At 44.3% G+C, this 288,358-nt stretch overlaps 6 protein-coding genes across 11 annotated transcripts; 2 read left to right on the forward strand and 4 right to left on the reverse strand.

The window, feature by feature from the left end:
- Positions 1–24,808: 24,808 nt before the first annotated feature.
- ARHGEF28 (Rho guanine nucleotide exchange factor 28) lies at positions 24,809–185,585 on the reverse strand. Of its 5 annotated transcripts, none has more exons than XM_077347418.1 (37): positions 185,369–185,585; positions 171,586–171,629; positions 151,766–151,907; positions 149,533–149,826; positions 134,641–134,818; positions 132,115–132,295; positions 124,867–124,939; positions 119,681–119,733; positions 117,882–117,942; positions 91,791–91,921; positions 90,905–91,134; positions 89,392–89,563; positions 86,958–87,069; positions 82,935–82,977; positions 82,507–82,630; positions 80,412–80,544; positions 80,214–80,269; positions 75,902–75,953; positions 74,949–75,093; positions 74,745–74,860; positions 73,793–73,933; positions 71,525–71,775; positions 70,518–70,640; positions 69,691–69,808; positions 67,869–68,123; positions 64,625–64,701; positions 63,870–64,048; positions 61,133–61,221; positions 60,510–60,692; positions 56,910–57,038; positions 54,658–54,740; positions 53,937–53,975; positions 53,783–53,830; positions 51,525–52,007; positions 49,717–50,017; positions 28,630–28,731; positions 24,809–26,261 (listed from the first exon to the last, which is right to left on the reverse strand). In XM_077347418.1, the coding sequence occupies exons 2-37, from the start codon at positions 171,616–171,618 to the stop codon at positions 26,107–26,109; spliced, it is 5,085 nt and encodes a 1,694-aa protein (XP_077203533.1). In that variant the 5' UTR covers positions 171,619–171,629; positions 185,369–185,585; the 3' UTR covers positions 24,809–26,106. The 5 variants fall into 5 exon arrangements, with proteins under 5 accessions (XP_077203533.1, XP_077203532.1, XP_077203534.1 ...); XM_077347417.1 differs by having other exon boundaries at positions 51,504–52,007; positions 185,369–185,584; XM_077347419.1 differs by lacking the exons at positions 134,641–134,818; positions 149,533–149,826; positions 151,766–151,907; positions 171,586–171,629; positions 185,369–185,585 and adding an exon at positions 132,409–132,623 and having other exon boundaries at positions 51,504–52,007.
- A 3,678-nt stretch (positions 185,586–189,263) lies between these two features.
- UTP15 (UTP15 small subunit processome component) lies at positions 189,264–201,642 on the reverse strand. 2 transcript variants are annotated; one of them, XM_077347422.1, is made up of 13 exons: positions 201,457–201,642; positions 199,569–199,719; positions 199,039–199,131; positions 198,189–198,373; positions 197,529–197,707; positions 196,973–197,098; positions 196,345–196,480; positions 195,135–195,219; positions 194,138–194,284; positions 193,274–193,375; positions 191,969–192,102; positions 191,064–191,122; positions 189,264–189,742 (listed from the first exon to the last, which is right to left on the reverse strand). In XM_077347422.1, the coding sequence occupies exons 2-13, from the start codon at positions 199,656–199,658 to the stop codon at positions 189,549–189,551; spliced, it is 1,530 nt and encodes a 509-aa protein (XP_077203537.1). In that variant the 5' UTR covers positions 199,659–199,719; positions 201,457–201,642; the 3' UTR covers positions 189,264–189,548. The 2 variants fall into 2 exon arrangements, with proteins under 2 accessions (XP_077203537.1, XP_077203538.1); XM_077347423.1 differs by having other exon boundaries at positions 199,569–199,746.
- Positions 201,643–201,880: 238 nt separating this feature from the next.
- On the forward strand, positions 201,881–210,723 carry ANKRA2 (ankyrin repeat family A member 2). Its single transcript, XM_077347425.1, has 9 exons — positions 201,881–202,052; positions 202,952–203,336; positions 204,748–204,906; positions 205,031–205,096; positions 205,983–206,080; positions 206,909–207,034; positions 207,817–207,883; positions 207,972–208,052; positions 209,219–210,723. The coding sequence occupies exons 2-9, from the start codon at positions 203,048–203,050 to the stop codon at positions 209,272–209,274; spliced, it is 942 nt and encodes a 313-aa protein (XP_077203540.1). The 5' UTR covers positions 201,881–202,052; positions 202,952–203,047; the 3' UTR covers positions 209,275–210,723.
- A 1,815-nt stretch (positions 210,724–212,538) lies between these two features.
- Positions 212,539–218,579, reverse strand: BTF3 (basic transcription factor 3). The gene is made up of 6 exons (XM_077347426.1): positions 218,421–218,579; positions 218,014–218,082; positions 215,777–215,890; positions 215,414–215,615; positions 214,733–214,789; positions 212,539–212,827 (listed from the first exon to the last, which is right to left on the reverse strand). The coding sequence occupies exons 2-6, from the start codon at positions 218,080–218,082 to the stop codon at positions 212,781–212,783; spliced, it is 489 nt and encodes a 162-aa protein (XP_077203541.1). The 5' UTR covers positions 218,421–218,579; the 3' UTR covers positions 212,539–212,780.
- On the reverse strand, positions 218,114–227,842 carry LOC143841710 (uncharacterized). Its single transcript, XM_077346385.1, has 3 exons — positions 227,671–227,842; positions 227,040–227,500; positions 218,114–218,659 (listed from the first exon to the last, which is right to left on the reverse strand). Exons 1-3 carry the CDS (start codon positions 227,840–227,842, stop codon positions 218,114–218,116), a joined length of 1,179 nt encoding a protein of 392 aa, XP_077202500.1.
- On the forward strand, positions 227,524–238,193 carry FOXD1 (forkhead box D1). Its single transcript, XM_077347427.1, has 3 exons — positions 227,524–229,024; positions 232,604–233,224; positions 237,163–238,193. The coding sequence occupies exon 1, from the start codon at positions 227,841–227,843 to the stop codon at positions 229,008–229,010; it is 1,170 nt and encodes a 389-aa protein (XP_077203542.1). The 5' UTR covers positions 227,524–227,840; the 3' UTR covers positions 229,011–229,024; positions 232,604–233,224; positions 237,163–238,193.
- The last annotated feature ends 50,165 nt before the right edge of the window (positions 238,194–288,358 follow it).

Here is a 288,358-nt window from a genome sequence, read left to right on the forward strand (position 1 = left end):
TTTTGATACTTGAAAAGGTGGGCAAAATTACCTGGTCCCACCACACTGCAGGCCCTGATTGGGCCATCATGTGATTTTAAATGGCTGACTTCAACTCTGAGATGACATTGGCTTCTGCATCTTGGACTTATAGGTGTTGTACTGCCTAGTTTGGCCGTGACCAGATTGTCCCACTTTTGGGGGGACATCCGGGGGTACCTGGCAAATTGTACTTATGTTGAAATTAAAATATATATATTATAATACTATTTTTGCGTTCTATGCGTTCTATGAAACTTTTTGTTGCTCCATATAGACCAAATTTTTAATCAAGAACCCCCCCAGTCAATGGCGTCCCACTTTACCAATGTTAAAATCTGGTCACCTTACATTAGTCATTCATTATAGTCTCCCCTCAGTCTTGGGGAAGAGATGACCTTTTAGACCAAGTGTCTCCCGCACAGCACCTGTGGGTGTCATGGTGTCTGCCAACATGTTTTCTGGAACCCACCAAGAGGTTTTCTGGAATCCACCAAGATGGTCAGGGCCAGAACCTGTGTTTGTGTGCAGCACGACTTCCAATTGGCCATTAAAGAACTGGCCATGCAGATTTTTTTAAAACTGCCACACAACAGTGGCTGTATGTAAGCAAGAAAATAGGTTTAAAAATATTCATATTTTAAAGCATCCTTCTAAGCAGAGTTTCTTTCCTGACATATTGAGAAGTTATTGTTAAAGTTATGTATTACCTTACTTCTTTATAATTTTTGGTTGGCTCAGCCTTGGGTAGCCAGATAACCTGGTCTGGAGGGGTCCCCCAGTTTTAGCATGCCCCTCTGCTGCCCATAACCCCCCCAAGCCCCTTCAAAACCTTGAAGAACGCCATACATTAAAATGATGTGCTGACAACACCTGGAATTGACACTGGCACATCAGTGACATGGGGGGAGCGTTCTGGTTTGAGAATAAAACTCTATGCTTAGAAACTAACTCTACCATAGGATCCTTTGCTCCAGAGCATCCCCCCCCCCCATCACTGACATGATGACATCGCTTCCAGTGACATCAGCATATCACGGAATTTTATGGTGTTCTTCCCCATCCAAAAATGCACATACTCCATCCCCCATCAGCAGCTACCAGGGACCTGGTAACCTTAGCCCAGTATCTTGCAACAGCTAATTTGTTGCACCCGCCACCCAATGTCAGAATTCCAAAGTGCCTACAAGGCTCAAAAAAGGTTGGGAATCCCTATTTTAGACTTGCCCTTAAGCACTGACTTTTACTGAGGACCAGCAGTTTCATATAAATGCAGTTTATTATAGGGAGGGAGTTCAATTATCAAAGTGTCACCACTGAGAAGTCCCTGTTCCTGGTAGACATCCACCACATGTCTGAAGATGGTGTCACACAAAGTAGGTCCTTGGGGAAAGATCTGAGTAGATGAGAAGGTTCATATGGAAGCAACCAATACTTGAATGATTCTTTGAAGGCTATGGCCAGCCTGTTAGACTGTGTGCAGAAGCAAATAGGCAGCAACTACAGGTCTTTTCAGAGCCTCTTGTGGCGCAGAGTGGTAAGGCAGTCGCCTGAAAGCTTTGCCCATGAGGTTGGGAGTTCAATCCCAGCAGCCGGCTCAAGGTTGACTCAGCCTTCCATCCTTCCGAGGTCGGTAAAATGAGTACCCAGCTTGCTGGGGGGTAAACGGTAATGACTGGGGAAGGCACTGGCAAACCACCCCGTATTGAGTCTGCCATGAAAACGCTAGAGGGCGTCACCCCAAGGGTCAGACATGACTCGGTGCTTGCACAGGGGATACCTTTACCTTTTACCTTACAGGTCTTTTCAGACTGGCAAACTATGTTCCTTAATCATCCACATCTGTCAGCAATCTTGCTGTAGCACTTAATTGACCCACCTGAACAGTCTTCAAAGGCAGCCAACTGGGGTGCACTAAAATAGTCCAATCAAAGTCTGGACAATCACAGCCAGATCCAGAAAGGTGCACCAATTGAATCACAGAGGAGGCACAGAGGAGATACGGTGTGTCATCTCCAATAACTTTTTCTTAACTGAAGATGTTGTACTGCCAGGCTCCCAGAAGTTAGGGAAGGGATGAGGACAGGCATCTTCCTATGTGCCCTTGAAAAGCACTCAAGTAGCTCACCGGTCCTGAGCCTATGTGACTGAAGTGAAGGGCTGTTGCCAGGACATAATTGCCAATTAACAGCATGTCCTGCCATTGCCTTGGAGGAGCTAACCCAAGTGGCAATTCTAATGCTCATGTTGCTAGGTTTTTATTTTGACCTACCCTTCATTGATCTGTGGACTTATTTGGAAAAATAACTAGCAAAAAGAAATCCCACACAGACATTTCCACGGAACAGCACTTGAACAAGTTGAGATAATTGGGTTCTTATTGCATTGCACCTTCACAGGCCCTCCGGCGAGATTTATGTGTGCAATTTAGGTGGTTGTTTCTGGGGGCAAAGGGGAGAGTTGTCTTAATGTATAGCAGATAGTTATGAGAGCAGCACATTAATATTTTGTGTAGCAGCAGGACCAATAAATATATTTCCTGCTTCACAAGAGTGACCAAATAACTCAACTGCAATTAACCACTGCCGATAATCTCCTGGAATTAATGTGTGTTGGCATTGTGCTAGATCATCAGAAATAGTGGTTTACAAGTTTTCTAACTGCTGGGAATCACATCTCCAGCCCTGGAAAACCAACAGCGATTGACATGGGCACGTGGCAACAGTCATCTGCAGGATCTGATTGAGTAAATAAATAAATACAATAAGTACATAAATAAACATTTATTTTTCTAACCCGTCCTTCCAATACAGCTCAGGGCGAGTGACAACATCATTAAAACAATACATTTCCCCCAACTAATCACATAACAGATGTGGGGGCGGTTCTAGAGTTTATGCAGAAGATCTTTTCTCATCCCCAGCAATGAGGCCAGCACTTCTTGACGGTAAGCAACTCCACATGCCTGGAATGGCGGAGGGGGAAATTACCATACTAAGCCTGTATGAGCCTCTTGTGGCACAAAGTGGTAAGGCAGCTGACATGCAGTCTGAAGCTCTGCCCATGAGGCTGGGAGTTCAATCCCAGCAGCCGGCTCAAGGTCGACTCAGCCTTCCATCCTTCCGAAGTCGGTAAAATGAGTACCCAGCTTGCTGGGGGGTTAACGGTAATGACTGGGGAAGGCACTGGCAAACCACCCCATATTGAGTCTGCCATGAAAACGCTAGAGGGCGTCACCCCAAGGGTCAGACATGACCCGGTGCTTGCACAGGGAATACCTTTACCTTTAAGCCTGTATGAGTGCTATCTCTTTGAATGGGGCACCACTCTTTGCCTAAACCTTGTGTTCTTTGTTCTGCTCATTCTTCACATAGCTTTTCATGGAATCACACATGTCTCTACCACGTCTCTCCTCATACTTCCATACAAATGATGCCAGATTAGCTGGTGATTTGTGATAGAGAAAGTACTCTTTAGGTTAGGCCTTTCTCTTTCCTTTTGACTGTAACCTGAATCCACTTGAAGAAATGTAAGTTTTCAACTTTTCTGATATACTTCCTGGAAGATGTATTCACTGTGCCCAATGTCTTGCTTCTAGGACTGGACAAACTTGGCTGTAGTGACCAAATGTCCCTTTGTCCTACACCACAAATGTGATGTGAAGTAGGGAAGAAACCGCCATCCTTGAAAATGAATGCATTTGTACTTTAACATGCTTTTTAGGTCAATGTTCCTTTTGCTTTTCGTATCTTGCCAGGTGGGGTTTCTATATTTGCACCATTTAAAATGGGATTGTTTAGGCCTGCTTTGTGTTATTTCATTAGTTACTTTCCCATTCAGTTACTCCCTCCTAGATTAGTGTGAAAATGAACCTTTTAAAAAACATAGACACCCTGAATGCCATTTGACAGCTTATTCATCTCTTTTCAAATTTTGCTCTGACTGTAGAATAGCAATAATAATCTCATCTTGCTTGCAAACACGTTTCCCTCACAGGAAGAAATCCTGAATGCATCTGTTTACTAAACAAGAGGAACAGCTGCCAAGAGCTAAAGAAGAGCTATGAGACAGGTGTGAGTGCACAAAGGTCCTGCAAGGTACGGAAATTGTCTAAAACCCTGGAAAACAGCTGGTTTTTATTTATAGCTCCACATTAGCTCTGGGAACAGAGCTTTTGAAACTCTTTTTCCTGGTTTAGTAGAGTTAATCCATGGAGAGTCATAAATACCTGTCAACCGTGTATTAGGAAGAATCCATAATGTCTGAGAACTTCCTTGCTTATAATGTAGAAGTTGAATTTCAGATTGACCTAATGAAAGGAGCAGAGGACGGACACGTGCTCCGGGGAATGGAGGATGAATGGCACTCTTCCTGCTAACACTCCAGAGTTGCTAATGGTAGCCTGGTCCTGCAGGGCTTTCTCCCTGTGTTATCGGAAGGCTCCTTGCACCGGAGGGAACACATGGGTATAGAGCTGGTAGAAAGAGTGCACAGAAAATATCTAGTCTGAAAGCTGAATGAATTAGTTGAAAAACGCAAGTATAAATCTTGAACATTTTGATCAGATGAAGTTGTCAGATCTTGAAATAAAAGAAATTTGGTTCATGGACTGAAATTGAGGCTAGAAATCCTTACTGGTATCAGAGTAGGGCCCCTGTTGTTAAAATGGGCAGAAAATACTCTGTTCCTCTAAAGCACGGATTCCCAACCAGGGGTCTGTAGGAGTTCCAGAGGGGGGTCCACAGCCATTCCCCTCCTGTCATAATGGATTTGCCCACAAGCTAGGGAACCAGCTGCTTCTATTGCTGCCCCTCCCTCTCTCCCTCTCCAACAAGAGTGAAGTATCTTGTGGTTTCTGTGCCTGGGAGGGGTGGAGTCTCAACGCCTACTCCCACCTTAAACCACCTCCTTTCCCTTTCCCCCTGTTGTTGGCCTCAAGCCTGTGAACAAGGGTAGTGATGTAACTTCTGGTGACATGTCACTTTCAGGGATGCAGCAGGGAGGCATGGCCGGCTGACATCACTTCCATGGTTCCTAGGGTGGAAAGGCCAGGCTGGTGGTAACAGGGCAGCGGGTCCAATCCCTGATTATGCATGATGTTGCCACCATCCCGGCCACCTCCCAGCCCTGGCCCAAATCAGGCCCTTGGATGGCCTGCAGCAGCCCCATACATAAGGGAAGCTACAGCGTCTCTGTAGGGACACCAAACACCCCGGTCAGCTTCACAGCACCGTGGAGCTGAATGGGCATTTTCCTACTCCCATGATGGTGGGATAGAAGCATGCTGCTCTCCTGCCATTGTATGGTAGGGCTCCCATGCCCCCCACTCTCCCCCCGCTGCTGCTGCTGCGTGGCACATTGGGCTCTTCCAGCCCTGGAGTTGTACGTGCACACATACTATGTCGTGGCGGTCTGCATGAGCTGTGGTATTCCTTGTCCCATTGTTCTCGGGAAGTGGCGGGGCATGCCAACCCACTGCAAGGAACCTAAAGCAGCCCAGCATAGCAGCTGCCATGCTCTCTCTCTCTCCCTCTCTCTCTCTCTGTCTTTCCTCATATAGGGCAAGACCCAGATCCATATATCCTTGTTGTTAAAATCCATGTAGGCAGCCTGATCTGTGGTGAGTCCCAGTAAATGGCTGGTATAAATGACCAGCTTGTGCTCTTTTTCTCAGGTCACGTTATTCTATTAGACCCAGTGATCAAGTTGGTAGCTAAGTGACATGCATTTGTATTAGATCCCACATTTCCATGTCCCTTTCACATGGGCATCCATGGTCATTCAATGAAGCTTCCATGCCTTGAAAATAGCATACTATTCCCCTTTTCACCAAGCATCCTTGTCCCAATCTAGGCACAGTTTACATAGCAAAGCTTTATTCAGAGGCTCAGGCCTAATAGCACTGTGGTCATATGAGAAGAAACGCTGAAGGCAATTGGGTCTTAGGGAGGGTTATGTTCTGCAGCATCAGCAGTCACACTGCCCCCAGCAGAGCCCTTGGTTTTCCCAACAGGCACCCAGTGGCCAGTCAACCAGCCACTTAATCATGGCCCTTAAACTCTGCCGAATGAGGTTTGCTTCTCATTAAGGCACCTGAAAGCAGACCAAACAAGAGTCCTGAGGGGGAAATAAAGAAAAAAGTATTGGTTTTCAGGCACAGTTCAATGACAACAAAGAAAAATCTCAGCCAAAGAGAAACAATTGTCATTCATTCATCCCCCACCCCCAGATCATTCTAAAATAAATCCCTCTGGTTTTGCTGTGCTGAGAAAGATCCTGGAAATGGCTGAATGAGGAAAATGACAAAACTATATGCGAATTTATTGTTCCATTTCTACCACATGCTTTCTGGAACATAATTGGGAAAAGAGGGGTCTGTTTCAATGGTGTAGTCCAGCCTTTTTTAACCTTTTGATCATGAAGGAGCTCCTGGAATAATTTTTCATGTTTCAAGGAGCCCTGGCAGTGATGTCAGCTGGCCTTACTGTGCCCCCATAAATTTCATGTCACTGGAAGTGGCATTACCCCCTGTGTTAGTTTTGAGGAGGACAGAGGGGAGAGTTAGGACATGGTTTAAGGCTGGAACAGGCATGCAAGCTCCACCCCCTCCGTGGCATAGAACTCACCAGAGAACTCGCTTAGGAGCGGGGAGGGGATCAAAGTGGTCAGTTCCGTAGCTTGTGACTGAGCATATTAAGACAGGAGAGGAAATGCCATGGACCCCCTCTGGAGTTCCCACAGGCCCCTGGTTGGGAATCCCTGGTGTAGTCAGTCCTTTTCTTCATGTCAGGCCTTATCACCTGTATCAGTCTAACAAAGAAGGATCTGGCCTTACAATCTCTTCGTGGTTTATTTTAAAGGGAACAATCAGGTTGTTTGTTTCAGTCCCCAAATCATACTGTTATACTGTTAACTAACTAGTGGTGCAATCCAAATAGTTACACCCTCCAGTGGACTTGGGGGTAACTCTGTTTAGGATGGCATTGCAATTTTCTTCCCTCTAGATTTAATCTTGCATAGAATTAATCTTGCATGAACCTGTGAAAAAAGGAACACTGAGGGCCATTCCGCACTCGTTCAAAATTGCACAATGGTTGCAAATTGAAATTAGCTCTCTCCTCTGATCTTCCAGCGAAGCGATCGTCATTTTTTTTTCTCGGAGCGAGCAGAGATCAACGCACCGGTGAGCTTTCGTTTACCCAGCGAGGCTTCCCCGGCTGCTGTCCCTCCCCAGAGCAGTTTTAAGTCACCAAGCACGAAGCAACACGCAGCCCCGTTTGCTGGTTTATTTTCCCTTTATTTTTCACTGTATTTTCGGCCAAAAATCGCGCTCGTGCGGGGGGGGTATTTTTTTTTTCACTTGGGGAGAGCATGGCAACGATGAAACAGCAGCTCAAACACCACCTGCTAGCTAGATGGGTCTCTCTGTTGCAATGAATCAACGCAGATTCGTTGCAACGTGTTTTTTTTTTTAACCTTCCTTAAAGGGAAAGGGGTTTTTGGGAGCATGATAACGGCCGCCCATTGGCTGCTTGACAGCCAGGGGCGGGACAAAGCTTGTCAATATCACTTCCTGGCTAGCGATTTTTGCTGAGACCGGAAACCTGTGGGAAACGATAGAAACGCAGCTGGATTCCACTACAAAGGCAGGTATGCATAATGACGAATTCCACTATTTAAAATGGTGTTTTTTCGTTCCGCAACCAATTTGCTACATAGATCCTGGTGCGGAATGGCCCTGAGTCAAAATCTCTTTCTGCAGTATGCTCACTAATTGAGAAGAAAGTCTTCATCTACCCTCAGTGGCTCTGCTAGTCAGCTGTCAGCAGCTGTCATGGTCTGATTGCTTCTCTTGGAGGACCAGTTTACACCCTCAAATTGGCTGCCTTGTTGAGAACACAAATTCAGCAGATCTGTGTAGACTTCGGTGCGAGCTGTCGTGCTGTGGTTGCTAAGCAACCGTGCAGAATGCTCTCCCCAAATATCTCCAGGTTGCAAGGAAGTGGGAGCAAAAGAAAGACATCACAGGGGCATAGGATGAAGAACTGCAAGGAAACAGCATGGCTCTGTAAGAAGAAAGTGTCAAGGCAGAGAAGGACCATATGGTGTGGATGGTGGGCATTAGAGGAAGACAGTGTTACCAAGCACAGGAAAAGTGAGTGACAGAAGGAAGGAGCTAATTATGGAATCTGGAGAGCTTGCATGAAAAGGAGGCAGCCTAGATCCAAAAGGAAGCGATAGGCATCTGACAAGGAGGTGTAGACCTAAACCAGTGTTTTTGTTGTTGTTACGTGCGAAGTCGCAACCCCATGGACAATGATCCTCCAGGCCTTCCTGTCCTCTACCATTCCCCAGAGTCCATTTAAGCTCGCACCGACTGCTTCAGTGACTCCATCCAGCCACCTCATTCTCTGTCGTCCCCTTTTTCTTTTGCTCTCACCCGCTCCCAGCATTAGGCTCTTCTCCAGGGAGTCCTTCCTTCTCATGAGGTGGCCAAAGTATTTGAGTTTCATCTTCAGGATCTGGCCTTCTAAAGAGCAGTCAGGGTTGATCTCCTCTAGGACTGACCAGTTTGTTCGCCTTGCAGTCCAAGGGACTCACAAGAGTCTTCTCCAGCACCAGAGTTCAAAAGCCTCAATTCTTTGACGCTCGGTTTTAGTGCTCTACAATTTATAAAAAACCCTTGAGGTATTTGCCTGTACTTTTCTAACCTCCTTCAGTGTAAACAAAGCCACATCCTTTTTCTTTCTTTTTTCTTTCTTTTTTTGCCATTGGCAGGGCACACCTCCTCCATCCTGACATCCAGGAATAAGTACAGAACTGGTGGCATTTAAGAAGACAGAAGAAATGAACTGGGAAACCTTCCTTAGAAGTGACAGATGTGAGAAATACCTTCCCACCCTTTGCTCTTTATTTTTAACAATGGGGGGGGGGGACCTGTCAGCCTTAATGAGACAAGAAGATTGGAAAACACAAAGCTAGGCAGGATCTGCAGCCCTCGTGCCAGTGATGCCTACACAATGTGCTTTGACACTGCTATCTGTTGCTCCTGTTCCTTCAGAGAGCTCATTACTTCTCAACACAGTAATGATTACTTAATGCCTTCATTCTCTCACTGTGTATCTAATGATGAAGTGTCTGGGCCCCGTGCCAGTCACGAAAGCTGCAAAACAAGACCTCCCGCAGACAAAGCAGAGGTATCTGTATCCTTGGAAGACTCTTCAGGCATGTAGGGAAATGCAACTGTGTATATGCACCAAAAGGAAAAGTGAACTCTACACCTCCATGGCCTGATGAGGACTGAGCATGTGTAGGAGGCACAGGACGTTGAGAGCTGTTCAGAGTCAGCTCAGGGGAATCAAGAGAGCCAGCTTGGTGTAGTGGTTAAGAATGGCAGCCTCTAATCTGGAGAACTGGGTTTGATTCCACACTGCTCCTCTGCATGCAGCCAGCTGGGTGACCTTGGGTTAGTCACAGTTCTTCTAGAGCTCTCTCCACCCCACCTACTGCACAGGGCGTCTGTTGTAGGGAGAGGAAGGGAAAGCAATTGTAAGCCACTCTGAGACTCCTTTGGGTAGTGAAAAAACAAACCTTCTAACAGAAGGGAAGGGAAATTTGCATGGCTGAAAGAATCCTGCAGGCAGGGAAGATCTTGGAGCATGTGCAAAATGGGGGCTGGAGTTGGGGAAACTTTGGTCCCCAACTCTTATCTTTGTATTGGCACATTTCTTTCACTGCAAAGCTGAGTCAATATCTCAAAACTACAATGGCTATTTTATTTTTATTATGCAAAAATCAATAGTTTCCTTGGGGAAGTTGTTCCACTTTTGCTGTTTTCTGTTCCTTACAATTTCCAATTTCTGAACGTATAAAGCAAATGCTTTGTTAGATGCGAATACTTATTTAAATCAAATGAGAACCGCAAACTTCTCATTAGCAACTGAAAAACAGAAATAAATCTATCCTCACTCAAAAAATAGCCCTTAATCTCTTCTAATTATTCCATAACCTCATGGAAACTGTCCCAGGAGAGCAGTGGAGATAATCCTGGGATATTAAGGAATGGCAGGAAAATGCAAGCAGGCTTAGAGGCATCATGGGGAGTGTTGGGGGGGGGGTAGAAGGGGGCCTGCTTATGCTTTCATTGCATCACCCAATGCTGAACCAAAGCAGATCCTTTTGCGCCACCTGACCCAGACAGCTAATGTCAGATTCATCAATACTTGTTCGATACCTAGAGTTTAAGATGGAATCAATCCACAGAAACAAAACAGGAATAAAGACAAACTGAAATGTTTTATATATCAAGGATCTTTCAATGACAATATGCTTTCTTTACCTCTGCTATTGCACCCCAAGAATAGCTTTATTATCGGCTGTTGTTTTAACTGCAAATCTCCAAATGCCCATAGTGTTAGTGACCAAAGTTAATCGGAGGTCTACCCATGAATTAAGAATACTACAGCACAAAATTGGTCATTTCTTTGGGCCGTTCCACATTCATCCAAAATAGCACAATGGTTACTAATTGAAATCGCTACAGTTTTGCCATTATGCACAACGTCGTTGACAATCTGCAACACTCCTGAAACCGATCTGCAAAAAGCACTTCGTTGTAGCGCTTTCAGGGAAATCCCAAAAAGTGGATTCACCCTCCGGAAAGCGCTACGCTCCTGCAACCAATCTGCAACACTAGCGGGAAAGTTCTGTGCGTTACCATTGTTGCGGTTTCTGCAAAGTCCCTCCCCCTGGCTCTCTCCTCTGATCTTCCGGCGAAGCGATCGCCATTTTTTTTCTCCGAGCGAACGGAGATCAACGCACCAGCGAGCCTTCGTTTACCCAGCGAGGCTTCCCTGGCTGCAGCCTCTCTGTTTAAAGTCACCAAGCACAAGCCCGTTTGCTGGTTTATTTTCACTTTATTTTCACACTGTTTTCGGCTGAAAATCGCGCCCGTGAGGGGGGGATTTTTTTTTTCACTCGGGGGGAGCGTGGCAACGATGAAACGGCAGCTCAAACACCACTTGCTAGCTGGATGGGTCTCTCCGTTGCAACGAATCAATGCATATTCGTTGCAATGTGTGTGTGTGTGTGTTTTTTTTAAAAAAAACCTTCCTTAAAGGGAAAGGGGCTGTTTGGGAGCATTATAACGGCCGCCCATTGGCTGCTTGACGGCCAGGGGCGGGACACAGCTTAGCAATAGTGCTTCCTGGCTAGCGATTTTTGTAGAGACCGGAACCCTGTGGGAAACGATAGAAAAGCAACTGGATTCCACTACAAAGGCAGGTATGCGTTACGCCGAATTCCACTATTTAAAATGGCGATTTTTCGTTCAGCAAACAATTTGCTACATGGATCCCGGTGCGGAATGGCCCTTTGAAATCATTGCAGTTAGGGCTGCGTCCACACCAGTGTGGTTTTCTGTGGTTGCTAACATGATGGTATGTGAAATTGCCTTGCAATAGCGATTCTAGATGGTGGAGGGTTCTTTCTTTCTTTCTTTCTTTTTCTTTCTTTCTTTCTTTCTTGTAGTTACCTCTGGTTTCCTTTTCATATCCAATATGACCCTGAAGGTTCTCCTCCCACCTGTTTTAATGGATTTTTAAAATTTGGGTGGAGCAATTTTCTCCTCTTTCCTCCAGACCAAAAGACAGGCTGAGATGTGGAAGATTCTCTTTTGGTTTTTAAAAGTCTTCATGAGCATGCCGAAATAGGAATAAGGCAGTGCCTTTAAAAGGTTTCAAACAGCAACCTCCATGTACTTACAGAGATGACCCGTCTGTTGTTTAAAAGGCAGGTCTGATTGTTGCCAGGGCCTGGACTTTTGTGGTCAGCAACAAATGAAAAGATTAACTGATGAGTAATTGAACATCTCATCACCCAAGTGCTGCAATTTTGCTGGTTAACTTTCGGACACAAGAAACAGGTGTGCTGATAGCATCCTGCCCAGGAAACAACATTTTAACAGGTTTAAAAGAAAGCAATAGTGTGATGTTAATAGAGATGCCAACTCTGTGTTGGGAAATTGCTGGAGATTGGGAATACAGGGAAGGGATGCCAAAGAGCTGGCTCTCCAAAGCAGCCATTTCCTCCACAGGAACTGATTATCATCTGGAGATTAGTTGTAATTCTGTAAAATTTCTGGGTCCTACTGAGAGATGGGCAACACTAGGGGGCTTTCCACACCGGGATCCATGTAGCAAATTGTTTGCTGAACGAAAAATCGCCATTTAAAATAGTGGAATTCGTCGTTATGCATACCTGCCTTTGTAGTGGAATCCAGTTGCGTTTCTATCGTTTCCCAAAGGCTTCCGGTCTCGGCAAAAATCGCTAGCCAGGAAGTGCTATTGCCAAGCTCGTCCCGCCCCTGGCCGTCAAGCAGCCAATGGGCGGCCGTTAGCATGCTCCCAAACAGCCCCTTTCCCTTTGAAAGGTTTAAAAAAAACACACACTCACACCCGTTGCAACGAATACGCGTTGCTTCGTTGCAACGGAGAAACCCATCCAGCTAGCAGGTGGTGTTTGAGCTGCCGTTTCATCGTTGCCACGCTCCCCCCGAGTGGAAAAAAAATCCCCCACACACACGGGCGTGATTTTCGGCCGAAAACAGTGTGAAAAATAAAGGGAAAATAAATCAGCAAACGGGCTTCTGTGTTGCTTGTGCTTAGTGACTGTAAACAGAGGGACTGCAGACGGGGAAGCCTCACTGGCTAAACGGAGGCTCGCTGGTGCGTTGATCTCCGCTCGCTCGGAGAAAAAAAAATGCCGATCGCTTCGCCGGAAAATCAGAGGAGAGAGCCAGGGGGAGGGACTTTGTAGAAACCACAACAATGGTAACGCACAGAACTTTCCCGCTAGTGTTGCAGATTGGTTGCAGGAGTGTAGCGCTTTCCGGAGGGTGAATCCACTTTTTGGGATTTCCCTGAAAGCGCTACAACGAAGCGCTTTTTTCGGATCGGTTTCAGATGTGTGGCAGATTGTCAACGACGTTGTGCATAACGGCAAAACTGTAGTGATTTCAATTAGTAACCATTGTGCTATTTTGGACTAATGCGGAAAGCCCCTAGCTGTTAATAGTATGTGCATTAATAAAGGGAGAATTCAGGTGGAAACATGGAGGGTGAAAACACCACCGGTTGGGTGACTGAAATACAGGAAATGCTTTGCAAAACTGAAATTGACATTAAAATTTATTCCTGTCTAGTGGAACAACAACAACAATCTGCAACTCCCTTAACTTAAAAATAAACCAATAACAACACTGAAAACTTCAGAACAGGCAATTTGGCTTGACAAGGAGGTATAACACTTCACTAGAAGCTTTCTGATCATTGTCCACTAGACCCACAATAGTTAACCTTCTTGGATATCCCTTTTTTGCGGAGGGAGTCAAGCCTCTATTTTGACCACCTCAAAGATTTGCTCACAATTCAAAATAAGCAGTAAAGCAATCTAATTCCAGTCATTTAAAAATATTCAAATAATTGAACTTGGAGTGCTGATCACAATTTGCAAGCAAAATGCAATCGGAACAGTCCTGATTGAGCCTCTCAATTGCAATAAAGAATGATTTCATTTCTGCAAACAAGACATTCAGAAATGTCCCTTTTTTACCTAGTGCCGAACTCTTCATATGATTGCATTGATTGCTTGTTCCAATCTAAAGCAAGCAGCACTTTGCGTTCTACTTGCAACTAGGCAAGCCCATGTTGGTCATTGGAAGGGGTAAGAGAGTCCTATATTTTTATCTGCAGCTAAAAGGATAAAGAAGTGTTATTAGTCTCCATTTAGGGCCTGGAGTTCTCCAGGATTTACAATGGCTCTTCAGACTTCAATATGTGGATGACACCCAGCTCTATTTATCCTTATCCAAATTCTCTTGTGATATGGTTGAGTTGAATTGCTGATCATCATAGTCTGGAGATTAGTTGTAATTCCGGGGAAACTCCAAGTCCCACAGCTTCAGCAGCTTCCAGACAAGCCAGGAAACTTGAGGCTTAGTCCTAGGAGGGTGTATGCAGGACTGCATTTCATCTTGCTTATTAACTGGCTATACATTGTAGCATACAGGTATCATTAATAAAGTCTGGTTTCTTCCTATTGCTCTTGTACAAACTTATTCTCTCTCGCTCATACATACACACGTGCACTAATTACAAGCAGAAAGCACCAACAACAGGACAAGCTTCACAACATCTGTTTAGGGCTTAATTAATTCAACACCCCCCCAGTTGCCATGGCAACAATGCTTCTTTGCTGACTTGGAACATTCTATAGAAAACCTCACACTATGTATTTATTCAAATTATTGTCATTATATTTTCTGCATTAGCTCCATAATGCTAGGGTTGAAGATAGCAAAACAATTCCTTGTTACATTTTCTTCTTGGCCTTATTGTCATGCAGAATAGTGTTACCTCCTAAGAACATAAGAACAGGCACTCATTCCCTGGGCCCAGCCTTTCCGATTTGCCAGCTTTTGTTTATGTCTCCTTTGAGCTGCAAAAAGAGTTTGCATTTTGAAAGATACACCCTGAATTCTAGCAATTAATGGGTACTATTTCAAAGAGTCATAAGCAAGGCAATGCTTTTCGTGAGTCATTTTGTCCAGCTGAGTTCTTAATCCCAGGTGGTATACCTCTCCTTGTTTTACCCACAAAACTCAGAGGTGAGTCGTTCTACTCAGGCAGACATACAAAAATTAGGAAATTCAAGAAAGGGTGGAAATAAAAAATGCTACCCATTTTGGTAGGCTGGCAAAAGGTAGTTATTGTTAAAGCTTCCACACCCCACCATTATTTGTTTGTTTGTTTTCTTCCTTTATGTCTCACCCTTCTCCCTTAAGGGGAATTTATATTGTTCTCTTCTCTCCTGTGATGCACATGAAACTGAGAGTGTGTGAGTTGCACATGGTCACCCACAAAGTTTCCACGGCAGAGGAGGGGTTGGGATCTCAGCCCAACACTCTACACAACACTGGCTCTCAACTATACAAATTAGTTCAATAAACATTTTACTTTGCCTACTGATCTTGCAGCAGTCATGCAAAGTGAAAACAGTGGTGGGAGATCTTGTACAGGTTGGAAGAGGTACAAAGTTCAGGAAGAATCTATGTTATTGTGGATTGATTGGTGATATTGCTAGTGGTGGGTGGGATGAAGCCCAAATGTCTTGCTAGTTTTTGAACAATCATAGTTTTGAATGTTCCATGGGAAAGCTCTAAATTCCTCATTTTAAAATAGTGCAGACTAGACTTAGTGATGGCACTGTTAATGAATATATATATACATATACATATATATATACATATACACATTAAGAAAAAAAGAGGGAGAATCTGCCTTTTAGAAATTCAAATCCCCCCCATGCTGTAACAAACTATACAAGGGCAAAGGTGAACTCAGCAAAGGCCTTGAGAGTGAAAATTAAAATCCAACATTTGTTTGCATTAAGGGAGATAACCATACTTCTCTCTAGCTGCACATTTAATCATAGTTTTCATTAAACAAGAACAGGGTGTCCCTGAACTTGAAAAGAATGTTGTTCTATTGTAGTAACACAAAAATGGTCTTCAAAATGTATGTATAGATTCAATGTTAATCTCAGTTCTGGGATAATCTAATTAATTTCCCTTTTGAAGTATGTAGAACATTGTTTGCTGAATGGATCATACAACTTTAAAGGTAAAGCTGGCTTTGAAGATTAAACAGCTCATATGCTGTTAGTATGGCCATTCTTAGTCTCTATGTATTGCTTTGAAATTCATCGGGAAGTTCATTGTTTTTCATGGCAAACACAATCTCCTTAACTTACTTCGATTCACTCCATGGCTCACAGAGAGCTGCCATTGCAATTTGCATGAACCAAAAGAGCCATGTGACTACTGCATACTCTGTGATCTACCCCACCGAACATAATATAAGATATGATTATTAAATATATCAATGTGACCTTTTAGTTTAGCCCTGAGAACATAGGCTTGTCTCCCCCTGGCACTGTTACCTTAGCCAGTCTGTGTGGATCTGATGTGAGAAGAATAGAGCAAGATGTATATTTTATTCCTCCCCTAGACCACTTTCTTGCTGTCTCTGAGGCATAAGCAACTCAGAGTGAGATAGTGAGATAGTGGATTGCTGAGGCACCTGGAGAAGAGTAAAGGTAAAGGTAAAGGTATCCCCTGTGCAAGCACCGAGTCATGTCTGACCCTTGGGGTGACGCCCTCTAGCGTTTTCATGGCAGACTAAATACGGGGTGGTTTGCCAACTAACCACAGTGAAGCAGTGGCCGTTTTAACCCCCCCCCCTTTTTTTTTTCATGGAGAAGAGTAAACTGGCCATGAAAAAAAAAGGGGGGGGGGGTTAAAACGGCCACTGCTTCACTGTGGTTAGTTGGCTTTTTCCTGGGTGTCTACAGTTGTGGCAGTGGTGAAGGAGAAAAATGAGGGTTTCTTGTTCAGTGTTTTCTAAGCAAACATTCTGAGCTTCTCTATAAAAATTTCTCTGATTTTCTCCATTAGTTATGAGCCACTTCAAGCAGAGTCTGCATACAAATTTTCTAAATACATAAATAACAAGTCTAGCCTAGAAAACCTAATTAATTGGGATATCCTTTTTTGTGAATTAATTTGAAAAAGTAGCCCACTTTGGACACTGTCCTAGGAAAGGCTTGAACTCTGGAACTACTAACCTAGTTATCTTCTACAGCTATCACAACCACTGCTGCTCCTGCAGTAATGTTAGTAGCTTTCTGTTTTGATTTGACTAACCCCATTCTGCCTTTCTCGTTCTCTTATGCGTAAATGAACCTATTTTTGCACGTTTCCTCATTAGACAACGTTATATTTGACTCAGTTGGTATAACATAAAATGGCATATCTGCAACATAAAATGTCTGTAGAAATGGTGTATCGATAATGTATCAAAGAAATAAACTAGTCATCAATGACAGGAATAAAAATCAGGAAAAGCAAAACTGGTGAAAATACAAAACACAGGAAATCGTTTTAAAGATACAGAACTGGCCACTTTGATTCCTATTGATTTTATCTCAAAAGCACTTCTGGACTATACAATGAAATAAAAAAGGAGACTTTGATATGAAATATTAGAGATGGAAGGAACCATCATCCACTCAGTCTGGTAAATCACCCATGCAGTTTCCTGCCCCGGTTAACCTGCAAATTCCTATGCTGGAAGCAGAGCAAGCAAATGTTGTCTTCAGGTAGCTCAGATAAAAGCATTCTAGAGCAGTGGTCCCCAACCTTTTTCGGGCCGGGGACCGGTGGGGGAGAGGGAGGCCTGGGACAGGGGGGAGAGGGAGGCACGGGTGCCAGCACACTGGTGGGCACAAACGCGCAGGTGCACCGGTGCCTACCCCCGCAGCCATTGGTCAGTTTGTTTAATTTCTGTGAAAAAACACTTGCATAATGTTATGGTTGGGGGTCACCACAACATAAGGAACTGTATAAAAGGGTTGTGGCATTAGGAAGGTTGAGAACCACTGATCTAAAGGGTACAATCCATAGAACTTGGACCTGCTTTGCTGTACTGCTTTTGTAGAGGCCTGCATTATGTTGTCAATTATGACTGCCATTCAGGTGTTCTCATAGAAATTTGGTGCTCATAGTAGAAAAAATGTATATCCTAGATGGTATATTTCAGGTTGAGATCTGCTACTAAAATTTGTTCTTCTTTGTTTTAAATGATGTCCATTAGTTCTAAATAGTCCCATGTCACATATTTGAATTTATATCTGAATTTTTCAGAAACTCTGAATTCCTTAGGAATACCTGCTTTACTTTCCTGAGCTGATTCTGCACTTACTTTGTATATTCCCTTGTGGATCCTGCTGGATTCAGATCAATTTGAACTCAGGTCTTCCTCTATCCCACCGCCTCCCCGTTGAAACAGAAAAGTGTTCTGCACATGATTAGGGAAGCTCAGAAGAGGGGAGGAGCCAAGTGCAGCAGGAGCCTCTTTCTTTCCTTTCTTGAAGGGGGGGGGGGAAGAGGATTGGAGACAACAGAGGAGGGAGAATAAATCCAAGAGGCAAATCTCTGCTGAGAGAAGTTAGGGTTTCTGGAGCCTCTTCTGAGAGAAGTTAGGGCTTCCCCTTTAAGGAAAACCTTGTAGCCTGGGAATGAGGAAGCCTTTGAACTGACGCCCTGGCCAATCAGGTCTTTTCTACAGTGTTGCAGGCTCGAGGCAGCAAGTTAGTTCAGAACAAGCAGAAAGCTGCACCTTTACTCATGCCGATTTTTCAAATATCAAGCATTATATCCACTCCTGGATATTGCAGGGGGAAGGTAGAAGAAGAAGAAGAAGAGTTGGTTCTTATATTCCGCTTTTCCCTACCCGAAGGAGGCTCAAAGCAGCTTACAGTCGCCTTCCCATTCCTCTCCCCACAACAGACACCCTGTGGGGTGGGTGAGCCTGAAAGAGCGCTGATATCACTGCCTGGTCAGAACAGTTTTATCAGTGCCGTGGCGAGCCCAAGGTCACCCAGTTGGTTGCACGTGGGGGAGCGCAGAATCGAACCTGGCATGCCAGATTAGAAGTCCGCACTCCTAACCACTACACCAAACTGGCTCTCCAGGATCAATCCTGCTTGTTGCAGAGAGAAATTGGCCAAAATCACAATGGAAATCGCATTCAGTGTAGATGGCAGGGACTGCATCGACTTGGGATTGTAATAAAAGCTCAGTACAGATTCAGCCCTGCTCTCCTCTGCAACTATTTTGGAATGAGTCAGAGGATTTACAAAACCAAGAAGCTGGAAATAATGTTACATTTATTCATGATGGCAAGTCATTATTCCAAGGAAGTTCAGCTACCTTTAATAATGCAAGTTCCAAATGTCCCTGAATAACAGGACATTTGGGGCTCTACTTTGTTTTACATTTGTTAGGATTTCACACACATTTTTCTTATTAATGAGATTTTTGGGAGGGAGGGCTTGTCATGTTGCTACCTGTCATGTTGAAAGGTGTAGAAGAACTGTGAAAATTTGGCTGGATTTCAGTGAGACTCAGAAGAGGGGCTATAAAAGCAATTGTCCAGCCAAATTTCAAGGTCTTGAACTTCATAAAGAGATAAAACCATATTAGAGGGGAACACTTTAACTAGTTATAATTTGTGACCAAACCAAACTTTCTTCCCAAGATATAAATCAGTGAAACACCCATTGTTTAATTTAGAAGTACTGATCTGTATCTAAAAGGGGCCACACCAAAATGTGGAGAAGACAAAAGGACAGCCCCCAAATACATAACATCGCATAAATATTTGAATATAATTTAAAATATTTTAACATAAAGATTCCTTTGGGGGCGTTACAGAAGCATGGCATTCCAATCCCGGACACGCTTTAACATCTACCTCAGAGGAATCTAGACAAATAGATAACATCAAATAAATACATCCTTAAGATATGTAGCTTTTTAGTAGTTGATAATATGGTTCTTAAAGCTATTTTTGTAATAATTTTTAATTTCAGTGGTAATAGGAGTCTGCTCTCTTAATTTTGGAGGACTTTAGGAATATATGTTTTTTTTTTTTTTGAGTTTTTTAAACGGTATTTATTTACTGTATTTTTTAAAAATAGATTTTTCATGAAGATTATTTAACTGCATCATGGATGTGCATTACAGGATTTTGATTATATGACCTTTATGACCGTAACCACTCTGAGTGTGAATATATTGCATGCAGTATTCCAAATGAGGCTGCACCATACATTTTTATAATGGCAAAGTAATATTGGCTATTCTATTTTCAATCCCTTTCCTAATAAGCTCCAAGTTTGCAATTTCTTTTTACTGCTGCAGCACACTGACTTGATATTTTCATTGAGCTATACGCCATGACCTCAAGGTCTCTTTCCTTCTCAGTTCTAGCAAGTTCAGACACTATCAGCATATATTTAATGTTTGGATTTTTTGTCCTAATATGCATCACTTTGCACTGAATTGTAAAGCAAAGCACCGTAGTTTCTCTCTCGAGGGTTAGTGTGATTATTAGCATGCAAGATGAAAGGACGATACTAAAACTAATATCACAGAGACTAGAAGATCAGGATACCCAGATTATGGGCTCCTCTAACAACAGTGTATGTTCTCCCCGCTTCTGGGATATTCCCTTAACTTACAAATCCATGCCCATGTATCTCCAAATTTTGGAGACACACCAGTTAAGAAGAGCATTTCTAGTAGCTTGCTTAAACATCTTTCCCTCAAATGTCACCCAAGGCAGATTTTTGAAGATCCCTCCTCAGGAGAGATACTGCTTACATGGATGTAATGTCCCTGAAACATTATACCATATACTTCTGGTGTGTCCTAAGATTGAAGTATATTGTCGCCCATTAGCTAATTATCTTAAAAAATTGAAATTCAGCTGTGTTAATGAGAAACACTGGATTAAAATACTTGCTGGGGGGTAAACGGTAATGACTGGGGAAGGCACTGGCAAACCACCCAGTATTGAGTTTGCCATGAAAACGCTAGAGGGCGTCGCCCCAAGGGTCAGACATCACTCGGTGCTTGCACAGGGGATACCTTTACCTTTTCCTTTAGACCTTTATATATATATATGTATTACAAGGGTTGGCTTTATTTGTATTTAATCTTGAGGATCCAGTCGTGGGTGCTACTCAGGTAAAAAGGAGTGGTGGTGACCTAGGTGGACCCAAGGCTTGGGCTTCTGACACTTAATCACACTGAACTTCATTTGCCATATGGTTGCCCAGGCACCCAGTTTGTGGAGATCCTTCACGATAACTTTGGTTTTCACCATCCTGAATAATTTGGTGTCATCTGCAGACTTTGCCATTAAAGTGCTCAGCCCTAGCTCTTTTATGACCAAATTAAATAGCACCAGCCCCAAAGAGGAAGCTGCTTTAGAAGGATCTATTTTTAGTTAATTATGAAGTATTGATGGTTTAAATGTTTCTATTTAATTATTTATTATAAATGTTGTTACCCACCTTGAGCCTTTGGGGGAGGATGGTTTATAATATTACTGTTACTACGACTATATTGGGACTCCGCTGCTTACTTTCCTTCACTGCAAGAGCTGCCCATTTATTCCTATTCTCTGCCTCTTGTCATGAAACCTGTTCTCATATCTCATGACTGCTAAGTTTACTCAGGACTCTTTTAGGTGAACCTTGTCAAAAGTTTTTTGAAAGCCCAAGTACATGCTTACTGGGTCTCATATCTAAATATTTGTTCAGTTTTTCAAGGAACTCCAAAAGGTTGGTGAGGTAGAACTTCCCTTTGCAGGAACAACGCTGATCCCTCAGCATGCTTGGTTTCTATATGTGCCTAATAATTCTTTTGTTGCGGTTTCTTGTCATTTCTAGAACAGATGTAAGACCAACTGGCTTTTAATATCATGGTTCCCCTTTGAAGCCCTTTAAAAATTGTATAAAATCTGCTACTCTACTCTGTTCTGCTGTAGTAGTTGTTTTTGTTAAGGTCATCTTTGAATCACTGCCCCCTCTGAATTGGCCTTTGTGATTTTAGGCAAAAATTCCTCCTTCTGAGTAAACAAAGAGTAACTGTACATTTACAGATTTTTTCATCCAATCATATGGTCACTATGTATTTGAATGCTTTCACATAGCATTTAGCATTACTATGTAAACACCAGAAAGCTAATTTTGTAACATATTTTTTTAAAGTACCCAAAGTCAGGACAGTCAACCACTATTCCTTGGTGCTTTTACAGGTGTGTAATTACATGGGACAAATTAATTGAAACCCATTAATGCAAGACCCTTGGGACTCCAGCTGGACTCAAGATGAGCATTCCAGATGGAGAAGGTCATTAATTTGTCCTTCAGGGACCCCAGCATCAGTCTAGTAATTACTGTAATAATACCCTCCTAGCCTATTGCAGGCTGCTAGTTCCTGGAGCAGGAGGACATGGCATTGTCTGGTACAAGGCACGGGCCTGGGATTTTTTAAAAATCCTAGCAGCAGCTGATTCTCCCTAGAAGCTCAGGAAATTTAATAAAGGTTTACAGGAAGCTGTTTCCTCAAGGCAATTTGAGACTCACAAAAGGGCTCTTCTTTTTTCTTTTCTTTTCTTTCTTTTCTTTTCTTTTCAAGGACATGGAATCCTCAGTAGTGCAAGTTTATCTTTTGATCTGTTCCTTATCAGAGCACAGACATAATTTGCCAATTATATCTCACTGCTATAAAGGAGAGAGAGCATTTCAGTGAATTTCAGCCTGATCATATCTTCCTAATTTTATATGGAAAGGATTGCTACAGATTTCATGTAATGCGACAACCAGCTGCAAGAAATCTTACCCTGTGGTGTGTTAAACATGGCAAAGAATGTGTAACACTCAGGTCTTAAAGCTAGGAAATCATATAAGCATTTACCAATTTAGCAGCAGGTGTCTGAGGCAGGTATGGAAGCCCAAGCACTTTTTTTCAACAACTGATCACTTCTCTCTAGTTCCTTTATGACTGTAGCTTCTTTCTTGTCATTTGCCAATATCATGCGTACTCCCTTTCCTTGTCTGAGTCCTTCTACTGTCTAGTCCCCTAGTAAATGGCAACATCAGGAACTGCCAGGCCTAGAATCAGTTGTTGCGCCCCAAATGGCAACATAGTTGAGGCATCTCATTGGCAAAGTGGGTGGAATAAGCGCTAGAATTACTCTACCTACCCAGACTGGCCATTAGTTCACCATTATCTGGAAGGACTGTAAGAACTTCTTGGTAGGGCTGGGTCTTTGGACAACTCCAATAACTGGCACTTGTTAAGGTCTAGCACTGACATGTGCGACACACATTTGATGAAAGGAGCATATATTGTACATTTGTTTGTCTCTAAGGTGCTCTTGGACACAAATCTAACTTTTCTACTACTACCTTCTGAAACATTATCATGTGTAACAGAGGGAGAAGATGAACAGTGATAAGGATTCCACTGTGACTCCAAACATCCCCACCTCTCCGCATGTCATATTACATTTCCCTGTGACTTACACCCTATGTTAGTGGGTCACCAAACCTCCAGAGAGATCACAAAACCTTATTTTGATCACACTTTGGAAAATGCATTTACTATTTAAGCTAGGAGAGAAAAAAAGGATCAAAGAGGCACAGCTCATCCTGAGCTAGCAAATGTTCAATGCTTTCTAAAAACACATGTCTAAATGATGGACTGAAGATGAAACTCAAATACTTTGGCCACCTCATGAGAAGGAAGGACTCCCTGGAGAAGAGCCTAATGCTGGGAGTGACTGAGGACAAAAGAAGAAGGGGACGACAGAGAATGAGGTGGCTGGATGGAGTCACTGAAGCAGTAGGGGCAAACTTAAATGGACTCCAGGGAATGGTAGAGGACAGGAAGACCTGGAGGATCATTGTCCATGGGGTCGCGATGGGTCGGACACGACTTCGCACCTAACAACAACAAAATGATGGACTGAGTTACAGAATGGATGTTGGGTTAAGGACTATCTAGATTCAGCCTATGGTTTAACCATTTTCCCTATTAATGGACAACCTATAGTACATCCTAGCTGCTATTATTTTTACTGTGAGCACAAGAGAGTAAAACAGGCAGTACTTCATGCTAAACAAAATCCAAAGATCTTTGCAGGCACTACCAAAAGGGCTGTAAGGCTGATACCATCAACAATACAACACAAAAGAGAGGGCTGCAGGCCAGACTGCAACATGAAATAAATGCAGCTGAAAGACAACATACAAATAACGTTCGTGTGGTTTACAGTGCAATCCTAAACACAGTTACAATCTTCTAAAACCATGATTTCAATGGGTTTAGAAAAATATAAGACTACTTAGGACTTCACTGTTATTTATGCCTCAACAGATACCCCAGATTTGCTACATGTGTTAGGATCTGGGGCACACATTTTGGGGTTATCACCAATGACTCATAATGACACCCAATTCACATGTGCCAAGATCCCTGATGCTGCACCTTCGTTGGAACTTCAGAAGCTGTAGACCCAATGTGATTATTGGTAGAGGAGTGCAAAATAATAACAGTAATATTCAGGTAAATTGAATATTCATGAATCCCAATACTGGTATGGTATTCAGCGTCAGTAATATGCAGGAATGCCAAATTTTCCCGGGACCATTATATTCAATAGTCCGCATAGGTTATAATGGAGAATCAATCTGGGGGGATGTTATGGAGGTAGAGACACCAAATTTGCAGCATAGCTGCTGGTGCCTCTCCTCAGAAAACTCCCCAAGTTTCAAAAAGATTGGATCAGGGGTCCAGTTCTATGAGGCTTCAAAGAAGGTGCCCCATTCTGCACTGTTTCCAATGAAGAAAAGGCACTTAAAATTTAAAGGGAACATGGTCCCTTTAAAAATTAAATGCTTTTGAAAGCTGCGGCAGTGGTGTGAGATTGAACTTTGAAAGTATTTAAATGGCTCACAGTCCACTGAAATGCCTTCTCCAAATGGAGAATTCACTCTGAAGGCATTTAAAGGAATGTTCTCTTGTGGTTATCCGGCTGTGTTGAAAAATCCCAAAAATATCCATTCTGGGTAGCCAGAAAAATAGGGGGGGAGAGAAATCTGGCTGAATTAATACTCTAGAATACTGATAGGGTATTGTTTGGGTAATTTTTCAGTTTTGGATCAGCCAAATACACACCCCTAATTATTGGTTTGCATAGATTGTGGTGGGCAGAAATTTATACAGGGGTTAGGTTGTTACAATGAGTGTTTTTGCAAGGTTGGTAGTATCTAATGTAGTAGATTTGCTGAATACTAGGAAACAGGAAGTTATACCTTTGCAGATACATCGGATATTTATTAAATTAAAAAATGCAAAACAGTAATGCCTGAAAAGTGCCATGAACAAAATCTAAATTTATTATTCTACAGTACATCAAAGCTCCCTGTGTCCTGAAAGAAATACACTGATTTGTGTCTTTGCATGTGGAAAAGTACTGGATTTGGGTTAGGCTAAGAAAATTACATTTTTCTCCTCCTATTCTCAGTTTCTCACCACATGTAAAAGTTCATGTGATGAATTTTAATGCTAAGCCAAGCATAAAGTTATAATGTTATACAGCATAAAACTGACCTAGAGCACTTGAAAAAGAAAATTCTATATATGCAAGATGGAACTGGATTTACGACATAAAACCCTGGTATGGAGTACTCAGTAACCTTATGGAATTCTAACTTCAGCAGACTAGCACTTAACTGTAGATCTATTTCATGAAACACCCAAAATCCTTTCTCAAATGACATGAGACTCAGATGTCCGTTGTGGAAACAAGGTGTTTGTGTAACTATAATTTGGGAGAATGCCCTACTCTTCCTACAAGGATAATATGTCACCATCATCCTTTTAAGAGCCAAAGTGACAGCTTCAACTGATACAAGAGAAATATATCAGGTGTGCTTCCCCTACCAAGGATACTATTCCTCCTACTTTGAATCAGGACCTGTAAAAAAACATTAAACTAAACGGCTTTTCTTCATCATCAGTCATATGACAATTATTATGATCAAGGTTCTGATACCAATACTGTGATGACATGTAGGAGTAATGCGGCCTGAGAAATGTATCCATCACAGGTATTTTAGTTATATCATAGTTAAATGGGTGCCTTTAACAAAAAAAAAGGCTTAGTAAACCCACTGGGAAGTGCAAACCACAGTTATGGTATATTTCAGGTCTTCATCTTGTTTGTCTGCTGACTCCAGTAGAGGCTAAATTGCTTTATGAAATCTATGATACTGCTATGATACCTGTAATTACACAAGGAGTGTGCAGCTTGAACCTGAAAAAGGAAAGCTCTCATCCATGGTCCCATTGGGATGATACCATCATAAAGACAAGTCATGGCTTGATTTAGAGCCCAACACTGTCTTATGTTGTTGTTTGAATATCCCAAATGTAGTATGTATGCTATCATTTAAATATTACATACAAATAACTTAATTGGTATAAGTATAGATATGGAAAAAACTTTGTATTTTATATTAAATATATATATACTATTTCCTCAAGCAATCTGGACAAATAGTAACTACAAAAAATTAGAAAAGCTGTCTCAAAGTGCTACCGATGACAGATTAGAGGTACACTATATTTTCTTCAATGCCTCCATTTTCCGACCCTTGTTGCATGTCACAAGACAGATTTTTCATCACAACATCTGAAGGCTGAAGTGGCTGAATACTGCCCTGATATGATGACCTTGGGCACTGGCTCAACACTGCATTCAGACCTATAACATAAACAAGGACAGATTAAAAACTGTAGCTTATCACATATGCACATTACTTGAACATAGCTAGGAAGAATGAAGGAATCAATAGTCATTAAAACCAACCCACTTTGTGAACAAAAAAAAATTACTTTTCATATTCAGGTTCTGGGAAAGGCATAAATATCTGTATTTGGGAGTATCTGGGTCCACTGATATGGTTTTGGGATTCAGGTTTGTGGGGTTTTTTTCTCCCTTGGATTCTGGAATTATTCACATCCAGTTTTTTCTCTATTGTGTACTTAAGAGAGGGGCAGAAATGGCTATTTTTTCTTACCAAATGACACAAAATTTTGGGGGAATCAAATTAGACAGAAGGCTGGAATGATATGGGCCACTGAACAAGGTACCCCCTATCCACCTTACTTGCTTCCATTGTTTCCTAGCTGGGGGTGGAAGAGTAGGATTTTTAAAAAGCCAATAGCCAAATGCAATGGAGAAGCCACTGGCCAAAATCCTCCAAATGTAAATAGAACCAACAAGGCCAATGTCAGGCCAGAGTATCACAGCAGACTAGTGAACCAATGAGGTGCCAGAACCAATATCAAACTGAGTATCAAAACAAGCCAATCTTTACTTTAAAAAATACTTTCACCTTCCCTAAACTGTTATTAAAACCTAACCTGAAATTTTCTTTGGAACCTTCTACAACAATTTGTTTTTGAAGGGTAACACCAAAACTCCACAAAACCACTTTCCTCCAAACAGCATAACATAGCACAAATCCTTAAAAAACTAGAAACAGAAAAAATGCAAAGCAATTTTAAAACTAGCCAATGGAACAGCACAAAACACAACCAAGGAAAGCTTTTTATCTGTTTTGTATTTTCATTTGCCTCATTTTCCTTGTTGGTGTTTGCTTGGTCTGTTCTTTTATGTCATTTATATACTATTTTAAAGCAACTAATGCATGACTGATCATGCATTTTATAAGTAACTAGCAAGAAAGCCCACTGCAACCAGGAATGTAATAGGCGCTAGGATCCAGGGGACACCGGCAGGCGCAGATCTCTCTCTCTCTCTCAGGAGGAGCCATAGGAGGTAACCTGGGCTCCTTTGTAGCAGGGAAGCAAGGGTCCTTTGCAATTGGGGGCTCATTTGCAGTTTGTCTCTGTCTCTCTGTCTCTCTCTCCCTCGCAGCAGGAGCCATAGCAGGTAATGGGGTCGTTTGCAGTTTGGCAGGACTCTCTGTGTCTCTGTGTCTCTCTCAGGCATCTGAGAGCAAAGTGGCTAGAGTACAGGGAAGGAGGATGCGAGGTGGAGAGAGAGGGCCAATCATGGTGCAGCCCTATTCCATCTCGTACAGCCAGGTGCTCTCCACCCCCAGGGCTGTTTCACAAATATTAAGAGGACTAATGAATAAGGATAATTCTATTGGATTTCAGCTCAGGAAAAAGCCAACTGCAGTTTCATCCCCAGTCAACTAAACCCATGTTAGAAACTGGGACTCAAAATATTACTCAATTTCCCAGTGACAAGTAAGTGACATAATTACTGAGAAATAATAAATGTACTCTTTTAAAGACACATAGTACCACATTTTGTGCTAGGTTCTAGAAAGCTTTGATGTGGTCATTGTGAGTTGCCTGCCACAACAGAAGCTGGGGGGGGGGGAGAAGTCCCAAGGCCTAGGGATGGGTGAAGATTCCTAGTCAGATGGGAAAGGCAGGCTTGACCAGTAGAACTTAAAGGTTTGGTTCAGACACAAGCACAAACCAAGGATTATTTTAACTATGGTTAGTTTCTGAAACCAGGACCCAGTTCACCGATAATTACCTACATCTTAGATTGCCTCCAGAAATGCTGGTTTCCTCACTTTTGCTCTGGCCAGATACTTGTGTAGGTGATGCAATGACATCACCAAAGAACAAATCAGGATGTCTTTCTTCCTTTGATTACCATCATAGATCAGCCAGTGATAACATAATCAACAGAGATGGCAATGCATAAAAGAAAATATGTACAACCAAGATGTCTATATTTGTGTGCCATGCTAAACTACAGTTAAGGCTAAAGGTGGTTAATTAACTTTGGATGTTGAATTGACAGACCCGAACATCTTAATTTGTGGAGGGATCCATGTTCAGAATAACTGTACTAGATCCAGTTAGTTTCATTAAACCATGGTTCATGTTCATGCCTGAACTGAACCAAAGAGAAAAATTCGCTAGAATTCAGTTTTAAACATTAAATATTAGGGAGCAGATATTAACAATGCAAGAGAGATTGCTGTCACATTGCAACTTCATGTTTAGGCTTGTCATGATAGCCGGAGTGAATAATTTGTGCATTTCCTAAAACGAAATATTCTTAGAATTTCTGACATCACCTTGATATTTGGCCACTTGGCTTCTGGGTGTCAGAGCCGAGTTGACAATGAAATCTGTATTGGCTGAGTCCTTGTGGCTGTTCAGATCTTCAGTGTAACTGCCTGTTAAAAAATGACAAAGCTGCTTTTAATTGATCGATAAGAGACCTTTTCCTCTAACAAACATGTCATGGAATATTGGGGTTCTTAATTGTGGACAATTACAACCCGCCACGAGCTGGTATCAGGAGTGGCAGAAAATAAAAACTGAATTAATACTAATAACAACCAAGGAAGAGGTCATAATAAAATAAATTAAAAAATTAATAGGGTGGGTCTAGGAGGGCTTCAGTAAGAGCCTCTTGTGGCGCAGAGTGGTAAGGCAGCCGTCTGAAAGCTTTGCCCATGAGGCTGGGAGTTGGATCCCAGCAGCCGGCTCAAGGTTGACTCAGCCTTCCATCCTTCCGAGGTTGGTAAAATGAGTACCCAGCTTGCTGGGGGGTAAACGGTAATGACTGGGGAAGGCACTGGCAAACCACCCCGTATTGAGTCTGCCATGAAAACGCTAGAGGGCGTCACCCCAAGGGTCAGATACGACTCGGTGCTTGCACAGGGGATACCTTTACCTTTAGGAGGGCTTCTAAAATTAAAATGGTGATATTGGTGAAGATTTTTATTTTATTTCAAGTTGTCCCAATAGTTACTCAAATCAATCACTATGAAATGGCAAAAATAGTAAATCATATTATGATTAATACTCTATGGACAAAGAAGTGACCAAGGGTGCACTTACTGTTACAGAAAGCTAAATGTGGAAAACTAATAACCTCAAACCTTGCAGTTTTGTAAATTATGTTAGCACAGCTAAGACCACAATGCCAGGTATGTTTAGATGGAACAATATTTTCTTATGTCTAGGAGATGAGTAGAAAGAGTAAAAAATTATATACAACAATATCTCTAAAGGCAAAATCTCAGTTTATAGAAGGCATTTAGGTGAACACTGAGGGAAAGAATGAGAAGAATATTCCACTTTTTCTCACATGGTTTTTTCTTCCCTTAAGGTCAGACATGTTCTAAAATGAATAATCACTCCCTATCTCCTCAGTAATACAAGGCTACAAAATGCATGACATGACTTCATGACATCACTGCTTCCCTTCTGCCAGCTGTGAAAGCCAACTGGGGGGGGGGGGGGGGATGGAGAAATACATACATGTCAAATTATGTGTCAAATTATGACACTATCAAAAAGATGAAGGTTCACTAATGACCACAAGCCTTCTTCCTTGTGTAGAATTTCTTTCTTTCTTATCTTTCTATACTGCCCTGCCTTACAGCTCAGGGTGGTTAACATAGAACATAGGGGTAAAGGTAAAGGTATCCCCTGTGCAAGCACTGAGTCATGTTTAACCCTTGGGGTGATGCCCTATAGCGTTTTCATGGCAGACTTAATACAGGGTGGTTTGCCAGTGCCTTCCCCAGTCATTACTGTTTACCCCCCAGCAAGCTGGGTACTCATTTTACCAACCTCGGAAGGATGGAAGGCTGAGTCAACCTTGAGCTGGCTGCTGGGATCGAACTCCCAGCCTCATGGGCAGAGCTTTCAGACTGCATGTCTGCTGCCTTACCACTCTGTGCCACAACAGGCTCTTCAACATAGGGATAATACAGTGCAATTCATAACATCATGTAAGCAACAATAACAGTGGCTTCTATAACTCAGGATAGCAAGTACTATAACATTTCCTATGACAACATTAACTTTCTGACTGTAGTTCCATAGGTTTGGGATTCAGTACATGGGTAGGAGTTTTTCAGGGTGGGGCCACAGTTGATGCTTTTGGTTCTGTCCGCCTCAACCAAATGCCTAGTGGAAGAGTTCCATTTTAGAGGCCCTGTAGAACAGTGGAAGTTCAAGCAGGGCTCTGATCTCTTTACCATGTGGGGGCCAGTACAGAGAAAGTTCTGGCCCTCATTGTGGTCCAACGTGCTTCTTTGGGGCCAAGGATCACCAGACAGTTGGAAGTGGTGGAGTGTAGAGCTATTTGGGAGAGGGGGTGAGGCAGTCTCCCAGGTACACTGGGCGCAGACCATATATGGCCTTAAAGGTGATTACCAAAACCTTAAGTCTGATCCAGAATTTAACTGGGAACCAGGGCACTTGTTGGAGAGCAGGCCAGATATGGGACCTCCATGGTGTTCCTGTGAGGACCCTGGTTGCTGCATTCTGGACCAGTTGTAGTTTCCAGAACAAGGTTAAGGTAAGCAAGCATAAAGCGAGTGTAGAGGTGTAGAGGTGACTGGTGTAGAGGTGACTGGAGCATGGTTCACTGTAGCCAGGTGATCTGGGGCCAAGTAGGGCACTAGTAGTTTGGCTTGGTGTAGATGGTAAAAAGCCAGCTATGCTACTCTTGTGACCCGTGCCTCCATAAAGAGGGAGGCATTGAGAAACACACCCAGGTTCCTGGAAGAGTGAGCTATTGATAGCCACACCACATCCAGGTTTGGCAGATGCACTTTCTTGCTTGGACCCTTCCTGCCCAGCCATAGGGCCACAATTTGAGACAATGATATTATACCTCATGGAAAATTAGAAATATCTACATACAATGTTGGGAGAGTGCACTTAACATACATGTCTAAAAATTTGCAACTAAAATTCTTTGGATTACAGAAAATTTAATTAATATCTGTACTGTACAGTCTGCATCAAGCCAAGTATAAGATCTCATTTCACTTTGTTCTTCCTTTGGAATCTGTGAACTTCTGAAGGAGAGATTAAGCAACAGATCCGTGGAGAAGTTCTATTTTACTTATCAGCTGTTAAAATCTTAACCCTATGAAACAGATTCCAGAAAGAGCCCCCTTTAATTAATATGTAGGTTGTGCATTTCAGGGTATTTAAGACATTAGGGTGTTAAAATTAGTGCTATACTATTTGTCTGCAAAACAAAATAAATGTTTACCTAAAACAGTTCAGAGGACAGGGTCATTGAGTATGGTCCTACATTCCCCTTCAATAAATTAATGTCGATATAAATGAATACATCTAAGCAAGAATACATGAATATATGTAAGCAAGCTGTTGTGTTCTGCATCATTTAGGATAAATTTCTTCCCTTCCATTCCTTAGTCTTTCAGCTGAAAATATGAGATGCAATGGCCAACCCCAACATGCCACAGAAAGGGACTAAAGCCAAACGTTCTTCCCAAAGAGAAGAGGAGGTTAATTTTTGTATAGTGCCAAGTGCATCAGGCCAAGCATTAGATCTCATTTCAGCTTTAATTACCTATCAGTCCATAGCAGCCTGGCTACTTAGAAAGCGTGCAGTCAGTGAAGTGTTTAAGTATAATTCTGAACACAAAAGACAAGACAAAAAAAAGCCTTAGCCATAGCTGTTTTCCATTAGCTTTAAACAGCAGCACTTCAGCAATTAAAATAATTAGTTTTGCAAATTACTTGTCATTAACTGTTACATGAGATAAACATTTACATAAACTTCATCACTGCTGCATGGGAGGGAAAAACTTAAGTTGGCACAAGTTCTGTGTGCACCTCCAATCAGGCCCAAACCTGTATCACCCCAGCAAGACTTCAAGCTTCCTTAACTTGCCACTCCGCTTAATGGGCAGTTACAATCTCAAGTTACAACCATGTTCAAGAGAGTGGGGAAAAGTCCAGTTCATAAGATAACACTGCAGTTCAAAGGCATTCCCACAGAAAACAATTTTGTCAAAAAGGGTGCAAATGTAAAGTATAAAATCTAGACTGTGCATTTTAGTTTATCAATCAATCAATTAATTAATTAATATACCGCCCTCCCTGAAGGCTCAGGGTGGTTTACATGAAACAACAAAATAGTACAGGAAACATTCAAATAACTGTAAGGTGGTAACAACAATAATAACATTTACATAATAACAGTAACAGCAATAACATTAAAGGAAGGTGAAACTGCAAGAGCCTTAGCTCAGCTCGTACTGAGATCCAGGGGTTAAGTGGATTTGTTAACAGTCATGGTAGGAGGGGAGGGCTTCAGACGACTTTGCTTAAGCCATTCCATCACTGCTTCGAGGCAGCTGGCTAATGTTTCAGGGGGAGAGTCAGGGTGGCCATCCATCAGGAGGAAGAGCTGGGTGTCATCAGCATATTGGTGGCAACCCAGCCAATCTGAATCAAAGGTAGGGTTGCCAGCATCCAGGTGGGACCTGGGGATCTCTTGGAATGACAGCTCATCTCCAGATGACAGAGATCGGCTCCCCTGGAAACAATGGATGCTGTGGATGGTGGACTCTATGGCAAAGTAATCCTCTGATGTCCCTGCCTTCTCCAAGTTCCATCCCCAAATCTCTGGCCTTTAAAATCCTGTCCCCTGGCAATCCTAATCAAAGATCTACTGGAAATACAGCTAACTTGCTTTCCACTTGTAATGTCTTTTCCTACTGATCATTGCCAGCACTTTATTCATGGTAGTCACAGAACATCTCCTAACTACAGAGTCCTCCTGGGGACGCCTAGAGAGGGTCAGAGATACTAAATGTCTTAGATGTATATTCTCTGAACTGTGGCTTTGCAGAGCCCCGAGGACTGCATACAGATGCTTCGGAGTCTTCATGATATTGCTTAGAAAGCCTAGGGAAAAAGACTCAATTATATTCTGGTGCATCTAAATTCAAAACCATAGCTTTCATGTTGCACGCTTTGAAGCAAATATTTCATAACCTCCCAGACAACAGTGCACTTTTCCCAGCACTGCATGATGAGCTGTTAACCAGTCCAACATGTGCACCTTCTGTGAAATGCAATAGGTTGCACACTCATCAGAAGAAACCGATTCAATAAAACCTGCATTGTATCTTCCCCAAGGATTGCCATGGCAACACTACTCTAAACAACATATGATCTAAAAGAAGTTTTGGCAGCCTTCAGAATTCTGATTTTTCTAGGGCCTTTTTTTAAAGGTGCAGGTTGAAATATGAGGACATCACAAACCACTTTATCTCACACCAGACCAGTGGCTCATGTAGCCAAGTCTCTGAATGGTACCAGCTCTTCATCAATCTCTCAGTCCTTCCACTGAATCCCTTTTTAGCTGGAGATGCAATGCATTGAATGTGGACTTGATACAAACAAGGCATCATGCTTCATCAGTCAGCTGTGCCCTTTCCAGCAAGAAAGTACCATATGGAAGGCACTATACTGGAAAGTACCTGGATTTGGCAAATACCTAAAGGCAGGACCAAAAGCACTAGAAAAAGTTCAGATTCAATATCAAGAAAGCATAAATTCATGACTGCTATTTGAATGAAGAAGAGCAAGCCCACAGGCTGCCTCACAAAAGCACGATGCATCCTATAGAATGACACAGTCACAGCCTGCAAGAGGAACAAGGAGGCCTTCTGTCACCATGCTTTCAACACAAATCATGGAAGGAGGACATGGTGAAGAAAGTGTACTGAAGTGTTTGGGGAAACAAAAGAACAAAGACTTTCAACATAAAAGATTTTATCCACTATGAAAAGCTTAAGACATATAAGAACTAAAGTCTATGCATGTATTGGTTTTACTTCAGAAATTTTAACCCCTGATTTCACCTGACCTTTCCCCTCTATGTTGAATAAAATATTTTGTTAGTTTTGAATTTCAAAACATCTTGTGCCATTTAGAAGAAGAAGAAGAAGAGTTGGTTCTTATATGCCGCTTTTCTCCACCCGAAGAAGGCTCAAAGCGGCTTACAGTCGCCTTCCCATTCCTCTCTCCACAACAGACACTCTGTGAGGTGGGTGAGGCTGAGAGAGCGAGTCCACTCCTAACCACTACACCGAACTGGCTCTCATTTAAGTTGCTTAAGTTAAAGCAGACTCCTGATCCTTCAGGTTCGTGGGCTGAGCCAACAACCAAAACATTGTACTGTAACGGGGGGGGGGGGCAGGTAGAGTTTTTCAGCAAAGAAGAAAAGTACTTACTATGGCTGCTCAGTCAATAAAGGGAAAGAAAAACTGAAGGGAAAACTTTCTTCTGAGGGAGGTAAGTGGATGGGGTCATCATACTGACCAGTACCTAGTTGGATCTACACGGGAGGTTCTCTAAAGACCTATTCCTATAACCTACTGACATGTATGTGGCAAATACGGGATTAAATCCTATGAACTGTGAATGCAGTGTGCTTTTCAGGGATCAAAGACTTTTGAGGCAAGGGAAATGCCAGGGATAGATCTGACACCAAATGCCCGTTGTCATGGAATGTAACCTTGTAATCTTATATTTGTATCTTAAATCTTAACTTTTAGACTGCCCTACCCTGCAAACGGGCTGATGGCCTGATTCAGCAGAATGCCGCTTCATGTATTCTTGTGTTTTTATATGTGATATGTCAGAGTGCATCAGTTGATATGCTGTGAATGCCTTTCCCAAAATATCCTCACTTTCTTCTCCACTTCTCCCTAACTCCAAGAGCACCTCAGAACGTTCTACTATGTCTGGCATTGCTGGAGAGAGGAGGAGGTAAAAGAATCCAGAAATGAAAACAAAAGCTACTTGTCCTATTGAAGGAAACATAGGCAACTTGGATGTCTTCTTCAAGATGGCAAACAACTACAGGGGATTTCTAGTTCAGGAAAATGAAAGCTTTAACCCCTCTTTCTCCCACTAAATGAGACTCCTTGTACAGCTGCCATTTGTCAGATCCATTAATGGATCTTCTAGAATATGTCTTCTAGTTCAGCTCTAAAATAACCTCAAAATACCACTTTGTTGTTTTATATCCCCCATACTTTCTACAGAGGAAGATACATCCATTTCAGGGGAAAAGGGGTGGATGGCAAAGCTATTACTGATAAAGTCTTCACTTTTAAATTTGAAGTGTGTATTTGCAAAGCCATCTTAACTACGCTTCCTGGGGAAATATTTTCATTGCAGCAGCTGATGAAACACTCTTTGGTATCAGATCAAGTATCTTGTTTCAGTAATCTTGTCAACTTTCATTAGGGAATTACAACTGTGTAATCACAGCAATCATATGCCGCCTCTACCAGAAGCAGGGGTAGCCTAAGATATCCAGCACCAGACATAGTCTTAATGGCAACCACCCAGCAAACACAAACACACACACACACAAGCAGATGGACAGACTGCATACTATATAACTAGCAATTTACTGCATTTCAGTAGTGTCTCTAATCTATTGCCTGCTGTAACCACTAAGTGTAATCCAGTGCAACAAACCCCAGATGTGCCCATTCTGAGGTAACTAAAATGGAGGAAAAGCAGCACTTCTTGTCAGAATTTACTATGAGTACAAGGATCCATCCACTGCCTTGATGCAATGAAGAACAGTGAATTGAATAATTCCCACATTTGAGGAAAATTAAGGAGTATCAAACTCAGCCTCCACGTGGGCAACAGCCAGCTCACTGTGTGAGTTCAAAGTTTACTTGAAAGGATCCTATTAAACCTCAAGTAATTGGTGAAATCTCTCCTGAAAGGAATGAGCTAATGTGCTTGCCGGCTTTATTCGACTTACATCCTCTGTTATGAACAAGTTTTTCAGTTTTCAACCTTGTTGCAATAGGGTTAAAGTCATGAAGGATTTTTTTTTTTTAAGTTAACACTGACTTCCATTAACTCACCTAACTGCATTGCAAAATTGGCATTTTTAATATTCTTCACAGTTATTTCTCAATCTGATTTTCATTTTTCCTCCACTGGTGAATAGCTTGTGATTAATTTTGATTCAGCAGAACAAAGAGCTTGCCAACCATCTCAACAGCGCACCCAACAGCTCGAGAGAGTGTAGTGGATGAACCTGAAAGTGTTTTTCCTATTATACATATTTCAAGGGCAAAACGTAAACATTCATGCCCTAAGTGTCATGGGCTCAATCCTGGTATTGTTCATTCATGCCAACATTGAATATTCTCACATCATGGGAAAAGAATTCAAATTCAGCCTTTCCCTCAAATTTTCCTTTTTTTCTAAGATCATTTTGCATGTTTCATAGCTAGTTTCTCAAGCTGAATGTCAAAACTACACATTCAAGCAGAAATTGTGTTTAATTACAAATTCTCTCTTTGGTTCTGCATACAAAATTATAAAGCAGGACCCCTGAAGCAAAAAATGGTGCAATGAATCCATACACACTTTAGGTTTCTTTTCCCTAATGCTATTTGTCAAACTGATACAGAGGGGGATATTTGGTCATAAGGTTCAGAGGAAAGGGGCTCAAAGAAACAACATTCCACTGGGCCAGCACAAGCCCTTTGCACAAATCACAATTTAAATAAATGGTTTAATCAGGACATTTTCTCACGGACGGTTTATTGGTTGATATTCCGGTTTATAACCTGCCCCTCCCAGTGTGCTGGCTCAAGGCAGCTTCCACCATTATTTATAAAACATACATAATTTTACATATAATAGTAAAACTATAAAACCATCATTAAAACAGTCATACCAGCTCTACAGCCAAGCTGTTTGGTTTTTGGAGGGGGGGTAATCTATATAAGAAGACGCTCAAGCAATGTTTAATCAGAGTCATTGTTTTTAAAACGTTAAGCATTTTTGTATATATAGGTAAGGGGACAACTAAAAATATATCAATTTTTTAGAATTAATGTTAAGATGTCTTAGCAAGAGAATACAGTATCCTGCCCTAATGCACAGAAGCGGTACTAGCAAGGCCAGCCCATGAAATTTGTGAAGATTCATATCTCATGTGGCACACTGGCATTGTTAGCTGTCACATGTAATTTTAGAGATATGCACACCTTTTGCAATTCATACTGCTTCACTCACAGTTATTGCAAGAGAGCCAAGAGGGGATATTTTCCTGTGATGGAAAGACAGAATCCAAATGCAGTGAAATCTGGGGTTACCATGGCTGACTTTTCGAAGGCAGTGCCATCAATTCCTCCACTTGCCTCATCAAGCTCCAAAATGTCTATCTTTTCCTTTAGTATTCTCGAGTGAGTTTTTAAAAGCATGATTTTAAAGTTTCCACCCTGATTAGTGCTATTTGTAATAGCTGTGTCACAATAGAGAGACTGCCTGTGTTTCTCTGGCTCATTAAAAGGGATTTTTGTTTTGCTATTTCTTATTTCAGTATTTACTGAGCATTATCTTCTAAGTACCTGGAAGAGAGGCAATCTGGTGTCCCAGACCCCCCTGGAAACCATCTTTGAAACCTTGGGGAGTGTTTATAGAAGTATTCAGTCCTGCACTAAATCATGGCAAACTATCTGCTTCGAGAAGAAAGTAAATGCTCCCCAGGACATGTAGTTCTTCCCACACTGTTTTGGATCAGTACCATCAGCAGCAGATGCTTTACTGGTACACTCTAATTTTAGTGTGTGATGTAGAGATGCACAGAGCCAATTCCTTTGTAGGGTTGAGATACCCTTTTGTTAGTTACAGCTGAAAGAGCATATCTTAACCAGACAGAAATACTCTTTCTACTTTAAGGTTTTTGATCATGGCAAAAGTATTGGACTCCCACATTCTCATGTGCTCTCCTCTGTGATCTATGCTCTTTTGGAAGTATCAAAGTTTTATTTAAAACCTAAAATTTGTTTGAAAAGCCAAGTCTCTGGACCAAATCTATGGCTGGTATAGAAGGGAATGTGGAATTACTGACTATAAACAGTTCCTTTTATCTTCATAGCTAAACAGACGGAATCAATTTGGAAACTATTAAAATATTGCCATCTATAAAAGCAAATTAGCTTTGATGTGGATTCAAAGCTCTGTTAATTTATTATTTTAATAACACAACAGAACACAAAGCAAATAAAGGTTGAACGAGGGGGGAAATTGGTCTTTTTCCAAGTTGTGACTCGTCAGTTGGGGAAGAACTTTTTTTCTGTTCACCAGGAATGAATAATAAAGGCACAACAATATATCAAACTACTGACATTCACACTACAGGCTTTCAAAACCTCCACACATTCCTTTCCCCCACCTCCAGGTTTCAATATATTAACCTGGTTTGTCACATGGTCTGTCTGTCTGTCTGCTTCCTGGCCATAGTACATCAAGCAAATGCACAGCTAAAAGCTCAAATACTTAATGTAGAAGTTCTTGGTGGTGGGGAGCTTCCAAATTGGCTACTTTAAGATACATCCTTATCTGTTTTCCCCATAGCATGCACATTAAGGACTGTATAATGTGTTATGTGAGACAATCATAATATCAACCCCTCATGTGTTTGTTTTAATATTGGGGGAGTAGGATCAGTAGAATTTCCAGCTTCATGTTGAGAAATATTTGGGTTCTAAAGAGGACAGGGTTTGGGAAACAGAGGGCCTTCAATATAATAATGCCATCGAACTCTAGATGTAAAGTAGGAGATCTCCAGTCACCAAGCTGAGGTTGACAGTCCTAAGGATCAGGGATAGAAATGCCCTCCATCAAACTTCCAGCAGAGAAGAATATAGGAGCCTGTCTCTCCATGCACACAGAGAGGGGGGAGTTAATTGCAGGTGCCTGAGGCAAATTCTGTTTGGAAACAGGCAGAGAAAAGTACTCTCCCCATCCCATAGTTGCTTTTTAATACTGTGCTAGTCAAGTAAGAGGCTTTAGGTCCTCACTGGGCAGAAAACTGGGATCTAAATGTATAAATAAACCAATAAACAAATCAATCAATCAATCAATAAGGAAGATGTGATTGTGAGTCTCCCATTGATGTTTAGCAGGTTTTGGGAAATGTAGTGTGATTTCCTCACCACATCAATTAAATGACACATTACCGGGCAGCCATTTTCAACCATCTCTGAGTCTGCCATAACATGCAACTATTCCCAGCACAGCAGACAGATAATGGCTTCTGTGAACATATAGTGGCAACAGATACCCCTCTCTGGATCTTCAATCAGAACTTTAATAACTAAGTAAAAAAAATTGGGAATGGGAGCTTTGCTACAATTTGAAAAATGGGGGTAGGCCAGAGAAAGAGAGATAGGAAATATCTTCTCTCACATTGAGAAAAAGAAAGCAACCTACCCAAAAACATACAAGATGATCCAAAACAGAAAGGCATTGGCAGACAGTTATAAAGTGACCCAATTATTAAGGTGTTTGATACTGGATAGAAAGGGTCCAGGTTTTCCATAGTGGGTATAAAAGATACCTAAAAGACTTGATCTACAAACTTCCGAGGTTATATGGAAGTCCATACTACTTGAAACTCACAGTTTACATATTGGTTAAGATCTGAGCACCACTGACCTTTTTAAACAACATGCAATTAAACTTCACACAACTGCTAAAAAGAAACTGACTTCAGCCATTGAGGTTCCTGTGCCATTCTGAGCCACTTGTACATATTATAAATGACTGGAGGGAATTTGGAAATATATATATTTTAAAATACCATGTATAATCCACTTAATGGACACTAACAATAGCAAAGCAGGTATTAGTTGAAACCTATTCTTAGTGGGGTACCACTTACATTTGACCTCACTTAAATAGAGGATATTGCCTGCCAATTGGCTTCTCATGCTTATTCAGATTAATTAACTATGACCTCTCCATTAAGCTGCCTTTGTACCAAGCTTTGAAGTTTTAGCTATATAATCACATGCAAACATGTGGTCCAATTGGTATTCTTCTAACAATGAACACATGTTTTATTGGTCTGCTCCTTTTCCAGCTCATTAAACACAGCTGGGTTCTAATAAGGGGCCAACAAATAAAGAACCTATAAATGTATAGTTATAAATTTATCTTAAAAATCAATTTCCCTACCATGTGATATTGATATTTACCAATCACATTCGATTTTCTGAGCCAAGAAAAACAGATGGCATAACCCAGCCACCTGATCTTCTCCCTCAGTGTCCCAGCCACCCCTACTGGCTCCCCCTCCATATTACCTCACCTTGCCTCATGGTCAGGTTTCTCCCATCCAGAATTTGGGACAATGTTTAAGTGGAAGACATTATCACAGCAGCAATGAAGGATCAGCTCAGGCTCCTAAATCCCACTAACCAGTAAAACAAGGCCATTTGCAATCCAATATTTTTAAAAATATTTCCATTCCAAGACATTAACATATGCTGTATTCAGAATCTTGTACATTGGCTGCACTGGTATAGGCTTTTGAGTCCATTATACAGATATACACTACCAAGGGTAGTATTAATATTTGCTTTTTATGGTAGATGGTTATTGTTTTTTATCTAGAACTAGGGGCAAAGCCTGTTGCACCCAGGAATATAATGAGTGCTAGCACATGCACCTGCACTGTGACCTTCCTGGGTTCTGGCTCTCCTCCCCACTCAATCTTGACATCCAGTGTGGTCAAGTGGTTAAAGAATAGCAGACTCTAATCTCAAGAGCTGGGTTTGATTCCTGACTTCACCTCCATATGTAGCCATCTGGGTTCCAAATTCCGTGTGGGGGGCTGGAAACCTTCAGGAAGATGAAAGAAAGGCAGGATGAAAGAGAGAGAGAAGGAGGCAAAGAAAGAGGGAGGGAGGAAGTGAGCAGGGAAGAAAGGCATCAGTTCTCCTGAAGAAAACAGCGGCTTTGGAGTGGTAATGGTCCTCCTACCCCCACCCCCATACAACAGTATGTATAAAGATCCCCACCTTCCCATCTAGTCCCACATCTTCCAAAGGCCAGACAGGCAGACCATGGAAGGTGGGCCGCCACCTACCTACTCCCCACATCTTCCAAATGCTGGGCCAGAAAGGCTGAAGGAAGGGCCTGCCACTTTCCTCTCCCCCCCATATCCCCCCCAAAGCTGGGCCAGGCAGGGTAGAAAAGGCCATGGGGGGTTTCCTCTGTCCCACCCCCCACATCTCCCAAAGAACAGGCTGGACATGTAAGGCTGAGGAGGGGTGGCTCCTTCCCATCCTCCCCACATCTCCAAGTGCCAGGCTGGGTGGAAAAGGCTGCTGGATCCCACCAGCCCCACTGAGGAGATGGAGGGTGGCAGAAAGCAAAGAGCACTACGATGGCCAGCTGCAGGGTGTTGTGAACCCAGGTCCGTTAGGGAGGACTCCTTGGAAAAAAAGCCTTGCCAGGAGCTCACAGCTTCACTCAAGCCACAGCTGGATGAGAGCTTAGCCTAGCCATATGTTCAACAGGCTATCAATAGGAGGGAATGGAGCTTCAAACAAATCAAAGTTTAGATTCCAAAGTTGTTGTAGGAGCTCCACATTCCTCTGCCTATCTTCCAGCTGCAGCTCTCTGCCTTGTCAGCTCATCTGAGTCAATTAAGCAATGCCAGCTATGTTCTGGAAGAGCGCTCCAGTCTAAAAGGACTGTTAGCAAGACAGTTGCTGTCTGCAGAAGACTGGGAGTCATCACAAAGTGAGGACTGAGGGGCTGCTGACAGCCTATATTAACTTGAGGCTGGGAGGTCTGGGTTATGGACACAACCTGCGAGTTGTTCCTTCTACTGATGCCCTTGGACTGCCTAAAGGAACACTTGACTGAGTTAAGACATTCATTGCATTTTGTCTGTCCCTTGGCATTCTGTCCCTTGGCATTCTGTTTTTGAAATACTGATTATCTCTGCCTCCCTTGTAGTTCATCTGTACTTCCTTCCAGTAGAGAGCTGAAACCAACACAGGAGGCAAAGGAAGCAGCTGGCCTCCCTCCTTTGCCTGGGGAATATGGAGGGTAGAAAGAAGCTGAGAATGGATCAACTTACCAGCAGCAGGGCCTTTCAGCGATGCCAGCACATTTTCCACCCAGCAAGCAGCAGGAAGAGGAAGAGGACAGATAAGCCCCATGATTGGCCCTCATTGGAAGAGTGTTCTCTCACTAGTGGGAGGGCCAATCTGGTAGAGACTGAGTTGTCTGCATGCAATTTGAACTGGTTGGCCCTTATTTACAAAGTGCAATTTGCACTGCTTGGCCCTAATTGGCAGAATTCAGTTTGAACTGCTTGACCCTCACTGGCAAAGTGGTATCTCCTTACTGGTAGCACTCTTCCAGGAAGGGCCAATCAGGTAGAGACTGAATTGTGGGTATGCAATTTGCACTGCTTGGCCTTTATTGACAGAGTGCAATTTCACTGCTAGGCCCTCATTGGCAGAATGTTTTCTCCCTATTGGCAGCACACTTCCAGGAAGGGCCAATCATATAGGGGTAGAGTTGTCTCCATGCTATTTGAACTGATTAGCCCGATTGACAGAGTGCAATTTGCTCTGCTTGGCCCTCTTAAAAAATTATGTATTTGACACTGGCATGCCATGAAAAAAAATGGAATAACGGTAACAGTGCAGAGAACAAAAAGTTATATTGAATTAAGTGATATCAAGTGAAATGCAGCCATATACTGGGGTAAAGTGCATAGGCAGAAAAGTCCCAGAAATTTATTTAATAGTTGTTGGGAATGTCTGCATATCCACTTCTAGTTGATCATCTACTTGGCCGCTTTAGGAGGTAAGTGGTAAACAAAGGTACTTGCTAGTACAGTAGACATTTCCATTTATGCAGAAATCAAAAGCAAATTCATTTCATGAAAACCTGGTTGAGAAAGCCTGATCTAAAGTGATATAAACTCCAGGTCAAGACTGTGATTCTCAAACTACTCTTAAATGGGTCTATAAAGGTAAATGGGGCTATTCCATAACAATAAATTTCAGGAATCCTGCCAAATAATGAATTACATGAAAATCAATAGGAATTTTGATGTTGACTTTGATTGGTGGGTGGATTGCACCCAATTTTTCTTCATATATTGCAGACAATGGGAGATTTCCTGGTATAGCCTAGAATAGTATCATAAATAATAAACACTGAATTACATTTTTTTTAAATGAGCAAAGTATATTTTATGACTAAGTATTGTGGTTTTTATTATGTGTGCTTACTTTCTGTTTTCTAAAATTTCATAGTTCACAAAGGGTTTCCCCTGCCATTAGAGTGAATTATTAATTCACTGTAATCCATTCCATGTTCTAAAATGCATGATGAAATATGCATAAAACCTTGATAAACTATTTAAATAAATCTTGATAAACTATTAAAACAAAGCACTTTTCAGGCATATACTCATTAAATGTGTAATATCTGAGAAATAAGCTCCCATGCTCTCACCCTAACAATAACTTGTGCTTATTGTACTGCTCACAAAAGACTTTGTACAACATGTTTCTTTCATACCGAAACACTAATGTATTAATGTATTTTAAAAATAAACCAGTAAAGATGGCAATTAGATGGCAACCAGGTATCTGAAACAAATCCAAGAAGCTCTAAATCAAGGAATCCAAGGTTACCCTCTTATGGCACTTCCAGTCGGGGAATTGAAAAAGTTTCAAAGTTATTTTCAAAAGTTGTATGCACTAGAGGCACTAACACTAATCTCCTGGGAGACTGTATGTTATGCTCCACAGAGCCAACTTGGTGTAGTGGTTAAGAGTGAGGGCCTCTAATCTGGAGAAGTAGGTTTGATTCCCCACTCTTCTATATGTAGCCAGATGGATGATCTTGGGGAAGCCACAGTTCTCTCATAGGTCTCTCAGCCTCACCTATTTCACAGGGTTTCTGTTGTGGGGAGACGAAGGGTAGGCAGTAGTAAGCCACTCTGAGATGCCTTTAAGTACTAAAGATGGGTACCAAAAAAAGATCTTCTCTTCTTCATCTATAAGGTATGTCTTTACACATCTTATATGAGAGCTAGCTTGGTGTATTGGTTAGGAGTGCGGACTTCTAATCTGGCGAGCCGGGTTTGATTCTGCGCTCCCCCACATGCAACCAGCTGGGTGCCCTTGGGCTGGCCACAGCACTGATAAAGCTGTTCTAACCCAGCAGTAATATCGGGACTCTCTCAGCATCACCCACCTCACAGGGTGTCTGTTGTTGGGAGAGGAAAGGGAAGATGATTCTAAGCCGCTTTGAGGCTCCTTCAGGGAGAAAAAAGCAGCATATAAGAACCAACTCTTCTTCTTCTTCTTACTCCGGACTGCATATGATAAAGTTTGGTTATAAGACGAAATACACATTTACATCTTTTCAACCAGATCGAGCAACCAGAATATTGAGCAAACTACCATCTACCTACTTAACCAATGGCCATCTTGAATTCACACAGCATGAAAACTACACTGGAATGCCCAGTGCGGATATCACAGCTCTTTGTAATGAACCATTTCATTAGCACTGTCAGTGACAATGAAAGCTAGCAGAACACTTTCCGTGAGGCTCAGCAAATTCCTAATTGGAGTTTTTAAAGTGTGATTTTTATGAGGTTTTAAAATAGTTGCTTCACTAGTTGCAAGAATGTATGGTAACCCACAGGGTTTTCAAGGCAAGAGATGTTCAGATGCCATTACTTGACACCATGTCATGACCTTCGTATTCTTTGGTGGTCTCCCATCCAAATACAAACCAGAGCTGATCCTACTTAGCTTCCAAGATCTGACAAGATGGGGCTAGCCTGGACTATCCAGGCCAGAGGTCATTTTAGATAGCAAAAGTAAGGAGAAGTGTTTTTATGCAATTTGTCCCCATCATGTACAATGAATCTTTCTTTCGTGCCTTAAAACTATCCTGTTTTGTGATGAAAGCTAGCAAATACACTTCTTCCTTATGTGATAATTTGTGTTCCATCAGAAAATAAAGAACACAAGAACAAAGAACTTGCCAAAGAAAAGCCTTTTTAAAAAAGGGCCGAAGTGGAAAGGATGGTAATGTAGTAATGTTTTTAAAAAGGCCACAAACCAGGTCTTAAAAGAAAATAATAACAGAAAAACAGCACAGAAAACACTTGGAAGCAATAGGCTGAGCATAATGTTGTTTGGATTATCTATAAAAAACTATTAAACAAATGATTTTAATTTCAGACAGGATGGCTAGTGTGGACATTAACCTTGGTTATCTCAATCACAAATTATAATTGAAATACCTAATGATAGTGTATGAGAATGGGAACACCCAAATCTACCATGCCAATCCATTTAGTCAGAAATGTAAAATAAAGGGATAGACTTGGCTTTTGATGTTTTTGTTATTCTGGGTTACTTTTTAAATAGACAGACTAACATCACTTTGAAAATGAGGTGTGGTGTATAGGCTAAAGCTGATACCAGGAGAACCCACAGTCAAATCTCTCTTTGTTTATGTAGCTCATTCAGCAGCACCCTCAGATTAAGCTGTCTCACAGGGTTGTTTGTAAGGTAAGGGAGAGGCCATGTACTATGCCTGGATCTTCTTAGGAAAAGGCAGAATGTAAAAATAAAGATGTAACAATAAAATCTGCATTGTGAAGAAAGCTTTAAAATCCATTGTGTGCCCTTGTAGGCTCTTCTGAATATTTTGATATTAATAAATACATACCATTTTAACACAGAAAAAAACAGAATGTTCTTCATCTGTATCTTGCTCTCTAATGGGCAATTCCTTGTTATAACTACCCATCCACAAAGTCCTGATGTCATTGGAATGGTTGCTGCAAACACATTTGAGCCAGTTTTGGCCCATTGTGCTATTTTTACTGAAGTTAATAGTCCACACTGCATCAATAAATCATACATTTGCAAATGTCTAATGGCCTACTAGCAGAGATGCCAAAAGCACTTCAAAAACCATGTGATTACCATCTAGCTCTCCCTTCCTCAAGAGAAACAAGATGCTATTACAAGTTTTCTTTCCTTTAAAAAAAAAAACAATTTAAAGGAACTTTTAGAAACTGGAGGAGGAAGTCCATTCTTTGTGTAAGTCAGCTCTAAGTTACTAACAGTGCAATCCTAAGAATATTTTCCTGGGAGTAAGCTCCACTGAATAGACATGAGTAGGATACAAAGTAGATCTGCTTAGGATTGCTCTCTAGCCAATACTGCATATCATAATGATAGAAGAAATGGTTTTCATCCACTGTGTCTAACCTAAAAGAGAATCCATCCTGTAGTCGATAAAGGATATATTTAGGGTTTGTGATAAAACTGGCTAACATCAAAAGCCGCAAACAAAGAATCCAGGTTTAGCTTACTGCTGTCTGAAACACTCTCCGTGTACACAACATACAACCCAATAGTGCCCTGATGATGATTTAATTTGTTTTGCCATCAGTCTTAAACCAATAGGGATGTTATTTCCCAAGAGATTGTTTCCCCAACATCCACTTCCACTCAGAATCCTGCAACTGATGCTTCATTATAGCTGAACATGAAACTTTCTGTTCTGTGGTTAGTAGAAAGGCTCAGATTTACCATCACCAAATAAATAATTCAGGTACTCGTGCATTTTGCTCAGGAAAGGTTCTGCACTGTGTATTGGTGCAGTAGCAATGTTGCTAACAAGGCAACACGCTTATTTGAAAATATGGATATTGCACAAGCTGAATTCCGCCCCTCTGTGCCCTCCACCTGCTGACACAAACATGAACATAAAGCGGCCTTATGCAGAGGCATCTTTCTTGGTATTGCTGATCAGGTCATTCTCTAGGACAAAAGAGAGGCAAAGATATTTCCCAGTACTTTCTACCTTCCTTTAACTGGAGATGGAGCCCAGGGCACTCTGCAAAGTAGGTGTTCTATCTTGTCATCACACACCTTTCCCTTTGTTCTGCGCCTTTTCATTTAATCCAATTTTCTGTTTGGATTAGTAAAGTATGTTTTCTGCACCCCACTGAGAAAAAGTGGATACAGCAGGGGTTTTGGGGGGTTTTTTTGGCAGGGGGGTGTTACTTCATAGTTAGTCTACTCTTATTAATCGGTTTAGGGCTGGACATGTTTTCCAAAACTGTGGGTGGCGATTCTTCTTCCAGTAGTTACTACTGGGTAGCCATTTCTGAAGAATTACATCCTCATGGCTCTTCTCCCTTCATCTGTTAAAGTCAATTCCTTATTTGTTCATTTACTGCATTACCGGGAAAAGACTAGCATTATTTGTTTAATGCTACCATCAGAAGGCTAAGAATAAAAACCTGACAAGGCAAGCTGCAAAAGACTGCATTGAAAAATTAAACAAGCCATTTATTTCACACACACACACAAACTTGTTGTTGTGGGTAAGGTGCTGTTATCTTACAGCTGGGCCATCACATTGAGTGGCTACCCTGGCTGCCTCCTCCTCCTCTGCCACACTGCAGTTCCCTTCCCAGCTCACATCCCCCTCCTGCCTGTCTGTTGGTCAGTGCAGAGATCCTATAAGTGGAGCCAGTGGCGGAAGGTAGAAGATATCCCCTGCCCAGAGCTATTACCAGCTGGAGAAGCTCAACGATGGTCAAAGAATGCATCATTTTCCTAACAAGTAGCCATGTTTTCTACAGGGAAAGGGGGGGGGGAGCAGATTCTAGAACATATATCCCGAGTAATATGAGGGCTCAAAGAGGCACCTCTTGTTGAACACTGTCTTCTGAAGTGTCACAAATGGACAGATTTCATGTGTTCAAACAGTTCAGATATTGCCTATATGATAGATCAGATTTGATACAATTTCTTAGGCAACAGGAAAGTTACTTTATTCACTCACTGAACACCTTGCATCCGTATGGCCTTAATCAATCTTATAAATTATCATCTTATCTTTGATTTTTGCCTTTTGATACTGTCACTAGAATAGTCTGCCTCTGTTTTCTCCTCTTTATCCGTTCTTCCTTTTTTCCCCGCTTCTTTCTTTAAATAATTTTTGCTGAATCAGTATTAGTATTTATATACTATATATATACATTATATATTTGTTTTGTCACTCATATAGTTATACACAGAAATTTTTTTTGCCCTTTCCTCTGTTCTTTCATTTTTTAATTCTGTACCTGTTGAACCAACTGTGAGCATTTTAACTATTGATGTTACTCCAGTTGAAGTAATGGCTGTAATGTTGAAAGGATATAGGACTAGCCCCCATTTTGGACCAGTTTTTGCAAAAGCTTTGTCACATTTTGATGTTATACCTGTTAAATTACTGGTTGTTATGCTGATGAGATTCTGGATTGTCAGCTTTTGTATCATTAGCATTTTAATTTATATATACTTGTTGAATTTTAAAGGATATAGGACTGGTTCCTTTTGAATATATTTTAAGGTACTTTATAGTGACAGCAGATTGTTTTGATGATACACCTGTTGAATTACTGTTGTGTGGAAAGGATATAGACTTGGCCCCACTTTGAATTAGTTTAATATATGTATGTGTGTGTGTGTGTGTGTAGTATTATAATGATAGTAGATAACTTTTGTTTAAGAAACCATATAGATGGCTTTTTAAATCTTAATTAAGAACACCAGAGTATAGGATATTGGAGGGCATAAGGAGAATGTGAATTAGGTAAGCTACAGTAGAGAGTAAAAGGCATCTTTAAAAAAAAATTGAGCAGCAGTCAGTTGCAAATAGCTCTTTGACTCAGAGAGAAAGTGTTCATACCAATTAGTGAATATAAAGGAGGTGACTAATGCAGTTTCTTATCTCCTGTTGTTCATGTTGTTATTAGGAATTTTTCTAAGAGGATTATGTTGTTTCTACAATACACATTCATGGGTGGTCTTATTGTACATTGGGCTTCTTCTATTGTCTCTTATTGTTTATTATTTTTTATAGTTTTTAGAAGATATGCTCCTCTCTCTCTCTCATTTTGTCATTGAGGAATCTGATCATCACCTAATTTTACAGAAGACCCATTTGAGAAGGCAGTATTTATTTGTTTGTTTGTTTATTTATTTATGCTTCTATTTTTAGACTGCCACTCCCGCAGGTGGCTCGTGGCGGTGTACAAATAATCAATTATCCAATAAAAATCCATTAAAGCCCAACAATCAATTAACCAAGTGGCAAAAAAACCCCTGCTCCCCACCTTCCAAACAATCCCTCCGCCTTTGTGAAGAGGTACAGCCCAATGACCTTAGCTCAACCTTGGGGGGACCCAAGATCTTTCTTGCCCTGGCCTTAATCAAAGGCCTGGTGGAAGAGCTGACTAACTTCCGCTTCTGCCTTTGGATCTGAAGACCATGAATACTTTCTTAGGAGTCGCCAAATGTTGATCCATGATATGATTCTCACTTTGGATGCAAGAAGTCTGTAGACATAAGGGCTAGAAATTTATTTTAGATAAGTAGATAGGAATTCTCAGGATTCTTAAACCCATAGAAGACCTAACTCTGCATATATTACACACTAGTAGCAATTTACTTACTCATTCATATATGACTTACGGTTATTACAATCATCTGTGTTGCTTGTGAAGGAGGAGGCTGTATGATGACAAAGGTCTGTAGACTTTGAGAGATCACCAGTAAATGCTGGCTGATAAGAAGTGTCCATGTTGCAGTTGGTTTGATTTTCACTAGTCCTTGATAAATCCGAATTTGGCTGGTTTATTCCATGTACATAATCCTGATAAACTAAAGGTGAATTTGATCTGTTAAGATGATTTAATGACATCTGCAACAGTGCTTCATTTATGAAGACTGAATTTTCACCACAAAAACTGTCTGATCGATTATGTCCCATGATCTGCACACACAAAAAACACACAAAGAAAATATAAAATAAGTCCATGTTTCAATATGGTAATTTGTCATCATAATTTCCTTTTCTATACTGTGGCATCATTAACTAGCTAAAGACAAGAGTAAAATGCTTTATTGCCAAGAATTAAGAGCAAAGAATATGAAAGAAATGTAAGATTTTTAAAACTTTAATCTGCAATGTAATTGTTAGGACCTTTGAGTGAGGGACTCTTTACTACTACTTACAAGTTATTACAATACTTAAAACAACGGTTTCTTATCTCACTACATATGCTCTCCTCATTCAGCCTTTACATCTGCATTCTTAACAATCCCCCAGAAGGGCCATACATCCTCTTTATTTTATTTTTATTTCATTTGGAATAATGGATTAGAATAATAGATTGTATTGTAGTGCAATGAATAGTAGAATGTAATGTAATTTGGAATGATAGATTAGAATGCATGTCTCTGGTCTGGAGTTTGCATCTACACATGCTAAGTCTCTCAGTTCTCCCTTACACCCAGAATTTAACTTTGTTGGTTCTGGAGGTGCCAGTGAACTCAGACTTCGTTCTCCATCTGTTTGTTAACTCTTGTATTTGAATACTAATTTATTGTCATTCATAAATCTTATCAACCACCTTAATCCTATCTCCGTTACAATGGCCTGTTACTTATGCACCTTGACTCTAACTAGCCCTTTTGGGCAACCAAGACCTCCCCCCCCCCCAATGTTATGGTTGAGGAAATTCTGTTTCACTGTATCTGAGGAAGTGTGCTTGCACGTGAACGTTTACACCCTGAATAAAACTTTGTTGGTCTTAAAAGTGCTTCTATTCTCAAACTTTGTTACACTCCAGTGCACCATGGAAGTGATTTCACTGCATGCAGTAGAGGTGATGCTCTAGCTTTACTCCAAAAGTCTTTGGCTTAATCATAGAGTTTTGGCCAAATGCTAGAGTGTCACTTGGTATGCCATCACTTCTCAGTTATACAACAAGTAATGTCGTCATGCTGGGGACATGGGTCACATCAATCAAATGCCTGGGCATTTCCTCTCATTGTCTGGGTAATTGACAGCAGGAGCTGGGTCTGGGAATCCTCCAGCCTCAGCAAGAAGCTGAGGCTGGAGGCAACAGGCAACCCTGTTGTTTGACCTTCTGTTTCAAGGAGATAGCCCTGATCTGGATGGCTCATGCTAGCCCAATCTCATCACAGCATGGAAGCTGAGCAAGGTAAGCCTGAGTTAGCACTTGGGTGGGAGACCACTAAAGTCTGGGGTTGCTAGGCAGAGGCAGGCAAGAGCAATCCACCTCTGTTCATCTCTTGAACGTTCTTAAAAGTTCTATGGGGCTGCCATAAGTCAGCTGCAGCTTGATAACTCTCTACATACACCAACAGGGAGAAGCCTCCCACAAAGTATTATGGTAAGGATTAAAGAGACAGCAAATGTTGAAGTGATTATAAGGGATATTAAGATATTTTACTCTGGATAAAGTCTTGCATGCCTCATTGTCCCCTGGAGAAATCACCCCAGGCAGACTGGTTTGGCGGCTGTGCTTCCAGTGGCTCAAGATCTTGTGTTGTAGCTTCACCGTTTCTCGCTCCTTCTCCACCATCCTTTGGCTCTCCCGGAGTCTCTCCAGGTTCTGCTGATAATCCTGCAGCTGGGCATCCAGCTCTTCTCGGTTCCTGCACAGGAGTTCTTCCTGACTTAAGCACTCCTTCTCCCTCTCCAGAAGTTGGTTCTCCCTTGTATGTTGCTCCTGTTGCCGTTGCTCACATTCACGGTGCCACCGTTGCTGCTCTTGCTGAAACTGGTGCTGGACCTTCTGAACATTTGCTAGTTCCTCCTTCTGTTTAAAGTTTCGATGCTTTTCATGTTCTAAGACAGAAGTGCTTCGAGAACTGGGATTCCAGCTGAATCTTTCTTGTTCCTGTAGAAGAAGCTTATGGATCCCAACATGACTATTCTGGATGGCTAAAGCTGCCTTTTCATCAAACCAAAAAAAAAAAACAGTTGCCATAAATGAAAGAGACAGAATTGAAACATTAGTGCTTTCATTGGAAGGAGAAACGTATTCATCATACAAGCACACAGCAGTTAGATATTCATCCGTCTGGTAAATATGATGCATTAATTCAGTGGTTCTGAACCTGGGGGTCAGGGGGTTGAATGAACCTTTGGGGGTCAAATGAACCTTTCACAGGGGTAATGGCACGGTGAGCAGCTTGGCCGGGGTATTAATTCAATGTCACAGAACTCAGAACTTCTTCCTCACTGGGCTTCACTCTCATCCTTTGTAGGTCTTGCTTTGTGTAACAGCATGGTAGAAATGTTTGGATGCATTCTCTGTCGTGAAAACATGCTTAGGAATGCAAAAAATGTGCATAGAAACAATTTCCACCAATTTTCAAAATAGGTCTTTCTCCTCACTGTGTTGCACTGCAGGTGTGCAAAAGAAATGGATCCAGAGTTGCTGATGTTTGTGGTTCACAGTCAATCACTCATGAACCAACTCTGAGGAAAAACTGCCATGATAAAATGCTGTGGATTGGATCTTGCCAAGATTTCTGGAAGTACAAGGGGGGCAATTTTCACTGCCTCTCCTTACACAGCAGCCTATAATGCCCCTGAAATACAATCTTCAAGTATTCCTAAAAGTTTCAGACCAAACGACATGTTGCAGTTTTGGTAAGTTGGTTTGGGGTTCGCAAGACACAACTCTCTTCCCCTGCAAATACACAGCAGCTGTGGGGTGAGGCATTTTTAATGTCCCTAGAAACCCAATTATGCTCAGAACTGTGGCCTTCCCCTCCATGCCATTTTCCTGCTCTGTAATGGCACCAGTAGGAAGTGCTTTGCGCAACTTTGGAGTTGTGCATGCTTGGAATACTCCATCTGGAGTTCTAAAAGTTAGGCAAATAACTCCCTCTTTTGGCTTTGGGAAATGACTTGGAGGGGAAAGCAAGAGCCCTTTCTATCCCCATGTCACAGTTCTAAGCAGCTCTGGGAGACTGAGGAGTTTAAAAATGCCTTTCCCCACAGCTGTTGTGAGACTGCAGGGAATGTGAGTTGGAACTAGGGCATCCAAACCCAACTGGCCAAAGAGAAAAGTGCAACTACATTGAGAGGGGGTTTCTCCTGCTGAAAATATATTAGTGCACACTCATGCCATCTCAGTTCCCCAAGACCCTCAGCTCTTCCCCCAAAAAATCCAGTGGGGCTAAAGGGCTTCTTAAACTAGGGAAAAGCCAGTGTAAGGCTCTGCACAAAAGCTATGGTTCAGGCTTGTATGTTTGTATCCTCTCCTTAAGTTGGCTTGAACAGCACTGCCCTCTGGCACAGAGTGAGTTTCTCCAGCATAAAGGGTTTCTGCTGATGCAAGGGCATCACTTTTCAGTGTGCAGGCAAAGGCCAGGGGCACAGAAACATGCTCCACAGCAAAGTATGGCTCTCTGCAATGAATGAAGAACAGCACAAGCAGAAGAAAACAGCCACGGTCTTTAGGAAAAGGCCAGCTAGAATCCAGTCTAATAGCACCTATAGCCTCACAAGACCTTCGATGTATAAATTTGCCAAAGACAAAAGAAGCTGTTCTAACTGCTGAGCAACATGGCTCCCCCTGAAACCAGGAACGAGGCAAGATTTCTAAATAAAGCTTATAAGTTTAAACTAAGTTTAACATGCTTGGCTCTATTTTTCTTTAAACATGAGCTTCTTGGGCATCCGCTTACAAAACAAAGTTACCAAAGCAATCCTCACCTGTATACTGTACAAGAGACGGGTTAAATTCTGGATGGTCTGTACAATCTAGAGCGGGGAGAGGAAAAAAGAAAGTGTTTTATGTTGCTGTTTACAAGACATAGCAAGTTCAGAGCAAACAACAGCATAAGGTTTTGTGGCTGATCTGACTCACCTCAGTCTGCGTGGAAGTAGGGAAACATGTGTCTCCTTCCTACAGACAGAAATGGAATTAGCCTTTTTGGTAGGATTGGACTGCCACCTTCTGGCATCTCAACTTCAGTATCTGAAAATTTCTACAGTTCTCAAACACTGCACCAATATGATTAATTTAAGAGGATACCAATCATTTAGCATGCCGTACATATGCACAATTTCAAAACAAAACATTCATACTAATATTCAGCTATTTCTGCATCACTAGTTTTCCTCATATACAACAAAATACATGGACTTCTTTTGCTACTGAAAAGTACATGTTACACCTGCCGCTTGATTGCTACAGGCACACAGCAGAAACCCAATTTAGAAGTACCATGGGGTCCTCTTCTTATCAGAATGGGGAGAGCAGGGGGGCAGCACTTCTATACTGTCACAGCTGCAAGTCCCCATAACAACAACGCAGCAGAAGTAAATTGTAGTTTGGCCCTTAAAAATTCCAAATTGTAAAATGCAAAATAAATTGTCCAAGATTTAACATATGTTTTCATTTTTTTAATTATTTTAAGAATTTAGTGTTTAGTTTGTTTAATGACCATATGGTGAATCAAACTGACAGTGGTGGGATATGGGGAAAGTAGTGGTGGGAACAGAGAAGTGGACCTTGTGCATAGCACATTTCCTGCACACATGCAGCGCATATATGAATTTTAAAGAAAGCATCTCAAATGCAGTACCTGATCCAGGATGTCAACTTCCACTATGCTGTTTGTATCATGAACATCTCCATCATAAGGTTCATCTCTTTTTATTTCTGTTACTAGTGATTAAAAGCATCAGGAAAAGACAGGAGTCAAACATATGTGAAACACATACATGCACTTATGGATCAAGTGTATTCTTGATTTTAAAATAAATGAATTTCCTGTACAGAGGTAATGTTATCCCTAAGAAACAGAATTCTGTGATCTTTGTCAGTCATTCAAATAAACAGACCCTCGCTTGTGCATAATTTTACTTTGTTTTCACTATAAGGACCAAGAGCTATCTAGCTACTGAAACAGCAGCTCCTGATTGCTGTCCACTAAGCGCTGGCTTATGACAATAGATAGTAATATAATAAAGTTTTCCCAAAATATTTATTTATTATTTATTTATTCATATTTATATACTGCCCTCCCCAAAGGCTCAGGACTGATTTTTAAATTGTACAGAATAAAGATATACAAAATTAGAAACTTGTCTCATTGTTTTTATTATGAAGAGTCCAACCATTAATTTCATGGGTATGGCTTTCAACAAACAAGACACTCTACTTGTGTCGGGAGATCGTATGTGAGCCTTGGAGCCCTATTATATCTATACGTTTGGAACACATATGAACTGGCTCCATCCATGCATTACAATACTGAGGCTATAAAATGTACAGCAACAGAAGGTATTAATGGGAGTTGTAATGAAATTCTTTAAGATATTCCTAAGTAAGAAACTATTTTCAAATTAACTGAATATCAGGCACTGCATATCAGTTTATTTTGTAAAATTTCAAAAGAAAATAATTTAAGAAAGAATTTTGAAAGCAACAACACATTTGGCGTTCATGGTGAAAGCTCCTAATGTCCAGCAACAATTTTGCTGGCTTGAATGGAACCATTGCAGACTAACATAGTATTGCCTAGATTCATGTGGGTAGCCATGTTGGTCTGAAGCAGCAGAACACTTTTAAGACCAACAAAGCTTTATGCAAGGTATGAGCTTTTGTGTACAATGTATCTGAGGAAGTGTGCATGCACACGAAAGCTCATACCTTGCATAAAACTTCGTTGGTCTTAGAGGTGCCATTGGACTCTAAATTTGTTCTACAGTATTGCCTACTGATATATAACTAAACCACTTTGGTATAATCATTTGCTTACTGTTCTGATTCAACAGAAAACAGGCAGTGTTACTGCGGGTCTGCCAACCCACCAAGAGTCACATGTTGGTAAGTCCACAAAGGGGTTTGCAGAAAACAGGAAAGAGACACTCTGTGAAAATAAATCGACTTGCAGTTCTTTGGATCTAACTCATTGACAGTGCCCGTGAATACCAAGTTCACAAATCCCTGAGTGTGTACCCAGGGAACAGAGAAAGAAAAAAAAGTGCCTGGCATGAACTGGACCCAAGTTTGTTTCTGTGTGTGTGTGTGTGTATACACAGACACCTTATTAAAGGAAGATTCTTATAATTCATCATAGCTTAGGATCATGGACAAAAAATTGTTGGATATTGGTTATACCACTGAAGAAACTGGGGCTTGCTGAATCAGCAATTACAATGAAAAACAAGATGAGTTTGTTCTTCACATTTTAAAAAAATACTTCCCTCTGATAATTTCTCCTCCTCTGCTTATAATCAGACTTCACCTGGACTACTCAGGGCTTTTACACTCGCTAGAATGAATGCCCATTCAACTGTGGTTATGAAGAGCCGATTTTTGCATCTTCCCTAATCTGATAGCGTCTGAAGCGCCACAAGCTAAGTTTAGCTATCGTGAGCATGACCTTATACTCTATCAAGAGATTCCTTAATAATTTGAAGTTGGCCCTTAAATATAAAAACCATTGTCCTCTGAAACAGCTGTAAGGCGAAACGCGTCGGGACTTGTGTGAAATAATAAGAATACAAGAATTACTGAAGAGAGAAGACTCTGTATAAATCCAATTTGGATATTTTATTGCCATATTGGTTTCCCAGTGTGTCTATATTTTTCTATATTTTATTCTACCATGGCGTGTGAATTTCAGTGATTTCAATCCAAGCAGGGTGGTCCCCTTGTCTTTTGGGAAATAAACAGAGATTATGAATGAAATTTCAGATTGAGTTTTAGAGCTTTTATTGACAAAGGAAAGGAAAGGATACTGTTTTGCTTTACACTTAGAAGGGGTGAAATTTTCAAAACATTGAATTTAAGTATAGAATGTGAATAAAATTGAAAGGCCTTACTAACAATCAGTCATAGATTCACAGACATCTGCTGCAGAAAGCTCTTCTGTCAGGCTTGATTCTCTGGTACTGCCATCTGTTCCCTGGCTTGTGTCATTTGGTATTGATGCTACAGCCACATGGAGGCTTTCCACTGCAGAAAGAACAAGAGTTCAAGGGGGGGGGGTGTTAATCCAAAAATGGGGGGAGGCAAATAGGGAAAAAGTATTCCAAGGCCCTTGGCCACCCATGAATTTGGCCAGATCATATGCTTTATTTTTAGACAACTTTTGAATTGAAGGACACAGAAGGAATCTTTGGGTGTCTCTACGTGGGACTTTTCCGGGCATGGGGAGCAGGAAAAATCCGGGCACCATTATGCCTAATCTGTGTATGATTGCAGGATAGCTCACAAGGAGCAGACAGCTGTATGTTGCCCTGTAGCTCCTATGGGCTGTGTGAGGTTGGGTTACACTTTGTGTTCCTTCCCTCTCAGCTTGTTTTTTTCATGCATTTACTGCTCACACTGTAGCAGTACAACGTAGCTGGGAAAAAGAATGGGAAAAGCAGTTTGAGGGAGTAGACTGTGAAGACCCTGTGCAATGCAATGGAACAACATGGAAAAGCATAGCAGCAGAGCATGTGGTTCTGGAACTGGGTGTGTGGACGTCCTCCCAAGCTATTCCATTGTCATTTCTTTGGAAAGTTTTTAAACAGAGGCTGGATAGCCATCAGAGAGGCTGATTTTGTGAAGGCTCAAGGGGGTGGCAGGTTACAGTGGATGAGCGACAGGGATGTGAGTGTCCTGCATAGTGCAGGGGGTTGGACTAGATGACCCATGAGGTCCCTTCCAACTCTATGATTCTACGATTCTATTATTCTAGCTGCTGCCAGAAGAAGCCAATATTTTCATGCTCCTTTTCTGGATGTAGACTTTGTTTAAAGTCCCATGTGAGCTCTTGGCTGTCCTGACTCAGTTCACAAGTTTGACTTTATTTCACAGTCTTCATGATGGTGACTCTAATGTGGCAAGAACGAACCATTTCTTCTCCAAGCGGAAGAGTTACTAACTGAATGAAACTTAATTCTGTTCATTTGTTAGATTACATTTCCTAATTTCTGAATGTCTTTGTTGATGCATGAACATTTTAATGAGTATCTTAGCAGCAAGAGGGCTTTTCAGAGGTGAAGTAAAAGGGTAATTGTTAATAGCACTGGATGTGGAAATATGTTGATGAAGCAGATTTTATAGTAAGTAGGCTGGCTTTTATCCAACCACATTGTCATTAAAATGCCCTGAAAATATGTGAAGATAAATTTCCTGGTGCCTTCAACCAGGACTCTCTGCAAGGGCAAAGTTCCTCACTTAATTGGAATAATTTAGAACAACTTCACATATGCATAGACTATGTCTTACAGCCCAATTATTTTGTATGCATAGTGCTCAGCATTGAACACAAAAACATATCCAAACTCCATGCACTCAAGTACTTCCAGTACTATCTTTACCATTGTTCCCTCTAATATTTCGGAAAAGCCCCTGTGGGTGGAGCACTGTCCAAGACACGCCCAGTGTCTTGCCTGTGCTTCCGTCTACATGGGCCAATCCAACCGCACCCAGCTTCAGATTGGGCTGGCCCCTGGAGTGCCCACCTTCAGAAGCCGGCTGCGAGATGCACAGCCAGCTTTGCAGCCAGATGCTGCCTGGCTGCCGAGGGCAGAGCTCCTCCACTGCCCTGCCTTGGCTGCCAGCCCACCGCAACCCCCAGCAGCCATGGCAGCCTGGCAGCCTCCGGGGACGTTGCCCCAGCCTCCACCAGGGCTACAGGCTCGTCTACTGTATGGTGCAATGCCTAGTTGCCTTGCCCTCGCTCCAGCCACAAGCCAGAACTCCAGGTAGGGCAGCAGCAGGCCCCTCCATGGGGGCCCTCCACTAGCACCCGTTGCATTCCTGCATGCAACGGGCTTTCAGGCTAGTAATAAAAATAAACTTACCCCTAAAGAAGGAGCTCATGGAAAATGCAGAAGGAAAATTTGTTTACATTTTATTCTAAAGATATCCTGTTACCAGTTACTTTCCAGGAGAAATTAAAGATCCTTGTTCTGACCTTGAAAGCCCTATGCAATCTGGCTGTGGGGTACCTAAGGTAAGAGCCAACATTCCCCAATATCTGCCTCCAAAATCCTGAGATTGAAAAACAAGGCCCGTTGCAGGTACTGCCAACCATCAGTAATTAGTCTAGCTTTTGTGCTGGTAGACCCTCAACTTGAAAGTCAGTTGGTCCCAAACTCGTTTGAGTCTGTCTGCACCTTTGGAATTCTGAAACAGTGCTGGCCACAGACACAAAACAGCTGCCTCAGGAGCTGGCCACTGCAGCTTATTCTCAGTCACGTACCGAAGATCCTCCTGCTGTGGTAGCAGATGCTGCTGAAGCGATGTTTTGATGTTTTAAAGCTACACAGCCAATCAAATCTCCAATGTCCACTTTGCTAGGCAAAAGACCCAGGTGGGTATGCCCATTTTCTAGAAACAGTTGGCAGGCACCAAAATATGAGTTGGTGGGCACCATGTTGGCCACAGTCCCAGGTTGAAGACCCCTGCTACAAACCATTGGAAGCTAGTTACGCCCCCCCCCCCCGGGCCTTGTTTCATGGTATTTAACGTTTATGGTTGCATTTCTGTTATCCTGTTATGAACTACCTTCTGGAAATGTTCCAAAAGTGAGATACCTATCCTTATCTATTGTTGTTCCTCTATATATTTCTGAAACAGCCTAGGGGGTGGGACGTGTCTGGCCCTGGACTCTAGCCTCTTTGCTCTCAGATGCCTCAGTACCTGGAGCCAGCAGCAGGTGAGAGGGCCCTGGGCAAAGGGTTATGGTAGAGGGCTTGCTAATGAGGGCCTCTTGGCCTGCTAGGCTGGGGCTGCTGATGAGGGCCTCCCAGCCTGCTGACTGCCTGCTAAGGAGCTCTGTCCCAGGCCTCCTAACGAGCTGCCCAGCCCCTACCCATCCCATTTGATTTGGCTGTGAGCTGCGGCCCAGGGGCCAGGGGAGGAGACCCTTTCAGGGCCCGTTCTTAGGAACGGGCTTTGAAGCTAGTTTTGAAATAATGTAATTTTGTTCTGTTTAGCATCATATATCTTCTTCAGCTCTTAGAAAATTTCAGAACAGTTAAAATAGCATATATTTTGCCTCCTAGAAGTATACACACACCCTTCTTCTAAATGGGCTCCCAATTACCTCAAGCAGCTGGCGCAACCCTGTCCAACATCAGCCCAAACATTCTGGAATCTCTTTCAATGATTATTGTCCTACTCTTCCTATGTAACAAACCGCTTAAAAGCATTTTAAAAAATTAATTCCTTACACATATGTCCTTATGCATGTCTGGAGGCCCCTGATGAATAAGAGGTTGGTTTCAAATCATGAAAAACTGAACACGACCCACAAAACAGGCCTAAAACTCTGGAGAATGAGCATAGGCACAAGAGCGAACATAAACAGAAGCACTGGAACAGTGAGGAACAACGAAGGACAAACCATAGTATTACGAAGTTGGTGATGAATTATCCTAGCAATGACCTGTCCTCAGCAAAAACAGGGGCACTGCTTTCCAGCCTTACCTTCCCTGAGAGCTGCAGCTAGAAGTGAAGCTACTTGTGGTGTTTCTCCAGAATCAGGCTTTATCAACAAATGTGGTTCTACATTAACGTCTTCAAAGCCACTCATATCTCCAAGCTTGGCATAGATATCAAGCTTATCTTCCAAACAACTACAGATCTGTTGGTCTTTGTTGCTCAAGTTTGCTGTAAGGATATAAATATATATAACATGAATGACCATATTTACATTAACAACCATGTTTATCACATTTATGGAAAGGATTCATATGCTGGGATTGCTATTACCCCCACTATTAGATTATAAAAATAAATAGTCCATATGGGGGGGGCTTTATTTTGATCTGCAGCCCCATGCAAGCTGTTTACCTAAATTCCATGTAACTAAAGCCTCATCCAAATAACACAGATATATGAAATCACACCCTATTTGAGTGGGGACCCACAAACAGGAACTGAACCACCCATTAAAGGTATGGGGAAGATATAAGTCCAGAACTGATAACAAGCAACAATGCACCAGGCAGGTAATTGGCATGGTAACATAAGAACAGATGGCATCATAAGGTTAGAATGTTTTGCCACAGTAAGTTTTTATTTCAAGAGCACTAGGACCAATGTCATACCTTGACATTTTTGAATTTTAGCTATTCTGACTTCAGCTATTCTTCGGTCCTCGTCAGATTCGTTCATTTTTCCTTCTTCCTCTGGACAGCTTCAGTGATTTAATGCAAATATAAATAAAGCAAAATCCATCTCTTTCTTTCAGAAGGTGCATAAGTGTGCATGCATGCATGTTTTTAATCTCTCTCACACATACATATACCTGTAAGCATTGAAACGTTCACACCCAGAATACCAGTTTGTAAACAGAAGTTTTCTGTCATATCAGTGTTAATTTTCCTGCCCCAAAGCACCTCCATAGAGGCACTCTTTGATCCTCTGGAGATTGTACATGTACTGATGGGTTTCACAGGCAGCACTACAACAGGAAAAACAGTGCCCACTCCCTAGAGCCATTTCAGTTGAGAAAATGAATAGAGGGGAAGGCTGAAGCCCCTTTTCGACAGAGAGCCAGTTTGGTGTAGTGGTTAGGAGTGAGGACTTCTAATCTGGCATGCCAGGTTCGATTCTGCGCTCCCCCTCATGCAACCAGCTGGGTGACCTTGGACTCACCACGGCACTGATAAAGCTGTTCTGACCGAGCAGTAAAATCAGGGCTCTCTCAGCCTCACCCACCCCACAGGGTGTCTGTTGTGGGGAGAGGAATGGGAAGGCAACTGTAAGACGCTTAGAGCCTCCTTCGGGTAGAGAAAAGCAGCATATAAGAACCTACTCTTCTTCTTCTTCTACACATGCTGTGGTCCCAATCTGAATCAGGGCCCTAAGCAGTTGTGAAAAAGGTTTTGTCATAGCTGACTTTCAGATAATGGGAGAAAAAGCTGTCTCCCTCTTTCCTCCACATCCTGCATAACTGCATTAACTTCTTTTATACCCCCCAATTGTCTTTCTTTCTAAATAGTTCATAGTTTTTAACCATTTCTGTTTGATTCACATTTCAGTACTCAGTTCTACAACACCCTTTTGGGTTGAACAAGACTGCACTCTGTATCTCAAATAAAACCACATCACAGATCTATCATATTTAGTGACAGTGATGTGGGCCCATCAAAGCATTTCCACAATTGGAAGGATTTCTGCCAGTGGAATGTGACCTTCTCCCAGGGAGTAAGCCTGTTGAATAGAAAGGGACCTGCATCTGAGCTGCACCTGCTTGGGGTGGTTGGAAGGCCAAAACAGCTCTGGAAAAGCATTCATTCCAATTGTATGGACCATCATTCTAGTCTAACAGGTTGTAATTCCAGGTCTTGGTGTCTCAAAGTGCAGGATCACACAGAGCTGGAAGAGACCACAAAGGGCCAACCAATTTACCCCCCCCCCCTTCTTGGGTACTAGAAACCATACACTCCTGGCAGGTGCTCGCCCAATCTCTTCCTAAACTCCACCGTGATCTGAGCAATATTCCATCTACGGACAGCCCTCACCCTCAGAAAATGCTTTCTAATATTTAAGTGGAATCTCCTTTCTCGTAATTCAAATCCATTGATCCTAGGCCCAAATTGATTTACTCAGACATAAATCCCACTGTATTTAATGAGACTTGGTCCTAGGAAAGAGGATTGGAGTTCATTCTACTTTCGGGGTCTGTGTTAGACCCATTCCCTTGGTTTCATGATAGTTATTATTGTTGTTTTTGCAACTTTACAATGGAGGAAGTAGCTCAGTTGTCTTAAGGGGCAAGTTTACAAAGACAGGGCAGAGTATAAATCCCAATACAGACAGCCAGGTAGATGTTACTTGCTGGTGGCAATTTCACAAGAAGGTCAGCCATTTGCTGGACTAATGAATCAATCCTAAAATTGGCTCACCAGATTTGCTATCTTGGAGTATGATAAGTTCATAGGGAAAAGTAATTTCATGGAGAAGACTGCAGCAGCCGTATTATGGGGGGCTCAGGAACCTTAATGCCCCCTCATGGGGCATTTAAGATGCAGTGGGAAGGGAAGGGAAGGAAAGAAAGTTGCACTCCATGGATGGAAATCCTTCTTTCCACAGAAATACCCTAATAGAACCTGGTATCTGAATACTGGTATTATTAATAGTGCTAAACAAACATTCAAAATGGCTCATTCACTTCATACCCATGACTTAATCTTGCATTTGGCAGGGAGATTTCCAAGGATTTGGGTGGTACATTGGGTGGTACTCCAAGGAACATTAGGGATCATGACACAAAGGCAGGAAATAGCAAATCACCTCTGAATGTCCTTTGTGTGGCTACCAGACAATCCTCGGATCTCCTGGCTACACTACCCATGTCATATGACAAATAACAAATAAATAATAGCACTGCTTTTAATAGTTCTCTAGTGACAATCTAATATTATTCCTAAAATGATCTTATATTATGATTGAGAGCCAGCTTGATATAGTGGTTGGAATAGGATCAGGGAAACCTAGGTACATCCCACCCCCTCCCCTTCACTGCCATGAGCCCCCGCCCAGATGACTTTGGGCTGCCAGTTACTCTGACTCCACTTAACCAACCACATAAAGTTGTTAGGTTAAAATGGAACAAGGGAGATAAATTATGCTGCCCTGAGATCCTTGGAGAAAAGACTGGATAACAATGTGCAAATTTATTTATTTGGTTAACAATAATTTTGTTTCCATAGTCAAAATCCACAAGACCAAACTCAGTAAAATTCTGATGAAGATTGTTACACTAAAAAAACAAAGATCAAAAGCAATGTATAATGCCCAAAGGACAGCCTACATCTCTCACCAAATGACAGCCCATACCTCTCCACAGCCTCTTGAATCTGCCTCATCCAATGACTGCGTTCCTCTTTGGAATTGGTATGAATTTCATACATCTCAGGCCCTGTGGATGACGCACTAATCAAGAACATCCCTCTCTCTTCATTAGCTACTTCTCTGACAATAAGTTTCTGTAGGGCTATAACAGCAGGCTTTTGGTCCTGAGCATTTAAGGAAGATAAATCAAAACAAACAAGAGAATCTCATCAGGAAAACCTTAGGAGTATAATTGCTTTGGGAAATTAGGTTTTGTCTGTAAGGGAGTAATAGATAATGATATATCAAGCACTTGTTTGAAAAATGTTTATTTTATTCATGTTATAGCCTCTACTGTTATTGTATTGCTCCTTGCAGCATGTCGCAAAATCCTTGGCTGCACTTTAAATGTTTTGACCTGATTAAAACAAAATTATAACCCCCTAAAGTATTAATTTCAGTAACGTTAATAGAACAAAATTGCTTAATATTTACCTGACTTAAAGTTGATACCTAAACTTTGTACAAAAGATGAGTTTCAAAGACTAACCTCATTGCAACTCAGTGAAACATATTTCCATTTTATATCTAGTACAATAAATGTGATTTTCATCCTGATAAAAATGTTCAGTCATAGTCATAATTATGACTAATGAAGAAGCAGAGGTGCAATTACTAAGAAAAACCTAGATATAAGAAATTACAACACACTATTAAGCTACTCCAAGCATAAATTAACTTTTCAAAATGTTTATACTTACAACAGCTGCAAATATATATTTCTGGTCCTTTTCTTGTAAAAATAACATCACATCATTTAGAAGCAGAGCTAAAATATCTTTTAAGAAGAAAGAAAATGGATCATATAAGTTATTTGCTTCTTTTAATCTTCAAAGAAATAAATACAGATTTAAAGGAGAAAAATGCTTACAAGCAACCAAGATGAGCTCATAAACTCTAAGGCACCATTCCAAAAACAGTTTTTTTTTTAAATGTTCCCTGACTTTAGTTAACTACTAGAACCTAATGCTGGAATGAAGGTGAAACAGTCAGACTGTATAGAGTTTTCACTCCTCAAGTCAACACGATATATTAACTGACTCCCCAGAAAGTACATATGAGCCACATATCATTTTCATTACAGACTTAAAGCCTAAAAGTGATTTGGGAATTATGATGCTACTAGAGGCAAAGCCCGTTGTATACTAGAGCTTGGCAGTGGGAAGAAGAAGGGGAGGAGTTATTAAATCTGTAAGAGCATGGGGTTGAATGAGTGTGTTGTGTGGGAGGTTGTGGTGGAGTGGAGACAAATGAGGCCATGGGTGTGGAGATATGGAAGAAGAAGAAGAAGAAGAGTTGGTTCTTATATGCCGCTTTTCCCTACCCAAAGGAGGCTCAAAGCGGCTTACAGTCGCCTTCCCATTCCTCTCCCCACAACAGACACCCTGTGGGGTGGGTGAGGCTGAGAGAGCCCTGATATCACTGCTCAGTCAGAACAGTTTTATCAGTGCCGTGGCGAGCCCAAGGTCACCCAGCTGGTTGCATGTGGGGGAGCGCAGAATCGAACCCGGCATGCCAGATTAGAAGTCCGCACTCCTAACCACTACACCAAACTGGCTCTCAAGAACCTGTTGTGTGTCAAGAACCTGTTGTGTGGAATGTTCATTGAGTGTGGGAGAGGACTGACCTTTGGGAGTTGTGGCATAGTGGTTACAGATCAGCTTTCCAGAGCCATGTCTTCAGATATGTGAAGGGGAAATCAGACTAGACACTCTTCTTATGGGGAGATTACATGGCAACCAATTCCTCCCAGTTCTGCATTCAACATCATTTCCCTTCTTATCCCCCTGCCCTAATACACATGGGGTAGTCACAGTACACAGCTGTCCATCCTGCTTCTTCTGTCTCAATTTTTTTTACTATTGTTAAAATACTATGTGTCCAAATGATTCCTTCAGGGTAGCTCCTTAGAAGAAGAAGAGCTGGATTTTTGTACCCTGCTATTTACTACGCAAAGGAGTCTCAAAGTGGTTTACAAACACCTTTTCCCTTAGTCTCCCCACAATACACAACCTGTGGGGCTGTGAGAGGTCTGAGAGAACTGAAAATGGGCCGCAGTGACCCAGCAGGCTTCAGGTGTCTCAAAGCAGTTTCCAATTGACTTCCCTTCCTCTCCCCACAGCAGACTCTCCGTGAGGGTGGTGGGGTAGAAAGCCTCACTTGGAAGATGGCAACCCTAAGAGGAGGTCCCTCTGTGCACAGCAGTCTTGACCTTAGTCAGGTTTATGCACATCTAGGTAGTGTGGAATTCCAGAAGATGAATCTACACCAATCTGGCAACCTTACCTCCTCTCTGCAATGTTTTCTTAACCTAAAATAGGTCAGAGGGTGCTAGGTGGCTGCGGGGGCATTACACACTTTTGAGGCCCCACTTTCAGACTTCAAGGAATATGTTCAGACCAGGGACAGCCAACCTCCAGGTGGGGCCTGGAATTGCTGCTCATCTCCAGACTATGCAGACCAGTTCTGCAAGCAAAAATGGCTACTTTGGAGGGGTGACTGTGTAGCATTGTATCCCCCTGAAGTTTAGGGATGCCAGCCTCCAGGTGGGGTCCGAGAATCCCCTGGAAGTACAGCTCATCTCTAGGCAGTTAGGTTGAAGGGAAAGCTCTCTCCCCTCACATGCTTCCCTTCAAAAGGAATGCACGTGGCCCCAGAATCCACTTGGTTGCTTGGCTGGTGATGTCTGCCCTTCTGAAGTCTGAGACCTACTGCTGAATCAAAAATGAATAAACTGGGAGGGGTGGGTCCCAGTTAAGAGACAAATATAGAATAGTACAGACGCACTGGGAAATCAATATGGCAATAAAAAATATCCAAATTGGACTTATATAGAGTCATCTCTCTTCAGTTCCAGTAATTCTTTTATTCTTATTTCACACAAGTCCAGACATGTTTTGCCTACAGCTTTTTCAAGTCGTCGGGACTTGTGTGAAATAAGAATAAAAGAATTACTGAAACTGAAAAGAGACGACTCTATATAAGTCCAATTTGGATATTTTTTATTGCCGTGTTGGTTTCTCAGTGTGTCTGTACTATTCTATATTTGAGACCTACTGCTGGCAACTGCAGTCCCTGTTGTTGTCTGCAAGGCCAAGTCATTGCCTAATAAAAGTGGATCACCTAGATCACTGCTCATCTCTAGATTATAATGATCAGCTCTGCAGGCAAAAATGGCTACTTTGGAGGCTGGACTCTGAGGCATTGTACGATTTTAAGGCCCTCCTCCAAACCTCCAGAAATATCTCCAACCCAGGGGTAGCCAACTTCCAGGTGGGGCCTGGAGAGCTCCTGGAATTACAGCTCATATGCAGAGTATCAAGATCAGCTGCCCAGGCAGAAAGGGCTCCTATGGAGTTTGGACACGGTTGAGGAGAAGAAACATTTAAAGTCTCCCACACAGGTTGTTGTGGAGTTGAAACCCTTGAGGACTACTGCACAGGGTTGTGGTGCAGATGAAACAGGAGGCAAACACCCTCTGCAACAGCATCCAGTTTCACTTGCACAACAACCCTGTGTGGTAGGTCTCAAATCTGCAGAGAGCTGCTTGGCATACACCATACAGCTGGTCACAGCCTGGTGAATGACACCATTCAACTCCTCTAGATTTTTCCCAGGAAGAAGATGCCAGAGAAGAGGGAAAGCTGAAGACAGGGAACAGATAAGATAAGTTGGCAGTTGAATGGGAAAGAGAATAGGAAACAGGAAAGGGAAGAAGGCTTTCAGATAAGAAGGAAACGGGGGGGGGGGTAGATGTTTCCTGAAAGTCCTTGCAGGTCTCCCACTAGTTCATTTTTATTACTCTGCATTTTTCCAGGTACAAAATACATTTTTTGCAGAGTACTTGTCCTGAGCCTCCAGGGAAATGCACAGGGTAAACAATGTAATCATTCATTTTTCAAAAATCCCATAAAACATTGTGTTTGTAATTAAGAGGGCAAGTACCTTTGAAACGTCCTGTAGCCGTTTTCCAGTAAACTAAGCCTTCATGCAGAAGCGTCCTCTCTGTCTTGATCAAATCTTGCTTTCTGAAAACATGCCCCGTTTTCAACTTGGTATACGTTTTGTTTTCTACCTTACTGAGGATTTCTAGCAATTTTTGTTTTTTCTCATATTCATTAACTTGGAGATCCACTGCTGCTATCATATCCTTGATTAAACCAATGGCTTTACATAAATCTTGGTGTTCTTCAGATCCTTCTGTAGAAAATCAAACAAATATATATCTATTTAGAGTTGCAGGAAGGCCTTTGAGTGGATGTTCACAGCCCAAGACAAAGAACATAATTTTCAGATTATCTCTGTGCAGAGTTCATGACCCATATATTAAACAATATGCATCATTAAAAAATACTGCTTAAATATAGAAAGGATAGTAGCGACAAAATGGTTTAGTGTAAGTAAACGGTGAGGAGTAATTTTAGATAGAATCATAGAGTTGGAAGGGGACAAACAGTCCATCTAATCCAATTCCCTGTTCAATGCAGGATTAGCCTAAAGCATCCTTGGTAACTATCTGTCCAGCCACTGCTTAAAGTTTGCCAGTGAAGGCACCACCTCCTTAGGCAGCCAATTCCACTGCTGAACTACTTTGGCTGTAAATATTTATCTGGATATCTAGGAGATACCATTCTACACATAGTTTAAACTCATTATATCCTCCGCTGCCAATAGGAACCACTCCCTGCCCACTTCCCTGCATGCAAGGGACTTTTGCCCATACAGCCATTTTCTATGGGACCAAGCTGCAAGCCCTCTGCCATATTTTTTGCCATTTCAGGAATTAAATGGACATTTTTTCCTTTCATGAGGTTGTATGGAAGAAAGGTATGAGAACTAAGTATATGTCATTAGATCCTGCGTGCATTTCCTCTTTGTCTCTTTCCATGGGCCTTTTATAAATGTAATTTCCCCCTCATTTCCCTTCATTTTCAGACCCCTGTCTATTAGTTTTTTCTCTTACTTCTACACACATTGGCATTGTTTCTGTGCTGGCTTTGATTTTCTGGCTTCTTCCTATGTTTCCCAATGGCTGTTTTGAGGAGATTTTTTGTCACTGTTTCGCTTCAAGTTGAAGCAAAGCAGAGAGCAGTATGAGAGAGCTGGAATTTTTATTTATTTATTTGTTTGTTTGTTTTACATCTATACTGCCGCTCTCCCAGCTCAGCTGGCTCTTAGTGGTTCACTGCTACCTTCATGACCTGAGCCTCCATGGATCAAAGATTACCCCTCAAATTCCTGGCTGATGGTACAGATGTCAGTTCCACTCCATCAAGGCAGGGGAGTCGTGCTTCCTATTCCTGCCCTCTTCTTCCCAGCCACAGGACCTCCATTTTGGAGGAGTTGAGTTTCAGCCGACTCTTCCTGATCCATTCATCCACTGCTCCTTTGAATTACACTCACCACACACTGCAAACCTCCCCAAGTTTATTCAAGGATTCCCATTTTCTTGCTCTCTAAGTGCACCCTATAGCAAAGCTGAACAACTGAGGTGAGGCAATCCCTAAACACTCTGAGCCCCTCCTCACACACTATTTTTTCCCACAGAAGTGGACAAGAAACAGGAATTTATTGAGAAAAAAGAAATAGGAGTCAGAAAAAATACAGTTGCCAGATCCTCCCTGGATACCAGTGGGGGATGGGAGGGATGGAGAGAGCAGCTCCAGGTCAGTTGGGGGTGGAAAGACTCTTTTAGTGCCTCTATTGTTAATCAATGGAATAAATATTTAGGATTTCTCATGGAATATGAATGAAAATTGCTACAAACCTTTGGAATATTGCAATATTCTTTCTACTAATACTGGGTACTTGGTAATTCTCTGAGTGACCAGCAGAATGCACTCTGGGATTCCACGACGCCGAGCCAACAGATTACTGCTCCGCAGCTGTAAAAATAGATAAATTTTGAATGTAGTTCTTGTGTGATCCATTGGATGCACTTCATGCTTCTTTTTTTTCTTTTATTTGGGAAAAAGCTGATCTATTGCTTTTCTCTGGTTATTAATCTGTTATACACTGTCTTCAAGTAAAATAGTTAGCTGGAAGCAAACAATAAATCGACTATGTATTTTAATCTCCCTGAATTATCAGGCAATGAAACGCCTCTGAATATCTGCAGTTCAAAGTAATGAGCCTATGGCACACAAAGGCCAAAGTTATTTGAACAAGAACTACAGTGACTCCTGTTTCCATTTGTCGTTCCTGCCCTGCTCATCTGAGGTGGGTTTTTAGATTTTATTTAGTTTAACAGGCCAATGGCAGCCAGGTCTTGCTAAGAGTTATTCACATGAGCATTGTAATGTTAGGAGGTTAAAACAAACAAAATAGGAACCAGAAATTGTTATCACTTGGAATTTGCAAGGAATAAATTCCAAATCTTCCCTCGGAAAAGTTTTATTGAATGTCATGAGCCCAATTTGGGAATGGAATGAAATATTTTGTGCCTGAAATAGCTGTGTCCATAACTTTTCCTTAATTAAACATTATTCTTTAACAAACTTAAGTGCGTTAAAAATGACAATAACTTTCCATCAGGATTCATTTATTCCTGCTTTCTTCATTATAGGAACACCACAGGTGATGTTGCAAACTTACTTTGATGAAATTCTGGAACTTTTTGTTTTGCTGCAGCTCTTTAAAAATGCTGACTGCCTCTTTCTGATGACTGCAGAATTCCCCATATATTTTCTTCATCTTGGCTGCATTTTCTTCTGAAAACTGATTATATGCAACAATTAAATTGTATTTATTAGAATATCAAATGAGTCACAAACAATATGGCAGACTTACCTCTAAAGTCAGTTGAAATTTTACTGAAAATAAACACATCCTGCATTGTAAATTGTATCGAAATGGTATTCCTAATCCATATAAAACTGCTCTTATTCAAAATATTCATATATTAAAGTGGAAATTCAACAGTTTTAGAAACTGCCATGGATCCATCAGAGCAATTACACAGACAGAAGGGATTTTTTCAGCATTTTGACTCCTCTCCCCCCCCCCCCCATGTCAAAATAAGCTGCTTTTAGGAGAAAAGGGACCTCAATGGACAGCATGAAGGAGCTCTGCAGTGGGAGGGGGAAATCACTGAAAAATATTTCATTGGGTATATTCACAGAATCATAGAATCATAGAGTTGGAAGGGGCCATACAGGCCATCTAGTCCAACCCCCTGCTCAACGCAGGATTAGCCCTAAGCATCCTAAAGCAGTATTCATGCTAGTATGAAGTGGTTAATAAAGCCTTGAATGGAAGATCTGGTGATGAGCATAGCTGAAGATAAAATCTCAGCATTCTATCAACCTGAAGACATTTGAATACCATTTACAAATGTATTTAGTACATTTTATCCTGCCTTTGTTCTTTATTTTTTCATTCCATCCATACAACAACCCTGAGAAGTGGGTTAGGCAGAGAGAGAATGACCAGTCTGAGCTTGATGGCTGAATGGGTTCGTGAACCTGGATCCCTCCAGGCCTAGGATGTGACACTCCAACCACTACACCAAAGTGGGGGGGGGGGTTTGCTCTATTATGTAAGACTTTTGGCTTTCTTGGTTAAATGCCAATAGGGAAGTATCATTTTTATCTGTGTTTTACCTGCTGTACAAGTATATCTCCAATTCTGCTGATTACAAAGTTCCTGTCATTTCCTCCCTGACTTGACTCCTGCCGTCTCTCCTTCAAACTACAAAAGAACTGCTGGTGAAGTTCTAGGAGCTCATCTAAACAGGGGAATATTTTGTCCACAGTGCTGTGGTCCAGTTGCAGTTCTTCTTTCATTCCCTTCCGGAATATCTTAGACATAATGAACAAGGTGTGGATGTGATGCACTTCTGTTTGCATCAGCTCTGCAGTGGAGAGAAAAAACATATAATGATTATCCCAAACTAGACCCCTGCACGTTATGCTGTGCATTCCAGATACATCCTTGTGGGTTTGGTGTTATTTACAACACTAGGAAAAAAATCACCCTGCAGAATTTCTTTCACACTGCTCAAATCACCCCTGAAGGAACCAAATATGGATCTTCTTTATGAGATGCAGCTCCTGGCAAGAGTGTTCAAGACCTAGTACAATATCATGACTTTGAGTACTTCTCACAATGGAATGTACTTTTAAAAGTACCGACAGTATACAGAATATTGGAAACATGAACACAATTTGTGAAAAGGCCCTAAATAACCCTGGACTGAATAAATAAACCCAAAGATAGCAATGACTAAAATACACTTAATTTTCATCAAATAGCGGACCACACATGTTCTTTGCTATTTATCAGAGAACACAAGCAAATCAGGAAGATGTACAACCTTTGCTGGTCTCATGAAGCATCTAGTAGAATCATAGAATCATAGAATCATAGAGTTGGAAGGGGCCATACAGGCCATCTAGTCCAACCCCCTGCTCTACGCAGGATCAGCCCTAAGCATCCTAAAGCATCCAAGAAAAGTGTGTATCCAACCTTTGCTTGAAGACTGCCAGTGAGGGGGAGCTCACTACCTCCTTAGGCAGCCTATTCCACTGCTGAACTACTCTGTAATGACATACAGTTTTCATTAACTATCAGATATTATTACTATTAATTTTATTTATATACTACCCTCTCTTGCGGCTCAGGGCAGTATAAAACAATCATTCCACATCGAATTAAATATAAATAATTAATAAAACCTTAAAATGATAAACACAGCACAATATTAAAATTTCAACATCTCAATACAGCTATACAGTTTCTTCAGATGTAGCCTACCAGTAGATATTCTGCATGGCGACTATTCAAGGAGGCCTATTTGATGGAACATAAGGTTCTTGTACTCAGTAGCTGATCTGCAAATGGAAACCTACTTCAATGCAGTGCACTGGTTCACAAGAATATAAGAAAGGCCGTGCTGAATTAGAGCAGGGTTGCCAGACCCCCTGGTGGAGGTTGGGGTTTCCTGCTACCAGGCCTGCCCAAGTCACTGAACAGCTGTCCAACAGGGGGACTTACAAGTAGAAAGAAGAAGGCCCTGGCCATGCTACCAGCAACACACAGGAAGTAACGTCACACCAGCGACTTCTTGTGTGATGCTCTGGTATTTGGACAAAAGCTCTATGGTAGATGGTAGAAGTCAGTTTGACCATAGAGTTTTTACTTAAATACCAGAATGTCATCCAGAAGCCTCTAGCACAATGATGTCACATGACCTGAGCCTTCTTCTTTCTCTTGGCAAGTCACACACACACACACACCCATCCCCTACTTTTTGCCAGAAGGGACCTAGCAACCCTAGATAAGGTGAAGATGTCAACCATTCCACTATTCTGGTTCATGTAATGGCCAACAATACATTATGGGAAGCTCACATTGTTGGCAGAACAGGCATTCCATTTGCCCACTTCAGGCAGGTACTCAGCCATTGGCAGGGTCCTCTCACCTGACCTTGCATGCATGATATCACACATGTCAATTACCTGTCCCAATGAAACCCCAGATGTAACATCAGATGACACTACGTCATTCCCAGTTTTATCTGGAATTGGCAACAATGCCCATCAGTATATCATGCAATGTCACATCCACCTCTGGCTGGGCATTCCTAGGGCATTCATAATAGCCATGCCTAGTATGCTGTATCTATGCACATGTGAGTAATTGATCCAGTTACTGAAATTTTAAAAACTTTAAAAGATTTAACTTGAAGTTTATTAACATATCCTTCTTTATTAGTGAATGCCAGGTTATCAAATCAAAAAACAAAGAATAAAAGCATCATGCCAATTTATGAAATAACATACAATTTCATTCATTCCACAAGCAATTCCAGCACATAATCATTTCCATCCAGTTATATGGACCCTTGTAAAGATCTTGGACATACTGACCAAAAATCACATCTTGTCTTTTGATGACCTCCTTTTCTTGCTTGCTACAAAACCAAGGGTCCACCACAAGGCTCCAAGACTCTCCCTCAAAGTCAAGAGTGTCAGTACTGAGGTCACTCCACAAAGAGCCATCAACATCATCTGTGGGAAGGTAAAAAATTATTTCAATCAAGCAATCAAAGAAACATGATCAGAAAAGAGTTATGGTTCAGTGACAAAGCATATGCACGATGCAGCCTCTGGCATCTCCAGTTAATGTGTATCTGGTGGCAATTGCTAGGAAAAATCTTTCTTGGCACAGGATTCTGGAAAGTTTCTTTCAGTCAGAGTAGACAACACTAGTAGATCTAATGAACTAGCACATGCTTGGATCTTATAAACGGAGCTCACAAAAGAATATGCTGGAATAAATTCTGTTTATCTCTAGAGAGGACTCCTGATTTATATATTGTCTAACAGAAAATTCTGTTGAACAAAAAATACAACAGGCGCTAGCCTTCCCCTGTCCCCTCGGCAGCCCTGCCTAGGCCTGGCAAGGGGGGAGCACTGGCAGGGGCTACCTCCCTCCTCCCCCAGGTCCACAGGTCCAGACCCTGGCTCTCTCTACCCCTGTCCCTCCCAGCTCCCGCTTGCTGCCTGGCTTACCATGGGCTGGCACTTCTTCCACAAGGAAGACATTGGATGGGGATGTAGCCAGGGGTAGAACAGCCTACCTGATCAGCCATTCATTGGACAGATGGCCAATCAGATAGGCCATGAGTCCCAACTCCTCCCACCAGCCCAGTCGGGTTTATTTATGTTACAGATATTGAGTTAGATGAGTGAGTTTCAAATTCAAATGATGGCCACATTTCAGCAAGCCAGAGCAGTCAGGGAGAAAAAGGCATAATAAAGTATGCTTGTATTTGGGGTCATTGTTATGCCTCAGTGTTGTCTAATGTTTTCAACACACCTTCAAGCACAAAAGACTCAACTGACGACGCGCTCCCAATTGATTGTAAGAGTTCTTCAGAGTGTGATCTGGATCTCAAAAGATCGGTGTCTGTCTCCAAAGGGGATGAACATTTTCTAGAGGTAAAGCAAAATCACACAAGGATCAAGTAACTCACTCTGACCGTCAAGTATTCACACAACACATGTAGAAAGCGCCATCTACCTTTCAAGACTGGAACTCAGAACACTTTTGGATGAGTGTTGTTGCTGCGATCCATCTTTCTTTACAAAGGACAGTCCAATGGGTGTGGACGTAGAAAAGTGAACTGGGGACAATACTGGCTGTGGAATATCTCTGAATGATGGATCTGGAAATTAACCACTTCAGGTAAGGATTTTCAAAAAAAAATAATTCTGAATAAATGCTTCATGACACACAATCTAAACCTTAGGCTAAAAGGAGAATTTGTACTCACACAGCACAAATCTCTTGATTCCTGGGATGCACCACACAATATTACAACTCCACAGAATTTCAAAGGACTTTTGTCATACTTTAGCTGCGGATAAAGTTTTGGAAGGCAGAAACTAGCGGAATCAATTTTGGGGTCCTGGACTATGTAATTAATAATTATCTCAGGGAAAACATTTTGCAGTTTGAAAACACACCTTGGAAAATGCTGTATGATTCCAGAACTGTGAAAGTTATGCCAGGGCTGTAATTCAATGCCTCCAAGCCCCTACACTATGATGTCACTGATGTTCTTAATCCCCATATACTCTCAGTTACTCACAGAATGATAGTTTCAGGAGTAGCATCTCAAGTAGTCATTTACATTTTCACTTTGGCTAATGTCAGTAGTCAGGCCTTTGGTAGAGCTCATCCTTTTAAAGCATATGCTCAAAAAGCTTCCCACTGTTTTAATACTTTTAACAGAATGGACTATTGACTGATTGATCACGGCCTATTTTAAACTACGCTGAACTTAGAAAAGACATGGGACAGACATGTTTAAGCAAACAAACAAAAGTGTATGTTTATGTGGAGATTGTGTAGAAGTTCAGCCCTGCCCTATTGTGAACTTTTTCTATAATTAGGGGGGAAATGTCTAAATAGAACAAAACATTTTTAAAATATGTCTTTATAACGCTTAGCGTGCTTACTACAGTGCTTACTTGTCTGGATTGCTTGTGTTCTGTTCTTAATGAGGCATCTCTCTTGGGATCTCTGGCAAAGAAGAATGTTTTTGTAGTAAAAAAAACCTGATGACACAATTAACACTCTACTGTTCAAGACACTATTTAACACTCCGACATAACTGAAGCCATCCTCATTCCAAAGAGATATAAAAAGATATACAAGCCCAAAGATATTCATGCACTAAATACTTTGTATATTAAGAGTGTATTTAGTTAATTAACATCTCACTTGTCTCTCCAATGGAAATCATTTTATCCTCACAACCCCTAGCTTACCCCAAAGTAAGCTAGGCTGAAAGACACCGACTGGCCCCAGACCACACAGCAAACCTCCACAGCAGAGTGGGGATTTGAACCTCAGCTGACCACCTTATCCACCACTCTAATCACTATAGCTTGCCTTCATGCTCTAAATAACACAAATACATTTCAAAACATTTAAAATATAGTCTCAATCGCAACTCTTTCCTATGCACCCAGTAACTTTTAGATAATTTTACTATTGGGTCAAATAGAAGGTACTTCTAGCAAATGTGGAATAAATCCAAAATTTGGCTAAATGACTCCTAACATGATAAAACCTAACATGATAAAGCCTTTCCTGGCCAGCTGCCTAACCTGGCATGTTCCATGGGGTGGTGGTGGGTCGAGAGGCGCCACATGGCTCCCGACTGTAGCAAATGGTAGAGGGGCCATTCGGAAGGCGCTGTGTGCCTTCTGATTGGCCCCTCTGTCGTCAGGGCTGTGCCAAGTGGCCAATTGGAAGACGCACTGCACACACCTTCTGATTGGCCCCTTGGCAATGGACTGACAAACGGAGGGGCCAAGTCACGAAGCCCCAAAGTCCGGGGCTAAGGGCCCAATCCGCAAATTTCGATCCCGGACTCAGCCCAGTCCCACCCCCCTTAGCCTTTTATTTATATCGCGGAGTGGTATAAAGTAATATATATTTTGCTTGCAATTTATTACAGTTAGAATATATATATCTAGCGTTAAGGGGGGGGAGAAGAATTGGTGATTTAAATTTGTACTACGAATCCTGGAAAAATTCAAAAAGCCAAGAATTGCTGTGGATGCTTTGCTATAATTGATGTACACCAGGGGGCAATATTTCTCTTTCATTTTGATGCCATGTTATAAATTGAATTTTACTAATTCACTGAAGACATCATGCACTTTCTGAGAACATATCCCTATCAATGATCACTGTTTATAATCACCACATACATAAAACAGGGTGGCTGAAGCCATTGGCCGTGAATCTCACTGCCAAATAAATTTGTTACTGAAAATATTTCAGAAATAGCTTTACCACTTTACCACCTTCACCAATAAGACAGGCTATAGATGAAGTACATATTCATTTGCTGTTTTATCAACATGGATGTAATGTAATGCAAGACCCAAAAGTGGTTGGGTGAACAAGCCCATTTTGGCTCATGAAAAGCTGTTCATTCAAACAGTTGTGAAGCTGCTGGCTGCATTTTCTGAAAATAAAATGTCCCCAAATGCCTCAGGATTCAGATTCTTAAGGTATACAACTGTTTGGCTGGTTATGTCAACCTAGTAAAAATTGTTCTGATCCGCTGGTTTTGTGATGGCCTCTCTCTCCCAGTTGTCCCGTCTTACCCAGACTATTCCATCTAGTTTTCCTCTCTTCCCTTCATTCTTTAGGGGGTGGGCTGCCCCTCAGGCCACTGGTTCCTTCAATCTGTCCTACCACTGTCTGAGATCCGCACAGATCAGCCAGTGATAGTCAGGGATTCTAAGTTATTTATTAAATTATTTATATCCTGCCTTTCCTTTGTAGCTCAAAGTTCTAAATTTTAAAATGTACAAAGTAAACCATCTCCCCAATACCTTCTGCCTATACCCTATTCAAAGTGCTTACCAGCACCCCCTAAAAACTTCTATGGCTAGCACTCCCTTCCAAGAGCGCATTCCATAGGTTAAGAGTTACTACAGAAAAAGTATGTGCAGGCTCCTTTAAGCAGCAAAAATAACCAGCAGGTGGCCACCTGAAGACCATAGTCCTCTACCTGCAACCTTGTGGTCCTTCATCTAATGCCTGCCACTGGCTCCAGTATCAACCAGCATCAAATAATGGGTTTAAACTACAAGTACAACGATATAGGCTTGATATCAGGAAAAAAAATTTCACAGTCAGAGTAGTTCAGCAGTGGAATAGGCTGCCTAAGGAGGTGGTGAGCTCCCCCTCACTGGCAGTCTTCAAGCAAAGGTTGGATACACACTTTTCTTGGATGCTTTAGGATGCTTTGGGCTGATCCTGCGTTGAGCAGGGGGTTGGACTAAATGGCCTGAATGGCCCCTTCCAACTCTATGATTCTATGATTCTAACCATATTCCTTAAGGCAAAAGTATACAAAGCCCAAGGAGAAGAATGCGTGGAACTCATTCTGGGATGTTGACTAAGATTATAGCAGCAGCAATTCAGATGGGTAGCTGTGTTGGTCTGAAGCAAAGTTTTGAGTTCAGTGGCACCTTTAAGACCAACAAAGTTTAATTCTGGGTATAAGCGGCACACTGTGGTGCTCATTCTTCAGTTAGGTCAAAAATTAGTAATGAGGGACTGTGAGGCAAAGCACTTAAATTTCCCTCAAGAGTTAATGTGATTATTACAAGGCGCGCTCTAGCTCACAGGTGTCTGTGATTTGGGCCTTTCTACAAATACTGTCCTTATATCTTTCAAGGCCATAGTTAAACATGAGGTAATCAGTTAATCTTAAGAAGCTGTGCTCAACTGAATAATCAGATGGGAATTAGACATTGAAATCCTCTGGAAAGTTCCATCAAAAGGGATTCCTGACTGGATCCCAAGGATCACTTGACATCAGAGGGCAAAAAGCCATAGAAAGGATATAGGCCAAAAAGAAGCCCTGCCAATTTTATGCTTATGCCATGCTAGTATGTTTTCATATGTTATGCTACATCATGATGGACTGCAACATATAGAATACTTTAGGCTACCTCTTATGCTTCAAGAAGGGAAGGGCTGAAGTTCTCCTCCTCTAGCATTACTGTCTAATTGTCCCATCTCTGTAGCTGTTTTGCTACAGAAATGGGTAGCCTTTTACCCTGTCCAGATTGGCCCTTAATGTGTTTCAATACACAGTCCCTCAAGAAATGATGTGGTTGGAAAGAACATTGCTGTTCAGTAATGTTTCACCTAAATGGCATCAAACTTATTTCCTAAATCTTTATTGTTTAAAATTTTATATTGAGGCTTTTATTCCGGTTCCATATGACTAGTCACCTTGGGGCGGTTTACATCAATAAGGGTCTTGCAGAACCTGCAGAACTCTACGAACTCTAAATCTTCCCTGTCAAATTAAGTTTTGGCAGGTGTTTACTGCATTTAATAATTACAAATGCACATGACATAATCCATAGGCTTCCCTCATCTCACCAATTCGAATGCAAGACTTGCCTCAAGAGTTAACATGAAATAAATAGAAAAGAAAGAAAGGAAATGGGGTTTAAGAAGCTGCTCCTCTCTTTATAGCCTTCTGCTATCACAAGCAACATTTCAGTTCACCTGAAGCATCTCCCATAAATTACTCTTTCAATAACTTTACTGATTTATTTAACTACAGACAGTACTGCTTCCTATCCCTGTGGGTCTGACTCAAAAATTATATGTTTCAATTTCATGGTTCGTTGTGCAAATCCCCAAGTCTCCATTTTGTCAAGAGCCAGCTTGGTGTACTGGTCAGGAGTGCAGACTTCTAATCTGGCGAGCCAGGTTTGTTTCCCCTCTCCTCCACAAATAATCAGCTGGGTGACCTTGGGCTTGCCACAGCACTGATAAGGCTGTTCTGACAAAGCAGTAATATCAGGGCTCTCTCAGCCTCACTTACCTCAAAGGGTATCCGTTGTGGGAGAGGAAAGGGAAGGTGATTGTAAGCCGCTTTGAGACTCCTTTGGGTAGAGAAAAGCAGCATATAAGAACCAACTCTTCTTCTTACTTGGACTGAATTTTCCCATTAAAAGCATCAAATTCTTTAACATTACTTTTACACCAAATGCACTGTACACTAAAGGGCACTGTAATGGTGTAAAAGAATCAAGCAACTCAGGAATGTCAACAATCTTTGATGAAGTATAGTATAAAATATTTTTTAGACATACTGTAGAGTCCCATGCTTTGGATCATAGATTACGTGAAAGGGGGAGTGGAGAGTGGGGAGGGAAATAAACTAATAATAGCAGATTGCAAATAGCAATAAAGTAATAATAGCAGCAATGTTTAGAGATTGCATAGACTTACTTTTGTACACACAGGTGTACAATCCTTGCAACCTTTATGCACACTTGCATTGCAATCTGAAAGAAAAATTCAAAATGTAAGACTCTGTACAATTCTCTGACTGTAAGAACATTTATTTCAAGATACTTTGACCTTTTCGACACCTTCACAGATGCAAGCCATATTTTAAATTCTACATAATAAAAAACAGCTACTCACAAGAACACTGCAAGGACTCTTTCCCCAAAAGTGGCTTCTCACATGCGAAACACGGCATTACCCCAGCAAAAGTTCCAGACACAAACTGGTGCCTAAAAAGTTTATCTCTTTCTTTGGCATCTTTATTTTTTGCCTTTATAACAAGAAAGAAAGAAAAATAAAATTCAGTTTATTAGCTGTCAAAATATATCCAGAAGGCTTTGTTATCTCCCTCTTGTTCAATGTGAAGTGGTGGGAAAGTTCCTTATAAGAAAGATTTCCTACTATCTTTTCCTCTTTTATTAAAAAAAAAAAAAAAGGTACCTGAGGCAAGGAGCCCCTCTTCATTCTATATATTTCCCCATAAAACACACTTCCAAGTCTACGGCAACTCCTGAAAATCAAATTCAGTCACAGAGCCTTATCTGAACATCTACCAGTTCCCTAGTTATCTATTAGCAAATAACCAAGACTAAGTCAACAGAAGGTACTTTCCACAGACATTTTCAGCACTGCTGAAAAGTGAATCCCCTTTCAGCAATCCTGGGTTATGACATTGAAAGGGGGACAAAACGTTTGCACAGTGAGATGAGGGCAATTTTTATTGGCCAGCACACTGTGAAACCTCACTGGATATATACTCTTTATGACTACTGGAAGGTGATCCAGAAAAGACTCAGTAATGGCAGCAATAACAACAGCTTCAAAGTAGCCCTAAGTCTAGGAACCAATAACATTAAACAGACTAAAAAGAACCAAACCCATTTCAGGAAATATTTTGGTTGCCCAAAAGTATTGTGCTACCTGTTCCTCAAAAACATATTTGGTGTACAATTTAGTGCATTTTCCACTATTTTAAAGATCTTTATATTTTGTGTACTTCTAGTGAATCAAAACAGGAAACAGAATGAAAGGGTGGTGTCCTGGGATAGTAAAGTGTTTTAAAATAAAAGAGAACATTTACAAATCATAATTCCCCCCATCTGATATACAGATATCCATTATGCCACTTTAGGTTTTACCAACACATTCCTACTTCATTCCGTAGTATGCATAGGTTGATCCTAACACAATAAGCCTTCTGGGCAAGGAATGGGTCACCTCCATGTTTTGTACAATGCTGGCTACTGAAACTGTTAACGCCAAGTAATGCCAAGAACTAGAAGTCTACACACAGAGCTTCAGCACTTGAGTAAAGGCTTCCCCTTCCTAACATACTTTCCTCCTGACATAACTTAAAAGTAAATTAGAATTGGGGACCACCAACTGACAAAATCCTTGATTAAGTCAGGTGGTATCCATCAGGCCCTGCTGCCATGCCTGCCTTTAAATCAGCAATAAGGTTCAAGGTGTGAACTTACATATCCAGGAACCAAGGAATCTCTGCCTTTATAATCCAATATAGGCTCAATAGTCGATGATAGAGAAGAGGCATCAGCTACCTATAAAGGCATAAAGTATTCCACCCACTTATTGCAGGGGAGAAAATTATCCACATTTTGTTTCCTTTGAGCTGATGACCTGTTAATGAGCTCCAAAAGGCTCTCATAGGCCATTTACACACTTGGAACTTCACTGCCCCAGCTCCCATGCAGGAGCACAAATTGGGGGGAAGATGAAGTGCACCAGGCCAAATGCTCCCCCGTGTGTGGGTGCAGGAAGAGGTGGGGCAACCTGCCACGACTAAAACTCCAGCCTGCAGCTCGGCATGAAACCTCCAGTGCATAAACGGTCATATCCTTACTGGTTGATGCCTCAACCAGATCAGCCCAAGACTGCTGGATACTGCAGCACTTCTTGTGCTTAAGAAGGATCCTAGGTCTATACTTTGAATTAACATATATTGTTCGCATAGCAAACTTATTAGATTTCTTAAACTTATAGCGATTCTTCCTGACTTGCCTCCTGCTATTTTTGCACTCAATATCAAACCAAATCTTTTTGTTTTTTAACCCTTGGGTGACACTCATTGCCTGCCTGTTGGTGACAGTGTATTTCCATAGCTTCATCCATAACAAAATACTTCTAGCATTCCTTCTCTTTTAAACACTGTTCAACATTGGTAGAATTGTCACTAGACTCCTTGAAATACTGTGTACATCATGCCTGAAATTACCTTGGACTTATTTCGTGTACTGGCCATTCTGTTCATCAGAAAGCTGAAAGTACGGCTGACTTTGTATTTTTCAGATTCAGATTTTGTAGGCATAATGTACTTATCCCAGTCTTCTTCCCGAATTCTAAAAACACATCAGCAAATCTTTCATCATGTTACACAAATTTCCTTAACATACTTCTTTCTGATACACAGCTAGTATTTGTGATTGGGCTACTGGAAGAAACATACAACATGATAATGAACATTTAATAGTTTCTAATCTCCATGGACTTTAATTTCATGTTAATGAAGTATGGCACTTCTTCACAACCTACCAGGAAATGGAGCATCAGATTAGTGCAGGATTTATAATGATATAACTCTTAATAGTTGTTAGTGCTTGTGTTCTAATAATAATAATAATAATAATAATCTTTTTAAAATACCTTTTTTCTTTTGACTGTTCAGTCAAGCTGTATACACATTGTTCTACAAAACAAAAGATAACCTACATAAATCAACTGTGCTGCCATATTCACAAAAGTTTCATTCTGAAATTTGTTTGATTATTATAAGCAGGCATGAGTGACCATTTTTAAGTGAGAAACAAAAATGTTTCCTTTCTTTCCTTCTCTTGAAATCTTCTTCATAGGTCCAAGTGAGGGAGCAGCAAAATACCACTTCTGTTTCCAAAACAGCTGCGTATCAAGCAAATCACAACAACCTTTTCTGCTTCCAAGGACTGTTTCCTTTTAGCATGTTGTATGTAACTAATGACGGAAATATACAAATGTAATAACAACCTTATAATATTCAACTATACGTTGAATATTGGGCCACCTCCCAAGTCCTCATTTTCTAATCATAATCTAAACTGAGACTATGAATAGTTTTTCAATTACTTTTAAATTGCACAGGTAAATGCTTCCTGTTGGCGAGAGGGTTAGGATTTCTGAAATATTTGTTTTAAACTGCATTTGTGTGTAGGTATTTTTATACTGGCATTCCTTCAAAGGACTCAGGATGATGTACACTATTCTCCCCTCCTCTGTTTGATCCTCACAACAAACCCTGTATTGAAGGTGAGACTGATCGAATGATTGGATCACTCAGTGAGCTTCCATGGGAAGCGGGGGACTGAATCTGGATATCCATGGTCTGAATCCAGCTCTAATCACTACACAACACTGAATCTGCACTGCATTCAAATGTACTGAAAAGAAAATACTAGGGCCATCTATCTAGAATATGAACCTACTACAGTCTCCCCAAGAAAACTCAAGGCAGCATACTTCTCCCTTCCCCATTTCATCCTCAGAACCCTGTGACCAGATCATCTAGCAAGCTTCATGGCAAGAGTGGGGGTCCAGACCTAAAATACTGCAGATCCTAGTCCAGCACTAGCCATACACAATACTGGCTCCAAGGCTAAGAGTCACTATAAAGTGGGGACACAGTATAACGAACCTTCAATAAAGCTCTGTGTGCGGAAGACAACGCTGTAAAAACACAATATATGAAAGTACAATAGAAGTAACAGCAATCCTGAGAAGATTCAATTCAAGGGCCAACCAAGCTTCATTCTGAGGGATTCAGGGGGATGTTAATGAATAGTGAAGTAATGAAAACACTATTCTCTGATACCAATCTATCCTCAATAAGATCTTTAGGATCCGTTAATAAGGAAGGTATGTTGAGAACACGTAGCCATACATGTATGTAAGACTTTTCTTGGTCCAGATCTGTAAAAATAATTTAAATTTTGTAATTTTTTCTTATTTTGTATAACATTTGTTTGCTGCATATTAATCGCTTTTCATATATTGTGTTTTCACAGTTATTGGATATAATTGTGGCAAGCTTTTGGATCTTGCTCTATGATTTTCACAGGTTAAGAGGACATGCTCTCAAGGTTTCTAAGTAAAAGTCTAAGAAAAAAAATATGTGATTTAGCCTAAATAATAGTAAAGTAGGTGCCAAGTAAGTAGGGCTGTTATCCTCACTGGAGGTATCCTAGAATTGCAATTGATCTCTAGATAACAAAGATTCTTTTCCCTGAATAAAATGGCTGCTTTAGACAGTGAACTCTATGCATTATACCCTGCAGAGCTCCCATTCCTTCTCAAACCCCAATCTCCCCAGGCTCCACTCCCATAATCTCCCAGAATTCCCCAGGCCACAGATGGTAACTCTACAGGCAAGCCTCACAGGGAACAGCATTCTAAAGGCAAGATATATAGTTATAATATATAACTGACACGCATATTTTTAGGACGGATAAACCATGATGGTCATAAAAACACACACATGCCTACTCAGGTTTTGGATAAAAACTGTATGGATAAAAGCCATTCAGTCTGGATTTACAGAGAACAGAATGCCTGTCTCTGAAGTAGATGGGATTTCCATTTTAAGAAGTAAATAAAGTAAAAGCATATGCTGCTTTTTTAATACACCCCATGCTTTTAATACACCTGTTGTTTTTTGTCCTCAGAGAGTTTTCTCAGAGATCTAAAGCAAAATCCCACACTTCACAACACAGGTTCGTCTTGCCTCCAGCCATGATCCTAGATTTTAATTAAGATGTGATAAAGCCTTTGCTCACACTTGTGTGTGAGAAAAATAGTTTCTTAGAGTTATGAGGAAAATTCCATCAGATTTAATCACATGGTCATCTCCAAGCAGATGCACTTTATAACTTTGAAGGTGACACCATGTTTATTACAAGGTTTGAGTCTATGTGAAGGCAACAATTAGGCCATCAGACCATATAATAAAGATGGCACCACCAGATTGTGAGGCAAAACACACTTCCAGTTTCACTGATCACAGAATGAAAACGGAGTGAACAATTTGCTCTCTGAGATTGTCCAGCACAGGAAGCCAGAGGTGTGCACTATATAGTCAATGATAGTACCTATGTCCTGGCAGGACAAAAGCTGCTGAGGCATCCTGCAAGTCTGTGTGGGAACAGCTTATCTAGATATACAGTTGAGAGCACTAAGGATCTGATCACAGTAATGGTTTGCAACTCGGCAACAGTAACCATCCTGACTTTAAAGCACTTTAATTTAGAGAGCCAGTATCAGACCAGAATTCAGGAGACCCACGTTTACATCCTCACTCTGCAATGGAAAGTTGCTGTGTCATTTGCACAGCGTCAGCCTAATCTATGTCACAGGGTTGTTGTAAGGATAAAATGAAGGAGAAGCATCCAATGTAAGCCACTTTGGGCCCCAAATAGGTAGTGTTGGAATACAATCAGCAAGTTATTTGGTCCAGGCCTACCCTGAAGGACTGGTCGTTCTACACTGCAAGGTCCTGGGCATATGCTCAGGAGAAATGCCTGGCTGCAGTTCAGGAATGGCAGACTCTACCAAGAAATCAGTTTACACTGGTTCCTCCTCTGAGTAATCAGAGGCCTTTGTTCCAGGTGGGACCACTTACTTCCTCTTCACTCTGGAAGAGAAGCAGAGCCTTTGTGCTCAGTCACACATCACATTGCCTTGTCTTCTCGTCTCCATTGCAGCATACATTGCATTGCCATGACTCTGTTCTAGCAGCATGTAGGAACTGTATTGTTCTCTAACTTGCTAAGCTTTTATGGCCCTGATCAGGCAAGAGGCCAGATCAGAGAGCATAGTATATTGATGTAAATATGAGCAAGGAAACTTTATTCTTTTAGCCTCTATCCAATGCTCCTGTGTGAAGCTGCCTTCAGGATTCTAAGGTAAAGCTTACACTGTGCTCTCTCAAAGTGTGCCAAAGAGTGGAACCTTTGCAGCTGGGGAAAGGCAATTCTCTCCTTATATATTTTGTCCCTCCACCATAAAAATGTTGTGGCTCTGAGAGGACAACAGGTAGAAAGGCCAGGTATAAGTAAAGTATCTAAATCAATAAACGTGTTGTTAATGGATTCTATTTAATGTCCAGAGATGCTGAGAAGCTGGTAATCATGACTCAAGTAAATCAATAGGTTTATGCTGGAATAAAGAATATGTATGTCTAAAATACACATAAATCCCTTTTTCCACTTGTAACCCGAGGCTTTTGTTCAATAGTTGCAAGAATATGAAATTAGGAACATACGATCAGGCTCCATCCCTCATATCTACACATTTATCATTATTTATTTGTTGGTTTATTTATTTTCTTGAATTTCTATAAAGCTTCTGTTTGTACAATTAGTAACTGGCAGTAAGCCAGTTGGCACAATCCTATCCCCTACACACACACACACACACATGCGTGTATGTGTGTGTGTGGTTTTTTTGTTTTTGTATAGCACTTGGAGGAATCTCGGATTCCCTGTGTTCTAATATACATCCCTCTTCCAAATTTGGAAGGTATTGCTCGATATTATGTGAATCATCTGAATGTACAATTCCAGGTAGGGATGGCAGACGACTAATCTCAGGCTGAATAAAAAGTAAGGGAGTATAACAAATGAAAGCAGAACTAATGCTTACCGTCATTTGAATCACATGTTGTGAAGTCATGGGCACCATGTGACTTTCCTAAGATGACTTTGGGTGAAGTATAAGAATAGGATCGTGATCGAATTCCAGAGAGTAATGGTTCCTAGAATATATTCAATATTTTAGAGAAAATTTTCATAAACAGCAGGAGCATTTTTTAAAATTATTTGAAAATCTTCTACAAAAGTAGGTGTAGGTATATCGGGAGACTCATAATTATTTATTTAAAACATCTTTATACCACCTTTCCATTCAGTTGGGTTCCCCAAGGCAGCAAACATGAAAATATATGAACAATTACAGACAACATTTCAAATAATAAAATAATAAAGTGAAAACACATAAACATACAACACCAGAACCAGAGAGGTGGGGCAATAGCCATTACTGAGGGTTTGCCAAACAAAAAAAGTCTTCACCCACTGTTGGAAGGCACCAATAGCGGAAGACAGACAAATCCCTGGGGAGGGAGTTCCAAAGTTTCGGTTGCCCTGAGTGTGTCCACTTATGTTTCTCTGGACATGTTCCAGTTGCTGAACTTTCATTGTGAAACTGCTGCATAGGACTGTTTTCCTGCCATAGTCTGTTTTAACTTGGCACAGAGTAGCCTTTCAGTAAGGAAATTATACTCCACAGCAACAGTGGATAAATTATTATGACCCGAGGACCACACAGAGCCTATAAACACTCTTCATCTGACTCTCGGGCTCCTTATAAATTTTCTGATAGCATTAGCACAAAAGTCCACGCAGTCAGCAAGTGATCCAATGCAGTAAAAACTGTTCAACAGCCCAGTGGCTCAGAATAATTAAGAGCAGCAGTGCAGACAAGAAGGCCACTTGGGGTTTCCATCTGCTTCTGTAGGATCCAAGTTGGACACCAGTTCTTCCTGTTCTCCTGCTGAGGATGTACGTGTGCAATTTGGGTTCCTCAAATCAGATGGAAATCCAGATGTGGCCCTCAGGCTGAAAATGTTGTACAGTTCATATTCACTTTTGTCTTGAAATAATTTTTCCAATCCTAATAACCTCAGGATAAAAATATATATTAAAATATTATAGCACTGCTTATTGTAGCCTGCTTGTTCTTGCTTCTTGATGTATGTTCGAAAGCCATGAACCCTTTTGATTCCACATTTTATCTCAAAGAATGGCTACGTAGACATTTTTGTTGCAAATTTCCTATTTCTTAACCCCTACTCACTAACTAATCTGACTGTACTTTAACACAGAAAAATACTGCTTTGACACACTTTGCTCAGATTGGGTGAGCATTACTTTTCTACAATTACATTTTAGCCAAAAAGATTTTGTTTGCTCATCTTTTAATTCATGAGCTGATGTTCTACCTATTGAAGAAATAAGGACAGTATTGAAGAAATAAGGACAGTTTTAAAAAACAAGATGTAAGCCTCTTTGCATCAAAAAAGGTGCTTATTTCATAACACACTATGTTCAACAGCGACTACAGACTATGTAGTCACTGTGTGACAGTTTCTTTTGCATAACTGAACTATTTTTCACTACTACAAAGGATAAACAGCAGCCATGGTCTGAATGTCACATCATTAACACACTGATTTTTCAATAGGGATGTCCCTCAGCATTCTCATTGGGGTACCAATGATTCAACTGAGCAAGCATCCCCTGCACACAATCTGATTTTTAAATTTTGAAAGAGTGCATGTCAGCCTTCTTAACCACTAACATCCACAGTAACTATTGTTGCCTTCTGGAAAGCCAAGAAGTTTTAGATGTTTAACACACACATAAGTATAGGCAATCTGTTTTCCTTAATTTAATCAGGTCACCTAGCCTACTATCACTGGCCCATCCATCAGTATCAGGTAGCTGGAATAAGAGCTTTTAAATATGTTTCAATAGAGGTGTGTATAAAATATTCCATCCTCCCTCACACACTTTCATCGGATGTACAAATAACTGGAGCTAAATATAATCTACAAGAGAAGAGTTGAGGCAATAAATATAAGTGTGTGTTGAATTTTGGTAATTTCATGGTTTCATGGTTATGTTCACAAACTGAACAGCTATCACAAACTTCCTTGAATTTTAAAGCAGCCATTTAACTGCTCCCTATCTGCTTGCCACCACTTCTGGCAAGGAACACAAAGAATGGGTCACAAACTGGTTCAGTTCATGAACCAACTTCCCAATTTGTATCAGTTTGCAGTTCGTGGTTTGGCCATGAACCACAAACTAAACTATAAAATGCAGTTCATGCCCAACTCTAGTAGTGAGTATGCAGGTGGAAACCATACAGTAACTAATGGTCTGCACCCACCAAAAATATGAATATGTATTTTTGCATATTTATACCATCTTAAACATACCATCTTAAATAAAGATTTTTTTAAAAAAATCATGGTTATTTACTTGGTACAGAAAAAACAGTACACATTAAATACCTTTGATTGTAGATTGTTGGACAAAGGAATGGATTCTGAACTTTGCTCCAACAAACTGAATTTGTCTTTGTTAGCAGCAGAAGAGCTGAAGGGCATTGAAGGGTAGCAGTGATGGGACCTGTTTGAACTTCTTTCATCAACACTCTCTACATCCAAGTCATCAAGACTAGAACTGAGGACACAAGAATGACCAGTTACAAGTGGGACATATCAGCCACATTAACCCATCACTCAACATTACACCAAAGATGTCAGCCATTCACTCAGCCTGAAAGATATATACAACAGGTGGGGTATTGTAAGGGAAAATAATGCGGAAGATATTGTTACAAGGAGTTAGTGACAGGCTTTTGTCCTTTCTCACATCATATAGATATATTCCTTCCATTTTTGTATGGGTCTAAATATAATAGGCCTTGCTTTTAGCTGTCTTGCTCTCTGGCTGAAACGTAGTTGTAAGGGGTGAGTATTGCTCACATGTAAACATGCTTATCTAAAACTTTTGAACTTGGACACAGGAAGCTGGGTGAAGATTCGTATGATCTCAGCTCATTAAAAGCACGAGGTACATTATAATTGGGGGACTTCACCAGCCTCTGTTTTTATTATGAAAAAAAGAGTTTAAAAAGTTGTAAAAGTAGCTGTTAGCTGGACGCTGGAAGCTCAGTACAGATCTAGCGCTGGATGCTGTACACCTCAGACCAGGGGTCCATATTTCTGCTGCTGACCGGGCTTCCATCAGCTGATTAGAAATTAGAACCTGTCTCGTTAGGCATGTATGATTGCTGTGAAACTGGAACACCTATACTGCAACTGCCTGCTAATTATAACAAATAAATCACAACTCATCTACCTCTACACCAGCGTGCTTATTGCTTTCAAATCCTAATAAAAGAACCATTTGCCACTTTGATCTGGCAAGACAGGTATAAATCCTGTAAAGTAAATGAATAAGACAGAGGCCCTCTTTAGAGTAACAGTTATCACTTTACCAGGAGGCAAACATTTTTGCTCCTGTCTACATAGCTTCATGCAAGATTGCTGGATCAGTCTTGCCAATAGGATTTGTGCAAAGGAGTCAACCAGCCAGGCATGGAAAAGATCCATATGGCTGCAGAAGGAAAGGGGAAGGAGGAGCAATCTTCTCCTACTTACTAATTCTCTCCTGCAAATCCCTGCCCCTCCATTAGTTTCAAAAGGCAATTTTGGGTTTGGAAAAAAAATTGCCCCATCATCATGTGAAATAATTCACTTTGGTTATCTATCCCTTCAAGAAATCAAAACCCATACAAGTATCCTTGGAAGACTGATATCTTTCAGAGGCAGCACTACCTTACTTCTTCCATTTCATACTCGAAAGCTAAAAAACAATGAATACAAATAAACTAAACCAATGCATAATTTTCCAGCAGAGTTCTTTTTGTGTGTTCATTGTGCTGTCTCTTTTTTGAGCCAGCTGGGTTGAAATGGGGATGAATGGTTCAGAGCAATACTGAGAAAACTAATGCCACACCTTCGTTTTTTCACGATGGAATAGCGTTGATTTCTTGGGTGGCTAAATGCATGTGCCTTGAGTGGCATGAAAGAGCCTGTTGTGCACAAGTTAGATGGAATGACGGGTGATGTATTTCCACTGTCCAATTCTGCAGGTGCTTCTGGGTCTTCGTTCAACTCTGCTTGGTCTGTGCAAGTTTCAGAAGCAGGTTGGCCTACATTAGGGTAGTTGACATCAGCTTCTTCAGTCTAAAGTGTGAAATTAATATGTGTTAGCAAGAGATGCCAGAGATATGGAATAGATAGAAATGAAGCCAAACTCAATTTGTAGATCTATCATGAGGAATGAAAGTTGCCACGACAAACCTTGGTAGAGCCCTGTATCATCAACAATACAGCCCAGGATGCAGGGAAGAACAAGCATCAAACTCGGTGGTGTGTGTCATCATGCAAAATATTTTGTTTTATTGATTCAAAATGAATTAAGAAAAGCCTATTCATCCCCCCAAATTTAATAAAAATGCAAATTTAAATAGAATGGTGCAAACACACTGCAATGTAAGAGCACTGGAAGAATGCAACAAACAGCCTAACCCTAGGACACCAAAACGTACAACTGCGATCCAAAGAAGCAGTGCATCAAGCAGAAGGACACTACCATCCAGCGACAAAAAGTCACAATCTTTTCCTACATATACACACAAAATAAAATTTGGAGTTTTGTTCTTTTAGGGAGATTTTGTTATGGGGATTTATCTACTGTTAACTACCACGAGCCAGTTACGAGAGTGGCGGGGTATAAATTAAATTATAAAAATAAAGAAATAAATAAGAACATTGTAGCATACTTCAGTCGCAGACACCAACACACTAGCCTTCAATATGCACACTTTTGAGAATCTCACCTGATCTACTACCATGCGGTTTGCATACACTTCATCACTTCCATTCAGCATTGCAGACAGCCTGGATGCAGCAAAGAAGGTGGCAGGACTGGAACATTTCTTAAAAGCATGAAATGGGGACTGCTGCTGACCTGGAATTTAAAAAATTACAGGAAAAATATTTATTGCATTGTTATTCCTTTATTCATTCTCATAATAAAATTGGCAATGCCTTACATCTAACTGAGGAAAAATTGGAAAATAAGATCCTTTTATGTGCATACTTTCCTGCTGCAAGCAGGACATTCAGAGGAAGAATAAGACCTCTTATAGACCTATATACTTGGGGCGGCAGCAACAGATGTCTAAAGAGCCTGCTTTAGAGCAAAAAGTCCCCTTCTGATTAGATGAGTACACTGTATTCCCTTTTAGACTGGCCACAGGTATACCAAGTGCATGGCATATTTTAGATCCCAAGGATGTTCTGTCTACCCATGTCTTGATGACTGGCTAATTACCACCCTATCTTAGGAGCTTCTGCAGGACCATGTCTCCATAATCCTTAACATACTTAGATACCTGAGGTTACATGTTAATTTGGGTAAATTCAAGCTTACAACCAGCCAAGCAGGCCATGTTTATCGGCACCCTATCATGGGGACAGCTTTCCTGTCCAAGGACAGAGCATTACATACAAGGGCTCTCTTCATCTTACTAGTCAATTCACAAGTCACAATTCTCATGGCTGTCATGACCCCCCTGGTTCATGCCATCCTGTTCCCGACTGCTCTTGCATATTCCCACTTTCTCAGGCTTCCTCCGGCCGAGGCAGCCCAAGGCCATAAAGCAATAAACCTGTCCTCTGAGATGTTTCCTCCCTTCCTTTTCCCAGCGGGCGAGGAGCCCCAACAACTGTATCAATCTCACTGTAAGTGTCCTTGCGGAGACAGCCAAATCTCAACAATGTGCCATCTCCCCGATAAGGCACCTGGCCATCTGGTAGCCTGAGAACAGGACCCCTTTTGTCACTTCTACCCACTCTCCCGCCAAATCCCCTGAGCACCCCTCCTCTATTTGGTGCACCCTATATCTACCCCACCCGTTTCACTTGTACTTTGTTATTATCAAGATCTTTGCTTAGGAAGATCTTGGCATGCTTAGCTAACTGTGGACTTTGCCTAATAAAGCTCTACTTTGGAATTTGCAACCGACTGTTGGATTCTTGATGCGCTTTCACTTGGGACTCCACCGGCTGGGCTCAGCCTGATTCCTGACAAATTGATAATAACCACTTCTCCCTGTTAATCCATCCGTTGGTGCGCCTCGCTTCCCATGGCCGCGGCAGCCCCGGAGGACTCAGGGTTGGACATCGTGGAACAGTCCCCGGACGGGGGCCGACAACACCTGATCATCCACGTTCCCATCGAAGTTGCGAGCGGAGGTTGGCGAGTTGCGGGTCCGGACCCAGGGCCGAGCGGACCCAGGGCCGAGCGGAATGAGGGCGAGGAGCGGGGAGGGTCCTTAAGGGGAGGCGAGTGTCATGACCCCCCTGGTTCATGCCATCCTGTTCCCGACTGCTCTTCCTGACACTTGTTCACTTCCGAACCCATCCTGGCCCACCCCGAGATCGACAAGCCCTTCGTGGTGCAAGTCGATGCCTCCAACGAGGCTGTCGGGGGAGTTCTCCTCCAGAGGGGGGAGGGGGGCAAGCTCCGGCCCTGTGCCTACCTCTCCCGCAAGTTTTCCCCCGCCGAGCGGAACTGGCCCATTTGGGAAAAGGAGGCAGCGGCGGTCAAAACCGCCCTGTCCACCTGGCGGCACTTCCTAGAGGGTTCCCCCATCCCCTTCGAGGTCTGGACCGATCACAAAAACCTCGAGGCCCTACGGAAGCCACGCACGCTCAACGCGAAGCAAATTCGGTGGGCGGACTTCTTTTCCCGATTCGATTTCACCCTCGTCCACATTCCGGGACGCAAGAATTTTATGGCGGACGCCCTCTCCCGCAGGTTCCCGGGGGAACACCGCCCCTCCCGGGTGGACACGGTCTTTACCCCCAAACAATTGGGGCTCTTGGCTCAAACCCGCAGCCAGACCAAGGCCCGGCCCAGGGCCCCCCTCCGGACCCCTCGGGGCCTCCCCCCACGGTGCCACTTTCGGTTCCCCTGTCGGAATTCCGCTCGGCCCTGGGTCCGGACCCGCAACTCGCCAACCTCCGCTCGCAGCTTCGTGCCCACGAGGGGGTCTGGTACAAAGGGGATCGCCTGTATGTCCCCGCCTCGATGCGCAAAATGATCTTAGAATTGTGTCACGACAGCAAGGCTGCGGGGCACTTTGCTTCCTGAAAACTTGGGGGCTGCTTCGCCGCCAATTTTGGTGGCCGGGGGCCCGCCGTGACGTGGGGAAATACGTCGCGGGCTGTCCGGTGTGCCTCGCGCACAAGCGGGGGGTGGGGAAACCCCAGGGCCTCCTAAAACCCCTGGAAATCCCCGACCGCCCCTGGGAGATCATCTCCATGGACTTCATCACCGACTTACCCCCCAGCCAGGGGAAAACGGTGATTTGGGTGGTGGTGGACCAATTCTCGAAGCAGGCCCACTTCGTTCCCTGCCCGGGATTGCCCACTGCGCAGCGCCTGGCAGAGTTGTTCATCACCCACGTGGTGCGTCTACATGGTTTCCCCCGTAAGGTGATTAGCGACCGGGGGGCACAGTTCGTTGCCAAATTCTGGGGGGCCCTGATGGACCTGGCGGGAGTATCTAGGGGGCTGAGCTCCGCGTATCACCCCGCCACAAACGGTCAAACTGAGAGGGTTAACCAGGTGCTCGAACAGTATCTTCGCTGCTTCCTGAACTACCACCAGGACGATTGGGTTTCCCTTCTGCCCCTCGCGGAGTATGCCTACAACAACGCCCCGCACTCGAGCACTGGGAAAGCACCCTTCGAAGTGGTTCATGGCTACGCCTCGCCCCCCTTCCCCACTCTCGTGAAGCCACCGGGAGATCCCACCGCCTCCCCGCCGGGGGTGGACGAGTGGGCGACCCGGGTGCGGGAGGCCTGGGGGGAGGTAACAGAATCCCTGAAAAAAGCCAAGGCTGACTTCAAGCGGTGGGCTGACCGCAAACGCCAGAGCCCCCCCGCGTATGCGGTGGGGGACGAGGTGTACATCTCCACCAAACACCTCAAAAATAGGCGGCCGTGTAAAAAGCTGAGTTATCAGTTCGTGGGCCCCTTTAAGGTGATCCAGGTGCTGAATGAGGTCACCGTGCGAGTGGAACTCCCAAAGAACTACCGTAAGGTTCACCCGGTCTTTCACGTCAGCTTGGTCAAAAAGGCTCCTCCGCCCGATAAGTGGCACCCCCAATCCCGTCCACCACCCCCCGTCATGGTGGGGGAAGAAACACACTATGAATTATCCGATGTAGTCGATTCCCGCTTCTTCCGCAAGCAATTGCAATATTTAGTCTCCTGGAAAGGCTTCCCTGACTCCGACAACGAATGGGTGGACGCGGAGGACGTCGCTGCCCCAATTCTCCTCCGCAAATTCCACTCCCGCTTCCCTGATAAGCCGGGCCCTTCCCCCGTAGCTGCCGGAGCCTGAGGGCGAGGAGCGGGGAGGGTCCTTAAGGGGAGGCGAGTGTCATGACCCCCCTGGTTCATGCCATCCTGTTCCCGACTGCTCTTGCATATTCCCACTTTCTCAGGCTTCCTCCGGCCGAGGCAGCCCAAGGCCATAAAGCAATAAACCTGTCCTCTGAGATGTTTCCTCCCTTCCTTTTCCCAGCGGGCGAGGAGCCCCAACAACTGTATCAATCTCACTGTAAGTGTCCTTGCGGAGACAGCCAAATCTCAACAATGTGCCATCTCCCCGATAAGGCACCTGGCCATCTGGTAGCCTGAGAACAGGACCCCTTTTGTCACTTCTACCCACTCTCCCGCCAAATCCCCTGAGCACCCCTCCTCTATTTGGTGCACCCTATATCTACCCCACCCGTTTCACTTGTACTTTGTTATTATCAAGATCTTTGCTTAGGAAGATCTTGGCATGCTTAGCTAACTGTGGACTTTGCCTAATAAAGCTCTACTTTGGAATTTGCAACCGACTGTTGGATTCTTGATGCGCTTTCACTTGGGACTCCACCGGCTGGGCTCAGCCTGATTCCTGACAATGGCCACAGTCCCGCATGTACACCTTAAAATGTGTGCCCCACATAATTTATTTATCAGAAGGTTTAATCCCACTATAAACTCACAGAGGCAGTTCTCTACTCCCACACTACATGACTGACAACTCTCCTGGTGGCTGCAGGAGTACAACTTATCCATCATGGTCCTGTTTGGTCAACAACTGTAAGGTAAGTGCCAGGATGAACTGTGTTGCTCTCTCTATGCCAGGAAGCTATAACCATTTGGGAATTGGCAATTACCCTTGGGAGCTCATTGCAGGCTATCCATATAGCCGGCTCAGAGGATACTAGGCTGACACCCTCAGCAGGATGAGTTGTTCGGATCATAAGTTGTCCATTGCCAGGGAACATATACTGCCAGTATTTGCACAATGGGGCATCTCTGGCTCAAGGTGGCTCAAGGAAGGACCACAAAAGACAAATACTGACACATCCCTTCCTGCCCACCCACTCACAATCGGCCTGAGTTCATAAAATCAGCATTTCTGTCAGTTGTCTATCTAGCTTCTGCTTAATAACATCCTAAGAAGAACCCACCACCTCCCGAAGAAGCCTGTTCCACTGAGGAACCGCTCTGTCAGAAACTTCTTCCAGATATTTCGCAGAAAATTCTTTTGAATTAATTTCTTTGATTTGTCTTTCTTGTATATTATTACATTGGCTACTTTATATGCCTTTGTGCCAACCATCTTGATTTCTTTGAGAGAAATACATAGGGAATTAACACATGAGTTCCCTAGATTTCTTTTACTTCATGTTAAAATTCGCCAGGTAAGTGAACCATAACGAACAGGATTAAACACTGAAGAATTTAATCCAAATCTTGTCAGCTTCCTGAGAACCAGACTCCTTCCAAGAGAACTACAGACACTGATTACCACCACCATGGCCTGCTTGTAATATTCCTGGCATACTGTTTTTCCTGGTCTGTGCAAGAGAAGCTCTTTGGATAAAGGCTGCTTCCAGGATCTACTCTGACACTCTGGCCAAGTTTTTGTGCCTAGATCCAGGGTTTTGCATCACACACAAAAACTTTGATGACTAAGCCAAGTGGTGACGAAAATACTTGGAAGCCGTTATTGTCTTGGCCGTTTATTTTGATTCTGGTACATTTCAGAATGGAGATTGAGGTGAACATAGTTAATATAACAGATACAAAAAGAGAGGTAAAGTATGTCGCAGCTAACTATAAGAAGTGCACACTTGAAAATTAGTGTTTTAATTTCAAATCAGAAAGCCAGACGGGCATTATCATTGTTGTTAAACTTGTGAGCACTATTATTGTTCCAGAAATCTGAACAATATTCCTAATATTGCCCTTCCTGACTTTCCTAATATGAAACTATAATGTTGCAACTTCCTTCCCCTCTCCAAAAGCAGCAAAAGTTGGGGAGAGAACAAAAAAAAAGAACAGCCCACAATCCCCAGCTGGTCCCCAAAATATCAGCTTTTTAGCCTTTAAAGGGTCATTATTTTCGGTGGAGGTAGATCTGGACCAAGCAGCCAGTTCTTCCCGTTAATATCCACTGAAAGATTAAAGGGGAGTTGCACAATAGACTACCTGTAAACTTTCTGACTCAACTCTTATTATTCCAATATTTATTGGAGAAAAATATCCAAATTTGCAAATAACCGGAAAGCTTTTCCAAATACAGGAAATATCAGACTCTTGTTGGGTCAGCAATGTCTGATCTATACCTGCTGCTGATAGTTTCATTGCCCTTCTTCAGCCTACTAAATATATTTCTCCATGAGCTCACTCAAGAGTCAGCTAAACCAAATAAATATTATGCCAAATTTCTGAATTCAAATTCAGCACTGAAAAATTATTATTTCTTGGATTTCACACCTGACATTGACTAGCCCATAGCCCCATCCACATCTTCAAAAGTATGAAGATTCTGCCTATGGGAGCAGCAGGATTTGCACACCAAAGTGTATACCCACTTTTTATTTGTTAACCAATACTGGGGGCGGGGGGAGAGGGAGGAGGCTGGTTTCTATTATTTTATTTTCTCGCCACTGGAATGGAATATGGAGTATTCTGGGGGGGTTAATCATTTAATCATTTAAACTTCTAGGGGTTTTATCTTTTTATATTTTTGCATTGTAACCCACCACAAGACAATTCTTTTTTAACAGCAGGTAATAAATCTAAATAATTAATAATAATATATAATAGAATATACAAAATCATGTTTTCCATACAAGTGTGTCAAATATATCTTCCTACATCATGAAATGAACAATTGAACAGCTCACTGTAAGAATGAAGGGCTTGATCTGCCTGACTTATTTCAAAATAGAGAAATTTAAATACATGGTCCAATCTTCCCACTGAGATCCATGGGACTTAAAAGTGCTTTTGCCAACCGGGTTACGCGAAGCTGTCCACTAATCAGATGTCAGATTCTAGGTCTGTGAATGGGATTGTGCAGGAATCTATTTCCCCCCTTTAATTCTTTTATTGGTATCTAGTAGTATAGTCAAATAGAATGCATATAGTTACAGAACTTAGTACAAAAATATTGGGATTTGTTGCATGTAGAAAATATTGAAGAGTGGACCATTTGTAATGCTAAAAGTCAAAATCAACCCTTCTAATAGTGAGCTCGATGATCTCAAAACAGCAATACTCGCAGACAAGGTAACAATTTTTTTTAGATTCTGGTAAGCAGAAAAATATCCATTTGCAAATTTTAGACTCTCCCCCTGATAAAAGACAACCAGGGATCAACAATGAGTGGCTTCCATATTTGTCATGGAAAGCACTGCGATGTGTCCCTTCACCTGGGTCACCTCACACATACCTTCAAGTTGTCAAGTGAATACTGCAATTAGCCTGAATAACAAATGGACATTTCTCATGATATCCTGTGGTGAGGCACCAAAAATGCCCTTCAATGCAGGACAGTATTTTAACTTCTCAACCAAGTTTATTTCCTGACAACTGCAAAGTGAGTGGTGCTGGGACGGGTGTTTTTCTCTGCCCACCCTTATTTGGGGGAGTAATCTGAACGATAAGACTATTTACCCCTTAAGTCAGTTCCAGAAGGAAAACTGCACAGACTGAGGTCCCAGCATCTCACTGTTGGCTTCCAGTTTGATTTATTGCCGTTCTTGATATGTGATGGCTTATTAACTCCATTGTGACCAACATAACAAGAAGATTAACGATGTTAATCTACTGCTGTTAGTGGTTTTATAATTTTTTAAGAACACAATATTTTTGAAATCAATATTTTGTTTATTTTATACAGATGTATCAGATTTTGTTTATCATGCTAGAAAATGATATTGTCTGCACAGAAATACAAATATAAATGTCGATTTAGGAAAGACTGTAAGAACCATTTTCCACTCTTAAATGCAGCAAAAGAAAATGCATTTGTAGCTCCTAAGCAGTCAGAATGCTTTTTCAAGTTTATAAAGGTTGTATGAGGCAAGTATTGGTGAAAAGGAGCATGCGCGTTGTGACATACATAAGCCAGTCCTAACCCCAGTGTTGCCAACCTCCAGGTGAGCCCTAGAGAGCTTCCAGTTTTATAATTGATCTCCATACCACAGAGATCAATTTCCCTGGAGAAAATGGCTGCTTTGGAAGTTGGACTCTGTGGCATATGCTGAGGTCATCCCTCCCCTTCCTAAATCCTATCTTCTCCAGGCTTCACCCCCAAAATCTCCAGGTATTTCCCAACCAGAGCTGGCAACCCTAATTCAGAGGTTATATGAAGCCAACACTAAACCTGATGTGCACAAGCCAGCATACATCTCAGTTTCTTCCTCCCCTCTCCTTTGTTACATAAGGTGTGGCTGCACACTGTTCAAGAAGGGAAACATGTACCAGCACTGAGATTAGCTGGGACGGTGTACATTTTTATGTCAGCCTGATCTTCAAGCTGCTGCAACAACAGAAATTCCCCTGAAATGGAAGGGGCTTGACCAGTAGAGTTTTGAGAACAAAGCTGAAAGTCTCTGTTAATAAAATAGTATTGTTAGGTAACCGAACACTTGGAATGTCACCAGAAACCTATGTTTTCTATTGGTTCCTTTCCAAATCTGAAGGCACTGAAAATTCCATCAGCAACTAAACAACCAACAGCAATATCTGAGTCTTTCTAAAACACCTGCAGCTCCTCCCCAAGTAGTAGCTCATTCTCCCCTTAAGTGCATAGAATAACTTATTTCGTCAAAGGAAAAGTATTTCAGGACTTCACCAGACTCGCAAGAGAGAAAAACAATTAATTACACATTGACTGTGTCAGTTATTTATTCCTACCAGAAAGATCCGATGCAACTTTTAAAATGTCATATGGCTAATGGACAGGTTATAAATCACATTCCTACAGTTCCATGAATTCCTTTCAGGTTGACTCTGCCACAAAAAATGACTCACAGACTGTACTTTATCTAGATTCCAGTGAAGTCAATGGTATGAGCCACATTTCACTCAAAACGTATTTAGTCTGTTTACTGGCTCATTAAACACAAATATTTGCAATCACAGAAGTAAAAATAAAAACCCCCAAAAGTACTTTAAATTTATTTTCCCCCACACACACGTCATATATTACCTTGGGGCATCCAGGTACCTACCATTCAAGGTAGGATACTGGTTCAGATGAACTTCAGTAAGATCCAGAATGACAATTCATAGGTTGGGTCTAGAGCAGGGGTAGTCAAACTGCAGCCCTCCAGATGTCCATGGACTACAATTCCCATGTAGTCCATGGACTACAATTCCCAAGCCAGCACTGCCAGGGGCTCATGGGAATTGTAGTCCATGGACATCTAGAGGGCCACAGTTTGACTACCCCTGCTCTAGAGGAAGATTTCAATGTATGTTGGAACCTTTACACAAGCAGAAATGTACTTAAAAGATTGTGCTGACAGCTTCCATTGAGTTACACTTATTGTATTTCAACTTGTGCAAGGCTGGATTTAGTGAAATTATTAAGGAAAGGGATCAACACATTCTGCAATATATCTAGCACTATTGCTTGCACAAGTGGAACTCCACTAAGTCACTTTGCGGTTCCATTCATACATTTCTGAATAAAACTCTACGCCCATAAGATTATGTCATAAGGTCAGAAGGAGTTTTCGGCATCCTACAGTCCCCAATGAACATGTGGGGCTTCCTAACTCAGATCCTCTGAGGGCAACATTATGCTGTGCACGCTAGGGTGTTGTCATGCTGGGAAAAGAGAATTCAGCAACTGCAGCTATATCGATTTTCATGCTCTAATAACAATTCCAATTGTTATCTCTAGTATAATAATACAAATATTCCTAAACAATAAAATCAGAGTCCAGTTGCACCTTTAAGACCAACAAAGGTTTATTCAGGGCGTGAGCTTTCGAGTGCAAGCACTCTTTGTCAGACTAATTCCTAAACAATGTTACTTATAGTTCAAAAACATGCTAACCTGATGTACATCAAAGAAACTTCTTTTTAAAAAAGAAGTTCAGCAGTATACCACTGTGGTGATAGCATTTGTTTGCTCAGACTGACGACTGAATTAACCTGTAGTGTAGCATTCATATGGAAACACAAACTGAAGGGTACAGAATGCTGCTGCCAGAATGTTGAGTGGAGTTGGTCATAGGAACCAAATCAGTTCAGCCAACACTGGCTGTCGATTTGCTTCCAGGCCCAATCCAAGGTGCTGGTATGGACCTTTAAAGCCCTATATGGTATTACCAGCATACCATAAGAACCGCCTGCTCCCATATGAAACTACCCACTATGGTCGTATGGGGGCCCTGCTTCAGGTGTTCCCATCATCTGATGTTGAATGGATAGCAACTGAAATAGGGACCTTCTAGGTTACAGCACCAAAACTATGGCATTTCCTCCTCTTCTTGCATTGCTTTCTACCAGCAAGTAAAGACATTTCTGAGTTTTTTGGTGGCCCTGGACTGACCCTCCTCCCTGTTTACAATTTTGTTTAGTTGTTGTTTTGTTTTATGTGTGCATGAACATATTTAGTTTTAAAGTTGTTTTAAATTTGTTTTAAAAATTGTTTAATTTTTTTCCATCATCTTGAAGGCCCTAAATTGAATGAAAAGAAAGCATAAACATACTTTAAATAAAATAAAATAAATAACCTGTTCTTTCCAAATGAAAGATACTTGAGTTTTCAGTAGTAAACAAAAAAATTAACAAATTAAAGGCCAGAGAGGAAAATGACTAATACTCTCCTGGGCAAAATAGTAAATAGTTTTCGAATAGGTTACCAGAATTCCCTCCAGCAATCTGAACATGGGTTAATATATAACTCAAAGAATTAAAGCTATGAAACTAAAAGGGGGAAACAGTCACAATAGTAAACACATTGGATAAAATTTATGAGCTTGGATAGGTTGCCAAAGTCATCTGTGTCTTTATTTGCTCAACTGGATTAAAGACATATCTTTAAAAAAAATCTTCCGCTTATGCATGTCTCATCACAATCACACAAGGCTACTAGAGAAAGCCCCAAATAACTCAAATACTTTGGCCACCTCATGAGAAGGAAGGACTCCCTGGAGAAGAGCCTAATGCTGGGAGTGATTGAGGGCAAAAGAAGAAGGGGACGACAGAGAAAGAAGTGGCTGGATGTGAACTTAAATGGACTCCAGGGAATGGTAAAGGACAGGAAGGCCTGGAGGATCATTGTCCATAGGGTCACGATGGGTCGGTCATGACTTCGCACCTAACAATAACAACAACTAGAGAACAGGTCTGATACACATCCATCCCACTGTATTTACTCTTGTAAGGTGTAAATTTTCATAAAAATAATATGTTCAGCTATCTATGAGAACCAGGATCAGCAACCAAAACATTACTGAGACATTGAATGCGAACTACTCTGAACGTTCTCAATGCTGTAGAAATGCTAGAATGCAGACACCTGGGCAAACTGGGTGTATTTTCCCCTTGAACCAGGATTATAAGAATGAGGTAGGAAATAAATTCCAAATTGTCCAGGTGCTTATATTCACACATCATCGCAAACTAGATTTTCACTGAAGGAGTAGTAGATTCTGTGCAAGAACAGATTCTAATTTTAAATTATCATTACACAGAAATCAAATTCTACATTTAAAAGCTTTTTAAAGGTGTTTCCTCATCAGCAGTATCCACATTGGATGAGGGTTTAGAGCAGCGGTAGTCAAACTGCGGCCCTCCAGATGCTGGCAGGGGCTCCTGGGAATTGTAGTCCATGGACATCTGGAGGGCCGCAGTTTGACTACCCCTGGTTTAGAGGGAATACTTATTACATTTCCAGATGATACTAAACTGGGAGAGGTGGCAAACACAAGCAAAGACAGAATCAGAATACAGGATGATCTTGATAGGCTCGAGAAGTGGGCTAAACTGAATAAAATGAAGTTCTATAGGGACAAATGTAAAGTTTTACACTTAGGTGGTGGGTTCTCCATCTTTGAAAATTTTTAAACAGAGGCTGGATAGCCGTCTGACGGAGAGGCTGATTCTGTGAAGGCTTAAGGGGGTGGCAGGTTACAGTGGATGAGCGATAGGGTTGTGAGTGTCCTGCACAGTGCAGAGGGTTGGACTAGATGACCCATGAGGTCCCTTCCAACTCTATGATTCTATGATTCATTGTGACTCAAAATGGGGAGACTTCACATAAATGAAAGGTAATGGACAGTTGGTGTTGTCTAAGGGCAGGCCCCAGGCTGGAGGACAGAAGAGCAAGCTTCCAGCATTTGCTGACTGCCTGCCCAATGACTTGCCCTTCTTGTGGATTCCTCTTGGAAGACACAGGATGCAGGAGCCCAGGAGCCAAAGAATCTTGGATCCTCACAATGCTTTACAGGTGTATACAGCTTTATTTCTGAACAGCTGCTGCACAAACATGGAAACAACCATGTCACAAACTGTTTCAGATGTCCACCATCATTCTGAAAGCAGAAGCACCCGTCCAGCTTTCTACCAGCTCCCAAAACATGGCACTACTTTTCCTCCTCTAATTTTTTTACAAATTTTTTCCCTTTGCATCTTATACCCTAGAATAGACAATCTAGCAATGACCAACATGGCTGAGGCAAACTGTTCCCTTGACCATCTATTGGTAAATTCAAACACAATCAATTGAAAGGGAGCCACTGACTAACATGACCTTCATGTAGTGCTTCTTTAAAGAGCTTCTATACACTTGTTCATAAACTTTCATTTATGCATTTATCTCAGATTTGTCAACCCATTTTTAAACCTGTAATTTCTGCAATTAGTCGGCATCCTCTGAAGGACTCACATCTCCACTGATTATAGTATATTACGTTACCATAAATATCTCAGATCTGATGGATGCCACTATTTACATATAGATATGGACAATCCCAGATGAATTTTGTAAATGCCACTAAGCAACTTTCCACTTTTCCCACATATACAAGAGAATGCTGACACACTGCTGACACTCAGATACCACAAACTATGGCTTGTTAATGATGAAATTCTTCACCACAGTTTAATCATGACCAAACACCATTTATCACACTGCCCAATTTTTACAAATCAACACAGTATGTTTGGTTCCAAACCAAGTAGTGGTCAATGTAGGTGAATGTGGAAGACATCTACCAGGGATCCTGGAGACACACTGGTAGTCAGAGTACATAGTGCTGACACTGATTGGTCAATGATCTGACTCTTCATGAGGCAGCTTCGTGTGTTAATATAGAGTCAGAGGAGGGGAGGGCAGTAGCACATGTGCCCAAGGTCATTCTCATTTGTTTATGATGTGTGGATGCAGCTGTGGACAGACTGTTAATATTCAAAACCACATTCAAGATTTGGAGATACTACACATTTTTCTGTGTTCGTTGTAAAACATGCCCCACTGAGATACTCCTGTTATTGGAACCATGAATTACATTCATATCCTTCCATGACATTATCTTCACACAGAACTAGTGGCTGCCATAACAACAAGGATCTGAATTTTGCCGTTATGGAGGGTTTTTTCCCACAATAAGGAAGCAAGCATTCGGTTAAACCATTTCAACTTGGCATCTTGATACACTATAACGCTATTTAGATAAACAACAATACAGAGCAGATATTCTTAACTGGGGCCATTTAGACCCTGGAGAATGAGCTGCAAATGAGGCAGGCTCCTTCTGTCTCCAACACCTCTTATATGCAGATCATAAAGTCATATCCCTTTCAACAAATCATATCTACCTGGATTGGTATTTATTGGGAATGTATTTATTGGGAATTGCCCAATTGTCTGCATAATCGTTGGCATACCAACTTTCCTACATACTTTATATTATGATATGCTTCCCGTCTGTAACTATGCCATAAATAAATATCTACCTGCAATACTCATTCACACATTTTTTTCTGAGGATATCCACCACAATCTTTGCCAATGAAATCTTTATATTCTGGTTCACTTTACATTCTGGTGAAACCATGAGGAGTTACTTCCTACTAAATGCCCTTTGGATAGGAACTATCAGAATTTTGGAAGTTCAAGAACTACCTGTAGTCGCCCTTTTAAAAATCAAAGATCATTCATAAGTTCATAGTGTAAAAGGGTGTTTTTTCCCAAGCTGTTTGCACTTAGGTACAGAAAAGGCTTAGATAGACGGGGGTGCAAACCTGTTTCTGTCCAGCTGAACATGAACAACAACAGAATGAACAAAGAGAAGATTCAGAAATAACATAAAGCAGGGAAGTTTTTGTCTACCTTTTGGTCTGGATGTCCTTTTTCGAATCTTCATTTTAGGCAAGGAAGGCCAAGAGTAATTAAAAGGCAAATCAGAGTCTGAGTCCATTGTCTGTGTTCAACAAACAGGAGCAGACAGTGGCTCTTCAGAATGGTGCTGTTGTTGTTGTTCCCAGCAGCAAGTCAAGTGTTAGAAAACAAAAAGACTGAACAAGGCAGGATCAAATTGCCCACTAAACCCAGGAGAGGGAGAGGGCAGGACAAGCTTGGGCTCTGCAAGCATCAGAGCATGTGGGCAAATCATCAGGCTGCAAATATTAAGCAAGTTAAAATATGATGAACCCCCAAGAGCGCGACTGCTGCATCCTGGCCTGCCATTATTGGAAAGGTCATGGCGAGCCAATGAATCATTAACTCACCTTTTCATTTTCAATGTAAATGAAGAATGATCTGACTTGTTGGAGAAGGAGGGCGTTTTTGTCTCGCCAGACTCCAGGTTTTATAAAGGTTAATTTGTGCATGCCTTGAGATATAAAAAATTAAGGGTTTCAAGCTACAGAAAGTACCAAGAATACTACAGAGAAAAGCTAAAAAAAATGTTCCTCCGTATTTCTAAAGGTTAGAATTTCATCCAGAATTGATAGTAGTGCCCACCCTGAGTGCTTTGTCAACGAAGCAACAGGCAGCTCTTATCTTTCCAAAATTAAAAGGGGAAATGCACAACACACGCGTGCATGCCCCTTCATTATAAGGAAGGATAAGCCACAAAATGCATACCCTGAAATCTATTATTTTTGGCTCAAGCAGCCTCTGAGATTGACACTGAACCATAAGGATTTTTGTAAGGCTGGCACCTTGACAGACTCAGCCTGCCCCCCTCGCAATGCACAAAGGAGCTAGTGACTAATGTACAACAAGTCGCCCATTCTTACACAGTCTCCCTGAACAACTTGTCGGCAATTAGTATTCAGCAGAAACTCATTATCCCTCCCCCACTGTTACACTACACAAACTTCAGGGATGTTTGGGGTTGTTTACAGACTGAACAGGGCTGCACAAAAGCCGAAGCAAAACTAGACACATCTGCTGTTTCTTGAGCAAACTCCACTGGCAGCCCCCCGCCCCACCTGCCCAGGGTGAATTTTTGCACTCTTCATAAAAGGGGGATAGATAAGGGGATCTGTTTTGGATGATGGTGACGACACTGGAGCTTGTTAACATTCCTCTGTTCCACATCTATTATTTTCCAATTAGTGAGCCACTTCTGCATAACAAATCAAATGATTCCTCAACTCACATTGTTTGTGACAGATGAATGACACGTTTGCTGGAACAGAATCACTGAGATACAATTCAAATAATGGCATTGTATAATGACCGGGTAAATTTGCACTAATCATATTTAGCAAGCTCTAAATAAATGCCTTAATTCCACCATTAGTATTCTTTTTACTGTCTCAGTTGGTTCTCTATTTATTGTGCAAGAACCAGAGGTCTGTTTTTAAAAGTCAACCTTGATACACTAAAACGCTATTTAGATAAACAACAATACAGAGCAGAGATTCTTAAGTGGGGGCACTGAGACCCTGGAGAATGAGCTAAACATTGGGAGGGGGGAGATTCAGAACTTTTGGGAGCAAAGGGGGATATTCAGCATTTTAAGGAGCCACTCCCATGCCACTTGCAATATCTTCAGGTAAGCTCCAGTGGGGGAAGAGTGATTTGTTTTATAAAGCTCAAACCGCATTGAGGATAAAATCCCAGATTTTTATCTTAGGCCCTAAAAAAGATAAATCTGTGTAATCACAGCAAGGTTATTAAAAAAAAAACACTGATCTAGATATTTTACTGTTTTATGGGATTTTAGATTTATGTAAGAGCCTCTTGTGGCGCAGAGTGGTAAGGCAGCCGTCTGAAAGCTTTGCCCATGAGGCTGGGAGTTCGATCCCAGCAGCCGGCTCAAGGTTGACTCAGCCTTCCATCCTTCCGAGGTCGGTAAAATGAGTACCCAGCTTGCTGGGGGGTAAACGGTAATGACTGGGGAAGGCACTGGCAAACCACCCCGTATTGAGTCTGCCATGAAAACGCTGGAGGGCGTCACCCCAAGGGTCAGACATGACTCGGTGCTTACACAGGGGATACCTTTACCTTTACCTTTTAAGCCGCAACAAGCCAGTTGTTCCGGGAGCGGCAGTCTAAAAAAACTGAAAATCAAATTAAATTAAAATAAACATTATATAGAGGCCTCAGAGCTCTTCAGGTGTGCTTGCACACAAAAGCTTATATCGTGAATAAAACTTTGTTGGTCTCAAAGGTGCCAGTGGATTAGGGTTGCCAGCTCTGAGTTGGGAAATACCTGGAAACGTTGGGGATGGAGCCAGGAGTGGGCAGGATTTGGGGCAGAGAGGGACCACAGTGGAGTATAATGCTATAGAGTCCACCTTCCAAAGCAGCCATTTTCTCCAGGGGAACTGATCTCTTTAGTCTGGAGATGAACTATAATTCCAAGATATCTCCAGGTTCCATCTGGGGACTGGCATCCCTACACTGAACTCAAACTTCATTCACCCTTTGATAGCTGGTTGCTAAAGGAAACTATTTAACTGTTTGAGTCTGACCACAGAGCAGGCTTTCTCAGCCAGGGTTTTGTGGCTCAATGGGGTTTCTTGGCAGCCCTGGAAGGCTTTCCCGAATGAGTGAGAGATAATTAATTTTATATCTATATCTATATCTATATCTATATCTATAGATATATATTTAAATTTGTTAAACATTTATTGAGTGATATGACCAATGATGGGCCTACAGGGGGTGGGAAGGAGAGAGGGGCCCTGCGTGGGCATGTAAACAACTATGCTTCCCAACCATAATCCGTACGATCGCACCACTTTTGAGGTTTCTTGAAGCCTGAATACCATTTGAGGGGGAGGTCTGAAACTTCTTCAAGGCTAACAACCTGTTCCTTTGTGATCAATGTATATCTCTGTAAATAATGAGGTATAGTGAACATACCATAAGTCTCCCAGCAGTGGAAAATGCCACACTATTTAACACCACCTCTCATTAAACGTTTTCACTAGATCAATTTTGGTTCCAGGATTTAAGAGACTGACAAGACTACACATCGCCTGTATGGTTTCTCTTCCCAACAATGATAATAAAAGGCTAGCTTATTCATTAACATAATTTATGAATTCTATGCAGTTATTCTTCTATTATAGGTAACAACATCCCCCCCCCCCACACACACACACACACACAAAAAACGCTGCTCAAAGCATGGGTACTATTAGCAGCAAATTGCCTAAGAACCTGCAGTGTGCAGGTCTGTCCAACAGCAAGCATCTTGCTTTTTCTTACTCTGCTTGTTGCACAATATAAATCAACATGTCGCTGCTTATGATACCCGTGCAGTGGCCTGAAGACCTGTATAGGGTGAAGGCAGGTTACAAATTAAGCAAATACTAAAGACATCTGTGAGGTTTAGGGCGTTGTATGGGTGTGGTTAAATGTGTGAAGGATCATGCCTTGGGGCAGAAGCTTGGACTAGGTAGTTTTCAGGTCTGGACCAGTCCTTGTCAATCTTTGCTTCTATGAGACAAGATTAGCAATTCCCAGATTAATGAACCATGATGTAAACCAGTCCTGGCATACTCTACTAGGGCTGCGTAATGCTCTCAGCATGCTTTCAGGCTAGGGCCAAGGTTGGCTGCACTGACTAAGAAAAACTGCTGTTGGTTTAAAATATGAATTTTTAAAATGTACATAGAATCATAGAAGTCCACAAATTTTATGGTAGAAAAAATGGCTATTTTTTCCATATGCTTATCATACACAATGATGTATGTTCTTGTAATAGCTATTTCTTCTGTGTCCCAAAACACTAATGTCCAAAATGTTAGAACATTTACACATTTCCATAAAATAAACTTGTGAATCAGACTCAAACACCAAAACTGCTGGGTGAGAATTTATCAGCAAATTCTGTTCTTTACAACAACATACATGCCATTAGAAGACCTCCAGTGGTCACTGCCATAAATGGATCACTCTCATGGTATCCTGTATTCATTTGAGCTATGTATAAAATGGCCACAGGCCTTCTATGACATCCTGTGTTTTACAGTCTTTTGCTCCACTACCTTTGTCCTCAAGTACATGGATCTGGATTGCAACTCTTAGACCGTTTATGCACTGGAAACTTCACTGCCCCAGCTCCTGTGCAGGAGCACAAATCAGGGGTGGATGAGGTGCACCATGGGCCAAATGCTCCCCCATGTGGGTGCAGAAAAAGGTGGGGCAACCTGCCATGACTAGAACTCCAGCCTGCAGCCTGACATGAAACCTCCAGTGCGGAAACGGTCTTATATAGCAATTCATATGTATATTTAAGTAGGCTCTAGCCCATAAAAACATTACCTAGCCTTGCCAAGGTTCTCAGGACTGTCTGCTTTTGCAGCCAGAGACTAACAGGGAATAGTATCTGGAATTCACTCTGGAATAATATCTGGAATGTTCACTGGAATAATTCTAACGCAGCCCATTGCCAACCCCAAGCAACTGAAAAGTCTGCATTGTACCTACAATATCCATGGCAGAACTCAACAGGCCAGAGTGGAATGCCAATGTTACAAATGTTTGAACATTATATGCTAAAGATGTTGTTTCTAGAATATACTAGAAATCTTCCAAAACTTATTTCACATACGTTTCACAGCCTTTTTAAAAGTATGAGCCTTAAATGAAGGCCAGACCAACAGGCAAAAATGTGATGAAATCTCTGGATAAAGGGCTTCTTTATGCCATCCTGCCAAAGAGTTGCTTTTAATTTGAGAAGGGGAAAAGGTCTGGTCCTAGGACAACAGATGATTGCGGTTCTCTCTGCTCCCCTCCTTTTTTTCCTTTTTTTTTTTAAGCACCAAAGTCTGAAGGAAAGAACACCATGTGCCTGCTTAATATTTTTCTTGGAGATCACTTCTCTAAGCTCTGTTAACTCTTGCATAATCATACATTTACAAACAATAAAAGAGCATATTCTCATACCTAATTCCAATTCTTCTTCCAGCCCAGAAACTTGGTTATATGTGTGCAGTATAGTATAACATTAATTTATTGTCTTGCCACTCAAGAATCTGAAACCAGCTTGCATAAGATAAAAAAACAGTAAATCAGAAGATAAGGTCCCAAAAAGTGGGTGGTATGGAAGTGCAGTTGCCTATCAGGATTAAAGTCTAGAAAAGGGTTTCTAGAAACTTTACTACAACCATAGGGTTATAGCTAGATTTTTCCATGGCTTTGCCATGATAAGTCCAGTCCTTTGAAATAGCCTCACAAAGCGGATATAGAAAAAAGCCTCTACCTGTTAACATTAGGAAGGCATCTAAGAAATTCTCATTGTTGGCAGCATTTGGTGGAAGGTAAATAGTTTCAGCAGATTTGGCTGTGTTCATTCAAATTCCCTGTATTTTTAAATTCTGTGTTTTTCAATCTTGGGTGCTTTTTCATCCTGGTGTTACTCTTGCTAGTTCAGCTCTGTCCTTATGACCTGATTGCCACATTGTTAGAAGCCTCAAATCCAAGACGATAAAGCGAATAAATTATAGCCACAGTTTACATTATTCAGAACTTTAAAAATCAGCAAAGCGTTATTCACTCTGGTGCTCCACAGTTCAACTAATATAAAATGCATGGTGCACCAGCATCATAGTTCTATCTGTACCAGAAAACAACCATGGTACTGGGGGCCTTGACACTCAACCAGTGCACACTTGGCAGAGAAACAAGGAAAGGTCAATGGGGAATCCATATCCCAGGTAGATGTGGCAGAGAGCCACGCAGTGATTTTATCTCATATGGCATTCATTATCTATGCTTTGAATACAGCTGGTATTCTTGGGAGTGGCAGAATGTTCAGTCAATCCTGTGATACAGGAAGAAGCTTCAAATTTCCTGGAGCTCAGGTTCAAGTGAAATGGAGTTTTGTGATATAGTTACATATAACTGCCTACAGAAGAAAAGGCCAATTTCATCCTGAAAAAATGAGCACCCCGTTCAGATTCCTTTCTGTTTGTGAATGCTTCCAGCCTCGGAAGGGTAAGATTACCATGCATAAATAAGTACCCGCTCACCTCCAGGAGTGCATTGACGGTACTATCTAGGGCCAATGTGTCCAGTCCATCACAGGCTAGTAGGCCCCTAAGACATGTTAAAGCTCTTGAAGAAAGCATTTGGAGGTGGAGACAAAATATTATTTAAAGGAAATAATAATAAATGAATGAATGAAATCAAACCACCTTGCCAGCAAACCACGTATCACTGCAACTTTGCCTGGGGCAAATATGGATGCATTTGAATGTAAATTATACAGTTTAACATAAATAATAACTGCTATTCAGTCAAACCAGTCACTGTCCTCACTCTTCTCCAGGCAGGTCTCTGATCTGAAGCCCACAGCAGAGAGTCTCTCAGACAAGGGGACTCAGGCACAGACCAGCAGCTGAAGCCACAGCCAGGCCACACTCTCCAGACGTCTCTCAGCAACAGAGCCCAGCTCAGCCAGACCCTTGTTTTTATGCTCTTTGCCCATGCACAGAAGAACTTCAAAAGAAGAAGAAGATGCTTCTGTTAAAAGGAATAGTGTTCCGCCTAACCTAAAATCCATTTGCCAAATTGCCACTGCTCCTCCCCACCTCCCTCCTGTTCCTTGGGAAATGGGAGGGGAAAGCAAGGTCATTACTCAGTGTGACTTCAATCTGAAACCAAAAGCCTTGCAAATTACAAGCCTGCAATGCAATTGATTGGCTTTATTTATTTAGGTTCCAATTTCTATACCGCCACTCTTGACAATAGCCGTCACATGGAGGTTTACAAGTATAAAATCAATAAAATCCACCATAAGATGGTGGCATAAACTTCTCTAGTTCTCTCAATCCTAACTCTGCTGTTCCAGCTTTGGGACCAAAAGTGGCCCCAGATGATATAAGCCCAAGGGTTCTGATCGTCAATCCAAAATAGGTCAGATCCTCTTAAGGTACTTTTGCCATTGGGCTGCAGGGATGCCTCTTCCCCTTTTCCCCTGTTGCCCTGAAAACCACAGCGAAATACAGGAAAAGGCCCTAGAGGAGATAAACTGGAAAGTCTCTCAGCAGCCACCACCAGCTATTCTGTATAGCCAGTAAGATATTTTCCGTATATTTTTTCGGCTTGGATACACCTGACTGCACACCTCCTATGAGTACTGAATGAAACCATGAGTTTCTCATGGAAGATAAATAACCATCCATTGCTATGATTATGATTGACCCTTACTTGGTAGGTATAAGTCAGAAAACCAATTGCCAGCTACAAGAGCCTCAACAGTGGTCTGTGGTCAATTGTAACAAGCACTGTGTAGCCATTTATTACCGGAATGCCCTGCTGTCCTTGACCTTTAAACCTCAGATGATCACTACTTCCTCCACTGACCGGAATGTCCCCACATCCAAATGCTGCTGCTATAGTTCCTCTTATCAATTAATCTCCCTATATCAAAGAGATCTCCAACACAAATTCTGCAAACAGAGATGGTGTGTGGTTGCCATAAACAAGGAATTGAGAAAATGAAATCTCATTTAACCCAACGCAAATGTGTTAAAGTAAGTTTACCCAACAGTTTGCATCCAAGTCACCCAGAAGCAGGTAAACAGAATGGGCATCACATCAACACAGCTGTAGCCAGAGCCGGGAACTGCAAACGGAGCAAGTCAGTACGTTCCCACTGTAATCAAACTACAAACATAAAGCCTTGCATTGTCCTGAAAGGTCAGCCCCAGTCTTTTCCACTCTAGGATGCCTCATAAATGCTCAGTTCCATGCTACATGCTACATAATAGCCTATATATAGCTCTGCCCATGAGGCTGGGAGTTCAATCCCAGCAGCCGGCTCAAGGTTGACTCAGCCTTCCATCCTTCCGAGGTCGGTAAAATGAGTACCCAGCTTGCTGGGGGGTAAGTGGTAATGACTGGGGAAGGCACTGGCAAACCTCCCCGTATTGAGTCTGCCATGAAAACGCTGGAGGGCGTCACCCCAAGGGTCAGACATGACTCGGTGCTTGCACAGGGGATACCTTTACCTTTTACCATTATATGTTATTTTCTGATGGTCTTAGACTGTATAATGAATGCTTGATACTTGACAGCCTAGGCAAACCTTTGATACAAACACAATGACAAACAGCACAACCAGTGGCTCTGAATACTGGCTTACAACAACACCATTATTTCTTAAAGTTTAACATTTATTTCTTTAAAGTCTATTTTTTTAAAGTTTGTTTAAACCCATGTGATGAAAAATACTAATAAATAAGGTCACAAACCCTGTTCCTTTAATGGTGTATAAATTCTAAACGCAATTCAGTACTGGCTGGTTATTCAACAGCTTTCTCATTGAACCGGTAGAAGGTGGGGAGGACCCCTCTCACTTCCTGGGAGTTCTCATCTCCTTTTACTCTTCTTAGGAACTGTAGTTTGATTAGATTCAAGTTGTATCAAACATAAATGAGGCCCTTTTATGATTGATTACTGACAGCTGCCTCTGGGTATCAGGTAGCTGAACATGGACCACACACCTGCAGAATCTGGTTCAATGTGCCAACTTGGCGAAGAACATCTGTGGGGAGCAGCAATCCATTCATAATGCAGCCAAGCGCTACATTTTTGGAGCAAGCCAGACAATTGTCAGCTTCAGTAACATGGCTAATTTATCTCATACACTTGCATGTAGATCTTCCTGTCCCTCAAGGACTACCCCAGTTTTTTTCAGCTGGGGAAAGTCATTCTGCGTACAGGAATTCACTTCTTTTTCTGAAATAAATGTGAGAATCCATCATCACATCCAGAATTCTGGACTAGGACCAAATGTCTAAACTTCTCTTTTAATCAAAACCAGAATTAATAATTGTTTGACTTATCTAATGCATAAAAGCCACAGATTCTTTTTAAGTTTGTTTTTTTCTAAGAAAATAAACAGGTGCAAGTCTTGATTGATTCTGGGGGGAAAGATGTTTAAGGATACTGAAAGAGGATTTAAATAAAAACAAAACAGATAACACTGTAACCCTCAGCAAGCCTCACATGGCAGTGGGTTATTATGTTCAACACCTCAAAGTGACAAGCAGATAAATTGGAATTACTAACGATGCCAAAAAGCCCCATACAGACAGACATCTTTAAATCTTGTGGTGCTACCCTGGTCACACAACGAAGCCTGCCAACAATTTGGCCTCAGATCTTTTCATCTGGTGCAGTGCAAATTGTGAACAGCAGAATCACTTGCAGCCTCAGAAATATAGGAGGCAAGCTCAGCAAACCAAACATTCTGTGCTGCCTGGTCTCTTAAAAACAATGCCACTGTGCAAACCAGAGTGCCTTCATTAAAAATTGTACGATCCGCCTTCATTTTTTGAACAAATATTCTGGGCAGAAATGTGCATTAACACCTTTTAAGTTCTCAAAAATGAAAAACAAAAATGTTTTCCTTTTCTAGTTAAAATAAGCTTTACAAACCTGATAGGTAAGTTTTGTGCATACTAAAACACTGGAAAGCAAGGAAAATTTTTGACACACTTATTGTAAACTTTGAGAGAGACAACCCACTTCATAAGATCCACAAAGTATAGCCTCAAATGGAAAATAATTACATATATGCACATAGATGGAAAGTATGGAAATTGTAAGCTCAAAAAGCCATGAACATTTCTGACATTTGTGCACTAATTTTAGTTGGTAACAGCCAACCATGGTTTTCAAGTGAATACCAGAAGTTCAGGTTTTGTCTGCCACTGGTCTTTTTCTATTCCTATGAGAAAAGCAAGGCAACTTTTGTTGTCCTAAGTGGTAATAACATAAACCTCCTGGTTTGCTCACCTAAAATAATGCCTTCAGTGGATGAGAAAACCTTTTTCTCTCCATTCTAACTGATGCAAAAACAATCAGTTAGTTGGCTGAGGACATCTTTCACCACAGGGACAATATATATTATTATTATTATTAGAACAGCAAACAGCCCTACTGGTAACTACCAGATTTATGCCTTTTTCGGTGTTCTCTCGCCAAGAGTCTTCAACATTTCCCAGGGACATACGTCTAAACACCCCCCACAGTCTCAAGGATAACACTCTCAAACCCCATCTATGGAAAGTGTTTCACACAGCCTTTCTGTTACTCTGCCCCAATTTAGAAGCAAAGAAAGCATTTCTTCTTTTAAGGTATTTACTTTAAAATGTAATTATCCAATATTGCTATCAACAGTTCATTTTTATAACTTAGTCTCTTAAGCAGGTGAAATTGAAAGCTAAACACTCCAGGATACTTCAGTGCTCATACCCATAAGGAAGTAGCTCACACACCATTGAGATCTATGGCTATGGGGGGTACACAATACTGATGCAGACAGCCTGCAATCTAGCTTTTGGCAGTGGCATATCTATGGCATGGCAGGTATGGCATGTGCCCCAGGTGCCACTTGATGGGAAGATGCCACTGAGCAGTCAGACAAACCATCATCAGATAGTGATGATGAGAACTCAAGAGACGTATGAGTGCAGGGCTGTGGCCCACCCTGGTGCAGGCTCAGGAAGTCAGCTGGAAGGTGCTTCATGCCCAAGGTCTTCCTCTTATTTTTAAATTGTAGTTCTGGCTACAGCCATTAGGGTGTGGGGAACCTCGGCATAGCAAAAATTGCCACCCTGCAGATCTTTTTCACCAACAGTCCCACCTTTCTCTTGCACACAGTTCAGACAGATATTGCAAAGCAGTAATTAGGGAGTTGCAGCATGATAAAACAGCCTTTTACCTTTCTTAATGTCTCTCCCTCGTTTTCACACTTTTCTCATTCTTTTCTCTCTCTCTTCACCTAATTTTTCCATTTCCCCTTCCCCTTTAATTTTTTACTTCTTGGTCTCAAGACCTTCTCATCCCTGTTCTGCTTGGTCCAAGGGGCCATGTGACTGTGATTGCAGTAGCTAATCCCCCTCCCCACACTGCCAATGGAGAAGCTAGGATAGCAGTTTGTGGGACCCAGTTCCCCCTCTGAAGTCATAAGGAAAGATGACGAGGTCTTTCCTAGTACTAGATCCTGATATTAGACAGATCTGCAAAGGAGAGGTCCAAAAACAGCCATCACGAAATGCACATAGTTGCACAAAATACTGTGAAGTTCCAAGCCAAGCATCCTGCAAAAGAGACAACTGCTTCTGAACAGGTGCTCCCAGAAGAGGCAAAGGTGACGCCTCTTGGCCTCTTCAAAAGTAGCTCCTGCAACCAGGATGTGAAAGAAAGCAATGACTGCCTCTTGGCTTTGGCAGAACAGATCTCGTTGGTTTGTTTCTAAAGGAAGAGGATCATTACAGAAGACAGCCATGTTGGTCTGCAGTAGGAAAGCTAGATTTGAGTCCAGAAGCACCTCAGAGACTAATATTTTCAGGATGTGCAATTTCAAGAGTCAATGAGTCAATATTTGCTTCATCAGATATTTGTCAGATTTCTGACATTTCATATCTTATGAAGGGCAATCTCGAAAGCTTATACCCTGAAAATCTTATTAGTCTCTAACATGCTTTTGGACTGGAATCTAGGAAATGAAGGGGTGTAAAGAGCCCACAGACCTAAGAAAATGTATAGCCATGTCATAAGCCATCCTTATCCTGCTTGGTGACAGGGTGTATCTAAGACTGGTATGGTAGCAAACCTTTGTTAATAGGTTCCATACATTACACAGGTTCTGCTAGGCTTCCAACACCCCCACCCATTGCTTGGACTGTGATTTTGTACTTGACATCAACTAGCATTGTCATCAATGGCACTGGGTTTGCTGAGCATTGGTACATTGCCCCAGCCTAGCCTGATATCAGACCTCAGAAGCGAAGCAGGGCCAACATGGAGGCAAGGCAATGGCAAGCCAATTGTGGGTGTCTCTTGCCTGGAAAACCCTATGGGATCCCCATCAATCAGCAGTGCCTTGACACATAAAACAATAGTGGAAGGTGTGTATGAAAAAGGTATCCTCCGCAGGGACCAAATAGGCAAGGTACATCACTGGCTATTGGTCTTTTGAGACAGAAGGGAAGGGGGGAAGAAGGTGACAGGCTTCTGCACATAATCCAGTCCTGATCACCAGAGAATAATTTCTAGTCACCACCAAATCATGAGGCTCACATTTTTTAAAAACTGAATCAAGACAAGTAAAATAATTTTCTTACCTAAATCGAACAAGGTGTCATTTTCATTTTCAATTGGCTGAATCATATAATCTTTATAAACCTGCCAAAAAAAGAAAAAAATTAGATTGTGGCCTATTTTATGCTCTAGAAACGAACAAAGGTAAAGGTATCCCCTGTGCAAGCACCGGGTCATGTTTGATCCTTGGGGTGACGCCCTCTAGCGTTTTCATGGCAGACTCAATACGGAAACAAATCGAAATGTGAAATTTCTGAATATATTTTTCAAGAGCAATCATTCCTTTTTATCTCCATATACAATAACTAAAAATAAAACCACAGAAAAGAACATCCACTCTCTCAGAACCATTCTTTTCTAAACACTAACGTAGATAGGTTTTCTAGCATTTCAATAGTTAATGTTTCCCATTGTTTCAGAGTAATCAGTGACTACTGCTAGCTCCTTTTGATTAAAGGCATCAGGTAGAAACAAAAATCCAAACTTGATCGATTCTTGCAAATGAAGTGACAATGCCTTTACAAAAATCAAGGAACAGACAATGCAGATCATTAAAATGTTGACCCAACTGTTTATTATAGGTCAATTCATTTGCTATTTTTAGAGACACACCCATGAACCACTCTATTAGCAGAAATCAGGTGCATAAATGAGGATAACACAAATAGGAGACCACAAGGATTCATGGGGAGAGTGTCTCATTCCCCTTTCCTTCCCTCCCTATTGCTTTTCCTCTTTGCATGTCTCAGGCACTGTCTGCAGCCTTTCTTTCTTACCTACCTAACCTTTCCCCATTCTCCCTCCAGCAGCCTTTGTCTCTTCCCTCATTCACGTACCTTTTTCTATTCCCCCATCTACTGGTTTTGGTTCTCCCCCCCCCCTCCAACTTTAAAAGATGAGCAGAGTTGGTTTTCCATTGCCTGCCTCTGTGTAGCAACTGGAAATCTCTGGGAGTTGCCCATCCGAGGCAAACCCAGCCTAGCTTTCAAGATCTGATAAGACTGGGCTAGCCTGGCCCACCTCACAATACAGGCTTATAAAAATCCTGGTGATGTGCTTTTCTTAAAGAAGCAAGTATTATAATATTTGTGGGGTTTTTTTTTTAAATCACTGTTTATGTTTTTCTGAAAACTAAGTTCCCCCAGGTTTATAGGAAAATGCCCTATATGTCCCTGGCCCCACAGTGTGGAATTTTTGATCCAGACTCCATGGCTGGTACAAAATATGTGAAATTCTTAAATATCTTCATTGAACTAACTACATGTAATAAGACAACACATTTGTTCTCAGTTTCAGGCATGGGACCTTTACATCATTGTATGATAAACAGAAGTCCCAAAAGAATATAACTACAACCAAAATAGTCCTCACTTCTCAAAGACTGATCCCCGAAGGCACATGGCTGGCTTGAAGTCCACAGGGTTTTTTTATCCCAAACAAGCAGCTAACTTCATTATTACAGCTTCCATCCTCAGTAACTTGCTTTTTTGAAATTAGTCAGCTACATAATATATATTGTTATTATAAAAAAAAGATATAAGATGTGACACATGGCAAATCTGGACCAATATTCTATTTAATTCTGAAAAGTATTCAGGAACCAAAGCAAGTGGTGGGAACCTCAGTAGATTTTTAGCTAGAAGAAGAAGAAGAGTTGGTTCTTATATGCCGCTTTTCCCTACCCAAAGGGGGCTCCAAGTGGCTTACAGTCGCCTTCCCATTCCTCTCCCCACAACAGACACCCTGTGGGGTGGGTGAGGCTGAGAGAGCCCTGATATCACTGCTCGGTCAGAACAGTTTTGTCAGCATAGTGGAACTGTACCGTTACATCTTCATTTTTCAGAGATGGTTCCTCAGACCCAAAGTCCACAGGATCTGTTTAAACAAAAGACATTTTTCAATGATCTTCTAACAGAAAATTGCGGAAGTTCTCGCCATTCACACACCAATAGCACAGAATAGAAGGATTCACAAAGACCAAACAATGTTCTTTTATAATATCTACTACTCCCAAAGTACATGCCTGTGGTTGAAATACTAGATGGCTCCACAATAAGCTGTTGTATTATTTTAATGGGCTAATTATAAACAAGTTCCTTTTTTCTTAAAGGGGCATGCTGTGAAAATACATGTTGAGTCGTAAACCAGCCTTGCTGATTAATATGTACTTGTCAAACACTGTAGACTACCACAGGCATATTATATTGTACACGGGACTCTGACTTAATAAAAAGAAAGGAAACCTCATGCATTTTAAGAACTAGCTCTTTCCCTTTGATTGCAGGGAACAATTGTGACTACTTTATTATTTTGTTTCCTGGCTCCTTTTCAAAACTCTAAAGGAAGGACACAGTGCACTAAATCCATATTAATTCATTTTCCCCCCGTCACAGACAGTGCCACTATTATGAAAGAACAGCATGCGTATTCTGCACATTTGTTAAATTCAGTCTATGCGGTTATATAAAATAAATACTATTCTCAAAAAGAAAGGAGTACTTTTTGTTGCTGTTTTTTTCCCTTTTCGTTGTTTTATTACATCATATATAGGTCCTGAAACAAGGGATACAAATGTGAACAACAATTATGGAAGAGTAACACCTAGCTTTGCCTTGTTCATTGATTTAGAAAAGTTATATGCTGCATCTTCACAGATGGATTCATGAAGTCTCACAAGATAAACCATCATTACAAAATAATTAAAATTAAATACCATAAAAAACCCAGAGCATAAAAGAACATAAAAACTATAGCGCAAAACATTTATAAATTTAAATTGTTCAGTTCTTAGGCTATAAGCAAACAATAAAAAAAATTTTTTTTAACTCCATGGACTGGTTATTCTGGTGGGAAAGGACCCTAGCACTAATTCTGCAATGAGAATTAGTATACTGGGGATGAGAGGGAGAAGACAAAAATAAAACTGTATTTTTCAGATGCTCTAAACTGTTTTTCAGGACTTTATAATCAAAAAGTAAGATATAAACATAATGAATGAACAATTTATCGACCTCATCCAGGATAGAGGACAGACACAGAAGTTTCCCCTTTATGACCTATTATGCACAGCAGCAACCATGCTGGGCTGCTGCCAGGCATTGCGACAGCGAAGGGAATCCCCCGGTGTATGCAGACTCTACCAGCGTGCCCAAAACACCAGGGCTGGAAGGCAGCAGCAGCGGGAAGGAGCAGGGGGCATGGGGCCCCCACCGCACAATGGCAGGGAGCAGCATGCCACTCTCCCATCAAGGTGGGGATGGGGGGAGACTCCCCAGCCAGCTCTGCAGCTCTGCAGAGGCGACAGGGGCATGTGGTGTCCCTTCAGAGACACCATAGGTCGGGGGACTTATGCATGGCACCAGCCTGACCTAGCCTCTGCTGGCACCCGCGGCATCCCAGGGAATGCAGAAGATTCTGCATTCCCTTACCATGGCCATGTGCTGGGCCAGGACTGGGATGGTGGCAGCATCATGTGCAATCAGGGCTGCCCTGATGCCATCACTGTGGATTACCTGCCCCGTGCATAATCAGTCTATGTGTCACAAAAGTGACACACCCAGCTCATTTGTGTGCGGTAACATGCAAAACAGCTGTCAAAATTTGTTGCTGTATGTTCAAACATCGCTATGCCTATAAAACCAAGACTCCCTTAATATTTCAAAATATTTCAGTTAATACATATCTGCTGCCCATTATTCAATTTTTGCCTAGTCTATAATGCAGATTAAAATGTGACATGTTTTTCACACGCTTTCCTTTCAAGAAAATGACTATTTTAAGGTTACGGTCACATCAGATTAATCAGCTTCCTGACTGAATAACTGGAAAGAATTCATCACTCTGGTATATACTGCACAGCCCCGATACAGCAAAGTCCAAGTGGGGCGGTATAGAAATCTCCAAATAAATAAATGCTGTTTTTTTTTTCTTTTCAGAGAAATTTTCTCTATAGGAAAAGCACTGCTGAAGCTAGACTACAACTAAATGATGAAGACTGGACTTCTGTATTAACACAGAATTCTAGCCACTACATTGCCTTTTTGGCACAGAAAGATTTAAATCTAACTCTACTTTTGGCATTCTAGAAGCAACTAACAAGCAGAAGCCATTCGTGGCATGTCTGCTAGTTGTTTCTAGGATATTCACCCATTCCAAGATAACAGGACAGGATGCTTTTTATCATCACGCCTTCCCACATAGCGTCTGCTGGAAGATTGTTTCCATAGCACTGGATTACCTGCAGGTGGCGCACTGGCTCAGGATACAAGAATATTCCCACCCCCAAAAAGTAGACTTGATTAAATATTTCTGAGGATTAGAAAAAAAATGTTTGTTTGTTTCATTCTATTTCTACCAATTAGACAAAAGATGAGAGCACACAAAGAAAAACAGAATTTGACATGGTAGCCTGCAAAACAGAAGGAAAAATAAGATACAGAGCCCCTGAGAACATCACAGTAAAATGTACTTGATCCTTGAAAGAATGAACTGAAGGTTTTAATCTAAATATTTCCTTACATTTCCCCTGCATACTGAACGTTCTCCAGAATTGTATTGATATCTAGCTGACACAGCTGCCAGCTGTTTGCAGAGACTGTTTATTAAAGCACAAAGGAGAATGTAAACTATCTTCAAATTATTATTTGCCACAGATTTGCACTGTTCCTGTCTCTTAGACAGGGAGTTCTGCTAATTACAGGGGCACAGCTGAATTTTCAGCCTCGGTCACCCTCAATTTAATTATGCTATGGGAGATTCAGCATTGAGGTAGCAATATCAGCTTAACATTGACCCACTGGAATTACCTGTTGTGAAACCCAACCAAACCAAAGGCATTGCTATGGCTACGTGCAGGGGAAAGGAAGCAGCTGTTGATATTCTAATGCCTAACAGCTCTGGTGATCCTGGATTCAGACCCAGCCACAGTATTATTTGTCATAACAATAGCTGTTTTAATGCTTCAGTTACAGTACAGAAGCCTTTCCAATGACAACATTTACGATTCCCAATAAAAAGATTAAAACAGCAGCAAAATATAGGAGAACATCGCATCAGACAAAATTGAAAACAGCAATCTAAGAAAAGCAGGAGACTCTCGTAAAGCAATTCATGAAGCCCCCATGGGAAACAGGGATTCAAGAAGCCCATGTGAATAAAGATGTCATCCTGTGACATCTAAAACCTTGTAAACTTGGTACCATCCACTGTGGTCATCATCAGAGGTGCTGCTTCTGGTGCCCCCATCATCTGCAGGTAGAGAGGTGGCAACCCAAGAAAGGGCCCTGCTGCTCATAGCACCAAAATGAAGTCTTCACTCATTGCAATACATGCACTAATACGGAAACACACCACTGAAAAATTTAGAAGAGAGCTAATAACTGAAAACTAGACATCTTTCAATAAGTGATACTTTACAGCTCTTACGTTGGAGCTTTTATTGGCTGCTGTACATACTTTACACGCGTTAAGAATTGGTGTATGTTAAAACCAGACCTTTGAAGAAGGCCTATAGAGAAGGGCTAAAACGCGTTGGTCAATTGGTTCACATAGTGAATAGCATACTGGATTGCAATAGCTTATGGGCTGGAAATATGTTTTAAATTCCTATGGTTGTTGTTTTTAAATTGTGCACACTAAAAGTAATATAATTTAAAAACAATACAGACATTCAACTGTTGTAGGTCCTAACTGTTACCAGTTGGAGTTTGGGGGTTACAGTTCTAATCTAGTCCCCCTGCCCCCTTTGGTTTTAGGCATCATCTAGGCCCAGACCAGTTCTTAACGCGTGTAAAATATGTACTGCAGCCAATAAAAGCTCCAAAGTAAGAGCTATAAAGTATCACTTAATGAAAGAAGATGGGCCTTGAGCAAGGTTGCTGCATTGTGCTGCTTTCTCACCATGCTACAATGAAGCAAAACCCTTGAGAGAGCAGCTGCTAGATGTCAAAATTTAAAAAGATAAAAACTTCAAAATCAAAACCCAACCCGCAGCACTTCTGTTAGCCACACCATCATTTAGACTTTATTAAACAAGGAAACACTTAAACAACATTGGTGGAATTCTGCCCTCTTCTGGCATTTGGGGAGAAATAATAACTGGTTACTTACTAGTTACTTACTTACTTACTACTACAGTCAGGAAAGGAAGCCTTATTTCTGCCTAGGATTGTAGACTACATCCTTTGCACCAGCTCAGAGATCTAGGTAAAGCACAGTGGCAAGACCCCGTAAAGGGTGAAAGCCACATAAATGGCAGAAAGCAGCAGGGAGCTTCCTGATCCATGAGAGCCCTGCCTCCAAGTTGTACCTCTGGAAATGTGTCCATTTTTGTCTACCTTTGCTAGATGATCTATACTCAGAAGCCTGCTTATATGTGTGGGTCAAATCTCTTGGGTTTGGGAACATCATTTTTTAAAATCAATTATATGTGGATATGAAAGTCAGTATGGTCTAGTGATTAGTGAGGCACGGAAGATTCATGTTCCAATCCCCGCCCTGCCATGAAATTCACTGGGTGAACTTCAGCTAGTACTTATACCTCAACCTGATCTACCTTGTAGGGTTGTTGTGAAGGTAAAACAGAGAGGATAAACATATATGCCCCCGGAAGCTGCTTTTTATCTTGGAAAGAAGGAGATAAGACTGGTATGAAACTATACCAAGTATGAATTTCTATCTAATCTAAACTCCAGATATCTTATATGAATATTTCCCCACAGGAGCATTTTAAGTGACATCTTGTTGAATTATTTCTTATCAGTGTACAAAGCACTCTACGATGCTGATCTTATTTCTCCTTGTAACAATCTTGCAGACTGGCTAGGTGGAAAGATGGTGCCTTCACCAAAAGAAACTCTGCCTTTAGCCATACTGATAAAAGAAAGGTTTTTCTACCAGATCTGCCCGTACATTGGAAAATTCTCAGAAAGCAAAAGCTGATCCAATGCATGTAATGTACATTACTGACAATAGATTAGTGCATATTTTTAGAAGAGAGACTGCCTTTACCTTCTGCAGAACATGTAGAGTTGCAAGGCATCTGCAGTTCTCCCAGGGTCTCAATTTGATTTGGAGCAAGGCTCTGTGTGTGAGAGGAAAAAATCAAATGATAATCTTGCTGAATTATTGTGACTATATACACTGTACAAACTATAATTAAAACCATATATGTCTCTCCATATGAAATGCTCAAAGCAAACACAGCACACTACAAAGTATTTATCTACACTACATTTATACATAATGTATACCCTAGGCCTGGTATCCAAGTTATTCTGGTGAGATAGAGGTTCCTAGGCTGATTCTGCACTTCCTTTTTCAGGACCACACCATCCCTGTCCACAGACAAGACACAACACATATACAGGATGCTCTTGGGAAACGGATCCCTGAATTATGGGTTATACCCATTATGGTCCAAGCACCACTTTATAAAGATGGTAGGGATAACAAGACAACTGATAGATGTAAAAGAAATTGGTTGTCTTTTATTAGGTAAAGGTAAAGGTATCCCCTGTGCAAGCACCGAGTCATGTCTGACCCTTGGGGTGACGCCCTCCAGCGTTTTCATGGCAGACTCAATACGGGGTGGTTTGCCAGTGCCTTCCCCAGTCATTACCGTTTACCCCCCAGCAAGCTGGGTACTCATTTTACCAACCTCGGAAGGATGGAAGGCTGAGTCAACCTTGAGCCGGCTGCTGGGATTGAACCCCCAGCCTCATGGGCAAAGCTTTCAGACGGCTGCCTTACCACTCTGCGCCACAAGAGGCTCATTGTCTTTTATTAGCTATATGGAAATGAGCACTGTTTCAAGGATCATAACATTCAACCTTAACTTGCGAAAAGATGTTCCGAAAATTTCATATTATATCATGAGGTTATCGGCTGGGGTCCTCCAGAACGCATGCATGCGGATGTGCACAAGCAAGTTCTTTCCCATCTTCTTCCATCCTTTTGGGCTGCCTCACACGAACACAGCTACACACCTGAATCTATCTCCCATCCCCAGGTAGCCCCCTGAGACCTCTAAAATGCTAATGCTAGAAATTTATTTGTTTTATTCCTTAGACCTATATAACACTCTTCCCACTTGGACAGGTTCTGGGCGGTACACAAAAATCATCAAATTGCAGACAGCCTGTTAACAAAAAGTCACAGAATTTGAGAGGGCTACTGCAAGAAGGGGAAACAAGGTTGGCCCCGTTCCTAGTGCACTGGTACTTTTTTGCATCAACAGAAACCACTGAAGGAAGAGGGGGGCAATTTCACTGGGTTCCTCCTCCACATTGCAACCTGCCTTCCCTGGTCACCTGGGTTTGTTCATCTGCAGGAATACTACAAACATCAGCACTTCAGAGGTCTTGGAAACTTCTGGTAGAAGACAGAAAAGGGGACATGCTGCACAGGATCCCACCTGTTGCCTGCCCATTGCAAGAACATTACAAAGAAGAAATGGTATCATCTGAATTCCATAGGTTTATTTAAATAAGGTTTAAGCTAGTGTAAAAGAGGCAGCCTCTCATAAGGCAGCCAAGGATCTGCAGTTTATATGGATGTGACTTGAATGCTGTAACAGTTCTCCAGCCAGATCAAGAGCTTTGACCGCACAAATTAAACAACCTGTTCGGCTATATAAGGTATGGGTGTGAATATCGCATATACTGAAATGTGTGCAGCCAGCACATTGGCATTCATCCATTTGCCCTCAAAAGGCTGTTAGTCTCTTCTCACTTGAGAACTGGAAAGTTAATGACTTTGGAAAGCAGCTTTCCTTTCTGGCAAGGACAACTGGAATCTTTGGGGGGGTTGAGTAAATCTGTTTATTTGCCAGTGAAGGCGGAACAAGAATGAAAGCACCAACTGGCGCTCTATTCAAAACTGAGTAAAGCAACTAGCACACTATAGAAAGCTCTAAAGACAGCTCATCCCTTTGAAGTCTTTCCAGCCATCTTTGTTTGGAGGAGCAAAGGAGAGAGAGTGGCCCTGGATCCTGCTGACTTAAGCAGCCTCATTTGGGCACACATCAAGAAAAGTCTGAACCATTTATCCCAAAGGGCAAAAAGTACCCGGGTTGGGAAGGCTTAACTTGGAAACTGGTAAGACATGCTTTCATTTCACTGCCGAGACACCTGTTTGATTCTTTAGCGCATTTATATGCTGCCTCTCCAGGCCTGTTTGGAATAACCTTGGAAGTCAGGGTAGATTCAAGTAACTGAAAGTCAACCAGAGGACAATTCCAAATTTCTATTTAGTGCCCATTAATTTTATCTTCATTTTCGACATTTCCATGGAAAATGTCTATCCAGCTTCGGTGCTTTCCATCCAATTCAGAGACCTTTTTAAAGGACTTTCCCCCTCACCCAAGAGAGCATGCCTGCCAGAGCTGGTCTCTGTTCCACTTCTGTAGGAAAAAGATCTTGCTTGCACAGTAAACATTTGGCAGAAATAAAGGGAGGAGAGAAAGGCATTTTTGCACCCAAAGCAAGTCAGGCAGGTTGGCAGAGCAACCACATTCTCCATGCTCTTAGAAGTCACTCCCCATCTCTTGCTCATTATTCAGACAGTGTGGAGGAGCAGGGGGTCACTAAATAGAGAAATAGTAGCAACAGGCGCATTCACAGCAATGAGTGATACAGGCAACAGACTACTAAATTGTGAACAGTCAGTATGAGTAACACAGAACATCTCTCACCATATGTCACTTGTGCCTTGATGGCAGAATAACAATTATTCCAAATTGAAAAATTAATTGCAACCGGGAATACTGGGATATCTTCAGTTATGTCCCTTATTCTGGCTTAGGGATATGTCCAATATTTGGCTCAGAGTTCACAACAGTTGGGTAAGGGGGGGGGCAATGAGGAGTAGATGCACAGCTGATCGTGCCATTTTCCATTCAGCAGAATTACTCAAACCTTCCCACTGACAACAAACACTATGTTTATAGGCCTGTCTTTTCAAATTGTTTACACCAATCACATTGCTTGTTTACTGCCTTGGGGAAGACACTGATTATGTATAAACAGGGGGGCCCTTTTGCTTGCTTTTCTTTTCCTTTCTTCTTTGTAGCTGCATACAGACCGAGTTGCAGACTGAAGGGAAGAGAGGCAAGCATTGTGTTGGCAACTCCCACAGGCTATCGTGAAGCTGAAAGAAGACTGAAACATTTTGCTTGCACTGCCAGGATCAAAGACAGCCATGCAGACTGGAGGGTGGGTAAAGAGGCAAATACTACTGGGGACGTGCAGTAAAAAAAAAACTGGTATTTCTTGGATCCAGATATAATGGTGCTGAAAATTATCAATATTTCTAGTTTCCAAATACCAGTGCAATTTTCAGATTTGGGTTTTTCTCAAGTTTTCAATATTTTGGGGCTCCTTTACTGCCTATGGGAATGCTTTCTGGGGGTCTGGGAAGGGTGTTTATAAAGGTGCTACTACTAAAATGCCAGGGGAGCTACTTGTACCTGTACTTTAAATAATGACCAAATTTCAAGTCAATTGGGCCAAGTAGTCCAATTTTATGTGCCCCTGAACAAGATGTCTTCCACTGTTTGCTATGGAGGGGGAAAAAACCCTGTGAAAAATGTAAAACCTAAGAAATCCCCCTCATTGGAAGTCAATTACAAGCTATTGCTCATTGCAACTAACGTAAAATAAGATAATATAAAACTATGCAAAATGTAAGAATCATAACCTGTGTAAAACACAAGAATCTCAACTAGAAAATGCAAGAATCCACCAAAACAACCCCTTGTGAACTTGATACAGATAAACTTCTGCAATCAATTTTTTAAAAACAACAAAAACACTTGAAATAGACAGAGTCATCCCTAAGTCTGGAAAGCCAATACAAAACCCTGGCAACCACAGTTACAGGAAGGGAGGGGAGGCTCCTGATATTCACAGTTAATGCCAAATATTTCCAGGATTTTTTGGGACCTAATGTTCAATATCCCAAATAAAAATCCATATTTATTTGGGAGGCCTGATTATATCCGAAAAATCTTGATAAGGTATTTTTCAACTATATATTCAGCTCCAATATATCCTAATGCATATCCCTAAATGTTATACATTGGGGGGGAGACATAAATGTTATCAGACAGCTTCTCATAACAATGTGTGCACTCCACAGTTTGGAACACACAGAAAGACTTTAGTGCCCTGGTGAACTTCTCTAAGTTTTAAAAAAGGAGTTTGGTCAAAAGATTCCACTCTTACAGAAAAGAAGGGGGGAGATGCACACCTGTTTCATACAGTGATGAGAGGGAAGACATGGTTGATTCTTCAGGCTGAACCCTCATGCAGCTCTGTATGCCTGGGGCACACGTGGTCTCACAGACCTGCAAAAGATGGGAGCTACACTATGGCATTTTATTCCTTGTTGATGTATTATTTGCACCTACTCTACCTCCTTTCCTTTGGTTACTGACCACCTCCCTATTCATCCATTAAAGTGGTCTATAAAATGTGGGCACTTTCTCCTCACTGTCTGACGTTTACCAAAGAGGACCCCTTGGATGGAGGGTACAGTTCCTAAGAATGTCATTCTTCCACGCAAAACAAAAGTCACTACAACAAATCACTATGAAACTGATTTTGTTTAAATCAAAGTTTTTAAAATTAAGGTGAATAAAGGTGAAAAAAAATCTGCATGCCCATCCCCATTGCAGGGCCCCTGAATATTTGGATCTGCCTCGGATCCCTTTTTCTTTAGATATGTTCAAAATATCCTCAAGAATTAGCAATAGGAGAGAGAACATCAAACCACTAACAGTTTACTTGTGGAGTCCCACAGGGAACGGTCCTCACTCCTATTTTATTCAACATTTTCATGCGCCCTCTTGCCCAACTGGTACGGAAGTTCAGGCTGAGTTGTCATCAATAAGCAGAAGACACCCAGCTCTTCCTCCTGATGAATGGCCACCCTGACTCTCCCCCAGAAACATTAGCCAGCTGCCTGGAAACAGCGACAAGATGGTTCAAGCAGAGTTGTCTGAAGCTCAATCCTTCAAAGACGGAGGTCCTGTGTCTGGGAAGGAAGGGTCCATGTGAGGAAGTACATCTGCCCACACTGGATGGTGTACAGCTCTCAATGGCTCACTCTGCCAGGAACCTAGCCATGATCCTGGATGCTTCCCTCACAATGGAAGCCCAGGTCATTAAAGTAGTGCTGCTGGCATTCTGCCACCTTCACCAGGCAAACCTACTAGCACCCTACCAGGCTCCAGAACACCTAGCCATGGTCGCCTCTAGACTGGACTTCTGTAACTCACTCTACACAGGCCTGCCCTTAGCCTTGATCCAGAAACTACAGCTGGTCCAAAACACAGCAGCCAGGGTTCTCACATCGACACCGTGGAGATCCCACATCCTTCATCAATTGCAATGGTTGCCAGTTGAATTCTGGATCAGGCTAAAGGTTCTGGTAATTACTTTTAAGGCCATACGTGGTCAAGGCCCAATGTACCCGAGGGGCCGCCTCCCTGCCTATGCCCCTCAAAGAGCTTTATGCTCCACCACCACCAACTGGCTAATGATCCCTGGCCTAAAGAAGCCCATCTAGCCTCAACCAGGGCCAGAGCCTTATATGTCCTGGCCTCCACCTGGTGGAATGAGTTCCTGGAAGAGATTAGGGACCTGACAGAGCTAAAACAGTTCTGCAAAAGGGAACTCTTCCACCAGGCATTTGGTTGAGACCGAGCAAACCAGCAATATCTACAGGGCCCCTTCTCCTTCTCTCCCAGAAATCCACTCATGCATTCTGCTCTGGACCTGTTTGCATCATTATGGTCTGTCACCTCTGTTATAGTTTTTAATGTTAATATCATTGTTGTTGTTATGAAAAACTAAGCTCCAAGTACCGTTTTCTATGTTTTATATAAACTGCCCTGAGCCTCAATCAATCAATCAATAAAAAGGCCACTTTCTATTTTTCCTTTATACTTATATAGATATTGATGATGTAATATGGGAAGGAGCCTTCCTCCATGGAATGCCACAATTTAGCCCTGTGCAGACATTATCCCACATACACATATGCTTATCCCATGTTTGAATATAACCAGCCCATGTTTGAATACAACCACCTGAATGAGCCTTACCTATTTGCAGCATTCCCTCTCTTTAGTATGATGCTGACTAGGATGCCATTTGACACTTGGCTTTACAGCTGCATGCATCACTAGATGCACTGAATATGTGAAAAAAGAGTCACTCAACACATGTACACATAAACGAACTTGTGTACACACACATTTAATTTAACACGTGAACAGAGCAAATAGAGATCACAGCTGAGGGAAAATTTGTACTAGAATGAATTTTATTCATCTTTAAGATGCTGTGGGACTCTGGTTTAATCTTGCTACAAAGAATTGACTGACAAAAGGTGAGCACCTCACCCGTTAATTTGCCCCAGTCTTTTTGACGTCTAATCTTAAGCAGTTTCATGAACATCTGTTTATAGTTTTTCTTCCATGTTCTGAACAACCTCTGCTGCTTGTCTGCCCAGGAAATCCTGTTTACTCTCTGTACGATGTACTCCTCTAGACATTTCCTACCAATGCCCTTGAACTGCGCCACAGAAGCCATATTGTTGGGTCAGGCATAGCCCACCTCCTTTTGCCTCAACCATATATGCTGCCCCAAGCACCTAATTGCCCTGTAAGTGGAATTGATCTAAATTAAAGCTTTAATACACATCCAAACTCCCCCACGCAACATTTTTAAGTTTAATTTTTTTATCCTCATTCTAAACTTCTGAACAAGACAAAGAAACAGCAGGAGGAAAGTTTCCCAAACATAGGGCTATAGGGGAAGGGGAAAGGGCATCTGCCCCTGTGCTTTTCCTAAACATATCCCAGGGTGTTAACACAGGACAATCTGCTGTACAAGAGCATCGAGACACCTTTGAATAGATCCACCTCCCAAAGGCAGGCAGAAGAGTTCAGCAAACATAGCAAGAATGATAAATTGGCAGAAATCACATCAAAGGCTAGGACTGATCCATCCTTTTAGTTAAACTGTAAACACAAGACAGTGGTTTGTTGGTTTGTCTCCTGCTTCCTTGTGCTACACACCACCCTGTCAGGAATGAAGCTGTTGGTGCAGAAAAAATAAAACATACAAAGAACAAGAGCTCTGACTGTTTTCCGGACAGTTTCATCTAAAGAACAGAACAACTACCAGAATAACAGATGAAGAATCGCACTGAAAAGATACTTCTCAATGTCTCAGCAGTTTGGGCACTTACCTTGTGAAGAAAAGCTCTGTCCCAGAGGTATTTCCTGAAGAGTTGGATGTCGGATTCTAGTGAATGGTCTGTGGTATGATTAAATGTCAGCATCAAAGATCCCGATGAATGCACAAATTGTAGGACAGCATTCTCGCCAAGCTCCGCTTGTGATATCTCAAATGGACGGCTGACCTGGGCTCTAAAACACACAGTCACACATTAGAGGAAGAGTGCAGGGCACAAGCAACCACATCACAAAAGCATGCAACCCCTCACTTTCTCCAAGTTCCACCATTTCAAATTCGAACCTACCTATTGCAAAGTTCTCAGGCGAATGCAGCATGAAACAAAAAGCACAGCTGGAGAAGCTGTTGCCCAAGAAGTCAAAGTGGGGAAGGGACAGAGTGGGGGGGAATAGTGTTTTTAAAAAAGGGGTCTAGCAGCTACACCTAGATTTGCCTGTTAGCTGTAAAGAGAAGCAGCCCATTTTACCAGGGGCATCGCCACATACAGCAGCCTAGCTGAACTGGCAGCTACCAAGCTTATTAGCATACTGCAGTGCAAAACAGACCATCTCAAGGGAATGTTGCATTGTTTGAATGTTCCAAACAAGCGAGACATTCATAACAACATGTGTGATAACAGAGTTATTGAGTCATTTCCTCATTTGCATGCATAATTTCACACAAACTGTATGTTATATAAAGCCATAAACAAAAGGGGAATTGATTCCAAAGCCAAGAAAAAGGAAAAGCAATATTTTAAGTATATTATTTCTCTTGATTCGCTTTTGGTTGTTTTTCTTTCTCTTCCAGAGACTTTCCTGGCAATGTATTACAATGATTTAGCAACGAAGGGCAAAGACAAATAGGTGGTGATTCAAATGAGCTGCCACTATGCAACTCACAAAGCTCAGGTACATCAACGTAAGAGATAGAATATCAAGTGCTTCGAAAGATACACTGTCTTGTGTGGAACAAACAGACCACAAAGTGAGGCTGAAGTGCCCCAGACAAAAGAACTCTTTGAAGAGGAGATCAGAGAGTCCAAATCTGGGATAAAACAAACCAAGCAAGGAGTAAGAAAGAAGTGGTTGAGTTATCAGCATGTGCATGCACTATGTTTCTGTGCATTTAAATTAAAGAAAATACAGTACTTTCCACTAGGGAAAAAAACGCCCATTGAGGTTACAAAAGGAGAAGAAACCAAGAGAATCAAGTTAACCAAAAGCAAGTCACACACAACTAGAGAATCCAGCTTAACTTGCTCAGAGAGAAAGTGAGTCAGCCTGGCATAGTGGGTAGAGTGTCAGGGTAGAATCATAGAGTTGGAAGGGACTTCCAGAGTCATCTACTCCAACCCCCTCCACAATGCAGAAACTTACAGCTACAGTTGTGGTAGGATCTGGGAGAACCAGAACCAAGACTAAATCTCCACACTGCTCTGGAAGCTCACTGGATGACCATGGGCCAGTCAGAGCCTCTCAGACTAGGCTACCTGACAGGGTTGTTGTGAGAATAAAATGGAGGAGAGGAAAAATATGTAAGCCACCTTGAGTTCCCACTGGGGGGTAGGGGAGGTGTAGGTAAAGTAAATAAATAAAATAAAATAATAAAGTTCTAATTTGCATGACTCTGAATTTCTGATAGGGACATGTATGAACACAAACAAGAACCAATGCTTTTCTTAGGAGATTACATTGATGTTTATCTGTCCTTCCTTTCAGTTTTTTTCTTTGGCTGGACTGTTATTTTGTGAAGAAGATAATCAAAGCTTGTGAACAGAACACATAGATTGTGAACAAGATTAGGAGTTGATCTCCCCGTATTATTTTCATCACACTATTATTTGTTCCAAGGCCTTGACATAGGTAGACTTCAAAAGGAAATATCAACTCCAAAAGGTAGTCCAAGTCTGAGTATTATATTGGGATGTAAGCAAATGATCAGCATAAGTCCATTTAAGACAGACTTTTAATTTTAGAGCAGCCTTTCTCAGCTTTTATACTGTTGAGAAACCCTTGAAACATTATTCAGGTTTTGAGAAACCCCAAAAGTGACGTCAGCAGGCCATATCTCCCTGCCATGCTCCCAGAAGTGACATGTCACCAGAAGTGATATCACCCAGGGACTCCTACCAGATATGACATCATGCTCTGTTGCCCCCTACCCCCAACACCAGATGCAGCCCAGCGGCCTACTGCGCCGGGCCAGGAACAGGGCCGGAACAATGAGCCTTGGCCAGCAAGGATTTTTATAACTGGGGCCCCTCCCTCTTCCACCCCCTCCAGGCTCATCATTGGCCATATATGGTCACATCACCCAATAATTTTTCTTAACTTAAAAAAATTCTTTAAAATGAATTAACTTCCACACAATCAGAGAGACCTTTCCAGAGCTGTTGAGAAACCTCAGGTTTTCATGAAGCCCCTGTTGAGAAAGCTTGTCAGAGAATGATTCCACTTCAAGAGCCACAATGGAGAAATCCAATGAAACTAACAAAGCAACAAGAGTAGCCATTGGACTGTGCTCTTAAGCTACTTACTTGGTTATTATTTCGACAAGACTGGAGTGTCCGTTCTGTAGGGCCAAATCCAGCGGTGTAGACTCATCTTCATTAGGCAGGATGACGGCATCTGTCCCGCCTGGGAGAGATAGCACGAACTGCGAAAGTTCAACTAAACCCAGTCTCATCACAAGATGGAGTAGTGTCTCTTTGTGTTCTGAAATATTGATAGATGTTTTTTATTGAATGTATCCCAAGTAAAACAAGCAATATTCATTATCACAAAACCTTTATTAGGCATTTGTTACAAACACTGAGTAGTCTAGAATAATATATAGCCAGTGAGCCCAAATGTACACATCAGAAAGCACACTAATAAATGTTCATGCACACACAAGATTTAATCCCAAATTTATTATTCTACATAGACCTGGAATCACATATACACTACTGTCCTATTGGAACATTGGAGAATATAAATTGAGGGTAAGCACCCATGTTTATTCCTCAGTTCCCCCCACTCGCATGATTAATAAACACTCAGCATGCACTGTTTATGATGGCTGCAGCCACTTTCATGTTTAATAGCCCCAAAATTGAAATTGTAGTCCACTAGGAAGAAGAAGAAGAAGAAGAAGAAGAAGAAGAAGAAGAAGAAGAAGAAGAAGAAGAAGAAGAAGAAGAAGAAGAAGAAGAAGAAGAAGAGTTAGTTCTTATATGCCGCTTTCTTGCTCTCTTCGAAGACCTTCAAGTAATCAATAACTTCAGTGTTCTGCTTCCCCCCACCCACTTCCCATTGGTTTACCCTTGTCTTGGAGGCAGAAATGTTATGTATTTTTAACTTCAGAAGACCATATTTTAAAAGTTCAGTCTTACAAGAAATCATGCATCCAGGGCAAAGCATTCATAAAATCATAGAGTTGGAAGGGGCCACACAGGCCGTCCAATCCAACCTCCTGCTCAATGCAGGATCAGCCTAAAGCATCCATGATAAGTAGCTGTCCAGCCACTGCTTAAAGACAGTCTGTGAGTCCTGATGCTTCTTTCTCCCTCCTCATTACTCCACATGTTGCCACCATGAATAAAGCTCACTACACATATCCCAGCAAGTTCAGAAGACCCTGTTCATAACAAAATGGTAATCAAATAGCTCTCCACAAGCAAAGATAAACAAGTTCTGCTACCCACTGCTCAATGAAGGTCAGTTAGCATTTCCCAGGAATCAAGCAGTTTTGTCCAGGATAGCATGGCCCCTCAAAATCTTGCAAAAATGGAGGTTATTTTAACAGATGATTCAATGTTTTGCACCCAAAAAAGTGCCCCATACAGAGTTCATATTTAAGAAAACAAGGTTGAAAAGTTCCTAGATTGCATCACATGACTGACATGAGAGCCCAGCTTAATCTCTCCATAAATAAAACCTACTCTATAAGAAAATGTAACACTAAACTGATGCATCCATTTATTTGCTATGACATTCGCACTACCTTCCCATTTTTCACAACTCAAATGCATGGTCAATTTATATATACCCCATAATAATGGAACCAGCCACTCATGGATTTATGGCTATAGCTTCTGGGGCCATCTCAGCTTCAAACTGTACCTCAGATTATAGAAAACCACATGCACAGACTACTTGTGTGTGGGGGGGGGGCAGGGAGTACAGAGAGAACAGAGGAAGAAAAAGACCTTAGTCCTGCATTTCCAGGAAGGGAAATGCAGATTGACATTTAAATACATGAAACCAATTCAAATCAAAAAGATCCTCCCCAATTTACGTTTCAGTAGAATACATATAGATTACCTTCTTAACATTCCTGTGTATTTTTGAGAAAATGCTAAAAGGTATTTTAAATATTCTGTTCCCTGCCCAGGGATTAATTGTTGCATAAGAAATGCTGAATGACAACACTGAAGTATTTTTGCCGCCTATACAGAGACCAGGAACCCGTGGCATGCATAAACTTTTCAATCTAGATCCCTGAGGCTAAGAAGGCTTTCTTAACATAATGGCAAATTACCTTTGTAGCATTCAGAAATACTAGAAAGCACATTACATCACTCTATAAATGCCAAACAACACAACCCCTAGATATAGCCAAGACATCAAGAGCGGTTAAGGCAGTCCACCCCTGGCAAACAAGCCATTATGCCTATTCTTCATTCTTGGCACTTCCCCGACTCCCACTTCTTTCAGTGGGTGTTTGAGACCACAATAAATCTGGGAGGAAGGCCCTAACTGGGGTCCATTGTTGCTGTACTGTGTTCTCTTCAGAATTCTCCCTTTTTCTTCTTTATAAGAGATCATTATATTCATTGTTTGGTCTTTACAGAAAACAATGGTGCTAGTTATTTACTATAGCCAGAATTCCATCCCAGTGTTAAGCTGGCCACTCAGGGCTGGTTTCCCTATACTCCTACCAGTTTTCTTGCTTGTCCTCATTCTACACGGACGTTTTGCCTAAAGAACTTTTCCTGGATTTCTGAGCCAGGAAAGACCAAGCCTGCATCTTTCTTGCTGCCTTCCTGCCATTCAGCATTTACCATGTTCCACTGTTGCCAGTGCTAAATCAGGGATACACAATTAATTTGTGTTACTTAACTAGAAAAGGCCCTGTGCTCAGGGCTGCCAAGTGCCACCACAAGCCATTAGACAAATATTCCCCCAGGATACCTTCCAGATTCAATGCATACAAGACTGTTCCAAGGCAACCTCTAGGATTTTGTGTCCCTTCTTCTTTCTCTGAGGAAGACCTGTATGTACTTCTTTCTAGGAAGCTTTGTCAGTCTGTGGCCTTTTCAGCCTTCCACTTACAAGCATGGCCTGGGGCCCAGGAAGCTGAACAGAAAGCATAGAGCCTTGTGCAAGCTGCTTGGGCTAGGTGCCGAGATTCACCCCATGCTCCCACACTAAAGCCAGGAACATGCCACAGGCTAAGGGAATCAATCACACAGATCAACTTCCAAGAAAGCTGCAGAAGTTATACACATCCCTTTGCAACACCATAACTGGGGTGGCCAAATTCCAGATAGGGCTTGGAGATTACCCAGAATGACAGCTGATCTCCAGATTAGTCTAGCCTGGAGAAAATGGCTGCTTTGGATGGTGGAATCTAAGTTATTATACCTTGCTGAGGTCCCTCCCCTATGTGCCAGGAATTTCCCAACTTGAAATTGGCAACTCTAGATATTACATGATTTGTTAAACACTTCTGACTTCACATTTTCATGGAGAAAGATGACTTAAATGTATTTTAATAAATAAAAATATTCTATTTACACACAACAGATCACATGAGAAACAGCCTGTAGGGGCTCACCCCAGTGTTTATGTAGATAAAGTAATGTCCAGCTTAGAGCAGTACAATTCTAAGGACACTTTTTTGGAGTTGCACTACACTTAATAGAGCCCAATAGTATTCTGAGTAGACCTGCTCAGGATTGTTCTCCTAATGATTTTACCACAGGATTTACACATATTTTTGCGGGACTATAGTGATTAGCCAAATACAACATTGAACTCAAAATAATACGTAGGGTAATATGTTGGTTTTATTGTGACTGCAGAAACATTCTGTACTATCCAGGACACAAGTATAAGAGCAATGTTTTTAGGTATCCCTAACTTTATTATAGGAAAACTTCTCCACTAATATAAGCAACTATTTGTATCATCAACTGTTACATATATTATTCATAAATCCCTTTGTTTCCTGCAGTCTGTGTAACTAGCAAATCAAATGCTACCTCATAAACCGAGAAGGGGAACTCTTGCAAACTGACCTTGCCAACTTTGTAACAGCCATGTGCCAAGGTTAATACAAACTCAGAGGTTGCAAACACAATACGTGGAAAAATGAAAGAGCACTTTTTAGTCCGATCCATGCAGACCACGCAGAAACTGTTGTTCTGGCATGAGGCCACGGACTTTCAAAGTGTATTATGCCATTGAAAATCAAGTCAGGCAGAAATGCAAGTTGAATAAGACTGAATCCTAAATTCAGAATTTTTCATGAATATAATATGAATTATCACTGAAGCCTGAAATCCCACCCAACCAGAACACACTCTCAGGCTTATGGGCCATCAGAATAAATAGACTGTCTGCAAATATTTTTTAAAACCTTCAGGTTAACACAACATTATAGTTTTATTGCCGGGAAGGTAGTTGTGTTGTTGTGAAGCAGCAGAACAAAATTTTAGTCCAGTGGCACCTTTAAGACCAATAAAGTTTTATTTAAGGTATACGCCTTCATATGTAAGCACACTTCTTCAGATCTGCAGAACCAGAATTGATGTAGGGTAGGCAGGCTGTATTATGCACAAAAGACTACCAAAAACAATGTCTTATTTTTTAATTCCTAACATGGCATCATTTTCACAGCATGAAACCCATCATGTTATTTTTGTTATTGCATTGCAAATGCTGTTCACAGTTCTGGCAGCATTTTATCAGTGAGGCTTCTTAGACTAGCTTTACGGTGACTTTTCTTGTATTACAGCACTGAGAACTGAGTTTTTTTGATGCATAAATGTCAGCATGTTTTTGGTCTCCTCCCCTTATCTGCTTGCAGTATTTTCCTCAGTGACAAAGGCATCACAAGAATTCTAATAGATGCTGGAGTACATTTCAAACAGTAAACATAAACCGTAAGCTTCCATTTACTCTTTTTGCCATACAGAAAGCAGGTCCCCCTTGGAAACAAAATTTGGCATAAGTGCAAACAATGGTTTGTAGGTATCTTCTATGATACCACCTTTGAAAAATTTGTGTTCAAAATACTTGAAAATGTAACTCCACCTTAATGATGACAATTGTTTTCCTTGAGCAAGTTCAAAAGAACTTAGCACTTCACAGAGTGCTTACAAAAGTAACTTGATACTTAATGAGACAATTGTTTCCCTTGGAAAAAAATAACCGCTAAAATAGGTTGCTGGCTATACTCCTATTTCCAATCCTTTCCTTAGAAGTATATCATTTGCTGCGCCAGAGCTGAATTTGAAAAGACAACACTTTTTAATTTCTCTCAAAAGGTGTTCAATATCCAATTACCAAGTAAAGAAGCTTGTTGCTATTTCTTAGGAAATAAATTGTTTTTGCCTCACATGGAATTGTTTGTTAATTTCCATTTGACTAACTTTATTTAGTGGGAAACACAAAAACTCTAAAGCAACCCACAAGGGTGACATGGAAACATTAGGAAAACCCAACAGAAAGAAAGGAAACTTAAATCTGTATGGTATTATAATTCAACAGATAATGAAAAAAATGGGTTAGGAGAAGAGCTGCTTGAAAGCAAACAACCCTTAAAAAATGTTTTTGTAATACTGGGCAATATCCCCTTTTTTAAAAAAATGTTTTTTAAATCAAACTGCCTTGCAAAAAACACAACAACAACAACAACCATGGCCCTCTATTATTATAGAGGTTAAATATGCAAAGCACTGGGTAGTCAAACGGAGATTTAGTAGTTAGACCTTGTTTTTCACCATTTCTCAAGGCTGGAAACAAAATATACAATTTGAATGATGATATTATATAAGCTAAAAACAGTCTGTTTAACCCATTACATAAATCTTCCTGTTCTTCCTTACACCTGAAGCATTTCCCCAGCCAACAGAATTAAAAACAAATATTTCTCGCACAGAAATGACTAAGATCTCCCTGGATGATGGAGCTCATTCATTTCCAGGAAGGAAGCTTTAAAAATCTAGTTTTGTGTCTTGGAGGCAAGACAAGACATCACAACAGGCCAGGAGCCTCCAAGCTCTTCCAGGCATCCTCATCTTCCTACTATTGTGCTGATAAACTTTTTTTAAAAAATCCAGTCACACACTTTAATTTTAGCCCTAGTGAGTTCTTAATCCCAGAGACACCAACACTGATTTTTTAAATGTATCCAAGTAAACCTGTGCCTAAAGGTCAGTTTGGTTTTGGCTGTCATACCAGACACTAAAGAGGTCATCTCAGTGGTTTGCCAAAAAAACAAACCACAATTTTGCATGCCAGCACTACAGCCTAATGCCAGTGTGCAGTGGGGCCTCTGTGCCCCCACCCACTCCCCCGCTTCTGTCGCCGCTGCGCAGTGCAGTGCAGTGGGCCCTCCCAACCCCGGCAATATGCATAGGCATAACGTCAGGGCGATCTGTGTGTGCCAGGGGATTCCTTTGCCCATGCATTCTCCAGCTGCGGTGGGGCATGCTACCCTGCTGCTAGCAACAGGCAGAGGGCTGCTGTGGCCGCTGCCATGCACAACAGGCCATGGAATTATATAAGTCATAGAATCATAGAGTTGGAAGGGGCCATACAGGCCATCTAGTCCAACCCCCTGCTCAACGCAGGATCAGCCCAAAGCATCCTAAAGCATCCAAGAAAAGTGTGTATCCAACCTTTGCCTGAAGACTGCCAGTGAGGGGGAGTTCCTTAGGCAGCCTATTCCTCTACTGAACTACTCTGACTGTGAAAAATTTTTTTCCTGATATCTAGCCTATATCGTTGTACTTGAAGTTTAAACCCATTACTGTGCGTCCTTTCCTCTGCAGCCAACAGAAACAGCATCCTGCCCTCCTCCAAGTGACAACCTTTCAAATACTTAAAGAGGGCTATCATGTCCCCTCTCAACCTCCTTTTCTCCAGGCTGAACATTCCCAAGTCCCTCAACCTATCTTCATAGGGCTTGGTCCCTTGTCCCCAGATCATCTTCGTCACTCTTCTCCGTACCTTTTCAATTTTATCTACGTCCTTCTTGAAGTGAGGCCTCCAGAACTGCACACAGTACTCTTGAAGTTCTCTTGAAGTTCTCTGTTCATCCAAATAGGCTTCTTAGAGCTCCTGCAGTGTTTTCGTCTTTCTAGGATAGTCATTGATTGAGCATGCAATAGCTCCTGTTTGAGTAGCGCCCACCCTTCACATGCTCCCTTCCCTTCCAGCATTCTCGTCCATGGTATGACATCATGTCTCTGAGTTTATTAAAGTTTCCCCTACGAAAATCCAACATCCGCGTCTGGCTACAAGCTTCCTTGGCTCCCCATCTCAAAAGGAATTCTATGAGGACATGGTCACTTCCCCCTAGGGTCCCCACCTCCTTCACCTCATCCACCAACTCTTGCCTGTTGGTCAGTATTAAGTCCAGTATGGCTGAACCTCTTGTGGGTTCATCTATCATTTGATAAATGAAATTGTCAGCCAGGCAGGTCAGAAAGTTGCATGACTTAGGACGCTTCACAGAGTTTGTTTCCCAGCACACATCTGTGAAATTGAAGTCACCCATGATGACAAGGTCCTGCCTCTTGGATATTTTCTTAAGCTGCTCACAAAGTGCAGCATCCACATGTTTGCCAAGAGTAGGCAAAGAGGAAAAGGAAATGCAATCAGCTACAAGCAGCACAGCCATTATGAAACTGAATCTTTCAGTATACAAATCTTAACTAAGACTAAGTAGCCAAAGCAGTGAACATACAACTTTTGTTCCCTCTTAGAATCATAGAATTATGGAGTTGGAAGAGACCTCCAGGGTCATCTAGCCCAACCCCCTGCACAATGCAGGAACTCACAACTACCTGCCTACCTACAGTAACCCAAATTTCATGCCAAAATGATCTCTCTCTCCACCACCAAAAATCTTCAGAATCCAGTCTTGCCTGGAGGATATTCACCTACCATCCCACAGTGTCAATCAACAATTCTCTGGTATGCAAGGATAGGGCAACACACCAACACTGGCACATCCCTTCCTGCCCACCCACTCACAATCTGCCAAAGTTCATAAAATCAGCATTTCTGTCTGATGACTATCTAGCCTTTGCTTAAAAACTTCCAAAGAAGGAGAACCCACCACTTCCTGAGGAAGCCTGTTCCACTGAGGAACCGCTCTATTAGGAACATCTTCCGGAACTCTTCCTGAAGAATCAATTTCTTTGAGCTGACTTACATAATTGCAGCTAACTGTCTATTTAAAATAATTTGTATTACAGATTTTGGCCATGATAATCCTGAAGGACGGTTTATAAAAATAATCCATTGCTATATATCACACATCACAATACATCAACTCAAAAACATAACCATTTAAGGGCAGAAATAGCCTATTTTGTTCAGTCATAATTGGAAATAAAGAAAACTTGCCAACATCTTTTCTTAGTGAACCAATACATTTTATTATAACCTTTTATGACCAACTAAATGGTATGTTACTTGTACTATTTTGTTGTTTCCTGTAAACTGCCCTGAGCCTTCAGGGAGGGCAGTATAGAAATACAATAAGTAAGTAAGTAAATAAATAAATAAATAAATAAATAAATAAATAAATAATAAAGCTGGACATTTCAGTATCACAGCTAAAAACCATAATTCGCACCAGACTCCTTCTGCAGAGATGCATCTCTGAGGCCCTTACCATGAGACCCTTGGGTAATACATGGTATGGCAGCCCTATATGATGGCCTTCCCGATATTCAAAAATCTGCAGCAGGCCACAACCATGGTAGGTTTCTCATACACTTCCACAACAGTTTGAATGCCACATTTTGTGACCATCTCATCTAAAGATTGCCTCCTCATGAAATGAAAGATTCGAGAACTAAAGACTTCACTATTCATGACTTGGTCAGAACAGTAGCAGAAGCAACCTGGAGCTGGTTTAATATTTTAAGATCATTAAACAAATAGAAAGTGATCTCCAGTTCTTGGGCTCAATGTGCTCACACAGTCCCAGCCTTTCATTTCCACTTTTGGTTGTCAATATTCAGGAAGTGGCCTCCTGCTATTCCAAGGGATTTCCAAGTCAAAAGAGATCAGTTCACCTGGAGAAAATGGTCCCTTTGGGAGGTGAACTCTGTGGTGTTATACCTCAGTGAAGTCCCTCCCCTCCCCAAACCCCACTCTCCCAGGTGAGAGCCAGTTTTGTGTAGTGGTTAGGAGTGCTGACTTCTAATCTGGCATGCCAGGTTCGATTCTGCGCTCCCCAGCTGGGTGACCTTGGGCTCGCCAAGGCACTGATAAAACTGTTCTGACCGAGCAGTGATATCAGGGCTCTCTCAGCCTCACCCACCTCACAGGGTGTCTGTTGTGGGGAGAGGAATGGGAAGGCGACTGTAAGCCACTTTGAGCCTCCTTCGGGTAGGGAAAAGCGGCATATAAGAACCAACTCTTCTTCTTCTTCTTCTACCCCAAAAATCTCCAAATATTTGCCAACTAGGAACTGGGCTGGAAACCCTATTCCCACGTCAAAACTACTTGTCACCACACCATGGTTAGATGGAAACATGTTACCTTTTTAGACTACTGTGTTATCTCAGGTCACTATGGTTCTTTGTTTCACTTCTTATTTTCCCTACACTATTCTACACTTTACTTTACACTGCAATGTGCTTGTAGCATGGAAGCTTTGCCATGAACATGTTAGGGAGCAGAAATACAAGAGTCCTGTTCAAGAGATTTTGGTTTGGAATGAATAGTCCCAGGAACAGAGCAAATTCACATGGGGGTATGTTTGCTATCTTTCCCTTCCCTCTGCAAATCCCTCAGTGAATAGCCCTGTCGGTTGTTGCTGAGGGATGGGGGGCTTTCCAGAGCAACGTGACTGGGGGGCTGCAGCAATAATACAAAACTGGCCAAAAATTCCCCTCATCAGTCCTATGCACATGAAGCAAGCTGTGCAGAAGAAAGTAACCCTATTATGATGGGAAAGGAAAGGGAGCAAAGGGCTAGTATTATGGGGAAATGAATCTGAAGTTAGAAAGAAATAGGAAAGAGTGGAATTGGGGGTTAGACTTATATGAAGGGCAGAGAAAGGCACAGACTGCATGGAGGAAAGTCTTCTCATCGTTCATTGATCAGCAATGTTATGTACACCAGCAAAACCACTGGATTTTATATTTCGTATGATATGATAACATCACCTTTAGGAAGATTTAGTAAGAAAAACACAAATATGAAAATTAAGATTAATTTGTCATTTTTATTATATTACGAACTACTGCTAATAATTAACTATAATGTAAACTAAGCATGAAATGATGCAGAAACTAAAACCGCCCCTCAAAATCTGATGATAATCAAAAAGGTTTCTAATTCCAGCTATAATTAGAAAGAATAACAACAATGCATTAACGAGAACAGGAAGTCAATTCAATTTCTGGTAGAAAATTAAGGCAATATTTTCTACTTACTGCCTTAGTTACAGGTATAATTAATTTTAGTATACATTAAAGTTTGGCTAAATCAAATTTTGTTGCTCTTTCTAAATAGTATAAACTCTTTTAAAGGATTACTCATCTTTTGAGAATGGAGGAAATAGCAAACGCTCCTATTTCATTGACGATCATTGGCAGTCATCCAAAGAACATTAATTCAAAAGAAACTCTGATTCACATATTAAATTCTAATTTCTCCCCATGGGGGATCCAAAGGTATTGAACTGTTATGTTTTGAAAGTTGTTTGAAAGTTGTTCATATGTTCCATGTAAAGTTAGATAATGTTTCAATGTAAACTGCCCAGGGCTGCAAAGAATGGGCAGTATAGAAATCCAAATAAATAAATAAATAAATAAATACTGTTCCATCATTCTCCTCTCCTCTGCTTTATCCTTACAATGTTTCTACTCTCTGTGTGTCAGAGACCTGGATATACTATGCATCACAGAAAACTCGCAACAAAGACTGCCAAAAATGATGTCTTATTTTTTCATTCTTAATGTTGCACTTTTTTCGTTATTGCATTGCAACACTGTTCACAGTTTGTGCAGCGTTTTATCAGTGAAGCTTCTGAAACTAGTTTTACAGTGACTTTTCTTGTGTTACAGCACTGAGAACTTTTTTTAAATGCATAAATGTCAGCATGTTTTTGGTCTCCTCCCCTTTTCTGCTTGCAGTCCCTCGTCTATCAATGGAAGCTCGAGCGCCTGCTGCTGATACTCTGACTTTGTCAGTGAGCACGTGAACATGCCATTTGCCCTGACAACTCAGCCAATGTTATTGCTATGTGAATTAGTGGAAATGACCCTGTGATATGCAATTCCTCCACAGCCTTCCACGAATGCTCCTGTGACTACAAAGCTCTACCTCTGATCAGTGACCATGCAGGTGGCAGGGGGGCTCAAGGGGCCTGCTGCTGATTTCTGCTTCTTCAGTATCAGCGATCAGGTAAACATGCAATTTGATTCAGTCTCCATTGCCCTAATAGGCCGAGAACAGCCTGGGTGTTCCATGTGGCTTTTTCTTAGAAAGGAAGGGGTTTTGCCTTAACTCCAGTTGGCTCTCTGGTATCTAGTTTAGAGTGATTTTCCCCAGAAATCAGTCCTTCGTAGCTTGATTTCATCAGACCAAGACTCTCTATCTTAAAGATACTGGCTACAATTGAAATGCTAATTGAAGACAACATTAGCTGGAATGTGAATGACTTTGCCTTCCTCAAACTCTCATCCCCTTATTGTAGGGACTTTTTAGGTGCATAATCACCAGGGGGGAAACAACGCAGTATCACAACTCATGCATAAATGGGAATGTTTTAAAAACATTTTTAATTACGATTTAAAAGGGTTAGCAAACTGACTACATTGAAAACTGATACATGCCTAATAGGCCCTGATTGGTGATGTCAATGAGGAGTTTAGGGTGCTAGTAAGAAATGACAGTGGCAGAGACCATGTTAGCTGAAGGAACCAGGCTGGAGTCTGAAACCTGCATTCTTGTCCCTCCTATTTGTTTGGAATTGGGAAAGCTCCCATTCAGGAACATGGGCCTAAATTAGGTGGATGCCATTTTAAATCTGGGTGGAAGAAGGCAGTTTTGTGTCATAGCCTTTTGCAACAAGCAATGGGCAAATTATATAAATAAAACCTGTGTTGTTATTTATGCAAAAAGCAACTCATGTTTTCATATAACGTTAGCATTGGGTCTTGATGGTGTGAAGAGGACCCTAGGGAGATTTTTGCCCAGAGGACCACAATGACTGTTAGCTGTCTGATATACTTCGGTCATCACACTAATGGCCCAGTATTCCTCAGATGCTTGAATCGAAAACCTGCTTTCTCATGCCTTGAGTGCCCACACCATATTTTCATTACTCTTTGCAACCATTTTTCTTTTGGGCTAAATTGCAGACTTGAGGGAAAGGATACTCTGCAAGCAATTATCTGTAAGCAACCTGGGAATCATAGTATTGCAAGGCAGGCTAAAAAGCCTTAAAATGCTTATCAGAAAATCCCAGTTGTATATTTACAATGCACAAAGCTTAAATAGACTTAGCTCTTTAGTTCTGAAACTGTTTCTGCAGTTATGATTTGCCAGCGTTTATCTTACCATGTTGGATTCTAAATGTAGATTCTGAATTTGCTCCTGGCATTCTGCATTTGCGATTCTTTCCTGTCACTAGTCAGGACTCCAATCGCAGGATGTGTTCTGCATTTTTATCAAGGATGTGGTGGATCCAACTCCAATCATGCCTTCCCCTTTTTTGGTTTGAACATGCTCAATAACACACTTGTACAGTAATGCAATCCATTTTTTTTTAATCGCTCATCCCTCAATTCCCATGGCTCTTGAATAATTCAAGCCTGGAAAGGGGGGGGTGTTATTGTGTTATTGTGTGCTCAGTCACGATGCATGCATGCTAACAAAGCACATCAGCCACCATTGCACAGCTGTTTATCTGCACAAAAGTTACGAAGTGCCCCACTGCATTTTAAATCATGAAAGTAAAGTGCATTTAGATGCTGGAGGGGGAGATGGGGGAGGCAGGGGCAGGAATGTTGACTCCTGGTTTTTGACTTAAGGTTAGCTTCCAGGAGCGTCCCCAGAAAAAAGGTATTATTATTATTGCACACTTGCGTTGTAATGTGATCATATTCAAACATTTTTTAAAGTACAAAGGGGAGAGGGAAGAGGGTGGGAGGAGAAGCAGATAGATGGAGGAGTTGATACGTATCTATGATGACATCACTTGAGCTGGAAATGGAGGAGGAAGCAGATTTGAATCCCAAGCTTCCTCACTGGATAACTGTGAATTGCCTTCCAATGGGAGGGGGAGAAATCATAATTTTTGAGGATTCTCAAACTGCTTGGCCAACAGGGATTGCATTAAGATCTGCTCCTTAAGAGCTCAATTTTTGTATAAAAGGTTTGTTATTCCGTGGAACTTTAGGAAAGCCACTGCAGCATTTTTCGTGACTGCAGAAACAGTTTTAAGTTCTACAGGTGTTCGAAGGCTTGGGTAGGTGTGCAGTGAGTTTATACACATGACTGGCCTTCATATCACATTCCAATGTCATTTTAAACATTTTTCTACTTCCTCTAAAATGACTTTAAATATTTAAACAATATCTAGGTCTTTAACCATATTACCCCACCTTCATTATAACATGATTAAATGCAAATCATCATGGTTAATAAGGTTAAAACATTCATTGGCATTTTATTGTTAGTAGTATTTTAGTAAATAAGGTATTAGTTAAACTCAAATTCCTGCATAACAACATTCCTTTAACTGTTTCATGACAGCGGATGTCTACTTTTGTTTCTACAACAACAATTTCAGAGCAAATGACATCATCTGCTTGGAATCAGGGTGGAGTCATTTTACTTCCACCATTTGCATTTTGTTTCAAGGGCCAAAGTTTTCACAAGCTGATGACAACCATTACAGTTCCATCCTAAAGAATCGCATGCTTCTAATCCCTAGCTTCAAACAACTTAGTAGGGTGCAGTTCTTCTTCCGATGGTTCTGTTAGTAACACAGAGTTAAACCAACTGGGAAAACAAAAGGTTTTGTTTAAAAAGAGAAAGAACTAGAGATTGGATTACAGTAACTATTATGAAGAGTCTGTGTCACTACTGGAACAAGTAAGGGTATGTATTTTCTTGTCTGTATGACAAATTTCACATCATACCAGTAATGTAAAATACAGCTATGCAGAATCTTTAACCATTCATTTCTGAGGGTGGATTCATGTTTCAGAGATGCTGCTTTGAGAAGGAACCAAGTAATTTACCTAACGCATAGGGAATCCAGCTACAGGAAAAGTGGTTTTCACACCACTCTAGTAATATATCATGTGGGAGAACAACAATATTTTGTAAAATATATATTTTCTATTTATTGCAGACTAGCATTGAAAGTCAATGACTTTATTGCTTAGTGAATATGGCTTTTGGGTAGTTTATGATGGCACAAAGAGTGTCTTTAACAAGCCTTAACAGCTTATGGCCACTAGACACTGCAGGCCCCACATGCCAAGTTGGAAAGCAAAGAGGAAAACATTTGAGAGTTGGAATGTAGCCAACAAGGGAGCAGAACAAAATTTTGCAGCTGCCTGGTAGGAGTAGACTTGGGGCCTCCAAGGACATGCAGTTTTACATTCAGAGAACTGATAATGCTGCACAGACTGGCTCTGTCTGTCTAGTTTCCTCCTTCAAGTTCAGCTTGCATATTTGTAAATAAACAAATATCACCAAAATGGCCCAAGTCTCACAGGGAAATAAACTGACTGGTTATACACATTACAGCATCTATTTAGATAGCCTCTATATATGGTCTTCATAATTTTCTCACTAGATCTGTTTGTCTCTTATCTCCTGGATTAGATTTTATGTGAGTCTCATTTCATCTCTCTGTTAGCAGTTAGGAGTAATTCTCACCTACTCGAGTGAAAGGTGAATCTTTTTACTGGAACTTGTTTGAAATTGTTCTCCCTTTGCAGCCTCTCCCCTATTTGGTTGGTTATAGTTTTACATGCATCTGTCTAATCATGGATGTACAGTTGGATTTGATGACAACAGTGCTGACACAAAGAATCTCATCTTATTCTTGAATAATTTTTGCTAGGTCTTTAAGTGCCGCAGGACTCCTTTTTATTGAATACAGTAACAGTATGAACCTTGCACAAACTATAAATAAGCAAAACCAAGGAGAAAAACAGAGAATCACATACCATCTTGTGAATGATTTCCAATGATGCTCCAAATTGGCTGAATCCCTTTATAAGCCATCGCTAGCATAATGTCATGATCCAGTGACTGAAAATCTTCAGCTGTTAGGCCAAACTGGTCGAGAAGGGTGAGGTGACTGGAGGGAGTGAGGCAGTGAGCTTGGCTCCTCAGGAAACATGCTACTTCCAAAGCTGTGTTCTGCTTATACGTAACTGAGGAGCAGCCCAGAGTCTCTGGCCGGCCTTCTTTTGTGTACATGACCACACATACTGAAACCTCTTCTGGTTCTCCATGAGCTGAATAATTACACAAAAGATGAGGCATAAGCATAGTATACATTCAATGTTAACATACTTACAGGTTTCTAATATCATGTGAAACTGCCTTTGACTAAATCAGATCATCGGTCCATCAGGATAAGCAATGTCTACTCCAGGGGTGGGTGAACTGTGGCCCTCCAGATTTTCTTGGACTACAATTCAGTTTGCCCACCTCTGGTCTACTCAGACTGGCAGCAGCTCTCCAATATCATTTTCCAGTCATTCTTAAAGAATACTTTAAAACAGGGGTAGTCAAACTGCGGCCCTCTAGATGTCCATGGATTACAATTCCCATGAGCACCTGCCAGTGAATTTTTGCTAGGTTTTTAAGTGCCGCAGAATTGTAGTCCATGGAAATTTGGAGGGCCGCAGTTTGACTATCCCTGCTTTTAAACATCATTTGCATCCCTTTTGTTCAGACACACTAAGGAGAGAACTGTGAGCACCCTGTAATTTTCCACTCAAGAAAGCATAAGGGCATGGAGCATACTGTTCCAACCTTTTTTTTTTTACATGTTACAAAGTTACAAAAAACACAAAACAAGTTCCGTAATTTAAATCCTTCTGTAGTAGTCCATCTACAATTTAAAAACAGATGCAACACAATACTGCTTTTACCATTCCAACCTCTTTTTAAAAATGCCAGTCCCTGAAGACCTGAGAGGATGTGGGCACTGTGAATGCACATAGAAGTTGCCACCAATCAAGGTTGGAAAGGACTTTCTCCTCTCTGCTTTGCCTCGTGTGCTTTTGCTGGTTGGCATGGTAGAAGTTCACAGTTCTCAAAACTCAGCACCGCAATTCCCCATTGTTATTGAGATGTTGTCACAAATCCTCCAGCCCCTCTCTTGCCTACATCAGCCATGTACCAGACATCCCCTGTACATCAGGACAAAAGAGGAGGAGGAATAATTGGAGCCCATTCGTTCCTACTCCTCTCTGCCACCACTGATGCTTGCCTGGGTGGGAGAAAGGAAGAGAGCCCTCTTTCATCACCTCCCATCCCTTTTCAAAGAGCAATACAGCAAGCCACCCATGTCTCATGGAGGCCTCTACCCGCTCATGTTGGCTGAATCAGCTGCTCTAACCAGGTATTGCTGCCCACGCTGCCTACTGTGGCCCTAAATGTAAATGGGCTCCACAGCCACATCTATTTTGGTAAGAACATCAGTCTCTTTTCTGGTGGGATGGTCAGACCCTAATTTGAGACATGTTGCAGTAGCTACTAGCTATGGTGACTGAGGGGAACCTCGACATCTAGAGGCACTAAACATCTGAATCCCAGAGCCAGGAGGCAACATCAGGGAAAGGCCTCAGCCTCCATGGGCTGTTGTTGGCCATGCAGAGGAACTTGTTGCCACTGTGTAAGACAGGATCTGACCTGTCAGGGATCTTTTTATGTTCTTACAATAAGTAAGATTGCTTATCCAATCAGAAATGTTACTGTTACTGTTCCTGCAATCATCACACTATGGAAAAAACTGGAATAAAGGAGCCTCCCACGCCACCAATTGCTTGATATGGAAACTTGACAACCAGCAAAGGTTGTCTAAGAAAACCAACCAAAGCAGCTTCTTCTCTGGAAGGCCGCCTTTTGGTGTCCATCAAAATATCATTCATTGAACTCTCTCCCCTTAAAAATAATAATAATAAGACAATAGGACAATGTTGTGTGCCTGAGAATCAGCATGGTTACAATCTTGGATAAGAATCAGGAAGAACCAGGCTAAAATCTCCACTGCTACGGAAGGTGACTGACTGACCTTCAGCCAGTCAGACATTCTCAGGGTCATTGTGAGGATAAAGTGGAAGATAAGAGAATTATGTAAGCCACTTTGGGTTTCCCACTTGGGGAGAAAAGCAGGGTATCAATAAAGTAGATAATAATTAAATAATAATATACAAGAACACTCACCTGGAATGATAGTCTGAAGAGTGTCGTCAGTCACACGCTTGGCAAAAACCACATGTCTCTGTGCCGAGCCATTATAAATAAAGTAAAATTCTGCATCCTCCAGGAGAATTGTGTAAAATTTTCCATATATGGTGAGCTGTCCCTGGAACATGAACACAGCTCTGTAGATATAGTAAGCTATATAGCAAGATATGTACTGTCATGCAGTAAGAGTTCATTCTAGTATTATTCCCAAGCTCCATCATGAAGAACAAATAATAAGCTTTCATTATAAAGGCAATAGTTGTAAGGTTGTGATACATGTAGGGAAGAACCTATCTGGTTCTCCGTCCCTCCTCCTACCCCATCCAAATGTGGCTACATTAAATTTGGTTGTGATCAGAATAAGGTTTTAAACGGTTTTAATGTTTATTTATTGAATAACTGTATTATTTTATTGTTATAGAATTGTATTCATTTATATTAAAAGGTTGTACACCACCCACAATGTCTGGTTTGAGAGGGCCCTCTGAAGTCCTAGTAATATTGGTGGGAGAATTATGGTATGCTTAAATCTCTCCCATGGAAAGCATGTGCTTAAAATTCTCCCATAAAAATTAACAGGACCTCTGTATTTAATTTTGGTGACATTATGTCCATGGTGCTTAAGCAATTTTAACCCAGATTTCACTCATCCTTATAACTGGAGTTCAAAGCACATTTTTAAAATGTCTAGCACACTTATACAATGAACAATAATAAATCCAGCTACTAGTATAATTCATAATGATCCTTCTATATCAGTACCATTGTATAGCAAACATATTAGGACTTATTTATTCCAAACTTTAAATATTTTGTGAATCACAACCAAGCAGCTGCCATTTCTATTCTAAAACCTCTGAATTTATGCCAGTTCTAACAGATACCAACCCACACTTTTTCTAAGCAACTGAAAGTAACAAGCCAAGACAAGCCTTTCATGCAATACCTTCAAAAAAGGATTTAAGTCAGAAAACAATAACAACTGGCATGTTTGAGGGAGGAAATTTAGACAGAGCTCTGCTTCCTTAAAAGAAGAACAGCAGCTGACTCTGCCAGAGGTCCTGGTTACTACAGTTACTTCAGGCAGAGGTGTCCTGACGTGACTGAAAGAGCCTGATATGGAAAACAAATTGCATAAAGAGGTGACAAGCCTGTCACAGTTCAAAATACATCCTCATAACACATCCGGCCTAGTTCCTTGAGGTGAGAGAATCAGCCCATCGTGTCAGGTGAAAGTCTGATGCCACTGGCCACTTGCTGGGACAAAAGACTAACTTGCATGCTGGGCCTCACAAGGTGAGAGAGAGGAAGAACACCCATCTCGTTACACAGGCATATCTCAGTATTGATTGTGTTTAGGAGGCCCAGTCTCATAACATTTAAAACCAAACTAGTCACAATGGCCAGAACCTTTTTGGCCGGCGAAGATCCAGGCTGCAGTCCAGAGGGTGGCAGAGAAGCAGCCGATGGACTGAGAGGATAATCAATATACACCACTGCACCCACTGCCATCAACACAGGGAAGAACAGATTGGGAAAGGATCAGGTGCGCTGAATTCAGGCTCCCAAGCAATAAGCAGACAGGAGGGGCCAAGCCAGGGCTCCTGAGTAAATGGCCCAGGCCCCAGCAAAGTAATCAGGCCTGGGCCACTGCATTTGATCTATCGGCTCCAGCCCCCAGAAGAATGGAATGGCCCGGCCTGGGCCCAGCCTTGGGTGAGTTTGGGGTGGCAGATGGGAGAGAGATGGAGACACAAACATGCGCACCTTCGTATGCACTCATGCAGGCAGGTAGGCAGGCAGGCAGGCAGGCAAGCATACTCCTTCACATACATGGGCACACAGTCCCTCATACTCCCAGCCCCGATGCTGAGGCCAAACATGAAATAATTCTTGGTTACTGTGCAAAAAGTACAATTGTGAAAGCACTTAAGGAAATGCAAGGAGGAGGTGGGTAGCAGACGGATCAGGGATATGGAGGAGCCCACATACAGCCGGGAGAATGACCAGATGCACCACACATCTGGTAAGTAAGTACTCACATCTCTGTTTAATAAAAAGCATTGTTCCTAAGTATCCTGCAGCAATGCCAAACACTCTTGACCCAGAGACACTGCAGATTTCCTGTTCAAGAGACACAGGAAAAATGGAGGCCTTGCAGAGAGGCAGAGGACTCTTGAGGAGGAGACATTTAGGACCCGCCATACTTCTGAAACACGTTGTCAGGGGTTAGGGCTGCCAGATCCAGGCTGGACCTCAGTGGGATACAACGTTCACCCTCCAAAGCATCCATTTGTTCAAAGTGAACTGATCTCTGTAGTATGGAGATCAACTGTTTATCCAACAGGATATCCAACTGTTTATCCAACAGCTGCTTCTTTAGGGAGAGTACAACAGGGGATAATACATGTCCTCATAATCCCCTGGGTTTTATATTGGATTAAAAAAGAAATCTCCATACTTAAAATGGGGGTTGTCAAATATATGATATCACATGATGCCTGATAGTCAAATCTGAAAATACCACCGGGCAAGCATAAGGCCTTGGCTTCCAGATTAATGCTCGTGGAGAGGTTAATCATTAAAGACGGCTCCCTGATACAACCTGGAGACTGATGTTAGCTAGACCAGGGGTAGTCAACCTGTGGTCCTCCAGATGTCCATGGACTACAATTCCCATGAGCCCCTGCCAGTTTGCTGGCAGGGACTCATGGGAATTGTAGTCCATGGACATCTGGAGGACCACAGGTTAACTACCCCTGAGCTAGACCTTTCAAATTCCTCGGTGAAGTAAAAGCCTCAAAGGGAACAGATTTTTGCATCTGTTGAAGCAATGGAAAGGACAAAGGACAATATGGGTAGATGCTATGAGTATAGAATACACTGGATATACTATCCGGCTTATATTTCCAGGCTGTAATGTGACAACCATGCAGTTCCTTGTCCTTAACCACCTACTGGTTCTTGTCATACCTGTTCTAACTCTGTCCACACCTCCTAAGCTACTCCTGCATCACTTCAGGATTTCTCCAAACCAAACAGAAGACTCTTATGAGTAGCTTCAGTTTTGGGTGAAGCTTTGATGAGTTCCACAGTACCTTCCTTAATGTTCTCTTACCACCTATCTTCCCCCAACCCAGTGAGCCATAATTGCCTATGGTGGTAGGATGAAGCTATCATGAAACAATATGAACGTTTTATACATTTGAGCTACCTAACAATAAACATATTCCCAACTTGACTCAGATCTGGAGAAGAAAAAGTAGAATTGAGGCAGAACCCAGCAAGAGTTGTTCCAAGCAAACCAAGTTCTCCTTGGGTTGTACCCAGAGCTCCTAATCACCCATGGTCCATTGTTGCTCTGAGCAGCTGGGGGAGGGGGACTGTAACACCAGCTGTAGTTTGATGTCCCACTTTTTTAAAAAGGAAGTGACAAAGAGTAGCTCAATGAATTGCCATAAACCACAGCCCTCCCACTTCGCTGTACAACACCAGACTATGGACTACACAGCCCTTAATAACATGTCAGTGACCTCCACTTGCCATATAAATGGGCTAAGAACCAACTCTGATTAAGGCCACAATGTATTAGCATATTGGATCCATATCTCTGTATAACCAACCTCCTTCTGAGAGGTTAACTGGATATATCCTCGGGGCAATTTAAGACATTGTTGAAAAATATGCCCAGTGTTTCTACATTATACTTGGTGGTTAAGGTGTCTATTTCTTTTTCCATTTGCAGAAACTACTTCTACCCACAAAGGTAGGAGGGAAATTTTGTAATTTCCTCTGCCCAACTACAGACTCACCCCCCGCCGCCCTTTGCCCCTTGTAATGTTCCTGGGAAACCTGCAGCCTCTGAGACACCATTTGAAAGGCACAGCAGGCTGCAACAGGAGGGGGAGGCCAAAAAGTTCTCCTTCATTTACCATGGATAGGATCCTGATTTAAAAAACCCTAAAGAGCACCTATAAATAACAATTTTCCATTCCAAAAACACAGTCGATACATTTGCTTTAAAAGGACAGAGACAGATTTCAATGACAATTCCTCTTCTCTTAAGTCCCAGTAACCTGATCTACATAAGGATGCAGGATAAAAATTTATCTAGTGCTTTATGCATTGGAATAACTCAAAGGCACTATCTCCACAAAGCCAGAAAAAATGAAGACTATTTCAAGATATGTTCCAGATGTTAAGAGTAAAATGAAATATTTCTGTATAATGAGAACGAATGCTGTGAAGCAAAGGCCTGAACTGGAACAACTAGTTCTAGAGAGAAGGGAAATGAAAAAGAAATAATCTCACAATTTCCCTTCACATTGTTTTTAAAGTGAACCAATAGTATGAACCTCTGAGTTTCCATGGTGCTTAGAAAAATTAATAGATACCCTGTCAATACAATGACCACAATGCAGTTGTGCAATGACATTAAGCATGACATGATGGAACAAAACTATATATTCAGTTACTTCTTGGCTATTTCTTTTTTCACTGGATAAACAGCTTTATATTGTGTCATCACACGCCCATATTTGCATAGGTGAATGGACTGTTTCTTAATGGTCTTATATGCCTTGACTACAAAAACAGAACTGTCTCCCAAGAAAGAAAATCATACATCCCCTTCCCACAGGTATGGAAACCTTCCCAAGATGGCTCATACCACATAATGCCACTTCAGAGTGTCATGACTAGCACTTTTGCCCCAGTACAGGAGCATTGGTGGTTGAGCAGAGACTGTGACATCGGCACCATGCGACACTGTAATGTCACCCTCCAGTCCCATAATGTTTATCATAGATATTTGGGGAGTTTCTAGATAATTGTTCCACAATCTGATGCTGGAAATGATGTTGCGGCATCATGCCCATACTGGGGGAGGGCTTTTGCTCCTGCTGCTCCACCAAGCCCAGGGGCGGGAGAGCTCCCACCAAAGCAGGAAATCTGGCAGTCCTACCCAGTATCCCATCTGGTTACTTCAACTGTTACTTTTGCAGTCAATGGGTCCCCTTCCTCCCTCTCTACCTCCAGTGCTAAGTGAAACGGACTGCTTCCAGTATCTTCAGGAAGTGCTAAACAATTGGGACATAAAGACAAGACAGGAAGCTGCCTGATACTGAGTCGGACCACTGGTCTATGAAGGTCCATACTGCCTTCCTTTATTGGCAGCAGACCTTGGTTCAATCCCTGACACCTCCAGCTAAAAGGATCAGGTAGTAAGTCTTATACGAAAGACCTCTACACAAGACCCTGGCAAGTCACTGCCAGTCAAAGTAGACAATACCAATCTTGGTGGATAAATGGTATGATTTTTGCATAAGGTAATTCAAGGAGACTGTCCTCCATACACTCTTACCACTGCTGGGCTCCATGACTGCTTGAAGAAGCAAAATATGCTGAGTCCTACTCCCCTCACATGTGGTGATCTAACTAAAAACTACAGCTTTCATGATAAAAAGATTAGGATCTTTGGGAGCTCCTGCATGCATGTTTTTAAAAAGCAGGAACAAGAACTGAAAAAGCAAGCCTCTCAGGATGGGCTTGTCCCTTCTGTTTGTTATGACCTCTGCTTCTCCAGCTTCACGCTCTGCCTTGATTTGTCTTCATCTCCAGCCATCTCATCCTGCAAGTAGCCACCTGGTTTTGATTCAGCTTGGCTGAAGACATTGAACTGGCACTGAGTCATGGGCTCTGAATTTCTGATCCACCTCTGAGATCATAACACAGTCCCAAGCCAGACCTGGATAGATCACACCTCGGTTATAATTAAATCTATGCTCTGGGCAAAGCAAACTTTCAAAGCCTTGTTTAATTCAGAACACTCTTTGAAAGTGATCTTTCTTAGCAAGCTTAATGACATCTTTCTGCTTGAGAGACAAAAATCACATTAGACACAAAGTCCTGTTGCAAGGTCCAGGTCTAGAATTAAATGTTTTCAATGCCTAGCCAGATGGAGATGCAAAGTTTGCCTTGGCCAAAAGTATTACCTGGAATTTCAAAACCAACCAAGGACAAAAGTGGACGGCCAAGTTTTAAGCATAACAGCAGGCTGGCAAAGCCTTTCCGTAATCAATGCTGACATGTTTTCCTAACTTCTTAAATTAATCAGTTTTCATCAGGACTACAGTACTCCAACTTTCAAGAGAGCAACATCTTGTGCAAAACACAGTGTTTTTAAGTGGCAGAATATACATAAAGAGGCAGATGTGTTTCCTAAGTGTACACACAGCCAAAGGATGTCAAATGGATTGCTACACACCAGTGACCCCTAAGAAAACTAACAAATTTTGTTTTGAAATTGTGATAGAAGAGACATATAATTTGACCAAAGGGCAGAGAGGGTCAGCTTGGTGTAGTGATTAGGAGTTCGGACTTCTAATGTGGCGAGCCGGGTTTGATTCTGCACTCCCCCACATGCAGCCAGCTGGGTGACCTTGGGCTCGCCACAGCACTGATGAAGCTATTCTGACTGAGCAGTAATATCAGGACTCTCTCAGCCTCACCTCCCTCACAGGGTGTCTATTGTGGGGAGAGGAAAGGGGAGGCGGCTGTAAGCCCCTTTGAGACTCCTTCGGGTAGAGAAAAGCGGCATATAAGAATCAACTCTTCTTCTTCAGTTAAGGAAGAATGTTATGTAGTTATGGGAGGCAGGACAAGGGGGGGGGAGTGGCATTATAACCCAGCCCCTCAGCAGAAACATGTAACTGTCCCCCTACCCAAAGAGTCCTTCAGCCTGTGTAGCCAGTGGTACAGGGGGACTGCATCATGACCCAAACCAGAAAACCACAGTTTGAATTAAGGGCAACAAAATGCTATTTCAGATTTACATAACAAACAGGGGTAGTCAAACTGCGGCCCTCCAGATGCCCATGGACTACACTTCCCATGAGCCACTGCCAAAGTTTGCTGGCAGGGGCTCATGGGAATTGTAGTCCATGGACATCTGGAGGGCTGCAGTTTGACTACCCCTGCACTTGCACATCAAAAACTTGTTTGCAACTCTACAGGATGTATGAGCAGTGATTTGCTGGACCATATCTGTATGATCCTATTAAGAGCATCCTTCATACAGATCTGGCAGGTAACCTAACCAAATCCTCCATCTTCTACAGCAGTGGTCCCCAACCTGCGGGCCGCGGCCCGGCGGCGGGCCGCGAAGGCCATGGCGCCGGGCCGCGGCTCCCTCTCCCCGCCCCCCCCCCGCAGTAAAAAACTTCCCAGGCCGCAAGCTTGCGGCCCGGGAAGCTACTTACTGCGGGAGGGCGGGGAGGGAAATCAGGGCCGGGCCGCGCCCGTGCAGGCCGCGCCTGCTCGGCCCGATCCGTGGGCGCGGCCCGCGGGTGCGGCCCGATCCGTGGGTGCGGCCCGCGGGCGCGGCCGGGCGCGGCTCGTGGGCGCGGCCCGATCCGTGGGTGCGGCCCGCGGGCGCGGCCGGGCGCGGCTCATGGGCGCGGCCCGATCCGCGGGTGCGGCCCGCGGGCGCGGCCGGGCGCGGCTCGCGGGCGCGGCCCGAAGCATGGGCGTGGCCCGCGCGGGCGCGGTCCCTGCGGGCGCGACCCGATGCCCTGCCGGTCCCCAGCCTAATAAAGGTTGGGGACCACTGTTCTACAGGATAAGACCTGTCCTATTAGCATCCCCTTCAAAGTAACCTAACCTGGTTTGTGTCATAGCTAGAAAAGAGCCCTCTGGTTAGCTTCCAAGATCTGATAGGATTGGGCTTGCCTGGGCTATCCAGGTGAGGGCATAGGAGATCATTTTAACACATGACCTCCTCCCCCCACCCACACCCCACAAACACACACTACCATCTAGAGCCAGAAATGGTATAGCCCAGTAACTGCTGCATCGCTCTGCTTCTATGATCATTTGGCTCTGTTCTTATGCACATGCTAACATCTTAACCCTTCTCTAGCCCTCAGCAAATAGTTTATGCAACATGGCACCAGCTGTGCAATTAATCCCCATGCCCTGCAATGGTGTTCATACTTTCCTAATAATATTGTACAGGAGGATGTAAGCACCTCTGATGACTGTAATGAATTAAATTGGACAAAATGTTTTCGTGCATGCGGATGAGTGTACCATCAAATGCTGTAACTGGGACATGGCTGTAGGGAAACAGATATAAACACAACTGCACCCTCCCTCTTTCTCAAGGGAAGGGAGGGAAGGCAGCAAGCCATTATTGGCTATTGCTCTTCAGTTAGTCTGGCTATGTCTTCATACATCTGTAGAAGTAATCCAGTGTGGTAGCTTTCTGACAAATGTAGCACAAGTCAGGGTCAAAGTATGAAGGCCACTCCAACACACACCTATGCGGTCTTCCAGACTTCTATGCTGTTTTTGCATGTGCTGACAAGAAGCAAGCAGCACCACAGCAGCGAAGAGACTGGCAGGAGGGCAGGTCTGACTGTGTCCCTTAGCTCTTCCTGCCCCCCATCCTACACTGGTCCCTGTACTACAGGTGGGCTACCTGTGAAACAAGCTATTCCCTATGGATCCTCATGCTGAAAGATACTGGTCTTTAAAAAATAAAAACAGAATAAATGTATATGTAAGGAACAGAAAACTGCTACATATAAAATTCAGTTGATCAAACAGGAAAAAGAAGAAGAAGCAAGCACTTATATATTTATTACATTCACACATACAAGGCAAGCTTAGGTTATAAGGCCAGGGGTGATATTTCTGGACCAACTAATAAGGAGGGTAGGGTTGATGCCTACATCTGCTAGATTTGACATGAGTTGCTTTCCAAAATTACCACATCCCGCATGATGCTTTAATGAGGATGGAAAGTCTCTAACAATTAACAATAAAAGGATTTGTGACAGAGATGGCTAGGAATGGCCTGGTCTGCTGAGTGCCCAATGAACAGCTGCTGGGGGTGCAGAAGCGCCAGATGGGCTTATTGAGCATTCTGATTGCGACTTACTGGTCTTGGTTTAATGTAGTGTTTGCAGGTAGGTGCTATTTCAATACCTGTTCAGTGCCACCATATCTAGTCTCATTCTATTCATGCAGGCAGCCACAGCAAAGAAGGAGGAAGAGGAGGAGTTGGTTTTTATACCCCACAATTCACTTACCCAAAGGAGTTTCAAAACAGCTTATAATTGCCTTCCCTTCCTCTCTCTGCAACAGACACCCTGCGAGGTAGGTGAAACTGAGAGACTTCTGAGAGGATTGTGACTGGCCCAAGGTCACCCAGCTGACTGCATGTAGAGGAGGAGTGGGGAACCAAACCCCTCTCTCTAGATTAGAGGTCTCCACTCGTGACTCCACCAGACTGGCTCGTTCGGTTTTCCTAATCTTCAGCCTTTCAAACCTTTATTGACTCATTGTGGCATATAAACCACAGATTTATTTTTATCCTTTTATCCCTAAGAGAGTTTATAAATCACACAGCCAGTATGGCTGTTACTCGGGCTACTTAACTGCCATTCATCTCCTGTTTTATTCTATCCATTTAATGATGACTGAGGTTGTTGCAAGAAGATCAACTGTGCTCTTAAAACACACCTACATCTCTGTCTGTGGCACAAAGTCCTAATATTGTATCCCAGGAATTTGGAATGGCAGGTAGATTGGCAATTTATTAGCTAACCAAAAGTCCTGGGGTCATCCTGTCATTGGGTCAAATTGTTGGATAAGTCAAGATAGATTGGTATTAATTTCTTTTTTGGCACCTTAACTTTTTTATCCAACCTGTTGAAGTGATTGGCCACATGGTAGGGTGGCATATAAATGTAATTAATTAATAATTCCGCAGGGCCTGCAAGATGGAGCTCTTCCACCAGGCATACAGTTGAGGCCAGGGTGGGGTCTCGATTTTCTATCTGAGGATCCCCCCCCCCTGTTTTATCAGATATAGCCCCTTACTCCCAATGGAAGAAAACTTGGCCTCTGGCTGGACAAGAAGGAAAGGCATAGGAGTGATTAGTAAAATGATTTATTTTACTTTATTTTATTGTTTTATTGTTGTAAACCACCGCTAGCCCATTGGGAGAGCAGTGGTATATAAATTGAAAAATAAATAATTACATTTAAAAAGCATGCTCAGGGGGGAATTCCATCCTACACAGTTCTGACTGTGTGGTAAGGAAACTCTCCAGGCTGCACGAGAATCTAGCCCAACTTGCAGATTGATCCTGACAGGCTCTGAAAAAGATGCTCAGTCTTGAACCTGTTCCTCAGTGAGGAATGCTGGAACTCTCCCAAAGTTAGTATTGGATTAGCTATAAATGAACCTTTTGATTATTTTCTTAGGACTTCTGACTGCAACTCGACTGCTTACAGATTGTTTCCAATTATCTGTGCTCTCTTGGTGGTGCGTGATCTTGGAGTGGGAACTGATCTCACCCACACTTGCCCACAGCTGTGCTTCATACTGATCCACCACCTCAGTTCTGAATAACAAGAACTGGGATGGAAATACAGACGACAAGGGAGGGAAGGGGGAAGGCCACGCAAATGGTCCCAGTTTATCTTGCACATACACACACACGCACATACTCACATACCTCAAACCCCTGGTGTGCAAGAAAACCAGGGTGAAGCATAATGCACAGGGGAAGAATTCTCTCGAGAGTGGCTGATTCTGCCAACGTACAACCAAATCTGACCCAGCTCTTGGCAAATATTCCACAAGGGCTCTGGGGGAAAAGTAGGCACTTGGGACAGAGGTTTCCTGATCCTGACTTTCAGGCAGCTAGACTTAGTTAAATCTCTTTTCAGTCCTGTTTATTTCAGTGAAAAAATTAAGGACGCACTAATATAAATTCTCCTGTGGTCAATAGACCTTAAAAGTGCATCAGAAGCATCTGCTCAGTTTTTTGCTGATAACATTGAATAATTTATTCAAAACTTCAAAGAAACCTTTGTAGAGTAAGTCCCTCACTATGGCAATGTATTTATGACTGTTATATTTAGCACATTTTTATCCTGCAGTTCCTCCAGTGAACTCAGGATGCCCTAAACCAGGGTCCTCATTGTGGAGCCTGGGATTTGTCCAACCCACGTGGCCATCAGAAGTTAAATTACTGTTCTCACCATTGTTCTACTTTTCCACTGTTCCAGCATACTGTTCTACTGTCATCACTATATAGTTACTGTTTACAACAATTAAGTTATCTGTACTGTTCCCTGCTTGCTGAGTTCTATGTAAACCGCCCTGAGGCTCAGGGGAAGTCAGTATATATAATAAATAAATAATGTGTACCTTCCAGCCTGTCAGGTCTATCAGTGTTACTAACTAGCCCTGGTGATTAAAGGAAAGCTCCACATTCAGAGGCAGGAAGCAACATTAGGGGAAGGCCTCGCCCTCTATGCCCTGATATTGGGCATCTAGAAGGACCTGTTGGCCACTGAGTGAGATAGGATGCTGGACTAGATGGACCATTGATCTCATCCAGCAGGGCTCTTCTTATAATCCTAGTAAAAGATCTAAAGTCTGTCCATTCACAGACACAGTCTTGGAGGTGTTATTTTGGAACAGGTATGAAAAGAAAGAGAGAAATAAGGGAACAATGAATTGCACTAAACTGAATCTTTGTGGAATATAGACAAAAAATCTGAGAAGGGAAGGCAGATTTTAAAATGTACAATAAGCTACATCACAATTGGGGAATTATATACACAAAACTGAAAGTGACCTTGGAAAGCCATTTTGCAAATCTTGGGAAAGCAGATCTTATTCTGATCAACTGATAATACTAACCAGGAAGGCCGATCAAGAAGGGTTTTAGGCCAACTGCAGCAGTAGAAAAGAGTAAGAGTCCTGTAGCATCTTAAAGAGTAACAAAATTTGTGGTCCAGTATGAGATTACACGAGTCACTCATGAAAACTCATACCGTGCCACAAATTTTGTTAGTCTAAGGTGCTTCTGGACTTTTACTTTTTTCTCCAGGGAAGGAAGGTAGGAGTAGGCAAGCCTGCACATACTGCCAAATTTTTAGGAGATTTCAGCCTGTGGTGTTAGAAATCTTCCCCTTAAACCACACCTGTTTTGCTTTCCTTGAATACTGATGCTGTGTTGAAACTTTGATTATATCAGAACTAATTTTGTAAGGCAACTCTACTCTGATTTCTTCCTATCATTTTTAACTCATTTGCAGTTGAGTGTAAAGTTTCTGTATGTTTGCAGCTATATGCAAAAACAATAACAAAAGAACAACAAAATAACTCTGAATGATCAATACGGTGAAATTTGAATGCAAGATCTAAACAAAGCTGGTTAATTCAGGACAGAATAATATGTCCACCCCCTTCCATAAGAAAACAGTTACAAGTTCTAAGTAATCTTGCCTACATTTATAGCCACCCAGAACCAACAAGGAAGAAAACTTTACAAAAGCACAAAGAGATCAAAGGAACTTTTGCAAACCCACAGGCCTACAGAAAAAAGAGATTGTGACTATCAATGAATGCTACAGAACACAAATGTCTGCCTTTGTAATTACTGGCTAAATGCATACAGATATCTGATTTAAAAATCCATACGAACTAATTCACATGTCCTGATACCCAACTGTACCAACACTCCCTTGTGTTTTGTTATGTACCTCCTTTGCTCAGAACTCTCACACAATCACGTAATCCAGGTATAAAACTTTGTACTGAATAGAGACTGCAGAGCTAGTGATAGCTTTGGTCTGCCCAAATACCAGCTCTGTGTTCGAGGGCATACTTCAGAAATATCATGGGACACACTGAATCGGTGTCACTGATAGACTTTCTCATCCCCCATTTCCACCTGACACTGATTTCAAGAAACAAAACAAAACAAATTATCCTTGCTAAATTAAATGCAGGGCCTCCCGCACACAAGAGGCGTTTTGCATAATAGCAGTTTAGGGATCCAGTCCAGGATGCTGCTTCAGCATGCCTCGAGGGTTGTGCTCACCCAACGGGCTTTTTTACTTTGGCAGGAAAGCCAGATACAGCCGATGGCCCAAGCACTGACAACCTGTTCTCTATTTAGGAAAGCTGCTGCTCTTCAGCATCAAGACCCGAAACCCAATCGGCCGTGGCATGAAGCTGCTTTATTCTAAATTGGTCCATCAAGCCAGTCTTGTGTCTTCAGGCAGGCAGTGTCTCTCCGGGGCTGATTCTGCACTTAGTTTTTTCCATTGTGGATCCTGCCAAATTCAGATTGATTTGAACTGTCTGTAGTTTGGGGGTGCTCTTGGATCCAGGCCTATTGCTGGGAAAGCAGATGGCGAACGTGGCCAGGCACACCTTTTCCAGCTTCACCTAGTTGGCTGTAGCCTTTCCTAGGCCACCGTGGTGCATGCTCTGGTTACACCTGGCCTGGATTAGCTCAGTGCACTCTACATGGGGCTGCTATGTGTTTGGAAGCTTCATTTGGTACACAGTGCTGCAGCCAAGATATTGACTAGAATGGGTCATAGTAATCCTATCATTCCAATCTTGGCCCATCTCTACTGGCTCCCAATCTGCTTCTGGGTACAATTCAAAGTATTGGTGTTGACCTTTAAAGCCCCTTCTGGCTTGGGACCAACATAATTGAGGGACTGCTATCATTTTACAAACCTAGCCAAACGCTGTGGTCACATTCTGAGGCCCTGCTTTTGTTGTCCCCACCTTCTGAATTTAAGCAGATTGCAACTCGGGAGAGGATCTTCTTGGCTGTAGAACCAAAACTCTCAGTCTCTCCCTAGAGAGACCCGCATGACCCCTTCTGTCACCATCTTCTGAGAGCAGGTAGAGACTTTGTTTCGTCTGGTGTTCCTCTCATTTATAATTGTTGTTTCTATCTTTTGGTGTATATATTTCTAGCTGCATTTTAATTTAATTATGTGTTTTTGTTTGATTTAAATGATTTTTGAGATGCGTTTTTATCATGGATGTTTTTAATCTGTCAGCCAGGCATCGATTTCTAAATACTAAATAATAGACGGAGATATCAGAGGTCTGCCCAGACAAATTATGCATGTCCAATGCACATTGGTGGGAAGAAGAGAGGAACCAGAATGAGTGGATTGTGCCCATTTTAGATCCACAACTATGATGTATAAAACTTCTGTGCTAGAACCACAACATCATTCAATAATTCTATTCTTACCTTTACCCTTGTTTAAAGCTGAAGATGATTTTATATTTGTGAGCATGATGTTCAGATCAATATTAATATTCAAACACTGTCATTTTAACTCCAACAGTTTTCCTTTAATTTACACTTTCCTAGTTTTCAAAGTGAGATCTTTAGTGACCTGCTTGATATTTAACTAAAAAGTATTCTTTTGCTATGAGGTGGGACGTATCAAACATGAGTATTTTCTTTCCCTCTCTGCTGCTCTGAAGAAAACAAAGTTGAACGCATCTGTCGAAAAGTGTCATCGTTTTGTAGTTATGTGGATTCTACACCCCTACTTTAAAAGGAATCAAAACTTCACTAGATAATTTTCATTATCTCATTATTACACAAATATCTTGGTTTTTGGTAGTTTTCCAAACCCCAAAAGTATAGAATTTCAGACAGACACAGCAAGTCAGCAACCTATTCAGTGAAAATGGACAAAGGAACCACTTGCATTACCTAATTTCAATACAGGCTTAATTGTGTTTCCCATGAAAGGTATACTAATAAGGCAGGGGTTTCAGGAACTCCCGAGAGAGATCTATATGTAGTGCATTCAAAACCAATAATTACTCAGCTATAACAAATCGTCTTTCTGTTTCACCAACAGTGTGATTTGTGTGATGTGACCGATTTTCACATGTGTACTTGATCAGAAAACAAAATTACATCCTTAACACTATTTCGCTCCCTTATATATTTGGGAGGAGGAGGAGGAGGAAACTGGGAGGAGATTGTCAGGGGCCCTGTCCATCCAGGTCCACCCTGATTGGCCCTCCCCTTCCAGCTCGCACCCTCCCTCCTTGCCTGGTAGAAGCCTTTTGGCTGCAGCCTCCATTGTTGCCCACAAGGAGAGAGGCAGGGCTTTGCGGCCCGCAGGTACGCTCCTGCTGGGAGGGAGCGGGGGGGGGGGGGTTGCAACCTCCCTGTGGGCTGCAAAGCCCTGTCACTGCCGGCGGGGAAGGGGGGCTTTCCACTCCCTTTAGCCCGCTTTGCAGGCCAAAGGAAGCCATGGCCACCCTCTCACACCCTCCTGCCTGCTGCCCTTTTCAAAGCCCATTTTTAAAATGGACTTTGATACTAGTTTCTATTATAAAATGTTTGTCTCACTCTTTTTCTTCCAGGAGCTCTGGGCCTCTCCCTCCCCCTCCATTTAAGACCCCCAACAACTTTGGAAGGAACTTTTTGCTGAACAAGAGTAACTGGCACAAGGTCACCCAGTGAGCTTCATGACTGAGTAGAGATTTAGAGAGCATGCTTTTATCAGGTACATTACTGCAAGGTACTTCTATAGTAGGACTTCTTAAAATTTTCATTATATATAATCTAATCTCTAAAGAGATCTCCAAAGTAGAGCCAAGGGGCATCATGGCTCCAGCCAGTGTGCTTCTTGGCACTCACCTGCTTCTCCCCCATAGCCAAGAGCCATTTCTGGCATTCCTCCAGGTTACTGGAGCATGGAGTGCTTCAGAAGAGCCCAAGAAATATCATTTCTGTTATTTCTGCCTGCCTGTTATTTCTGTTATTTCTGCCTGTTGCCTGCATGACAGGAGAATGCTTAGCTCAAAAATCTTCACATTTTGAGGAGGCTCCAAATGTCTTCAGATTGGACCAGGCCCCTATAACAGCTATTTGGTGTTGGTCTCACTCCCTGTAGCAGATTCTGAACACTCAACAGTTCCAAAGTTTCAAAAAGGCCGGGGACTGATTTAATCAGTCATCTCCCTGCTCAAAAACACCTCTGTCAGCATTAAAATTGCCACAACATACAAAAGTATATTAGTGATTAATTGGTTAGATTAATCTAATCAAAGCTTTTCAATTGCTACAGCAACATGCTAAATTAATAGGGCATCAGTGGGGATTTTAATGGATTAATTCAAGACCTTGTAAAAATTGTAGGTGGCAAGCAATATCTGAGAAGAGGCATTTCCCCATTTCTCTCATATAAGAAGGGAACACTGTTTTAAGAACCAGCTTGGTGTAGTGGTTAGGAGTGGCAAACTGGGTTTGATTTCATGCTCCCCCACATGTAACCAGCTGGTTGGCCTTGGGCTCATCACAGCACAGCTGTTCTGGCTGAGCAGTAATATCAGGGCTCTGTCAGCCTCACCCACCTTGCACGGTGTCTGTTGTGGGGAAGGCGACTGTAAGCTGCTTTGAGACTCCTTTGGATAGAGAACAGTGGCATATAAGAACCAACTCTTCTTCTTAACAACCTGCTCCTTCTGACACATGATCTGAAAACATAAAAGATGCCTTTTCCCCCTACTGTTTTATCCAGATGTAATCAGCTAATATGATTACATTAACTGGGTAGCAGCTACCTAAAAAAGCAAGCACAATCATAAAGCACACTTATGGCCCAAACCTAATAATCAAAGCCAAAGTACCAACCCATCATAACTTTGGAAACACTGTTGAGCAGGTTTATTTCAATTATAGGGTTGCCAGCCTTCTAACTGGCATGCATCCGTAGGAGCAATCGGAAGGTAGAGCTTGGGGAAGGGATGATTGCACAGACACCGTCACATCACTTCTGGATGAGCACCTGGGAGTGATGTCATAGCAGCCACAGAACTTTACATATTTCCCACATTTCTACAGTAAAAAGGTCCACTCCATCATTTCCCCATCTTATCCCCATTCTTCTCCATGAAGCGAGTGCAGGAGGCAAGAGGCTACTTGTCATGGACAGGTGTAACTAAGAAGTAAGTCCTGTTTTATGACATGAAGCTAGCTCTCAGGAAAATGCTCTTATGACTGCATCTGTGGGCAATCACTCAAAACCGCAACATCAACAACAATAGATGCATAATAAGTTTATAGCATTTAATTAACCTTATGCTCCCATGTTTGAAAAAAAGATACAGAATTAAACATGTTAAGAGATAAATTGTGATATAAGCCTTCACTAGAAATGCAAAAGGTTGTGGTAATATTTCCATAATTATCTCAAGTAATCACATATAGCCACGATAGATGGAAATTTTCAACTGATTCTCTGAATGAGTAAAAGTAAAGACTACTATTAAGTAATAATTAAAAGTGAGCACTCCTGTAGACAATGATGAACTAATAAGATTAATTTTAAAAATGAAGATTGCATAGGTGGCAATATTTGGATTTAGTTAACTGATCAGAGTAACTCATTCTTGACAATTCCCAATTAACCAGGCTCCTTTTAAAAAAATTGCAAACAATTTTTAGTTCAAGTATTTTAACAACAAATTTCAGGGAAGCAGCATCTCCCCCTTTTCTCCCATACAGGAGAGAATACTGCTATTCCATGCCACAATCCATGCATTCATCTTCTGTAAACAAGAGGAAGTGTTTTTCCTTCACAATACGTGATCAGGAGTCTGTCTAAATTCTATGGACAGAAGCTCAAAGTCACCCCTTCCCCCACCCGAGCAGTCCAAAATGACCCTGAAACACTGCTCTTGGGGGATGAGGAAGCATCAGAAGGGGAGAGCTTGGGCTGTCACAGGAGGAGGGAATCTTTCTGATGAGATCCATTCCGACTGTTTCTGTTCTAAGCAAATTTATGCCAGATAAATGGCTAAGGTTATTTTTAAAGGGTCACATTCCTATTCAAAGCCAGTTCAACAGTAAATGAAAAGCAGAATGAGGGTAGTAAAAAAAGTCATGCACCATATTTAACCTACAGCAAATCCCATTGTGTTCAATGAATTGCATCCAATGGGCTTTCCATTTGCAGAGGCACAGCCGTCCTCTAGCAACCATCTTTTACCTTCAAGGAGTCTGTGCTTGGAATTGAGGGAGCCTCAAGAACAATTTGCTGTGTGGCACAGAGAACACACAGGACAGAACTATTCACCAACGTCTTGCACAAGCTGAAAGCTTAAAGGATCCAGCTCCATTCATCTTACTTCTGAGGGCTTTTCTGCAAGGGGGTTTTAGTTGGCTCTGGCCCTACTGTTTAAACTTTTCCCCTGATTTCTGCATGTATTTTAGTGCCTCTAGTTTTCACGCACACCTATTATTATCCCAGTTCTTTTGAGACCACTGTTGCCCTGATGTTTTTCTGAAAGCCAATTTTGAGTTGGCTTTTTCCTGGTGCATTATATGTTTCTGTTGTCTTTGTCCTGCCCCCTCCCCACCTACCTCCAACTCACTGTTTGGACTGTTGTGGTCAAACCACTCCCCCCTCTTCCCCCCCCCCTGAACACAAGGGGTTTTCTTGCTAAGGCACAGAAATATTGATATATTTTGGGGAAATTGCCACAATAGATTTAGGAACGTGATCTTGGGGTACTTCTGGATTGTAAGCTCAATATGAGCAGACAGGGTGATGCAGCAGAAAAGAAGGCATATAGAGACCATCAGCAGGATGGAGCAGCGTTGTTCTCTCTTGCCCCAGAGGGACAGACCAGAACGAATGGGATGAAATTAATCCATAAGAAATTCCATCTAAACATCTGGAAGAAGTTCCTGACAGTTAGAGCAGTTCCTCAGTGGAACAGGCTTCCTTGGGAGGTGGTGGGTTCTCCATCTATGGAGATTTTGAAACAGAGGCTGGAGAGCCATCTGACGGAGAGGCTGATTCTGTGAAGGCAAAGAGGGTGGCAGGTGACAGAGGATGAGCGAGAGGGTTGTGAGTGTCCTGCATAGTGCAGGGGGTTGGACTAGATGACCAATGAAGTCCCTTCCAACTCTATTATTCTATTATTCTAGGAGGTTCTGTGAATTCCCAGCTTTCACTTTTGAAAAACAAGTTCCAGGCTTTTTCCTCTTAGAGATATAAGACATATCTTCCAGAGGGAAAAAGCTAAAGACTTACAACAACAACAACAACAACAACAACAACAACAACAACAACAACAACAACAACAAAGCATGAAACTTAGAATTTAGCCTATTTTTACAGTTGTCCAATGATATATTAATATTTTAGTGCCTTTTTTAAAAGAAGGGGGGTGTTGTGACACTCCCAATGAAGCTATTGACTACAACAGCTGCACCCTCCCTTGAAAATCCTCATTATCAGAAGCATGTGCAGAAGAAAATAAACTGACTGCATATCTGTGAAAATGAAGAAGAGCCATGCTCAAACTGATTCCAGAGCCTGTGGCTTGACTCCCAAGAAAACCAAAAGAACTAGCCAAGTACGTGGAAAATCCCTGTCTGCTTAGGACTGCAGTTTTTGAGACTCTGGTAGAGGCAAAGCCTCTGAGGTTCTAACTTTCATAGAAATATATACGACTATGAGTAAATCTCATTTTTTAAGGTAAACAAAGCAGCAGGCAATGATTGAATTGCTTTTCAAATGTTCTATGCCACTCCAAATCTGACCTTCCTGCCTGTGCCATCTAGAGCTATTATGACAGGAGGAAAGAGGGAACATGGGCATGTATAATGCAAATGTTTCTTCTCTTCAGTGAGTGTGACTGTTTTCACGGCACAGTATCTCCATCCCAACTGAAAGAAAGTGCAGTAATCTGGTTGGCACAATGTGGAAACCTCTCTGCCTCAGAAATGTGGTCCGCTATCTGTATAAAGGCGCTATTGCTATAACAGCTCAAATTAGACAGAAGCATTGAACAGTTTAAAGTCTCAGCCGAATAGGGAACCAAATTCTTGCTTCATTCGTGCTGCCATTCAGTAAGATCCCATTCAAAACAACAGAAAAGACCTTTGAGGGCAGAAGCCTAATGTTGTGGAACTTACATAAAGAGGTACTTCAGCGCAGCTCAATTCCATCGTTACAGCATCTACAAACAGAGTAAACCAAAGTAATTATCACACATTCAGTCGCAAGGCATTGACACTATTCTGTCGGCTGTTCAGAGGCCTACATGGAACCCATCACCATGGCAGCGGAATGGCTCCCTAAGCAATTTCCTGGGACCTGTAAAAAGCCATTGCTTCTTATAAATTACTCTATAACAAAAAAAAACCAACATGGCAAGTGAAAAGGTGAAAACTGTGAGGGGAAAGTAATGCAGGCGGCCAATTAAAGAACAACTGTTTAAATTTACATATATTTGCATGTCATCAAAACCATCATACTGGGGCCAGTAGCCTTCAAAAATAAAGGGGCAACCTCTTGATTTGCAGCTTCACCAATTAAGATTTGCCCACACTAATTAAACCCCTAAAGCGCTAGTTGATTAACCAGCAAATTCAAGTATGCAGCCGTGCCCAAAAAAACAAGGATTGAATTTGTGCCCATAGGTTTCCAATACAACATAATATGTATGTATATATATAATATAAACAAGCCAATGAGTAGTTCTAGCAAACAAAAAATAAAGGTTAAAACACAGCTGAGTAAGCACAGGCAAAATAACACTGATCTTGGTATTCTTCAGACTTAATTTGTTTACTGAAAATATTTATGCAAACCTTCAGTCACTGGCTGCCTTAGTAACTATACAGAGCTATAGAGCTTGCTCTCTCTTGCTCTCTCACACACTCGCTCTTTCTCCCTGTGAACACATAAGTTCACAGAAATTGGAGCAAACAAAAACATTTAGGTCTTTTTTGCACGCCATAACTTTAGCATCGTACTTACCCTCTGAAGACATTCTATATTCCGGCCGATGGTGCCGCCAACCTCCCGCATTCAGCCTGCAAACTGTTCACTATGTCCGCCATTTCAAAGCGTGAGTTGGTAAATCCCAAAAAGTGGATTCACCAACCTAAAAAGCACTATCTCCCAGCACTATCCCCCAGCAGAGTTTCCATTCTTTACAGCAGCAACCTCCTTGTATCACTTAGGTAATTCTGAACACAAACTAATAATGACAGATTTGCAGTTAAAAACATAAACAGCCAAATGGAAATTAACCTCCGTCTCTAAAGCAATATGTAAAGTAGTCCTCACAAGGAATATAGTGCAGTAGATTACAGCAGCAGCCTCTAATCTGAAGAGCCAGGTTTGATCCCCTGCTCCTCCATAGGCAGCCAGCTGGGTGACCTTGGGCTACTCACAGTCCTGTTAGAGCTGTTCTCACAGAGTAAATTAAAATGAGTAGCCGTGTTGGTCTGAAATAGCACAATAAAATCAGATTCCAATAGCACCTTTAAGACCAACAAAGATTTATTCAGGGTGTGAGCTTTCGAGTGCAAGCACTCTTCCTCAGACTAAGAACTGACCATCATATTCCTACTGTTATGATGGTCAGTTCTTAGTCTGACGAAGGGTGCTTGCACTCAAAAGCTCATGCCTTGAATACATCTTTGTTGGTCTTAAGGGTACCACTGGACTCTGATTTTATTGTCTCACAGAGCAGTTATGCCAGAGCTCTCTTAGCCTCACCTACCTCAGAGGCTGTCTGTTGTGGGGAGAGCAAGGGAAGGCAATTGTAAGTCACTTTGAGATTCCTTTGGGTAGTGAAAAGTGGTTGTCTGGCTATTAAGACACGAGGCATAATCTATTAAATCTGTGGATTCAGTAAGACATATGGACACTCAGCTCCAACAACCAGCTGTTTTCTGGAACAAGAAGAAACTGAACACAAATAACCAGAACTGGGGAACTTCTGTACACATCCTATACTCCTGCCAGGACCATTAACTAAGGCCTGTGATTGGACCTTAAGTCTGTTCACTGATTGGCTGCAAACTGGGAACCAGCAAATCACCCTGGAAGGACAGACCATAACCAATGGGATTAAATTAATTCAAAAGAAATTCCATCTAAACATCCAGAAGAAGTTCCTGACAGTGCGGTTCTTCAGTGGAATAGGCTTTCTTGGGAGGTGGTGGGTTCTCCATCTTTGGAAATTTTTAAACAAAGGCTGGATAGCCATCTGACGGAGAGGCCGAGTCTGTGAAGGTTCAAGGGGGTGGCAGATTCCAGTGGATGAGCGATAGGGATGTGAGTGTCTTGCATACTGCAGGGGGTTGGACTAGATGACCCAGGAGGACCCTTCCAACTCTTATGATTCTATGAAATCCCAGACCTGGGTCTGGGATCTCAATCTCTGTACTCTAGTTTATAGTAATATCTGCAGACACAACATAATCCATTTTGAATTACTTATATCCTGGAAACGCATCTGCATTCCTTCTATTAGGATATCCTCAAAATATTTTACTAAAAAACAATTCAGAAACTAATCAAAACCTTGAGAATGTAATAGTGGCTGAATGCATGAAGTAAAACATTCTCGCCAGAACAGAAGAGAACTTTCGCTCTGGAGCAAATTGCTACTCAGGTTGAATGCTTTCCAAAAGCAATACGCTTCTGTTTTTCACAGGCTGTTATTTCATACCACACTGCATGCAATGAGTCAGAAACTCTTTAAACATTTCTCCTCTTGCAGATTCAGAATTAACCTGTAGCTTTGCGCTACAACAAAACAAGTCTGCTTGAACATACTCATCATGATCACTCTAAGAGCCAAATCACACACTTTGTTCCCATTCATACAGAATAACTTCCACGCAGGAAAGAGAGTCCTCTGTGTCATCTGAAGTTTGGCATAAGCTTCTTTTTACCATGGGCATACCAACTGGCTGGCTCATTTACCACAGCTCCCCATCCAGAGTGCTTTCCACGAGAAAACACACTGTAGAACCTGCCATCTGGATGAACCCCTATGAAGAAAGTTGACAGGACCACATTCAGGTAGTACTGTATTAAAACCCCTGCTCTTTGGTTTAAGCCAGGGGTAGTCAACCTGTGGTCCTCCAGATGTTCATGGACTACAATTCTCATGAGCCTCTGCCAGCAAACGCTGGTAGGGGCTCATGGGAATTGTAGTCCATGAATATCTGGAGGACCACAGGTTGACAACCCCTGGTTTAAGCCACCAAAAGCCATCTATGAGCAATCTGGAGCTGTTTGTTTATATGTTTAAGGCAGGGTTCTGAGGACCTTCCAGTTGGAGGGGGGAAGGAGCAGCACCTGTGGATTGTTCATTTGGATGGCATGAGGAACAGGGCAGTTATAGGTGACCTTAGGAATTGAGAACTGAAGAAGTGGGGGAGAGCATCAGAATGTTTAGCCAGTTTGAGGGAACTGGCCTAGTGGGCATGTTTAAGACCAGGTTCACAAAAGCAAGGGGATGAAGACCTCAAATGCAGAGATAAGGGACTGTCCCACTTCAGACTGCAGGTGGGGGATCATGGAGAAGGACATTTTGGAACGTTCTCTTATGTTAGAAATGCCTTGCAAACAGAAAAGCAGCACAGCAAACCAAGAGAAAGGGGTAGAGCTTTTCTCCCTTGGCTGCAATTTTTCTGTTTGGGTGATGTTTTTTCTGCAAAGGAGCATTCAGAGCCAGAGTCCTCGGCCTGCTGTCTGAATAGGTGGGGCCCATTATAACACCTTATTGCCACACTTCTTTCTCCTGCATGTGTCAACCACACCTTAAGATATGCCAAACAGCCCTCTTCAAAATGATCTGGAGCTTGTCTGTTGGGCAAGCACAAGGGTTTGGGATTTATTTAATTTTTACTCCAAGCACTCCCTGACAGTGAAAGAGACATGCCCAGTGTTCTCTCTTCTAAGCTGTGCACATGAGCAGCCTCTCATTAACACAGGAAGCACCGCTCAGGAGCAATCTGGAGCCACATGGGGTCTTTCACTGCCCATTGCCCAGTTGAGATTACAGCAGGCATATTCTGCTCAGGATGTGAACTGCTCTGCTCAGTAGAGGAAAGAAAAATAAAGGGAACATTGGACATGCCCTGACCATTCCTATATGACACTCAAGATACAATGTAATGCTGGAAACAAGCTTCAGATTGGTCCCAAACACCCTTGGGGAAGCCCCTTACATGTTCCACCTTAAAGGATAGCAACCATTGTTTTCAAACACTGTCATTATTTCCTTAAAGCAAGCCCCGATAGAAGTTGCACATTAATAATGGTATTTCCTGAAAAGGACGTGCAATGGGACACATAATTGATCCTCTTTGGTTTCTGGCTCTTGTATGAAATCTTGTTATTATTCTAAGGAAAATACTCTCCTGCTGGCCTTGATGAAGTTTGAGAATATTTACCAGAGAAAATGTAGGCAGGGGTTGAGGAAAAGCAAAAATCCTCTGCAGAGCCAACTCCAAGCAACCCGCAGGACCTTCCAGAGACACTAAACCCCCTCCCATAAAACAAAACAAAACAAAACAATCACTCCTGAAATCTGGGCAGAAGTCATCAATGCTGCAGGCATTAATGGGGCTTCCTTTTTAAAATCAGAGTGAAGGAGCTAACTAAGGGAGTATCAGGCACTCCTTCCACCCTTCCCACCTGCTTCTGTAAATCAATTAATACTAACAGTTCCTCGCAAGACTTATTTTTGTCCTCACTTTGGGACCTGAATTAAAGTGACTGTGCTCCAAAAGCCCACAATTCTATGAGCAGAGGTTTGTCTCTTGGATTTACTTTCCCTTCCTTGTTCTCTGTGAGACTGTTGCCTCCCCCCTCACCCCACTCCTGCAGGAAAAGAAAGATAAACAAGCAGCCTCATGCTCCACTTGCCACTCCCTTGGCTTGCTCTGGCTGTAGACTCTGGAGTCAAAAGGCAGGAAATAAAGCACTCTCCAGCCTTGTGATCCTTCAATGCCGCCTGGAGCTTCACCCAACACTAAGGTGACCAGATTGTCCCACTTTTGGAGGGACATCTGGGGGTACCTGGCAAATTGTACTTATGTTGAAATTAAATATATATATATATATATATATATATATATATATATATATATATATATATATATAACAGTACTATTTTTGCGTTCTATGCATTCTATGAAATTTTTTGTTACTCCATATAGACCAAACTTTTAATCAAGAACCCCCCCCCCCAGTCAATGGTGTCCCGCTTTAACAATGTTAAAATCTGGTCACCTTACCCAACACCCCCTTCCTACAATCAAGTGGGAAGGAGACTGAAAATTGAGACAATATAAACGCAGAAGAAAACGTGTTTAAAATCAGGGAATAGGAAGACTGTAGATATGGGTTCCAATTCTGGGTTCCAGAATTCAGAAAGATTTACAGTGGGGAAAATATGAATGCAGATTCTACCTAGGAACCAAGTGCCCATGGGAGAAGTCATCTTGAGCAGCCAAAAGGGAAGCCCTGTTGCAAAGCGCTCAGGGGGATTGGTTTCTACAGAGCTAGCATCTTCCTACAGAGTAGGCAGCTGATTCTCAACAGGCATTGCCTTCAAATGGAAAGGTCCTTCCCAGCTTCTTTCAAAGCTTCCCAACTTCTGTGAGGTGAAAGAAAGCTAGGGCTGGCTTTTTGCTTCAGGAATGAGAACCTTTGGTAGAGAAGCAAATGGAACCCGAGAAATCCATTGGTGGGCACCATGACACCCACAGAGGCTGCATTAGGGTCAGTGTTGTAATAGGTTGCTGCTTTTAGCTGGCACATCCACAAACTCCTCACCTGGCCTCTGAGTCCTGGAATACTGTAGCAGTCTTCTAGTCTACTTAGAAATAGCAGGCCTTTCCAGTTCTTCCCCAAGGACCACGATTTGTAGCCCTACCCATGCCTGAAGGAGAGATTCAGCTCTCTGGCTGGAAACAAGCTCAGATTAAGAGGCCTACCTTCTCAACGAGCCTTTTTTTTTTCTTGCTTTCCCTGCTGAAAAGATGAGACCTGAATCACAAGCCCAAAGATCTCTATGCTTTCTAGAGGCACTGGATGCTGGTGTTTACGATACCAACCTCTTTGGTAGGCTTTCATATCAAGAAAGTTTGCTACTGCTGTTCCTGCAAGTCTACCGCAAAGTGCATTGTGCCCTGATACTGAACGGGAATTGCTTTAATGGGGGAAAGGCTTTTGTTCACACACCATTAAATGTAATCAGATTAAGCAAAGCAAACAAAAAGCCATAATGCTTGGCAAGGTGATCTTTGGACATACAGATTAGCTTTATTTATCCTTCCCTCTTGCCCCTAAAAATATTTATGCTGCTATTGTTTGGAATTGTATAATACCTGCCAGCAGCCTTGTAAAACCCAAAGAGAACAAAAAATTACATTTGGCACAACACCACAGAGAAGGCAGAATAATTTCACAATTTATTGATGTCTGGATTGCCACTCAACAAATTATCTACAAAGCAGTACACAAAAAGGGGAGTGTGGGTAGGCTGGATTCCGATGCCACAATAAACCATGGCTTGTTTGAACAGCAATTTGTGCCACAAGTTGTGGTTAGGCTGCCAGAGACAAGTAACAGATTCCAGTTTGTCTGCTCTTCGCCTTTCTGTCCCCCGCCCCCAGCATCCTCCCTACATCGTCATACCTGTGGCCACTCAGGGACCAGTGCTACCCATAAAAATGTGGTTTCATGGTTGTGAATTTGGACATCACGCCAGCCAACAAGTGCTGGTTGGCTGAACTATGTGCATCCAAACATCACAACCAACCGGGAGCAGGCTAAGGAGCAGCTTACTAAAATGTTTGGGTGCTATCACAGCCAAGTTCTGCCTAGGCATTTTTTCTGGTTCATTGGTCCCATAATGTAAAATGATTGCTTAAGGATTAAGCACATTTAAACCTAGACCAAAATTCAAAGAGTTACTTCAGAATAATGAAGAGTTTAGACAGGCCAATGGGATTTGTTTTTTACTTTTTTACTTTGACCAGCAGGCCTCTCCCTGCAGTTCTGCATCATTGTCTGATTTTGATAGCCCTTTGGTTTCAAAAATAGCTTCTTATGCAGCGCTGGAGGAGGAGTGGAGATGCTCAATACTGAGACCCAGAAGAAGAAAAAGAGTTGGTTTTGATTCCCTGATTTTCTCTACTCTAAGGAGTCACAAAGCAACTTACAATTCCCTTCACTTCTTCTCCCCACAACAGGCACCTGGGGTGGTAGGCGGGGATGAGAGAGAGCTGACAGATCTGTGACTGGCCCAAGGTCATCCAGCAGCCCTCATATGGAAGAGAAGTAGGGAATCAAGCCTCTAGTTCTAGAGATTTACTCTGCCACTCTTAAACATTACACCACACGGGCTCAGAGGTGTCAAGAAGCCCAGCACAGGATACAAACCTGTTACCACCTACCATGGTCTATTAATGTCCTTTCAGAAAGTAAATACATAGAATCATAGAGTTGGAAGGGGCCATACTGGCCATCTAGTCCAACCCCCTGCTCAACGCAGGTTCAGCCCTAACATGTTTATTTCACATCTCCTAAGAAGGGAGGGGAGAATGTGTTTCTATGCATAAAAAGGAAGAAACAATTGGGGGGGATATTATCTGAAGCTGGCTTCTGTTGGAGAAACAGAAGGGACCTTCGGGCAGTCAGGACATGGTTAACATTAGATTTTCTGATTGTGGTGGGAGGTAAATATAGATATAGCCAAAATTTAGAAGTATTTTTATTTTGTTGTTACCATGTTTAAACTTTTTTTTTTGTAATTATAACGACGCTGTTTGACCTAAGTCAAACAGGAGCCTTTTTTAAATAAAGGGATTTACACCTTTAACAGGCACATTTTGCATAGGAATTATAGCTGGTCCTTTATTGTTATAGAAGATAAGGAGGAAGACCCGATAGGAGATGGATTGACTCAGTCATGGAAGCAACACAGCCTTCAGTTTGCAAGACCTGTTAACTCCAGGTCATTTGGAGGTCATTAATTCACCGGGTTGCCATAAGTCAGCCATGATTTGACAGCACTTAACACACACCGTTGTGGTTATAGAATGCTCCACAAGGCATTAAGTGGTTGCCAGGATTAAAACACATGGGGAAAACACTTGATAAATCAAATGCAGCAAATGGAAAGAACCATAACAGATACAAGAGCGGTTTCATTCACAAGTTACAACAAATGCTTCTTCATTCAGTCTTGTTTCTGGGTTTTAAAGAGGGCGTAGCGGGGGGTACATGATCACATGCAACTGCCTATTGGTCCATTGAGGTCAGTATTGTCTAGTCAGATTGGCAGCAGCTCTCCAAGGTCTCAGGTAAAGTAGTAATCGGTGTCAATGCCATGCCAGGAACAGAATTCAGTACTCGTGTGTGTTTTGAAAGCAAATTTCTAGGCCTTGTAACTGAACATATGGAGCCAATGACAGGGACCCTATTTGGTTCTCACAGAGAAGTGATTGTGGAAGTAAACTACCGTCTTCGTGGCTTCTGTGTAAGTCCCACGTGGGACTGCGCAAGCAGAGGACAGCCACAGCTATGAAGCTTCCAAAGCTTTCTAGCACTTCCTAAGGTCCTCAGAGCACTCCCCTGCAGCTATGGTGCACGCTGGCATTTCCTGCCCAGACTAGCACATGATAGAGGCTGGGAGAAGGCTCCTCCTTCAGTCCATCCTTCACCGGCATGGGAGTAGGATCAGTCTCACTGCTTTCCTGAACCTTTGCCTCAGAGCTCCTTCTTCAACTGGAAGTGCTCTTTTTCCTCAATAGTATGGTGGGTTTTTTTTTTTTAATGCTCATAGTGGTGACACAAAAATGGCCAAAACCGATGTTCATGAGTTATGTGTTTCAGAGATTCCCAGAATGTTGGAGCTTGAAATATTTGCCACCAGTGCATGCCAAAGTACTGCCGAAATAGGGCTTCACATCTGAAGGCTTGTGGGGGGAGGGGGAGATGGCGTTTCCCTCCCAACTGCACCTCTGAGCATCCATAAATCTCCAGGAGCAGCACAGAGGGCAGGGCAAAGAAATAGGGAATCAATAAATATCTGTTCCACAGGCAGAAAAACCTTCTCCCAGCAGAAAACAATGTTAAGATTCAGGACAATACATGAAGACGTCTCAAAAGTTAGAGAAGGATTTGAACAGGTATATATTGGCTGGGCTTCAAGGTGCAAGGATCCCACATTAGCCTTCTGCATTGCTTGCAGCCTCATGTTGAATTTTTCTTTCCATAAGTTGCCCAGATTTTAACATCTTTATACTGGTTTTTCTCTGCCTCCACATGGCTAACTGTTAATGCCAGGGAAAGGAAAATACATGAAGAAAGAGCATCAAGACACTGGAGGAGTTGCACTATGGAGTAGAAGATGGGAACTCAAAAGAGAGCTAACATTTTCACTTGCAGCCTCATGTCCTTTTAACACGCAGTTCTAACTTTTAAAAAAAACATGCCTTTTGCCATTTTGTTACTCAAAATATTCACAAAACACTCATGAATATTAGAAACAGAGGACTGTTGATTCTGGACATGACAATCAAGTTTGTAGAGTTACTGATATGAAGATCCTGTCCCCCCCTAGTAAATCAGCATAAACATTGCAACCAAGTGTAGGACATCATTAGTTCACATCAATAACAAGGATCCTTCAAACGAAAATTGACAGTTATATTAGCAATATGTAAAGCGGAAGGGATCCTAGAGCATTCTCCCATGGCCACATTAGCAGGGGCAAAACAGAAGACATATTGAGTTCCAAATATAGTAACTTTTCCTCTAAAGCTACTAAATTCTCAAAGAAAAACAAACAACCTCTCAAAATTCATCTTCCTGATGGCTACATCATTAAAAGCAACTGAACCCCCAAACTGTTGAGGTTGGCCGAAGACCTCTTAAAATATATCTAAAAAGTCATTTAGAAATCACTGGAACTGTAATCACATCAAGGCGCATGTATGTTTGAAATAATGAATTCATAAGACCTACTAGACACGCCATTACAATGCCACATTACTAGGTTTATTGCTCTGGAAAAGGCACATCATTAGCAAACATGAGCTTTGGTGTTGTTCTCTATCTAGCCATCCAGTCTATATGTTCTTAGTTCTATACATTTCTTATTACAGCTCGCCCTCCTAGGCTTGCCAGCCCTGGATTGGAAATCCCTGGAAATTTGAGGGGTGGAGCCTGGGGAGGGTGGGTTTAGGAACAGAAGGGACCTCAAGAGGGTACAATGTCATACAGTCCCGCCTCCAAAGCTGCCATTTTCTCCAGGGGGACTAATGTCTGTAGTCTGGAGAGCAGTTGTAATTCTGGGAGATCTCCTGGCTCCTCCTGGAGGTTGACAACCCTACTGTGCTGCCCTTTCCTTTTACATGGTGCCCCCCCCCAGCAATTCCATATTTTCCTCGTAAGGACAGTAGCCCACCCACCTAGTTCTCTAGGGCAGGGGTAGTCAACCTATGGTCTTCCAGCAAACACAGGCAAGGGCTCATGGGAATTGTAGTCCATGAACATCTGAAGGACCACAGGTTGACTACCCCTGCTCTAGGGTAAGCCGTTCTCTGTTTTTCCCAGTACTATGATACACTTTTTGAGAACGAAAAGAATGTAGTCAGCACTGCGCTGCACTGCATATTTGTACAAAGCGTTGCCATCGTACTGCTCTTCCTCCAGCTTAATGAGCCTTCCTCCAACGGAAGTGGCTCTTTGGCTGATGGAAGCGACTGTTCCTCTGGAGGAAGGTTTCAAAGTCGGCTGTTGGCTATCAGCCACCGTCTGTTTTATTCCCACTCCCCCTCCTAGGCGTTCCCAGGCCTAGAGCCTGTCTCAGCACAGCCGCTGCCGAAGGTGACATTTCCAGAGTTCTGCCCACATGACCCCCAGATCCTTTTTATGGTTAGCTGACACCATTTCCTCCAAACCTGTAGTATATGATCCTTTTCCCCTGGAAACTGCTTTTTCCTCCCTTCCCACCCCTCCAATAAGACCAAAGCTTTGTGTCTCTGCTCCCACCTCTGTTTCTCCACAATTCCTTCTTGAAGAGTTCCTCTGCGCCAACCTGCCAAGCCTCTCTATGCACACATTTCTCTTCATTCCTTTTCAAGTCCAACTTCTCCCATTCATCTTGCAGCAACAAAGCATCTTAAGCCATTCCCATTTCTGTCCCCTGGATCACAGGCTCCTTGCGGGTGATTATCTGTACATCTTGAATATCCCTCAGCATTACCAATAAATCAGTATACAGCGTCCAGTTTTCAGGCAACCAGCAGACAAGCCTGAGCACAAGCCAGAAAAAAAGCTCTCCACTTGGACTCTTCCAACACGCCCCCCCCCCCTTTATGAGCTCTAACTTGGCAGCTTATTCATTTAAGTTTTGCCTTGAACGGTGGGAATCAAGATTGTTGCTCTCCCCCCCTGTGTACAGTGGCAATAATTCTCATTTACAGTTTAACACACTGTAACATAATCCTCCCCTCCAACTGGCAAAGCTCAAAGAATTACATGCCAAGAGAATTTGCATAGCGTTCAATTAAGGGACCTGTAAATCTAGAGGCCTTTTGCAATCGTTTTAATGCAGCTGACTCATTAAAAGTCCACATCTTTATCCTGTTATTCGTTTTGTGTTCTTATGAGAAGTCACTGCACTTGCATACTGGGTACGACACGCACACACAAACTTTCTTTATTACAAATAGCACACCACACACCTGTACAGTTCTTCTTGAAAATACACAAAAGTAGTTTAATTCAGGCCTGATTTAAATGTGAAGCCTGAGAGGCAAAAGAGATTCCCATGCAACTTTGCACAGGCTCAGGGTCTTTTTTAAAAAACTATGCTGCAACCCAAGCAAAGTAGCTACAGTATCTGCAGGAGTTACAGATCTCTGGCAGGCAGACTTAGCAGATGTAACTTTGGGCAGGTTGCAGTATAGTTTAACTGGGCCAGTGCAAAAGGAAAGCTCCTTATCTTGCCAGCACTGTGTTTAAATCACGCCTAAGAGGACTCCGCTCAGGTATCCATGGCCAAGCATATGATGGATTCCAAGAAAGGGCCTCCTGTGAACACCTGCCAAGCCAGAGTTTATAGCAGTATCTCCCAGTCTATGGGACCCCAAGCCTCAACTTCTTTCAAATTAAATTTAGAGGAAAATTCTCACACATGAAAAGGATAACTTTCAGAGTTTCACTTTCACAAGACAGTTCCCCCCCAGAAAGCCATCCACTGTTCTAATAAAAGCACGTTTTCCGACGGGAATACAGCAAAGAGTAATTCTGTCTGCAAACCTCTGCACACTTACCAGGGAGTAAGATCCACTGAATACAACAAGCAGATATGCACAGGATTCCAGCTAGCAGTCACACAGAGCCTTAGTGAACAATGTCCTCTGAGAACTTACAGGAGTGCTCAAATATTAATTGGATTGTCTGTCTCACCTCAAAGGATGCAAGCTCAAACCTGAAGCCAGGGCTCTAGCAATTTGACAGATATTGCTCCTTGGCAGGGTAGGGAAGTAACCAGAAACACCAGAGATCATCCTCCTGCTGAATGACAATGCCAAACAACTTGGTCTACCAAGCACTTAGCCTAAACTGCCAGATGGTAACTCCACCCTGAGTAGGAATACCTGTCAGTAAATGTCCCCAGGGGACCAAGGAAGACAGATCTTCATCAACTGCAGAGCCCCCAGGAAACCTTTGGGACTGCAAGTTCTTGCTGACCTATTGCAAAGGCCTGTCTGCCCTTAACTAGTGGCGCTCCATTCAGCCCCTCTGCACTTTTATGCACAGTCATTCAGACACCAACCTTTCCCAGGTGTGTCTGGCGCAGGTGGGAAAGGTATGAATGTCACCATGAAATTAAGATTAACAAATTCCCTACAGGTACCAACACAGACAAGTCCTGGGTCAGTAGAATTAAACTACAGCACCAGAAGAATGCCCTGGCCTGGATGGTCCAGGCTAGCCCAATCTCATCCTTGCTCTGAGACTTAAGCAGGGTCAGTCCCAGAGAGCACTTGGCTACGATGTCTCCAAGGAAGTCCAGAGTTGCTAGGCAGAGGCAGGTGATGGCCAGCCACCCCTGAGTAACTCCAGCCAGGCAACCCTACCAGGGGTTGCCGTAAGAGGGCTGCGACCTGACATTAGATGCACTTGTGCGTACACATACACACACACATACACACAACGGAAGGCCGTTGGGGCTGCTCCAGTCCTGGAAAACAGCTGCAGCCGTCTCTGAGTCACATTAAACGCTTCAGGCAAGGAGGGAAAGGTGTGTGCAGACACAGCGGTGGGTGCAAATGCCCCCACTGCAAACACCCCAGTCTAAGCATCTCTTCTGCCTCTTCTGGACCCTCCAAATCCAAAGGCACTAAATGATTTCTATAGAAGATATATCAGATTAGATTCTACAAGCCTTCACATGCCATGAAATCTTTCCATCAATCAAGGTTTTTTGTTTTAAAAAAGCAGGTTATTCTTTTCTAAGATACACAGACTCCTAGCTGCAATCATGTAGTCCGCCGGACACGCTTTGGTTGAACTCGGGCGCTTTCCCGACCCTGCCGCCCCGTGCAGAGGCCCCTTCCGCGGGTTGCCGCCGCCTTTTCAGGAAGGGTCCCTGTCCTTGATAAGGAAAGGCGGCTCCTTGGCAGATGAGCCTTGCGCCAGGCACAGAGGGGCTCGGCCCAGAAGCTCTCCCGGTGGAACTCCTGCCCCGCTCTTCTAGGCACAGCAGCCCGCGCAGGGCCCCGGAGCCGGCCACCTGCTGGGCACACCTTTTCGGCAGCGGCGAGGACCAAGTGGAGCCGTCCCAGGATCCCTCACCCAGAAGCGCCCCCTACCAAATCGCGCAAGGCAGCAAGAGGGGTGAGGCGAGAAACTGCCCATTACCTGTCGCGGGTTCCGAGGCGAGGCGGGTTCCGACGTGCCCCTAGACCCGGAGGCGAGAGTTCTGCCGCCCGGCCCCGGCACCTTCGCTGCTTGCGCGGCTCCGGCGGGGAGGAGCCGAGCGCTGCCTAGTCAGACTGGTTGCCACTGTGCGCCGCCGGGACCGCCTCACGGGCGAGGGAGTGGCCGGGCAGGCTCCGCCGGAGTCCCGCCGTGTGAATCTCGCGCCGTGCCTCGCCAGGGGAGCCCTCGCTGGCTGGATGGCTGGCTGGCTGGCGGACCGGAGGGCGAGCAGCGACCTCTAGTGGCCCGCTCCTGCCCAAGCCCCGGTCCCCGCGTGGCCTTCGCACCGCCTTCCTCTCGCGCCGGGGTCCGGGCGGATGAGCGGCGCTGGCTATTCCCACCCTTGCCAGGGGCGCTTCGAGAGCCGCGAGGAACCTGCAAGCACCGCGGGCCGCGCGAGGGAGGGAGGGAGGGAGGGCGAGGGGCGTCCCTTCTCACCCCGCCGCTGGACTCGACGGGAGATGCGCCGCGCCCCGCAAGGACGACCGGCCTTCCCTGTAGTGTGGAAATATCCTGGCCGGGTGGGCTCTCTCCATACAGACCCGCAAACAGGCAGGTATAGAGCAACCCTGTCTGAGGATGGCTGCCGCTTCCTCGATCAGGGACGGTGAATGGCTGGACAGAGGCAACACCAAGTGCTCTGCACCATAAATATACAAACTCAAGATGATAGTTATTATCACTGTTTCCCAAACAGGGGGACAATAGGATTAGTTGCTGGAAAATATACACCGGATTCCCTGGGGATTCAGTGGAATTTCCATTCCTTGCCCTCTGTTTTGAGAGGTGAGCAGCTGCCTTTGAGTGGGCGGGATTGGTGGGTTGATGCCCCACCAACAAAGGAGGCCAGGTCTAACCTGCAGAGTGATGGGCTCCAGCCCCACAGCTCTCAAGGCCCAGGGAAGGCAACCTCAGCCATGGCCCCTGAAGGCAGCTTGACTGGGGCCCAGCCTTGGCACCGGCCTGACTCCTTCATCCCCTTTCCCAGGGCACTTGGAGGCCTCTCTATGCAAAGAGGTCTAGATGGGGAGATTACAACCAAGCAAGGCCCAGGGGCTCCTGCCTTGGCTTTCTTCCTGTCAGCTCTTCTCCCTCCCCCCACAGTTTGGTTTAGCATTCATTAACTATTGCTCCTCTTTAACTAGACTTTTGATTGATGCCTGGGTGATTTGGATTTTAAAAGGCTGTAAGAGAAAATCCTTCACACAAATCGCATCCACAACTGAATATTGGATCATCCGTCCATTTGAACACAAAGTTAGTTTGTGTTAGTTATGGGGTCACTTTCAGGATGGCTCAGGGAACTTGGCACAGCTGGCTCTTGCACTGCCAGGGCCAAGACATCTTCAGCAGCCCATTGGAAAAACATTGCCTTTGACAAGCCTACATTTCTTGGACTGAACAAGACAGGCGTTCCCTCCAAGCCCCTAAAAAGCCCAGGTTACAACTAATTTTGAACAAGGTAGGGAACTTGCTCAAGCGCAATCAGGATGCAAAGAAATATTTGAAGGTTGAAACATGGTTATCATGTGGACTGCCTGATCCAATATGTGGACACAGAATCCTATGCTTCCTGTTCTGGGAGAAAGCCTTCTGAACACAGAGGATTACTCAAAAACAAATGTGCATAAGATTGAGCTATCAATGTCAGCTGGTATAAAAGTACATAATTTAAACAAGATGTTCAAGAAACTTTCTATTAAATACTGCCCTGCCATGTACTTTTCAATACCTTCATCTTATACAACTCTGCAAGTCATGACACTTATTTAGACTTGCATATGCATACACATACACAACTTCTTCCTACTCTATATTTCTAGTTGTTCTGGAATAAAGATCTCCAAAATGTTTTCTTCCTACAAGCATCTGGAAAAGTGAGCTCTGGCTGAGGAAAGATTATGCTGGAACTATTTTTTTTAGTCCCTAAGGTGCCCTTGGGCTTCAGTTTTAAAACTGCAAGTTGTCATGCTTTTTTCAAAAAGGAGCATAAAAAGAGAAGCATAAAAAATGAAGTTACCACCATTGGACAGTCATTAAACACAGCCTATTGCCAGACCCTCTTATGAAATCTTGAAGGGCACCTGAGTGCCTCTGCCTTCCAATAAGCGGAGTAGTCCTAGGAAGATCGACCCACGTCTACGCAAGGAGGCTTGCTCCCACGAAAGCTCCTACCTGATGCTCAAAGGCAAGGCGAGCGCTTCTCCTTCACCCTTGCTGGAAACAAACCTGCCCGAGAGTAAGCGTGCCCTCCACTCGCAGGCCCGCCCATTCCAAACTGGCCTCTGGCCATGAAGCAAGGAGAGCTGATTCACCAGCTGATTAGGCCGCTGAACGCTTGCAGTCACACATGACAGGCCAATGCCAAATAAACATGATTCCAACAAATCATGCGAGTAAACTCCCAGCTGCACTTTCAAAGGCCGTGGATCTTGTGAGAGTCCTAAAGTCGTCACACTGGAATGGCTAGTCCTGATGAAAGCACAGCCAGCATGGTGACAGTGCCCTTGAGACAGACTTTCCCAGTGACCCTAGAGGGCTCCCCTGTCCCTTATATAGTCTACAGAAACAACTTGGCTGCGTTTCATGATCATCTCTGTGTCGCTGTGCTACGGGAGAGGGGGGGAGAAAATTAAGCCAGTCTCCTGCATTCTCTCCACCTATTCCCATGATCTCTTTGTAGTTTCCTCTCGATACGGTGACAAGACTAGAACATTCAGACAATGAAATCCACAGGACTTTTCCAGAAGCTACAATATTGTCTGCAGCTTTTTTAGAAGCTACAACACTATTATGCTAAGCGCTGACTGGATCAAGTTCACAGGTATCAGAGGGCTAGGTTTCATACTTAACCTGTGGGTATTCTGTTACTGCAGAAGAGGGACATGGGTAGGGAGAGTAAACTTCCTCTCAGTTGTGTCTTTCTTTGCAGGGAGTTATGTCCCATAGCAACCCTAGAAGTAACACTGCAAAAAAACCCTTAGTTCAAGTTGACAGAGAAATTACGCTCTTCAAAGGGCCATAAATGACAGACGAGGCTGGAATACCTCCGGTCAGGGAGACAATGTAGTTTGACACTTAGGTCCTGACGACATACACAGAGCTACCAACAATTTCCTCTTGCAGCCAGTTATCACAGGTATGGGAAACCCTGCCTTCTACTGTAGAGGGTCACACTTAAGGCAGTCTTTCACTGAGAAACCCCTGAAACATTCTTCAGGCTTTGAGAAATCCTAGAAGTGGAGCAATCATCCAGAATATGATCTACCTACCCAGCAATACAGAACAAAACTTTGATCAGCCACCAGACAATAATGGCAACATTATATAAAACTCAGCACTTTGTTTAGAGACTCCTGAATAATCACAGGGCTTGGCTGGCACAGATCATGATATGGAAAAAGACATTTTTTTCACCCTGATGTGTTTAAAACAAGTGTTGCAAGCTGGCTAGGATAAGAAAGAATGTAGCCCAAGTTGGTGTTGATGTTAGATCTTTATCCTTGGGATTTAAAATTATTTTCAAATGGAAATATATTCCACATTAAGCTGCTCTTATTTACAATTAACTATGGAATTTGACTCGTGAAGGAACGACAATCCACATTGGAAGCATTCTGGCGAAGAACACACACGGTCATATCTTCCAGAACAATATTCACACAAATCTTTGATTGCCCACATCAAATCAACTCTGACTCAACATATATAATTCTGTGCAAGAGAATTAAAATAGAAAGCATTGCCTATTTTTGTAACATGTGTGCCTCGTTGGTTCTTAGTTCAAAAACTGGGAATTTAACAGAAATCTAACAAAATAAAATGAAGCTACAAGTTTGATCTTTAGGGGTTCATAATGGTATTTTTACGTGTTCATATAAATAAACTTTATACAACACTGGCATGAAATATTTTAAATAGTTTTTGAACAAGAAACTTGAAAAATATTTCCACGGGGGTCTTTTCTTTCTCTCTTCACAATCACCAGTGGCGTGCAGCTTTCAACTTCTTTCCTGGCTTACAGCAGGCTTTTGAAGAGTGTCACTGGTGATAATGAGAGTCAAATGCAATACATTCACTTGTGAAACTTCCCAATGTCATCATTGTTCGAGGATTTAGTCTATAGACCATCCAGCTTGTTCTCCTCCAGGGCAACAGGCTTCTTTCTTGCTGTAGTAGCAAAGAGTGCATCCATCATCCCCAAGACTTCGAGAAGTTCCTCCTGGTAATCAATCTCCTTTTCTACAATATTCTGAAGTTTTAGAAACTGCTTATCAACAACAGCAGACTGTCCAACCACAGGCAGATAGATATCTGGCAAAGGAGGAGGAGGAGGGAGAAAGCACAAGTTACCAGACTGTCACAGTTCTTCTAAGCACAAGGAATTCAGCTGCACCACTAAGACTGTGAACAAAATAATTGCAAGTAGAACAGAATTCTCACAGGCAACTGTGTCAAATGACTTGCAGGCAGGCAACCAACTCTTTCCTTTTTTAGAAAATTTGAAGGCGCAAATGAATTCTTCTTAAGCAACAGGAGAGACCCACAAAAGAAGTCCTACTTTCACCCTCAACACATCCCTTCCAATCACCTGCACTTGCTGTGGCCCCTCCAGCTCTGCTTGATGCAGTGCTATGTCCCCTTCCTCATGCCAGCACTCAGCATGGCTTGTGATTGATTCAGTTCCCCTGAATTTCAGGCTTCCTTCTCCATACATCTTCTTAAAATGCAAATCTCAAAAGTTTTATAGCTTGTAGGAAAGACTTCAGAAAGTAGGGAAGTCTTGATATACAGTGAGTCAAAGGAAGAGGACCCCAGCTGCCCACCTGTTTCTGGGCCCTATTCAAAGTGCTGGACCTTAGGTGACTTGGGACCAGGATACCTGAAAGACCACCTCCGGTTGTACTGTCCAGCCTACCAGGTTAAGAGCCTCATCACAAGCCCTGCTTTCTGTTCCCCTGCCTGCAAGAGTGAGGCAGGTGACAATGAGAGGGATGGGATTTTCAGCAATGCCTTGCCTCTGGGAACACCCTTGACCTTCAGTCACTTCTAGTGCATACCCTATTCTCTATTAGGTGCCAGACGAAAACCCATCTTTTTAGCCAGGCTTTTAATTAAAAATGACCCTTAAAAGTTCAGACTCTTCTAGTCTGGCTTTTTATTTTTTAACATAAGAATTGTTTTGAGGCTCTTTTCTGAACTGCTTATTGCTGTATTTGCTACAGTGCAAGACTGGGTTTTCTCCAGATATGCCATTCCAGTAAAAAAGAAGAAGAAGAAGAAAAAGAGGACCTCTTACCATTTACCTACAAGATACAGTTATGTTCAGCACTTTTTTTTTTGGGGGGGGGGTTGTCTTACATTCAAGGTATTGTTCCTCTCAAGTAACTATGGCATTTTATGCCATGTTGCATTTTTAATAGTTATCCATCTTTGCATTAGGTTTTATTTGGTAAGCACATCTCAAGCATGTACTCTAGAAAGCTCATGTAAAAATTATCTAAATATATACTCAATAAATAAAGGTTTGTTTTTAAAATCCATACTCCCTTGTGGCTAACACTAGAAGGTATGCTTTTGGCTACCTGAGCATGAGTTAATCTTATGAACAGTGCTGTTGGAGCTTCCTACTTACCTATGATCATTTCTGCAACATGTATTAGCACAGGAGCAAATCTTGCATCAGTCACATGCCTACAAATTAAGTTTAAAAGCCCTGTTAACTTTCACGTTCTAGGCCAGGAAGTCAAGCTTCAACCATTTGCTGCACCACAAGGAAAAATCAAAACCCAGAAAAAACAAGAGGACAAAGCACAGGCTACTAAAAAACTAAACAAAGAAACAAATCTCACACACTTCAGACCAGGAGGGGAAACTGTGGGAGAAGTGCTAAGAAGGAAGCGAATGGTGATCCAACAGCAGGACCATGACTGTGGAGCCGTGGAGTTGAAGACAAGGGGAAAGGAGGGCTGGTATAAAACAGAGAGGCAGAATTGGAGATGCATACCACTGGGAATGAGCAAGCAAGCAAGGATAATGGGATAAATTCCTGCAGGAAACATTCATCAGTGACTACTGGCCATGACTAAAGGGGACCTCCACATTCAATGGCACTAAACCTCTGGAATCCAGTGCTAGGAGGTAACATCAGGGGAATACATTAGCCTTTTGGCCCTGTTGGCCCTCTAGTTGGTCACTGTGTGATTGACCACCAGTCTGATCCAGCAGAACTCTTCTTATAGAAAGGGAAGAAAAGAGCTGAATTCCCCATGCCAGCCTGAGCTAACCAACCATTTGGCTGCACCTTCTAATTTAGATATATAAACACGCTTCTATCAATATTTGTATTGCTGGAGCTGTCAAATGCCAGCTTTCCATATCCTGGCCTCTCTTTCGAGTCACCCTTGGTCATGAAAGAAGTTGTCAGCAGTTTCCAAGCCTCTTTTCAAAACCACATATTGTGAAAATAAAATTCACTGCAGAACTTCACTCAATGTGCAGCACAACGTTTTGGCCCAGGGAACTTCTCCTTGGCATTACCTTATCAAGAAACTAAGGAGGACGCTGAGCTGCTTCTCATCTCTTCCCGCAAGTGCGTTTTTCAATGTGCCTCTGCGATTCAGTTCCTGCATGACAGCAACTGTCACTTCAGGTGGGTTCGATCGTGCAGGGCCCTGGAAGTACAAAGCATTCAATTGCATACCTTTCCAGCTGATCATACACTTTTACACTGAACCTCCTGCTGGCCCAGATGGGAAAAGTAACCCAGGCAGAATATAAAAGTCTGCATTTCAAAGTGACTCATGGAGTACCTTGCTGCACTCAATCTCTAGCTCCCAAAGTTCTGGAAGCCTCTGCTACAAAGGAGCAGCAAATAAACATCCTGCCTTAGATGGCCCAAAGTCAGCTAATCCCCTCAGTACTTGGATGGGGGACCACCAAGGAAGTCCAATGCCTCTCGCCTTGAAAACCCCAAGGGGTCACTGTAAGCCAGCTGCAACGTGACAGCAAATAAAGTGCATGCAATATGAACACTCAACCAACAAAGAAGTTGACAGCACAATAACCCATACTGCGCTGAGGCACAAGCCCTCCCAATTGGACACTTGGCCCTGTAGTGGCACTCGGAGGACACTTGGCCCTGTAATGGCACTCGCTTTGCGGCTCCTGATTCGCTCCTCCAAGTTTTTATCCCGGACAGAGCCCACCCTAACTCCTCCCCACGAGCCCTTACTGCTTTATTTAGTCTGCGGCACCCGTGGTGCCGCGGGCGGTTTAAAGATAATCCTAATTATAAGGAGAGCCTTCACTTTAATGAGACATCATCACTTCCTACTGATACTTTTGAAGGCAGATATAAAAAGACATGCTTCCGTTTTGATTGGAACTTCAAAACCTTAGAACCAGTAATTTTTGATGGCAAGATCTATGAACAGATCTGTGAAGTTCTCATTACTCCAATAATTAGAGGCTGTCCCAGAGACAGAGAATGCACCACTTCTCTAAAAGGTTGTCAGATAAGAATAAGGAAACTTTTCAAGTGGCTAGGTGGATGGTTGGCTTCTAGACCTAGGAGTTTCTGGACTAATTGAGTGAATAAATTATTTCATTTTACTTTTGATGTATTTTTTCTGCTTTTTAACCTATATTTATGTCACTATTAATATTTTTACCATTACATATTGATTGTCGATGACCTCTGTGTGTTCCCTTTAAGAAACAGACCAGCCCTCAGGATTGCATTACCAGGGGAACACTGCACAGACCTTCACGAACCAGAAATGTGTCAGTTTATCTTAGAATGCTACAGCTTGCTAAAAGTCCACCCAAGTAATGTCACCTTACCTGAAGGACAGCATCCAGGGCTTTGGAAACCTGGAAACTCCTCAAAAGCTTGTCATATTTTTTCAAGTGATTTCTTACAGGCTTTGTGACAAGGAAATCTTCCTAAAAGACAAAAGATGACAGTTCAGGACAGAAGATACAGAAAGAAAACAAATTCACCTTAACTTATAATTTAGCCCTTGTCTTATATTTTTCTATCTTTCTTCCAAGGCACTCAGAGAAACATCAGTAGTTCTTCCCGTTTTATCCTCACAACAGTCTCATTAGGTAGATTTGGCTGAAAGAGATGACTGAGACACAGTCATCAATTGAGCTTCCTGGCTAAACCAAGCTATGAACCCTAGTTTCCCACATTTTTCTGCTTGTATTACTAACAGTTGAAACTGGGAGCCTGCAGAGTACAGTGGGTGAGAGTGGCAAACTCTGATCTGGAGAACCAGATTTAATTCCCCGCTCTTCTTCTACATGGAGCCTGTTGAGTGACCTTGGGCCACTCACATTTCTCTCAGCCCCTCCCACCTCACAAGGTGCCTGTTTTGGGAAGAGGAAGGGGAAGGCAATTGTAAGCTGCTTTGAGACTCCTTCTGGTAAAGAGAAGTATAATCACAGCGTGAGAAAGAAGGAAATAAATGACTTTGCAGAGTCAGCTCTGCAAACAGCTCTGATTTTATAAGCACCTGTATTAAAATGATTTTTAATTAAATTGCTGCTAGAGTAATTGGGGGTGCATTTTTAAGCAATCAAAATGCTTTCTAATGTATTTGTAGGTGTGATGTTCCCCCCCTAAATCTTGCTATCTTGTTGGACTCTATATCCTATGATTGTAAATTGCAAAATCTGGTATTTGCATCCTGTGTCCTGTACCTGCTTTGGCATATAGTTTCTTCCTTTCACAAATGTTCGATATGTGGGCCTCCTCCTCCTACCAGAAGGCTGCTTTTCTTCATGTTTTCGATGTTTGATATTCAGTATTCCATTTGTCATGCCAACAACCAGGGTTTCATCATTTGGCTAAATGGAAAAAGAAGCAGGTTTGTTGAAGCCAGAATTGCAGTTCAGGGATCATTTGGACATGTCTCTTTATGAAACTAACATATGCCAAGCCTGACCACTGGCACCAAATTACCAAAAGCCAGCCATTTAAACATAACAATGGGGTCTGTTTGTCTGTCAACTGTTAGGTTTAAATGGCTGTTAGATATTAAACACATCTATTTCTCCCCACCCACCCACTTTGAGGCAGGGGGAATAGAAGTGGACAGGTTAAATGGCTGCTAGCCTTTTAACCCTTCTCAGATAATCCCACCCTGCCATGAAAGATCCAAACTGGCTGGTTTGGGGAAATTATGACTCTGTTTAAGGTTTGCCAAAAAGCCAAACCAATTTTTTTTTAATTTGTGCCCATCCCTAGTGTGAAAACATATGGAGAAACTTGAGTATGGATAGGAGATCTTCCGGGAACCACCCTACATATGCTGTTATTATGTCACGGTGAAGACACATGGTAGAACATAATCTGATAGAACTCCTTTTTGAAAACTGCACTTGCTCCTCACACGCGTATTTTGCGAACACCAAACTATTTCAAATAACCTGACCCACATGACACATTACTTGGTGGTCTGGCTACACGAGATTTTCAATGCCATATGTCAATGCAGCCCTAACTGGCCTGTACCAAGCCACAGCAAACCAAGCCCTATCCAGCAAGAAGAGCTTCTGTGCACAGTTCCATTCACATGAACAGGATTGGCATTGTACAGGCACCGTTTCCATATTCATACATTTCTTCTTCATATGAAATTTATACATACAACAGTTTTGAGATACTTATCAGTGGCCAGAAGGCCATCATACGTACTGCTAATGCAAGACTGAGAATGGAGGCTTCGTACAAAAAGCTGTGAACCACTTTGTAGGAGGTTGTACTGTACACCTTCACATGCCTGCAGGGATAGAAAAAAATAGCTTAGCAAGTAGTTAAATGGTATGCCTGAAGAATTTAACAGAAATTTCACTGCACCATACGGCTAACATCTTGCTCTGGTCTGAGGAGTGAGGAAAGACATGATGAAGACCAGACAAGAGCTGAAATGCATAATAAGGTATCTGCTAATCAACAAGGGTGTAGATAAAAGGTTCTCACAGGCAAACCAGCATCATGCAACTTCAAACTCTTCTTTGGCATTGCAGCCGCTTTCCCCAAATTATATCAAAACAATAAAGGAGATTCAAGAAGATGTGAGCAACAAGATTCAAGAACATGTACAGAACCTGAAAAGAGTTTCCGGGCATCTCTGTTCCCCTACTGATTCGTGGTGTTCCTAGAAAGCACAAGGAGCACCTTCAACTGAGAGGACAAATGGGCCCTTGATTTATTTGCCAATATATCAAATAAGGTTGACTGGGATGCTGCAGAAAGCTTCACTTTTATTTGATTGTTGTGCCTACTTATTAAAAATAGCCACAGCCAGGCAGGATGGCAGGCAGGCTTTTTTCAAGATACACACACAGTTCACCGAAGTTGACCCAAATTCTATGGAGATCAAGATGGGCAGCCATGTTGGTCTGTCTGTAGCAGCAGAAAAAAGCAAGAGTCCAGGAGTACTTTCAAGACTAAAAAAGTTTGGGGCAGCAGAGGAGCTTTTGTGAGTCACTGCTCACTTCTTCAGCTACAGCATTGTATCTGAAGAAATTAGCAGTGATTCATGAAAGTTCACACCCTGCCACAAACCAAATTCTATGCTAAGAAACCTATCATAAATTATGCATACAAAGCATTCATTTGCACACCTGATTCTCTTTCCTCCAATTGTGTGTAAGGGGAACAAAGTGCCATCCTTTGACCTCTATTTCTACCTTAGATATTTAATCAGGCACCATTCATCAAGCCTTTTTTTCTCTTTCTCTCTTTTTGAAAAATAATGGAGTGGGAGAGAGCAAGTTCTGATATTCATGAGACACTAAATTGGGCACAGAAGGCTGCATTCTGCACTGGCAACCACAGGATAAACAAAGCCCCCCCTGCCCCCCATGTAAATCCAAGAAGATAAATGGTGAGAAGTACAAACCTATCCAGCGAGCCAGACAGCAGCCTCTGACCAGAGCTCATCAGGCACAAACAAGTTACAGTTTTATGGTGATTTCTCAAGGAGACAAGTAACTGCCCTCCTTTAAGGACATCCCATATTTTAACATACCGACCGCCTGCAAGAGAGAACAGAGACTTTTTATATGAACATCCACAAAGAAGCAAACTGGAAATGAGACAAGTTAAATTAAGAATAGTCACAAACTTTTATTGAGGTACGTCCAAAACCCATTTACATAAATAGCATGGGTTACTTAAGCACATGGGCTGATCATCAGGGTTTGAGAACAGACATTTGTATGCCCCATCTATAAACGTGCTTCCTGGTAGAATATACACAGGCAAAAAAAAAAATGTTGTATCAGACTCTTAATGAACTGTCACATACAACTAGTAAAATGCGACTTTTCTTGGTGGGTCATGAACTGTGCAAACAAGTCTCAGAAGCAGACCCTTCTGGCATGAGTAACACATAATTTATAACAGTGTGTTTTTGTCAGTGTTGCCTGTATTACCAATCAGATAAGAATTCTTGGAAGACAGAAACAAAAGCAAGCTGCAGTGCAACAGGAAAAAGCAAAAGGAAACCTGGCTATTTGATAACATACCTGCAGTCACAAGAAGACCTCCAGAAGGAAAGAGGTTAACACTTTCCACTGGGTGCCCATGTTCTATTGTCATGACGCTTTTTTCTGTCCGGGTATCAAATACTTTCACAGTATGGTCATACGAGCCTAAAAGCCATCCCAACAAAAGAAAAATTTTGAAATCTTTCATAGATGTAAAATAATAGAATGCTGCTCTAGGTTCAGCTGAATATATTGTGATGGAACATAAGAACTGCACTTATTAATTTTTTTAATAAGCAAAATCGGTGAAGTAAATGAAAAATACAAACTAGAAGAAGGAATCAGCTATCAGAACAATCGGACATGCAAAAATCACATACTAAAAAATATTCAGGTAAAGAGTCGAATAAAATAAAAAGCAATCAAGACCAATTGTATGTACATCGCCCTGTGCCAGTCTCAGAAGGGTGGTCTAGAAATTTAATTTAATAATAAGAAGAATGAGGACCATTTTCTGAATAAGCAGCAACTGACACAGGAAATGTAGTGAATGAGTTTCATTTGACACAGGTAAGTATAAACCAAACCAACAAACCTGTCACAAAGAGATCTGCATTCAGTTGACTAGTGCAGCCACATCTCACATAGTCTGTGTGCTCTCTGTAGGTGATGATTTCTGAGGCAGAAGAAACATCCCACACCTTAGAGGTATAATCATCTGCTCCAGATACTATCCGGTATTTATCAGATAGAAAGCCAGCAACACGTACAGCTCTAAAAATAAATAATATCCAAGTATTAGCCCCCTGAAAATACTATGCCAAATATAAAAAATGCCTGGGGGGAGGGAAGATGGCGCACAAGGGCTTTCAGGCCAAATCCGGGCCTTGGCATCCTGAAATCTGTCTAGAAAACATCTGTCTACAGCTAGGTATCGTTATCAATGTATGAAAGAGTTAGGTGAAATTTCCTAGGAACCCCTCTATTTTCTCATCTATAGTATTGAGACAGTAATATAGCCTGTTAGCACAACTGAAAACTCATGCTCCTGGGTGGAAAATTAATCTCTGCAGAATGGCTCTAACAGCCGAGTAAACAGTAGTTTACACTTGAAATTTAAAAGGATAATATCACATTTATTCCTTAAATTAATACAGTAGCTACAATTGACAAGCCTTTTGTTTAAGAAAAAAACATATAGAAATACATCAAGACTTGAAGATACATTGCATATAACTAAACTGGGATCTCTTACTTGGTATGGCCCTCAAACTGTCTCAGTGCTGCTCGCCCACCAATGTCAAAGAGTCGAATGTTGCCCTCTTCACTGCCAGCTACCAAGAGCCTCCCGTCATCTCTGTACGTAGCACAGTATGCGACATCTTTAAACCGAGAGAATGTTTTGATTGGCTCCTGTGAGTATCGGCCATAGATGTGAATCTAAAACAAAATACATTTCACCTGTCAGATCAATAAAGCTTGGAGTATCCTGCAAGACGTGGAAAAGTCCATCACTGCCCTGCAAAATATTTCTCAAGAGGGGAAGGGTAGAAGAGAAAGCATGCAGGAGTGCAATCCCAATGGGCATTGGGAAAAGATGCACTGCACCCCCCACCTCAAACTACTCTCAAGAAATGTGAGCCACTTGTGCCCGGTGGGTAAGGGGAGAGGGAAGAAAAGGATGTCCCTAAGAGTAGTATTTTGCTTCTCCTCTCCTCTTCCTGTGTCCTAATTAGGACAGGCAACCATTCACTTCTGTGGGTGCAAAGAAAGGCCTGTGCTGAATCACACTACTGAGGATTTGGGTTAGAACATGGCTTTGTCCTTCCTCGGTACTCTCGATACTTGCACCGCATTTCACTTTGGCCTACAGGACTTAATACAAGCCATAGAAATCCAGTCCAAGTTGAACTGCATGGTTGTCCTGGGTTCTGGCAGAGACAAGCCCACTGACATAGATCATTCTATAAAACCTAATTCCCAAAAAACTCTTTTTTTAAAGATGCAGTAAACATTCTGTCCCATTTGTGTCTTTCCAAAGGACCGCCTTTGTTTTCTGTAACCACATCAGAAATTTGCAGTTTATTCCTTCGTCAAATCTTTACCCTTGAAGACGCTGTAACAGCATAATTGTATGGATGGATTGGTGAAAAGTCAATTTTATTCACTGCACCAAACTCCTTTATCTGAATGGGAGCCTAGAAAAAAGGGAGCACAAATTTAACACAGTTCAAGTTTGAATTTTTTTTCACTAGCAAAATATTTATAACAAAGTGACAGAAGCACAAAGATCTTTTATAATGCTTTAGTTTACAAAAGCTCATTCATTTTTATAAAAAACTGTTTTTTTAAAAACAGACTTGGACATAGAAAGACATAATTCTTCTTAGAATTATACTATTAGTACTGTAAAAAGATGCACATCTGCTACAATACAACTTAAAATAAAATGCATGCCGACTTTAAATTAAAAACAACTCAAATACCGTAATCTCTCAAAAATGTACTAGTCAAATGCTAATCTGTGTTCAGTGTTTAACAATTTGCAAAATCAAAAATTAAGTCAAAACACCTCATGTCTTCAAATCAATGAGGATATAACCCAATTTTTAATCAAACAATTACACATTCTTACCTTGTAATTCTTCCAATATAAAGTATCCTCTGTTATTTTTTCACCAAGTTTTGGATAAGTCTGTACTATGACAGGTTTATAGTTGGCCATTATTCGTTTTAGATGATGTTTCCACGAGTAGAAAAATATTTTTTTTCATGTATATCAGCGTCTTGTAAAAACAAAAACAAGAACTTTGCTGAAATTGTAAGAATACATAAATTAAATCTACTACGATAATAAATATGTACTATTATCTCTCAATAGATTCACACATTATTTGTTACAGCTGGATACCAATGTATCTTCCCTTATTTTGCCCCACTGTGACCTCTTTGCTTATCTGAGCTATGCCTCCTGGAAGTGCCACTATTTGTGCACATCCTGTGAGATGATCAGGAAGGTTCCCTTGCTTCTTTCATTTGACAGAATGGACAAAACAGAAATGCTGAGGAGGGCCTTTTTACAAAGGAATTAGAATAGAGATATATTATTCTGAATTTTAATTATATTAGGCTTTAGATTGCATTTTAAAATTTCATGTAACTTATAATTATAATCAAACAATTCAGGAAATAACTTCTATAAGAAACAGAATAATGCGATCTACTTCATGGTTTATTGTACACATCATATCCCTTTTTGTTTCAATGTTCTCTACCTCCAAAACCTCTTTTCTTCATAATAATATGCCATTCCTTAGACCGATTTTCATTTACGCTGTTTTTAAAGTTCTGTGATCCCAATTGTTTATTGGTGATTTTGCTATCAAGCTGAACTGGTTTCTATACTTTCTAATCTCCCTCAAGTCCAAGTGAGAAAGGCAGCCTATATATATACTTAATAAATAACAACAATAAGGAAAGTAGCTAGTAGTATACATTGTAATCATTCAGCTGCAACATTCAGCTAAAGCAAAATGAAGAACAGCACATAGTTCAACTTAAGATCAATAGTTCACCTAGAATACCAATGTATTTGCATTAGTGCACATTCTGCATTGTCAGGCTATCCTATTAAAGCCAGTACAGAGCTCTTCCACCAGGTCTTCGGTTGAGGCCAGATGGCAAGGAAGATTGTGGGCCCATCTGCACCCTCCCCCTTCTGGATATATTACTGGGAGGATTGCTAGGTCTGGCATTATTAGGTTTTTTTGCCGCAGCATCTTTATCCCCATGTAATGTATTTGCTTTTTATGTCTGTTTTAAGGGCTTTTTATTGGGGTATTATCCATACATTGTAACCCACCTCGACCCTTTGGGGAGAAGCAGGCAATAAATTAATTAAATAAATAACATCAAGTATCTGTAGGAGCTTGCACAACTTTTCCAGGCTAGAAACACTCAGGTAAAAATAAGAAACACAGGTTACCATCCCACCACAGGGTTTGAACTGGCAGAGATAGTTATCAGGTTCGTGGCTGACACATTCAGCATGTCTGCACACCCACTCGCAGCGTGGTGTTTCTGAAACAGCCAATTCCGTTTGGGGTATTTTAGCAAAGGGCTTGACAATAGAACTACAAGTGCTACAATGCCTTTGTAGAAACCTGCTTGGCTTCACTTGGAATATTATGACAGTGCTCCTACACTGGTATCACCCAGCTTTAAAATATGCGTGAGGAGAAAGGGAAAGAGATCCGGCATGAGAAAAAACTGACCTTAAACACACAACACACACGCTCTCTCTTAACCCCCACCCCACCCCCCGGTGGCCACAGCGGAGAGCAGCATGCGGGACTCGGAGGAGTCCTCGGTCTGATCCAGCAGGGCTTTTCATGCAGACTCTACGAGCGGCGACTTTTTTCTGTGGCGGCGCCAACATTACAGGACGGGCCATTTTGGGGCGGAAAGTAGCCGCCGGAGGGAGGGGAAGCCCCCGCAGCCTGCCCACCGGGCTCCTCACTCACCCCCGACGGCCACGCTGCTTCCCTTCTTCAGCCGCCCGCAGTCACGTTGCTCCTCAAGGAGGCCGCCATCACCACGGCCCACCTTCAGGGTGAGGGGACGCGTCATCGCTTGCGTCACAGGCGCTGCGCCACAGCTGCCAGCGCGCGCTAGAATGTCGTCGCCTTCCCCCTAGAGATGGAAAACGCCAGAGTTCCGCGGAGTCCCTTCCGGTGTCGACTCCAACGCCGCCATCTGCGGGGCAAAGAACTTCAAAGCGAAGCAGAGAAACTTCTATGGCAGCCTGGGTGGTTCATTTACATGCATTATTCCCGACACGCTCAATCGTAGTCGCTATGGTTTCACTCTGCCCTCCCTCCTTCCTATCGGTTGTCAACAGAAGGGGAGGAGCTTTTGCGGTGACGTAACATGCATCGCTCTCCCTTCCGAGGCTGGCTTGGTTGCCAAGGCGGGCCTGGCGTCGAGAGCTTGGCTGTTTCATTACGGGTGGTCCGGTGATTTGAGCGGAAGTGACGTCATGACGTAAAGGGATGAGAACAACAATAATGTCGCCGTCAAAACATTAGTGCTGGCTGTCGCGTGGCCGCGGCGGTGAAAGGTATGTGGGTTCTTTTACGCCGCTTCTATCCGAAGGATCCTCAGAGCAGCTTACAGTCTCCTTCCCTTTCCTCTCCCCACAGCAGACACCCTGCGGGGTGGGTGAGGCTGAGAGAGCCCTGATATCACTGCTCGGTCAGAACAGTTTTATCAGTGCTGTGGCGAGCCCAAGGTCACCCAGCTGGTTGCATGTGGGGGAGCGCAGAATCGAACCCGGCATGCCAGATTAGAAGTCCGCACTCCTAACCACTACACCAAGCTGGCTCCTCCAAGGAGGTGGAGAAGGAGGATGCAGTGGTTGCATGGGGGTGGGGGTGCCTCCTCCCATCGTAGCTGGCAGCTGCCCTTGGAATCTTCCTCTGAAGCCCTCCTCTCTACTGCACTTGCCTTCAGGGGTCAGGCAGGGGCTGATGGGGGGGCTGATGAGAGGACATGCAGAAGTCTTAGAATCAGTCTACGACATCTGTGATTAAAGGATCAAGCAGTAAGTGATATGAGAGGCCACTTGCCAGAGACCCTGGAAAAGTACTGTTAGGTCAGATGGACAGTATTGTGCTTATAGACCAGTAATCTGACTTGATCTAACACAGCTTCTTGTACTTTAGACTAGATAACATCACTAAAATACATTACTAAAACATTTCAGTACTTGTTTCTCTCATGAAAATGACTGCAGTCATTAGCTTTGAAGTTACTGCTATTAAAGCAGACTGACAATGAAAGATTTGTAGCCTGTGTAAAATTTGAGTATCTATTTTGTAATTTTTCTGTGCACACATGTTGGTACTTTTATATGGCAATTTGAAGAAAAAATTGCATCAGTTCAGCTTGATAAATGTGTTTCTTTTGTGTTGTGTGTCATTGTGTTCTAACAAGTTAATATTTTCTGTTCAATTGCAGGCTACATCAATCTCAACCACTGGAATTTGTTTTGTTTTTGTTTTTAAATACTCTAAAGGAAAAGGCACAAGAAAACACATAGCTAAGTTTCAGATAATGGAGCCGTCATCAAATCTAGATGTTGGAGCCCAGCTAATTGTGGAAGACTGTGCTAGCAGCTACAGCCTCTCTCACATGCCAAACATTAAAGTGGAACATCACCTTGATTCCAGCGTTGAGGAAGGACCAACACAGAGTGTTGCTATGGGAATGAAATTCATTTTGCCTAATAGGTTTGACATGAATGTCTGTTCCCGGTTTGTGAAATCTTTGAATGAAGAAGATAGCAAAAATATTCAGGATCAAGTGAACTCTGACCTTGAAGTAGCATCTGTATTATTTAAAGGTTGAGATTTTATATTGATTTTCATTTCATTACTTTAAAAAGTGGGGAAATTGCTTTTATGACAAAGGAATGCATAAGAAGATATAAATGCTTTTCACTTTTTCTTTATTTATAGAATTTCTTTAAAAGTCAGTGGTGCTTTTGATCACAAAATACATTAGAGTAGAGACTGGGATTTTTAATTTAGCAATGAAAATAGTTAGCCACAATATTGCAGATGATAAATAAAAACCTGCTCTAGGAAAATTGGCAGGAAAGCTTCACAATGGCTACTTCTAAATCAAACATGTGTTTTGGACAAAGACAGGCTGCAAATAGTGGGAGTTCTGGCTTTGTCCAAGAACAGGTATTATGAGGTTTATTTTTATCTAGGGCTTCTAGGATCAAGGGCTAGCTGAACGTAGCCAATGAACTACAGGGTTTGTTCAGTTGAGTTGGTGAATCTCTATATTGCTCTGAAAACATCTGGGAGGCGGGTTCAGTTGGCAGAGGCTTGAGCTGAGGAGCCAGCCAAGATGCTTGCTTCCCATCTCTCAGTGGGAAAGAGAAAAATGTGAAGGAGACAGTGCTTCAGAGCATTTTTAATTGTACATACCCTCAAAGTTGGTTCAGTGTTCTACCCACCAGGAACTGCAGCATTACAGTGCTTAGTGTTATGTACATTTGTTTAAAATCAAGCTATTGATGCTGGATTCACATCTTGATGTCTAAACACTCAGTATTGAAAGATAAGTTCCACAAAATTCAATTATTTATGTCCAAGTATTTTTATTTAGTTAGCCATGAGCTGGATAGACCAGGATAGCTTAATCTCATCAAGTCTTGGAAGCTAAGCAGGGATAGCCCTTGTTGGCATTTGGATGGGAGACTGCCAAGGAATGCCAGCATTGCTATGAAGAGGCAGGCAGTGGCAAACTGCTGCTGTGGGTTGACATAAGTCAGCTGTGACTTGATAGCAAAACAAACAAATGCATTAGCTACAGGTTATTTCTTTCCACTTTAGCTTGTTTTTTGTTCTATACTTAGAGGCACCTGCCTAGCCTGCTGCCAGAAATGTCTTAAATTGGAACTCCAACCTTTGAAGAATTCCCTCATTTAGTTCTTGGGTTCTAGGTTCCTGTAGCATTGACTATGTCGCAGTAAGGTTGGCTTTATATCCTAGTACTTGAATTTCCTCCAAGAACTCACATAGAATGGGCATCTCTCTGCACAACGTGAAGGAGGACTCTACTAGTTTAGGTTGTTTTCAGCTTCACTAGGATGAGCCAGTTTCATTGCCAACCATGCAAAGTCTCTGGCTTTGGTGGAACAAACTTCCACATAAATATGTTTGGATAGCATGCTTGGAATATGACTTTTCTACTAGTTATTCTAACTGTTACTATAACCATTTTTTTCTTCCTACACTTAGCTGAATGCAATATCCATACTTCTCCTTCTCCTGGGATTCAGGTCAGACATGTCTACACCCCATCAACTACAAAGCATTTTTCGCCAATAAAACAATCCACCACTTTAACTAACAAGCACAGAGGAAATGAAGTCTCAACAACACCTTTGCTTGTAAACTGTAAGTGTTTCTGTGTGAAGTTTAAAACATTGTTCGTGGAGTTTCTGTTATGACAGTCCAAGATGCCAGCATTTGGTTCTCCTTAAACAAGAGCATTACTATATTTCCCTTCTGTTTTTTTTAGCCCTCTCCATTCACCAGCTGGCTGCTCAAGGGGAAATGTTGTACCTAGCCACGCGCATAGAGCAAGGTAAGGACTCGGGTCTTTCCTATGTCAATGAAATAACTTGCCAAGATAGGTTAGGCTGCAGCAAGCCCTGATTATATAGCTAGTTCCTATCTCCATCTCTATTCCTTGACCTGTGAAAATGGGTCCCAGACATTATTGCCCAGTAGATTACAATATTAAGACTTCTCACAAGTAATTTATTGTATGTCAAGAGTTAAATGTGTTGCACTAGGAAAGCAGAAGGTTTAAAAACAAAAGCACTGTTTTTTATGCTCTCTGGTCAAAGCCAAAGTACTATATTTTCACTGGCTTTAGAGGCATGTTTTGAACTTACGCACCTTCCAAACATGCACAGGCCCAATTTGGATCGGGACTGCAGAGAGAAGGTGCTTAAGACTAGCCTCCCTGCACATGGTTATGACTTCAAATGGCCAGAGGAATGGATTTTTTGCCTTATGTTGTAAAGTTGTAGCTTGCCAGTGTATATGCGGGCACCCAATACAGTAGGGCAAATAGTATACCCCTGGTCCATTGCAGGTTGGGACAATGGCACCAGGAAGAGGTCAGAGCCTGCCCGTTGGCACACCAAAGTCCCAGTCCAAATATACTGATAGAGCTGTTCTGCCCGAGCAGTAATATCAGGGCTCTCTCAGTCTCACCCACCTCACAGTGTGTCTGTTGTAGGGAGAGGTGATTGTAAGATGCTTTGAGACACCTTCAGGTAGAGAAAAGCGGCATATAAGAACCAACTCTTCTTATGAGAGCATTCGGTTAGCAGGCCACATTGTGATTTAGTTATTAATACATTTATTTAACCCAACCCCCCATTAGGGTGGGTCCAAGGGACAGGAATGGAAATTCTTTATGTCAGTGAGAAGACTGTTGACCTGGGTGTTTTGTCAAATAGAAAATGTCATCAACCATACAGATGAAGAAGGCTTTACCCCTCTGATGTGGGCTGCAGCCCATGGGCAGATAGCAGTGGTAGAATTTCTTCTTCAAAATGTAAGTGAAAGCACCACCCACATCATATTTAGTTATTCTAATATAGTTAGTGTAATGTTGTAAACTCAGGAAAGGCAATTGCGTTTTTTTCTTTATCTCCAGCAAGCAACTCATTTTTGGCTGCAACTCTAAGCCATTTGCCACTCCATTCCCCAGTTTTCACACACACTCAGCTTCAGACTTTCTGAATCCATGAATGAATCAGTTCTCCAAGCAGTTGGGTGGCAAAGCATACCAGATCTCATTTTTGAGATTGGCGAGGCAGGGAGTGGTGGTGGGAAGTACATTTTGCAAGGTAGTTACTTGTATTAAGTTGCTGCAGACAAGACATCAAGAGATTAGGACCTTGTTAAGAGTTGCACATTTATTTTTGGTTAACCATTAATCTTTTGTTTCCTGAAGCAGAGCTGTCTTTCAGTATCTTTAAAACTTTCACAAAAAAAGAGGGAACAACTGTTTACAAAGACAAGAAGCAATAGTTTTCACCTGCAACAAAGCATATTGAGGCTGCATATAAAAGAAGCCTGTAGAACAAATTATCCTTGAAATGTTTTGAAACCCTTTTTTAAATTTAAAAACTGTCAGAAATATAAGATCTCTACAGCCTTGCCGGCATACAAGTGGGCCTGTGGAGTTCCTTTCGTGTGTGGTTTGTGAGGCTGATACATAACAACACTTTAAAGCAGGGGTAGTCAAACTGCAGCCCTCCAGATGTCCATGGACTACAATTCCCATGAGCTGGCAGGGGCTCATGGGAATTGTAATCCAGGGACATCTGGAGGGCTGCAGTTTGACTACCCCTGTTTTAAAAGCATGTTTGTTTTTCAGGGTGCAGACCCACAGATCCTGGGGAAGGGGCGCGAAAGTGCACTGTCATTAGCCTGTAGTAAAGGTTACACAGACATTGTCAAGATGCTGCTGGACTGTGGAGTCGATGTCAATGAGTATGATTGGGTGAGTCTCTTGCTTACTACACTGCTGTTTGTATTAATCTGATTTATCTGATAGTCCACGTGGTGTTGTGGTTGAGAGTAGTAGACTCTAATCTAGAGAAGGGTCTGATTCCCCTCTCCTCATGAAGCCTGCTGGGTAACCTTGGGCCAGTCACCGTTCTCTCAGAATTCTCTCAGCCCCACCTGCCTCAAATGGTGCTTGTTGTGGTGAGTGGAAGAGAAGGCGATTGTAAGCCACTTGGAGACTCCTTTGGGTAGAGAAAAGTGAGGTATGAAACCCAATTCTGCCACTGTGATCTGTTTGACCTGACACTGGGAAGAAATTGAGAGTGAAATGGCTTTTTTTATAGGCCTGTTTCTAAAATACACACTAGGAATATTTCTCCATGTACAGTATCTAACTGTGGAAGATGAAATCCAACAAAGCAACCAAAGGTGGAGAATTCTAGAGTAGTAGGCATGTTAGTCTGCTGTAGTAGGCCATGAATCATAAAAGCTTAAAATAAAATCTAACTCTGTTTACAAAGGTGAGGAGAAACTGATGGCTTCACTTTTCTGTCCTTGCACATTCACAGTGTATCTGTTTGAAAACCTAGCGTTGCATCCCACCAGTCCATTCTGTTGACATATAAGGCTTTGCTACCAGCAGAATGGACTTTGGATGCCCCCTGGTATCTTGATGTGCTCTGTGGAATAACTGTTCTGACATATGTGCGACCTGTATTTGGATTTTAAGCTGTTTGAATGTTATCCCGTGATCTGAAACTTTCTTGGCTTTTGCAGAATGGTGGTACACCTTTGCTCTACGCTGTGCATGGTAACCATGTGAAATGTGTCAAAATACTCTTAGGTAAGTATTACTAAAATAATATTAGCCAATGAGATGCATGGAAAAAACTCTTAACAGTAATAATGCAATAAATTATTGTTTTGTATAGAACATGGTGCTGATCCAACTATAGAAACAGACTCTGGATATAATTCCATGGATCTGGCTGTTGCTCTAGGCCATCGTAGTGGTGAGTATTCAAGAATATTTTAAGACCTGTTGTTTCAGTGCCTTCCTCTCTTTTTGCAGGTTGCAGCTTTAACATATTTCCATTCATAACTTATACAGAAATGTCATAGAGCTGGAAAATGACAATTTTGCCTCATTGCACTATGTCTCAGCTATTTTCTGCTCCCCATACATTTTTATCACAATTCCAAACATAGGACTGGGTGCTTCCCCCTGCCTTTCATTCCAGTTTGTTTCTGTTTGTTTCATTTCCTAAAATGCTGTAGAGAAAATTAATAACTAGATTTGTTCCTGGCAGCCTCCAATCAGACTACATTCAGTTTTTGTTCACTCTACCCTGCAAGCAAGAAGCACATGCAAATGGTTAGCCAAGTGCTGCCAGTTATGAAGGGGCAGGCACAAAGAATCCTTGGGTGTCTTAGTGTGCTCTGTGCACAATCACATTACATTCACCACTGTGCTTTGTTGAAGGTGGCCTGGGCTGATTAACAGGCTTTGCCTTGGCAAAGAGGCAGTTTTTACTCCGTCCACAAAGGGGTGACAGTAACTTGCTAATAAGGAAGTAAATGACCAGCCCTAAAGAATCTAGGGCAGCCTTCTTCAATTTTTTGACCATGCCGGAGCCCCTGAAATTCTCAAGCTTTGAGGAGCCCCAGGAAGTCGTGTAAGCTGGCCACACCATCGTGTCATGCCCACCAGAAGTGAAATGTCACTGGAAGTGACATCACCACCTGCATTAACAGGCAGGCTCAAGGAGAACTGAGAAGGGAGAGACAGAAGGCTGTTTTAAAGCAGGGACTAGGCATCCATGCCCTCCAAGTTACAGAAACCAGAAGAGAACTTACACTGAGGAAGGGGAGCAATGGGAGCAGCTGGTTCCCTAACTTATAGCTGAGTCTGTTAAGGCAGAAGGGGAAAGGCTTCCACAGACCCCCTCCACAGCTTCCACAGACACCTGGTTGGGAATCCCTGATCTTGGGCTGAGCTCTACATCCCAAATTTTTCCTCTTGTTTGGGGGGGAGGGAAGGAAATTGAGAGAATAGTACAGAGCGCTGTTTGTGAATGAGCCAAATTCCACACATCTCCCAATGTTTATCTTGGTTATCGAAAATGCGCTAGATCACTTATACTAAAGAGATGTACTAACCATGTTTCTTCCACTTCAGTTCAACAGGTGATTGAGTCTCATTTATTAATGCTTCTTCAAAACGTCAAGGAATGATGCCATTACAGGCAGGCAAGCAGATTCTCATTGAAAGTGTTCATTGCAAGGGGGACTCATTTACGAAGCAAGGAAAATGTTCCTATGTAAAGAATTCTAGTCATCGCTTGCTATCCACCTGTGTTTTGACCGGTCCTGCTGGCATGCCCATTTTAGGCACTGGTTACAAAGATGGAGTTGTGGGTAGTGGCACATCATACTGTGTCTGCACAATCCTTGCCTTTCCCATGGTGTTGCTTTATTATTCCAGCAGAGCTTAAGGTCTCATATGGGTAAAAAAAAGGATCACCACAGAATGTTTTGGCCAAGAAGTGAGATACCAACATAGTTGTGCTTCATAACTGCGTTCAGGTAATGGTTCAAAGAGATTGCTTTTGTTTTTTTCATTCATGATGTCTAAAAAGCCAAACCTTTACCCCGTTTGTGAATATGTAGTGAACTGTGATATTCAATTATATAGTATCTTTGACACACAATTGCACTGGCTGTAGCATCATATCTCATTCTGTCAGGCACATTATGTTTTGGGGAGATAATATTCTGTATTACCAGAATATATTTAATGTATTCAGTCTAAACAGTTGGAGCACTGTAATTAGTACAGATGATACTAAAATGAATTAAGAAAAAGCACTGGACTATGTAAACCTTTTTCTTTAAATGGACAATTCACCAGCTCCTATTAATAAGGCAGAAAATCTACCTGCACTAATTTCATTGTCACTGTATTTCTACCAAGAAGTTTGAATCAGAGCAGGTGGAACTGTGGAAGTGCAACTATGGAAGTCCCTAGTTTATTTGAAATGTATTCTGTGAACATGTAAGCTGATCTAAGGACATGATCTATCTTGGCTGTCACTGCAGAAATGAACATGTCCCATCCTTAGAATTGTAAGCATCCTCTCACCCTCTCTAAGAAATATGGCAAAGCTCAGTTTGTCATTTCATGTGATTCACAACCATGGTTTGTTCTGCACTGAAAGCCAATCTAATTTAGAGGATGGAGAATAAACCAGTGCTTAACATTTTGCCTGAATCACAAACCAGGATTTGACACAGAAGCTCTGTGTTTACTGGCCAAATATGAAAGGACAGAGCACAAGAGTCATAGTAGCAAACATGCTCTGCCGTTGTCTAAATCATGCTAGGATGCAATGTAACAGCTCTATGGAGGGAGACGGTAACTGTTCTATTATAAATGAGGGAGCATATCTTAAATATTTTTCCTGTAATTCAACATATGTAAAAGAATAATGGTGCAATGTAATTATAGATTTCCCATTCAGAGGAAACTACTGAACTGCCTGTCCTGGGGGCAGGGTCTTATGGAGATACTCTGCTTAAAATGTGCTGTAAAATTAAAAGTTAAAGCTGCCATTTTTGGATGTTATTTTATGTGGTGGTTCTATATGCATATAGTGTAAATAAAATGTTTTTTTAATTATTAAACTTATGCATTGGCATGTTTCATCAGAATGGTAAAGTTATCATTTGTGTTACTTCAGACTAACATGGCTACCCATTTGAATCTATCCTTTGTTTTAGTTTTCACTAAGGGATATGTGAGTGATATTTTTGTTTTAAACAGCATATTTAACAGTATGAGTTAAACCCAAACAGGTTTATTAAAGTACAATTCCTGATGGTTGTATATCTCATACCCCAAAAGAGCCTTATTTGCTGTGTAGGACGTCCATGCCAAGGCTTAGCTCATGGCCTCAATATTCTGGGCCACAGGGACTAGCTAATGGTCCTCTAGAACAGGGGAAGTCAACCTGTGGCCCTCCGGATGTTCATGGACTACAATTCCCATGAGCCACTGCAAGCAAATGCTGGCAGGGGCTCATGGGAATTGTAGTCCATGATCATCTGGAGGACCACAGGTTGACTACCCCTGCTCTAGAACAGTGGTTCTCAAACATCCTAACGCTGCAACCCCCTTTGGGTCGCCGCCCCAGCGAGACGAATGGAACAGCCTCGGTGACCCCTGGGGAAAGGGTTGATTGACCCCCCTAAAGGGATTGCAACCCCAAGTTGAGAACCACTGCTCTAGAAGAATCAATTCCGGTTTCCCAAGCTTTGCAGAAGAATCCACACTTAAAACATCACCAGTGTGAAGTCCAGTACTTTAACATCCATCAGATGCCACAATGAGTTATATAGAATGAAAGACTCTGCACGGACCTGAAAAACCTTGTTTCAAAAGTTGTTCTACCTTACAAATATGTAATGTAAAATGCAATAAAATATATGTTTAATAAGCTAACACCTAGTGTATAATCCCACTACAGCCATTACTTCAAGAGAAAGCTGAAGTTTTAGTAACTCAGGTGCCAGACCTGTATTTCAAGCAAAGCAAATAAAGGCAACAGCTGTAACAAGTTATATGCCACTTGCAATGCTGTAGAATTAGAATTCTGTGAAAATTCTACATAGCAAGTAATTTAATAACCTAGATGCAGCAACTACCAGGATAAAAATATACAAATATTCACAAGGACATGATCTGCAACGCTAACAGTGCTTTGTATTACATTTGCAAGCTGTAGGCTGGCACGTCCACATACATGTCATCTAAGCCATAAGACTTTGCCATCAAAACCAAAATTGGAAATCATGAACAGAATGCAGTTGAGGGCAAGCACATCTGAGTTCATAATTTCAATGGAACTGGAATTTAATCCAATGCCAAATTATAGTTTACTGTAGCTACTGTTTTCATGCAATGGTAACTTTTTAAAAGATATATTTAAATGCTCTGACCATTAATCTTTATGTTCCTGAAAAAGTGTTTGACAATGATGGTAGCCACAATATGTTGTTTACAGGTCACAGAAGAGAAAGCTAATAGATCGCATACAGCATGCTGTTTGATAAAGCAACCTAAGTTCACATGAACACAACTTCTTGGAAGGACATGCATTAACCCAGTACTTATAAGCTGTTATTAAGGACACCAGTCTCCTTTTCTTAAAATTTTCAACCTTGTGTTTTTGGGAATAACTCTATTAATTATTTGCATGCAACAGCTGTAGATCTGAGACGCCATTTCCTGAGATCTTAGCTAAGCATACTAGCAGAAGTATCTGATATAATGTATTCAACAGGAATGAACAACCTTGAAATCATGACTGGAAAACTGTAACACTCTGGCCCAACAACTTATTTTGATGAGGTTTGAAGCCAAGAATCTAGTTTATCACAAAAATAGGCATAAGTTATTCCCAGTCCATATTTCAATCTACAAAATACTACCTACAAGTATTTGCCTAAACATTTAATTTTTATTAACATTTTGACTTAATACTTTTCCATTTTGTGCACATCAATCCAGCCGTAAATAAATGCTTGGTATGGTAAGCAATAACAGGTGAGAGCTGCAATTTTGAGGGGCATCCAAATATTATAGACCTTTGACTTTTGTTCAGTACAAAAATGTTACAAATAAAATATAAAATAGCAGCTCCATGTAATTTTCAAGTTTTAGTTTCCAACAAAGTGACAGTTCAGTTTGCTTCATTCTTCGAAGCCTCATCAAAGTTCTCCACAAGATCTGGAAAAAACAGCATTGTAAGAAGTCTTTAAATATGAGGGGTAAAATGGCTGCCACGTTCAGCCTAAACCCAACCAATCATCAAAATTATGGACAAAGTGAGCTGCAGACATTTTATCTTCCCACCAGCACTTCAATGCAGACCAGAGAGCAGTCCCTCAAATATATAGGGCCCAAGACACGTATAGCCTTAAAGGTTAGGACCAGAACCTTGAACCTAATCCAGAAACAAAGTGGCAACCAGTGCAGCTGCTTCAGCAGAGGCTGTACATGGGTCCTCCAAGATGACCTGGATGTACATGGGTCCTCCAAGATGACAGAAGTCCAACCTAAAAGTGAGTGTTGCATGGATCACAGTAGCCAGGTGCTCCGGAGGCAGGTAGGGCACTAGTAGCCACACGTGGCGCAGATGGAAAAACACCATCTAGGCTACCCTAGTGACCTGGGCCTCCCTGGAAAGTGAGGCATCTAGGATCACTCCCAAATTACTGGCTTGAGGCACAGATGACAATTGAACCCCACCCAGGCAGGGAAGACGTGCTTCCTGCTCCTGCCCCCTTCAACCCAGCCAGAGGACCTCTGTTTTAGAGGGGTTGAGTTTCAGGCAACTCTTCCTGATCCATCCAGCCACTGTTTCCAAACAACTGGCAAATGTTTCTTGGGGGAGATCCAGCCAGCCATCCATCAACAGATAGAGCTGGGTGTCATCAGCGTAATACCTGGTAGGGAGATCCCAAGAGGCCAGGAGGTAGGCTGGGCTTTTGCCCACCTGTTTTAATATTTTCACTATGCCCAGTTCTAAGACAGGCTAGGTTCCACCTCTCCCTAAGAGCAGTCAGAATGCTGCTAAGGAGATAAGAACTGTCTAAAGCTACCCAAGAAGGCTCAATTTGTAAGGAAGGACCCCAGTTCAAAAGTCCAATTGAAAAGTAACTTTGCTAACATATCTGTTCTAAGATATATATCTGTTCTGAAAGCCAGCTTGCTGTAGTTGTTAAGAGCAGTGGCTTCTAATCTGGCGAGCCGGGACTGATTCCCCACTCTCCTTGGGCACTTTGCAGCCATGATAAAGCTGTCCTGACCAAGCAGTAGTAGCAGGGCTCTCTCAGTCCCTCCTACCTCATAAGGAGAAAAGGGAAGGTGATTTTAAGCCACTTTGAGATTCCTGGTAAAGAAGAGCAGCATATAAAAACATCTTTCTAACCCAATGTTATGTTCAAACCAGAAGTCAGTTAACTTCCCACTTAAACCTATGGACTGATTGTATCAGAGAAGGTCACACAAGCTAAGGTCTTACTCTAAATTTAAATGCATGTTAAGTTTTAAATGAATGGTGCCCGGTGTGTGAATGAAGCAATGTTTTAATTCCCAAACCCCAATATGTCTGTGCAGTGTCTCAGAAAGAGGACCTGGGATATGAAATGGTCATGGCTCTAGAGGCAACAGAGGTAATAACAGGACAGCCAGATCAACCTGTTACCCTGAAACCGTGGAGGATGGTAAGCACTCTGAGTGAAAAGAGGTCACCACGCTAGTGTTAAACAAGATTTGTAATGTTTATGGCCTGGATCTTACAGCTTCCCCAACCTATGTCACCCAGCATTCCTCCTTCATGACTTTTGTCTGTGGCTCCCATGATCCTGGGGTAATGCCTTTTTACTACTCAGAAGGAGCTCTCCACCTTTCCTTAAAGATGTGCCATTCCACAAAATGAAGGCTTTCCCCAAATATATTAGTAAACTAAGTAGAGCGGTGGCAGGAAATCCTTCACCATCAATCATAGCAGTTCAACAAGACAGCCCGCGTTCCACTGTAAACTTGTCTCATTTTAGGATAAGATGTATCTCCACTTAATTTCTGAATTCTACATTATGGAATATGGAAAATTAAGTGGACTGTTCTTACCTGGGACTTCATCATCATCTTCCTCACCAGTAGCAAGAGGGGCTTTTCCATCAACCGCTATAATCAAAGAAATCACCATAAAAACCACCTTCCAGAACACTTTTACAGATGTATGGAATAGGGCTCTTACAACATTCTACAAGCTTATAAAGGCAAATATGACCCCAAACCTACACGACAAAATAGTCCAACTTCAATTGTACAGATTCCTTAGACCAAAAGGAAAAGCAGCACACCTGGCTGCTTCATCAAGCTAGTTTTGAGAACTAATCACCATCTCTTCCCCCCTCACCACCCTTAAGTGTAATACCTGTAAGAAATGTTATTGCCTATTACTGATGCGTAATTGTTCGTTGATTTTAATGAGGTTAAATCTTAAAATATCTTAATATTTAACTTGCCCTGAGAGTCATAACTAAAAAGCTATAAATTCTATAAACGCTTCAAAATCCCTTCTTTCTAGAATAAACTAAGCTCTTTTTACCCTTAGCGACCACAAACTATGCACTATGATTAATCTGGTTATAGATCCTCATTCCCATAGACACTGAAAGTCCACGCTACAAATATCCTCCAGTACAATGGTACTACCATACCCTATGTTTTAAAGTGGCATTTGATAATTATGCCCAAGAAATGCCAAGATTATTTCCATTCCAAATTAGTGCAAGGTCTACTTACGTTGTTTGGGCAGAGCCTCTGCTAGTCTCCTCAAGCTAGTCAGGCTGTCAGCTCCAAGCTGGTTTAAGATGCTAGGAAGCATTTCAGTGAGCTGCTTTGTCTCAGCATGGCCTGTGATTGTGAAAGTATTTGCAGCCAGAGATGCCTGAACCTTCGGATTGTTAAAATGGATGACTGTTCCTTGATTGGTGAACATATTTACCTGCAAAGCAAATCAGAGCAATTTGAAAATCAACCTTTAAAAAGATATGGTGAATTTCATTTCAACAGCAAATTTTCTGTTGAAATTCAATATAGCCAGTAGTTCCAAAAAGCTCATCATACAAGAGCATTTGGGAAGGAAGGTGAGAAACCGTAAGGTACCTCTTCAATGCCAGAGATGTTGTTTACTCCTAGCTTCTTTAAAGAAAACTGAAGTTTCTTATCATCAGCTGTTGCCGTTCTATGGACAACCTTCTTCTTTCTGCGAGCAGTACCCTATGGAAAAAGAACTCTGTTGTAGTAACCAAAGTACACTATCCAAATCCTCTATAAACTATATGGATTGCCTGAGGACTAAAAATCCCTTTTAAGTATTCAAATGGTGAGCAGTACAGACCTGTATATTTAAAAAATTCTTCACAAAGAAAATAATTGCAACCATTACTATATCCAGGTAGATCTTTCACAAATTCACACAGTCCAGCGTTATAAGAAATAATGGTAAGCATTAATACAATAGCTTTTTAAAATCATAGAATCATAGAGTTGGAAGGGGCCATACAGGCCATCTAGTCCAACCCCCTGCTCAACGCAGGATCAGCCCTAAGCATCCTAAAGCATCCAAGAAAAGTGTGTATCCAACCTTTGCTTGAAGACTGCCAGTGAGTGGGAGCTCACCACCTCCTTAGGCAGCCTATTCCACTGCTGAACTAACCAAATAACCAAATACATCCAAGATGACAAATCATGATAACCAACGGATATAAAGTAATATAAAAAAAATATTGAACTAAATCAGCGTTTTGGATTGGTCAAAAGGACCACGGATGATTTTTAGCTACTTTGTTTTGATCAAATGATGGTATGGTAATCAACAGGCCTAAACCAGGAACAAATGAACTGCTGAATGCCATGTGATACTGCTTTCGACAGGAGTATTCCAAAAACTGAAAGCACAATTGTTAGAAAGGGCTGCTTTATGGAAACAACACACTCAATTCCTAACCACTAGTCTCTGCCCTTTTTTCCTTGTAGTTACTAGCTGTTGGCATAATTAGTACATGAATTCTAAGAATTACTTTGCTGGGCGAAGCAAGTTTTGACACTGAACTGTATCTTTGCAAAAAGCAGCTAATTAAACATGACAAACTTTTCATATAAATGTTTGATTTTTAAAGGTGGATTTATATGTATTTTGAGACTCTCAGGAACAACCTGCTTTTATGTAAAAGCTAAACTTGCTTTATTCAAATCAGCCACTTTGTAAACAGTTTGCATAATGGAAAATTATAGGTTTCAAGTCCAAGTACTTTACCAGACTCAGACCTGAAATTCTGCTAACCTCACCTTGATTAAAGATATGTTTTGTGTGCAAGCTATATGTGGTAACAGCTTTAAACACAATCTACATTCAAAAGCAAGAAACTAATAATTTTATCATACACTGTACACAACTTTAACTGTCTTGTTTAGATGCTACTTTTAAAATACGTACAGGTAAAAAGAACCCTGGGCAATAAGTACATCACAGCAAGTTGTCTGGTTCTTATTCTAACAAAATGAGAAATTGTTCCTTTGAACTTCTGAGAATTTTGCTAAAAGCACAGTCAGTAAAGTAGAAGACATTTCACTTTGTAAAACTAAAGTGACTAAGATATAATGCCAAAGCCCATCAAAGCATCTTGATTAGCCAGCCTTTTGTGAAGCCACATTAATATTTAAACACATAAAACTGCCTTTCTCATGCTGATTCAGGCATAACTGGATCCCATCAGCATTTAAAAGGGAGATGTACATAGGAGTCTTGTTTTCAGCAAAGCAATTAACCTGCTTTTTGCAAACCTAATACAAATCTCTATCAGGGAGTAAGATAGTCAAGCAACACAGAAGCTGAGGGGGCTGAGAAACAATAACTGACTGGAGGTCAACCATGGCTGTTCAAGGAACTGAACTCAAGGAACAGACATGCTATCCAATATAACACCTTGCCTCACTGTGTGTTGCATAGACAATTCAGCCTCACCATTCAATTAGCCACAAATTCAGTAATTGTTAAGAGTTTCTGCAAACATGAGTTCCCACAAGAGGACAGGAGAAGTGTAGGGTTGCAGTGACCAAGGAGTGTGGCAACGAAAGAAAGCCAGAAAGGCCATGTGTATCAATCTGTTTTGACTTAAGATCTGAGAAATAATAATTTTAAAAAGCTCACTGTGACTTTGGGCCAATCACATCCCACCTGACTTGCTTCACCGGGCTGTTGTGAATGTTACATTAAGCACAGAAGAGCGCCGTACAACCCTGGAGCTCCTTGGGGATTATTATATTGTTAAATAAAATAATATTCTTTAAAAGCACTAAATAAACTGCACAAAACCGCGTGCGGGACGAGAGCCCTTTACCTTTCCTCCGATGCGCACTTGTGCTTGGAGCTTGGCTAGCTTTTCTTGATTCATGATCGTTTCTTTCATCTGAAGGCGAGAAAGAGCAGGGGAAGGCGAGTTAGGCTGGTATCTGGGCGGTGCCCTCCACGCTTCCCGGAGGCCCGAACCACCCGGAGGGACACCCAAAGCAGGCCCGCCCAGGCCACGGGGACTGCAGCGCGCCACAAAGCCCCCACCCCGCCCAGGCTCCCGCAGCAGAAGCCCAGCCAGGCAGCGCCAGGCCCGGAAACCTCGCCCCGGTGGCGGCACCGAACTCGGGGACTCGCTCGACGGGGAAGCCGCGCCTCACCCGCCCCCCTCGGGGTCTTCTCCCGAGCGAGCCCCCGCCACCACCGGGGGAGAGAGAGGAGGGCGTCTCCTTGTACCTTCTCGGAAGGAAGTAGCCCGCTCTGGGCAAGCCGAGGAGCCGGAGGCCGCGAAGGGAGGCGGGAGCCCAGCGGACACACGCGGAAGAGGGCAAGATGGCGGCCGGGAAGGAAAAACAAGCCGCAGCCGCGCAGTGACGCAAGCCAACGTCCCCGGCACGCGCAGTCCTCTCGCCCCGCCTTCCCTCCTCGCGCGCGTGCGCAGACTGCTCACACGCGTGTTGTCCCGGAAGACGAGGCTGGAAGAGAAGCTGGGAATTCAATACCAAGCCCGAGATAATGGAGCCCTCGTCCCCTGGCTTGAGCGGGACCCGGGGGACTCTTAACGTACTGCGAGTGCTAATCCAGCTTTCTTGCCTCCCCAGGGAGGACCCTGCACAGTGCAGGGGGTTGGACTAGATGACCCTTGAGGTCCCTTCCAACTCTGTGATTCTGTTCTATGACTCAAAGCAGCTGGCGTCATTTGCGTCTCCCGCATTTTATCCCCCCAACAGCTCAGTGACGGTGGAGAGCGCGTGATTGGCCGCCAGCCCCTCTGGCGCTATCCGGGATGGTCCGGCGCTGTAGCCGCCCTTGCAGGTGTGGCTGACTCAGCTCTGCTGCCTCTCTTGTTCTCTGGGCTTGTCTCGCTTCCGTTCCGCTCCCGATTGGACAGTTGCTTATCTAACAACAGCTGGGAGAGTGGCACACCTATGGGGAGTAAACTGATCCCTACAAGGGATCTTGTTGGAAACGGTGCTCTCTTTTTATGGCATCTCCCCGCTCCCCTGACTGTTGTGCATACAAAACCGACCGGTTGATTTGTACTGCGGTGCATCTGAGGAAGTGAGGTCTGACCGACTTAGGAAAGCTTATGCTAGAATAAAGCTTATGGTAGTCTTTCAGCTGCCACTGGGATCCTGTTTTATTTTGCTGTTAGGAAAGCCTGATGTGTGCTTTCAGTTCCTTCCTCTCATGTGGGCACATGATTTATGATGGCCTGAAATCACCATTTTCTTTCCCTTAGTGCTGTCAACATTGTACAACACTTTGAGTGAGAATGGGTAAAGTCACCATAGGCATGTTGGCCATATGCAAGAATTTCAGGGGGGTCACTTGTGAGAACTAACTGGGTGTCAAGATACTGGGAGCAACTTCCATGTGGGGAATCCTCTGGTATTGGTGGAACTTATTTAGGAACTATATATTGAGATGAAATACAGAGCTGCAATCACTTAAAAAGACATGTGACCTAATCCTAAATGTATCTATTCAGAAGAAGTGCTGCAATAGAATTTACTTTGTTGTTGTGATGCACTGTACACCAATGAAGGTGTCACATCACAGTGGCTCTTGGCAATAGCATCACTCAAAGTTGCAGTGTCATGTCTGGTTTCCCACGCAGCAGCCCAGAAAGAGCACCAATCCCCACGCAGCAGCCCAGAAAGAGCACCAATCCCAATGGTATTGACATGATGTACCACCTGACCCCTTCCAAGCTCATCCCCTCCAGGCATTGATCAGTGAGTCATCTTGACAGGAAATGGAAGGAGGCTTAGCCTGTACTTCCTCAGTACTGATGCCATGGCCAGGTAGTTGGGAGTAGAAGAAGAAGAGTTTGTTCTTATATGTTGCTTTTGTCTACCCAAAGGAGTCTCAAACGTGGCTTACAGTCACCTTCCCTTTCCTCTCCCCACAACAGACACCCTGTGAGGTGGGTGAGGCTAAGAGAGCCCTGATATCACTGCTCCGTCAGAACAGTTTTATCAGTGCTGTGGTGAGCCCAAGGTCACCCAGCTGGATGCATGTGGGGGAGCATGGAATAGAACCCAGCTCGCTAGATTAGAAGTCTACACTCCTAACCACTACACCAAACTGGCCTCAAAAGCTGGCCAATTATGTTCCTGGAGTTGGGTTGACATAAAAGGTAAAGGTAAAGGTATCCCCTGTGCAAGCACCGAGTCATGTCTGACCCTTGGGGTGACGCCCTCTAGCGTTTTCATGGCAGACTCAATACGGGGTGGTTTGCCAGTGCCTTCCCCAGTCATTACCGTTTACCCCCCAGCAAGCAAGCTGGGTACTCATTTTACCGACCTCGGAAGGATGGAAGGCTGAGTCAACCTTGAGCCGGCTGCTGGGATTGAACTCCCAGCCTTATGGGCAAAGCTTTCAGACGGCTGCCTTACCACTCTGCGCCACAAGAGGCTTGACATATAAAGCCCTAAATGACTGACCTGAGAAGTGGATACAGCCTGTGTTAGGTAGAGTTGCACCTCTTCTTAAGAATCAGGTCTTGGGGCGGGGCGGGGCGGGGCGGGGCGGGGCGGGGCGGGGCGGGGCGGGGCGGGGGGTCATCCTTCATCTGCTGCTGCATAGGAATGCAACCCAATGTGGTGTTATGCCCTTCTGATTGCATCAAAATCGATGGTCTTAGAAGGGTGTGAACTGCTTGAGACTTGCAGATGTGCCTCCCTCATGCCACTGGCTGCCGCAGCAGGCTCATCCTCGCCAAAAAAAATGGACCTGGCTACTGTGATCGACAGCTGAGCTATTCTAATGCTGCCAGTAAACTGAAAAGCAGGAGAAAAATATTTAAATCAACAGTGTGATGCCTATTCTGCTAGCAGAATGACCATTGTCTCCTTAGTGCACCTGTTTGCTGGCTGAGATCCTCCTTGGAGTCCTTTCTTTTTATCACCACCTTTTGAGGTGAAGCCCTCAGCACCAAGAGACTGGGTGTTTTTATTTATGTGTGTTTTTGTGGACATGTCTGTCTGTGGAACTTCCTTCTGAGCTTTGTTATCCTTTTATTTATTTGCTCAGATATTTACACCCCAGTTGTCTTCCCAATGGGGACCCAACACAGCTTACAGCATTCTCCCTTTTATTTTATCAACACAACAACCTTGTGTGGTAGTTTACATGAGAGCGACTGGTCCAAGCTAGAGGGGGGCATCTGAACTTGACTTTCCCTGATCCTGGTCTAATACACTGCTAACAACAGCACATTGCATTATTTCCTTATCCAAAATTTCTCTGACCTCCTTGAGCTTTTTGGGAAAATATATATACTCACACATATATGAATTGGTTGATTTATCCCTTGGGCTGTATGCCTTTTTTGTTGTTGTTGTTCTTGTTCTCTGGGGTCTTTATTTGCTTGAACTATCTTAATTGTTTTTTAATTAAATACTTCCTTTTAGAGAAAAGAAGCTGGGTTTTTGTACTTTTTACTACCCAGAAGTAACCCTTAGCTGCCTTGAAGACTACCATTGGTGAAACTGTAGGGTGGACACACACACACACACCACCCAAATTCTATTTCTAGGAGAAAGCACGGAGGACAAGGCAGCGTGACCTCTGAGCAAGGACAAAGAGGGTGATCCTTGCCCTGGAGCGTGTACCCTGGTGCTCTAGAGGGTTGTTACAGGAAGCAGCAGGTAGAGTCTGAAACAGAAGGAGCCTATGCAACGCAGAGCCATGAAAGACAATGAGACTTTTGTCTTGGACTTCAATGGGGCCTGCATACTCCTGTTCAATGCACCCCCTAAGATGCTTCCTGTCCCGCACAATGGAAGGGCCTGCCCATTTTGTGCAGCTCTGTGTAGAAAGATCTGCCTGCCTGCTGAGCCCATCAAAAGGCTCCCTTTTTTGTTATTGGGGGGGGACTGCTTTGAGACAAATCCGGTAATCCTCGTCCCACCTCCCTCTGGTTCCCCCCATGACAATCAATGCGGGTGACCCAGTAGCAATGACATGCTAAGCACATACTGCTGGGAAATAGACCTCTTCATGCTGCGGCCTGTCTTGATGCATGTGGCACAGAGTTAGAAAATGCTTCCCTTTAATGCTGCAGCTTGCTTTCCCCAACTAGTACCAAATCATACTCAAAAACTTTTTTAGGCTTCAGATTGCCCTGGAGACATGGGAGTAACAGAGCTCTGTCAACTCAAAATCCTGCAGGAGGGAAACATACATATCAAAAAGGGCTGTTTCTGGCTCCTTCCTCATCTCCTGGCCACTGGAATAGTTTGGAAAAAAATCTGTTGGAACTTGGAGACAGTCTTCAACTCACCTTTGTTTGTTTGTTACATTTTTATACCACCCTCCCTTGCAGCCCAGGGCAATTCATAGCATGGTCCAATATACAAACTCCAATATAATGCACAATAAAACCAGTTCTTAAAATTATTCTCAGTAAAATTACTTCAATATTATTAAACAGTTATTTATTTATTATTTTATTATTAAGCTTATACCCCGCCCCTCTCGACAAGTTGGCTTGGGGCAGCTTACAAATAAGGCAAACAGCCTTTACAATAATAAATACAGTAAAAACACTAAAACACCCTTCCCCCGCCCAATTAAAACATAGTAATCAAACCCCATAAGTAACCAAACAAGGCAGATGGTGGACAAAAAACAAACAACTCCCCCGTTCCCATGCCGCCATCCATATCATGCCATTACTGGCATATGATGGAAAACAGGCAGTCAGACATCATAGGGCAGGACCCATAGATCGATTAATCAGCCCAGGGATTTTTCCCTCCCCTGGCCTCAACCAAAAGCCTGGTGGAAGAGCTCCGTCTTACAGGCTCTGTGAAATGTTGATAGCTCCATCAGGGCCCTCAGGTCTTCCAGGAGCTTGTTCCACCAGGCAGGGGCCACGGCTGGAAAGGCCCTGGTCCTGGTCAAGGCCAGGCAGACATTTAAAATGTTTAACCATAACTTAACAAATTGGCTGAACAGTAAATTGCCTCACAATGTTCCCAGTGGGCATTTTGCGGGGGAATCAAAGGCCCAGTAGATGTTATCAGATCCCTGGCCTGGCCCCAACCAAAAGTTTTGGGGAAGAGCTCCATTATACAGGCCCTGTGGAACTGTGATACATCTGGCAGGGCCCAGATCTTCTCCGGGAGCTCAGTCCACCAAGCGGGGGTCAGGACAGGACATCCTGGTTGAGGCCAGACGTACTTCCTTGGGGCCAGGGATCTTCATCTGGTTGGCACTGGCTGAGTGTAGAGCTCTTGGGGGGGGGGCATAGGCAGAGAGGCGGTCCCTTGGCAAGCTGTGCCTAGACTGTGTATGGCCTTTCCTGTTGCTGTCAGACCAGTTGGCGGGAAAACAGCCATCTCATCCACTCTTTCTTGGGAGTGAGTCTCGTGGCTCAGGTGGAACTTCTGAGTCATGGTAGGTGGGATGGAAGTGCAGGTGATAACTTGGCCATAATTCACAGAAAGCTCTAGGCTCCAGTGGGAACTGGGGAAGGGAGGGGTTTTCTGCTTCTGAGCAAGAAGGTCAGGTTTCAAGAGTCCTAGTAAATTGAAGGAAAATTCGTTACCCGAAGCCCATCTTTATTTTTATTTCCCCACTCTCCATCTGTAAATCCTTGAAAATACCAGTAAAACTCAAGTTGTTTTTTATCTTAATAATGGCATCTGAAAAAAAATGGAACTTCTGCTTCCAGACATTGAACTTCATGGATTTGGGAAGGCTTCCTTGAAATGGGAAGACGTTTTTCAGTGCTTGCAGGTCAATATGTCTGCTGAGTAAGTTTTGGGCCCGCGAAAGATCCCTCGGACTCTTTCAGTTAGTGCAGGCGGTGGTGGAATCTGAGGCCAACCAGAAACAAGAGGCTGAGGCGTCCGAAGGCCTTGTTCTCCATGGCAGGAGTTGCCCACCAGCCTGGCTTGCAAATCTTTCCCCCACTCCCTCCTTCAGAGCCTTCACTGAGAATAAACCAGTGGCTGACTCTGATGGTTAATGTTCTGCAACTTCCTGAATGCCTGGCATATTAGGGTCTGGCCAGACTGGAAAACAGGTCCTATATTTCAGCATTGTCATTTTTTGACTCCTAAAATGGGAGAGGTGCTGGGGGGGGGGTTCTTCGCAGCAGAAGCGTTTCCTTTTTTTCTCGGGGGGGGGGCAGGGTGTCCTGAGGGCCTCCAGTCTCTACCGGCATCCTCTCTCTCTCCAGCCGCTATGGCTTCGGGGGGGGGGGGGGCTTGTCTCTGTTGCCCAGCGGACCCCAAAGGAGCAGGTCAGCTGAAAAGGACGGGGCGCAGGTGGAACTGGAGGCCTGGCCGGGCCCTGGGGCGTCGGGAGCGGGGTTCTTGCCCACCCAGGATGGGCCCCCCGAATGGCCCAGCGTGGGCTCCGGCCTGTCAGCTGTGCGGCTTCAGCGGGCCCGGGCGCGCGAGATCCCTGGCCGGTAGGTGGCGCCCTCTCTCCACGCGGGAGCTCTTCGGCGGCGAGGCGCGGCCAGTCCCCCGGAGCCGGGAAGGCCCTGGAGGCCTCGCTTTTCCCCCGCGGGGGGCTGGCAGGCGGGCAACGGGCGCGACTTCTCCAGCCTGCGGGGTGGGAAAGAGGGGCGGCCTCGCTCAGGGCCCTCCCAGCCCCCCCCCTCCCTGCCAGGGTGTCTGTTGCGGGGTGAGGAAAGGGAGGCGATCGCAAGCCTCTGGAAGACGCCTTCGCACAGTGGAAAGCGGGGTCCCCAAGGACAGCCCGCCGAGCCAGCCCCGAGCCCGGAAGTCGCTTGGCCGGCAGCGCTAGGGGAGCATCACAGTCGCACACCACGGAGAGCCGGGGGGGAGGAGAGACTGCGGAGACCCCTCTGTGCGAAGCCCTCAAGCCCCGCTGCAGAGGCGCGTTGAAAGCGCATCAGGCTAGGCGTGCAGAAGGGGCTGCCTCGCAAGGGCCTCCCCCCCCTCCACGGGTGGCTTCTCGGCAGTCGGCTTCCTCTCGGCCTCTTCTTCCCCCGCTGTCAAGCAGCCCGCCCTCCCCCCCCCTCAGCACTCCCCCGCGAGGCCCAAGCCCCCGAAGCCAGGAGAGCTGACTTCCCTGCAAGATCCGGGCGTGGGGAGCGCCTGTCAACCGGGCGAACCCCGCAAGCGCTCCTTAAGATCGGTCCCCTTCTTGAGCCCCGGTTGCCGGCGACGGCATAAAGCGCCCCCCTCCACGCCCAGGGCCACCCCCTCGCTCGCTCGCACCGAAAGCGCCAGCCCGGCTCTCCTCTTCGCCCACGCCCGCCCGCCCTCCCCCACCAGCCCATCCCGAAGGGCCCTCTTCCCAAACGTCCTAGAGCAGGGGTAGAGCATTCGCTCCTGGGAATTGTAGTCTATGGACATCTGGAGGGCCGCAGTTTGACGACCCTTGGTCTAGAGAGCCATCCGGGGGTCGTCTCCGAGTTTAACTCCGAACTAAATTCGTAAAAAACGTGGCGAAGGGGGGAAAGAAGAAGTCGAACTACGCACCTTTCTACTAGAGAATGTCAGAGCACGTGAAACCAGCAACGTCGTAAAGGAAACCCTTTCCCATTCTCCAGTATTCCAAAAGATTACAAAGAATGTTTTGTGAGAGATGGTATAGAGAGGGGAAGTCAATTAGTCAGTTGACTGTGTTCTGATTAGTCTTATTTTCATGCCAATAAAGGTGGGGGTGGTTGTTGCTGAGAGGGGAAGGGGGGGCGGACTAAGCACACCGACTCGGAATCCCACCCAGGGCTTTTCTGTTCTAAGCAGATCAACTGATCCAGCAATCCCAAACAGACCTGATGCTCCGGTCCCTTAAAAAGAGCGGCCACTGGCCTTTCTTCTTGGTTAAGGTCGCCGAGCTGTTCGCCGCCCTCTTCCCTCGGAGTCTCTCCGAGTGTTTTGAACTCCGAGGCCGGCGCGGTTATGAAGGCCGAGCCATGAGTCTCCTTGCTGCAGAAGATCTTATTTTCCCACCACTGCCTTTTTAGGATCACAGTCCTAAAGCAAAACTCTTCAAAGTCCACTTAATTTTCTTGCTCTAAAGATCGCGTGATCGAGGGATACAGAGTTTTCTACCACTATAAATGCTTGCAGAATTAAATATTACTATATACGCGTGGAATATCCTTGGTTTAAATGCATATACGAGTGAGGATTTTTTAAAGAGAGGCTCTTCGTGTTTTTATCCGGAGTATTCGAGTGATCCCAAGCAAACGGCTAAGAAAACCGACGCCTTTTACGTGAGAATGCCCCTTAAGCGCGGGAGTCACGAGCCCCGGTCAGCGATTCCGGCCGCCAGTCGGCCTTTCCCCGTCGCTTGGATTGGGGGTCCAGGCGGGCCCCGGAGAGCCACACATTCTGCCGCGCCCACGCCTTCCGCAGCGAGGCTCCTTGGCCTGGCCCCTGGGCTCGCCTGGCCCGCGCTCCCGGCTCCCGGCCCCGGCCCCCGCGCTTCTAGCAGCCGCCTCTGGAAGAAGAGGTCTCAGGCCCTGGCTCCCCCCCCCGCCCCCGAGAGGGCGCAGGCACAGTCCCTCCGACGCCAGCGCCACGCGATCCCTCGGCAAGTGGGAGGCCCCGGGAATGGCGTCCCCGGCCGGAAGGCGCAGGTGGGTCGCTGCCGCCCGGGTTCCTGCTCGCTCCGGAGGGCGAGGGGCGAATCTGGGCCCCCGGGGGCTCTTGCGCTTGGAGGGGCACGCCGAGATGACACGCGGGCGGGCGGGCGGGCGGGTGGGTGGATGGGCAGATGCATGGATGGGAATTTCCTTTCTGTGGAGCAGCCCGTTCAGATTCCGCCCACGCCTCCCCCCCCAACCCGATCCCCAAGCCCGGGGGTCTCCGCTCCTCCTGCTGCTTGGAGACCTGTCCACACACACACACACCTCACCTCACCTCTGCCGCTGTAGGAGCGGGCCAGCTGCTGCGGGGACCCTCCGGCGCCGGCCTCCCTGCAAGGCTCCCGGGGCCTTTCGCTGGGCTGGCGCGGGAGACGCTCCTCTGCCCGCCCGGAAAGGGAGGCAAGGGCAGGGCCCCTCCGGGGAGGCTGCCGGGCGAAGAGCGTCCCCGCGCTCGCGCACGCGCCCCGGGCTGGAAGCGCGCTCCCTGCCTGTGCCCGGCGCCAGCCCCCCTTGCGCCCCCAGGCCAGGCTCCAGCGCCCCGAGGCCGAGCGCTCCGGCGGCCGCCTCGGCCTCTGCGTCTGCGGGGCTTCCCTCGGGCGCCCGGGGGCGGGGGGCGGGGGGGTCGTGGTGCGGCCGCTCGGGGGCTGCGGAGGCGCTGCGGGGCGGCCCTCGGGGGCGGGGCGGGGTGGGGCGGCGTGGGTGACGCGGGCGCCATGTGACGGGCCGCCCCCTGCGCGGCGCGGAGTGAAGAAAAGGCCGCCCCTTCGGGAGGGCGGCCCGCCAGGCCAGGCCAGGCCAGCCCTGCCCGGCCCCGCCGCCGCCGCCGCTGCCGCTCCGCCTCCCGCCGCCCTCTCCCGGCCTGGCTCCATTCATGTCTGAGGGCGGCCGCGGGAAGGCAGCCGCTTGGCCGGGCGCGCCGGCGGAGGGCCGAGCAGACGCGCTGGCGGGAGGAGCGCGGCGGCGGCGAGGGCGAGGGCGAGGGCGAGGGCGGCCGGCCTGCCAGCCCGGAGGCCTGTTCGCCCGTCCCGTCCCGTCGGCGGCCGGCGCGCTCTGATGCGCGGCGCCCGGCCATGACTCTCAGCGCCGAGATGTCGGAGGCCGCCTCCGCGCTGGCCGAAGACCCGGACATCGACGTGGTGGGCGAGGGAGACGACGACGCAGACGACGAGGAGGAGGAGGAGGAGGAGGAGGAAGGCGACGAGGACGACGACGACGAGGAGGGGAGCCTGCGCAGCCGGCGCTTCCCGGGGGAGGACGACGACGAGGAGGACCAGGAGGAGGCCCGGTCCCCCGGGGCGGGTGCGCCAGGCTCCGGCTCCCCGGGCTCGGGCTCGCCCTCCTCCTCTTCTTCTTCGTCGTCGTCGACGGCGGGCGGCGCCTTGCGGGGGGGCGTGCGGAGCAGCCTGGTGAAGCCGCCCTACTCGTACATCGCGCTCATCACCATGGCCATCCTGCAGAGCGCCAAGAAGCGGCTGACGCTGAGCGAGATCTGCGAGTTCATCAGCGGCCGCTTCCCCTACTACCGGGAGAAGTTCCCCGCCTGGCAGAACTCCATCCGCCACAACCTGTCGCTCAACGACTGCTTCGTCAAGATCCCGCGCGAGCCGGGCAACCCGGGCAAGGGCAACTACTGGACCCTCGACCCCGAGTCCGCCGACATGTTCGACAACGGCTCCTTCCTCCGCCGCAGGAAGCGCTTCAAGCGGCAGCCGCTGCCCGCGCCGCCCGACCTGCTCCTCCGCCGCCTCGAGCCCCCCGCCGCCGCCGCCGCCGCCGCCGCCTTCCTGCCGGCCGGGCCCCCGCTGCCCCCGGGCCCGCCGCCCCAGCCGGCCCAGCCCTTCGCCTACGCGCCCTTCGCCTGCGCCGCCTACGGCCTCCCGCTGCAGCCCTTCGCGCCCGCCGCGCCGCTCTTCGCCTTCCAGCCGCCGCCGCCGCCGCCGTCCCCCCGCCGGGCCCCGGGCGCGCCCCTCCTGCCGGACCTGGGCCGGACGGGCCGCTTCGCCTACCCGGCGCCGCTGGGCCCCGCGCTCGACGCCCCCGTGCCCAAGAGCGGCGCCTCGGCCCTCGCCCGCTCGCCCTTCTCCATCGAGAGCCTCATCGGCCGCAGCCTCGGCCCCGCCGCCCGCCTGCCCGCCCTCGCCCGCTCGCCCGCCGCCTCGCTGGCCGCTCTGGCCCCGGGAGGGACGGCCCTGGCCGCCCCCGCCGACAACTTCCCGCCGCCCCGGATCCCCAATTGCTAAACGCCTCGCCGAAGGTAGGAGCCGGCGCGCCCCTTCTCCTCCTCCTCCTCCTCCTCCTCCTCCTCCTCCTCCCCCCCCCCGTCGTCGTCCTCGGGGTCAAGGGAGGAGAGCCCCCCCCCTATTTATGCGAGCCCTGGCTCTGTGCTGCACGGACAGGAAGGCGCGCGGCCGAGGGGCGCTCCTCGCTTCTTCCCTTTTGCTCGACACAGAAGCACCGATCGGGGACCCCTTCGGATGTTCTCGGGCTCAGGGCGCCAAGCAGCAGCCGCCACGCCAAAAGCCCCCGCAAGTGCTCGGCGACGGCGGAGGAGGGGGCAGGGCCAGCAGACCTGGGTCTGGAGAAAGAACAGCCACGCGACCTGCTTTCTTTCGATGTAGTTCTTCTGTATTTTTATATACGAAATGATTAACACGTCCACCCAGAGAAGAGTCGAGATGATCAGTTCTTATGTTAACCTGTGGGGTTTTTGTCTGTTTTTTTGGTATCATAATAGGCTTGGAGGTGCTTTTTTAAATTTTGTACTTTATGCATATTCTTTACCAGGAATATTGTTACGATTACTGGCAAGTGTTATTGTTGCCATTCTTATTTGTAACAACACTTTTTTTTTTTACATATTTTCAAAAATAAAGCCATTCATTTACGACAAAACGAACACAGCAATTGGCTTTAGGACCTCAGGTCTCGCCAGCGCAATCTGAAGGCCGGGATGTTTTATAAAAACCTTTTGTATCTGAGTCAAATAAATGTAGATTATTTTGAGAATTTTGAAGTGTACTGTACATTGAAACCACATCATACTTGGGCCATGAATTCCTGTTGGGAAGGGTGTGTTTGTATTTTTTTAGATTTTTAAGGATGGCAAGGCTGCCTCCCCCCCTTTGCACTAGGCCTAAGCACAAAATCAATGTGCACACAGTCATGATTTAAAATCCTCATAAACAGGAGGTTCTATTAAAAGGCAGATTAGTATTAAATGTTACTTTTCAATATGTAAAAGAGGATAGACAAGGTTGCAATAGTTGTAATTACTTTCAAATTACTGAAACTTATATATATGTATATACACACATAATGTCAGATATATTGGGGCATTCTGTTCAAACACCAGTTTGAACCATGGGGTGAGATAGATAGATAGATAGATAGATAGATAGATAGATAGATAGATAGATAGATAGATAGATAGATAGATAGATAGATAGATAGATAGATAGATAGATAGATAGATAGATAGATAGATAGATAGATAGATAGATAGATAGATAGATAGATAGATATCTGTTTCCTGTTCCTTGCAAACTGCCCTGAGCTTTGGGGGGGGGGGACAGCAGTATATAAATATAAAAAATAAAAATAAATAGACAGGTAACATATATATAGGATGTGTATATAAATGGATTATATATATATATATATATATATATATATATATATATATATATATATATATATATATATATATATATATATATATATATATATATATATATATATATATATATATATATATATATATGGGTAGAAATTGCAACTGTTACTTTTGAATTATGTTTCTTCCTTAAACACTCTGTTTCTGTAATTGAAAAGTAACAAACAGTTGCAATCTTTTCTACCCGCACTCCAAATATATAATGTCACTGGTGTTTGAGCAGAACGCCCCAAATATATCTGCCATTACTGGACAAGTCCTGAGTAAGTCCCAGCTCCAGTCAAACCATTTTTCCTAACCCGGTTGGTTAAGGAGTGAGGTGATCACTCTGTCCACTCCCAGGATGGTCGAGGGACAGGGTGTTTTTAAAGTGTCCCAGGGTTTTATTAATTCACAGAAGATTTTGAAATCTGTCAGTGGGCTCCACATGGGGGCTGGGGGGAAGGAATGTCACAATGCAAAGCCACCAGGATAGTTCCGAATTTACGAAGTTACCAAATGAAAGCTAAAAGTTTGTGGGGGGGGGGGTTGGTATCATAATAGGCTTGGAGGTGAAGAAAGGGAAGATTTGATGCCGCGGTTCAGATCAAACGATCCTCTCTCTCCCAATCGTTTTCCCTTGTCCCCCACGCTCTCCCCCCCCCCAACCCTGGGGTCTGTGGCCCGAGGTTCTACAGGGGCTTGCCCAGGTGTGCGTGACTGCCAGGGCTGGCCGCTGCCGTGTACCATTTGCCCGAGATAGGCGCAGTGGGACCTTCCTTGAGCCCAGGAGGTTCGGTGCTGAGCCGGAGGAAAGGCCCCCGCGGGACAGACCGGAGCTGCATTGGCTGCCGAAAAGCCCGACGGTCCCCTGGCGGAGGCGCCCCGGGGAACTTCTCCCTCTCATCTCGCTGAGTGTGTGTGTGGGGGGGGGGGTGGCGGTGGGGGGGGCTAAGGTGGGAAGTGAAGCGACTCCGGAGGGAAGCCGGACTTGGTCCCTGAGAGAGGAAGGCCACTTCCCTAAGCGCGGGCTCCTCGGAAGCCAGCCTGCAGGCCATCACGTCGCGGGGGCCTTGGGCGTCCGCTCCTGCCCGACATGAAAGTCGCAGCCGAGGATGAGGGCCGCCATTCAGGCCAGTGCCCCGGGTGGGTGCGGCGCCTGCGGTTCAGGACGGGCCGGCCCGAAGTCTCCGCCGCCTTTCCTAAGGACGGAGGGCCCAGCCAGGCTGGCATTGGCGTCCCAAGGGATGGTCCAGAGCGGCCCAGGCAAGGCAGGAGGCGCCGGGGACAGAAGCGCGCTGGGGCGGGGCGGGGGGGGGGCGTCCAGGGCCCGAGTGGCCGGTCTGGCGCCGCTGAGAACGGCCGGCGGCCTTCCGGGGAGGGGGGGGGGCGTCCCGGGGCCTGCGAGCTGGGCAGAGGCCTCCATCAGACCGGGAGGCAGTTCTTGGTTTGCGCCGCTCCGGGCCGTCCTCCTGCCGGTTCTGCCGGGCGGGCCTGTGCGGAAGGACTTTTCCCGAGCAGGTGCGGCGGGAACAAAGGCCAGCGAGCCGCCAGGCCGCCTTTGATGGGGCTCGGAAAGCGCGGGCTGAAGGAGGAGGGCTGCCCACCGGCCTGCCAATGGGGCTTCGGGGTCCCCCTCGGCTTTGAAGTTCGTTGCCAGATCAAGCCCTGACAGACAAGCTCGGATTTTTTTTTGGGGGGGGGGGTCCTGGTCGCCTCCTGCCCTCCCCCAACGACCAAGCGTGGCTTCCGTGCCCCATCTCTCCTCTCTGCTCGCCAGATCCCCCGTGGGCCTGAGAGGCGATTCCCCGGGCTGAATTGGGGGGCGGGGGGGGGGCTGTCTGGGGACGAGCTAATGTTCCAATCGGCGCCCCCAGCAAGGACCACACAAAAAGCCGCCCCTGCGTTGCGGGCGCTATTATGTGGGGAGGGACTTCGGCGATGTTATCTACGGGGGGCTGAAGGAAGCCCTCCTGCTTTGGGCGAATGCCACACACGGTGTCCCTCCCTCCCCCCCTCCCTCCCTCCCTCAACGGCGCTGCTATCTGTGTCCCTTTGATTCATTCATTCGGAGTTAGGAGGCTGCAGTTGTCTCCTTCCTTCCTCCCCCCCCCCCGCCCAAATCCTTTTAACCCCTTTTTCTCCGCGGAGTCGGACTCTTTCCCTTTTGTTCCAGCGCAGGCAAGCACCAAAGGAAAGAGCCACGCCGTTTGCCACGTCGCCGACCTCGGCCGCTTTTCCCAGGGTCTCCCAGGCAGCTCCATGGGACGCGGGGCTCGCTGGCAGCGGAAGCCCAGGCCGGAGGATGAGCCGCCCTCGGCCTTGCCGCGGCGGGAAGGGCCTAGCTCTGGGTAGCCGTCCTGTGGAGCCGGTGTCCCCCTCGGGTGTTCAGGGCGGAGGGGGACCCATCAGTGCGGGTCCTCTGGCCGGCCGGGAAGGGGGCTCTCAGGGGTCGGCGGGTCCTTGGAAGGGGTCTCTCAGCAGGCCACTTACGAGCAAGCCACAACCGACCGTCCCGCTGCTGAGCGAGGCGGCCTTTGCCTTTCCCTCCGATGGCCTACTTCTTTCCTGCTTCCCCGAGGCAAGGGGGGACTTCTGAGGCAAAGTGAAGGGCCCTGCCCGCCCGCCGGCTTCCCGGCCTTGTCCTTCGGCCCAAGAGAGACGCTGGACGGCTGCCCCTCCCGCCGGAGCTGTCGCGCCGTCGTCGTGTCGGAAGGAGTCCGGAGCCCAAACCTCGAGGCCGGCGGACCGCCTGGGGAAAACGCCTGACTCTCAGGACTTCTCGGCGGCCGTCCAGGCCCGGTAAGTCCTCCCCGGCTCCACACACATGCTACTGGGGGCTTCCTTCCCGAAGGGGCCCCACGAGGCTCTCCCTTGTTCCCCAAGCCCCCCCCCCACCCCCCGCTGGCAAGAGCGGCCCCTTCTCAAAAACAAGGAAAGGTGCGCGCGGTTAGTGCGCCAGGCCACCTCCTCTCCCGAGGCGCGGCGGGGGTCTCTTTCGCCTGGGCAGCGGCGGAGGAGGAGGAGGAGGGAGGGGCGTGGTGGACTTCCAGAGGGCCAGATCGAGAGCTTCAGGCTGCGGCCAAGAAAAGAGGGATCGAGGCAGGAGTCCGGCCTTGGACTTCCCGCCATGTTCGGGGAAGGGGTCAGAAACACCCCCCTCACCACGAAGAAAGAAAGGCCAAGTCGGGGACTGCAGCAGAGCCCCCGAGGCAGTTTCTGACTCGCCACCCACCCATAAAAGACGTGTGTCACGTGGCAGCGGGGGCGGCTGTTCCACAAGACGCAGAACTGGAGCCAGGCGAGGACGGGGCTGGCCCCCTCCCCTCCCCTCCCCGGTCCTCCTTTGGGGAACTGTCGGCGCCCCCTCCCAAGAGTGGGTCCCGAGTTGCTCGAGCCGTGGGGCTGCTGGTGTTAAGGGAGGCTGGGAAGGGCCGGCCTGCGGGGGGAGGGGGCGGCCAGGAGGGGCCTTGCGCGGGCGGCGGAAGGAGGAGGAGCCTGGCTGGCACGCAAAGGCCCCGCGATCGCCCCGGCCCCGTGTAGCCTTGGCGCCGCCTGCCTTGGCCTCCGTCAACTCCACGCCTACCGGCCTCCGGCTCCACGTCTAGGAGAAGCGCCGCCGGCTTGTTATTTCCATCGGGGAGGGGCCTTCCGGACACCCCCAAAAGAGCAGGGCTCGAGGTCGGGTGCTGGAGGCCCCATTTATTATGCAGATGGGGCGGGGAGGGCCTATAGAGACCCTTGTCCTTTAGAGGGCTCGCTTGCCTGGTTGGCCTCTAAACAAGAGCGGCCTAGTTAGCTGCCCTGGCTCCGACCAGGGGGAATGAGCTGCCAGCCAGGCATGTGCCTGCAAAACGCCACTCTTCTCTTCTGGCTGAGGCCAGAACAAGCAATTCAACTCCCGCCCTCCCCACTATAAAATCCCAGCACACCTAGCCTGTGCCCTGGTCAGCGGGCTAAGAGAGGCCAAGGAAGGAGGCAGGCTGGCTCAATCAATGAACCTTTCTGCAGCCGTCTCAAGCAGAAAACGTCATTCTTTATAGTCAAGGATGCTGTGGCTTCCTCAGAACGAGCTCCGGTATTTGTCTCTCATTTTCAAGGATTAGCAGTGAAAAAGCTCCTAATGTGCGTTTCAAAAACTTAATTATCTTTGAAAATGAATCCGGTTCTTCTAATATTCCAATGGCCATAGCTCGGTTGTTTGAGGAGAGTCAGGCTTTGAGCAGTTCACTGTTATTCCGCATGAGCCCGACTGTTGCAAAACGTTCCTTTTCTTCTCTTTTCCCTTATTGTTGGTTCGACTGGCCTCCTTTCTGTGGGCCAGCAGCAGCCTTTCAGGGCCTGGCGGGAAATGACTTTGTGCCCCAAACTCACAGCGAGACTTTAGCTTTCAAGGAACATCTTTGACCCTGGTTAGAAGAATTGGAGACGAGAATCCAGAAAGCCAGCGGGGCATTGTCATTAAGAACCCTGACCTCTCATCTGGAGAACTGGGTTTGATCCCCCATTCCCCATTCCTCCTCCACATGCAGCCAGCTGGGTGATCTTGGGCCAGTCACAGTTCTCTCAGAGCTCTCTCAGCCCCACCTCCCTCACAGGGTACCTGCTGTGGAGAGGTGAAGGGAAAGCGATTGTAAGCTGCTTTAAGATTTCTTCAGGTAGTAAAAAGTGGGGTACAAAAAAACCCAACTCTTCTTCCAATATCAATCATGCGGGGCTCACAATAGGAAGGGGGGCTGCTCCTCCCCCCAGTGGCCCTCTGTGGCTTCCCCTTCTAGTGCTCTCTCTGAGCCAGGGTGGTATTGTGGTGAAGAGCAGCAAGTCTCTCATCTGGAAAACTGGCTTGGATTCTCTTCTTCTCTTCCCAGAGCCCTCTCAGCCTCACCTCCTTCACAGGGTGTCTATTGCTGGGAGAGGAAGGGGATTGTAAGCTGGGCATTAAGATTCCTTAAGGTAGCAGGGGAGCTGAAATAAAACCCAACCCTTCTCCTCTCCCGAGACGGCCTCCACCCTCCATTCACTTGCATGCTGATCCCAGACATTGGTGTCCACCTCTCCTTCCAAGCCAAAAGTAAATTGTGCAGGACTCTGGGAGCTTTTGCCATCCCAGGAAGCCCGGTGTGGTGGTTAAGAGCAGCAGCTTCTAATCGGGCCAGCTGGGTTTGATTCCACATGCAGCCAGCTGGGTGACCTTGGGATCCTCACAGCCCTGGTAGAGCTATTCTAACCGAGCAGTCATGTCAGAAACTCTCTCAGCCACACCTACCCAACAGAGTTCCTCTTGTGGGGAGAGGCAAGGAAGGGGATTGTAAACCTCTTTCGTTGTTGTTGTTCTGCTTAGGGGGTTGCAGTCACTCGCAAGAGGCCATGAAGATCAGGCATGGTGGGCAAAGGGGTCCTGCCCTCTGGCCCCAGCTCTTCCCCAGCAGAAGGTCTCTCCCCAGAGTGGAGGAAGAAGAGTTGGTTCTTATATGCCCCTTTTCTCTACCCGAAGGAGCATCAAAGCGGCTTACAGTCACCTTCCCTTTCCTCTCTCCACAACAGACACCCTGTGAGGTGGGTGAGGCTGAGAGGCCCTGATATCACTGCTCGGTCAGAACAGCTTTATCAGTGCCATGGCGAGCCCAAGGTCACCCACAGGGTTGCATGTGGGGGAGCATGCCTAACCACTGTGTCAAATGTGGGATGTTGTGTTGTTGTTTTCTGTGCACAGGCTGGACAGATGGGGAAGGGTCCTCGGGAGGAGAGAGACCCTGCTGGCACCAGCTGCATTCTGTAAAAAGAAGGACCACTTAGCACCTTCTGCCGGGCAATAAACCCGGGGAGGAGGCCCTGCTGGAAACGGAGAAGGGGGGAGGGTGGGGGAGTCTTCGGGCATGTGGGCGAGAGTTTTCGAGCGATCCCTTCAGTCCTCCTCCGACCCTGGTCCCCCGGGAAACGCTAGCCAGTCGCCCCCCCCCCCCCCAGTCCCTGCCCTGCCCTGCCCAGAAAGAGCCACCCGAAACTGGTTCGACTGAGGCGGCGCTTTTGCTACAGCGCTAGTGCTTTCGGTCCACGTCGTCGGCTTCGGAAGCGCAGGCGGAAGAATCCCCCCGAAATCGCCCGTCTTTTCCGCTCGGCTTCTCCTCGTCCGAACAGACCCTCGCCAAGGCGGCCGGCAGAGGCCCCTGCCGAGGAAAGAGCGAGCCGCCGCTGCCGAAGTCCGGCACGGGAGAGGCTTCTTCGGCTTCGGGGGGCAGCCCGGGCCGGGGTCTGCGGCTCGACGGGGCAGGCGCCTGCAGCTGGGGGGGGGGGGAGAGGCCCTTCGGCGCAAGGCGGGCGCAGCCCTGTAGGCTCCCCAGTCCCACCGATTTCCAGGCAGGAGCGGAGGCCGCCCGGGCCGAGGCCGGCCCAGAGCCACATCCGGAGGAGCGGCAGCCCGAGCCCCGGAGCCCCGAGACGCCCAAGTCCTCTGAGGCGGCGGGAAACGAGCAGCAAAACTCACTAAGCTCTCCGGGCCGGTCAGTGCTGCCCTAGGTAGCTCTTCGGTCATCAGTGTTCGGCTACCGCTAAATGCCAAATTCCCCCCCCCCCACACACACACACACACACAAAAGAAAAAGTGAAGAAAAATTCTTTTTCAACTGGCCGGCCTACTCGCCTGCACCGTTTGCCCCTCTTTCGGGTTCGTATCCACAGAATTGCTCCAGCTCCTCGGGAAAGGCCGGGGCTTTTTTTGCATTTCTCTTTTGTGACGCTAGAGCGAGACCATCAGCGGAGCAACTGATTCTCCACGTCTCCTCTGAACAACGAAGCCAAGCCCGTCAGCGGCGCAGCCCTTTGCGAAGTGAACGGCCAGCGCCAGAAGCCAACTAAATGCCTTGTTCTTCGGGAGGGAAACGGGGGAAGGAAAGAAAGGACGTCGGAAGAACACAGCCTATGGCCAGACAAGCCTCCAGCGCTGCGCATCGCGGGATCTGCCTCCAAGGCCCCCTCCAAGTCAGTGGGGAGAACCGCCGACTCAGAGGCTGCGGCCTTTGATGCCGAGGTGGGCTCCAGCGGCAGGTGCCGATCCGCTACCGTGGACGCCGGCCTCTGGAGCCAAAGGAAGCACAGGTGGGACCCGGCTGGGAGAATCGCCCTAACAGAAGCAGCAGCAGCTGTTTTTTGTACCCTGCTACACCCTGCGAGGTAGGTGGGGCTGAGAGAGCTCTGGGAGAACTGTGACTGACCCAGGGTCACCCAGCTGCCTGCCTGCAGAGGAGGAGTGCGGATCAACCAGGCTCTTCCAGATTCCAGGCGCTCTTCCACGGTTACCCCGAGTCCCGGGGCCTGTGCCGCCAGCCCCCTGCCTGGACCCACACTGGAGAGGACCCACCTTAGCGGCCGAGCGAAAAAGGCCGGCCGAGGCTTCCGCTCTTGGTCTCGGGCACCCTCGACCGGATTTCGGACGGCTCGGGGGACTCTTCAGCCGTGGGCTTCCTTTGCGTGCCCCCCCCCCCCCGGGTATGGACAGCCGGTGGTGCTCGGTGAGCGGAGGAAGGGGGGAGAAGGGAAGGGGCCGCGGGCGCCGGCGGAGAGCACCTGCCGGTCAGGCCGAAGTTCCCGGGGTTCAGTCCCCTCCGCCTCCGCAACCCTGGCTCAGGAAGCCCAGCGTCGGGCAGTTCAACAGGTTGGGCGAGCAACTTCAGGAAGCGGAGCGGTCTGCTTCTCAAACGCCCTCCTACTGTCTTGATGGTCAGTTCTTAGTCTGACGAAGGGTGCTTGCACTGGAAAGCCCACCCTCGAATAAATCTTTGTTGGTCTTAAAGGTGCTACTGGACTCTGACTTTATTGCCCTCCTCAAGAGTCTGCTTCATTTGGGGGAAGGTCCGACCCTTCCGGCGGTGCGCTTCCTGGGCGGCAACCTCCCTGCCGCCTTCTGAGTCGGGGCGCCGTCCAGCCAGCGCCTGCCGAGCTCCCCAGTGGTGGGCCTGAAGGGGGGGAGGCGGTCCCTTGGCGCCCAGGGGTGCCGGGGTGAGCGAGGCCTGCCCTCCGCTCCCATCCTGTCCCGTCCCCCGTCCAGTCGGTCGCACCACGTCCGGGGCAGACGGACTTCTTCCTTTAGGGCTGGGCGGAAAGGACTGCTTTTTCCGGGTTGCTCTGGCTGGTCGAGTGCCCGTGGGCGGCCTTCAGGGCAGGGATTCGGACGGAGTTGCTGTCCGCAGACATCTGAAGCAGCAAAGCCCCCACCCCGCCACCCGGCCAAAAGAAAAGTTTCTTGCATTTTGTGCAGGGTCTCTATCTTGCAAAGTCACCTCAGCTGTGTTTCGTTCCCCAGCCTTCTGATTCACCTGCTCCCTCTCTGGAGCTGCGGTCCCCGCCCCCGCCCCCTTCTTGGCCGCTAGAAAGCCACAGGGGAACAGAGCCAGCTTGGGCGACGGGATGGGAGGGGGCAGGAACTTGTCATGAGTTTTGTAGCCCTTGATGCTTCGGCCCTCCTTGGAAGGACACCCCGCGACACTCCCGAGCTGCTTTGATGCCCGGTGCGGCCGATTCCAGGCTAAGGGGCGGCGTCCGCGCAGCCTTCGAGCCCACCGGAGGCGGAATCGTTCAGGGCGCCCCGAAATCTGCTCAGGGCCCGGCTGTGTGGCCCCCCAATCGTGGCCCCAGCGCCGGGAGGGTGAGCGGCCAGGCCTTTGGAGAGAGCAGCAGGGGAAGGGGGAGGGGGAGGGGGAGGAGGAGGGGGAGGGGGGGGAGGGGGAGGGGGGAGGGGGAGGGGGAGGGGGAGGAATTCGCGGCCTAAGGCGCTCATACAAATCCGCGGCCCGGCGAAGGCTGGATCCATGAGCCGAACCCCCGGCTTCCTTCCTTCTATGCAACCCGAGGACGAGGACCGAGGGATTAGTCGCATTCCACTCCGGATCATCGTTTCTTTCCCTGCCAGCAATTGGCATACGATTCCTTTCCGAGGCCATAAATACTGTCCCAAGGAAATGATCGAAGAGCCTTTGGCCTTTTTGGCCCCCGAGACCCCTTGGTGGCTTCCGCCAGAAACTCCGCCGCCCCTTCAGAAAGCGACGCCGCTTAAATCCATCATCCCCGCCCCCTTTCGTTGCGGTTCCGCTGTGTGTGTGTGTGTTGGGGGAGGGGGGGGGTCTCTGTTCGTGTGGGGGGCGGGAAAACGGCTCTGACGGCCAGCCAGGGCTCACTGTCCACCCCGCAGCCCCGCGGTCGCTGGCTCCACGGAAGCCGGGCTGCTTGTTTCCCGTCGTCCTGGACACCGGAGCTGTTCGCAATGGGGCAGAGCGCCAAAGACCGGAGGAGCAGCCCCTGCAGGAGCCTGGCGGACGCTTAGGGCGTCGGAAACACGCCGAATTGACAGGCTCTCCCTGGGAAACGAGCTGCGAATCGAACGAACTCCTGCCCCGAAAGCCAGCCGGGCCGGGCGGGACCGGCCGGTCCAGCAGCGCCAGAGCCCCGCTGATGGACTGTCTGCGCTGCCCTCCTCCTGCCCCGGAGAGTCGCTTCTCAAATAAAGCTGCCGCATCGTGTACCTTTTCTCCTTGGAATTCACGGGGGCACCTGGAGCTGTGTTCTGATGGGTCCCATTACCGGGTAGAACAGCCCTCCCAACCTGATGTCCCTGGGCACCAATGGGCCCATTCACATCCTATCTGGTGCCCCCCACAGTGTTTTCAGAGTGTGGGTGGTGACAGGTGGGCCTCTTGCCCAAGTAGGCTTCATATTCACCGCTGAATATCTGGCCAGCGGTGCAGCCTAAACGACTCCCCAGCCCAGCGCTGGCCTTCTTTCTCCCAGTGGCTCGCTTCCCTTCGCCCTTTTCTCCCTGGCCCTTGGGATCTCTGGGCGTGGCTGTGTGACCCCGTGCCAGAACTCCTAAGGGGCTGGAAAGGGCTGGGGACACCTGGCTACAAAGGGGCAGCCCCGTCCTGGGGCTTTCCGCTTAGAAGAAAACCCGGCCGCGTCTGACTCCCAAGTAACGGGCCAGGCCCAAAGGGAGGGCGTTTAAAGGGGGCCTGTGCCAACGGGGCCGCCCAGAAAGCGAAAGCTGCAGGCCTTCGCCTTGGGATCCTTCCCGCTGACTCGGGCCAAGCCATGAACGGGGCCAGGGAGGGTCTGCCCGGGGTCTCTCTCCTTCCAAGCAGTCTTCCGGGGAAGCGGGCACGACAGGGGGACGCAGGACGCCCTCGGGTCTGGGCGGCCTCTCGGGGGGCGGGTTTTGCGGCTCACCTGGGGACTCCTCTTGGCGCACGTCGGCCCGCTCGTCCAGCCAGCCTCACGGCCTCTTTCCAGCACCCCCTCCCCCCCCCACCACCGATTTCAGGTCTCGCAGACGGCAACGCCGCAGCAAGGCCCGGGCAAGCCCTGTGGTGCCGGCTATCGAAAGGGGGCTGCCCCGGAACCCCCCAGACGCGCCGGAAGGCGCAACCCCCGTACCGAAAGGGCCCCTGGCTGGGACTGGCCCACCACACGAGAGTGCGGTCAGACCTGCTTTGAAAGAAACCCAGGCCTCTGGCGACACTCAGGACTAGACTCTCTGTTCTCTATAGTTACATTTGAGTTACATACCTTCCCACCCCATTAGGATCCCCAAGCCAGTAAAGAAGGAAACTTTTGGACACTAAGAAAAACACAAAAACATAAGAATAACTCAACCAGAATGCATAACCCCCTACTGCACCAGCCCCAGGGCGCCGGACCAATATGAGTGGGGGGCAGCCCAAAGAAACAGTGGTCTTGCCCTGGTGGCCAGAGAGACCCACCGAGGGGAACAGACCGGTCCCCTTAGGAAGGCCTCCCGGACTGTTGGAGCCATCACTGAAAAGGCCCTGTCTTGGGCTGTGCCCCCCCCCCCTCATAAAGACCCCTTCAGTCGGGGGAGGGGGGCAGAAGCAGGACTTCAGAAGAGAGAGACCCCAGGGGCGATTCTTCCGGTAGGCAGGCCAAAACCTAGGCGGGGCTTTGTAGGCCAAGGCCAGCGCCTTGACTGGGGCTCAGAGGCCCCTGCGGGTGAGACAAGACTGCTTGCTACTCCCGAGGACTAGGGGACCGGGCTAGGAGGGCTCCTCTCGGTTGGAAAAGACAATGTCTGGTGTACAGAGAGAAGAAGAGATGAAGACCCTGAAGGGGGCAGCAAGAAGACTGTTAGATCGGTCAGAGAGTTCAGGACCTTTCTACCTATTCAATGTGCTTTCCTGTCTGTCCCTAGACTGCTACTCTTAGGGGCAATATCCTCCTTCTTCTTGCAATCTCCCCCACCTCTCTCTTTTTAGGTAGCCATGCAGACAGAGGCCGGCCCCTATCTCTCCTCTGCACTATGACAGTATGTCCTTCAATCCTAAAATGCAGCGTGTGCATATCTATGGGCAGCGGCGGGTGGGGGGGGGGCTCCCCTCCCTCGCAGTTTCCCGAGGAAGCCACGGGGTCCCTGCCAGGCAACCCCTCGATTTCCGATCCAGTCGGCGGCCCAGGCACCACTTTCCGCCAGCGGCTGGGTTGCCTTGGAAGAGCCCAGAAGCGCACCCAAGAAGAGGCCGGGCGCCAGAAGGAAGGCAGGCGCGGGTAGCTGTTCGCCGTCGGCCGGGCCCCGGTCTTCTTCTCCAGCGCCGCTCCCACTGCCACCCCCTCCGGCCGCCCCACCGCGACCTCTTTGTCTGCAGACCGAGCGGCTCTGAAATGCGGACGGGCGGCCCGGAGACCACTCCCGGCCCCGGCTCCTTCGGGCCACCTCGCTCATTAGGCTAATTAGGAGATCTGTGGATGGCGGCGGACCCCACAGGCGAGAGGGCTCCTCCGGGCCGCTGAAAAGACCCCCGAATGCCCTCCTGGGGGGGGGAGCGGACGCCTTTGTGGAGGCCGCCTTGGTCTCTGGCCATTGACAAGAGCTGGATTAAAACGTTTGGGAACTCCCGCCCGCCCCTCCCAGACCTCGCCTTAAAGAGGGGGCCGGAGGGATCTCTCCAAGGAGCAGGGCAAGAGACCCCCGCCCGCCCCGCCCCGGCGACGCTGCCTTCTGGCCTTCGCCGGACACGCCGAGGGCAGGCAAAAAAGGCCGGCCGGGCGGCGAGATCGGGACCCCAAGCGATCCTAGGCCTTTGGGCGGAGCTTGCAGCAGATGCAGTGCTTCGGCCTCCCTCCCCGCCCTCTCCGGCGCTTTCTCAGAGCTTGGGTTGGTCAGATCCCCGCCAGGTCAGAGCTGCCTCTAGAAGGTGTGTCTCTTGAGCATGTGCAAAGTGCATGTCGCAGATCGGAGCTGAACCTTGGGCAGCAAGACAAAGTTTGAGTCCAGGGTCACCTTTAAGACCAACAAAGTTTCATTCGAGGTGCGAACTTCCCTGTGCATGCACACGTCCTCAGACACTGATATGGAAGTCCCCAGACGGCAAACATAAGGAGAGAGGAAACAGGAAACGGCAACATGTCAATAGCCAACAAATCTGCCCTGTCATGAAGAGGTCTAGTAGATCCAAGAGCCTTGCTGGAATAACCAGCTGCGTTTATAAGGTTACCAGTTCTTTGGACAGCAAGACTTTGACATCCGAGCGCGCTGGCTGCCAGACCAGGGACTCGCCCGCCCTCCCGCCCAAGAGGACCTTCTTGTTTTGGGATGAGGCCCGACGCAAGGGCTCGGGGAGTCCAGAAGGAAGGCGCTGGGAGGCTGATCCGGAATCTGCCCGTTTATCGAACATTAGATAGTTATCATCGGCGCACGGGGAAATGCTTTTTCCATCCGCCTGGGGAGGGGACTGCGGCCACTTTAGATCCTTCCCAATGGGGTCGACATCGGGTCGTCGGTGTGCAGCTGCAGCCATGGCTTGAGCACCAAGCTCCCTCGGTCGTTTCGGGAAGGCCCCGATCCGGACCCAGAACTCCTGGCGTTTCACTTTCCAGCCCTACATTCGGAGGCTGGGTCCCTGGAAGCCCTTTGCCCGCAGTCTGAAAAGATTCTTTCCTGGGTTGTACATCCTGTGCAGCCCAACCATTTCGCTGTGAAGTTTGCGAGGCTTTCCACGCAGCATTTCCCCTTCCTCCCCAGGGGTTCCACACCCTCTCAGGAGTACAGAAGGCGTGCGCGGGGGGGGGGGGGAGGAGGAATATTAATAAACCCAACCTTTTGTCCAAAGAGAAAAACAGACCAAGCTGGAAGGGAAGATTTTGGGACCCTCCGACGGTCCCAGATTTCTCCATTTTTCATCTTAGTTTTGCCTGGTCCCTTTTGAAAGACGGAACTCCACGACTTTTCCGCGTGAAGGAGGGAGGGTCCGCGAGGGTAAGATTTCCTAGGGATCGGCTGTAATCCCCCTGAGTGGGAAAGAGCCAGATGTACAAAGAAATATCATCAGGTCAATGTTCTTAATCTTGTTAGGTTAGAAAAAGGGGACCTCAGCAAAAAAAAAAAAAAAAGATGTTATTAACTACATGTCAGCCCATGCTGTTTGCAGAACGCCTGGAACCCTAAGCTCCTTATCTATATTGAAATAAAGACCGAATCAGACACAACTACTCGCCACAGTCTGGCCTCTAACGCGGTGGCCTGGCGGAATACAGTCCCTTGTCCTTGCCCGCCAGTTCATTCCGCGCGAAGGTGAGAGAGGGGAACGCGTGTCCATTTCCCTTCCAGCGGCTGGCGGTGCTGGGAAGTCCAGACGGGGTCGCATCCCTTAATGCAACACGTATCTCCCCTCGCCCTGATGTGCCGCGTTTAGTTGCCAAACGCTTGTGTGATCATTGTGGTGTTCACATTGCGGACGCCAGTTTTGGAGGGGAGCGGGGGTGTCATTTATTTAGAGAAGTCTCCAGGGGTCACACAGGAAGGCGTTTCTCTGGAACAAATAACGTTCGCGATTGGCGGTTCAATGTGCCCGCGGATGCCTTGGTTTCCTCTAATCTAATTCACCAACCCTTGCAAGTGACCAACCCTTTACATTATAGCTATCGAGCGGCGAGGGTGAACGTCAAGATGGAGGCAGCCCCAAGGCGGGACTTCTCTGGTTTCCGGTTGTCCCTTAGGCCAATGGGGAGTCTGGAAAGTAGTCCGTGGAAGTAACTGAATGAGGGCTTTGAGCTGCGGGCAACAACCAGTGGGTATTAGCCGCAAGGTATATACGTGGGACACTATAGATGGGGCAGAGATGCTCTCTGGATTCCTGGTGTTTGGGGGGCAACAGTGGGAGGGCTTCTGGAGTTCTGGCCCCGCTGGTGAATCTCCTGAGCGCCCTATGTGGCACAGAGTGTTGGACGAGATGGGCCATTGGCTTGGTCCACCGCAGCTTCTCTCTTGATCTTATGTTCTCATGAAGTGGTTATTTCACTGGATCCATTAAGACAGGGGTAGTCAACCTGTGGTCTTCCAGATGTTCATGGACTACAATTCCCATGAGCCCCTGCCAGCAAACGCTGGCAGGGGCTCAAGGAAATTGTAGTCCATGAACATCTGGAAGACCACAGGTTGACTATCCCTGCATTAAGAGGTAACGCTTGATTCGCTATATACAGAAAGATTATATTTAAAGGCTTTTTTTCCTTGCCTGTTTTCCCGGCGCCAGTGTAGGACAACAAGTGCCAGCTGCCCAGGCCAAGCAGGCATGTGAGTATCAAGGAGAAACAAACAAACAATCAAAAAAGCCCACAGCCCTGGCAACTTCATTGTGGTGCGTGGAAGCAGCGAACGGGCCATGCTGCTCAAGGGCTTAAAGCAGAGGGGGGGGGGGCAGCCTTTTCAAACCTGTGGGCCTCTCTGGAATTCTGCAGGTGGCAGCGCCTTCAGCCAAATGACAGGGAAGAGAAGAGCACGGTTGGTTCTTTATAATCCGCTTTTCACTGCCTGAAGAGTACCACAGTGGCTCACAAATATCTTTGCCTTCCTCTCCCCACAAGAGATACCCTGGGAGGTAGGTGGGGCTGAGAGAGCTCTAACTGCCCTGTGAAAACAGTCCCAGGAGAACTGTGGCTGGCCCAAATTCACCCAGTCAGCTCCACCTGAAGGAGTGGGGAATCACACCCGGTGCTCCAGATTAGAGTTCGCCGTTCTTTAAGCACCCCCACCTTAGCGAAACTCTAACAGAAGCTCTGTTGAACAGAGTGCCTTTTAAAACACACACACACACACACATTAAAAAAAAATATTTCCTTGCATATAGACCCAATAATCCCTGAAGATCCTTGCGCTACGCTGGCAAGGGTTGTGGAAGAAACGTTTAAACCCTCTGCCCAGCCATCCAGGTTTCCTGCCGCTGCATCGGTCCGAAGAGCATCCAGCCCTGTCCACCTTCCCCAAAGACTTGGCGGGGTCTGCAGTTGGTGTTTCAGCAGTCCTTGCGCGCAGCACCCTTGCACCAGAAGGCTCTGGCGGAAGCGCCCACGCCGACTCCATCAACGAAAAGGCCTTTGCTCACCTGTTACACCTGGCGGTCTCACCCTTCTCCGAGCGACCTTAGCATACCCCTCCCAGGTGAAAGGCCGACTGCAGGGGCACCTTTGAGACCAACAACGCTTCCTTCAAGGTATCTCCGGAAGGCTGGTCAAAGAGAGATTCAGTAGGCAGCTGCGCAAGGAACGCTTACGGCCCTGAACAAGCCTTTCGTGGCCTTCAAGGTGCCCCTGGGCTCAAGGCTTGTCCTGCCCCTTCACACCGACAGGGCGACGCAGTGGAATGGAGTTCCCAGAGTCCTTTGCAGCAGGGCTGAGGTTTCATGGCTAAGGGGAGGAGGAGCCTCTAATCTGGAGGCTGGAGGCTCCAGGGCAGGGTGGTCCGTCCCTTCGGACTGGCCGGCCCATAGCGGCTGGCTCATCCTACCTGCCCGGGCAGGTAGTAGCTAGGTTAAGGTGGCCAGATTGTTCCACTTTTGGAGGTACATGGCAAATTGTACCTATGTTGAAATTTAAACTATATATATTACAATACTATTTTTGCGTTCTACGCATTCTATGGAACTGTTTGTTGCTCCATATAGACCCCCATATAGAATTTTTAATCAAGAACCCACCCCGTCAATAGAGTCCCGCTTTACCAATGTTAAAATCTGGTCACCTTAAGCTAGGTAGAGGGCGAAGGACTGTCCAAGTGGTCTGTTGCTCCTGAATAGCGGTAACCTCGTGGCCACTGAGGGTCAACCCAAGGGCGATTAGTGCTACCTGAAAACTTTCCCCGATGCCGCGCCCTGGTGACTTGAAACATACCAACCGATAGCAAATTTTGGTGCTCCCCAAAGAGACCAGTGTTGCTAGTCAGAAATTCTATTTTCTTTACTTTCTCCAACCTCAACCAACGTCAGCCCCCGTGCAGAGAGGTTCCGGAGGGCTGAAGCAACAAAACGAAGGTTGAGACAAGCAGGTCCTTTTAAGGCCGACAAAGTGCAATTCTGGGCGAAAGTTTTCGTGCGCAAGGAACACCTCTCCTGCTACAAAATTCAGTGGCCAGCCATCTGTGCCCCTCTCGTCACTTCAGACCCCAATGAAGTGTCGCCGCAACTCCTTTGAAACGCAATTCAGAATTAACGATCCGATTTGTCTTCTTCAACCTTTCATTCATGCATATTTGCCTTTCCTTTTTAACGAATTCCTCCTCAATATATTCCTATTTGTCGAGCAACCAGCAAGAAAACCTAGTGGGCTGCCTCGTAGTTCATGGAGGACTTAGGGAGAAAGAACGATTTCCTCGGCGTGGGAAGGTAAACACGGGTGGGCCAAGACCTGAAGAAGAGGAGGAAGCAGCCTCCGTAAAGACCTCCCGTCACTGCCGGTGACCTGTAGATTTTAAGTCCTCACGGCGGGGCTCCTGGAAAAGGGTTCCGACGACCAGGAGGCGCGCTCCAGTGTCACCAATCTGCCGAGCGGGATGCCACTGCGCAAATATAACTCGCCCTGAGCCCGGGGTTACGGGGGAGCCCAACCACGCCGACTCCCCCCCCTCGGGGCACCACGGAAACGGAGCGGGCGGAGGGGGTGCCCCCCTTTCTTGGCCACACAGCCTCCCCCCCCTCCCCCGCGGCAATGTTCCTGGGATTTCCATGCCTATCCCGCCACGGGGTTCATGACGCCAGCCACATCTCTCCCCCAAAGCAAGAGCGGGAGGCGCCCCCTGACCACTCAAGGCAGCCTGTTTGTGGTGGGTGTCCCCCCCCCACCTCATACCCACTGCGTATGGCCCGCGGTCAAGTTTGGGCGCCCCCCTCCCCGCTCGGACTCGCCCAGTCGCCCTCTGGCCTCCGGGGGATGCGAGGCTGGAGTTCAGCGCCACCTTGAAGCGGCCGCGCGGAACCCCCTGGCGGGTCCTTCCCTCTGCAGAGGCACCTGAGTAAGTTTACTCTGCAACGTTGTTTCCACAAAGGCCTCCTTCTGAATACCCCGAGGGCGGCCTTGAAGGGCCCTTTGCCCTCCGCCTGCTCGGGATTCTGGGTGATCCACACTTCTCTTCTACCCTTTGAAGCCCGGCTGATAAAGAGAGAAATTATTCACATTAAAAGGGGAACTGTCACCCCGAGGTATTTCCCAGGCCGCTAAGTTCGGCGGTCTTCTTAGCCGGAAAACGCGCCGGTTTTACTAGTCCGGCCAAAGCTCCGAGGCGCTCTCGTTTCCATGCTGCGAGGCAGAGCGACCGCGGGGACAAAGGAGCCCGTCCACGTCGGGCAGGGCGAAGCGGTCGGCCGAGGTCGTCGACTCCTGGCTCCGGCCCCTTCACGCTGCAATTGCGGAGAGGTCAGCCGTCTGGCTCGCCTTCCTTGCAGGCAGTGAGCCAAGAGCTCCGTGAAGCCATTCTCTCTGAGGAGCTGGCTTTCTGCATGCAGGAATAAAGCCACGCAGGAGCTGGCACAGCCCAGCGTTCGGCCGGCAGATTCTGCTGCCTGATGCCCCTAAACCCGTCCCTTTAGCCCCCCCTTTCTTTTAACCCCCCCCATCACCTATGACTAGCCCCTACTTTGGCTGCCACGGCGGGACGGCGGAGTCCAAGCCCCCGTGTCGGACTTTTCTCTCTTCGTAAACGCCTTCTCTGCATCTCTGGGGCCGAGTTTTTAAACGCGCCCTTTTTGTAATACGTGACCCTGAAGCAGAGACTAGGCGACGGGGACTGCCAGGGGCGGAGGGAGGCGCCGAGTGGCCCCTGCACAGGCCCTGCGCTGTTCCTCGGGGCAAGGCGACCCCACCTCTTCTTCAGCAGAGTCCCGCTGTCCCTTCCTGTCTAAGGTGCCGTTTCCACAGGCGAGTTTCCTCGAGCAAAGCAAGCGAAAACTCGGGGCCACCTTCTGGAGCTCCTCAGAGCAGGGGCGGAATGAAGAGGCGACTGACCGACACGGCGCAGGAGAGCATGGCTTGAAAGCCCAGCGCCCGAAGAGGATTTCGCCCGCAGTTGGTAAATGGGCTGCCCTCTGTCTGCACAGCCCAGCGGAGCCGGAGGGCCAGGGCTTACCCGCTGCCCTGAATGTTCTTAGCATCCCCCCCCCCCACCGGCATTGCGCGGCCATTGCACACGGGCCGCATTCGGATTGTGAACTCAGCCATTTCCACGCCCTTTCAATAGAGTGTAATTACAAATGGGCACCACCTGAGGCTTGCGCCTTTCGCCCGTGGTCTCCCCGGCAGGATCTTTCAGGGCGTTTAACGGTGGCTGCGAGAGAGATTTGAGGGGAGGTTGCGGTATAGCCCCCCCCCCCATCTTGTGCTGGTTCCCCACGTTTAATAGTAATTCGCACCACGTTTGCCCCAGATCTTCATAGACCGTTTATGCACTGGGAACTTCAGTGCCCCAGCTCCCATTCAAGAGCACAAATCGGTGGATGAGGCACACTGGGCCAAATGCTCCCCGGTGTGGGTGCAGGAAGATGTGGAGAACCTGCCAGGACTAAAACTCCAGCCTGCAGCCTGGCATGAAACCTCCAGCGCGTAAACAGTCATACTGAAGCCAAGCGGCTTCCAAGGCCACCAGGGAATCGGCCACGTCCAACTTCCCACTAATCTTGGGCAGACGCCCTCTTTGACGGAGGGCGAATCATCTCGACAGGCCCTCTAGACAGGTTGGCTTCCTTGCCCGGCGCTTCTACTTCTCTAGAAGAACTGAAGGAAGCGCCAACAGCGGTTGCGCTCCCCACCCGGTGACTGCCGCCCGAGCCCAGCGATTCGCCAGCGGAAGACCAGGAGGCCTGCCCGAGACCGTTGCCAGCCAGGCCCCTCGGGCGGGACGGACAGAGCGTGAGGCTCGCATCGGCAGGAGGGCCCCTTGTGCAGGATCGGCCCTCCCGTCGTTTGCCTGAGTTGGACAGCGAGTCCAAGAGCCCAGGGCCTACTCTGCACACAACAGATAATGCACTTTCAAAGCAGATTTTCCTGTCCCGCAGGAGACGAATATTCGGGAAAGGAAAAAAGCCGCCGGAAGGAAAGAGGCGAAAGCGTTCGACTAGGAAGGCAAAGCGGAAGCGGAGCTCAGCCACAAGCCCTCTGCAACGACGCCGGCTCGAAGGGGTTTGATGCTGTGCCGGGCAGCTCATAGTCACCCTGGGAGCAAGCCCCCCTGCCCCGCGCAGCATGGTGAAGGGAGGGGGGGTCGCCGGAACACAGTCTGGGCCCAGGGGACTCAGGACACCCCCCCCCCCCGTCTGCTGTTGGGGAAAACGAGATCAAGTTATGGTATAATCTTAAGTATTGTGTTTAATGATGTTATCACACGCCTTGAGCAGTATTGGAAGGGCGGGCTAGAAAAATAAAGATTGATTATTTGAAGACTGGCCAAGCGTCATGGGTGTGGGTGTGGGTTTGTGCGCGTGCTGAGCTTTCGCGCGCAGGCGCACTCCGCCTGCGAGGCCCCCTGGGTTCCGGGCCGAGTCAGCGGAGTTCCCTTGGGCGCGAAGAGGCGGCGGCTGGAGCGGCCGGGCAGGCAGGCGGGCGGGCGGGAAAAGCCACGCGGGGACCCCGCCGCCGTGCCCAGTGCGGACGAGAAGCGGGTGGAGCGGTGGGCCAGGGCCGGAGAGGGCCGCGCCCACAAGCGGCGTCCCTGCTGCCCCCGGGCTGCGTCTTCCCGGCCAGGCCGGCCCAAGGCGCTCCGCGGAAGGCGCTTCCCTGGCGCCGAAGAAGGGCCCGCCCGAGGATTGGTCTGGTTCGGAAGGGGCGGGCGGAGCAGAGACCCCGCCTGGCCCAGCCCCCAGCTCCCCCCCCCCCGGGCAGGCCGGCCGGCCTCGGCCTTCGGCTTCCCTGGGTGCTGCAGGGGGCAGAAGAAAGGGAGCTCCCGGTCCTGCACTTTGGGAAGGGCACCTGTATGTTGCAGGGGGTTTAAAAACAGTTAAAAATGAATCCAAGTAAATTTGTGTGTGTGTGTGTGTGGAATCAACGAGTAGAATAAGGAACAGAAAGTCTGGGCAAAAAATGGTTTTGTTTGCCCAAAATGTAGAATTAGATCAACTCCAGATAAGCAGTTGTGAGAAGGGAGTGCTGCTGGAGCGGAGGCACCACGGCAGCGAAGACCCTGTGCCTGGTGGTCACTCGGTTTCTGACCGTGGGGCACACACAGCTGGCCCTCTTCTTCGCTCAGTGGATATTGCAAAGGGGGCCTGATCCAAAATAAAGATCCAAACAGCCTCACATTCCACCTTTTAAACACAAGTTTTTTGCGACTGGCTTTTAAAAAGGAACATGGATCAACGCACTTGGCGAATGTTTCCTTTGGCGTGTTCAATCCAGCACTTGCAAAATTTAATAATGCAAACCAGTACTGGACCATCAGGACGGAAGGAAGCCAGGTCATTTTGCTTTGGAATGGCATCAACAGCTTGGGGGGAAAATAAAATGGTAGAGATCTTAAGTAGAAATGGATCCATTCACAAGAAGCAAAGAGTTGTAAATCACTACCGGAGCACAAGCTGGCTTTCTGCCTGCATTCTATAGGGGCAGGAGGGAAGGGTGGTAGTCAATGCTCTGTTAATAACTACTGAAGGCCAGATTGTGTATATAATTTATTTAGATGAAGTGTGCAGAGTGTTTGTATTTGTTCTGCAGCTAGCTGTCTCACCTCTTCGTGAACTCCCCAAACCAAGATCTCCTCCAAGGAGTACCGAGCTCTCCCTCCCGCCCGCTTCCCTCCAACGTGTTTGCTTTGGCAACTGGCATGTTCTTACAAGCGGCTCTTCCAAGGACATCAATCACTCTTGCACCCAAAGAGAAATACTGCACACTCATTGCAATGACAAAATGAAACATGTTTGAAGCAAACCATGTGCTCCCATGTGCCCAGGATTATGTTATTTTCTCCAGGAACATGTTCTAAATATTTTAAGCTTCTGTTATTTCAATGCTTATAAATTTAATTGTCTGTTTTTTTTGGAATATATGAGTTCAAATACAATTTTCAACGCTTCCATTATAGAAAGACAATTTCTAACTGGAAATTAGTTTGATTTTTGCAATTTACTGGGCAAACGTACTCTTTTCCTTGCTTCCCTAAACATTCGGAATGCCCGGCAACTGTAGATGAATTTTGTGAGAACAGTTTAGAGATGATTGTTTCATTTCATTTTATGCCAATATCAGGTATTATCAAAATTAAACTAAGTTCATGGGAGAATTCAACACAAATCTGCATTCAGTTCAAGCTTCCAAGGAGGGATAGACTCATAGAACTATGGAGTTGGAAGGGACCTCCAGGGTCATCTAGTCCAACCCCTTGCACAATGCAGGGAATATCCTGTAAGGGGATGACCTCTGCAATTTCATTTGGAGCTAGGGGCTTTCATTGATCAGCTTGTGGCTGTGACAAGTGGTTGAAGATCAAAACTGCAAAGACTTAAGCAAGGGTTTGCAGGGGTAGTCAAACTGCGGCTCTCCAGATGTCCATGGACTACAATTCCCATGAGCCCCTGCCAGCATTTGCTGGTAGGGGCTCATGGGGATTGTAGTCCATGGACATCTGGAGAGCCACAGTTTGACTACCCCTGGTTTATGGTGACTTATTTCTGGTACAGCAATGATCTCCCAAAGTTTAATGACTGGGCACTCAAACATTTCTTTCCCTGCTGAGGTCCCACTGAAAAGTTTCAAGAAGAATGCTCTCTGTTAGCTGCTTATGGTTTCTCCACTTGTTGCTTGAGTGACCTTGACACTAATATGACCAGATACTGCCAGTTTGAATAGAAGAAGAAGATTTGGTTCTTATATGCTGCTTTTCTCTCCGCGAAGGAGTCTCAAAGTAGCATACTATCACCTTCCTTTTCCTCTCCTCACAACAGACTGTGAGATAGTGGGGAGCCCAAGGTCACCCAGCTGGCTGCATGTGGGGGAGTGCAAAATTAAATGCACGTCACCAGGTTAGAAGTTGACATTCCTAACCAAGCTGGCTCTGGGGAAAATTTTTATTAACTCATTTGCTGGAAGACTCCTTTCTCCTTGACAAACTCGAGGTGGTTTACAAACATTACACCAGTTATAAACAATAAAATAAGTTAAGGAGGCAGGGATCCCCTGTCAGAGTTTACCGCCGCCCCGAGCAGCCCTGCCGTGGCCTTACCAGGCCTTGGAGCTGGTTGGATAGGGGGGGAGACTCAAGACCATTGTAATTTTTGTACAATGGGCTTTTCTGCTAGTATTTAAGATACTAGCAGAAAAGCCCATTGTACAAATTTAATACCTTGTTGGTCTTAAAGGAGCCAATGGACTCAAACACTGTTCAGTATCTCTTCCAGCACTGATCAAGAAAATCTCTTTCCCATCGGCAAACATGTCATCCTTTTGCACAGCAGATACTGCACGTGTGTCAGGGCATCAACCTATATTTTTCAATGCCCTGGAGCTCTGGTGGATTCCGCCCCTCATTTTCTGTAGCACCCAAGCTGTTCCGTCAAGAGAGCTAGTGTGGTCTTGACTTTTAATCATGATGTTCTTTATTTGTAAAACTCAAATATGAGATCTTGTTAATATTTCATTCCAGTGATATCCTCTTTGAAGTTAATGGAACTGGCCTTACCAGAGCACGCGTTCAGTCTGTTGTTTGCTCAGCTGTAATACGAAGACAGCCTTTTGCTCACACCGGGACCTCCAAAAAGTTCCATAGATGGCTTCATTTCCACTGTCCGTCTACATATTACAGTAGTTGGATGTAAACTATGTTCATTGTTATGTCTGATAGCTTAATTGGAATGGGTTTTGCCCAGCATCAGGAGCACTCTTAAGCTTCTTTCGTAGACCGATGTATATATGCACGTAAGCTCTATCGAAATAAACAGACTTGCAGCTCAGGCCTGGCCCTGGCCCTGTTTTCTCTTGAAGTTCCACTCAATCCAAGGGGACTTATTTTCTGCCAAGTATGCTCCATGTAAAGTATTTAGGATTGCATTATGACAAATTATAATTGGGTTTAAAGTGCAGCCCTGAGCCTCTATAATTAATGAGATTTCCCTCCCCCCTCTCATTCTGAGTGTATTGTGGTTTGCACCCTTTCCCAGTGTAAAGCTGTTCTTTGTAATAAACATATAAGTAGCAGAGATCTATCTTGCTATTTCATCTGTCTCTACCTGACAGAGTGAAATTGATGTGCACAATCTGTCACTTCCTTTATGCAAACATGGACCTTAGGAGAGTAAGGGCAGAGTCTGAGGTCAGCTATATTAACAGAAGTCTAGAGTGAAGACAGGACTGAGATCTAACCCTACTAATGTCTTCAGTTTTTTTTTTTAATGGGTCATCATCTGGCCACAAGGTCTGGAATCAAGGAATCCAGAGGAACTATTTCAGGTTTGGATACTGGATGTGTCCACTGTATTATAGTAGTTTGATATAGAAAGAAAAAAGATATAATTTGGTGCTATTGAGAGCTAAACCACTGAAGCCTCAATGGACTGGGTGATACTTGATTAAACCTTTACATCTGTTGACAGATGCTTGAGGTCCAATTTGCTGCAGATCTTTCATTTGGATCTTGCTTTGCCAACATTAGTTTTATAGTCCACCAGTTCCAACTTTGACACAAGATGGAATCTTCATAATAGCTCTCCTCATTTTTACCCCCCAAGACTAGACAGAAGGAAGAGGAATTAAGTGAAAAACTGTTCCAGTAGCCATCGGTTAGCAATTATTCTTCTGTTTTCTTAGGGTACAATTTGTCAGAATTTTCTCTCTCTTTGTTGTTGCAAATTTAACCCTTAGGTAATGTACAGTTATATTTTGGAAGCGTACAAGGTACAGATTGTAATCTAAAACTCATTTGCCCTCATTTGCTTTAGTCCATCTGGAGCAAATTGGCTTCAGGCTTTGTCCATGCACTCAACTGTATTTCACCAGGCCTACCACTGGGACCATAAGCAGGGTACCTTTCTGCCCAGCATGATGCTACACACTACAAGTCTAGTGTGTGTGTGCTTCCGACTTAGGGTGACCCTATGAATTAATGTCCTCCAAAATGTCCTATCAGGAGCAGCCTTTCTCAGGTCTTGCAAGCTGGGAGGCTGCGGCTTCCTTTCCTGAGTCAATCCATTTCATGTTGGATCTTTCTTCTTTTCTTGCTGCCTCCATCTTTTCATAATGTAATTGTCTTTTCCAGTGATGTTTGTATTTTTATAATGTCACCAAAATATGACAGTCTCAGTCAAGTCATTTAAGCTTCTAGAAGAAGAAGAAGAGTTGGTTCTTATATGCTGCTTTTCCCTACCCGAAGGAGGCTCAAAGCGGCTTACAGTCGCCTTCCCATTCCTCTCCCCACAACAGACACCCTGTGGGGTGGGTGAGGCTGAGAGAGCCCTGATATCACTGCTCGGTCAGAACAGTTTTATCAGTGCCGTGGCGAGCCCAAGGTCACCCAGCTGGCTGCATGTGGGGGAGCGCAGAATCGAACCCGGCATGCCAGATTAAAAGTTCGCACTCCTAACCACTACACCAAACTGGCTCTCTTTCTAGTGAGAGTTCAGGCTTGATTTGATCTCAAATCCACTTATTTGTCTCTTGGGTGGTCTGTGGTATCCATAAAACTCCTTTAAAGCAACAAGTGATCATCTGTTTTCTCACTGGATCAGAGCTCCTCAAGGAATAATATTCCTGGCTTTTATATGTGGGTTTTATTTGGTGACGTAAGTGAACATAAGAAGTGTTCTGCTGGATCAGACCTGTGGTCTGACTTGTCCAGCATCCATCCAGATGCCCAAAGGGACAAGGCCATGCATCCAGAGTTAGGTAGATGGTGACAAGATGCAAAACTTTTTCTGCTGTGGTAACTCTTCCAAAGCAGCCTCTCCCTAAGGAGACCAAACCTGTTCCTTTGTCCTTCAGGATATCATTTTTTGAAGTGTATTCCAGAAGACTTTCAGCTTTTGTACAGGTTGGAAATTCCAATGAGCTTTGGACTGGACTGTGTTTTATTTTAATGTGTTTTACTATAATTAGAGTTTATGGGTAGCTGCGTTGATCCAAAGTAAAATCCAAAACAAATGCCACAACATAGCTCAGCTTAGGACGAACAAAAATCACCAAAAAAAGAGCAGGCATCCAAGTTCACGCTGTCAGATGCCTTGTGACCAGATGCCTTATGAAGAACGAAGTGGGGCAACAACTGAAAAGGCCCTGGCTCCTGCCCCCAGTCAAAGACCTGTAGACCACTGGTAAGAGTGGGGGTTCCCCGCTCCAAGCAAGAACACCCAGAATGGAAAGATTAGCCGGCTTTAACTGGATCTAAGTGCCTGCTAGCAATTCACCACTTTGTTCTGGTTTTGTCAAATTATTTCCTTTCTCTACTTCCCCCTCCGCTTGTGGGTTTGGTCATGTTTGTCTAACTCTTATTTATATCTATAGTGCCTTCCATCAGCATTGTTTCTTGCCCATTAATTGCTGTGAGTCCCTTTGAGAGACAGCTTTGTCTGAAAGGTGAGATAAAACATTAAATAAAAACTGTATCACCAAAGGCATACCATGGAAGGTGGCAGGCTGGATTAAAGTCATGTGGGTATGTGGTTTTTGGTTTTTTTTCTGGGCTGCCTGTGGGGCCAATGGAAAAGCAGACAGGGAAACTTGGACAGACAGGCTGAAAAAGTTGCAGCAGTAAACTGGAAGTCGGAAGAACTTTTAGAGTTTGAATCATTTCATCAACGTTCTAAAGAACTTCCAGTCCATTTGGGACTAGAGGTGCCAATAGATCCGCCTGAAAAGACCCAGTCTCTTTAATAGAGGCTTAATGTGTGGAAACAGACAGAGAAAGTTTTTCGTGGCATGGAGGTAAATTACATCAGCTGGTACATAACACCCCATCAAGTCTCTATTAAGGGGACAGGATAGATTTCTCCTCCAGGCAGTTGGCAACCCTGTTTGGTACCCCTGAATGGCCTAGATTTGCTTAAGCCTTTGTTTCCTGGCTGTCTTGGAGACACGATGAAGGAGGAGGCCCCGATTGCTCCAAAAGCTCCCCCTGCTTTGTTTGCTTTGGGGCACATGTGCTTCGGGCATGGCAAGTTATGCAGTCGAATGCCGAGAGATGTGCTTCTAACTGCTTATTTTACTCTAATGGAGATATCCTCACCAGTGATTGATCTCCAGAGTCAGAGCAGAATAATCCTAACCACATTCGGTTTTACAACAAATTAATACTGCAGTCTATATTGTTTAAAAGGAAGGTTAAAGCCAAAAGCCAGAGCTTATAAAAATAAATACTCATCAGCAAATATTTTGATTAAGGTAAAATGCTTTAAGTGTTTAACTCTGCAGGAGGGACAGGGAGAGAGGGGAAGGGAGGGAAAGTTGGAGGTTGACAGCCAAGACCCAAAGGATTCGTTGCTCATCCCTCGTTGTTCATTTTGAGCACCCCTGAATCACAACTTTAAACAGTCATTGCCTGATGAGCAGAGGGAATTTCCTGAAATGTTTGTATTAAAGGTCTCTAGCTCTTTAGAACCCCAATTGCACATGTGTGGGAGCCAAGCTAATTGTTAAAGAATCTCAAAAGTAGCTTAAATGTATGGCATGGACACACATGACCTTGCTTATTTGACTGGAACTGGTGGAATATGAAATTTTAATTCTGCATTACTGCATTCACTTGGAACTATTTATTTGACGACCCACTAGCAAAGGTCTTGAGGGATGGCCAAGCTGTGGCTCTCCAGATGCCCATGGACTATAATTACCATGAGCCCTGCCAGCACCATGCCACATTTCGGCCACCCCTAGTCTATAATATACTTTGAATTAATTTCAAGCCTGTTTTCAACTGCAACAGACTCCAAGGAACTCTGGGATGGTAGTTCTGTGAGGCTCTTGTAATTTCAAATGACGTTTGGAAGACATCCACTGGTCATAGTGGCAAAGGGGACCCAGGCATCTGAATTGGCGAAAGAAGGTGAGAGCCAGCATGGTGTAGTGCTTAAGAGCAGTGGTTACTTATCTGGGGAGCAAGGTTTGATTCCCTGCTCCTCCACCTGCAGCCAGCTGGGTAACCTGGGACTTGTCACAGCCTGATAGCACTGTTCTCACCAAGCAGTCCTGCCAGAGCTCTCAGCCTCACCTCCCTTGCAGGGAGAGAAAGGGAAGGAGATTGTAAGCCACTTTGAGATGCCTTCAGGCAGTGAAAAGCGGGATATAAAAACCAACTCTTCTTAATGCTGGTTAAAAATGGTGACTTTGTCACTAATGAACCTATGAATGTTTGATTAGGATCTGAAAGGTCCCATTTCAGAATCCCACCCTGCCATGGGAACCTGGTCATTTTTTAAAATGCAGAAGGAGAAAACGTCGGAAGCCAATGTGGGTCCCAAGGGGGGAGGGAGGCATAAATGGAGAAAATAAACTCTCTGCACTGTTAGTATAAAATCTGCTAAGAGCAAGTGGGTGGGATTTGTCTATACATCTCTTACCCGAGGGTGCTTCTCCCGGGCAAATGTCTCCGTGCTGAGTGTTTGGGCCTAAGCCTCCACAGGGGGATCGCTGGCAGCAGCAGTTTCTAACACCTCCTCAATCATGTCGCCTCCCCGCCCACTCTGCTCTGCTCTGTCCCTTGGCACTTGGGGGTGTGGCTCCTGCTGTAAGCACTCAAGAGCCTGCTCAGTTTTCTGAGAGGATGGAAGCCTTAAACATGCCCCCCCCAGCTCACAAAGGGGACTATTTACAGCAAAGCTGGGTGTCCAGTGGAACCTTTAAGACCAACAACGTTTTATTCAAGATATATGAGACTTCATGTGTGCACACGCACGCACACACAAGCTTACCCTCAGAATTTAACTTTGTTGGTTTTAAAGGTGTCACTGGACTCCCAGGTTCGTCCTGCTGCTTCAGACGGACAGGGCGACCCACCTGAACTCTTGATAAACATCTTTCTCTTCAACTCTTTATTAACCGCCCCCAAGGACTGGGGCTGCTGCTGCTTCTCTTGCCTGGTGGTGGTCTCGCTCCTCCACGAAGCACACATGCTAAACAGATTAACATGCTTTGGCTGACTCAAACTTCACAAACCAGGGATAGAATTTCTACAGCTCCATGTGGAAATTAACCTATATGGAGCACTGGTCAGCTGCAAAGAGGGAGTTCTAGCTTGGGCCAGGCAATCTAAACAACCAATGTTCTTTGTTACCCTTGGCCTTTCCCCCCACCCCTCCCCGTAGCTAAATATTTATTAAAACGGGGGTGGGGGGAGAGAAAGAAAAGAAAAGCATTGTACTCTTTGCTCAGATTGGGTGCAGATCTGGGAAAGCTTTATTTGTAAATGATTTTTGGCAACTCTGAGACTGTTTATAGACTTGTTAAAGACCCTTGAAGGGATGTTTAGATATAAATTGCACAGCGGAAAAGTCTGATTCTCATTAAAAATCTGTCTTGCTCTCCCATCAACCCCCCCCCCTCCAGCAGACACAAAGGGAAGCACACGGCAATGTAGATCTTTTTTGCAGCAGGAGGGGGTAGTGTTGAAACGGTACATTGAACATCTCAGCATTTCTTTTCGCCTCTCCCTTTCCACGCTCAGCATTCTATGAACCGAGAGCAAGTTTAGATCTCTTCTTTCCAATTCAGCCCAGCAGAATTATCATTAATCCTCAGAACTGGGTGTTTGCCCATCAGAGCAAAAGATGGCCTCTTTGGAGTGATCTTCATGGATCACATGTGCTTAGGAGGATGCCTTTATTTGAGTGTGATTCTGCCCCTCATCAGCTCCCAAAAGAATTCTAGGGCAGGGGTAGTCAACCTGTGGTCCTCCAGATGTCTATGGACTACAATTCCCATGAGCCCCTGCCAGCAAATGCCCCTGTTCTAGGGGACACTGTGTTGTGGCATGTTCCAATTGCTGTATTATAGTGTTACATGTGTGTTTCTTACAGAAAACCCTGAATGTGTGGATCTGATGAACACATTCATCTTTAAATACCCGTGAATATGTATCTGGAAATCTTGGCCCATGGGTATTTTAAAACATATGTGTGTGAGTTAATATGTTGTTGCAGGAAGTAAAGAATGAGCCACAGTGGGATGGCTCCTACTGCTCTGCTTTTTGTTTAAAGATTTATACCCCACCTTTCGTTTTTGGCTCAAGTTTGAAGCTTTCCTTCACCCTAAGGAACCTTCTCCAACTTCAGTGGTTCTTGCATTGGAGGAAGCCAAAGAGGCATGTAAGCTGGATCCTGGCCCCTTAGGCTGGAGGAAGGCTACTTGAAGGATGGTTGGACCTGTTTACCACAACAATCACCATATGAAGATGTGCTCTTGCATTTCTCTGCTACTGTGACTTGTGGAAGTGGAAGAACATACCATGCCCAAGACACCTTGAAGGAACCCCTGGGTCTGAAGCTGCCATCCTGTGCACCTGTCTGGGGAACAAACCTCATTCAATTCAGTGGAATTTATTTCTGAGTAAACATGTTTAGAATTGCAATGCAATCTATGACAAATGAAGAAGAGTTGGTACTTATATGCCACTTTTCTCTACCCGAAGGAGGCTCAAAGCGGCTTACAGTCACCTTCCTTTTCCTCTCCCCACAACAGACACCCTGTGAGGTAGGTGAGGCTGAGAGAGCCCTGATATTCCTGCTCGGTCAGAACAGTTTTATCAGTGCTGTGGCGAGCCCAAGGTCTCCCAGCTGGCTGCATGTGGGGGAGTGCAGATTCAAACCCAGCATGCCAGATTAGAAGTCCGCACTCCTAACCACTACACCAAACTGGCTCTCTGATGAATAATGTCCTTAAGAAAAGATTACTTGTCCCACTATTCCTTAGTCTCCATGAGCAGAATGGCAGGATACACTGAAATGGGTAACGTTTCCAAGTTATGTTTTTCAACTGGTTGTCTCATGGTGTAATGGTTAACAGGAGCAGTCCCTGATCTGGAGAATCAGGTTTGATTCCCTGCTCCTCCTCCACATCCAGCTGGCTAGGTGACCTTGTAAGCCACTTTGAGACTCCTTTGGTTAGTGAAAAGCAGGATATAAAAACTAACTCTTCATCATCATCCTTAACTGGATTGTAGATCAGGCAGTAAAGAGTGGTTCCTTTTTGAAAGAAACAAACAAACCCCAAAGCAGAAACATTCTGACTCATGAGTCTATGGATGACAGCCTCGGATTTTGCTTTGCTTCCTTCCAGAAGAAACCCCTCTCTATTTTGCAAGAGAGAAAAAGAAACCTCTGCAGAGAGAATAACAACAAACAAAAGCCACTGTTGGCTTGTGTCACAAAAGGCTGTCAGGGTAATCAGACGCAAAGTTTCTCCTCCAGGAATGCCTGATCCTCTCTCTGCGGCTCTAGCCCTGTGGATAATATCATTACAGGCCTAAACAAATAAACAGTTTTCTCAAATCAAAGGGCAAGCAGGCCCAGGGGACCACAATTCCGCCCTGCAAAGATGATACAAGTAAATTTGTGCTCATGACTTGGAAGTTGTCCAGTAGCTATGAATAGATGCTCAGTTCTGTAACACGTTCTTTCAGAGCAGGGATACAGCGTACACTCTTCGTCCTACACTCAATTTGCAGCAATCAATGTGTGGCATTCAGAGCCGTGTTTTCTTTCCTATCCTCTGCTGAGTCCATCAAGGACCACTGCCACTTTTATGAAGCCAGACTTCTCAGAGAAGAGGCATTTACTACGGAGCGGAGTGCATTCAAAGCCAGTGACGTGAGTGACAGGTTAACGAACTCCTTCCAACCAGAAGTCCAGCAAGTTCTAATGGGATTTCCTGTGCAGTTGGGTTTCGCTGCAGTGTCCTTGATAAATACAAGCAGGTCATCAAATGTACAGCCCCCATCTTTCAAATTCAATTTTGGGGGGGAATAAAAAATAGCTGGCAATAAAAAAATAATGTAGGATCAAGCTGTGATGGAGATACTGTACGGACATTTTAATAACCAGCTATAAATTCCAATTCCGTGCCACAGTAAATAATGTGACTGACATATTAGAAATGTCCAGGCCTTTTTAAAAAGTTCTAAAAATAGTTCATGAATCAGCCTTATCTCTGTGGAACAGATGGAAAAACATACAAATTTATTGCCTTGAAGACTAAAAAAAAAACACAAACTATAACCTGTTATAAATCCTATTCTTTTGTATTTACTATTTAAAAATATACATCTCTCTTCTCCCACATTTTAAGTTCACTTGTAATACTTGCACAGATGGCAATAATGTTTATTCCGTACCAGAAAGACATGACAGTCTTCTGTATTTTTAAGCCAGCCCTCACAGATCTTCCTTTCTCCCATTTTGCTCCGCCTTTCCTTCAAGCAGAGCCAAAGAGTTTAGGACAGGGTTAGTCAACCTGTGGTCCTCCAGATGTTCATGGACTACAATTCCCATGAGCCCCTGCTCATGGGAATTGTAGTCTGTGAACATCTGAAGAGCCACAGGTTGACTACCCCTGGTTTAGGAGACCTGAGACTGGTATTTATTAACTGCAGCTGTGTCTTACTGAGGGATTCCAGCCATGCTCTCTGTATCTAACCTACCTATGGAGTTCTTGTGAAGATAAAAAGGAAGAAGGGTATCAACTTAGAACATCTATTGGATCTACCACAACCTCTTCAAGCTGAAACCAGTTTGAATTCCATCTTTACATCTTAGGGGAGGGGCAGTGTCTGCAAAATAACTGAACAACTGGTTCTAAGGACCCAGGGGGGCTTTGGACTCGTGATTCTCAAACAGGCCCAAATAACTTTTGAGGGTGAGAGTTTTTGCCAAGGCAGGTTGTGAAATGGCATGCAGGAGGCCTGCTGAGCCAAGGGGGAGAAAGCAAAATATCCCTTGGCAGTGCCCTTAAAATAGCTCTTTGGATCTCGCCACTGGGATAAGAACAGAAGAAATTGCCTTGTTGAATCAGTCCATCTCCCCAAGCACATTCTCTCCAACAGCAGCGGCCAGATAGAGGGTGTTTTTCCTGTCAGGTGGGCAGACTGTTTACTAAAGTGGAAAATTTATTGGCTGATCTAAGAAAACTGCAGTGCTGGAACTGTTTCTTGAAAACTGGAGGTGTTTTGCGTGTGAATAGATCCTGGGCAGAAAGAAGGCAACCTTTTACAAAATCCGGATTACTTTGCAAACAAGTTTATTAATACACAAGTGTATTCTGGACAAAGCTATTGTATGACTGCCAAATAAAACATGTTTGTTTTATTTTAAAACTGGCACTGGATTATCCCCAAAAGCTTTGCAAAGAGCAGGAGCAAATGCTGGACTGAGAACTGCAAGCAGTTTCCTAGGATGACCTGCATGGACTTAGGAAACGTCTGCAGGATTTTTTTTACTTGCACCTTACAGCTCGGCAAGGTGGCTTATGCAGATCAAAAAGCCCAAGGACAAAAGGAGAACAAATCATGTAAACCAGTGGTTCTCAACTTTCCTAATGCCACGACCTTTTAATACAGTTCCTCATGTTGTGGTGACCCCCAACCATAAAATTATGTAAGTGTTCTTTCACAGAAATTAAACTGAAACTGACCAATGGTGTGAAGATCCATTGTTCATGATTGTATATAAATTGGCAGGTGCCTGCAGGAGGAGTGGCAACAGTGGCAGCAACCCCCCCAGCCCAAGCTGCTCACCCTGCCACGACCCCTGTGAAATGGTTGTTCGACCCCCAAAGGGGTCCCGACACCCAGGTTGAGAACCACTGCTATAGGAGGTTAAGGCTGCGTGCACCCACAGCATGTAGGACTGTAAAGTTAGAAGCCATTTTGCACTGGACATGGAAAGCAACAGGGTCCCAATGAATTTATTATGTACCAGATATTATCCAATGAACTGGGTACCCAAACAGCCTGCCACTGTCAGGCAGCCACGTTCTGTACCACCTTCCATTGCTAGTCACTTCTCAAGACACCGTTCTAGATGTCTTGAACCATGAATAACCTTAGCTAGTAGGCCACTGGGTTGGATGTTGATGGAAAGGGAGAGGGGAATTATATCAACCACTTTTAGTGCCCATTGAGGAGAAAGGTGGGGTATAAAGTGTTGGCAGACGGTAACTATGCCAAGAGAGGCAAAGAACCAAGCTGCTTAAAATAATAGAATACTACTGTGAAGGAGAGATTAAAAAACTTTGTATAGGAAGAAGAGAGACCTAACTGTCTAACTGTTCTGTTGTCTTCATTCTCCCTGCTGTGGAGACAAGCAGGAGGGAGCCCGTTCAAAGGAGCAGGAAGTCTCCAACTGAGCCAATAGGGAGGAGCTTACTTGACAAATATCAGGAAGTTCCTAATCTAACTTTGTTAAATGCACATCTTCTCTGAGGCCCCCTGTAGGATAGGATTCATATGCTTTTGTATCATGCTCACTACAGATCTCGCATATCCCAGCATTTTAATAGCCCTGTTTACGGATTTAAGAGTGTGGTAACCACACCAATAACCACTAGTATTTTCCAGAGGGACACAACTTATTGGTACATCTTATGGTCATGACTGATTGTGGATGCTGTTTCTTGGGAAGCGGGTCAGGCTAGCAACATCTGGAGAAGCCCAGGAGTAGAAGCGTGACTGGCTTCCACACCTATTTCTATTAGTAAAATGTACAACTTAGTCGTTGACTCTGGCCTCTTTTCCACTGTAGGACAGGCCGGAATCAAAGAATGCAATTGCTTTTATTGGCAGAATGGTAGAGAAATCAATGATGCAAGAATGCCAGAGGGGGGCGGAGGCTTCAGCCTTAGAGCTGCTTAAGCTGGGCTTTCTGGGTGAAAAGTTTATTCTGTCAATTTCCCCCTTGAGATACTAAGGTTTAAGGAAATGTTTGTACTGCTCTAGAGAAAGAGCTGGCGGCATGTTTTTCTTTTGCGCTTCGGCACTCTGGGCGGAATTCCTGCGGGTACAATCATCTCACATATGGTAAGTCAAAGAAAGTTGAAGGAAAGAAACCCCACAAGGTTGTTCTGGATGGAACCAGATCAAGGTAATCTAGCGTGGCCACTAAAATGGACGCAAGGAGAGCTGGATCTCCACTTCTACTCCAAATAGCAGGAACCCAGTTCTAAGAGAACAAGCTACTGTCCACTGAAGGTGTTCAAAGGCAAATGAAAAACAAAATGAGAAGGAAGAGAGCTTACAGGGCAAACGTCATTCCATTGGTTTCCAGGGAAATCATGTTTTTGAGCCACTGTGGTGTCCCGAATCTGAGTGGTTAAAGGTAGAATTTTGTAAATAACAGAGAAAGCCATCCATTTGTAGTTCGTCTTCATGCTTGAGACTCTGGAAGAATCCTGTTCATAGTGCATTGTTACATTTTGAACAGCTAATGCTTCTGAGACCTTTGCCTGGTGCACATCAGACATTTATCTTTGTAGAATTCAACTGGCTTTCATTCAAACATAAATATAACCCTATTTCAGTCCTAAGCACTGAAAAAGCTCTGTACAATAACTCCACAAGAAATCTGAAATGCAAAGTTGAACACAGCTGGAAAAGCCCCCTTCCCATCGGCAATGCCATGTCAGGTCTGGCTGAATATAATACAGCAATAGGGTAATACAACTTGCAGGGTGCTTTGAGATATGTTAAAAAGCATCGCTTTAGTTTTGAAACATGAAACACTATTATTTTGAAAACATTTAACTTAATAAATGGGCTAGATTGATCTTTCCCAGATGACCCCTCAATTTGGGACTCAATGGCTCTATTTAAATGAAGGAGGGTATCAAGTACATTTGAGACATCTTTGACTGACTGCAATTTTTTTTGAAGTTTTGAAGTGCTGTACAAACAGCAGAAGGACTGTGAAAAGTTGATCCTTCCCCCGTCAAATATGATGGCCCCGTTTACCTCCCTCAGAGGCAAGATTTTCCCTCCATTTTTTTCTTTCCCTTTTGTGTCTGAGCTGCCCTAGTTGTGCTTTTTCTTCTTTCCTGAAGAATTCTGGCTGTCCCACCCTGCCACACTATCATATTTTGGTGGTTGCTCAGCCTAGAAACCTGAGGGAAGTAATGGGAGCCCCATTTAACTTTTAGGCACTCGACAAATTTTTACGTTAACAAAATATTTTAATTAACATAGAGAGGAAAGGTCAGGTGAAATTAGAGGTAAAATCTCTGTAGTAACTCAATATAGATTACTCTGAGGTAGAATCAGTACATGCACAGACTTCAGTTCTTATGTCTCAGGCGAATGGAAAGTTCTTAAACTATTCAGAGTTATTTTGAGTATTCTCTGACTCTCTTGGTTTCTAGAAGGCTGGCACACTGTTTCCAGTACTCAACCCCCTTCTTTTGAAACACCAATATTCATGTTGAATTTCTAACTGACTATTAAGGTTTCTTAGGGTTTCTACAGGTAGTTTCTAATCAGACAAGACCAGGGCTCTCTGCACTCATCAGAGAGAACTCCCTATTTGACTGGGCAGGGAAATTATGTTCTCACTAGAAGATTTATCTCCTTTCTTCTTCGTTCCAAAAGGAAGTCTCCGTCTAACTACCCACTTATCCTTGTCAACTTTCCCCAGTTCTCCTGTCTGTGTTAATGTGCTCTCAGTCAGGGCTGAATTTCAAACTGTTAGTACTCAACTCAGTCAAGGCAGAAATCTGAGTGACTCTCCTCTCTATGCAGCTCTCTACAGACTTTTTCTGCTCAGCTGATGCTAAAGAAACAAGATTGCTTGGAGCAGCCTATCACTCAAGGCTCTCTGTTTCTGTGAAGAATTAGCCCTTCACAGTCCTTCAGCTGTTTGTACAGCACTTCTACACTTTTAAAAAGTGCTGTCTGTCACAACATCTTATGCTATCTTTATGTCCAGTGCACCCTTGAATGGCAAAGGAACACTGCCAAGTCCATCTTCCAGGAATCATATTTATCGCCCAGCCCCTGCCTCAGAAACAGCTTTAGTTGGATACACACTTTTCTTGGATGCTTTAGGATGCTTTGGGCTGATCCTGCGTTGAGCAGGGGGTTGGACTAGATGGCCTGTATGGCCCCTCTATGATTCTAGGATTCTATAATTCTATGATTCTAGGATTCTATGATTCTAACTATTCCAGCCTTCAAGTTAACATTTGTAGAACACAGCAGCCCTTACAAATAGAGAAGCTGGCTGCACATGAACTACTCAGAAGACAGATTTGGGGATATTTCAAACAAAGAAAGACGTATTCAATGCTTTGCATTACGTCTCCACCACTGAAGGAATTATACAAGAGTCTTTGCAAGATAAATACAATTAGCCAAACAATATGTGTGGACTAAACTGTTTAATTGAGGACAAACCGTTTCACACTGTTCTGCTGCATTTTTGTTTTTACAGCCAAATGGCTTTGTGGTTAAAATGAATGCATCAGGACTCATGTGGATTAAACAGGCTAGAATGCACTCATCCTCTCGATAACCAAAGGCAGAAGATTAGATTCCAGTGTTGATTCTCAACATGTCAGGACGATGTAATCACATTTTAAAGTTCACTTTGTGCCAGAAAAATAAACAGCACATATTTCTTATGCACATTCAATAGCATAGGCAGGGAAGAAGGAGAATGTTACCGTTTCCAAGAGGCTGATCTCGGAAAGAACATAATGACTTTGCAGATGCAAACACTTTGTGAATGACAGCTAGCATGTAACTGTAGTGCAGGGGTGGCCAAACTGTGGCTCTCCATAGACTACAATTTCCATGAGTCCCTGCCAGTATGGTGCTAGCAAGGGCTCATGGTAATTGTAGTCTATGGGCATCTGGACCATTTCCGCACTGGAGACTTCATGCCAGGCTACAGTCTGGAGTTTGAGTTTTAAAAAAAAAATCGCCTGCAACAAAGAGCTCAATTCGCAGGGAGAATAAGATATTTTACTAGTATTATAAACCCAAGAGGCTTTTAAAGCAGAAAGACACCAACCTCCTCCTTCGTTGCATTAGCTCACCCTTGGACACAGCAAGAATGATGCCCCGTGGTGGCCAGTATATGAAAAGGAGGATCTTTAGCTGCAGATTTATTCTCCTTTGGAAAGGTCATACTAGATCATAAATATGCTTTTAATGTAGTTTATGTTAGGTTAATTTCCTTATCCTTCCTTTCCTTTGCTGTTTGGAAATCTCATGCCGTTTCTGCAGTCTGGAGATGAGCATTAAGTTCACTGACAGAACCATTAAAATGTTTTATGACATGAACTCAGTGAGCATGGCGTTTGCTTTACCTGTGTGCACTGCAAGATTTATGTTCCTTGCACCACCAAACCTTATAAATCACATCTGGTGTTCAGCTACATTCGGAGCTCCCTGACTCCACAGGAAAACTAAACCATCTTCTTTTTACCTTATGTAGGCTCAACAAGGCATTCAGGAGCCCATTAACATCCCTGCAGCATTTTTGTAGCCCATGTAACCTCATTAAAATGACCAGTTGCAACTAACTAATCAAATTAAAAAAAACCAATTGAGGATGGAGATGTTGCTAATTCACAAAATACGGGGAGAGGGGATTAGTTAAATTTTATATTTTTGATGAATACATTTTTCAACTAAAAAGTTCTAAACAGCTGTAGAGAATGGTGAGTCATGTGATTTTTTTAAAGTTCAGGAAGCCAAAGTTGGCCCAATGGGATCAGATTTGGGATTTTGTTCTTGGTCAATATCATTATGACTGTTTCTGCAATTGTGAAAAATGCTGCAGTGGCCTTCCTAAAGTCCCACAGAATAATAAACCTTTCTCACAAAAATTGGGCTGTTAAGAGCAGATCGAAATGCAACCCCTGCTTGGCCCGCAGTTTGAGAATCCTCAGAAACTGAGATTTCTCCCCCTCCCCTTGGAAGGCAATTTGCAGTTATCCAATGAGGAATCCTGGGATTCAAATCAGCTTCCTCCTCCATTCTCACCTCAAGTGATGTAATTGTAGATATGTATCAACTCTGCCTTCTATCTGTTTCTCATCCTGCCCTCCCCCTCTCTGCCCTTTGTATTTTAATTTTTTTAAAAACACCATAATCATGATACAATGCAAATTTGCAATAACAATAGCACCTGGTTTATGGAAACACTCCAGAAAGTCAAAACAGAGGACTCCACATTCCTCCCTCTGCCTTCATTGTGCCACCTCCAGCATCTAAATGCACTTTACTTGTATGATTTAAGATGCAACAGGGCACTTCGTAACTTTCATGCAGATAAACAGTTGTGTAATGGCTGCAGGAGTGTTTTAACTTCATTCATGCATGGTGATTGAGCTCACATCAACACAAAACTCCTCCCCCCTCCACATGCTTGGTAATTCCAGTGCCATGGGAAATGAGGGTTGGGGTTGCATTTTTTCATTTTTCATTTTTTCATTTTTCATTTTTTGACAGCTTTATGGCTTGAGCGTGTTAGACTGCCCTCACACCTGCCTCCCTCACCCTTCTCCCGATGATGGGAGTTTTTTTTTTAAGCAAACTGCCTGGAGCAACGAATAGGCATACTTGCATGCAGGCAAAGCCAAAAATAAATTTTCCACAAAGTTGTCACACAAAGCATGTCTCTCTAAATCCTCCCCCCCCAATCAGGAATGAGATTATTTTTCTTAAGTTTCAAGACTCGTGATTCCATAATGGGTGGCATTCAAAAAGAACAATGCACCTATGATTCGATGCATAGACGTTTCAATGAAGAAGGTTTGGATTTCTTTTTTTTTTTAATTAGCGGGCGTTGCAGGCCCTTTAAAATGTTGAGAAAGGGGATTGGTTGCCTGGCTTGATTGACAGGTGGACGAGAGCATGCTGCTCTCCTCTGCCATTTCAAGCAGGCATGTGGAATGTAAGAAGCACAAAAAGGTGACAGACAGAAGTGAGACAGCAAGAAGGTGAGGAATGGCCAGAGGTGTGATAATTTTTAGCACTACCCCATTGAGCTGGCATAACACTATTTTTTTAGATGTGCGGAAATGCCCTAAGAATCCAATGTGGTGGAAACATGCTGGCAAATCATGACCATGGACTCAGCCTATGAGCAGGGTTTAAACCACAGCCATACTAAATCATTCATATCAGCTAGTCACTTTGTGCCTGTTGGAAAAGGTGAAAATTTATTGTATCACTGATCAGGTATACAATAATTTTTTCCAGAAGCATGTTGGGCTAGTCATTTTTATCATTCTCAGTTGTGATGATCAGATGTTAACAGATCACAAGTTTGACTCCAAACCACTTAAGTACTAAACAAGTCTGTATTGATTTTTCATAACTACACATGTGCCAAAATGCTGATGCTTCAAACATTGACATTGCTGAGGACTAGTTAGACAAATACTAAACAGTAGGATTTTTTTTTTAACCACAGTGTTTATTTTTGGTTGACATATTATTTGTAACTGATCCAACTGTCTCTAAATAATTGCCTGCCAAGTGGAGCATCTGTGCACCAAAGGGAAGGGGGAAAGAACTCCATAGGGCTGTCTGAAAAGACACAAGCATGGAAAGCACCATACTGCTAAGAAAGAGTCACTGGCTAAACAGCTCTAATTGTGCCAACAAACATTGAAAAACTGACTTTCTGTTCATGGCTGGCAAACAGGATGTGAGCAAAACTGGGGGGTATTTAGCTGGTGACGCTTTAGTATGAATCAAGAATAGTTTGTTCCTGATCTTGGAATAGTCCATAGGTCTCGCTTTAAAATACAAAGCTTCACAAACTCCTGTAAAAATGCAATCTGCTGTAAGGTAAAGGTAAAGGTATCCCCTGTGCAAGCACCGGGTAATGTCTGACCCTTGGGGTGACGCCCTCTAGTGTTTTCATGGCAGACTCAATACGGGGTGGTTTTCCAGTGCCTTCCCCAGTCATTACCGTTTACCCCCCAGCAGCAATCCAAAGTCTTTGCCAGAATGTATTGTTTTGAGTGTATGATCTGTGAAATTAAATTAATTATTAATGTTCAAGGTAAGCAACAATAATATAAAAGTGAATGTGCACATTTTAGTTAAAGCTCTATTTTACTTCTGTGCATATATACTTTTAGAGTTTTCAAGGTGTTTCTTTTAAACCAGCCTTTACTCTTGTGCCTTCACTGTGTAAAGGCTCAGTTGCTCACACCAGTTTTCTGCTGGACCATCAGCAGCTCTACCAATGTCTGTCTTACTAACTGCCAAGGGCTTTGTGGAACTCAGATAATAGACGGGCCAGCTGTGCAAAAGGATAAACAGCCCAGCAAAACCTGAGGTGCACAGATTTAAACCAGTTTAATCCTATTGAACTCTATGTGGCAAAATCATCTTAATTTCATGTATTTTGTTCTTTAACTAAGGGGCAGATTAAGCTGAAAGCATATTTGTTGACACAGCAAGTAACTAAGAAGTAAGGCAACCTTGAGCTGTTTGCCTTCTGCTTTTGTGTGCGTGTTTGCTGCTTAAATCTCCACTTAGCTTCCTCCCCCCCATTTTCTCCTCTGGACTATTTGTCTGCCTCTTCTCCGTTGCCTACAGTAATGAACAGGACTATATTCACTACTGAACAAATGAAAAATGGGTTGGGAATAGCTCTAATTGGCTTCCCCTGTCACATGACCTTACTGGGCTGCAATTCCTGGAGCATCAATTTGTCAATGGAGCTGCAACTTGTTTGGACTTCAGATCCCTTTTGCAGGAAGAGAAGCCCTGCTCAGTGCTGGAGATCCCAGATATCTTACCATAGCCTTTGTTCTTCCATCTGCTTCCTTCTTCTGATGAATGGGTGGACGAATAGAGAGGCAAGTTGGAGAGAATAATAACTATCTTTCACACTGTTGGGGCATCTGAAGGGCCATAGATGGATGCACCCTGGCCTAAGTAGCTGCCAAGTGCCTGGCACAGTGAGGAAAGGAGCGGAGGAGGGAAAGTGAGGCTTGGTGTAGTGGTTAGGAGTGCGGACTTCTAATCTGGCGAGATGGGTTTGATTCTGCACTCCCCCACATGCAGCCAGCTGGGTGACCTTGGGTTCACCACAGCACCGATAAGGCTGTTCTGACCAAGCAGTGATATCAGAGCTCTCTCAGCCTCACCCACCTCACAGGGTGTCTGTTGTGGGGAGAGGAAAGGGAAGGTGAATGTAAGCCTCTTTGAGACTCCTTCGGGTAGAGAAAAGCGGCATATAAGAACCAACTCTTCTTCCTCTTCTTCTTAGATAGGAATGACACTCAGAATAAAGAAGTTGTGTAATGATGACTAAAATGGAAAAAAATGAATTGGGGACAATGTGGACATCAGTATGCTAGCTGGTGGAAGGGTCTCAGGAAAAACAGTTTGCTGAATTTCTCACTCACCAGGAAATGAAAAGGAATACTCTCCATTTCTGGCCTGGGATCTGGCAACCCTGTTCCACAGTTGCTAGCTGAAAACAAAAACAACCAAGCCTGTACGCTCACCTGCGACTCATCCCTAGCTAGTCTGGTCTTTTCCGGTTTGTTTTTTAAATGGGCCCCTCCTGATGCCCAGTGCCTCACAAACAATGGACAAACTGTGTGTGTTCTCCTGCATCCCTCCAGATGGCTGGAATTTTCTCCCTCTCAAGTGAAGCAGCTGAATAATCACAGTCTGCCAGTCTGCCTGGAATCAGGGGATGTGCTGAATGCTCTCTGTTACAGATTCCTCTAAAAGGTGGCCGATGGCTCCCACCAGCCGAGACCAATGGAAGGTGGTCCAGGCAAGGCTCTTTTCTACACTTACTCTTCTATTTGACATGTGGAATTTTCACCCCACCCTTCAGCCCCAACTTCTCCCCCAGGAGGACTGCCTTCTCTTTGTAGCCTAGCGTTAACACGGGGGAGAGTCTAGGGCCAGCAGAGTGACAGACAGTACCACCCAACTGGCAGTGGCTTTTCTCTTCACAGAAGAGAAGATAAACAGGCCCCCACCTGCAATCGGCTCAACGCGTTGGGAGCTTTTCCAGGCAGCCTCAGATTAAATAACGTTTGTGATGACAACACGGAGGTAGGAAGGCTTTAAACACTTCCCCAAACTTTGCAGCGCTTTGCGTAAACTCCTATCGGGCTCTGTTACGATGTCCTCGTTCCAGGAAACAAAAAGGGATCTGTCCAATTGTTTAGAGGAACAGATGTAAAATATTAGCCAACACCGAGCTGCACCTGTGGAAACATGTCCTGGTACAGATGGGTGTCCTAGTGAAGACATCAGAGACTGGGGCCTCTGTAACTCCAAACTAGCTGGGATTTCAAGACAAAGCTTCCCTTTTGGACTTGACATGATCGCCCACTGGGCCCCTTAGCCTCAAAGGAGATGTACGAAGATGCCCTTTTTGCTTTCTCTTTGTTTTCCTACATTGTTGATGTGAATCTTTTCATTTCACCCATTACTTGTGCTCCTTTCTCTCCCCCTCCCCTAACTTTAAGGCATTTTAGCATCATTTTATATGCTACTGATACACAGTTACACGCACTACCTTGTGTATTTGTTGATGGTCCCAGTTGTATAGTTAATTTGACATGGCCCCTTGATGGGCAAAACAGTGGTGTGTATGCAACCATCTGTGCCCAGGAGACACAAGGAGGATTCCCCCCCTCATCCCTCTCCCTTTCTGCAATTTCTACCAACCCCCACCCACATCACTGTGAGATCTGTGCGGAGGCATGGCCAGGGGATTGGAGCAAAGAGCAAGGGGACAAAATTCACTCCTTTCCCCAGCTCATTCCCTTTCTTCAAGACGAGGAAGGTAGAATGATTTCACCCCTTTGTCCTTCCTAATTCCAGCCCCACCTCCCCAGCTGTGTGCCTGATTTGTCCATGCAGGCCCTGTGACCCCAGAAAAGACCTTTCCCGGCACCAGAAGGGGCTGCAGGAGCAAAGTGGAGTACAGGGAAGCTCCATGTTCCATGGGCAGAATGGCAGGATACATGCCACCTCCTTCCCGTGGCCCTTGGCATTAGTTAGCTTTGTCCATGCAGAAACTTGGGGAGGCCTGCTGTGTTTGAAGAAAGGGTTTAATTCTCTTCCTCATAGATGCCTGTGAGATTCTTTCATACAGGAGAAGGTTTTAAGCAGCTACCTTCTGGCTGTCTGAATCCACCCACTTTATTTCCTTAGGTCTTGAGGATGGGGACTGGGGACTAGATTATTCCCCAAGACTCCAGGGAGTGCATGACTGAACTGAAATCTGCTTTTTTCCCCTTTCTTTTTTTGCATTGTCTTACTCTGATTTTTTTCTTTATAAAAGGGTGAAGTTTGGAAGATGCCACCCCTACTTTCTAACATGCCATATCACTGGCCTGTTTACACCAGTGTCCATAAATATAGTGGAGTCTCATTTTAGAATGACATTTGTCTTGTAGGCTCCTACAGTCATTTCAAAGCAAACTAGATCATACCTTTCATACTGTCACTTCCTAAAATGAGAAGTAGGTGTAGATGATAGCATATTTTCCAGGGTAGGCACATGCTGAATTGAACATCCCTGAAACATGACAATCTAGTTCCATTCTGGGGCGTTTTGAGCCCTGTAAATCTACTGGGGGAAGCACAGGACATTAGAACTGAATAAAACAAAAACAGTTTCAGCTCTATTGCAGGGGAAGACTGATTTGGTTGCTTCCGTAAGGTAGCTTTTTTTGCTCAGGGAGTGTGGCAGTGGGAAAGTGGAGGAGCTGATTGTTCCTCCTCAGGTTTTTCAAACTGCATCCTAGTTCTGCTCCTTCGTAAGTGAATGGAGGATGGGACACTGGGAAACTCATGGGAGACGAGACACACTGTCCCCATCTCAGATATAGGTTACGCAGGCTTCTAGAACAGGGACCAGTTCTGTCTTCTAAAGCAGCCCAACCCCTTTGGACATGTGATCCCCGCAGAGTCTTTTGTTTTGGCTGGCTCTGGGGCCAAAGACGAACATAAGGAGATGGAAGATCCTTCCTGCCCTGTATTCTGCCTCCAGTACAGGCCAGTCAGATTTGCTGGGAAAGCTACAAGCCATGATGGAAAGAGCCATCAACTGTGTTAGTTGCTAATAATATGGAAATCAAAACCTCAAGGATTAACTCACAGAGGTTCCATTTTTAGAGGCTGCGGTTAAAGAACGAACAGCAATCGATAAACTTTCAGCGTCTATGATTTTCCCCAACCTTTAAAAAAGCAGTCCAAACAAATAACCATCCCCATATCTTGTGGCGTTGAGTTCCAGGACTTAATTATGTGTTGCATGAAGCACTCTGCCAGAGAGTTTGGCACCCCACTGGAAACCACTCAGCCCGCTGCTGTTTCCAGCAGCTTTATCAGGGACTTGGCTTTATAGCCTTCCTGCCTTAAGCCAAGCCATAAATGCTCTAACCATTAACAGGTTTCCCTGTTTCAACTACACAACAGCGCTCATAAAACGTTAAGTCCAAGATGCTGATATGTAATTACAAGCTAGTAACCAGGCCTATAAAATACTGAATGCTGAGAGGAGGGAAAGAAGGAGGGACATTTTTATGGCAGGTTTTACCATGACTCACTTCCACTTCTTGTGACAACAAATGTGTTAAAAAAAAAGAGAGAGAGAAAGGGAGGGGAGACTTCCCTCAAGAGTCCTAAGTTCACTGTTCCCTTTGCATATCCTTCACCTCTTCATACTCTGATGGGGGGGGGGGAGCATTAAATTATGTAACCAGTACACTGTCCTTGCCCTGTAGCATCCATGAACTAGCATGGTTAATGCGCTTGACTAAGGCAAGGGATATCTAAGGTTGTCCCACTTTTGGAGGGACATCTGGGGGTTCCTGGCAAATTGTACTTATGTTGAAATTAAATATATATAGCTGAATGGGTCATCTTGGTTCTGGCGTTATCTCTCCCTCTGCCACAGGATTGTTACAGGGATAAAATTGTGGTGGGAATCAAACATGTATGCCACATTGAGCATATAGGAGGATGAGAGGGAAGTCAATAAAAAGGTTAACACACTTGATAATTTCTAAAAGGAGAGGCCTTGGAGCCTGCCTAGAAGCCAAGCCCTTGACCTTCATCTCAGTGGTGTGAGGGCAGGCTTTGTGCTCAGCAGTGAGGCAAAAAAGCTGTGTATATTCAGAGGCACTAGACAGTTAGCAGGGAATTGTGAGTATATGTTCACTCTGTTTTAATGGAGAATCCAGATGTCATTGGCAAACGGTACCTTTCTAGTCTAGTTTGTTATATTTGCCTTGATTTCTTCAGACTTTGTGGACATTCTTAAAATTTAAAAGTGCCATTTTAAAAGCAGACTGTTAAAGCCCGACTGAGGTTTCTCAGAGCTACTGTCCCTTTAAATATTCCTTCCTCCTTTCTCTTTTCGGTACAATTAAGTACGTACCATTTCTCTCGTGGTCAGCTGGTTTCCTTGTTTAGGAGAACAAGGGAGGATCTCCGTGCTGCTTTTCACTTTGTAACCCCAAATAACTGCTCATTAAAAAAAAAAAAACATGCCATGCTGTTCTTAAACAAAAAATAAGGGTGTGGTTGCCAGATGCCTGGGGTTGTGGGGAAGGGAACAGCCCTGTCCCTTCAATAGAAGCTTAACAAACTTGTTTTGAAGGTGATGTTGGCATCCCCTGTGCCATGAAAAGCCTTAAATGCCCACTTCAGCAAACGAAGCAGGAAATCTTTCTCCATGTCTTTAATAACTCCAGAGAGCAATAACTTTGTCTAGTTACAAAGTGAAAAACAGTACGTAAACACCACCACCACCACCACCACCACCATCCCAGTCTTTCAGAGGGAACAAGACTAAGGTGACCAGATTTTAACATTGGTATAGCAGGACACCATGGATGGGGGGGGGGGGTTCTTGATTTAAAAATTGGTATATGGAGCAACAAAAAGTTTAATAGAACGCATACAACGCAAAAATAGTATTGTAATAGATATTTTTAAATTTCAACATAAGTACAATTGGCCAGGTATCCCCAGATGTCCCTCCAAAACAAGACTGATCCCTAAAGCCTCAAGAAAACGGGAAGTCGTTAATTGGATTGAGAAGAATGGAAAATGCATGAATGGCAGAACCTTTGCTGAGGGAACTTGTTTCTGAATCAATCTGTAGTAGGATTCTGTTTTGTAGGGACAGATTTTTCTGTGGAATGTGATGCTGTATTAAATGCCACATGGAACAGTATCTCAGCTCCATTAGCAGCCAAATGTGGGAAAGGGATTCGTCACCCTTTTAGTGTGTTCTGTGGGGGAAAGTTTTGTATTCAGGACAGCATCTGAGCCTGAGCCTGGCTTCTCCACAAGCTCTGTACGAAATGCATGGAGCATGAATCGTCATCTAAGGCACATACGAGGACAAGGGATACAAGGCCGGGAAGCCGATCCCTGCTGCAGCAGGAATGTCCTTTGTCATTTGATATGCAGAGGTCCCACTTACGCCAATCACAGACTGTACCCACAGCCCATCCAACACTCTAATTGCTACTGGCCACGATCCAACCAAAAGATTAAATGCTTTATAGAGTTAGAATCTGATCCGGATAATAATTTTACGGGTTGGTGGGAAAAATTACAGCAGAGTCATGACAGGGTAGAAAAACAGCCCCAACTTCTTGAGCACAGGAGACCCTTTCGGCAACACACAGCATCGGTTTACCGTACATCTCCAACTTTGTGCATCTTTCTTTCTTTTTTCTGACATGCTCTTTTCCCCTTCATCTGCTTTCATGTATCCACTGTCTCTCTTATTCCCTACACACACACAAAGAAAAGAATCAAGCAGTTGCTGCATGAATATCTAATAACATGGAAGTGCTTTCTGCTGAAATGAGATGGTCAAATCCCACTGCACATCATGACCACTGGTTGGAGACCCCTTGCCTAAAGCCCCTCCAGTGTGTCTTTTCAGCAGAGATTCTCAATAAGCAGCATGCAATACTGACCAGAAGAGAGGCATACTTGGGAGTTAGCCTTCATTTCCCTTAAAAGTGGGCTCCTAGCAGGGCTGGATAAAACTGTACTAGAATTTCTGTAAATGTAACTGTTCACAGTGCAGCGTGATAAAATCCAGGTGATCCTCCCCTGTCTATTTAATAGAAAGACCCTTTGAGGGCCCATTTTCTTAAATGCTGAAGTCAGCACAGGAAAGCATGACTGATAGTTGGACTCCTCTAGCCTAATGACTTTGCCAGCGGTCTATTTCTTATTGGACTCTTATCGAAAGGGACACCCGACGAGCAAAGGCTGAACAACGTTGCCTTCTGCAAGATCATCCTCCAGCGAGCCACACTTCACTCAGTCAGGACAGTTCCTGGAGAATCTTGACGTTTGTTTTTTTAAAGGCTAAGGAAACAACTCAGTCACATACAGGCAAAGAAAATGTTCAGCTATGTTTCACTTGAAGTTTAAATGTCAGCGGATAAGTACAATTTCACTCTTTTGATACTGGAATTTAAGAATCCCAACAATGGGAGGGGAGGCAGGGCGGGAGGTGGGAATGCCCATTCTCCTGGCGGAAGTGCAGAATGCGAGCCATGACTGGCCAGTGCTGGAGAAAACCACAAATTTGGGGTCTGCATCCAGAATTCAATGTGCTGAGAACACACCAGCAAATTACAACTGCGGAAAGGGTCCAACAGAACCAGCTCAGTCCTGGCTGACTTCTGCTGTCCTACTTAACTGCAGTTGGTTTCACCTGTGCTTTGCTGAACTAAGCCAGGCACTAGACGGAAGATGAACAAGCAGAGAGTCCTCTTTATTTTATTTATTTATTTATTTATTTGTTTGTTTGTTTGTTTGTTTATTTATTTGTTCATATTTATATGCCGCCCTCCCCGAAGGCCCAGGGCGGTTTACATAGAACTGAAACTATAGCAAAGTCAATGCTTTGCAGAGCCACCCTTTGCGGCAATGGCAGCTGCAAGTCTCTTGGAAACCCTGGTTTGTTTGCTGGCAATAAGAGCTGCCTGTTTACCCCTCTGCAACTCTGTGCCTCGGCTATGGTTCTACGAAACATGCTTGCTCCAGCGAGGCTGGTGGTGCTGTGCTAGCTGGGCCCCTCCAGTGCATGGACAGAGGGGAGCTGCCCTAGCTGCCCCAGGGCTGAGGCCACCGCATGGAGAGGCATAGGGGAAGAAGTCTGTTGCTACTGCTGCCGCTGCCATCACTTAGAGGTGGGAGCTGCAAGCTGCATGCCTCCTTGGTTTTGACAGGGTCCCGGAAACGAAATGTCTCGGTCAGTGCTGTCCCTTGCCAGTCACCCTGATGTCACTGTGCCTCCTCTGGGCTGGCATTTGGTAGGCTATTGGGGGGCCCTTTTTATTTGCCACTTCAGCACATGGAACTGGGACTGTCCCCTTGGCTGACTGGTTTTTATTCAAGTTATAGTCATTACCTTTGTTGCCTTTTGCCTTGTTTGCAGATTTTTGCATATTGGGAAATACGTTTTTCTTTTGGTATATTGTCCAGCTTCCCTCTTGTGTTTCTCATTTTCCTTCCTGGTGATGTTGTGTCTAATCCCAGTCCTGTTTTCAACAAGATTTGCAATGCTAATCTTGTTCCTGTTTCATCTGCCGCTTTGCACGTCATTCACTTGTTAAGACATCAGTCAATAAGGCTGTTCGTCTTATTGACTCTCCTGTTTCCTGCGTCAATCTTAGCTGAGTCACGATTTGCTCACTAGATGCTGTTGTTCCGATTGCTCCTCACTCTCTCTCCGTTGTTTCCCCTCACTTCCCAAGCCAACTGATTAACGGGACAATCCTAAGGGGGGGGGAGTTCTCAGGGAGTGAACTGACCTTTCTATTGGTGTTTGTCCAAGATGCACCAATGTAAAGGCCAGTTGTGATGGCTCAGGCTCCCAGGTCCGCTCTGTCATTCTTGGGCACTGGTGGAGGGCCACTGCAGCTGCCTGTGGGAGCAACCAAGGTGTAAACCCCTGCACTAGCATGGGGGTGCTTGGTTTTGGAGGTATGGAAAGAGGTAGCTGGCTCCCTGAGCCATTTTAGCCTGGGGATGCCCCCTCTCAGATGTGGAAAGTTACACCAACAAAAAAAAAAACATGGTGTGGTCCTCCCCTACAATCAATTGCAGACCCCCCCCCAAAAAAAAAAACATTACCCAGAAGATCTTACAACTCAATAGTTAGGGCACACAGCATGGACTCTGTCTCAGGGCTCCCTGCCATGTAGACTTAGAGCAAGCAGCAAGGCAATTTGGTGGTGGGAAAAGCACAGAGTGGGCACTTAGCACTACTGGGCAAACCCATAGCACTAGCCCCCAAGGGGGAGAGCAAAGCCCATACTCAGATCTCAGAGATCAGGGCCGGGGGAAGCTCTGCCATTTGCCTGTTTCCCAACCTTGGCAAAGGCCATGTCTCTGGTTGGCGGGAGGGGGAGTCTGTTAGCTGGTAAACCAGCTTACCATGCACTCTTAAACTTATTTCCTTGCAGAATCATAGTCTCAAGTAGCAGCTGCAGGTGCTGCTGTGGATGGACTGCCAGCAACACAGGACAGATGAGTGTAATTTGGATGGTTCCATCAAGTGCAGGCAGCGGGTTCATGGTAAAGCCAACCTCCCCCAGGGGGCTACATTTGAGGACCTGTCAGGACATCATAGCCAGAACTTTCTGGAGAGCTTTCAAAACCTTTGTTCATCATCTTTAGGACCTCTTGGAGGACTGGAGATATGCCCAAAGACTGGAGAAAAACAAATGTTATCCCAATCTTCAAAAAAAGGGAGGAGAGATGACCTGGGAAACTACCACCCCACCGACATCCACATCTGCCTCAGTGGCCTCCAGAGCACAGGGTCCCCAAGGGCATAACTGGAAGGGGGGTTGTTGTTTCCACCCTTTGTATTTGCTCACTGGAGGGTGCACTTCCCAGCAGCTCATCCACGTAGCGGAGGGCACTTCCACATCACCCCAGCCATTGGTGGAGTAGGAGAGGGGGCCGCTAGGTTGGGCTCAGGTGTGAGGGTATGCAGCACCACCCTCAGATCCCCCAGTTCCCTTCTCAATGGAGCAGAGGTGATCTTGGACTGGAATGAACATTATTCCACTCTGGGCTCCGTCATTCCAGTTCCAGAGCAATCTGCTCAGTAGGGGCGTGCATTTGGTATCAGAGTCAAAAAAAAAATGTGGAGTGGACAGCTCCAACCCCTTCCCTATAATCAGATATTCCCCCTGTGTTGAAGATGGTTAGTTCTGCATGTGTGTTCCCTGCAGGAACAAAAGAAGTGCCATATTGGGACTGAATTATGATCTTCTTCATGTAGAGCCGCTCCTCAATACTTTTCCCAGGTTGGTGTAGTGGTTAAAAGCGGCAGCCTCTAATCTGGAGAACCGGGTTTGATTCCCCACTCCACCCCCACATTCAGCCAGCTGGGTGGCCTTGGACGAATCACAGGGCATTCCGCACAACAGCCAATGTAGCTCATTCTGAGCACTATCGAAAAACCCTGCAATTAATAGCGGCAGGTCTCGGTAACGCACACAGCCATTTTTCTCGGGAAAAAAGGCTCTCCCACTAGCGCTGTTCTCATAACGCACAAGCTTCCGGTCTCACCGGAATCACAACAAAGGAGATGATATTTTTCTGCGCTTTCTCCTGCCCATGGCCGTCAATCAAACCTAGCAGCCAATGAACTGTTGTGTTCGTGCTTCCCCTTAAAAACTGTTTTTTTTAAACCTGAAAACACCTGTAGCAACACATATTTGTTCATTCGATGTATCAGAAAGACCTTTTTCGCTGGCGTAGGAGCTGGCGCTTAATCGTTTACCAGGGGTAGTCAAACTGTGGCCCTCCAGATGTCCATGGACTACAATTCCAACATTAACGCTGTGTGGAATGGACCACAGTTTTCTCAGCTCTCTGTCAGCCCCACTTACCTCACAGGGTGTCTGTTGTGTGGAGAGGAAGGGAAAGGTGCTTATAAGCCTCTTTGGGACCTCTGCAGGTAGCAAAAAAGGGGTGCAAAACCGGCTCTCCTTCTTCTCCAGTACCCATGTTCCATTTTCAGTCTCCATGGACCCTCAAGTTTGCTCTCTGTATGCCTGAACTTCTCTTGTGAATGTCCTGAAGTCCACCTCCTTCAAGCCTTGGCACTATTCTTCTTTCTATTATTTATTAATTTACTTTATAGTCCATCGTTCTCATTGAGACGCAAGGAAGATTAGAAAATATTGCAGTAGGAACACTATGATGCATGTAATTGACATTTCTATAAGTCTAGATTACTACGTTTCTGCATTCAGGCTGCATGGGATATTTGGGTTACATCTCATCTCCGATTTATGCTTACCAGTATAGTTTCTGCTCACATTCAAGTCCTTTGTGCTCTGCTAAGCTAATTTATTATTCTGCTTTTATTTATTGACATGGAGAGTCTTCCAGGATCTGGATCTGCTTCTGGCGGAACAGACAGCTGAGGTGGCCAAGGAATATATTTGTCCGCTTGGACCAATTTACAAGCTGCAGTCGCTGCTGGAGAGAATGAATCTGGCCATGGCTGGCTACACAGTCCTTAACCCCGCCCAGGCTGCACTGCTACTATTACATACACTCTATGCGGGTGCCTCACAGAAGGGCTGTAGGATTTCACGGGGTTCAACATGCAAAGGTGAGAAGATGTTTTCAGGCACAATTCAAAGTGACAGCAATAACCTTTAAGGGCCTCAATGATCCAGCAGGACTATGAGAGCCAGTGTGGTATAATGGTTAAAGGTGTTGGACTAGCATTTGGGAGACCCAGGTTCAAATCCCCATGGGAACTGTGGAAACTTGCTGGGTGATCTTGGGATGGTCACAGTCTCTCAGCCTAACCTTCCACACAGGGTTGTTGTGAGTTTAAAATAAAGGCAAGGAGAACCATGTAAGCTGGTTTGAGGCTGCACTGCGGAGAAAGACAGGGTACAAATTAATTAAATAAATGTACCCATATGTTTTTGCAGAGCACGCACATAGGTATTTGAACCTCCAGCTTTTGAACCCCCAACTTGGGGGTTTGTAGGGATTTATTTATGACTTCAGATATCCTTGCAAAAACTGTGGGTCTTTCAGAATACTGAACAAGTCTCAGACTCAGCAGAGACCTGTCTGTTTCAGCGTCAGCCGAACTTACTTGCAGGTACAACAAACATTACTGCAGAGGAGAAACCACGTTCCCACTTATGGTGTGGTTCTGGCACAGTTTCCCTTAAATAAAAATCTAACTCCAAAACCTTGGGTTTTTGCTAAAAATAAATGTTATAGTTTCCTCACAAAGCTGCTTACATTGCATAATTACTTCAAGCTGCCATCTTTGAATTTTGCCAGGATTCGGAATATTTTAAGAAGAAGTGGGGTGACAAAGAGCACGGAAGGAGAGCAAAGATGCTCTGGAAGCTGGATGCTCTGTAAGGGTCTGGATTTTGTTCTGCTAAGTCGGGACACACACAGAGACATGCAGGATATGGAAAGCTCCGGGCAAGAGCACTTCGCTTTCTCTGGAGAGATTCGGATGCTCGGTGCTGGTTTCTGCTACAGATTGTGATTCAGTGCTAGCGGTCTTCCCCCAAAGTCTGGAGTTTGTTTGTAAGAAATTTGTTGCTGCATTTGAAATATAAATGTGTTGGTAACTTAGGATGAATGTATAGACGATATGATATTTGTGTTGTTTCCTGACAAGATTGTCATAATTGAATTAAAACAGGTTCCAGTAGATGAGCGATAGGGCTGTCAGTGTCCTGCATAGTGCAGGGGGTTGGACTGGATGGCCCATGAGGTCCCTTCCAACTCCATGATTCTATGATTCTAAACAAAGTTTGAGTCCAGAGGCATCTTTAAGACCAACAAAGTTTTATTCAAGGTATAAACTTTCATGTGTGTCCACACTTCTTCAGATACATTGAAATGGGAGTTACCAGTCCATACATATAGGTAAAGGCTGAGCAGCAAATTAGCAGACAGCATAACGAAGATGCTTAACAGTTTCAAGGATCATACAGGAATAACAAGTTTAGTTTATATGGTTACCATTTGTTCGGTTTTAATATGGGGGGGGTGACATAGTGAAGGAAACAAATATATCAGAATCGGGGATTAACGGGCCGATGTACCCTTCTTAATTGTGGAATGCTGAGAGTAATTAACGGAGACCCATTCATTCCGCTCCATCTGTCTCCTCGCAAGCGGGGATGTGACCTTTGAAGTGGGGCAATTGGCTGTGCAATTCTTTTGGCTGATTTTTCCGAGGTTAATAGTCATGACTAAGAACGGAAAGAATCCTTCCAGCATCTATTCTGGGTTGTATACTATGTACTGGATGATATGTAAAACGTGCTTCTAGCCATTGTGCTGTAGTGGTCCGAGTGCTGGATGAGGATCTCTGAGACCCAGGTTCAAATCCCCAGTTTGCCATGGTGGGCTGAGCCAGTCACAAATGCTCAGCCAAACCTACACCAAAAGGTTGCTGTGAGGGTAAAATGGAGGAGAGGAGAATGAGGTAAGCTGCTTTGGATCGCATTGGGGAGAAAGGTGGGGTACAGATAACCAACAGCAACAGAAGGAAAATACTGCTTTTGTGTCATTTCTCCCTGGTGAACTCTGTTTCATAACAGCGTTGGAAAGGGCATGATGCCATTTGTCAGTGTTTGTTACCTACCGTTCCTTCCCTTTCTGTTTTTCTTTATGTCATTGTTGAGAGAGACTAGCGCTTTACCTTCACTACCCTTCTCACTTCTAGATGCACTGGCTCGCCTTCTAGGACCCATGCCAGGCTACCGTCCTGAAGGGCTACCTGCAGCCACCTTGTCTTCCTTTTGTGAAGGAAGCTCCTGACAAGCATGTCAGCCTTGAAAAACAGGCCAGGAGACGCAGGAAGATCTGAAGGCCTCTCAGCTTTGCTTCGCTTCCACTCAGAACTGTTTGCAGAAAGTTATGCAAACCTCACGATGGAGTTTGCAAGGCAACCACAGGCCAAGCAAACATTATTTTTAGCAGTGGTTGGGGGTTTCATTTCCAAAAGTTTCTCCTGGCAATAAGTGGCATAAGGCGGTAGAAGATTTGTCTCTTTCTATTTATTTAACTGTCTTAAGAGAACTTCTCCCCCCCCCCCACACACATACACACACACCCACACACTACCACTGAACAATGTTAGCTGTTCATAATCAGCTCAGTTACAGCAGAAATGCCGTCCATACTGAGCACAGGAAGCTGCAGTCCATCTAGCTCCCCATTGCCTGCGGGGACTAGTAGTGGGGCCCCCAAGATAGGTCTTCTCCAGGAATTCCTACCCAAGAGCTTAATCATAAGTTGCAAAGTCCTCACAATCATTTCCCAGGTCTTGTCCTTTGCTTTGTGACCTTTGTTCAGGGGGTCTGCCATCCATGGCCAGCAATTCCATTTATTTTGAGACAAACCATTTTGGGGAAACATGGCTCCATGTTTTCCTTGCAGGCACATGGGACATTTTTGCTGCCTTGGATTATCTCCAATAGATCCCACCATATTCGTTAGCCCATGCTTTCCTTAGCCATGCCCTTTCCTCCTCTGTGGGCAAAGAAATGGGGAGAGTGATGATTAGAAACTTCTAAAAGGCGGATTGAGGAATTAGGGACGATACTCTTTGAAAATGTGTATGAGGCTCCTTAACGGTCCCTGCTTCATTTTCCACTTGACTGCTTTACGGCTGAACTGTAAACTAAAAATGACATGGGCTCATTAATTTGGCAGCAACTGGCAAGATTTGGTCATGTAGCATACCCAGAAGGCTATTGTTTAAGGCTGGGTCATGTCAGAGGTCAAGCTAAATATGGATGAAGCCCCTAAAAGAGTGAGCTGAAGAGTCCTAGAGAGCCTTAACCTTCCCTTGTAACCTCTGGTTGTCCTCAACAGTGCAACCAACATTGAGATTTCTGGAGAAGACTTTTCATAAAGCTGTCAAGTTACTAGCAATATTATGTCAGATGGATCCTTTTTTAAAAGCAGCCTCAATTATATCATCCTCCGTTTATGTCTGACAAACTGTTTTTCCATTATGGGAAATCACCATCCATGCATGAGGGGGGGGGGATGGGACACTTGTGGAGATGGTGTGAACTCAAGCTCAAAGCACTGGAAACATTGGCTTCAGCGGAGTCATCCAAAATTCACTTCGGGACTTTGGGTTGATTGCACTTGTTTGGTTTTGAGAATGAATTGCTAAATCCTTCAGCTGTCAAAAAATTGAACTTGGTGACAATCATGTCGGTCACATGGGATTCTGCCTGGCTTCAGAGTTAATACAGCCAGACATCAAATCGGCCTGAGAATCAGGCAAATGTGCATTCCGCTTTGCTCCACAGAAGAAGGGAAAGGAGAGGAAGATTGTCCTGCAGAAGCCGGCAGTTCCTTCTGTCTGCCATCCTGCATGCATCTGGGATGCACCACTGAAAGTACATGCCCACCCGTTTGTTGTGGGCCACCAGGGGCTTAATACTATGTTGGGAGAAGAGTACCAGCAGATACTTTTGAGCTACTAGCCTTCCAGGGGAGATGGTATGCTAGCCGGGGTTGAGTAAGATCCTTTCTTGTTTTTGGAACACTACTAGAACTGTAATCCCTGACATGGTCCATGTTGGCACACTGATACCCACCTATACATTCATGGGGCTCACTTGCTTCTTCTCCAAAGAATCTCTGTGCCAAAGCAACCAGCCAGCCCTGGCTTTCCTCCATTTAACTGGAGAAAGAAGTAGTTCAGAAGACACCAAGAAGCCTCACACTCATGGCCACAGGGAGCACCTTCATGATAGGAGGGCAGCAGCTCAGGCTGAATTGGCCACTGGGAGAAATCATGATGCAGGCTGCCTTGCAGATCTATATCTGTCAGGGGTGCAGCCTCAGGATGAGACCAGCTGCTGGAAACAGGAAGACAGTGTGTCTGAAGTTAGCAAGCCTAGGCCAGTGGTTGTGAAGTGTGGTGAAATGTGCTTCCAGTTGTGCTGCTCTCCTCTGCCTCCAGCCACCACCTTGTCCCCTGGCCTGGGCTGGCAAAGAGGGGCTTCAGCAGAGAACAAGGCAGCACCTAATGTTGTCCTGCTGGCCCAACCATGATGGGACTGGTGAAAAAGAGCATGACAGGGCCCTCTTTAAACCAGAGTATTATTGGAAGAAAGGACTTTGTGATGTCCCTTAGCCTCATCCTCCAGATGGGGCTATCAGGCAGACAGGCCAGGACACAGACGAACCCTCCCATCTCAATTGTTGTAGACTGATACTCTCAGGGAACTTTTTACTTCCTGCTTCTTCCTCCCCTCTCTCAGACACATGGTCTCTTTCCCCATCGTAGACACCATGACAGCAGGATAGAGTCCTGCATCTCTCTCCATCCTGGTTAGTTAGAATAGATTAGAACTCTTATCTCCCCACTACCCTTTCTAGAAATGGATTTCCTATAATATTAGAAGAAAAGGAAGAATTGGGGGCTTTCCGCACCGGGATCCCTATAGCAAATTGTTTGCTGAACGAAAAATCGCCATTTAAAATAGTGGAATTCGTCATTATGCATACCTGACTTTGTAGTGGAATCCAGTTGCGTTTCTATCGTTTCCCAAAGGCTTCCGGTCTCAGCAAAAATCGCTAGAAAGGAAGCGCTATTGCCAAGCTCGTCCCGCCCCTGGCCATCAAGCAGCCAATGGGCAGCCGTTAGCATGCTCCCAAACAGCCCCTTTCCCTTTAAGAAAGGTTTTGTTTTTTTTTTAAACACACCCATTGCAACGAATCTGTGTTGATTCGTTGCAACGGAGAGACCCATCCAGCTGGCAGGTGTGTTTGAGCTGTCGTTTCATCGTTGCCACGCTCCTCCCGAGTAAAAAAAAAATCCCCCCCCCTCACGGGCCCGATTTTCAGCCGAAAACAGTGTAAAAAATAAAGGGAAAATACATCAGCAAACGGGCTTCTCTGTGCTTAGTGACTAAACAGCTCTGGGGAGGGACTGAAGCCGGGGAAGCCTCTAAACAGAGGCTCGCTGGTGGGTTGAGCCCCGCTCGCTCGGAGAAAAAAAAAATGGCGATCGCTTCGCCGGAAGATCAGAGGAGAGAGCCAGGGGGAGGGACTTTGTAGAAACCACAACAATGGTAACGCACAGAACTTTCCCGCTAGTGTTGCAGATTGGTTGCAGGAGTGTAGCGCTTTCCGGAGGGTGAATCCACTTTTGGGGATTTCCCTGAAAGCGCTACAAGGAAGCGCTTTTTGCGGATCGGTTTCAGGTGTGTGGCAGATTGTCAACGACGTTGTGCATAATGGCAAATCAGTAGCGTTTTCAATTGGCAACCATTGTGCGATTTTGAAGGCGTGCGAAAAGCCCCTTGGTTTTTAAATGCCGCTTTTCTCTACCTGAAGGAGTCTCAAGCGGCTTACAATCGCCTTCTCTTTCCTCTCCCCACAACAGACACCCTGTGAGGTGGGTGAGGCTGAGAGAGCCCTGATATCACTACTTGGTCAGAATAGCTTTACCAGCACAGTGGCAAGCCCAAGGTCACCCAGCTGGCTGCATGTGAGGGAGTGTGGAATCAAACTTGGCTCACCAGATTAGAAGTCTGCACTCCTAACTACTACTGGCTCTTGGTGACTCCCCTCCCAAAAGCATCCTTGCCTTGACTACTGTGAACCCGTTGGTGCTATCTGAGCCTCGGGGGATGGTTGGTTTTTTGAAAGCCCCATGGTGTTGCCATGTCAGGTGCACTACAACTGTTTCTGCATCT

This window comes from Paroedura picta, chromosome 7, assembly GCF_049243985.1.
Source record: "Paroedura picta isolate Pp20150507F chromosome 7, Ppicta_v3.0, whole genome shotgun sequence".
NCBI classification, from domain to species: Eukaryota; Metazoa; Chordata; class Lepidosauria; order Squamata; family Gekkonidae; genus Paroedura; species Paroedura picta.

Bases quoted from the DNA above. Each gene is read 5' to 3' on its own strand.
- BTF3 (XM_077347426.1), bottom strand. From the start codon at position 218,082: ATGAAAGAAACGATCATGAATCAAGAAAAGCTAGCCAAGCTCCAAGCA. The intron at 215,891-218,013 runs GTAAAGGGCTCT...CTTTTTCCATAG, and splicing joins AAGTGCGCATCGGAGGAAAG to GGTACTGCTCGCAGAAAGAA. The intron at 215,616-215,776 runs GTACCTTACGGT...TTTGCTTTGCAG, and splicing joins ACATCTCTGGCATTGAAGAG to GTAAATATGTTCACCAATCA.
- FOXD1 (XM_077347427.1), top strand. From the start codon at position 227,841: ATGACTCTCAGCGCCGAGATGTCGGAGGCCGCCTCCGCGCTGGCCGAA.
- UTP15 (XM_077347422.1), bottom strand. From the start codon at position 199,658: ATGGCCAACTATAAACCTGTCATAGTACAGACTTATCCAAAACTTGGT. The intron at 197,708-198,188 runs GTAAGAGATCCC...ATTTATTTTTAG, and splicing joins CAGTTTGAGGGCCATACCAA to AGCTGTACGTGTTGCTGGCT. The intron at 189,743-191,063 runs GTAAGTAGGAAG...CTCCTTTGCCAG, and splicing joins TGTTGCAGAAATGATCATAG to ATATCTATCTGCCTGTGGTT.
- ANKRA2 (XM_077347425.1), top strand. From the start codon at position 203,048: ATGGAGCCGTCATCAAATCTAGATGTTGGAGCCCAGCTAATTGTGGAA. The intron at 206,081-206,908 runs GTAAGTGAAAGC...TTTGTTTTTCAG, and splicing joins TAGAATTTCTTCTTCAAAAT to GGTGCAGACCCACAGATCCT. The intron at 207,035-207,816 runs GTGAGTCTCTTG...TGGCTTTTGCAG, and splicing joins ATGTCAATGAGTATGATTGG to AATGGTGGTACACCTTTGCT.
- LOC143841710 (XM_077346385.1), bottom strand. From the start codon at position 227,842: ATGGCCGGGCGCCGCGCATCAGAGCGCGCCGGCCGCCGACGGGACGGG. The intron at 227,501-227,670 runs GCTGCCTTCCCG...CGCGCCGCGCAG, and splicing joins CCGGCGCGCCCGGCCAAGCG to GGGGCGGCCCGTCACATGGC. The intron at 218,660-227,039 runs GTGAGGTGTGTG...CTTCTCTTCCAG, and splicing joins CCTACAGCGGCAGAGGTGAG to CCTCGTCTTCCGGGACAACA.
- ARHGEF28 (XM_077347417.1), bottom strand. From the start codon at position 171,618: ATGGAATTGAGCTGCGCTGAAGTACCTCTTTAT. The intron at 75,954-80,213 runs GTAAGTCTATGC...CTTCTTTGCCAG, and splicing joins GTACACCTGTGTGTACAAAA to AGATCCCAAGAGAGATGCCT. The intron at 68,124-69,690 runs GTTTGTAGCAAT...GATTTTCTACAG, and splicing joins AATATTGCAATATTCCAAAG to AAGGATCTGAAGAACACCAA.